The sequence below is a fragment of the Bombus affinis genome, chromosome 12, assembly GCF_024516045.1.
Source record: "Bombus affinis isolate iyBomAffi1 chromosome 12, iyBomAffi1.2, whole genome shotgun sequence".
NCBI lineage: Eukaryota > Metazoa > Arthropoda > Insecta > Hymenoptera > Apidae > Bombus > Bombus affinis.
In genome coordinates, this window is record NC_066355.1 from 7,012,821 (window position 1) to 7,256,613 (window position 243,793).

The 243,793-nt window shown below is 37.2% G+C and overlaps 4 protein-coding genes across 20 annotated transcripts in view; 1 reads left to right on the forward strand and 3 right to left on the reverse strand.

Annotated features, from left to right (window-relative positions):
- The window catches only part of LOC126922777 (neuropeptide CCHamide-1 receptor-like), a 5,672-nt gene extending 1,769 nt beyond the window's left edge, over window positions 1-3,903 (reverse strand). Inside the window, exons 1-4 of the mRNA XM_050735638.1 lie at window positions 3,685-3,903; window positions 1,344-1,492; window positions 332-531; window positions 57-235 (exon numbers count right to left, since the gene is read on the reverse strand). Of these exons, the coding sequence (XP_050591595.1) occupies window positions 57-235; window positions 332-531; window positions 1,344-1,492; window positions 3,685-3,903 (747 nt within the window). The remainder of the gene's footprint in view (window positions 1-56; window positions 236-331; window positions 532-1,343; window positions 1,493-3,684) is intronic.
- Window positions 1-69,499, forward strand: part of LOC126922566 (neuropeptide CCHamide-1 receptor-like) — a 189,286-nt gene extending 119,787 nt beyond the window's left edge. For 2 of the 8 annotated variants that reach the window (XM_050735287.1, XM_050735283.1), the window contains 6 exons: window positions 63,104-63,581; window positions 64,566-64,758; window positions 65,434-65,567; window positions 65,790-65,963; window positions 66,922-67,172; window positions 68,299-69,499. In XM_050735287.1, the coding sequence (XP_050591244.1) occupies window positions 63,258-63,581; window positions 64,566-64,758; window positions 65,434-65,567; window positions 65,790-65,963; window positions 66,922-67,172; window positions 68,299-68,614 (1,392 nt within the window). In that variant the 5' untranslated portion in view covers window positions 63,104-63,257 and the 3' untranslated portion in view covers window positions 68,615-69,499. Of the gene's footprint in view, window positions 1-28,031; window positions 29,909-35,252; window positions 35,631-35,698; window positions 37,737-59,751; window positions 59,910-63,103; window positions 63,582-64,565; window positions 64,759-65,433; window positions 65,568-65,789; window positions 65,964-66,921; window positions 67,173-68,298 lie in introns of those variants that run through there. The other 6 variants (XM_050735280.1, XM_050735281.1, XM_050735284.1 and 3 more) reach the window with 6 other exon arrangements.
- An 8,986-nt stretch (window positions 69,500-78,485) lies between these two features.
- LOC126922534 (neprilysin-1-like) lies at window positions 78,486-85,614 on the reverse strand. 2 transcript variants are annotated; one of them, XM_050735207.1, is made up of 18 exons: window positions 83,314-85,614; window positions 83,112-83,203; window positions 82,872-83,033; window positions 82,732-82,815; window positions 82,022-82,230; window positions 81,741-81,962; window positions 81,574-81,666; window positions 81,370-81,511; window positions 81,183-81,294; window positions 80,218-80,311; window positions 79,927-80,103; window positions 79,758-79,858; window positions 79,594-79,652; window positions 79,459-79,510; window positions 79,319-79,386; window positions 79,100-79,239; window positions 78,846-79,013; window positions 78,486-78,755 (listed from the first exon to the last, which is right to left on the reverse strand). In XM_050735207.1, the coding sequence occupies exons 1-18, from the start codon at window positions 83,331-83,333 to the stop codon at window positions 78,573-78,575; spliced, it is 2,178 nt and encodes a 725-aa protein (XP_050591164.1). In that variant the 5' UTR covers window positions 83,334-85,614; the 3' UTR covers window positions 78,486-78,572. The 2 variants fall into 2 exon arrangements, with proteins under 2 accessions (XP_050591164.1, XP_050591165.1); XM_050735208.1 differs by lacking the exon at window positions 79,927-80,103.
- Window positions 85,615-85,752: 138 nt separating this feature from the next.
- LOC126922577 (5-hydroxytryptamine receptor-like) lies at window positions 85,753-243,201 on the reverse strand. 9 transcript variants are annotated; one of them, XM_050735317.1, is made up of 10 exons: window positions 242,978-243,201; window positions 235,079-235,348; window positions 177,162-177,262; window positions 129,508-129,953; window positions 117,338-117,478; window positions 117,008-117,141; window positions 90,985-91,128; window positions 89,705-89,860; window positions 88,730-88,890; window positions 85,753-87,584 (listed from the first exon to the last, which is right to left on the reverse strand). In XM_050735317.1, exons 6-10 carry the CDS (start codon window positions 117,047-117,049, stop codon window positions 87,098-87,100), a joined length of 990 nt encoding a protein of 329 aa, XP_050591274.1. In that variant the 5' UTR covers window positions 117,050-117,141; window positions 117,338-117,478; window positions 129,508-129,953; window positions 177,162-177,262; window positions 235,079-235,348; window positions 242,978-243,201; the 3' UTR covers window positions 85,753-87,097. The 9 variants fall into 9 exon arrangements, with proteins under 9 accessions (XP_050591274.1, XP_050591273.1, XP_050591265.1 ...); XM_050735316.1 differs by having other exon boundaries at window positions 117,334-117,478; XM_050735308.1 differs by lacking the exon at window positions 117,338-117,478.
- Between the last annotated feature and the right edge of the window lie 592 nt (window positions 243,202-243,793).

Below are 243,793 nucleotides of genomic sequence, written 5' to 3' on the forward strand. Positions count from 1 at the left end.
AAAATTAGATTTACTTGAAAATTGTATAATTTCATAATAATATCGATTCACTCTACCTTTCTGCGTGATCGAATTTGCTCCAGCCGCTGCATTGGAGATAATTCGCAGGGCATATTTCTGGTGGATAGTTGAAGATGTCGAACAATTTGAAAATAAAATACTGATATGATGAGTAGAGGAATGATGTAATAAGCCAGGAACTTGAACAGCACCACCCCTCTCCTATAGCTTGCCCCTGCGTTTCAGAACGAGAAATAAATTAATACGACTTCGTGGGTGTGAAATGAAAACACGGAGAAATGTCCAATATTTCAGCGTGTGAGATACTCACCCAATTCCACGGGGAAAGGGTTACAGATGTGGATGCTGGAGTTAGTTGTTATGTCGATGTCCATCACGTCAGAGAAGAGAGCAGCAGGCATCGACAAAACAATCGCCAGCACCCAAATAAGGCAAGCTATTAGTAGCGCCAATGGTACTGCTTTCATCCCGGCTACATGGCGCCGAAGAGGATTTACAACCGCGTAGTACCTACGATGCAACACGAGCATATCTTTCTTTTATTTGTAAATCAATTTTTATTGAAACCTTAACCCTGAAATACTATAGAACGGAGTAATTTATACCCCACTTAAATGTTTCATTTACAGATGGCTGTTGTGCGTGTATTTATTACTGTTGAGAAATGGTTGTTATTTATACGTTCCGAGCTGTCTCGTGCAACAAATGTACCAACTGTAATATTAATATGTTGGCAAGATAGAAATCTTAGATTATATATAGATTTCTGTTTTACAATTTATTTATTATTTTATTTTATTTGCTTTATTACTAAATTTATTACTATTGGACAAGGGTGTTTAACGCCTTCTGTTTTATTAAACGTCACTAACGATACTAATTCAAATATGCAGATAGATCCTGATAATTATTTGACATGGAAGAAATCAAAATTATTTAGCAACGTATCGTTTGTTGGAAATAAGCGTTGTGTTAATAAAATGATATGTAATTTTCAATATAGCGTTAATTGGATTGTTTATAAATGCAGTATTGCAGGGTTAAGATTAAATGATGTCTGATTAAATGAATTCTTCAGTTATACTTTATTTTAACGTTGAACTTTCTTATTAATGTAAATTAATTGATTTTCTTAATTAATAACGAAATTAATTAATAACGATTAATAGCGAAAAGGAAATTGGACGTTTGAGATTTCATTTCGATTACTGATTAAAGAGTCGATTGGTCCATTAATGGGGCGGAACTTCACTAAAGTTAGGACGACCAGCCTATCCCTGAGACAACAATTTCCTCAACCGTAACTGGGTTTGACAACTTACCTCTCGGCTGATAACGCGGTCAGAGTGAAAACTGAGACACCGACTGAAATATCCTTGACGCACTCCGATAATTTGCAAACTGTCTGTCCCCACGGCCATGAATCGAATGTGAATATAACAGACGTGAGTGGTACACTCGTTAGGATCACCTGAAATAAACGAAAATTAAAATTAAAAATATACACGTGTATTTTATTGTATTGTATTTCCACGGTCAATTGTACTCGTGTTATTCAATCTACCCTTTATCGAAATTTTATTCGAATATTTTTCTGTACTTTTGCGAAATTTAATTGAATTCTACGAATATATGGGAAACGTTTTAAAATCTGTTTCGTTGAAAACCCTTTATCGAAATTTTATTTGAATATTTTTCTGTAATTTTGCGAAATTTGATTGAATTCTACGAATATATGGGAAACGTTTGAAAATCTGTTTCGTTGAAAACGACGCCTTCGACATTTCGATAGGTGAGAGCGATAAAATAAACAATACTTGATATTATATTTGTACGGCATCGAGCATATAGTAAAATTATTAGGAAAACATTTATCAGGATTCATTGTTATCGAGAAAATTAAAATAAAAATAATCCGCGATTATGATACAGAAAAATCTATTAAAAATATTCGTGATGAATTCACATCCCACGTCCTTTTAACATACTGTGTAACGTTCACTCAATTTGCGAAAAAAAGATTCCCTCATTAACTCGCTAAATTTCGTCTGAAATACGGACGTCTCTGATGAATTTCGAGATAAAAGGGGGATATTAACAGGAACGTTTTGTATTGAATATTATAATAAAAAATGTAGATTAAGCGAATTTTCTGCAATTTCATGCGGGATGTAGAAATTTCGTCGTATGATCGAACACTCAATTATGCTGTTGCACTTTTTTCTCAGTGTTAATCGTGAAATACACATTTTCTTTTTGTTTAAGCATGATCGTTCGAACACTATAATCGAGAAAATATTTATTTATGATTTTCACAGATGATATCGTATGGATCGCATTAATCTTTGATTATTCTCCGTCCGGCTATAAATTGTCCATGGATCAAGATGTATAGCTACATATATCATAAAGTAAGCTCGATATCCACGAAAATAAGCGCGTTTATAATCGAACTCGCTATTGGTCCACGATTACGTGTCCAGAACAACGGAATTTTAACGTCTGATTCAAGGTCTCATATAGCATGTGCTTCTTTTAGAAATTATTTATGAAAATATTTGAATATTTCTAGAGATTTTTATGAACGTATTACGTGTGTGATAGAAAAAATTTTGAAATTTCGTTACTAGACTATTATGATCATATTGATAATATATGTAACAAACTAAAGAACATGTATAGAAGTTACAAGATATTTATTTCAAGCATACAATTCACAGAAATCGCTATATCATATAAAAATATATTGTATTATACAAGAATAATTATACATTTCTAGGAGACTTAAATTCTTCTATATTATATGTGATAATAAAGAGTAATGTCTGCGTATTTGTACGATATAATACATTTTATCAATATAACCACGACAGTCGACAATGACAATAAAACTGTCATAATATATATCCAGACAAATTTTCTACGATGGGCCCTCAGATGCTTTCGTGCGTTATCGTACCTAATTACATTCTACGCGAAATCGATGACGGAGAAAGTACCGGATGTTCTGAACTCGCTCGCGACAGATTTATACGCGCGATCCGACAGTCTGAATAAATTCGATATATTGCCGGGATACAAATGACATGGGGTCCTAGCAACATTTTCCGATTGACGGGAAATCGAAATGTAAAAAAAAGGATCCCGACGAAGGAAGGAAAGATTTTTCTCATCTATATTCGGAATATTCATGGCTTGTTAGTTTTTACCATTCCAGCTTTGTCGCAATTTATTTCCAACTTATTGGACATTCATTTTGATTTATTATATATATTTAGACGCGGAATACAATGGGTAGCAGATGGCTTTTTCAAGATGTATGAATCATAACCACAAGAAGTACAATTAAATATTTATCCCTTCCGTGTTAATAAGCTGATGAATCTTTTGATTGTAGCTTGCAAGAATAATAGTAGATTAGTTTAATTCTATCCAGTTAATTATTCATATAGAAATATGTTTTTACAAAATTTATGCTATGAAATTTTGAATACATTTTATATTTTACGAGAGGAAACTTTCGACACGTCTTGTCCATCTGAACGTTTCTCAAACGTGCACGAAATCTTTTTCCATTTTATTCGACGTCAGAGATCCTTTTTTTTAACGTCGGTCTTAAATGATACATTAGAGATAATATATGCACATATTGTCCTTTCTTACCAAAATATCGCCCAGAGCCAACGAAAACATGTAGACAGTGGATGTATTTCTTGCAGTGGAATCCGCACCCAACGTAATCATCATCATTCCATTTCCAAATACACCCACTATCAGGATTATTAAGAATAATCCTGATACAATGTACGTTTCTGGGCGATGCATGTATGGAACGAAAACACTCTCCTGGACCAAATTCGTCACATTCGAATTCATGGCCATCTGTAAAAGAATAAATCCACGTCTATGCGTTATGTATTTTATTTTCATTTTCAAACGTTGTATAAATAAATAAGTCTCTTTTATATTTATCATTCAAAATATTTTAGTTGGAAATGGAAAGGAATAAGCCTTGCGCTATAGTGTGATTTTTCATTTTCCGATACGCCGTTCCTTTTGTCCCATGCAAAACCCACGCGTCCATATCTGGATGCTCGATAACGAATCGCGGCACAATAAAAACTAATCAGATCGATCGCTTTGCTATATGACCTTTCTACCATTTTAAATTGATATAAACTCAACGACAGCGAGAACTTCGAACGCTGCACGGTACGGCATTTAGATGAGGATTTAGGACAAAAATCAGAATTTGCTGGCCGCGTTCGCACGCTTGCGGGCTACGTTTGCACGTTTGCAGGCCACTTTCTCAGGTTCTACAGTGCGGCGTTTGAATGAGGATTCGGGACAAACATTTTAAAAATATATATAATATGCAGTTTTCCAGAAACTTAATATCAGGGAATTCGATGTGAATAAAAGTCTGTTTACCAAATATCCCTTAGTATTTTCCCTACTTCCTGGTTCCGTTCAAATATTATAATTATTTATTGTTTTTGTCTAGTCCCTTTTCCTAAATTAAAAAAAATAAGATTTTTTGTCAGATATTATAAACATCTAGTAAAGAACAGAGTTTTTATGTAAAAAATTTTGTTGAGACAAGTGTGGTAAAGAATCAGCCTGCGTGACGCTGTTGAGAACTGTTCGACTCGAAAATGCTCGTCGATGCTATTTCGAAACTTCATATTCTGACGAGAAATCAATACAAAAGTAATTAGAATAGAAGCTACTATAATAGAAGATACAAATTGTTTAGAAAGTCAATTTTCCATGGAAAAAGGTTACTATTGTTGACATGTATAGCAGCAGTCCTCAACTACCTAATGGTGAAATGAACGAATGGTTCAATATAAAAATTTACAGCTGGAAAGATAATTCCAGATTGACTATCATAATGTAAGGGTTTATAATGTAAAGTAGCAGCATTCAAAAGAACAAATAATTCTGAAGGCAAGCTGAATACGTAATTCCAATTTCTAAAAGTTTTTTCAGTTTCGTACCAATATAGACGACTGTTATCGAACAAATTTTTCAGAAGTCGAACAATGAAAGTTGATAGAGTTGGTCAGTTTAATTTCCACGTGAATCGAATGTGTAATAGATGTCCTGATACTAATCGAATACTAACGATATCGCTTTAACGATACTTGAAAAGGAGTTCTAGCTCTTCTAATGAAGTAAAACGCAGATACACACGAATTAATGAAATCTCGTTCTACATCGTTTGATTTCCAAAGGAATTTCTTATCTTCTTAGGAAACAGTGTTTTATACGTAGTAACGATACCATCGATGAACGTATGTGTAAATTTCACGAGCTGAGTCGCGTATCTTGCACGATCGTATTCTTCGAAACTTTATGGCTCCCCATAACGATTCTCCCGTCTGTGAAACTACGTATTGTCTTGCTTCGTTACCGGCGAAGTTAAACTAAAAGTGGTGTCGAAGTGATATTTCACGGAGTTGATAAATAAGAGAAATGGAACGAAATCGACTGCGTTCGAAAGAAATTGCACCATCTGAGTTTAATTTATCCACGTCGCAGAAGCGCTGAAACCTCGTTATTTCACAAACATTTCCAACGATTTCATCACGCTTTCGTGATTTCGTGACTGGTAATATATTCCTTTCGATTCCCTGTTTGTCGAATTTTACGAAGATCTCTGCAGCTTCAGCGCGATGTTCTATGTCCCATGAATCAGACTAGATTTACGCCTGAACTTCGTGAACGAGTTTGAAGCGAATACAACGTGTGACGAGTTTCGTGCCATGCGTTAAAAGAGTCCAACTTAGTTTTCAAACAGTCAGTGAAACGTAAAGCAACCCTGGCCATGGTATAAAAGGATATACAGGGTGTTAAAGCTGTGGACGATATTTATAGGATTTTATATATTACATGTCAAACGTGAAGGTAATGAAAAAACGCTTATATAGAAAAATATTATTCGAGGCTTATTTTTTAATATACATAGTTGGTTAACGAATTATTTTCGAAATAAATATTTATCCAGGATAGTTATTCGAAAATCATTTTAAATTCACCGATAGCTGCATAGATCGATGAATCAGCTGATGAAACTTTCTCTTCATTCTATTCACATCTCGCGTTTCTCATTTTGAGTCAAATAGAAATTAAATATATAACAATGGAAATTCTATCGTCGTTTATTTTCTCAGGAACAAGGGACGTAAAGTTGGAGTAAAATAAAGAGAAAAAGCCGTAATTCATAAATTTTTACCGCAAAATTAAATTGTTTATGAATTGAAAAATAAGCTGTAAATCTTTTTGTGTATGAATATTTTGACCTGTTGAATGATACACTATAAATGTCGCCCACTTTTCCTCATCATCTTGTTACAAGTATCGTGTTAAAGATGTAGTCCTCAAAGTGTTTTTTTAATCGTCTACAATCCCAGATGAAAGGAGAACTATCGTATTACGTTCTCTTAGAGCAATTGAAAAATAACTCTCATACTTGCGATCGAAACATTCAATCTGCTAGTTTCAGACCCGTTAATGGCACCAGTACCATGCCCTCGACATTCGGAATATGGTAGGGTGAAATTGAATTGCGGTTTTGGAATTTCTCGATCGCAAAGAGAAATGATCGTGATAGAAGGAGTATACCTTGTGTCAGACTCTATCAGTTGAAGTAAATTTACGGAAAACAGAATGCCACGGAAATGTGTCAAGTTTGACATAATCCAATCACATAGACTATTAGAAATATTATAATTATTAAAAATGTAACTCCCTCCGATAATGCACTAGTAAAATCATCTTGTTCCGGTATGCAAGCGATACATAATTTTATAAACTATACTATTATCATTATACTATTCTTTGCATAAGTAAAATATACAAAATTTGGCAAATATCGACAGGCATTTAGAAATCGCCCTACTACTATAGCTCGCACACGGAATTAAAAGGATTGTCATTGCATTCATAGTTGCAGTAGTATTTGCAATAATTGATATTAATGACGTTATGCGAATATTATCCGCCTTGTCGCTGAAAGTGATTATTCGAAATTGCTTCGGACTGAAATGCCGTGAATTCGTTGCGACAGAGAGTAACAGGTGTCATGTTGTAAATATAACGCAGCGGGACGCGACTAAATGTAATTTTTTAATAACGACAATCCTGGTCGTACTCGCGACGAGCGAAATGGCGATTGCGATGCGCAGATTTAACGTTGTAAAAATACGTCTGTCATATACATATTCTATGGTGTGCCACGATCAACGGACTGAAACCGATTGCCGATGAAGTATGGCCGAAAAATGGACGATGTATGTATAACTACGTTTCAACGATCTATTCTAATGGGCCACGCAAATTCATTCACGTTCAAATTCGACCAGTCGTGCGAAAAACGCGATTTTATTCTTTTATTCTTAAAGGCGATAATCTGGTTTCATGTATAGAATCAATACACAATAAAAGCAGCTGATATTACGATATTGATTTATCGTTTTCACGAGTGTTGGATTCTCTGTACCTGTTATAGGAAATTTGCCCAGTTTGATATTATACACGGATATACGATACAGAAAAATTAATAAACTAACTCGATAGTATTTCAATCTTATGTGTATTGAATGATAAATTTGTTTTTTAGCCGATCTGGAACGAATACCTGAATCACGCTCTAAAACCAATTATATTCATACTAACATACTCCACTGTAATTCTGTTTTAGAATAGTAAAAACTTTGGTCGAATATGAGAGATGTGCTTATTTTGGAGGTTCTCTGTGTACAAACATTAGAACACTTTCCAGAAACTAATGGACAAATACCTTAGAACGAGCTAGCTTATTTCTTAGAACGAGCTAATCCGAGTGATAACAACGGTATTAAAATATATCGATTAATTTCAAGTATATTCTACGAGTTAAATAATGACGTTGATTCCTGCTCATACAATTGTTACGTTTCTGTTTTTATTCGTTTTAACAAGACAATGGACAATGCGTTGGAATAAATATTTTTATATTTAATATGAAGGGAAGACATTTCTAACGAAAAAAGATGTATAATTTCAAATAAGATAATCGTATCGACGCAACGTGTATGTATAATGGTAATAACTATATTAAGATAAACCACAAATGAAATATCTTCAAGAGTGTTCTTACGCACCAGCGTATGGGAACATTTTAATCAATAATATACATATGTATGTAGAAACCAATACCTATATAGAAGTTCCAATACATTCATAGCGTTCTGTACTGCAGATGATATTGCAATGGAAACCGAATGGTGGCCCATTAATTTCGGGATAACCAGAAATTGGTATTCGGAAAGTCCAAGCTATGGTTTAGGTTCCATTAATTATTTACTAGTCGGAACTTGTGAGTTTGAAGCGTGCTCTTTTAGAAAAAAGTTCCTGATGTATTGTCGATGTCGTGTTTACGGATGAACTAGCATTAAGTATCGATAGATGAACATACTATTTCCACGTTTGCGATGCGGAGATATTCCACAGCTTGTGTAACTTTAATTAATGTCTCAGCTTCGATTAAACTTTAAAGCGTTTTGAATGGAATATTCACGCAAGTTCGCAAATGTTGTGTCGAATTATAATGATTTGTAGAACCACGCACAGTGTCGCGAGACGTCGTCCTAACGAAGAAGATGAACGATACATCGCCGCGTCGAAGGAAATGGGGGACTGTTAAGAGGTAACCATTACAGGGAAGATCCGATCCGAAATTCACTTTACGTATATTTATCGACCATATTCTCTGTTATATTCTTTTATGAGCTATGGGATCGTTTAACTTCTCCCTAACGATCGTCCCTGTGTCACAGAAATTGCATCGGTGGATCGTTTCCTTGGTGTGTAAAAGCTGAAAATTTTCTGATATGAAAGAGATATTCTCAATACACGTTCGTAATACGTTGGTAATAGGCTCGTAGATAAAATACTACGATACATTCAAGCTATTTGAGGCGAGTAAATGCACGATACACTATAGAAACATAATGGCGCTGGTTTCGTAGTTTTTCAAGGCAGGCTGTTTTCTTTGGTCTATAATTTATGGAATGTTCGCGCGAAGCTTCACAAAGCGGGACTCTAAGGCAAAGTTCGCGTGGCTAAAGGGTTTTCTAAAATGTAAATACCGCTTCCTGGAAGTAGAAGAACATGCGAAACCACTTAGTACACGAGGTAATCTTTTGGGTATAAATTATTAATCCTTAAATGCATAGTGTCATCATTTGATAATACAACTTTTTTCTTAACATAGCAAACATATGCGAGGCATTGTGAACAGAGATAGACTAAAATATATTTCTTCTGAATGTAAGTTTATGAATAAAATTATTATACTACGCATAGTTCGATCCAAGTAACATAAAAATACTGTCAAATTAGTTTATTTCATTTGTACGTTTGATCATCCTATTGTCTTCGTCTCTTGTTACAGTCAAATGTTTTAAAAATTGTGTTATGCAATCAACGAGATAAATAACTGACTATATCTTCGCGATAATCGACCTGCAATTTGCTTATACCTTTCAGACACGTTATAGCCATCTTTGATAACAAAGTACTTTCCCAAGTAAAAAATTAAAAAAAATAAATGGCGTGAATTCAATAATTTTTCTATGATTTTGTGGTTTGATTATATCTAAGGAGAAGAATCAGGGTTTGACAAATCTATTGCGACCATTTCTCTAACTCTTTAGCTACAGAAGTGTTCCACTTCGCATTCTTCCTTCTGGTAACGCGAAAACTCATCACGACGGATATCTTGAGGTACGAAGTTAACGAGAAACTTTATCCACTTTGTGACAATCTCCAGAATATAACTTTTTCAATTAGGTACAGAATTTGAACTTTCAAATCGAAATTTCCGTTCATTAGTTCGTGTACAAATGAACCGAACGGAAAGGAACAAGTGCCGTGCTGATGTTGAAGTTCAGCGTCCTACGAAAGTAATTCGTGAAAGTTGCGAACTGCCGAAGAAGTCGAAAAAGTTCTTAAAGGTTCGTGGATAATCTTAATTTAGTTCTAAAGCGCAAAAAACATTTGGATGCGATTAAAATTTCCGCGTGAATATAAAGGGTGATCGTTAGGAATTGATTTCTGCACGATGTCATAACGAAATTGAGAGAACATATAGAACCAAACCGAGCAAATACACCATTGAAATTGGCAAGCACCTGTCGCGTCGATATCGCGACACGCTTTTATAGGCTTTCCCCTTTCATTAGCTTCCCAAATTGCAATATTCGCGAGATTGGAATCAAATTAGTGTAGTATCGGAAAAAAAGGATAAGATTAGGATAATTTAGATTTGTAAAATTCTCCTAATACTATTTATTAAGATAAATGAAAATAACAGAGATTAATTGGACAGAGAACGATAAATGTTCAACTTGAACTAAAACACAAAAGTCTTATTCCGCTCAAATCACTCTCGCAACTCTATAACTCTAACAACTCGATCTCTCTACAACGCTAGCAACTCTACAACTCTCGTCTTCGGCATCTGCACTCGCACGCTCTCGCTTCTCAACTCATACTGTACGCCTTTTGCATTCGTTCTCGCTGGCGTCTCAACTAACTCTACCCTTAGCGTCTCTTTGTCTTTTCTCGTCCCATCGAACACGTGTCCCGAAACCCCGTGGCCAGGGTCACGCAGGCTCTTTCCACAAAACTGTCCACTCGAAAGGACAGACGACACATTGATGTACTCGACGGCGCCACGGCTCTCGCCACTTTGTATACGGTTCGGCCGATATCTTGGGCCTTTTGCCCACGATACTACATTAGAATTATATCTTCGACGATTATTAGAACGAGCGAAAATTTCTACGGATAGTGATCACAGAATTTGTCAATCAGCTGATAAACGTATTGAGCTAACATGATTTGCAACGGAAACCTTCCGTTTCCATATCAATTTCAAATCTATTTGGCTATGATCGCGCATCCCTCGATTGCCGCATTTTTATGGAAAACTCTGCTTCTCAAATGTACACAGGCGGGTCGAACGATGAACGGACTGTTCCATTATTCTTTCTAATAAAAAATTATTATTTTACTTTTGGAATGGACCATCGAATTCATTTATGAATAAAATTTGTGACCATGATTCTTTGTACACTTTAGAAAATTGTATGTTGACTTCCAACGTATTAAGTAGCACTCAAGTTTTGTTAATAGAATGTTCTCCTCTCGTGTCGTATTCTGGAAGGTGGTTTCATCCCTTGAACTCCAGTTATCGCGACTAACAAGGATGTGCAATTATAAATGTGACTGTTCTTCAAGCCCACAAAGTGCACCCTCGAGTTTCATCCAAGTTTTGTTATTGGGATCGAATGCAAATTTCGAATCTGTCAGATTTTTCTCTGTAAATCAGCTAAAATGTCCGAAGCTATTCTCTCTAGTAACTTGTAATAACTAACCCTTACTCGAATCTCTGCCCTGGGCAATGTTCACTCCATCGATCAGCAACTTCAGTTACCGCTCATCCTCACTAAAATCTTTCCATGGCTCAATGCCTCGTGGGTGCACTTCCAGCTCCAACTGTTTTCTTGGACAGTGTCCACTAGCTACATCGATGACGGAGAATAATCTGTCTCTCTAATCAGTCTCTCTGTAGACGCTGCCGTGTAAACTTGCAATTATTTCCTTGACAAATCACCTTCTGTGAACGACGTCCATTTCCTGGTTATTTAGTGGTTACTTTCACCAAAATTGTCGACCACTTGATCACTGCGAAACTTTCCGGGGGATTCTTAGTAGTTTCACCTACTTTCACAGACAGTGTCTATCCAAGATTGGTAAAATAAACAGACTATCGGGACCTTCTTTGGAAAGTAGAACGATTTTCGCTATCAGAGATGCAGATTCTATCAAGCAAAAGGGAGACACTCCGGAGAAAAGAAATTGACGCTAAAACATAGTTTCGCAATCTAAACGAAGAATGTCGAAAAAGGAATATGCTGGGACTAAAAAAATGTTAAAGGCATTAAGAGAAGTTCTAATAAAATACCAAAAAAAAAAAAAAAAAAAAAAATAACAAACAAAGCAATAAAAAACAAAACTGACACGAAATTCGAAGAATAAGAATAGATCAAGAATATCACCGAATAAAATACGAAAAAAAAGGTAGAAGAAAAGACTGGATGAGAGCACTAAACTGAAGTTTTACTGATAAAGAAACAGGAACACCAAAGAGAGTAGTTCAATCAATAAAAAATAGCCTAACGATGCTAAAGATCAGTAATAAAAAAAGGTATACGAAGGGAGAGACGGAATTGCAGCACGTCTGTACTACCATTCGCGGTATGATAGCCCTGATATAGCGAAAACTTTTTACCTTGTTTTCAATTTAATCAAATTTTCAATCCCACTGAAAATTTTTAATTTCAGTTCATCCCTTAACTCGCACTACCTCGAGATTTTCTCGTTGATGGCTGTATACAGTCAAAAGCGGGGAAAAGCTAACCATTGGCAAAGGTTTATTTTTCGACAGAAAAAATCTCGTTGAGACAATTCTTTTTAATCATTGCAACGCCGAGATTTCCAACGTCATTTTCTGGTAATAAATCCAGCTGATATCAACTACTGGAATCACCGACGTGCACTAACACGTTCGTGATATTCATTTCAAAATAACGCGCGTGTGTTTTATTTTCCCTGAGCATATCATACTTTTTCATAACATCGTCGAACATTCGTCTGTTTACCGACGGAAGCAGGAAAACGAGGAAAAAATACGTAGACGAAAAGAAAAAATCTGTTTTAATAATGAACGACCTATATCTTTATTTGTTGTTGAATAAAAATTAACGCTGCTGTAAACACGGTTATCATGAGATCTACAACTTCACGATCTTATTAAATATACTTCTTTTACGATATAATCGCAAAAACATTTACCGGGATTATGTATTATAATGAATATTGTGTAAATAAGGAAATTGAAATGTATCGAACACAAATTAAAGATATTGAAATATAAGAGTCATGTACCGTAATGAATATTTTATTTAAATACGTTCAAATGTATCAAACAGAAATTAAAAATGCCGGAGGATAAGAATTATTTATTACGAGTATTTCATTTTACAAAATTGAAGCGTTTCAAACAATAATTAAATATGGGTGGAGAAGAAACATTTATAAGAGTTAGGTTTGGGTTAGATTTCTCTTACTTATCTCCCTGTCTGTCTGTCTCTCCCTCTCTTTTACTTGGGTTTATCTTAGGGGTGCTTTAATTTGTCAATACAGAACCTTCCTTCTACATCTATCTTCTTCCCAATTAGTAATTTCATATTTCAGGTAAATAATTTCACGTCCGCGAAAGAATAGAGTTACTAAACTAACGAATTACATTACTGTCTCGGCAAAGGCGTTAAATTCTGTCGATTCATCGTCTACGAGGTACAAGCGGCTGAATGACAGCTACTTTATCGAGGGAATTGCGTTATAATGTTGTCGGCAACCGGCAAAGAGCTTTAATCCATTGATTGTCATTCGAGTAACTGAATTCGGAAACAAGCTCGTGGTAATTAAAAAGAATGTATCGCTAATGTATTTAAGATTCGATAAAAAAGAAATTTCATTTATCCTCGCCGATAAGGATAAAGGTAAATATCAAAGAGGGAACGCGTTTCAGACGACAAACTCGATTTTGATCGACTGGTCATTGAAATTTCCTGTCACGTTCTTGTTACTAGAATTGACGTTTCGCCGTTTTAGTGCTTTCGTCCTATTATTTTCTGTTACTAACTAGATCTTCTGGAAATGGCAATTATTGATATGAAAAGCGACCAGTTGACCGTCGTATTTGATTTTCTCATTAACGAGGTATTTATCGATCATGTAACAAATATCTCTTAGCCATATCGCTTTGACACAGCTGCTGATCTGTCCTTTGCACCGTGTGTAGGATTTAGTGCAATTAGCATAGTGCTTTATACGTCTCTATATAGGATCGATTTGCATTTCGTGGTACGATACCACCAGAAACGCATGTTTCGTACGTACAATTATTTTGAATTATCTTTATCAACGACAGGAAACAATCTACACATTTTGAAATTTCGTTGAAACCACAATGAAACACATTTACACCGATTGTATCGGTGAAATGTTAAAAGAATTTGTAAATGTACGTAGAAGTTTGAAAATATTTATTGCAAGCATACGCTTCATAAACATGCTCGAAGTATACGATTAGTTATCGAATCATGATAATAGTGTTTCATTACATCTCATTACCTCATTAATTAATTACTCAACAAGTTTCGTATAACATACGATAAAAGACTTTCTCCCCTATCTACGAAGAGAATTTCTCGATGAGCCTCTACTACGTAATGCTCGTTCTTTTGGATGGCGCGACTGGTCCACAGAAAAATTATACGGTTCCGTTGGAAACCGACGAAAGCAGCTGACGCGCCAGGCAGAGAGCAGAGGGAATGAAATATCACGGAGATGAACCTTGATTCTTCTGCTTAGTGGAAAGGTTATCGATCGAGAGCAGGATCAGAGGTCTTCGTCTCACGATTAATTACTCCACGAAAATATGTCAAAAGGAAAGGCGGGTCTTTAGAAGTTGGTCAAAAGTCAGGGCAATCGTATAGAAAGTATTGAATTATTATTTCCTTTGAAACGTATGTAAAAATATGTAGAGATAAAATGTTATGATAAAAATCTTATTAATTTTACTATTAAATTTGTTTTTATTTAATTTCAATATTCGATTTAGATTTTACGGGTGTTTCAGGGCGTATTATTAATTTCACAACTTGTTTAATTTTCTTACGCTAATTAATATCGATTAAATGTTCGTCTTTCTCGCCCTTTCGTAATTGTAATTTTAATCTAGATTCGCGATAAGTTGTTTTCGACGAGGTAAATTCGCGAAATTGTTTTCTTTGAAACTCCATAGTTATCCTCAGTGTTGACCCAATATTAATCTTATTCGCTTCGTGCCACGGTAATTAGCCTTCGCGTCTGGTTGCTCGTTTTGAGGATCGGGACACAGTTTCTCATTTTTAACGGGCACTTTGCGCGGTCAATTCACGCGCGCCATTTCTCCTAGACGTGACCGATTCTTCACCAGACTTCTACTTCCATCTTTCTGGTGCCATCATGGCCAATGTGTTTCTTATTCTTCTCCAAAGACTTTCCACGTCGTCGTCATGAATTCCACGTTCGATCGATACTCGAGATCTCACGCTATTTTTCTTCCGTGCACCTATCCAAATATCAGACACCTGACCACCATTCGAAGAAACATGAACATCTCCATTCTGCGATTTCGATGCGAAATTTCAGTCAGTCAGAGCAATTTCGCTGGCCAGAAACACAAAACCAATTTGTTTAAATTTCCCACATTGTTTATTAGAAAATTAAACCACCTATTGCTTAATGTTCGTATCGGATATCAGTTGCCTGCATTATGCAACCAGTTTAACGTTACAATGCGCTTGTTAGTTCACGTTTGTAACAACTGTGGTCACATTTGCATACGATACGAGATTCCTCCCGGAAACTCTGGTTTTGGATCATTAAAGTTAACTCGATACATACACAGCAGATAGAATGTTCCTTTGCCTTCAAACGAAATCAGACTTTCAATTCGTTTCATATAACAGTTTGTTGCGATATGAAGCTCTTTGCTTTCGTCGAAACGGAAGTAGATGAGATACGTTCAAGTCAGACACGTACGCTTAATGAAGTTTAATTGAATTACGGTATTGTCGTACATACTTAACACATCTTTGACCGGTCACGAGTTAACTCGTGTTTTCATGGCCAAATTGTGCACCATTACACGCAGATGATTGTTACACTGTTTATCATACGAAAAAGAAATATTAAAAGTTGAAATAAAAATATATAAAATTTATTAAAGTTTATTTATATTGTTTTACTTTCACATCCAATTACGAAATAATAACCGATGACATGAGATAAATTCTCAGTAAAATTTCCGGTCAACAATGTGTTAAATTTTATTTATTATATATCCTTGCAGTGCAATAGATTATTTACCTAATTATTGTAATTACACGTCTACTCTTTTGTGTAAACAAGCCGTATTTTCTAGTCGCTTATTCATTAGATCGATTAATCCCACAAAACAAAAAATAGACAAAACTGATGAAATTATGTAAAATAAGCGTCGATCAAAAAGTGCTTCGGCACTAAAATCTCAATAATTTCGAAAACTCCAGCTAACCATTGCGGCCTAATTCAACGATGTTTCAGCGATACCTATTTCCACTATCTGTTCGTTTATTTCTGTCCGAAATTGTAATCGGTCGAAGAATATGGAACATTTGATAGAACTCAACTTATGGTCAAGAGCTACCAGGCTACGGACTGGTGCTTTAATTCTCAAATACAAGAAAAGGGATGGAATAATTCATAAGGGGGTTGCCGTTTCCTCAGCGTTTTGTGCGTCCGGAGCTTCCACGCGGAATAGCTCCTTTTCAAGCGGATTATTCCACAAGCTACCAAGCTAATGCAGCTTCCAAGCAGCTCGTACCTTCGTCTAGCAGTTCCTGGTACGCCTGGCCTGTAATCCGTCACTTGGGAAATATTGATCCGCCATCGAACATAAAAGGGACAAAAAGAAAAACGTGGAGAGAAGATCACAGATTTTCCTGCGGCGCGACGAAGAGATCCAAGTTGTCTTCCGCTAGACTCAACCAACCAATTTCTGCTGGCTCGACGAACGTGATTAAGGAAAATTAATTATCTCTGGTCGACCATATGAAACATTTGTTTATCCTCGTCGAGTTAAGCTTTCGTGGACTTTGATAATTAATTAGCGACATCCTCGAAGACATTACAGTCGATTAATCGGGATAATTGAGTAACCCGGCTTTCCTCGTATCATTATCTACCATTTTGGAATCCTTTCTATTCCACACAACTGGTATCTGCCTCAGCTCTACTTCAATTTCCTTGCTCTCGTCTCGACTTATCGTCCCGAATTTCCGTCTACGCTTGCCAATTTCCGTGTGTCTTCTGATTCAAGATGATCTTACGATCCTTTGCTTCGTATTAATTAAATTGGCCACGATAAGCGGGACAGCGTACGTGATATAAAGTTTTCATAAGTATTTTGACATTTTCAATAGGAAACTTGTATGTCCATATTGTACGCGCTACATGAAACATTTTGAAATTTCATTTCATTAGCACTGTAACATGACATGATTATTTTTCTTCTTTTTTGACAATTTGGAAGGATTAATTTAATAGACCAAGTGTAAAAAGATTTCGAAGAAATTGCAATTAGTCGAAAGAAGAAGAAAATAGCAAAGATCTTTCGATGTCTGTTACTTGATTCCATTGATCAACCAATTTCGATAAAATGTTCAACATATCTGTAACTGAACAACGTCATCATCCTCCTACGTACATGAACTATGAACTTTCGCGCATTTAGAGGAAATTTAAAAATGCAAAATTGCGCAAAATATACATACATATATATGTAAACTCCCTAGAGTTCAGGTAGGATAGGGATTCTTTTCGTTTTACGGGTAGCACGACAGGCTGTGTTTCATGGACAGAACGATCTTCCTTTGTTTTACGGACGGCCATTTGAAGAAACACGTTCTTCCCAAACGAACGGACAGAGAGTTACATTAGAGACAGATAAGGTTACAGAATAGTTATTTAAGATTTTAAAGACTGAAGGAGAAATATTGGTAGCTAAGGACGTTGAAAATCGATTCTCGATTTTCAGGTAAACATTGTATCAAAGACTTGTTATTTCCCATGTAGATAATTATCGTTATTTATTGTTATAGACGCATATTAATTGTTTATTTTTGTATTTTTAATTACTTCATAATAAAAAAACTCGATTTTCAGACTTTAGAATCGATCCCTGAATTATCCAATTATTGAACCTTATAAATCGACTTTCCCTACGCCATGTTGCTGAAAGTTAACCTACGCGTCGTCATGAACGAGAACGCGAAACAGTAGAAGATAGAGAAGATATAGAATCTATCAGAAGACCAGAAGACGAAATATGCTGTATTTTCCCCCCGGAATATCAAGAAGAAAAGTACCATCAATAATTATTCAGTTTACCAATAGTGAAGAAGGTCGCAAACAGTCTAACCAAGGTAGGCCAATGTAGAAATATTAAACTCACAATAGATGACGAGACAGCAACATTGTATATCAATACGGATTCAAGCTTCGCAATTCGAGACATTGTCTTAGAGGAACCAGAAATAACTCGCACAAGAAAAACAAAGACGGAAATTGACATGGTAAAACTTCTAGAGACTCTCCGAAAATGAGATAAGAGGGAAATAGAGGAAATAAACTTCAATATAGAACAATTTGAAGGAACTCGAAAAGCCACAGACTGGATATCGGAGCATGAAGAGGAATGCAAAAGATACAAAATAAAAGGTAATGAGGAAAAAGTCAAAGGTTTAAGAAAGTATCTAGGAAAAACAGCAGAAAGAAAGCAGTACCAAAGGAATCTGCTGAAAGCTGAAGTACACAACTGGGAAGATTGGAGGAAGCATTTGGAGTGGTATTTGGCTTGTCGAGTGCCGCCACACTCCAATGCCCGGTTAACAGCTGCATGGTGTGATGATCGATGTCCATCTTCTTTTTGGTAAATAGCAGCGCACTCGGTATTAATTTCCTTGCGCCTCCAGTTCCCCCTTCAGCTCGTTGCCGTCATCCGCGCCGATCTTGGTCTTATGGATCTTGTTCCTCTCGTAAGTCTCTCCGAGCATCTTTATCTTTATGTAGATCGGGAGATTCCCGGTCAACACGCAAAGTGCCGCGTGGGAGACGGTACGGTATGCCGTCGTTGTTATGCACAGGGCCGTTCGTTGTGCCCGTTTCAGCTTCTTCCTGTTCTTATCGGTATTCGCTAAGCTAATTCTTCTTTCTGAACCCATACTGCCTCCGATGGAACTGGTCCGTTCCGATGCATCTCTCGATGATCTTCTTAAAGCATTTTTCCCAGATCTTGCTCATGGCTGGGAGTATGCTTATCGGCCGGTACGCGTTAAGGAGACTGGGATCCTTTCCCGGCTTCCTTAGCAGTATTACTCTGGCCGTCTTCCAGCAGTCTGGTTCCAGCTTGCTTCCAGCTCCTGCTTCCAGCAGTCCAGGAGTCTTCGAGTCTTCCATCGACTCCTGCAGCCTTCTTGGTGTTCATTCTTCCGGCGGCATCGACGACATCGCCTTCGCCGATGACGACGCTGAAGCTGATGTCTCCTACTTCTTCGCGGCCCTCGTAATGGGAGGGTCCGTGTCCCATGGTGAATAGCCTCTGTAGGACTGCTTCCACCATGTCGATCGGCATGTCGTTGGTTGGTTTCTTGCTTTTGCATCTCTTCATGACTGTGCGATAGGGTTTGCCTTCTTGCTTTTCTGTATGGATGGAAACGCGTTCGAAAAGTAGAACGGAGTAATTAGCGATGCACGGTCCCAGGCTGGTGAATATTTTTCCATCGGGAGAAGCCAGGTCGAGCGATACAAGATTTATATGCTCGTTCTGCCAGTTATTTCAATGTCTGTTACGCGATAGAAAATGAACATAAATGAATAATAAATGTATTACAGCCATAAAGATTGCTTGATGTACGCCACCGTTTTTCCCCTATTTCTCCGATACAATTTTCCTTTTTTTTTTCTTTGCGAAACACTTTACTAATCGGTACGTATTCGAATTATCCTCACTATTCTCGGTTGTTTCCGTTTCCTTTGGATTTACATAAGTACTCGTTTGATGTACGTGCAGAGTGAGATAATAATTATTAACAGCTATAAAATAAGAAGCGAAAATACGTTGAAACTCGACTTCTAGATTCGCGAGACTTTGCAGAGCCTCGAAACTCTCGTGTTTCAAACCTAACAAAAAGTTGTAGAGGGAGAATTACATTGCGAGATCTGTTAAGGAATATCGTATCCTTGTAATAGGATTATTTCAGCGAGGGAAATTCCGTGTTGCGTGTAACGCGTTGCAAAGCCATGAGCTTTCTTTCGGGTTAATATACATAACCGCCTTATTGAACTTTCCATCTCACACGTGAATTTTGCGATGTAATTATCAACACGAGGAGGGTGATGTAAACTCCCTAGAGTTCATGTAGGATAGGGATTCTTTTCGTTTTACGTGTAGCACGACAGGCTGTGTTTCATGGACAGAACGATCTTCCTTTGTTTTACGGACGGCCATTTGAAGAAACACGTTCTTCCCAAACGAACGGACAGAGAGTTACATTAGAGACAGATAAGGTTACAGAATAGTTATTTAAGATTTTAAAGACCGAAGATTTAAGATTTAAAGACGGAAGGAGAAATATTGGTAGCTAAGGACGTTGAAAATCGATTCTCGATTTTCAGGTAAACATTGTATCAAAGACTTGTTATTTCCCGTGTAGATAATTTTCGTTATTTATTGTTATAGACGCATATTAATTGTTTATTTTTGTATTTTTAATTACTTCATAATAAAAAAACTCGATTTTCAGACTTTAGAATCGATCCCTGAATTATCCAATTATTGAACCTTATAAATCGACTTTCCCTACGCCATGTTGCTGAAAGTTAACCTACGCGTCGTCATGAACGAGAACGCGAAACAGTAGAAGATAGAGAAGATATAGAATCTATCAGAAGACCAGAAGACGAAATATGCTGTATTTTCCCCCCGGAATATCAAGAAGAAAAGTACCATCAACAATTATTCAGTTTACCAATAGTGAAGAAGGTCGCAAACAGTCTAACCAAGGTAGGCCAATGTAGAAATATTAAACTCACAATAGATGACGAGACAGCAACATTGTATATCAATACGGATTCAAGCTTCGCATTTCGAGACATTGTCTTAGAGGAACCAGAAATAACTCGCACAAGAAAAACAAAGACGGAAATTGACATGGTAAAACTTCTAGAGACTCTCCGAAAATGAGATAAGAGGGAAATAGAGGAAATAAACTTCAATATAGAACAATTTGAAGGAACTCGAAAAGCCACAGACTGGATATCGGAGCATGAAGAGGAATGCAAAAGATACAAAATAAAAGGTAATGAGGAAAAAGTCAAAGGTTTAAGAAAGTATCTAGGAAAAACAGCAGAAAGAAAGCAGTACCAAAGGAATCTGCTGAAAGCTGAAGGACACAACTGGGAAGATTGGAGGAAGCATTTCTCAAAACTTTTAATCCTTTGAGTGCTGTGGGCCCATATAGGTGTCTGGTGAAAGCTATCAGTAAGGACTAAGGATATATATACTCGTTTTCTGTAAGTGACTGGCATGGACTAACGACACATGTATGGGTTTCTCAATTGTTCCAAACACCTACGTAGAAGTAATACTACTACATTTGTGTGAAATAAATATAAATGCATTCCTTACGGCATTAAACAAATGCCAATAGTGTCTCCTTATTGTTGAAGTGATCACCACTTGTAAGAAAACTCTACATATGGTTTTGTTAGTTTTCTCAAGCACTGAGATTTTCACATACAATTAAATTATTAACTTGTGTTCTATTTACTAAATTTAGTTTTCTAGTTTATTACCCAAATTCTAGTTAATTGTAAATTTCAATGTTTATAATAAATAATTAAAAATAATTAAAAAATTTCTTCAATCATTTAATATCGCGCAAAAGAATTGCTATAACTTATAACGATTTGTGCTTTGAATAGTCAATCAACAGAGTTCAATCTACCGAAAAATTATTTCGTCCATAGCGATCGTCAGCGCTAGATACGCGCCGTAAGTACGGACGGCATAGGCCGCGAGTATTCAGCACTCAAAGGTTAAGAGTAAAGGTTGGTCGGTAATACGATATGCTTACAATTTTATATACCTTTCAGGTTCGTTCATAGAATATGCAATAGAGGAAGGACGACTAATATTGGAAGTAAAAGAAGTAAAAAGAAGAATGCCTGAAGATGTGAGGGTGCACCCGATTGTCATTGGATTACCTATCGAAATCCAAGATAAAATTGAAAGAGAAAGTATACAGTCAACAAATAACCTAATGGGAATTTTGGGACAATATGAAGATTGGAGAAACTGATTCCATAAAAATTATCCGTGCAGATCGATACCCAGTAATGACATCCAAAGAAATTCGAGTATGCGAGAAAGAAGAAAATTAAATTAATTTTCACCTCGATTGACTGTCCATCCTCCAATGGACTAAACGAGAGGGTAAATCAGACATTAGTAAACAGCATCAGATGTAAGATCAATTCGAAAAAAAAAAAGAGAAACTGGACAAAAATTGCAGAAGAAAGCGTAGAAGAGTACAATAACACCAGACACAGTGTAACGGGATTTGTCCCAAATCATTTACTGTGTGGAAAAATGATTGAAATCGTCCCTAAGGGAATAATGGAGAATATGAAGAATACTTGAAGAATACAGTGATATAGTCTTCACCCACAACAGAAACAAAATGAATAGAAATAAGCTGGAAGAAATTAGGAAAGGACCTCTCAAAATTCTAAGAAGGATTTCAAACTTCATATATGAAGTGGATAACGGTAATCGGAGATCTGATGGGAATTTCTTCCACTCAAGTAAGCTGATCCCTTATAGAGAAGATAATTAACGATGTAATTATGAACACGAGGAGGGGAGATGTAAACTCCCTAGAGTTCATGTAGGATAGAGATTCTTTCTGTTTTAGGGGTAGCACGACAGGCTGTGTTTCACGGATAGAACGATCTTCCTTTGTTTTACGGACGACCATTTGAAGAAGCACGTTTTTCCCAAACGGACGGACAGAGAGTTACATTAGAGACAGGCAAGGTTACAGAATAGTTATTTAAGATTTTAAAGACTGAAGATTTAAGATTTAAAGACTGAAGAAGAAATATCGGTAGCTGAGGACGTTGAAAATCGATTCTCGATTTTCAGGTAAACATTCTACCAAAGACTTGTTATTTCCCGTGTTGATAATTATCGTTATTTATTGTTATAGACGCATATTAATTGTTGTTTATTTTTGTATTTTTAATTATTTCATAATAAAAAAAACTCGATTTTCAGACTTCAGAATCGATCCCGGAACTATCCAATTATTGAACGTTATATATATAATAATATAAAAAATACTTAAAATATTCAAAGTACTATGATTTCTCTAATACTTGTTAGGTAAAACAATTTTCTACCGAGGTTCTTCTCTCTTAATTGCATTCTCGAAAATATGAATTTATATAAAAATCCGTAGTCTAGTCTAACTGATATAATATGTGTTGTTTAAATTTTACTACAGGCCCAGATAAAAAAGACGTAAAAAGTGACCTTTACTTCCTATTTCGAAATTCCAACCGTATTGCTATTTCTTCAAATTATCTTTACACGTCATCCAGTAATCTAATCTTTCTAACTTCCCCAAAAAGATGAAGTCGCTTGGCTGGATTTTAATAAAGTTATTATGTTTCAAGGAACGTGTGCTGATATTTGATCGTCATCAAGGAAGCCGTGCTTTGATGTAATATTAATGAATCAGCGTATATTTATACTTGGGTAGATATTAAATGAAGATAATATATAGGATAAAATGGAAGATAATATTTCAACAGATATCACAGAAATATAGTAGAAATATAGTACGATAATTATGATAATATGGACATGATACAATGGCTGAATGGATTTAATATGATTCTTTTAATTAATCGTGACGCTAGGTTTATCTCTGCATCGAATAATCAATTGGAACGTGGATATAAGGGTAAGAAAATTAAAATGGTGCGAGACAAGCGGTATGTAACTTTATAAAATTAAATCTGCTAAGGAAAATGTGCAATTTAACAGATAAAATAATTTATAATACACGCAACATGTTTATAAAATTTTTTTTATGAGACGTATTCAGATACAATACTTTCGTAAGCCCCTGTTTATTTGACAAGGTCTACAGCGTATTCACCGTTCTACTCTTTTCGCTAGATGCTGAGGGTACTCGATAATCGAGTGACTTTCGTGACTTCGAGTGATTTCACTCAACGTCCAACGAACAGCTCGAAGCCGAATACCAGGAATAGTAAGAAAGTATTTACCAATCATTTTAAAATCCTGGATAAATCACGTACATTAGTTAAAGATAAACAAAAGAACAGAATTAAATATTCCAGAGCTACAAGAGGCTCCGCCCCTTTTTTTTCTTAACAAGCTCTTTACTATTCGTCATGAGAATTTAACAGCAACAATTTGTGTCTCGCGTGACTTACAAAATTTTAGTAATAAGATCCAACTGTATAAGAGAGCTCTGGAATAATTTATTTCGGGTTTATTTGCATCTTATTTAAAGGGACAAAGTCCAAAGAGGGACTGATACTCTCTTTTTTTCCAGTTTCTTCTACACAGAAAGGAGGAGCAAGCTTACCCTTCGTACAATAAATAGAAGGAGCTACATACGTTTTTAATCGCAAAGATCGCGGTAAACTTACGAAATTTGGAAACGTCAAGGGTATCGTAAGGTTTCTGTGAATCCTTTTTATGGATTCCCGTGAGTCTCGATTTACTGCCGCTTTTCGTATTTCTTGTGCGTATTAAAGGACTTTGCACGACGCAATCTCAGCGGAAAATCTTAGCAATAAAACGTCCAGCTGTTAACCACAACTGGCATTGAAAAATTTGGAAATGTCGTAAAAGTCCAGATTGTCGAAGTAACACGTGCACGTTGTTCAAGTAACATCGTAAAAAACAATTTAGAGGAGACAATTATTATAATAGAATTTCTCAAATAATTAGTATGACGTGTGCCATGTGAATAAATAGTCGTGTTTGATGTGGTATTATTACTTTCCCATCAAATTTAACTGTTCTTTTGGCAATCTACGTAAGAGATTCAAAGCAAACAAATCCATCGACTGTAAGTATTTATTAAACATTTCTAAACTCAAAATAAAAGAGAGAGAGAGAGAGAGAGAGAGACAGTAATGACTCGCCACTTTTTATTTTGTTAATCTAAAATAAATTTATTCAGCAGTTTACCAAGGCCCACCTTTACCTGGTTTGATGCAAATGAGAAACGGTAAGTGTTAGCAACACCATTTCCAAGAAACTTGAGGTACTATGTCAAACTTAGTTGACACGAGAAGCAACCACTGTACGCTTAACTGACGGTCACGGAATACATTACTTCTTGATACAATCTTCCTGCTTGATTTCCCTTTACCTTTGATTTTCTCCTACCTCTGGAAACCACTTTGGTATTTAATATTAACATAGTTCTTTAGATGGAACAACTAGCTCTCTCGATAAACTTAAATATAAATAGAGAACTTTGTTACGAATTTAATTTTAGAACAATTAGTGGAATGTTTGTCAATCTGCATTCAAAGTGAATAAAATTCGCGTTATGGAATTATTCCTTTCATAAATAAGCGAGTGGCTGCCGATTCAGATAAATTGAAAAATTAGTTGCGAAGAAGTAGACAATGTTTTTTTATTCCCGTAGTTTTCTTACGCCAGGTGAATTAAAATTAACAGAGTTTTCTTATCATGCAGATTTCTGCATGTTCATCTAATAAACTGGAAATTTGCCGCAAGCGGCAAGCCACGCCGATTCGCCGAAACTCTTATCGAACAAAATAACTAGAAACTTCTTCCCTCGCTCTACTTTCCATACATGCGCTAGTTTCTCTATACATATTCGTTTTTCCATTTTTGTTGCAAACGCTTCTTCGCTTCGATGATCATAGGTTGATAAATCAAAGGCTTTATTCGAGCTTATTCCAGTCGAATTTTTTCCTTAGTTTTAATCAAAATTCCCTTCCATCCGTATTAATCTTGTCACGTATAAGCAGCTGAGTTTAATTTCGCTCTTCGTGTACGAACTACAATTCGTGAAATACAATTTATATGACCATCAACTCGACGGTCCACATTTACACGAATTTTTTCGACCGTATTTTAAATGCCATGAAATATCGGACCTAGTCAGAATATAATTTCTATCAAATTATTCGCGTACATTGCAATATTATTCGCTGTATTTCTTTGCACACTATACGTAGTATCGGGTAAAATACGATGGTTCATGAAAGTGTTCGGAGAATTATCAAACCACTTGTACGTGTGTCGTATAAAACATTTCGAAACTTTATTAGCATTGTAATGAGACTGTAATATTTGAAAAATTTTAAATGAATATGAAATCTACTCGCAATCGTTTTGAGGGGTAGTTTCATGCATATGAATTTTCTGTTTGAAGAAACAAAGGATGATGTCTAATATAACGAAAAACGACTGTTCAAATACGTCGGTGCCTTTTATGAAGCTCGTAATCCCTTGCTCGTAAACATTTTCAGATTTCTGTCAAATTTTCCCAATATAATCGCCAGTCTTTCTTTTGATATAGGGTTAATCAAGTTTTAACATGTTTCGTGCAACACACATATTATATTGAGGAAACTCGTTAATGGATAATTTACAGAAGAATATTGTCTCGAAAGCGCGATGCAAAGAAAAGACAGTGGTTCGACGATAATTCAATACGAATTACTCGTGAAAATGGATGCACGTTGTTAATTTAAAACGACGTTAACAGCATCGTGATCACACATTGTCGGACCCAAGGCATTAATGTTTAAAATTAGAAAACCACTTGCAAGTCTGGCTATATATTCGCGTGTTAGAACACTCTGGCCGAGCAAAAAATGTTTGCCTATCAATTATTCGCCACTTCTTCTGCTGCACGTATTTGCGTACATATATGTTGCGCTCTATTTTTTTACCCCGCACGACAAAATCTTTTTCGTATGGTTCATGAAAAATCACACTTTTTGTGAACTCATAATTGGCAGATTTCTCGGTCAAGTTGATCCACAAACACATATTTCTTAAAGATACGTATACAACAATTAAATGTAAACGGAGATTTGTTTCATCTTCAGAACACCATAAATCATCTTAATCTCAAAATTATCATAAATATTGGAAATAATACTCTACTTTGGTTATATCACATATTTTTCAATATTTGTCTGCATTTTTGTATCTTTAAATTTTTCACAAGTTCGATGATTCGTCATAAACGAAATATTTAATTGTCCTTTTGTATCCTTCGATTATCAAATTATTTTCAATATTCCGCACTACTTTTTATTCTATATATTAATTATCGTCAAATCTAAAAGTCTATCTAAAAAACTATCGTCGAGAATTATCTCGTAGTTTTTATTTCGGACCGATTTTCCGTTAAAAATTATTAAAGTAACTCCTCTGTAAGCTGCAAATGTGCTTGCAATTATTTCTAATGATATCAGAATTTTACGAACGCTTTCGTGTTTGATCATCTTGTAAAATAAAGTCGAACGGACTTAACTCGATGTGTTCTGTTTATCGGTAACTCGATTCGTCAGAGATTTCGTAAATAATACCTTTTACTCTGTCTTCCTCTTTCCACCACTGTAGGACTTTGGCCTTCGTAGATCCGCTCCGCTTAAATTCGCCGCGTTTCACACGCGTTCAGTTCTGGCAAGTTCACTCGTTACGTTGTCGCAACCCGGTGCTTCGTCGTTTCACGTTCCTTAGACCTTCAAGTCGACGAGATACTCTTCTTTGGCTTTCAAACAAGAATCTATGGAACCAGAATATAAGAAATTAAAATGAAAATCAGCCGGCCGTAAAGAAATTCAGATTTCTATGAAAAAATTCGAATTTGTTTCTTTATTTACCACTGTGATAAAATGGTGGAGATTAGAAGGAAATCACTTAGCCGAAACATAAAATATGAAATGTCAAAGCTTGTTAATCTACGTATTACTTTTCTAACGTTTCTATCTATTATCGTGATTGCTATCGTACGTCTAATACTTTTTATTATTATTACAGGTAATTATTACTACAGGTAACTTTTTCAAATAGGGTGTTTAGAGTAGGTCGTAATCATTTATTGTTACAAGGAGAAAATCTACCGATGGATTCACTCTGAGATATCAATTCGTCGAAATCGACAGCGCGCCGTAAACTGAAGCGGAACTGGGATTCGTCCAGGATCCACGCTCCCTCGACGCAGTCGCAAAACACGATGCATCGTTTTGTCTACTCTTTCTCCTCTTTCGACGCCTGACATTGGCTGAAGGGCGCGCCTCCTCGAACCACCCGTTTTTTTTTTCAAATCGTAATCAAAAACACACCTATTCGATCTAGGAAGAATGTTCACGTTAATCTATTTCTCTGTTCAACCTTTTTCTACCATATACTACAATCAACCACCCAATATTCCAATTGTATTTTTGTCAAATCAACAAATTCGGTAAGCAGATTCCGTACGATGAATTTCCTTGTATACTGAATGATGTAATTTAATCGGAGTTAATTAGAAATTCACGATAGACAGTCACGTTGAATTGTGGATAAATCATAACTGAAATATCTAATTATACAATCGGTTTAATTACATTATCATGGATGCAACATTCGTGCAAATGATACAATGAATTAGGAGTACACATAAACCGCGCGAGGATAAATATTCCGCGCCAATTTGGAATCGCTGAAGAGAGCTCGCGTTCATAAGTGGCAATGATTTCCCGTAGGAATGCATCTGTTGCATTTGGTCGTTCTGGATTAAATCAATACGACGCAACAGTAGCCAAACAGAGGCGTTATTTATTTTGCATCCTCCACCGTATTTTTCTTTCAGCATCGTCACCGATGGTCACTCCGGCGGATTAGCCACGCCAGGAATTTCTAGAATCGACCAGATTACGACTACGCAGCGCCGCGTTCCTTGTTGCGTTTGCCAATCCACTTGGAATTCAATTAGAATTCTTATGGTAAGTGACAACAACCAACAGATACACATCGAACCGTGACGCATACAGTTGTAGAATTTCAAGTTCCTCGCGCCGAAACGATTGGTAACCGTGTTCAGAAGAAAGAAAAGCACGCTAATTCTTCAGTCTGCAAGATTCGATAGTTACGATCGCCAGTTGTACACTGTTATACCGTGAATTGTGTACGAACGCGTGACGAAGATTTCAAGCATTTTGTGCTGAAATAATTGCTAATCGTACTGCACGAAGAAAAAAGAAATACGCAAATTTTTTGATATTTGAGTTTCGATAGTTGTGGATGGCAAAACGTTTGTAGATTCAATAACACGTGGCAAGGATTTCAAGTTTCTCCTGTCAAAACGATTGACGACCGAACGACGACGACGACGACAAAACGAAGGAAGGAAACAAAATTCCGGCTCTGAGTTTCGTTAGTCGCGAAACGTTCGTAGATTCGTTAACATGTGACGAAGGTTTTTAGTTTCTCGCGTAGAAATAATTGGCAAATGTGCCAAAAACATAAAACTTTGCTAATTTTTTAGTTTTCGAATTTCGTTGGTCGCGATCTTGGGACGTTCGTGAACGATTCATTAATATGTAACGAGGATTTCAAGTCTGCCACGTCGAAACGAGTAACACGAAAAAATAAAATTCCGCTAATCTCTTAATCTTCGAGTTTCGTTGGTCGCGATCGCAATTCGTTCGTACACGACTCGTATTGTGGATCGATGGTGAGATAGGAAATTGCGTTAATTTATATATTTGGTTAATTTATGCTTTCGTTGGAAATTTCGTAGCCTTTGCTCGCGATTAATCGACGAATTACTCTAATATGCTTCGCTTCTAAATTACTGTAAAAATTTCGCCGCATATACCAATGTAATTTCGGTCTATCGGGAGTGTCGATCAGTTTTCCAGCGTGAATATAATTCTGCAAGTGTCGAATCATCTACCACGCAGAAATGGATCCTGTCGGTATACAGCTGCTACTGGAGGTCCGTTTGATCGATTACGATAAAAAGACGGACTTTTAATAAAATTATAGAGCCAGGAACAGGATCCATTGAAAGGAGAAGATCTTCGTTCAACAAGCTTCGAGGTAAGCAGAGATATTGACTCGCCGTTGTAACAATTAATCCTATTAATTCTCGATTTGCTCGATGGTTCCTTTTCCTCACTGATACTTGCGATTTGTCCTTTGTATCGTGTTCACAATCGTTTCGTTAAAGTCCTGATAAATTTCAGTGTACTTAAATTCAACTTTCAACCGTTCAATTCCAAACGAAATATAAACAGAAGATTCGTGGTTTTTATATATTCAACTCGTTTGATAGATATTTATTTTATTCTTTTTATCTCGGTTTAAAACGTTGATGTTTTTGTCGTCGGATTAACTAGATCAATTGACAGTGATACGTATGTTCACAGATTCGTGTTTCGTCATTTCCTGTTTGCTATCTATTTTTCCTTTTTTGTGTTTCATTCATTTTCTTTTCCAATTATATCGTCTCTACTAAACAAGCAAACAGAAAGGGAGAGGTAGAGAGAGAGAGAGATAATTTTGTGGTATTTTTGGAACAGCATCTTCTTCAGGTTATCCGAAATTTTACCACCCTTCCTTCTGTCACCAAGTTATGATTGACCCTGTTCCATCCAAACGAATAAAATGGGCGCCCCGCAATCACTGTCATCTTCATAACCCACATGCTTCAGCTACAAAACGATAGTGGGTGGTCCAGATTTGCCGCTTATCTACCAATCGTTATGCCATCCTGTCTGGTTTGGTTAAGTAGGAAGCAAATAGGGATACCCTAAGCGGGTTTGGCGTTTCGTTGAAATCGCTATAAAGGTATACACGGTACAGTCTGGTCTCCGTGCCAACGCAAAAGGAAAATACAGCATGAAAGGAAAATACATTGGTCGATGAATGTCCCGAGGGAAGAGGAATAAGACCCGTCGACGCAAAATCTTAATGGATTTCGTGTCTATCTCAAAGAAAGCTTCTAATAATCGAATATACTAAATACCACTAACATTATGAGATATCTGAACGTGTTTCAGTGTTTATAAAAAAAGAAAACATTTGATACTTTATTTTATGTGCTCAGCAGTTCTAAAGTATATAGACTTTATAAGTATATAGACTAGGTATATAGACTAAGTATATAGACTAGTATATAGATATAAAATGTATTTTAATCAAAGAGTTATTTAAATGAACCTGCAAGCTTTTTATTCTTTATAATTGCCATAACTGCGTATAATAGAATATTACGATACAATTACATTGACATTTAGAAACCAATATGGAATAATTAATATAAATTATTAATAATTATATATAATGATTAATGGAATTATTAATTGCATATCTGCTACTATTTTGTAATTACGTATCTTCAGATTTTCCAATTTGCAATATAAATTAAATTCAAGAGCAAACTGGGTATATCCAAGCTTAATTTTCCCCTCCGTTTAAATTTTTTAAATATTTGAAAAATTTCTAATTATCGATATCTCGTTTACACTGTACAATTCATTATACTATACGCCCATGAAATGAAAGGTTTGAAGTTTTCCCAATAGAAATAAATGTTTGAGGAAGTATAATTGTATGAAACGTTAAGGATCGAGGATCTAAAGAGATCATTTAAATGTATAATTATTTATTGATTCTACAAGAAACATAGTTAGTGCTGTTTCCGATTTTTAATTTATTATTGCGTACATTTCTGTAAAATTCTAGTTAACCAAAAGCGTCCAGATACTTGTGAATGGTAGTGTATGTACTCTAGTAAGGAAAAAAAAAAAAAAAAAAAAAAAAGAAAAAGGATAAAGGAAGCTAACAGGGAACGAGGGAAAAATGAATCAACGTTTATTTTAAATTCTGTATGGTAACTTTTCAGTGCAGCCGCTCGAAGTTTCCCGCGATTAATTTACACGATGTCGAGTTAGTAGAACTTCGCCGCTGGTTCAAATCCATAACTTTCGGTATGACGGCTGTGGTTTTATCGCACTCGACGCGACAGTAGTTTGTACGTAGCCTATCTGTTGGAAATTATTGAAGAGGAATTAAAGCAATCCTGATGCGTGCAATGATTGAAACCTATGTTATTATCGAAGTTAAAATGTCTCGATAATAGTATTATGCCATTTTTCTCTAACGCTATGAAAAGACGCCTTGTTGTGTTTCATAGAGGTCGCGTGTACAAAAGAGAAACTAAAAACATAGGAGTTAATTGAAACGAAGTAAAACTGGGAAGTGTATCAAAGAAACCAAAATCTCGGTATATTTTTAATTATGTTAATTGAAGCTAATTCTATTATGAGCTACGAATGTTTATGCATATTTATATTTTTGATATAATTAAAGACATCAAGTTTAATTACAGCTTAATTAAAGATTTCGCTCACTGAACATTATAACGAGTACTATATTCTGAATATTTTATATTATACTTTTGTTTATTGCGTTTTCTTTACATACTCATTTTTGCATACTAATAACTTATAAGAATAATAACTTATAATGTTACTAGTAAGTTTAATTATACAAGGAGACTTTGTAACTGCATTACAACGTCTCTATACAAATTAAAATGATACTATTTGCTCCGCGCGTTAAGAGTTATGCATAGTTACGAAGGAAACAATTCCGCGGTCAATTTCGGAATCAAAGTGACATGGTATGTACACGATACGACCTATCGGGTTCGATGATGCCATTTTCACGCTACAATCGATGCAATCAAGAGCATTTAAGTTGACCAGAGCGTCGTTGGAATACCAAACGATTCCGTTACCTTATGCCAACCACTATCCGTTAAATCGCAAACGTCGATTCGTAGTATTCTGGTCGAAATGAGACAGACATTATGCAATTCACTCACAGAATTTTTCGAGGTATTTGGTTTTTAGCAATCTTCATGTAGTTTCCGATTTTTTAGAGAAATTCTTGATATTTTGTTTCTTTTATTGCTATTGGTTAATTCGTAATAGATAGTTCAACTGACCAGAAATTTACGATATCACAACATTGTCGCACTTTGCGCGCAATCACCGTTATTCCCGATATATGGTAACTGATGTCCTCTCATAGAGTCGGGAATGGTATTCTAAAAGAAATTCTGTGTCTGCGCCGTTCTAGTCGTAATTCGACGAAAGTATGCATTTCAAAACAACAAATCTCATGAAAGAACAGGTGTTATTACGGTAACATTTTCCTCTCATCGAATTCCAATTGAAAATGTCAAATTTCTTTGCATGGCGCTTCCACAGGCATTCTTTCAGAAGTATATCCCTAATATTTTTTTTCTAATTTAGCAGCAATTGCTAGGCTGGATTAACGATAGGTATTAAACTCATAAATAAGACCTTTACTACGGTTCACGGTACGGATATTGAATCCCCTGGTAAAACTTCGAGAAATATTGACAATACGTTTTATGTCTTTTTATAGTATTCCAATGGATATAATGTCCGCCATTTTTTTTCAATTTACGTGTCTTTAGGAACACCGGGAGACCATGATATATTCCAAAGTGATTTTATCCCACATATTTTTTCGAATTTAATTAAGTGATACTTTACATGCATAGAAATGGTATTTTACGATGGCTTAATAAAAATTTCCTTTTGGAACCATGAAAAAGTAGACGTTCTTTTAATATCCATTTCCTTTGGTTATATCACGTAAATAAGTGCCATCTATGCTGCAATTTCATCGTAAAAGCAAGCCAAACTTTTCAGTTGAGTATTCGACGAGAGAGTTGAAGATAGCTTCCGTTAGCTAACACTACCTCCATCTGGTGGCCGTTACATACATACATTATTCCCAACGCGGGAGATTCTGATCGATGAAACCCAGAATCAGCGCGCTCCATTATCCCTCCTGGATAAGAACAATCGCACCTTTCTCTACCGCAAGAGTAAAATACCAACGATAAAACACGAATCTGAATATCCCACATGTCTTCCATGAAAAGTAAGCTTCGAACGCCATCTGATACACGCTTGATCCAGGAAAAACAAGCGAAATTTTTGCCAGCTTTTTGTTACTGACATCTACGAAACGACACACTTTAGCATTTGCTGGCTGTCCGTAATTTGTCGAATAACTTTCGAATTAACCATGCAAATTTTTCGCTCGACGTGATTTGTGTGCTAGTTTTAAAGTTACTCACTCGTACAGCGATAATACCTCAAAATTGCTCCTCGCTAAGTTTACTTACAAAATTGCTATCTCGCCATACAACAGATTAAACCGACAGATCTATAATCGGCTTATGTTTGTACCGTGATAAAAAAGTTTGCTCGTATAATCGGTTAGCCAAACGAACGAGGGCGTAAGGTCCTCGCGGCGCCTGTTTCGCTGTGGATTCGTTTAGTGCCGCAAGAGAAACAAACAGTTGCTTTTTCCGTCGCAGTAAATTCATTCGTTTCACGGATCACTGTGTAGCTATGCATATATGGCCAGGTGGGAAAAGCACGAAACTAGTTTGAAATGGTAGGCAGTTTCTTTGAAAGAGCTATGCCCCACTCGACCGGAATTATAAAATCAGAGTCGAGTGTTTGCACCAAATATTTGGTCGGAGAACGAAATGGCAGGGAGGAGAGAAAGAGAGAGAGAGAGAGAGAGAGAGAGAGAGAGAGAGAGAGAGAGAGAGAGAGAAAGAGAGAGAGAAAGAGTGAGGGATGGGGAGAGGGGCGAGAAAACGCCTCCATTCGAGGCCACACGGTGTACACTTCACTGATCCATATTTCAGAAGACGGCCAACTTTCGTGTATTCAAAATTCAAACACATGTTCGAATCGAGTCGCGATTTCGTGAAAGCGGTGCTATTATGTAATCCATGATATTACCATCGTTGAAACACCAATATCGAACCACAGGGACGATATTTCATATTCCATCAACAAGTCTTTTCGAATATTGCATTTTTATTTGCCTCCTGGTGTTATGTAACAACATGTTCTGTAATTCAAGTCGAGTGGTTTTCCCAGATACGAAAATTGTATTTGACGTCGTTCAAGGGAACACACTAACTTTAGAGTTTGAAACAGTGAATTTGTTTTTTGTAATTTTTCTGAAATTACTGATATCAGTTCAAATTTGTGACAAAATTACGGAAATAAATACGCGGGAAATTCTTAATTTTTATTCTAACATTTCTCTTAGATATTTTCGAAACTATGGTTCTTTACCCGGTCGTTATAACATCTACGGAACTATTGGTGAATTTGTTCAAGAAGAAATATATTTTACACAATGCACTCTACAATGTAGAACAGGATTTAAATCATGATTTATTCAGTTATTCACGACTTCCTTATTCTCTCTCCATCCTCTTTATTGCTTAATCCTTCATTGTGTCATCGGTATTTAACAATTTGTAAATCGTATTTGCGTATTATGTGGTTGAAATAGCGGTTCAAGTAACCGCAAAATGAGTTCCATTTACCACTGTTGAAGGCGATTAAGAAATTTTAATTAAGGCCAACTACGATGGTACGTATGGACGTTTGAATATTCGCACAGTGGATAAATTCCCGGCGACGAGGACTCGTTCAAGCATGTCAACTCTTTATCTTAAACCGTTTTAATTACGATGGGACACGGAGTGGAATCCGCTAAGTCGATATGTGCAGATGGCATTGACGTGCACCTCAATACAACTACGATCACGTGAATGAAGTAAGTCTGTTCGTGGCTCCTTATTCTACTGCGAGAGTCCTTGCGTTTTGAGTATTCTCAGAAGAATCATAATGCAACGAAACGTAGCTATTAACACGCTTTTTAGCTTCAATAATTCTTATACAAGGTATTTTCTATTTTGTCGTTAAAAAGGTAAGGGAATTTTCAAGCGAAAATAAGAGAAATCTGTTGTAGCGAATTTCACAGTAAACGCTTTATTACAAAGTTATCAGCCAATATCGAACACAGTTTGAAATATAAAATATGCGCATGGGAACAAATTTGTTGTTGCAGAATATATAAAAGTAACAACGCAGGAAGAATTAACACAACTAATTAATAAGTTAGTTGTTGATATTTGATAATATTCTCGCGATATCTTCAACATAATAAATTTGATTTATTTATTTATGATTTATGACGAGTTGGTCGACTATTTTTACACATTTATGGGAATTTTCAAGCTGCAAAAATACACAGAATATAAAACATAAAAAATGTATTTGAGTATTTTATTTACAAGTTCATGTCAGGTCTCACTAACGAAATGTTGTTATTTGTTATATTTAATAAATAAAATAATTCTCTACCTCGGGTGCATTTTTTAAATCAATTTTATATCCATAAAAAATATGCATTTGCATAAATAGTTTACTGCTAAATTTTATGTAATATCTTTTTCTTATTTTCACTTGTAGATTATGCTCTCATAGTTTGACTAAAAAAATGGAAAACACCCTATGTGCGATACATATATCACATAAGCGAATTATAACTCGGCTAACATTTCTCACACGTTAATTTGGAAAAATATCGGCGATCGTACAGCAATAGAGTCAATAGGGGATCTTTTCGCTTGAAAGATCGACGAGCAACTTTTTAATTCGCTACAATCTGCAGTTGTTTCAATATTTAACCGTATCGTGATTCGTTTTAGTCCGTTTGTATACAATCTGTATGAAACAGAATCATAAAGCTTTTAATCCTGTTCAAGCAATCTAATGAACCATAATGGCATGCATTCCTTTATTGTGAATTCTGCCGTAAAAACAATAGATGTTATGAATATTTCTCATACTCTTTCTCGATTTACGTGCACATGGATTAATAAATATCTATAATAATTGCTTCGAAAACCTAAACACCCACGGAAGATATCAATTTGGGCCAGAAAAAGAACTCCACCAGTGAAAAACAGCATCGATCTCAAAAAGTAAAATTCTAGCAGTAAAAAGAAAACAGCAGACGCGTAACAAAAAGGACGATCTAACAATAAAAATAAATGTTTAAGTGGGCGTAACAATATCAGGAGGATTTTAGAAATGAGAGAGACACTTTGACGATTACGAATAGAAGAAATTACAACAATACCAGGAAATAGTAGAAAAACCAACGTAAAGATACAAAATCAAACGGATATCATCGATCAAAAGGCGCAGAGATTGCTAAAAGAGATTGCAACGATAAATGAAGGTATTGGAGAAGAAAATTCTATCGACGAAAGAGATAGAAAGAAAGAAAGAACGTGAAAAGGAGAGGGGCGAATTGCACGATGTCTTGACTCGGAAACGATCTGCAAATTCCTAAGATATTCTAGGGTTTATAGGGGCGTATGCCAGAAATCCAAGGACGACTTAAGGTACAATGGAATTGAACTATAAAGTTTTCAACGCGAAAGTACGATAGTACCATCTACGTATACATGTTACACATCGATATCATGTTATGCGTGTAACTGAATGTCGCTTGCATCCGCCCATCACCTTCTGCCATTACAATTATATTAACTTTCCATGAATATCATCGCAATAAATCAAGAATCTATTTAATGCACCGTAGCTGTAACATTTCTATGCGAACTTATATTCAGCGATTCCTTATCGGTAGAATATATTAATTTCCATCGAGATCTGATCGATGGAATGAATTATGCTTGGTTACCGCGTGACGGCCACCTCGACATCAACGTGGTAAACGACGTCAATGGTGAAACTCGATCAGGTTGATCGAAATCGAAGGATCACCGATTCACAGGGGTAGCTTGCTATATCGCGACCGGTCGACGGCCGGTGGGGGTTGCTTCCTGGGTCGCACTTTCTGGTGTGGGTAGAGCAACCACCGCCAGTAGTATCGCGGTGACGAGCAGACGCGGTTGTCTTCTACCTTTCTCGCCGATTTCTTGGTTTTCGTTCAGTATCCGCTACGGCCACCCTCGAAACGACGTTCATCAATCGTAAGTAAATTGTCACTATTCTACGACACGTAAATTCCTCGAGACATTTGAATCTTCCCTCCCGGATTTTCGCTCCGTTTGTCACTTTGCCTCCTTTTGTCCTTTCGCGCGTCTTGTGTGATCAATGACGGGACGTGGAAATCAAGCGTAGATCAAAGTAAAAGTGAGGAAAAGTTTGTGTAACGATACTCTGCTCTATTGATATTTCTAGGTATGTGTGGAATTTCTGGCGCTCAATTCAAAAATAAAAGCTGCACGTTCGATCGGTAAAACAGTCGATCAACTCCTAACGTTCCGACGCAGTTACGTTGCACAAAGTGTACATTTTAATCGATAAACTTGCATGTATCGCGTAAATGATGTTTTTGTAAAAACGGTGCGTGCTTTTCATCGATTTTATTGGCTACGGGCAATCTGTTCCATAGAGTCTATTTAGATTAAACCACAGTTTTTCGTCGCGTGAGACCAGACCGCAGCATCTAACAATGCGATGTCTATAGTCACGTCATTGCATTACACGCCCCCCTCGTCGGTTAAACGATCAATTTTAATTACGCGCACGAAATTGTGCCGCTAATTTAACGAGTAACTGACATGCCAGATCTCGTCACTAATCTTCTTGTTCGACACTCAATGATGTCTCCTTCGTTTTATTCAAATTATATGCAAATACGCGTTGGATAGTTATCGCTCCGACGAAGTTACCGCGCGGACCACGACATCTATGTTCGATATCAACGTGAAAATTCAACGACACGAACTTTGAATCGGACACAAGAGGTTAGGAATTTGCAGTTTGCTTTGCATTTTCTAACTAATATAACTAGACAGAAGCTGAACTATCTAAGGATGATAGAGCGGATGACTATTTCTGGAAATTGAATTATTATTTTATCGCTAGATAAAAAGAAACATTCACTGGCGAACACTCCCTTACCCTCACGCAGGCACTAGCTGTACACACATGCACATATCTTAACCTAAGCCTACGTGTCTCGTAAGAACTGTACCATCTCGTTGTTGTCTGCTGATTTTAAAACTAAACAGAAGCTGTATTCCTTTAAACTATTTACAATGTAACATTTATCCTAACTCATACATTAACGCTACAATTAATAAATTCAAAGAACGCCGTGTCGCGGATAGCAGAGCGTAGGTAGAGATTTCTACCAAAGCTATTAGTCGAGAAATTCTGATTAATTAACATTACAAGTGGCAATTTCCTAGAGAGAAACAAATCAGAATTATTTTGTCGAGGACTGTTACGTGTCAGAGTACGTAGGGGTATTTTGTAATTTGCATTTATCCGGTATAACTTAATATATGGAAATTTATATTTTTATTCGTGTTTTTAAATTTTGTTCATTATATTTGTCTTAATCTTGTTTCGATTAAGATTTTCATTAGAATATTTCTATACGAGTCTACCGTGTTATCTGTTTGACAGATTCAATAACAAATTAGGATTGTTCTTTCGAAATAGAATTGTGACACGTTGAATAGGAAATTTTCTAACTTGCATCCTTGTGGTGAAAAATTTATATGCTTTTCAATCTGAAAATTTTACTTAAAGGAAACTCGCCTTTCCTTTAGAACTTATGCTTTTCGTTGAATTTTGATCGATTTTCATTGTGAATTACTACGCTAATTTTGTGCAGAGAAACAAACACAGATTTGTTCTTTTGATAGAGATCTGTTTTATGTTAAATAGAAAATTCCTACGTAAAGGTTTCGTCCATGGCATTTTCCTACCGTCTTGATCGTTGAACCTCGATCGATAGAACGCCTCTAACGATATTTTAACATTCCGGTTATTTTCATAATTGAACGTTCCACGGGGGAATGATTCTCCATGACTTATTATCGTGTTTGGCCTCCTTGCTTCCGTGACGATCAATATTTGGATCGTCGCGATGCTTAAGGTTAGATTAACTCGTATTTTTATGCGTCCCCAGCTCGCGTTATCGGATCGCGCACCTTTTACGACCAATTTCCCGTTTCTTTCCGGCATTCTGCACCCGATCGCCACATTTACGGCGTCGAATCGATGAAAATGTAACACAAAGGTTGCAAAGACGGACGACGAATTACGTAACACAAAGGTTGCCAGCACCGACGAAGAATTCCGTGATGTATTCAGACAACGCGTAAGAAACCGACTCGTTCTCTCTCAGAAGCACTTTCGATTAATTTAACATCGAACTGGTCTATGAAAGGCTTTCAGAAATTACATTATTTAGGAAACCGGTGGTGAGATGCATTCGCGATTCGAACGAGATCAAAGGAATTTTCTCGAATCTTCTAATTCGATTTTAGAAAAATACGATCGCGAGCTGCCTTTATTGTTACATCCTTGCGTTCGTAGTGTCGCACGTATATTCTAAAAGTGTCACAACTGAAAACTATGAGGAAAGAACACGATAAGTTTCTTATTTTCTTTTGATAAAAAACAGCTTTATAATTCAGTACGCCGTCGATCAGCCTATTACCACAATTGCTTTTTGACTCTGGAAGTAAACATACGTTTCCCCATCCTCTTCGCAAATTTTCGAAATTTATCTTGTTTCATTCGTTTATTCATACGGGCAATACTCTTTGGTTTAAGCATAATCAACACGAACATACATTTATCAACGTTTTACGGTTTTATCCACTTTACCCTGAAACACGTGAGTATCTCGAGAACAATAAAACAGATATTACACGATTTCGAGGGGTTTATCATGGTGATATTTATTTCACCCCGAAGAGTCCTTGAAAAGCCCTATATTTTCTTATTCCACGTTCCTGCAACCACCATACAACATCAAAACATTTTCAGAACATTACCTGCTTCTACTACTACGTACTTTCCGCATAAAATATTATCGAAATATTAAATCTCAAACTTGATATATCGACATAATTGGCGTTATCCATTTCTCCTGTAGACTTTATACATCATTGATGGTTCTAAAAAGAGCTGTTTATGCGAGTACGTGTGTATGCACCGAAATACTATCCCTGAAACGACTAGTCGTTTCTAGATGTTTAATACAACTTCGCATTCTTCTTAAGAATTAATGTCCGGATATGGGTTTATGCAAAAAATATAAATAAGAAGCGCTTCGACGTCAGTTATAAAAATATGAAAAAAAAAGAATATAGTTCCCATTTAAAAAACACAAGCGTTACTTTCACAGGGCTTTTCAAAGTTATTCCAGCATAAAATAAATATCGGCATAATATGACCCCGTCAAAATTGTATAACATTTGCCTGAAAATCAATTTTCTTGTCTCATCTATGGTTTTCGAAATATTTCCAGATAAAACTGACACACTGTATAATTGAAATATGGCGTTTGTCATACGTGATACAAAGACGAAGACGAATGTCAAGCGTTTTAAATGTATTCTTATAAACGTGGGCAACGATTTACAGAAAAAGCGTAGCTGGCGCGTGAGCGAGTGGCGTGGTCACATATACGTTTAACACAACTAAATATCGGATGTATAGAATAAGGGAAATTTTCTGAATGTCCCCGGAGAAACATCGAGCTCCGATAGCTGCAGAATTTCCCAGCAATTTATAATATAGTCGTTTGCAATTTTGAAGACAAATGTAGTAGCATTGGCAATGAATCTATGCGGTTCCAACGTAAACAACCCGAGAGACGTTAAAAGCAAATCGTAGTTTTAAAAAATTGCTGCAGCGGGGTCGCCAATTTTAGAAACAACAAAACGAAGAATTCTATGTTGAGAGAACAGTGTTCGAGATGCGGGACAAACAGAACGGTATAGAGTTCTCTGTTAGAGGATTTTAAAAATTTGCCGACAGTCTAGCGATAATGGCGATATTCTTGTAGCTGCTTCGCAATTTGGTAGATTAGGCGTAAATATAATTATTAAGACAAAGTACTATTTTTATATTCTCATTTTATATCTCCGATTTTCTTTTAATCTCTCTTTGGCTGTTTTCTTATCTAAACTCTGTTGAAAGGATTGAAAGTGAATTAATAGATGACGTACGCTAAGAACTACTCTACTCAAAATCTCAGTCTGTATCGTAAAATCATTTGCAGTGTACATGGAATCGAATAACAAGTGATACAATAATAATATAAATATCAGAATTGATGAAAATTGAGATCAAGAAATAGAAGTATAAAAAGAATATTAATTATGTTACATCAGATGGACGAGAGACTTCATCGTCTAACGTTTTAAACGAAATAACAATTCTTAAACGTTTCGATAATTTCTTAGTGATTCTTCAATTTTAATCAAGTTATCATGTTTCTGTTATCTCAATTTGTATACATGTCTGACATGTTAGTGCACGTTCCATTCGAGATCGGAAGCGGAAAATTACTTTGCGCGCGATCCAAATCAAACGTGAATCTGGCGAATCGGTCAGTTAAACGTACGTTGAACTTAATTATAAATAGGTGCAACGTCTTTCGTCGTTCGATGTTCTGCGTTAGAAATTACGACGATGCATGCATTGAATTTTATTCGGCTTTTTCGGATAACAACGTTTATACACGTGTTTCATATTTATGGAATTTTGATTACGCCTTTATGGGTACCTACGTGAGCTATACTCTCATTAAATCAAATGGGTGCCGTGTAAACCAAACGAGATTAGCTGAACGTCGTTTTGGAGCAAAGAGACTTTAAATTGCGATTATTTCCACATAACATGCAGAAAATCGTTTTCCCTAAGTCTAATCCTTGAACGAGGTGGCACGAACCTTCGTAATATCGTGACTGTTTAAGAACACGATAATTTTTTCCTCGAGAATGAATAATACAATCGTGTTGTTTGATTTTCTACATTGTGATCGATAAACTTCGCAAATGTTGGACGATAATTTTGAGCTAAATTAATCGACATCGATAATATGGTGAACGATAATGTTACGATCAGCGTGCAAACCACTAGTTTGTTCGATTTCTTTCTCGTAGAGTTTATTGGATGACAAACCTTTTAATAATTCACGTTCCCTTTGTCAGAGATGGAAGAAAGGTTGTAATCAAACCTTTTCGCATCATCTTTTGGATTCTTCTTTTCTGGCAGATTTAAATGATAATTTAATATTATTTGTCGTTGTTGATTTATACATCAAAGTTCAGAAGCACATAAGCTTGTTTCGAATAGAACATAATATAACTGGGAAATTAGAAATGGAAACCAGGCCAATTTTATTCTACGTTAAAGCTATCGTGCAATATCGCGATACATTTTTTTTCAATAATTAATATGCAGTAAAACAGATGGTTTCTGTATGTTTGAAACATTGTGATACACATTTTATATAAACAATTTCAATTTCGTATAATATACATATCCAAAAAATATACATCGCTGTCCATGAGTACTAGGACACGTACAGAAAGTTAAGTAAGCCTCGGAAACTTTATTTTAACACTTTCACATCCTGTAGCATTAACGTGTTGTCCAATGCAGACCAAGTGTCCGGTGACACCACGTTGGTATTACGAGCAAATCGATCCTTTGCGTAAACTTTACGAATTTGAAACTCCGGTTGCTGATTAAAATTACTAGGAAATTTGTACACGTTGATAATATTTATGAACGAGGTCGTATGTTGAGTTCACAAGACGACAATAAGTTACAGTGATATTCATCATTTACCAATTTCAAAATGTACCTTTCCTACCTTATTTGACGCATCTAACAGTCATCTATAACAGTCTCGCGTTCCCTTAGCCTATCACGACAGCAACCATATCGAAGATAATATCGGAATATGAGTCGCGTGTTCGTTTGCACTGGCAATAAAAGGGCAGGAATTACCTGGTTTCAGAAGAAACAAACCGTATCAAAGCCTTGGATTTTTTTTTCTTATTTTTAATCTCGTCGAGGAGTATCGCATTTATTAGTCGTTGCCACGTTCTATGTAGCTTATTCGTCGGGAAATTTTGCTGTAACAGAGCGCGAAACGCGTTATCAGAAGCGTTAACGTTAAGTAAGAAATAAAAACGAGTTACGGTTTCTTTACTGTTTAGCGACTTAATTTGCTGCGGATGAAACAACTTTGTTCAAGTATATATTCTAGGAGGAAAGAAGTTTTCTATAAAAAGCAAAGTTTCAACAAGGGGAAACTGAACGATCTACGATCCTGAATGGATTTAATAAGTTTCGTACGGGTGGTAAAAGAAAAGAGCAAAAGGATAGTAACCCTAAATCTTGAGATAAACTGGTAATGTCGGCAAAAATCCCCTTTGTATACGTTCCACGCGAGAATTTCATAGATTATCCTGCGAAATGAGAATTAACGTGCGCCGAAATCTAGAAGAGCAACAAAACAGCGTAGGAAAAAACGAAAGAATACAAAAAGCATTTGAAGATAAATATACCAGGTCCGGAACTTACGTTCAGCTTTGATTTCCTCTAATTGAGTCGGCGATTTGTACAACTTCAATTTCGCTACCCGTTACAGCTGGTTTATTTTCGACCTAATTTCCAATGTCAACAGAAGCTACGAGAATAAAAAAGCGAGACTTTTTTAGTTCAGTTTTTTCCTCTAGCTCAATTTTGCGAAAATTCGTATCGTTCTCGAAAAAAATAGAAACTATTACAAACAATTTTTATTATTTTCTTTCGAATAGAACGGGATCAGGTTCGGTTCTGTTTGATTCTAGTACCATTTGCACGCGCAAAATCCACCCTTTACGAGCTTCGGCCGAGATCTTGCCTTCAAGGCAACCCTCGAATTACGCGACCGGTTGTAAAACAACACTTCTCCAGCAACCGTGCCTTTTTCTGCAGAACGATTCGTAGAAGCAAAACTTTTTCAACCTTTTTTATAGATGGTTTTCGCGTTTAATTCTCAGGGAGCGTGAATTTTAATGTCGACATCTTCTTGACCCTTTTCAACCCCTTCAAGCGACCCTCTTGCCAGCGAAACGTTCGTCAGAGGTTAAGAATCTACGCGAATCCGTGGATTCGAGCAATAAAAGCGAAAGCCACTCCTCGAAGGAACGTCATTTCCAACCAGCCGTCCTTTTACATTCCGATTTTTGTTTTAACGTTGCGCCTTAATTATCGCGATTTAATTTATTTCAGCGTTACCTTGTCGTTCAAGCTGGTCCAGTTTCGAAATGTTACGGCTTGCCAGGGTTGTCGCGTGACGTTCGAATCTATAGCTTCGATAAGAAAGTTTCTTTTAGCAGGAACATGAATGATTCATCCTATGACCGCAAGAGTCATCATTCTCGCCACGACAATTGCGGTTGAGTGATTAAAACGGTTGAATGAGTTCCAGCGAAAATTCACGAGAGAAGATTCTGAGGATTTATGGCAGTTCGGAATTCCGTTCGTCCAGAGAGAATCAACGTTCTCACGATCCGACGTCTTTAGGATTCTTCTCGCTATGGAACGTGCTGACTTTCAGGTCGTTGAAAATTTCACTTGGCACAAACAGCCGAATTCCGGATGGTAATTTATTGAATTTTTGACGCGAGCGAATCTCCAATATTTTCGTCCAGACATTTTCATCCTTTGGTTATCGAACTAAAACTTTCGAAATTTTGTTGCTCTTTTTCTACTAGTTTAAAGCATACGAAATGTCATGTATTCAAATGAAGATCTAGTTGGACATGATTTAGGACAATATACTTTTTCAACGACTTATCTTGTTTCGTTATTCCACTAGATGTTACAGGGTCCTCTAGCTATTATTAATATTACGAGGGAAATTTTACAACTTACAAAGTACCAGTATAGATAAATACTCTCGCATAACAATGACAAGTTTGATAATAAAACGAATGAAATTTTACGAGTACTTAGTATCTAGTGATGATATGCACGACCAACAAAATTTATCTCATACACGCGAAATGTGTATATACGTATAATATATAATAATTATAACAGCCAAATTACTGTACGTGGTCACAGTCCAAAAATCGTAAACTGTATTATTCACAGGTAAGGGAAACTGTTGGTAAAAAGTTTCTACTGATAAAAATTTCGTTCACGGAGGTAACCACGTATCTGTGTCCACGTATTTCATGTTCCTGGATATGTAGTTCACCGGTACATGACGTCTATGAGGAAGCATCGCTACAATACAATCCGATTTTCCCTACGTGTTACTCCTCTTTGTCTAATTCAACGCGTTCTTCTTTCGTTTTATTTCGTCTCTCCACGACGTCTGTCGTCTCGATTTTTGAGCAAGTCCAAGGATACCGACGTTAGATCGCGAGATAAAGGTTGCTGGACAGAAAAAGAGTATCTTGTTTAATTTACCCTCGATGATTAATCCATTCTCTGTCTGCAAAATGATTAATGGCCACGAAGAGGAGAAACTTTTTTCGTTCGCACTTAGACAGTGTACTTTCGTTTGCTATGATGTTGATCGGATAACTAAAACACACAAAGTTGCGAAATGGAATTGTGCAGGATGTTGATGATTTATCAGAAAGTTCGTTTGTTGATCGTTTACCACGCCGTACTCGATAAGTTAATTCCTCATCAGTTATGGATCGTTCGGAACTCTGTCAATTTTACTTTTTTATAGAAAAAAGGCAGATCCGTCTTAGGATCTAACAGACATTTTTTTCACTACTTTCGCAAATTAATTCTGCAGCTATAATCAAGCAAAAAATGTGGTATAATATAAATCCAGGTTGTTGGAAGCTTTATTAAAAAGGTATAATAAAAATACGAAACACGAAGTGGAAAATACTTTGACCTTTAATATGCACTTTTATATTAAAAAGAAAGGTACATCGAACAAATATTGATACACGTGTTTTGAATTAATACAGAGAGTTGATTGATACATTGAAATGAAGCACGATTAAAATGAGTTTTACGAGGAAATAAATTTAATCTTTTATCGTTATTAGGTTGGTATCGAACGGTGAACATTTTGAGATGGAGTATCTACACCAAACAAATAGTCTAATAGTCTGACTAGTGATTATAAATCTATTCTCATTTTATAGCACAGTGATCGCAAGTCCATTCCGTGACTTTTATTACAACTTTTAATGTCAAATAAATATTTTTTCCTTGATTGTAAACATATCGTATTACAACATAATGCGCTAGAAACGTTTGGTTATTGAATTTTAGGACACCCTGTACATAAACAATTAATACGCTTGTCGCTAAAATTATTTCGATATCAATTTATTTCGATATTAATTTCGTAAATCAAATTTCGCCATGCGATTGTACATATATGGAAATATTTGTATTTAACAATGCAAACTGGCGCTGTTGTAAAGATTGCTTTTATAAAAAGAAATGAACGTGTTTTTTCTGAAATTCGAATTACGGAACATGGAATATGGTGACACAACACAACGTGGGGGGAAAATAATTCTATGGGTCGAGGTTAATAAACATTGTCATGGAAGTGACAGCATAGGAGAGATGCGTAAATATACGTAATTCGATCCGAACAAAGGGAATTCGTTGGATAAAATAGAGATATAGTCGAGTAGTTTTTCGCACGTGATCGAAAAGTTATAAATATTTCGCGTCAGCTTAAGCTCCAGCTTGCTACCGGATTTGACGAAGATATCGAAACGTTCCCTCGATGAGGTTGCCGCGATGTACTTCGAATTACGATGGAAATGCAAATCGATCGACAGTCTAGCAACTAATTTAAACGTGGATTTCTTTCTTCCCCTTTAAACATTACCATTAAACCTGAATTTGATAGATTAATGTTACACGAGTGATGTTGTAGTTTCGTCAGAGTCGAAAGACTTTTGTGGAAATATGGTTTTTGATCAATCTTCTTCCAATTTTCGAAGGAACCCTGTTGGAATAAAGCTGAGTCTCATTTATATTTAAAAGAGGTTTTCACGGAGAGTAGGCGAGATCTAAAGATTTTCACAACAAAGCGTATCTTGGATCACCATAATTCTCCGTCGAAACGCTTTCGCCGCGAAAAAGAAAAAAAGAGCTGATTTATCAATCAGAAAACGTCAACTTGGTCGTCTTTTTCGAAGCTTATACGATCCATTGTAATCCTACCGAGCGAACTTCGCTGTAGTATGTATTTGAAACTCGAATAAAGTTCGGGATGCATGATAAAAAAAGCACTTCACCGTTCTCTTTCGATGTATGCCTTCGTCCCTTCTTTAGAATGGGATTTATTAATTTCTTTTTATCCACGAATCTTTCTAGAACGAAATGACGAGACGTGGAAAACCATTCCATCGTCCTTTTCCGATTTACAGTTGCTTCTCTCCTTTAAAATAAGATTTATTAAACTCCATGAGTCTTCGTAGAACAGAATGCTAAATCGTAGGATAAATTATATCGTAGAATAAATTATAGCGCGGACTGTTCGATTCATATTACATAGATTTTTCATTCTGAGTAGCGATAAAAATCATCGAGCAGCGAGGAGAAATTGAGTTTCATCGGCTGTAGCGATTCGTACGACGATTAAAAATATGAGGAGAAAAAATATTATTTGTTATGAACAACGTTAATTAGAAGCATATTTTTCATTTCATGTCTGATCGGTGATGTAATCATTCGTGTTCTTTGGTTGTTCCCGAGAAATGTTAAAGGGACGCTGTCGAATGAGATTAACGATGTCAGGAACGACGACGATCGTATATTCAAAGATCGTATCTTCAAAGGACGACACCAATTAACATAGACTAAGGGTGTAAGTTTCATCTAATTACATTGTGCTGCGTACAAGAATTAAAGGAATTAGTAGGTTATTTTATCGCGAAGAATTTGGATGCAACATTCTAATTGAAGATTACAACATTAGAAATTCAATAATTGGATGGTTGAAAGAAAATTCACAATTTGAAAAGTTAATTACTCATCGTTTTGTAAATTCGTCGCTGTTACTTTTCTGGAAATTTCAACGATATAAATGACGATATAAAGTAACGACTTTAAAGATACAACTTTAAAGTTGGACGCTTCGAACTTCGACTACTTTGGCACTGTTTTGCAGATTAAATATTCTCAACTGTTGTTTGTTCATTGTTAGAACTCATTACTAAAACAATTAATCCTCTGTTCTCTGGTTTATTTTTAACATACTAATTCATTACTACGAAACTCTCGATTATTTTAGTTATTCAAAGTGCTGCAAAGTTACTAATTTAGGTCAATAACAATATTCTTCGCTTCGACAAAACTTTCATCACAAGATTTTCTGATATAATACAATTGTATGCTGATTACTTTTCAAATTATTTGTTTCTTAATTAAATCTAGCTGTTACAAACCTTTGTCTGAATCAAAATCTTTGTACACGTCACGAGACATGGTTACACGGTTCATCAAATCAATAGTAATATGAGACTCTCGATTGGTATTAAGAGTGGAACAATATGAAAGGCAAAGTTCATCGGTTACAGCTATCTAGATGCTTCGACAGAATTGATTTTGGTGGAAACTGGTATCCAATAGTTGGCTTTATGTTCTTCCGGATCATCAGCTCGATACGTGGGAGGAAATCGCTCGATTAAAGCCTATTTGAACTCTCGGATTCGATAACTAGCTATTACGACTGTCAACTTCGAATTAAGTTGCTTCTCCCACGACTTTGATCTTTCGACCATTTTGTTTCCAATCGTTGGTTCGTTGGATAAGCGATACTAATGATTTTTTGATGAGAAGTTCGATAATAGGATTGCAGGTATGCAGCTATCGACGATAGCTGCAGACGAAGGCTGAATTTATGATGTCGAATAGTTGAAGCGCCGATCTGATGGAAGTTTGCCGAAGCGATTAGAATTTCGAAAGCATTACAAAGCGGTTAGTCATCTCTCTATCACTGAGAAATATGCAATTTTAATAATTGTAAAAATAAAAAATCTGGAACCTGTTGTTTTGTCATTTTTGTCATATTGAATTTTATTGCGTTATGGTACCCATTTTTTAAGGCTGATTTTATTACTACTACGCTTTGTATCAAATTTTTGGAAAATTTTATTGGATTGCAAAAAGGGATCGTATATGGCGCAATAAGGTTGATGCACAACTGTAGCATTAAACTTTTCTCCTATGAAACTAATTTTATTACTATCGTGCATCGAATGTTATTACAAAGTTTACAAATTTTCATCGTTATCGCATTTGAAAAAGAACCGTACAGGTGTAATAAGCTTGGTGTATCATACTAACGTCAAACTTTCTCTTTTGAAGTCAGCCTCTTGCAATTACGCTTTGCTTTAAATTTGTTTAAATGCCACCGCAGTCGAATGCAAAGAAAAATCATATACAAGTTATAATATGATTGTTGCATCGTTTGTTCTACTCTTAAGAGGAAACATTTCGAGTACTACGTTTCCAAATTGCGACAGTTGTTTCTAACGAATGAATGAAGATGACTTAACTGAACGATTAATAGACGTATTACGCGAACCTGCACATTCCCGCAGGAGATTGTCGTGTTTGTTCAGACACGAAACTTCTGCAAGGCGCGACCCGTTTGTTTGGCTTTGACGTTTGCATTCACGTCTTTGTGTTGTGCAACGTTCCCAGCAAATGGTCGCGGAAAAGATTTATCAACTAACATAATCACTGACTGGTTCGAAGTGATACAAACCTTATGAAACAACATTTGGCAAGATGAGATGTCCAAAAAGATTAAAAACGTTATTCTTATCATATTCGTTGGAATTGTAAGGTACATGGCAAACAAAATGCTTGCCAATTTTTTTTTTTAATTCTATTATTAATCAACACAAAGAAGAATCGTGCTTTTGAAGAAAATTTTTCATTTCTGGACACTCTATCGTTTCATTTTTTAGATTATAATGCATTTTATGAGTTAGAAGCTAAACCCACGATATAGTGCAATCGAGATTATACAGAATGATCTATATCTTGACTTATAGTCAAACAACTGTTACTAATGTTACAAAGTCTTTTGTAATAACTTCATCGTTTAATTAAACATCATTTTTCTACGATTTAATTCCAAATATATTTATAAGAATTAGGTATTCTAATGAATACTCTGTTTAAAAAAATGTGGAATGTATCGAAGAGAAATTAGAAACGCTCGAACAATCCATTGTTTTCCTGAGAGAAGAAAGGCACGGGCAATATTCGTTGCAGCCTCTTCGATTTTCGATAAAACGTCAAATCACCTTTGTATCCTACAGAAAATATTTCAACGATTAAATTTGCATCGAATTCGAAGCCGATGGATATTTCCGCATGATCGAACAGTTTAACGAACAGAAACTACACACTGCAAAACACTTCGTAGTAATTCATCGTTGGCTCGCAGTGTTTCACGCTTTCAACAACGGGTGAACGAGGCGATCTTTCACAACCAGATACACTTTTCCCCTTCTTGTTGGCCCGTGTCATCGTCACGAATTTCCAAAAATGATTTATAAACATACCTCGCCTTGTCAACGAATTATTCATCGAAAATCCATAAAGCGTCCAAAATATGGAAGGATCCAATTGGAAAAATCGCGTTTATTATTCCACTTCAGAAACATGAACGTCGTTCCACGAAGCTCCGCCATAACACCTGCTGTTGTCAACCTTTTCAGGAATATATCGTTACGTTCTTTCGTTTCCTTCCATCCATTGTACATTAATTTTCCTTTGGCCGAATAACCAACTTTCTTCCCATATATTTCGTTTCTCGATTATCCAACTTTAAACAGTCGTCTCTGGCCTGTTTTCTCCCTAATTGCCGAGTAGCCGTCGGCGTGATTGCAATCTGTTCCGGTCGTTTTAATACGAAAACGTCGGAAATCCGAGCGTTGAACGTGATATTAAAATTCCTTGGTTCACCACTCGACTATTTCCCTCCTCTTCGTCGAATAGCAAATACCAACCGACCGACGAAGAATACGCAATCAAAACGACCGGGCGAGTGTAAAAAACGTCTAGAAAGGTTGCCATTCGAATAAAAGCTACCAGGCGAGGCTTGGTTATCCCATGTTTCCATCCTTTGGGAACGTTATTTTATCCCGTTGCCTTTTTTCTCTTTCTCTCTCTCTCTCTCCCCGTCACCTAGAACGATGAGACGGCATGATATCAACGACGAAAAATGGATCTGTCGGGTGTAGGACGAACCTTTCGAACCAACACTTTGGGACAAACGTTTCGCACGAATGAGGGGAAGGAACGTTCAGAAGGAACAGTTGGAACGAATACTTGGAACGAACACTTGGAGCAAACGGTAGGTTGTTTTCACGAAAATAATCGGCCACCACGCTTCAATCTTGTTCTACAATCGTGCACCAAGTGTTCTTCCTATAATTGAATATCTCGTTCCGTTGTATCGGTGTATCGAACATCTTGAAGAGGCCAGGAGTTCTCTGGTTCTCTCTAACTCGCTACCGTAACACGATTGAAATATGCAGAATACGGTGTTCCGCGGTGGGAACAAATATTGGACGCTCGAAGTTTGGTATCCTCTACAATAGATGAAATGTAGATACGTTGGCAAATGACACGAATGTACCTATCAAATAAATTCCAAACTGTTCGGTATTTAAGCTTCAAGAACACCAATTCATCACACCGGCGCGCAGCGTTGGATTTTATTTGTCAGTTCGAAACAATACGTGCTTTGTTTTCCTTACGCTGCTTTGTTCTTTTTATTCATCCTCTTTGTTTCAGTAGCCCAAAGTAGGGTTTTATAGGTGGGTAATTGGAGTATTATACTCTTTCTTTCTCAAACAACAGTTCGTTTTGTTCGAAGTTTTTATTCTTCTTTGGAAGTAGGAAACGGATTAGGAGTAGTCAAGGGAATGTTTAGAGATTGCCAGGAACAGTCGGTACTCTCTTCAATTTCCTAAGGAACTATCCGCACGGTTCCCCGCCTTTATTTTATCGAAAGCTGAGGCACGTTTCTCAAACGAACACGACGGAGATCCACCAGGAAATAAACTTTGAAAGAGCAAAGGAACGCGACGGATCTTGGGACACGTCTTACTAAAGGATTCACTATGATTTCGTGTCGCTTTTACTGGCGGATATTGACGATGAATACTAATGCAACTATTTGATCGAATCGTGTAAAATACCTTTTGTCCGATCATCTCCATCTAATGTATTTTAATATACCTTAAAATAATAAAAGCTTAAAAATGTTCAAACGTTCAGTCAATTAGGATGCAATTCGTCCATAAAAATTACGATCAAAAGATTTGCTATGATTTCAGTAAAGTAAAGCATTTCAATTTTATTATCTCAGCTTTCTCGCGCAATAATTTGCAATTTTACAATTAGTCAACTGACTGATATCCTTAAGTTTATTTATCAAAGCTGCTGGTATAGACAATTACATAGTTCAAGTTTAAAAAATGTACGTAATATCGTTATTTTTCTCTGCTTTTCAATTTACGGAGTTCATCAGCATGGTTTTCAAGCGGTTAATTCAATAAAACATACTTTAAAAAGTTCTTTATCTTCAGACCGCTCGTAAACTACGAGTCAGATAAAGGAGGTACTTCTAAACTCACGCGAAGATTATTAACGCTGTTTCCAGCAGAATTATCCAAAATCCGGAAGTACGTCAACGTGACAGTGTACTTTATCCGAGAAGAAGATTATTTTTTATTTCTATAACGTCAGAACTATCAGAAGAGCCAAGCGATCAATTCATAATTCTTCGTAGACAAATTTCGTAAATTTACAACGACGCATTTTTTAAAGAATATTGATTAATTTCAACTTTGGTTCATTTCTTTGTATTATATATTTTTTCATCCTGATTCCTTTAATACGAGTTTCATCTAATTCTATACGCGATCCTCGTTAACAGATTATTTGCGTTTATAATCTTCCAATTTCACGAGAACACACTAATCACCGTCTCTAGTCATTGATTTGCCATTAATTTATACATTTTGGAAAAATTGGTATACCATTACCGCAAGTGCACATGGCAATTCAAATGGTTCCGTACAATAGCGTATATTGCCTATTAAAGATGTTAATTTATATTTCGCCGGCAGGCTTCATTTAATTACTTAATGGAGATATTGAAACGTCATATTGACATGCAATCTCGGTACTGCGCCGAATATCTAAATTTTGTGGCGTACTAACCACATAAATGTTTTCTGGAATAATATCGCAGTCTAAACAACAGAATGTACACTGGTGGCAATGCGCAACCCTCTATTGGCAGTTATAGAGGGTGGATCAACGCCGCCGACGGTCAAGAGCAGCCACTTTCTCAACTTTACGATCCTCCCGCTCGATGTTTACTCATAGCCTGGTGAAAATAGCTTTAAGACTACCGGAGGCTTCAGTTCGATATTTTTATGGGGGCCACCCTCAAGAAAGACGAAAGTCAACCTTACCGTCACACTAATTACGCAAACATCGCTGATGATTCAGTTTCTTATCTAAAACTGTTCTTTCAGTAATCGCGAGAAATTTATTTTTACGGTTAATAATTTAGTAAACAATAGTTGTGGACTATATAACGATACATATATGTAATATCTAAATGGGTCTTTATGTTGGGTAATGATGGATTATTATTCGAAGCAACGAAATGATTACAATGCTGTCGTACGTCTTATTTTCATACGCGGCTTTCGACTTCCCGATTCACACTCTCCGGCTTCTACACTCGCTCGCTCTCGCTTCTCACTCACACTGCACGCTTTTTGCATTCGTTCTCTCCGGCTTCTCAACTAACACTGCCTTTAGCGTTTCTTTGTCTTTTCTCGTCCTATCGGACACGTGTCCCGAAACGCCCGTGACCAGGGTCACGCAGCCCCTTTCCGCGAAACTATCCACTTGAAAGGACCGCATTGATGTACCCGACGATGCCGCGGCTTTCGCGACTTTGTTTACGGTTCGGCCGATATCTTAGGCCTTTTGTCCACGATATTACATATATATTCCGAACGAAGTTTGTTAAATGTTACATAGGAAAAATATGATAAATGCTTTTTTGGTGATTTTCTAACTTTTACGCTACTTGATGATCAAAAGGAAACGCTTTAATATAACGGTAGAATTTTAGTGAAAGTAACGATTTTTCGAATTCAAAGAAATCTCGTTTGGAAAGAATGTTTAAGACACTGCCAAGATGTGACAGATGTACTACAAATTAAAATGCATTTCTAGATTCGTTAAATATCAACTAACAAGTCGCTTGTTATCAAAACGTTCGTGTTCACAAAGTAAATAACAATTGATTAAACTGTGTCATTAACTATTTAATCCGAGTTCTTAACACTTAACTCGATTCTTCGAACGAGCTTTTCGAGACGCTTTAATTAAACGAAAAACCAGTGTTCCGTATTCACGTGACTTTCTAGTTAGCTCTTTGTACAATCTAGAATGTATTAATTAAGCCAGAAAGCGTAGAATTTGCTTGTAACTTTTGTTGTAATGTAACTTCCTCGGATGTAGAGATGGCGTTTTTAATTTACCCCCGTCACGATGCTAAACCGTAAACTCATTTCGCTCGCGTTTCCCTCGTCCATTGTTAAAGGTACGTAAATACCACTGTAATAAGAAATTTAATTCAATATGCCATTCCCCCACACGTTTCATTATGTTTCGAGCTTTCCATTTTCGCTTAAAGATTCTACAATGTCAATGATGTCCATCAAATTTTGATAAACTGGTTGAGAAAATGAGACGTTTAAAATTAATTTATCAACGATAGAAATGATATTTGCTGAGGGATAACCAGACAGAATTATTGGGGCGGCTTATTCGATTTCTCGAAAAACATACTGCCAAGATGTTTCTATATATATTACATATTACATACTAGTTCGTTGTCCGACGAATACAAAGAAAAAGTCGAGCAAACCTAACTAATCCTTCTACTCGTTATGGTGTAGCACAGTCAAGCTCGTAAGAGGGGTTAAGAAGCTTAGGTTAGTTCAACTTTAAGCCTATCGACATATTTCCTCAAACCAAATTGTTTTTTTTAACGGCATGGTATCTCCGTGTCTTTTGTGATTCTTTCGAGAAGATATCATCGTCTTACTGGGATTAAATTTGTTTAACGTCCTCGGAACTCCATTTTATCATCTACCTTTACAGTGAACGCGTCAATCGAGAAAGGATTGATGGATTGAAAAAATTGCACTTGCGTGCGATGAATGGCGTTGACGCTTGACGGCCAAATATCGTGATATTTTTCAGTTTAAAAGGACCAACATCTTTCTCAATTTCCCGTAAACCTCTCTTTTTTCATTATAATATTCAAAATATTCGGACGTTGTGTTGTCACGAATTACTCAACATTTTTATCCTTAAATATATGATCTTTTAAGGTACATATAAAACGTCTGTGTCAACGATTTTGTGCCATAAAATCATAGAGAAATAGTTTTACAGGCCAGTCTCGTTTTTCTTTACTCGCGATTAAAAAAAGAAGCTACAGTCGTTTGAATAAAAATTATTTTATATTACAATTTTGAATTACGTATCCGAGAGATATAAATAGGTTACCTGATGACAAATTGAAACAATTGTATTCGAAATCCGAGAATTTCCGGAGTTTTTCTTCAATCAAGCTCCAAATAAGCGAATTAAAATATAGAATATTAAAACCAGCTGTGCCACCGTAATTATAATCAGTCCGGTCAAAGAAGCACCATTCATTCGACAGAATTATTAAGCTCCGGAAAAACTTGCACGATCACAGTTCTCTCAGATGATGACGGAAGAATTCAATTTGTTAAATTTGATACACACTGTAATCATTTTACCCATTTATTACAATTATCCTAATACGATGAATAACAAGAGATCAGAATTCAGGGGACTAGTTCAAAGGATAGGTTCCAGTACAATGGATATCGGCGAAGCTGGACGAGATTAGTAGTAGAAACCGATATTAGTCAGACGGAAGACAAAAGCGCTGACAGTGCCGTTTAGCAATGAAACAGAGGATTCTTTGTACCCAAGGGAGAGTGGACACTCGAAGACTGTAAATACTCGAAGACTGGATTACCTTCTCCTTTTCTTTCTTATACTGCAATTTCATAGAAACCGAGTCTGTAAAATAATCTCGGTTCTCCCATGCTGCTCTTATCTTCATATATCCTGTCGACCACAGATAGGAAATTTTGTTGCACACGCATATCGTCCGACTATAAAGATAGGTAATACAGTGGAATCTCACTTGTCCGAGTAGGGACCATGGGATTTCGGATAATCGAGCAGTTCCAATGAAAAAGGTTCACCAGCTAATCCTCTCTATTTCTTTTTATTAGTTTGGGTAATAGGAACTGTCCACCTTGCACGATTGAACTAATGATACTTTACAAGTGATCGATAATAATAAATTATAATTTTAAATGTAAATTTTGGAAATTGCATGTTATGCAATTATCTTATATCGCGTAAAACTGTGAAATTGTAAAAAATACATGTACAATTTGCAGCTTGTCAATTGGCTAATAGCATTAGGTTGCTAAATTATTCTGTATGGAAGAAAATTGCTTCCGCATCGCGTTCTTCCGCATCTTATTTACTTTTATTCTACTCGACAAGAACAATAATGCGGCGAGCAATAAACTCGATTGTGAATAAGTCTTCAAAATGAAGTCTCTTTTAATCGAATATTGATTGAAAAGTGTAATCTTCTCTGATGATTTGGAATTATACAGTCGCTGGAAAAATAAGACTATTTCTTTTCTGTTTCATCTCTATTCATGTTTCCAATCTCCATGGTTACTGACCGTTTACTTCGCGCGTTTACACTTAATATAATATTTAAAACAGTACTATTTTTAACTATTTTAACAGGAAGAAAGGAATCAAGGATTTTACTAATCGATTTGACCGGTTGTCCGCAACTAGCAATTATTTACAAATTTAGCAAGTGCAAATGAAACGAATAACGTTGCTTCGATTCGACCATGTGTCCGATGCATGATTATTTTGCCAACGCCCCAATTAGTAGCCCCCATGCGATTTCACGATTCTTCTTCTACGAAATCGAAATCGATCATCGGAAGTCGTTAAAACGTTGCTAATCTTGTGCGGTTCTTGATAGGAAATCCGAGTTTTTTCTCGCAATCTGCTCTCATCCATACCAACCACGTGTAATCCAATTCAATTTTCATAACTCGCGTCTTTGAAATAATTTTACAACTCACGGGTATTGTATCTGGTATAAAAGAACCACGTAATAACAAAACCTCTGCGAAATAACAATGTATTGTTACATCGGCGGGACGCACGTGCATCGTTTCGCTGGTATTGGAAAGAATCGTAGTTTGATTATTTCATTTGTGCCTGTATGGAGAACCACGAAACGAAGTAGAGCGGTGCAATGCAACGTTTTCAGAATTTTCCGCCGCAGTAATTAATCGATTTTCACCGGGTTTTATTAAAACTTGTTAGGTAACATGCGTGGTACCGTGCAACGCATTCTACACGTGCCTTTTTAAATGATACACGAGCAATTAATTATCAAAATATCCAGGAAATGTGGTGCTGTGAAGATTTCCATGGAAATTAACTTGCGTACAGGTGATACCGGGAAGATTGAAAATATCAATTCGACGAATTAATACCAACGATGTAAATTATTTTCCCAATCGAGTTCTATCTTTGCTTATTTAATTGAAAGTTAACTCGTGTGCTTCATGACGATCGTGATAATTCTAAATCCACAACTTTTCCGTTCTTCTGTGTGTAAGGATTCGAATATTCCATCATTCGACAAAAATGAATTCTGCTCTGTTATTTTGAGGGCTCTTCGCCCAAACTATATTTCTCTATTATTAGAAAATTTATCGAAAGTGAGAGAGGAATTATTATCAATAAGCGCGCCCCCGTTTCAATATACTATAATAATTTTTCCATATAGTTGAAAGTTCTTTTTTCTCGGTTGAAGCTAAAATAAAATTCAATTATCCAAAATTTAAACCGTAACAAAGTTAAATTGCAATGTAGAAAAAGCTCGAAAAATAAAAATTCTCTATTAGTTCCTCTTCTAAAACAAATAGGCGCGATTGTATTAATCGATAAAGCGAAATTTTTATGCCCCGGGGAATGACGTCGCAACGCCAACCGACTTGAAAATCGATAGTCGAAGCTTAATGACGCCAATGATATTCCACCAACGTACGTAGCACGTTCCACGAAACTTCCTAGTTCAATTTACGCACGAAAAAGACTGCTATATTCTCGAACGAACGAAATCGATATTTCCAAGCGTGAATCACATCAACCAGAGAAACTGTATCTATGCAGAATTTTATTAACTGCAGCCGTGAGTTGAAAGATAGAGAGAAAGAGAAAGAAAGAAAAAGAGAAAGGAAGAGATTGTCCAGAAGTATTTTACCCGTTTTAAATTGTAATTTCCATTCACGTTGCTAGATTGAACAACAGGCTTTTAGTAACAGCTGCCATGGACGCTAGTAAATTGATTAAACGAACGTTTTCTTCACGCATTCCCGTACCTTCATATTCCTGGAGTTTCATCTCGTTATTTTTAATGCGAATACTTACAGCTCGCCAGATTGTCGAATACTTAACCATCGAATAACGATCGTAATTTATTTTTCCACGTAAAAGTGGCTTGGAAAAAATATTCTTTGTCCTCGTTATTGTTGTTTTCTACTATATTACATTCTTAAAGTTTTGAAATTCCACTCAAAACGTACACGAAACTTTTTTCGAAATTAGCAGGTTCTGTTCTTTATGCAATCATATTTCGTCAGTGTTTACGATGTACTTTTGCCAAAATTACGAGACGCTAAGTGGTCTCTCCGCTTTATTATGTATTAATTCATGAAAAATGTGGACACGCGTTATACACAAGCTTTAGATAGCCAGGCCACTGTATATATCCTGTTTAATCCTATCACGGCCGCTATCGCACTTAGCCTCATTTAATGATCCTAAATGTCTTGGGCTTCGATTTACGAGGTGCTAGCTCTGTCTTGTCGCGTATGGATCCGGTCGTCGTAACGGGTCATCATCGGGAATAAATACCATTGTAACGTGATATCCAATCTGGCCAGCTTGTGATTGAAACCGTGTTATAAAAGGGTTTATAGTCAACCGGCTTTTATTAAATTATTTTTCCTTTTCCAGACGCGTCTCGTCAAATTCGTTTGGCCAAACTGTATCTCGCTTCAAGGTTCACGCGTATACGTACACCACGAATAAAAATATAGAGCGATCATAAAATGAGCCAGAGCTGAGATTTACACGTTTCGATTGCACGTTTCCTTGCAGATGTAAGGATTTTGGTAAGTGTTTTTTTAGAATGCGAGCAATATGAATTCGCAAAGAATGATATCACGATGAATTGGAAAAATACTAGAAACATACAAGAATGTTAGGTGTATTTTGAAAAACAGTTGACGAAAAACAGGTGGGAATTTTCGTGAGTCTATCTATTAAATTGTTTTCTAATGAAGAACGAATTTCATTCGAGACAAATTTTTATATTGTCTGTGCGTAACACATTATCGTAAATTGTGACTATACCGATAAGAGTCACTTTCGAAAGCTTTGATTTAGCATTCCGTTGATACACTGTTTGACTGCTGTTCCACACGGTTGAAGGTTCTTCCATCTTCGAATGAGATTTCGCGTCAACCGGGAAAGATAGCGGCGTTCGAGCGAATCCCAGCGTGAAATTGTTGGATGATTAAAGTGGCCGGAGATCGGTTTACCGGCTCTCTGTCGAATTAAACGAGACACTTCGAGTTTAAGGGATGATTCAAAGTTTGAACAGTTTCATTACACCTTGTGTTCATCCGTTCTGAATATCTCGAGTGGGTAAAATAGTAGATAAGTGAATTCAATCGACAAAAGTTCAGTTAGTCGGATATTAAATAAAACTTCCTTCCAACAAATAGAGTCCAAGTGAATGAAATCCTGCTTCTACTTCTGCAGTTCTACTTCTGTTCCCAAAATTCTATTTCCAAAAAGTTTATTTATTTAAAAACAGAATAATATTTTCGAGTAATTTCTATATTTCTATATTTCTAAATTATGACACGTCGTTGAACCACTGGCGATGATATAAATTTTTAAAATCTGGGGCAGACTCTTACGTACGGCCTTAATTGTAGTTAGATCAATTAGTGACCTTGCTTAACGCTTTACGACCCTACTGAATTGTATTTCACCTACTACACTTATCGTAAATTGTCTCAAAGCTGAATGACGTCAGATTAATTGGCCCCCAACGACATGTTTTTTTGGAAAAAGGTACATTATTGCCAACGTACACATTGCTAAGGCGATAAAATCGGGAGAGAAATTTCGAGAATGTAACGAGTCAACAATGGCTACCTTGGAACGATATCAATTGCGCTCGAGAGGCGATGAATCGTAAATTCGCGTGAACTATCCTTTACAGGCATAAATTTGCTTAAATTCCTTTGCCAAAGAATTGTGTACATGTTCGTGTGTAAACACGAGTTTGCATTGTCTTTCGTGGATCGAGGGACGCCAATAATCAAGTATGCTTTTACTATTATGCAGCTCACAAAAGACCCTTGCCTATAGTGCCTGAAATACTCGAGTGTATTCCTTTTTCCACGACATTCGCGAGAATGCGCTCGCCTGGATTTATGTCGGCGCCTACTTGATTAAATTAACCGCATAAAATGCTCGCACATTTCCTTTGAATATCCTTCAATTGTGTTACATCCTTTAGGACATTTTCGTTCCAACCATTATTTTTATTGCCATGAAATTGGTTAAATATCTTAAGGTGAGATTGTCTCGTGTAACAACAACAAGAGTAGTGATTATTATGAATTTTCTTTTTAATCTAACTATCGGTTACGCGGTAAATACTAGACCTTTTTAAGATATAAATAGATAGTTTTGAAGTACAGATGTAATTTGTTTGCTTTATTTTTAATTTAATTTAATGATAATTATTTTTCGGGTCATTATTATTTCCTTCCTCTACGTTAAGGCTGTCTCTAAATAGTCGTCTTTGTCCGGATAATCCTCTCTAAATTCCTATAATCTTGGTGCTTTTGCAACACTAAACTCAAAGGAAACATAGCGACACATCTACTATCGATGCCATTAACAACCAAAGTTTCACTCAAGCTCCTCCTACTCATATTTTCTACGATACTGTACCTATTCGCGTAGGAATTTAGTAACGCACAATTGATACTGTTTTCTACGGAATTAAGAAATTTCAAGGTTCTCTTCTCTGATGAAATTTCCACATTGACTTTGTTAAGGATTATGATGGAATGAAACATTTGGTCAAAGCGAAGAGAAGTATCGTTAGCTGGAAACTCTGCTATCGGAAGCGATACCGGTGGAATTATAAGCATCAAAGCCACTCATTACGGTGGAATTATGCAGGCACGATAGAAAAAGGTATTACCACGAAAATCCACGTGTTCGGTTAACGAGGTCACCCAGCACCGCCGTTAACGTTTTTCACACGGCAGAAATGCACTCCTTTATATTCTCTTTCTTTCCGTGAATCGTGAATTTTTATTGATGGCGGTTTTATATAGCGTACATGAAGGTATAAGCAGCGAAAATCTCATTAGATCGCTGTTGGTCCATAGTATCCAAGTCGTTTCAAGTTGCTTGTTAAAGTGCGCGCAAGAATGTCGTCATCTCTTTGTTATCCTCTTATACATATACCGTTAGCTCAGCTTGAAAATAGATAAAAATCCATAATTGTTATAAAACTCCGTAAGTGCAATAATTCAAGTTTCGATAATTCTAATTAAATTTTGCCTATTCTCGGTTACTCGACTTTCCACATGTTCCATGTTCTGAAATATGCAAATATTCGAACATGTCTTGGTTCCGAGCTATTCTGATTGAATTTTATTGAACTGAACGGTGTTCTACCGTAACTGATTCGCAGAGATGCGTCTCTTTCAAAATTCTCCATCCATGACTATCCGAGAGATTCGCGTACTTTCGGATGAGGCATTATCTCCATATAAACAGCGAGCGAACTTCAAATTGCCTTAGACCGCGGATCTTTATGCAAATTCATGTTTTGATGGACAGGATCAACGAATACGTAATCTAAATTGAGATTTGTTTCCCTTTGCAAATATTGCAACGGCTGCTTTACTACCACGTATTTGAGTATCATTGAGTTCATCCCCGTTAACAAATAGAATAAATCAATAAACTATTGTGAAAGGCAGCATTATTCTCTCGTATCAATGGAATGTCGAATGCAATACAAATAAATGCAGATAACATTTCCTTAACATATACGTAAAATTCATCTTCCTTATCCTGCTCCCATAGCATTTCCTTAGAAGAGGCACTTTAGCTCTCAGCCATTCCGAAAAACACGTATTTCCAGCGTGCAATTTCCTTGGAACCAGACGTTTCCATGCCCACGGGGATCATTTCCCCATTTACCTCCGTGTTCCGCTCTATTTGCAGAGAAACTTTCACTAACGCGAACTTCTTTTACAATTTCCAGGGCACAAAGATTTGAGAAAGGAAGCTGAGCTGAAGCGTTTGCGGCTGTTGGCCAGTGAAGACCACGATTAAGATGTGAACCACGACGATTCGTTTCCGCAACATACGGGACCACACTGTCTTTGTCCAAAGGAAGAACGAAATCGAACGTGTTCATGGCTTGGACTACGGTTTCCCCGTTTTTGCTCTTATCTTCGACCTCATGGACTACACCGTCCATCTCGAACGTCCTCAAGGACACTTTTGGGGTCGCTTCAACCACACATTACACGAACATCGAAAAGCAAATAAACACGGAAGTAAAGTACACGCCGTATGAAGATCGGCCGGAAACATACTTCGTGCCAATCGTGTTCCTGCTGATTCTTGTGATCGGACTTACAGGAAATGGTGTGCTCGCGCTCACCATACTGCGCCACAGTAACATGAGGAACGTTCCCAACATTTATGTCTTTTCGTTGGCGCTCGGAGATCTCTTGGCACGTGTTTATTCTTATTCTAGATTTATTATCGATGTTTTACCATCCCTAAAATTCTCTGCTCGTAAAAACGATCAGTCCCTTTTCTTTACGATGAGATTTCTCCCTTCGATGTGCATTCGGATATTTCCCTTCCCCGAGACATAGTTTCCTAAAAGGTTCAACTCTTAAATTGTCTTCGCGCGATCGTTGTTTCTCAAACTATATGTGCGTTCAGAGTAAGAAAATGTTCATAATGTTTGAGTCAGAAAAATGTTCGAATACAGTGACGGGTAAAACTTTTCTTATTGACTTGCGCAATTCGCAAATTTAATTACAGACAATATTTAAGCGATGTACGCTTGAAAACAGACTATTCAAACCTTCCTTTGTAGCAAATATCGTGTATATTGACAGATCGACGATCATAGTTCTCTACGAGCATATAGCTTTCAGCCATCAAAAATTCAAAAGGAAAATGTTCGATGTTATTGTTCTCAGTTGTAATTATCACACTGTTTTATCGCTTATTAGATTAATTCTCATATAATAAATATCTCCTCGTTGACTCAGATTACTCTACCATAGGATTATTTGAATTAATTTCTCGTTTTTGATCTTTTTTTTACTCGATCTAAAGCGTATGATATTTTCTCATTCTTTCATTAACATAACAAAGATTAATAGTACATCATAATAGACAACGAGTCTACTCTATTATTCTATGCAAAATTCAAGATTCAATTTTAGAATGTTTGATTGATTCAACTAAGTTAGCTAACCTTGTTATTATAGACAGTTCTCGTTAAGCTGAGATTCCTTTTCTCCTTCAAATGTTTTCTGTTTACATTTCAAAGAAAGAGAGACTTATCGGTGCACAATGAAGAGTCTCAATGAATTCTTTCCTTAGTCATTCGAAATTTTATTTAGCTTGGAGACTATTGTTCGAATAAAAACGTCATTGACGATTCTTTTCTGAGACAATGATTCGATATTGCGCTGCAGGTGATTCTTACGTGCGTACCATTCACTTTCACCGTATATATCGTGGATTCTTGGCCTTTTGGACTCGTGCTCTGCAAGATTTCCGAGTGCGCCAAGGATATCTCCATCGGAGTCTCCGTCTTCACTTTAACGGCACTATCCGCGGACAGATTCTTCGCTATCGTCGATCCGATGAGAAAGCTCCACGCCTCGGGTACGAGCTTCGATTTCCCATTTTCCCGTCATTCTGAAATAGAAATCTTCGCAATGAAAAGCAAGAGCACGGAAAACGTTCGAAAGCTTAAGCGGCTATTCTACCTATTCTACTATGATATAATAATATTCATCAGAAGACATTTGTAAATGTCACCGAAACACGAACAAATACATATACAAAATATCCAAGGAAAATATTGTACAATTTCTATGTACGAAAGCATGAAAGAACAGCTAAAAAATATTAAAATACGTCAAGATTAAAAATACTTCATGTAGGAATAACAATTTTTCGCCATCTCCTTCGTTTAATTCAATTCAAATAATAAATGTACAAACGTATAAAAATAATGGAATACAGAAATAAGGGTAATCGAAGTTAAACAAAGTTTCATAGTCGATTTTGATAACACATATATTTTTTACAAGATCCTCTCGTACTGAAAACGTTTTCCGCATTTTACGCCGCAATTTAATATTCCGTGGGTGGATCTATGTGCGCACCACGGATACCAAAGGAATTTATATAAAGTGAAATACGCGAATTTCGTTTGCTCTTGGAAAGAAAGATATTCTATGGTATCTGCAGTGCGCCATGAAAAGAAATACTCGAGCGAATATGAATACAGATGTGATCGATGAAATCAGTCGTTTCCGACTTTTACTGTTCAAGGTACGGGAAGACGAGCAACGCGTTTCACGGTGATCGTCGCTTCCTTGATTTGGGTATTAGCCATTATATGCGCCATCCCGAGTTCCTTCTCCTACATCAGGGTTTTCAAAGTGAACGCCAACGTGACCTTTCAAGTGAGTTCGACTAGCATCCATAAGATAATTAATTTTATCGTTCGTGTTTCAACGATCGATCGACGAAACGTCTAACACGATTTTTCCTCATTTATTCCTTTCCAATTTCCCTTGCTTGGCATCAGACAACTGCTGTTCCACTGTATTGTCCAAATAATTTGCACCCATCTGATCGATTCGAGGGAAGGTTTTTATATTTGTTATATGGTGTTCAATTTAAAGGCCTGCTACCCGTACCCTGCAGAATTTGGACCGAATTACCCGAAAATGGTTTTGATCTGTCGGTTCTTCATATACTACGCTGTGCCGCTTGGTATTATTGCTTTCTTCTACATTCTTATGGCCAGACATCTGATTCACAGTACTAGGAATATTCCTGGCGAAATGCAGTGTCAGGTGAGTGGAAAAAAAAGTTTTAACGGTAGGCGATAAAAATGACTATCTTTTATGTTTGGAAATGAAAAGTCGAAGAGCTCATGATTAAACTGCAAAGAGACAAAAATTTGCAATGGTAGCTTTCGAGATGAACTCTTCGATTTACACAAAACGTTAAAATATACCATCTAATAAACAAAAATTTCTATAATCGTTTAACCAAAATGCAATAGGAAAGCTATAAAAAAAAAAAAAAAAAAAAGACAAATAGCCAGCAAACACGGGGATGTGATAGTGATCGAAGTTATCTTCTTTCAAATTTTTCATGTTCAACTGAGGACAAAAATATTCAAACATTCACCTCTCGAATTATTTCAGAGATAAGCAACACGCTTTAATTTACATACGCCATTCAGTACAACAGCTAGAAGTCTTATTAAACTCGATAAATATCAACTGGGCTGTGAACACAGGCCGAACTTCATTGATTCCTCTCGTGAATTTTCGCGTTTCACGAACTTGGAGCTTAATACGTAACCAGAGGACTCGTTTAAAGTTGCCAAGAAATATTTACTCGATCCAGTAAAGTTCTAGCAAAGTCCAGACGCAACGTTTTCGATTATGAAAAAAATTTATTCAACGAGGAAGAATATAAAAGAAGGGGGCGTATTCTTTAATAATATCGTACACGAATTTCAGAAGTATCACAATTCGAAACAATTAATTTCCATATTGAAAGAACGTTACGAGAAATTACAAAAATAACATTCCATCGAATAATATTAATAGGATAATTTTAATGAAATAAATTTCTTTCTTAGAGTATATTCTACTTGCTAAAATTATTTGTCTAATAAATAACGTCTCGTAAACTTCGAAATAATTTCTCGTACTTTCTGTGAAACTTTTTTGAGTTCCGTCACTTTTGACATACACGCGCAATATATTTTGTATCACTTTGATACTCGTTTGATTACAGCTAAAGCAGGTGAAAGCTCGTAAAAAGGTGGCGAAAATGGTGATGGCGTTCGTGATCGTTTTCGCAGTATGCTTCTTCCCGCAACACGTGTTTATGCTATGGTTTTACATCCACCCAACCGCCCAACAGGATTACAACACATTTTGGCATTATTTCCGGATTCTTAGCTTCTGCCTGGCATTTACCAATAGCTGCATTAATCCCATCGCATTGTATTGTGTGAGCAGCACGTTTAGAAAATATTTCGACAGGTATTTTCTGCATTGGCAAAAATATTATTCTACAATTTAAGAAATATACGATCGATCCATTTTTAGTTTCATAACGGTGCTTTATCAAAATGTACAAAAAATCAGTTCCCATTATTTCGAGTAATATTATCCTCGTTTCGCAAGGAATTATGCTTCTTTCGGTATAAAATATTGGAAAAGAAATCAGGAAAAAAAAATGTGACACCTGGCGCATGACTACGAACCGATCCAGTCTATTTCCATAAATTTTCAAGAATGGTCAATTAACAGGATAATCAATGACGTTTCGCGTCAGTTAATCACTATATGCAACCACAATTAATTCGTTACGTATTTTACGCTCCTCTTTAAAAATCAATCCCGGCTCAACTCGTGAAAAATTATAAAACGAATCGCTCGTTGTCATGAATATTTATTGCCGGATTGAGATATGGTTTCGGATATACTATCGGACTATCTCGTTTATAGCGATGCTCCGAACCTATCCAATTTTCGATTGAACGCTCAATCATATATATTTATCAAACCTATTTTTCCCAATTCGATGTGCCAATAATTTGATCAAAAGTTAACGATACATTAATAAACAAGAAACAGCACTTACTAACTTTTTATGAAACTATAGAAAATTGGATTTTATCTGAAATTATAAGAGATGGAAATTCCTCACAAAATTACGTGAAATTTTGTTTCCACGAATTTTTATGAAATTATATGAAATTCCGTTATTAATAATTTGTACGGAATTATATGAAACTGATATTTTATGAAATTTTCAGAGTATCAAATTAAATCATTAATTAAAAGACATAATAATAATTATCATAATAATTATTATAATAATTATTTCTATTATTTTTTAAATAAATGTTCAGAATTAAATAATGAAGGGAAAATAAGATAGAGATAGGGGTTTAGTTTTTAACAATAATTTGCATACTCTCATCTCTAAATATGGTCCAAAATTTATTACTCGAAAAACCCCTCATGAACGAATTAATACGATTTAACGAGCAAGCAGAAGTAGACGAGTATTTCGTCTTTTTCTTGTTAACTTTAAGGAGCTCACATTATTGTAGCCAACTAACAGACTAAAGTCGTTAAAGTGTAACAAATTTCGTTGCAGGTATCTGTTCTGTTGCGTGTCGAGAAGGATCCGCAGACGACGTCATTGTTCATCGGACTTGAGCTCGCGGGGACGAGGTAAAAGTTTCTCGTTGATAAGCTCCAAAAGATACGATTCTCGACGCGGTCAACGAAACACCATGCACATGTCCATCTTTGGAAACGACACCAAAACCAGTGGCCCCATCAAGGAACAGGAGACGACCATTAGTCTAACCGCGTGTCCTAACGGTATCGAGGATGGAGTGAAAAGCCAGCAAAATTCCACGACGGAGCAGTCGAACATTCGCGAATGTTCGTTAAGCTCCAAGGACTGAAAAATTTCGCGATTTTCCGGCAACCAATGATCACGCCCGCGTGTATTCTTTTCATTTGAAAAACACTATTCGTGTCGATGGTCCAATAACTCTTAGGCGAAGACCACATTCGAAAGATATATTAGGTCGGATTCCTCACGTTTCTCGGAAGAATAATTTTGAAATTCGGTACATTGTTAGGAATTCGATGTCGAGGCTAGCTCTTCATTTAGCTCTGGGATTGATCCATTAAGAAGCAATATTTCCTGTCGCCGTCGATCAATTTATTTATTGAATTTCCTTTTTTAATATTATGGCTTTGAAAGGGAACTCTGAGGATTTCCTTGATAGCTTTTTCGTTGTTATTTAGTGCATCTAGAAATACGAAACAAATGCTTGCAGTTCCTTTTTGCGATCATAAAATGAATTTTATGGAATTCAACGTTGATTCATAATGGGTTAAATCGACCAAACGGCCGTGACATCGTAAGTTCTCCAAAGGCTAAAAATCTTTGAATCTATCAAATTATTTCCTTCCTTTGAAGACTTCGTATTAAGATTTCATATTTCAGAGATCCTTTTAGTCACTAACTATAAGCGGCACGAGACCATCAAGAATGGACTTATCATATTTTTCTCCCGCGTTCTCAATGTCTTAAGCTTTAGCTTCAATTTCTGAAAGAGAGAGATAGAAGTAGCGATCGTCCATATCTAACGTTTCTGTCATTTCCTGTAAATTTTCGTCCAACATCTTGTCCCTCGAATGCATCTATATATGACGTCGAAACTATAGCGTTAGACAATTATTCTGTGAATTCGTGTGAAAATATGATTTGCAAGTACAAAGACTGCGACAGTTGTACGTTTAGAGAGCACCGATTTTATGAATAAAGTTCTGACAAGTAATCGTCGACGTTATTACCTAACCTTCGTCGTTTTTCTATTTTCCTTTCCAACGTTTACAAAGCGAGGTAAAATGGAACGAAATGAAAACGAAATAAAAGGTGATCGATCCATTAATTTGATTGGAAGACCCACGTATCCAACTTCATCCGATATCTCGTGCTTTCATCTCGTTTCATCGACAATTTGATATTTGATCTCGGACAGTACAGGACGATCGAGAAAATACTCGCGCGTTACTGTCGTTCCTGCACAAAGTGTCGTTTAAAACTCAATATAAATTCAACTTCAGGGCATTGGGGGCAGCAACGGGCATCGATTGCTCTCTGGACAGAAACGAATCGTTTTCTCGCAGGATTTGTCGTCGCTGTACGCTCGGCACAAGAATCGACTTCGAAAGTCGTAGAGACTTCTGACTTTCTGTGTCGTAATCACTTTCCCATTGCACAATCGTCTTGCAAGCGGAGAGAAATGTCCGACAGTGATGTATTCAAACGACTACGACGATGGCACACTTATGAATTCTTATATTAGATGGAGCAAGAGGTACAACACGCCCATTTCACTTTCCCTCTCGTTTCTTTGTTTCTTTCGTTATTTCTCGTTACACGTTCCCGATGCTTCGTCGTATTTAAAGAACGACAGGCTAATTTAACGGATCGACTTTGCCAATTCCTCTGTGTAGACTGGCCAGACTTCATCAACGTACTCTACGCATGTATCAGGAGAACGAGTATATGCATCGCGACGACAAAGGTCCGTAACCGAATCGGGCTAATTTCAATCTTCCGTTAATACGTAACTAGGTTAAAGACCGATCCAACCGTACTCATTACATTAGCGTAATCAGGCCATTGTTTGCACGATGCGACGGTAAATTACACCTCATGTCCTTTATTCGTGGCAGTTCTAGTTCTGAATTTTTGAGCAATATAGAATCTGCAAGAGGAACTACGATAAATGAATTGTTTCTTCAGGAAAAGTTTAGTAGTGAAAGCAGGATGAATGAATTCTGTCCTCGCGAAGAAGTTAAAAGCGGAAACACAATGAATGAACGAACTTTGCATTCATCGAAAATTCCCGAAGTATAGCTACAAGGGATAAACGTGATTTCTCTTCGTCGAATACTCTGAAGTGTTAATTTCTTTTTCTATAAAAATTAAAAGATTTTCGAGGAAAAATTTACGACAGATTTCAAAGATTATATTGCATTCGAAATTTTTATTACAGCTCAAAATCCCTTTATGTATCGTATACTGTTATCGAGGAAATAGCTATAAATTTATCAAATTAAGTAATAAAACGCATAATCCCAGAAATGTTACGCTACGGAAAAATCTCGGATTATGTAAATTGGAATTTAGCATATGGATCAGTACAAATATTATTAGCGACGAGAGCTTCGTTAACTAATGTTTTTATTATAAATATGATATATCTGATCTATTGATTGCGTCGTAAATTAATTTTCCTTCCGCTGTCGACCTTAGAATCGATAAAAGTACTTTTGCTTGGTGAAAAATTCGCTTCGCAAACCTAATATTAATTAAATTGTCGAAATATTCTATACTGTTCTAAAATTCTTTGTCTCTTGCGTTTCTACTTAGTAGATTTGTACGTCTTTAACGCGACAAAGTTATAAACGACATTAGTTATCTCGTGAGACATGCTCGAAATTGTCGATGAAAATTAAATTCTATGTCGCGCACGTAGTTTGGATTTCGCATCCGTGTGCAATATTTGCATTCATTCGGTGTTAAAGCCGAGGGAAATTCGTGTATCAGAGATGTTCCTTGCATCGAATCCTAGCAACGTGGCGTCCATTTCTACCGTTAATAAAGGGAAGCGTTGTGACTGTTTAATCTTCGAGCAGACAAACGATCTCGACAGAGAGCGAAGAGGTGAAAGCTGACGAGGAATTCTGCTGGAAATGCAGAGGTGAGACCGCAGACGCGGACGGCGATGCGGCCTCGTTCCCCCACATTCAAGATCTCTGTCCCGCTGACAGGAGAAGGATAGCTTTGCTGGTTAAGCAGTTAATTAAGTAAATTTCCTCTTCGGCCACTTTGTGTCGCCATACATCCGTAATTAATACAAGAAGGAGTGTTTCCATTCATTTTCATTATCATCCTCTTATATCCCAGCCACGACATTTACTTCTTTTCCAATTTTTGTTCAAGCTTCGCCCTTCAATTTCTTCGAATACTTTATTCCTCAATTTTTCATAAAACACGTTATGATACAGTCCAGGGAATTTTGGCAATTTTGGTAATTTTGATGTTTAATGGATACGAAGTAAGAGGCTTCGAGAATGTATTTTTTTATTTATTAAGACCAGTAAGAAGAATAAAATAAAAAAGCCAACAAAGTAAACCAACCTCAGTAAGAGGAATTAAGGAACTGATTTTGCGTAAAAAATTTTGTAATGAGATATAAAGTATATATACAGAATGAGTCACCTAAGTGTTTAAACTGAGATATTCTCGATACTGTTAATTATCTGGAAAAATGTTTCAGATAGAAGTCGAATGGTTTCTTGGTATCGATGAAGTTGTAGATTCTCAAGAGAAAATTATTAACTTACTTATGTCAACAAATGATTAGTTTAGTAGGTATTTTAACTTTTAGTTTGTAAAACTTGATGATAAACAAGGAAAGACGCGAGGAACTGCTATCGTATTTGGTTTTTTTGTCTTTCATTCTGTAAGTTTTACGAATTAAAGGTTAAAGTATTTAGTAAAAGAATAGTTGTTCGACATAAGTAGGTTTATAAGTTTCCATAGAAAATTTCCAGCTGCATCGATTAACGTGTTAAAGGATATATAATTCGATTAAAAAAAAACAAAGTTGATCTCCACATGACTTTTATGCACCCACCTACAAAGAAGCTAATAACATCCTCTTGAAGCCATTCAATCTTAATCTAAAACATTTTCCCATATAATTAATAGTATGGAAAATATTTCACCTTAAACTCTTAGGTATCTCTCGCTGTATATATATAAATATATTCTATATTATAACAAAAATCTGATTTATTGTAAATAGTAGATCCAAAATACCCTGTCGTTGATATTATGAATTAACACATTGAAATAAATTGGTATTTATTTTATTATTGGCTTAGTAGCCAACGTAGAACTAAAACCCATTAGAATCAGTGAACTACCAAGTTATTAATCTCACGGAATAGATAAAAGATGATGCTTGTGGGTATCTACAGAAACTGCAGAATTAATCTCAATTCCCTTCTCAGCCACTTTATATCGCCACGCATCCGCCATCAGTGAGGAAACCGACACGTTACCATTTATTTTGTCTCTTATATCTTAAGCCGCGAAATTTATTTCTGCTTCAGTTCTTGGTCGACCGATATTAGTTAACTCGTAGCTTAAATAAACATCGATTGCCGCGACGAATAAATCCTTATCGTAGGATCATTCAAACACTTTGTCACCCCGTTTTCATTTCTTCGTTTCTGTCGCGTTCATTTCGCTCTTTCATCGATCCTCAAGATATACAGTGCGAATAAATTACAGTGTGCGCGATTACTTCCTGCAGTTGGTAATACCGGTTGGACAGTAACGGAGAGATTTATCACGAGAACTGATTAGAGAGTCAGCGATGGCTATTAAAAGTTTGACCGTGTAATTCGTGTTGGACGTTCGAAGATAACCCTTGGGAACGATCGCGCACGCCGGACCTGCATCAATGATTAGTCGAGATTTTTCTGTGACAATCTGCGTACTACGAGTTGGATACTGAGATCTTAATTAAGATAATGACGATTATAGTGGCTCCGTTGCTTTTTGCTTGTAAAAACAAAAACTAGGAAGGTGGAGTTATCTGAGTCACCTAAGCTTCGATCTTTTAAAATTTAATCTCCAACTTTACACAGAATAATCAAGCTTATTGTTCGCTATGAATCACTATTAGTCCTTATAAATAGCGTTTGCAGTAACGAACAAATGAGAAAATATCGTGTACGCTTAGGTCTAACAGGAAAAAATATCAAAAAAAGAAAAAATATATATATATATATGAAAAATGATAAATATAGTTGTAAAAACTTCTTTCATTTCGATAAATATAATACATTTCACTGTTTTCTCACGAGCAAGTTTAATAGTCTGGTTCCAAATGTGAATCGTTCAACAATTGTTCGTAATCGGATTTGGCGAATTACAAGGCAAACTATTTATTTAAGTGGACTCGGATAGCCCTACCTTATTTGCCAAATAGCAATTATAGCAGCTACGTCGTGGAAATTCCGCCGTGCGTGAAAATAAAAGTTAGCAATTGAGAATTACGTAATTAACATGGGGCAAAATAAAGGGAGAGAATTTTACGAGAATGTAACATGCGATCTCGTAACTTCACACGATCGAGTTCTCTCTCGTCTGCCGCGGTAAAGTAAATCGATCAGAGTTGAGACGCATTTCACGCTCAAGTTACGCGTGTAAATTTTCGCAATTCCCTGCGGTGTTTCAATATTCCGCGAAAAATAGGTGAGTTTTTATACAGATGCACCAAAGAAATGCGCGATGCCAAGTCGGAGCTGACAGTGAGCGAATCCGAGAAGGAAGCAATGAGGCTGCAGTACAAGAAATCCCTTGACCGCCGCGAAACCGAGAAGGAGCAATTAGAATTCCAAGTAACGTCAATTATTCTTGAATTCCTGTTTCTACTGTCCCTTTACCTTTTCTTCCTTTTTCTCATTTTCGTCGTTTATTTTTTACTTATTTTGATATTACAAATTTATAATGACGTTTAATGATAAAGGAAAGAAGTTTAATCCCTTCATAATGTACTCGAGTGATGAAAAATTCAGGATGAACGACTCAGAAGACAATTGGAAAACTTTATGAAAAAGTCACCTATAAATTTATGGTAGATATATTCGTAGGGACCCTTGCCCTTTAGTTTTCGTGCGTCGCGAAAAGATATCTTAGGATTAGGGAGACAAATAAAGTAGTGGCCAGTTTATTGGAACAAAAATCATCGCATAAACTGAAGACATTTCTAACGAAAAAAAATAGTGAAACTCAACGAGTAGGTAGTTATATCTTAATCATAGCGAATGTCTTAGGATATGAAATTTCTAATACTATATGGTGAATTGAAAACCATAATGATATAAGTGAAAATACTGAGAATATGAATTTAAACACTTATTTAATTTCTTACAAGTATTCCTTCAGTTTCATACTTAATTAAGAAGCGAAGACACCGAGAATATGAATTTAATCACTTATTTCATCTCTTACAAGTATTCCTTCAGTTTCGTACTTAATTAAGAAGCGAAGATACCGAAGAATATGAATTTAATCACTTATTTCACTTCTTACAAGCATTCCTTCAGTTTCATACTTAATTAAGATATAATTTTACACTCTGCCGTGATACGTTAAAAGGTATAACGAACTTCTTATATTAATAATCGCGAAACATTATTCTATGAAAGATACGAACTCACTTACACCACCATGATTTCTATAATCTACCCAAGTCACTCCTGTATCGCACTGTGAAAGGATTAAGCCCTCTAATGAGAGAAAATCCAAGGCTAAAAAATAAGGGGCCAAGGGGAAGAACAAGAAAAAAAGTCGATTGTGATAAACAGGGATGTGGTGTGTAAGTTTTACCCATGTCGGTAATACGTGTCTGATAAGAACTGAGATATATTGTTGGCCCGCGGAAATAGGGTTTAGCTATGGATTAGAGTTCCGATCTTGATTTGCAGTTAGTCAAGTAACTTTAAATCAAAATTCTTCTTCGTTTGCTACATATATAGCTTTATGAGTCTACCTACGGTGTATCGACGCGGTATAATGTAATGGATTGGGAAAACTTGTGCAAAAGGATCATGCTCCGCAAGCTGAGATATCGAAGCATCGATTCACTTTCTTCATTAACCGTGGGCCATAGTTTCAACTGAACTTTGAGCCATCAGGCCAACAGTACACAGGAGTCCCTAGATTGATTTCGCTTTATCCAACTGAAATTGTTTCGGATTCGTGCTCGATGCAGTTTAACTTCGACGATCTAGCGAGGATCGATATATTCCACGTGGCGTATTCTGCGTTTGTTGTTCGTTGATTGAAATGAAAAAAGAAAAAAAATGAATGGAAAGTGGAAGCTTAGTAGCAGAGGTTGATACGATGATCGTTTGGTTTTGATAGCGAAATTTTCACGTTTGCTACCTGAACGTACCGTTAACATTCCAGTTGCAATAATTTTCAATCGATTTACACTCTCACACGTCGAATATTCTCCTTTAGCATTCTAAAAATGTAAACATTTAGAAGGAAAACGTTGGTGCTGGCTCAATTGGTGGATCGGTGACAGTTTTACCTCTTTGAGCAACTTAACCCAGTCTGTCTCTGATAGTTCAATAAGCATCACGCTTATGGAGATGCCACGAAAGTTAGCAAGTTGGGAGTGCAAGGGGTAACTACACGCGTTTACAGATTGCCAATGTATTGAGACACTGAGTTGCGTGCTTGTGACAGGTTGTTTAACCAGAACGATCTATCTCTTTAATCTGAATCTAAGCATAGTGTATATAGATAACTTGGATTAAGCTTATGTTTTATGGAAATAAAGCAGATAACAAGAAATCGTACTTTGGTCTCAATTTTCAATCAAACATTAATTGTGCCAGTAGCATCTACGTGATCTTAGTATTTGGAAGGAAAAGAAAACTGGAATGCGTCGTTGACCGATCGATAGAAAATTACATCAACTGGTGTTTTTATTCGCTGGCTCATTTTGTCTTTCGCGAGACGTAGCACAAAGTCTAGGAATACACTTTTCTCATTTTATTGACAAGAAATGTTTGCACAGTTTGCAAGGTAACGCGAGAAAAATGTAGCGCAGAGAAGAACTTTTATTTTCTACGAGCATAAAGATCAAGTCGTAAAGTTTCTGAAACTCCTCAAAATAATAATACCCCGTGTCGTAACTGCAACAGTTTAACAGTTAAAACCGAGAGATTAAGAAGAGTTCAATCTGATTTAATGGTCTTTTATTAGTTGAACGAAGCACGGGGCGAGGCGAAGGAATTGAAGACTCGAATTTCACATATCTTGGAGCTGTTGACGCGACAGATCGCCACCCAAGAAAAACAATTCCTGGAGCTCACGCAGACTGTCAAGGATCTGGTGAGGGAGAAATCGCAATTGCAGAATGCCCTGGCCGAGCAACAAGGAGAAACCAATGCTCTGAAGAGCGAATCTCAGAGAACAAGAGAACTACTCGAGGCGAAGAGATTGGGACGGTGCAAAGATGACGAGAGAAAGGTTCATCAGGCTTGCCAAACCGTGGACATTGAGATCACTTCGTAAGGAAACACTATGAACCGGTCGAAAATTGTAGGATGGATTTTATTGTACGGGATAAATAAGAGAATTCCAGTAAAGTTTCATTTTTCCCTCTCGGTGAAGAAAAATACTGGTTTCTATAAAGTATGTTTATGTAGGAGATTGTAGGAAGAAAATGAACTTTACTCTCAAGTAGCGTGGTAAAAGATAAATCACAGACATAATACTGGTATATCTTCTTCAACGAGATTTTCATTTTTTTCACCAGAGTCTTGCACTTCTCGCTAGTCCTGTATACTTTTACAATGTAGGGCTGATTTATCAGCCAAACTTATTAAGTAAAAGATTGCAATCTACATAGAGGATTATTCTGCTTTTCAAACGTTATAATTAGTACTCTATTTTGAATATTTTCTATATTTTTGAATATTATGTGTATTCTATATACTTCGATCGCTGTTAAATGATTAAATATCTATTGATTTGTCAATGATTTAACTCGCATCACACCAGCTCAGACCAGTTTCACACGATCGCTTTTATTTTATTTAAAAAGATTAGCTTTAGTTTCGAATTTTTATCGCAATATTATTTCGACAGCGACATCCAAAAGGAATCCGATAAGGTGACCATCTCGTGTCCTCCGCAAAATCTACGTATCAAGGGTAAAAGCGACCTGGACGAACCCACCACAGAGGGAACGTTATTGAGGGAGCTATTCTTCAGGAAACCGAGCGTCGATGAAAACGAAAACCTAGATATCATCCCTGTTCTGTCGGACACTGACTTGCAAGCCAAACCTACCAACTCTATCCTCTTCCCTTAATCTGTTATTAAAATACGCTCTCGTTTTAGATAAAAAATCTTAATAAAAATCCGAACCATTCACGCCTTGTTCTCTTAATAGAATCACAAAATCTGATCAGTGGTAAAAATACCATACATAGATATTCTCTCAATACAAATCACCACATTTTATTCAAAAATCTCCACCGGTTATTGAGGAATTCACTTTAAAAAAATTTTCGGGAGAGCGTCGTACTGGTCGATGGTAAAAAGGAAATTTCTAAATCGATAATGCAGATGAGATATACCATTGACTAAGAGCATCGATTAAGGATAGGATAGACGTGACATTGAATGGAACTTTGCGTTTCAGATTACGAAATACCGACCTGTCAAAAAACCAGTGTTTCTTGTGTTCTCTACGAATATAGGGATTATCACAGTCATCACTGATAGTATTACCGACGAGATACGGAATAGGCGTGACATTTGTGACTTTCGATTACCGATGTTTTGCTGTTTTATCGATACAATTACTAAGAATTTTTCTATCTATCGCTGCTCCATATTCGAAACCCAAGGTACGCGAATGCGCACATTGTTCTAACTTTTGATACCAACAGCCATCAAAGGGAAAGTTGCACCTCCGCGTAGGCCAAACTACGAATATCATCAGTGGGTCTCGTGCTTTACTTTTTCGTTACGAAATCTCTCCTGCGTTACTATTTCCACTGCGTTATCAATTTTTCGAGTTACCATCGTATTATATTAGTATAAGATTATGTTATATTTGTAATAGTTGTACCGATCGCATTATCTACGTCTGATAACATATAACCGATTTGAGAACACAAAGATGAAAATAGACGCACACTTCTCACTTCGTTTCATTTCTTTATTTTATTGCTGCAATAGTATGTTAAATTGAATGGAATAATTGAATTGAACATTTAATTGAAATATACCTGCTATATCTTCCATATGTTACACTTCTTCTTAGGACTCATAGGGCTGCCCAAAGGACAGGAAAATGTAGCTGTGAAATCCTCATTATTCGAAAGAGCCCCTATGGATCTTAATCGTCCAATACTATGTATGTCTAATTTGGCATCTGTGACTAACGTTTGGGAATCTCTGGTTTCACACCATAACTTAAAGAAAAAGAAGAAAAAATCAAATGAAAACAAAGTAAAACAGAACATACATCGAAGAAAGGTTTTATTCTTTATTAGAATGCGTACATTAGCAGACGATAGAAAGAAAATTTGATTATTGTTGAACATTTCCAAGCCAGGCAGTGTTGATTCTGGTTTGCCGTTTATTATTTCTCTTCGTTTGTACGCTTTGAACGCAGTTCTTAATCCCATGGTATCTGGCATATTTTCGTCGAAAGTCTGATTGCCATAATTCTGTTCGATAATTGACATATCAGTGATATTTATGTTTGATTATAAAATTCTTGATAAATATTTATCGCAATGATATAAATTATTACCTTGATTTTTGGACCAGAAGATGTTCCATCTAAAGTATAGTTGTCGTACTGATCAACGAAACACCGAGCACTTTTATAGTATTGCTTCGTCATTTCATCTGGCCAGTTTATTTCCTCGCCACGTTCATTGAAAAGACGCCCTGAAAATATCTGTAAGTTAATAAAACAGTCACCAGTAAAAATGGTATAAATTTTGACGAAATAGCTCTTTTGACTTACTTAGCTCGTCAAATGGATGATGCAATTCGTGAGCTAATAAAAACCCAGTCAACGCGTAATTAATCGTACTGAAGGAAAAGATATCGTAATTAAAGATTCAGTGACCGAATGAGAATTTAAAGAGAAATTTTTTGACGTACTTTGGTTGATTTCTGCTGAAAAATGGTTCCTGTAAATTCGCCAAGGGTACAGCTGTACAATTAGGAAAATCAAACCTTAGTGGCTTGATACATTACGTGTGTTTATATACATATAGCAAAATAAATGGCACTTACTAATTGAATTCGACTGGCTCAAATAAATTGCATTGAGAGTCAAAGGATCGATAATCCATCTATACACAGAAAGACAAATAAATGCTAAGCATTAGATTATAACAGTATATAATTAATGTAAATTATAAGTTCAGATTAAATTAATTTTAAATACTAATATTTACGGTTCCACTACATCTTTATGCTTCAAGAGACGCAATTCCTTTAATTTATAATATCTCTGAACCTCCAATACATTTTCAAAATACTTCGGTCCCATTGTAAGCTGTAAATTAAAGTTAAACCATGAAACTTTCTATTCTCAAGATTATTATAAATAAAAGATTGACAAACATTTGCAGAATAATTTTCCATGATAGTCGCGTTATTATACCAATCCGGGTAACCAATATTTTTTTTTATAAACTTAATTCTTCTTAAAGCCAAATCTTTTATCTCCTTGTTCGCCCAATTCGATTCTTTAATTTCTATCTTCATTTCCTCTTCTATGTCATCCAACGCATTCAATGCCTGATTTATCAGAAAACAAAAGTCTTATCTGTATAATTTAATCTGTCGATCTAACTTACGTAATTCTTAATTTGCACCCTTATTCTGCCCATGTAAATGGCACGAGAATTTTACCGTTTCTATCATGTCGTCGGAGAAATATCTTCTTGCGTATTCCACGTGTGCTATGACTTTCGTTAATTCCATCTTCTTGATGCACCAGTCCGACCTACGAATAATTCGAAAATAATCGCGCCACCCGCAACCAGGTAATTCGAACGGCTAATTTAAATTAAATCACCGCCACGTGCCGCTACATACGTGCACGTCATAATCTTAATTGCACCATATTCGTATTTTACTCGAGTCGCTGTTCTACTTTCCGCAGATGCTTCAAATTTAACGTGAGATATTTTCTGATTATTTAGTGCTTTCTAGATTCCATGTCACTGGACTACAAACGCTTATGCAACTTCATACAATCGAAGAAACAAGTTTTTAAAATTCATACAAGAAATCGGGAATTTGTAAATTTGTAAATTACAACATTTCTATGAAAAATTCCGAATTTAGAAGTTTTTCAGTTATGAAATTCTTATAAAAAACATAGAAAAATTATAATTAAAGAACGTGGAGAGAAGTTTACTTCACTCACTGAATATTATAAAGAGCACAGCACCGTGTTTATTTTATACATCAGCGTACATTATGTACGTTCTGCGCATTCTTGCACTTTTAATTTTTCCATGCTACGTATACTTTAGCTAATTATTAATTAATAAATTTAATATGATAAATAAATTTGGGGTGAAACTACTTTGAAATTTTAGTGTATTACGTGCATTAAAATTTCTTCTTCTCTATAAAGCAAAACCACCCGAATAGACGTATATCTATTATTAATAATTAAGAAAAATTAGTTTCTTTTACAAGCTAAAAAAAGTTTGCTCTTGAAAGCATTAAATTTCACACAAATTCATAAATATTCCCAGTCTATTCAGCATAAGTCAATTGCAATTCATTTCGATCAATACTTAAACTTTACATTAACTTCTACGTTGATTCTATTTTATAAAAGTTCTATAATCTGTTATACGAACCTGTTTTGTTGCACGTTTGAATCATTTCCAGTCATTTTCTCATCCAATTTTCGCATTTCGTCGGTAGTCTCTGTGATCATCGATGAAACGAAGCTCCAATGAAGATAATTCACTGTTTGACAAATAATAAATGCATGGAACAAGTATTGTGAACAATTATATTCGTCTTAAATCATTATGATTTTACCTATGGTTCTGCTTGGAGTTTCATCGAGTAAGGAAATTAATTTCTCGTAGTAATCAGGTGAGGTTACTTTTAACATCGTGTCTTCAGAGATATCGATACCCGATTCATTAAAAATATCCATTATCTTGTCTATCCAATTTACCTGTAAGAAATACTTTTGTCAATTAACGACTCATTAAAAACCATTAAAAATAAAATATTTACCATAGATTTGTGTGTACGTGGCTTTAAATTATCGTACCATTTTTGGAAGCCTGCCACAGTCATATTTACATAATCATTTACCATACTGCTTATCTGTAAATTATTGTTATAATTTTAGTCGGTGACAGAGTCCATAGTAAAGCAACTATTTTTTAAACTAATAAAACCTTCAACAATTTCCATTCGAAATTAAATATATCTTCAATTTCCTCTTCTAACTGGCTCCTTGTTGTATTAAATCCTCCAGCCTCAGCTGTTTTCGAAATTATCTTCACAATGTATTTCCAATAACTAAAATCTCTTTTATCAGTGATTGTAAGTGTCTCGTTGTCAGCTTCGAAAAATTCTTCGAGCATCCACGAATACGGTGGCATGTCGGGAACGTCTAACTAGAAACGTTTGAAGGAATTTCTAAAATTGTTACGTACGAATAGAATCGATTACTCACAACCACAGTCTCCTCTTTGGTATCACCATACGCCGTGACTCGGACATCATGCAACAAATTAGATCCTCTTAAATGAGCATAATAATCGTCGATATTCTGCCATTTCTGTTCACTGTCGCGCCACTTGTTTTTTCCTATTATTATCGGCCATCCACCGATTTCATTCAATATGAAGAGTATCGGTTCCATACCTCGCTTATTCATATCCTCTACGAGCAGTGGAAAATTATCGAAGCGATAAAATTTTCATGGATAATTTCTTTATAATGAAATTTAACAACATTTCCAATCGTTAAATTATAATATCCTATAAAACCAGTGCAAAAGGTACCAGAACAGTCAAAATTGGCGATGTCTACTTTTGTATAGAAATTTTATGGATAATTATTATAACTTTCATTAAATCTTAACTGCTTCTAGATGTTTTGTAACTTTATAAAATTTACAACAATTTCTACTTTGGATAGAAATTTTATAACTTACAAGTCCTATAATTTCCCATTTTTTCCATAGAAATTTCATAAATTTACAAAACGTTAACATTTATGTATTTTGTATTTTTTATGCATCTCTTCAATTAGCTTTCACTTCAATTTCTCTGGTACTTTATATTTAAGTCACCAATAATTCCAGTATTAATTTCGGATTAATTATTGTCTATCGTGTAGTGGCCAATCGTTTATAAATTAGTAATTTAATTAGATCACTACCTGTGTCCATACAAGTTTTGTACCATTGTTTCGCAATTTTTACCGGTGAGATTTCGTCGCCTCGCAACTCCATCTTCATCATTTCTGCAAAATTTTATTCGTTATCCCCAAAGGGAATTTACGAAACGGGTGAAACTTACCCTCGATTCTTCTTTTGTTCTCGTTGTCAGAAATGGCTCGCAATTGCCAGGAATTCTCTCCAAGTGGAAGCGAATGTATCGTTGGCCAGTTGCCGCATGCATATTCATAGAAGTCCACGCAGGGATCCGCGGATGCGTTCATGTTCGTTAGTATCCTCATGGCTGTTTTATACGATCGTCAAAGAAAACGTTCCCTTATTATTTTCTCCCAGCTATTTTCTATTTTGAATAAAACTTTACCGAATCTTTTACACTCCTCAGTTAAACACACGGAACGTCCATCGTTTGTTACATCGGTCGCCCTTGCATCGATGAAAATTATCAAAGAGAATCTGTATAACAACTGAGAATGACTTTGTCTGATTCTACATAATTGTCGTAATAATATAATTGAAATGAAATAATTTGAATAAAAAGGAAAATAGATTGAATTGTCACGTACAGGAAAATTTCAAGCAACATCGTCTGCGAAATAATACCGTTAATGTTCACGACGACACTAATTATCGAATCTGAATTTCCAGCGTTTATTACAGAGCCAAATAGCCGATAATAATTTTATATCACGGAGGCGTTATACGATATCTTTATTAATCGGTCATTCGAATGATTTTTGCATCGACATTTCCCCGTCGCCGTGCAATTCGTTGCACACTCGCCAGACAGAATTTCGAAAATAATTTCTTCTCATTGTATTATCAGAAAATCAAATCACACAACGTATTTCATTTCTATCTATCGGTTGTTTTTGAAAAGGTATTTCAGAAACGTTTAGCGCCTCTGTCAGCTTTTAAACGAAACATCGATTGTCAATATCGCGAATTGCTGATTAGGAGTTAATAGTATCAGTATTTCCTGGCCAGTGACTCGAACATTTCTGCATATATCGCCACTGTAATGTTTCATCAGACTCTGTTTGCTTTGGTGACGTTCCACTGTCGTCGAAAATAATAAAGACATATTGTCCAATTACGAGAGGGAACATTCGTTATATTATTCGATCGATGTGTCGCCGCTAATAATTATCGCTGATCAGTATGTTCGACGGTGAAATATAGCATGGTAATCGTCGAACAATTCATTCGTTAAATCAACAAAAATTCTCACGTCGACGAGCAAGAACCTCTGATAAAGCCCGAGTGGAAATTTTCTCTCGTTCTCCTACGATGCATCAACGCGGTTAATAAACAGTTTCCTTTTTTTTAGAAAATAACGAAAACAAAGAGAGAGAGAGAGAGAGAGAGAGAGAGAGAGAGAGAGAGAGAGAGAGAAAGCGGACAAGCTGATAGGAAGCAAGGAACGGAATATCAAGTTGACGTCAATTGAACGATTTAGCCAACGGTTTTTTAAACTGTTGCATTTATTTACATCAGCGATTGCAAAGAAATAATATACATACGAAGCATCGTTGTAAACGTTCTGGTATTTTTTCGTTTCTCGTCCCGTGTTTCCTCACCTCTCTTTTTTTAAAACGTATGTATGTTTCCTACGTTTTCACGCCACATTCGAACACCATGGGACTTCTCCTCGACCTCGTTTATTTTAATATTGCATCATCGAAAAAGGATTGAATCAATCTTAAGCTAATTAAATCGCTGGACAAATAGAACATATTTCTGTACTACAGTAGCTTAGTATACGTTTTCTTCGTTCATCTCGCTGTTTATTATTTTATTTCGATCATCGCATTGCTCTACAGAGTTCAAAGAATTTACCACCGAACGCTGATATAACAACAATAACTCGCTAGTAGACAGAGTATGCATTCGTACATAGTAAAGTGTTATTGGACGATCGTTGATACAATCTTCTGACGATTTACCAACACGTAGCTTGTTACTTTACGTGTCTGGATATAAGATTTTGGAAACTTGATAAAAGAAAAATGATGTAAAAGTAAGTGGAATAATTACGTCGTTGAAATGGAAGGGAAAAGCAAAGAGCGCATGGAATTGAAATAAACAGATGCAGAGTCAAATGAAATATTATAATAAATATTCAGAGGAGAAGGAAGAAACGTTGTGTTATAAAATTTCGATAAAAGACTACAAAAAAAAAAAGTAGAATCAAATGAAACGTCCCGTTTTTATTACATCGCCATACGGAGAAAACGAGACGAATATATATTATAATTTAATATTAACGCAAATATTCAGAAAGAAATTTATTCATTGGAAAATCACATAAACGTTTAAGCATATTAAGGATAAAATTAAAGGTGCAAAGAATTACACAAAGGGCGCGATCGATCGAAATATTAATGAAAATATCCAGGAGGAAAGGAAGAGGCATTTAATAAAAAAATTTGATTAAAGCTAAATCTGCAGTGGATTATTAAAAATTACGACTGAGATATCAAAGAAATTGGAAAGAAGGAAGGGACCAATTATTCGATAAACAATTTTTTTTAAATCAAGCAGCTTATAAAAAGTGTTTCCTTCTTCGAAGAAAACACGATTCAGATGTGTATGTACGATCGTGAAACATTAACAGATCGTGGAAGATGGTCTCTTCCGACGTGCCCCGCGCCAAATCGAAATCGTGAGCAATCGAACGCGACACGGAAGCGCAAAATTTCGATCACCTGCTACTCGAGAACAACGATGCGAACTAGCTAGCGCAAGCTGATCGACCTGGCCACCTTTTTCTTTATCACCGAATCATTTAAATACCTTAGGGAAGGAAGATTATTTGCTATAGAAACGCCATAGTATTTACAACAGGACGACGTTAAGGCGTCGTTCCAATTCGCGAATTCAATGGAACATCAGTGGAAACTACGATACCATTTTTTTTTCTTTTTTCTTTTTTGATGAAGAGAAATCGACGGTCTATTTTCATCGTCGATGACCTAACTCTACGTTATCTTTAATCGATATCATTATTTTTTTTTTGTTTTTTTTTTTTTTTTTTTTTTTTTAAGACGATCTCAGAACGATTTTGTGAGCAGCGACGAAAAAAATGTACGTTTACACATATGTACTCCATAGTTGTTGCGTATACGTTATTCGTGATACCAATATTTCGAACGATTCAAGCAATCAGGAGAAATTAATCGATTTTAATTACCTTTCCTCTCGTCGTGCCTCGGTAAATATACGATAGTTCTAATTTACATAATATATTGATCACATAATAGATCGTTGACGTCTAATTAAATCGCCAGCAATTTCTGTGGATCTAGGAATTACATTAAATCGAATGAAATTTTCCTGTTTCATCGTACGTTAATCGTAAAGCATAAGTTACTAGACAATTCTATTCAGACGACGTTCCCTTCATTGAAATCTTGAAATAATCGATCGGAACTATCGCAAAGGCGTCAACTGGGTCATTGGTAATCCACCAATCCGAGATTTCAATCGCTCTCTCGTTTCTCCGCTTTTGATCCGCCCCCATTCTGTTCGAAAGTATTTTGGCGGTCCTTCCAATCGTTAATTAAACGTTAGTAGATAGATTAGAGTATCTTTATTTTATCGTTAGAAATATCCGAGGAATATAAAGCTATTTCATAAACAGGATTCTTCGCGTAAGATGCAGCGTTATATTAGAAACGGTCGTTTCCATGGAAACAGCCGTCAAATCGGCCACGCACAATGTCTTTTAATTTCTAAAAGTCGCGTCATTGCACGGGAAACTCTTCCGGGCAACGTCGACTACATGTAAATATTGAAAACATTCGCTGCTATGTATTTAAATATTACTTGTCCATTTCTGGAATTGCAAATTTTTCTTCATCGAAAGCGTCCTTACCTTGAGTAACAATTATTTCTTTACTCCACGCTTTTCTCTAGTCTTTTTAGGTCATTCTATAACACGCGAAAGCTCAACGATTGCGCCAGTAGAGTCTCCTATTGTGAAATAATCAGAGCGACGTACCGTGTGCGTCGACGGGATCGCTAATCCTTAGATAATTAAATCGGCATACAATATACGTCAATAGCAGCGAAAGTGTTAACCTCGATTAGCGTCCAAATGGCCGTTAAACTCGTCGTTCGAACGGAATCTTTTAGGGGACAAATATCTATGGTATCTCTAAGGTTTGCCTAAATACGATACGGCATTTGAACGAAGCACTTGAACTATTTCAAAAGAGAGGAAGGAATTAATAGTAACTGTTTTATGTACAAGATGATCATTCATTCATGCATCTGTTAAATTTTACTCTCTCGCACGCTGCTCATTCTCTTGTCGCGTTTCATTTCTCATCGAATTTAGATCCACTGTCAGCGAATTATCCTGGAACCACCGCAAAGCATCCTCTTGAAGGCTTGCCTGAACTCTGGTGAAAATACCGTGTATATCACAGGGTTCAGGGTGCTGTTGAAGTAGCCCAGCCACAGGAAGACACTCGCTATTAGCTCTGGTGGTTCGCAGGCATCGCAAGTGGCACGAAGCAACGCGACCAAGAAGAACGGCAACCAACACGCAACAAACGCCCCGGTGATTATCGCGAGCGTTTTCGCAGCTTTTCTCTCGCGTTTCGACTCGATCGTCTCGCGTGTTCTCTTGCTCGAGGAGGTCGAATGGCTGCTAGAAGGATTGGTTACAGTGGTCGTCGTGATAGTCGTTGTCGTTGATACCGTTGATGGTGTGACGGTGGTCGACTGCGTCGCGTTCGCGCCGTTGTACGATGACGACTTCTCCGGCGAGATCGACGAATGGTCCGGCGTGGATCTTGTTATGGTGAACGCTGTTGACTCCTCTCTCGGTCTGAAATGCACGTCAGTTTTAATCAAGCTGCAATTAAAATTATTTTTGACCTCCTTAGGTGGATAGGGATATTTTATAGTGTCATAAAAAAGTACAGGGATGTTTCATTGTGTTTCATAGAACGTAAATTTCATTAGAAAATTAAGAATACGCCTGTGTTAATCGAATGAGAATTAAAATCGATTCTGCAGTAGTGGCTCGATAGAAATATTCTATGTTTGCTTAAAAGTATATGGACATTTGGTTATTTGCGATAGAATATACATAATCTAGTTATAAAATTACGAATGGCCGTAATTCTATGATATTTGTAAATCATGCGGATTATTTGAATTTGGTAGGATTTCATTCTCTGTTGGAGCTATCGCAAAATATAAAATGTAGTTAAATAATGATGCTAAATGTTAACGCGTAATAAAAAGATTGGTATTTGCAAGTGTCAAACGTTATGGAGCAATTTTATTGTTTTTAGAGAGTTGTCGATTCATTTAGTTGTCAAACTATACTTACATAAAATGCATAAGATTCGTTCAAATTGATAGACTATAATCCTGACAGTAATATCGAAAAACCAATAATACTTCGATAAATTATATATACAATTTTAATATAAATAACGATAAGTTTTTCAATGAATTTGTATTTCGTACGATGTATGGACACATTTCGAGATTAGTCGTTTGGTTTCTGAAAAATCCCAGCCCATTCACTTTGTTCCATTACGAAGATTAGACAATATCCAGAAAATGGAATTTATCAGTTTGATGTCCTAGTAGTTGAATGAATTTATCGATTCTCCAGGAGGATAGTAAATGTTTCCCTGGAATCCTAAGTTTCCCATTAATTCATACGTGTTGCTATCACGTTCAAGTATTTTTTATGCAAATCGACCAAAGTGTCCACACATTTATGAGCAACATGAGCGTACGTTTAACAAGATTTCTGCTAGAAATGCCACGTAATGCAACGTAACGTTAACAAGCTGTTACGTATAAGTATTCTCAGCGATTCAGCAACGTAATTAGTCTGTGGCGCGCAAGAAACCGGCCTCGTGAAAATCACGAATGGGGAAGGATAGTTAAGGCACGCCGCTAACGAGCCTCGCAACCGTGTATCTATTCAGATTCGTGGGGGAGAAGCGGAACCTTCTTGTGACGAGTCTAAGGATGCCTCTTCTTTCACGAGGTGGTTGCACGATAGTTCCTGGTCTCTTTCTAATTCGCTTTCGTGCCGCCTGAAATATCCTCCAATACAGGAATAGAATAATGAGCAGCGGCAGGTAGAAAGTGGCGCAAGTGGCAAAAATCTGCAAATATATTTAAGAAAATTTCACACAATCGAATGGTAAGTATTTCTTATATATATAGGAAAGGTCATACTCTTCTAAAAAAAAAAAAAAAAAAAAAAAAAAAAAATGATATCGTTATGCAATAACGGGCGAGTAATATCGTTACGTAACGAGTTTCAATTGAATGAATTTCAATTTCACAGGAAGATTACTCCGGTTAACAAACACCGGTGTTTGTCACAGTGAATATTTGCATTGGTCTTCGTGTATTTTTTTTCGCTGAATTCCAATCTGTGATCAGATTTTTTTTCAATCACGCAGAGTTTTTATTATTTATGGAAGAGTAATTTTAGAATTCAATATGTTGCCAACCAATTCTATATCGAAACTTTCTTTTCATTTGATCCTTGTATATAATACGTGTTTCTGTCACCTTGCCCGATATTTCTTCGATATTTCCAACATATTTTCAAAAATATTTCGCTCCCTACAAAATAAACTTTTCATTTGTTTTCTAAATAAACATCGTATCTATCAAATTCTTCGACTATCTGGCAAATAGTCCTTCTTCCAGCATTTCGTATTATACTCCTGTTTACCTAGCAAATGACATAAACGTCAGAAAATCAACAAAGATACACGTGTCGTATGTTTCGTGTGCGATTTTTATTTCTGAATTCAGTACAAAGACAATCGAACCTTATACGCGAGGAAAGAAAATTAATTTGCAGACCGCTGTCACCAGATTCGACTTATAACGGATTAATAAAGGTTTAGAGATGTAATTTCGAAATAACTCGAGGAAGATTCTGATTTATCAAGGAGCAGGTACCTGGTATGCAGGGTCCTGCGACACGAGACACGTCCCATCCGCTATACGGACCAAATAATCAGGATCCTTCCAGCCAAACTGAGGTGCCAACGAGATTCCTAAGGACACCAACCAGACGGTGACGATCAACATACCGATCCGCCGTGGATTCCTTGCCTGAAAGTAAAGAAATTCTTTCACCGGCTATCACACTCTAGAATTGACGAATCCTCGTAACACGAGAATTCCCTTTTCTCTTCAAAATATTTTTATAATGACCCGTTCGAAATTAATATTCAGATCGAGGCCAAAGACGGCTGCATATCGATGATATTTGCAGGATTAAAATAGTAAAACCGTTTTCAAAGTGGCATGAACCGTTTCCACCTCATTGGTTCGAGATAATCAGCTTACTCGATTGCAACAGTATTAAGCGATCATAAATCTCGGATTCCATAGCAGCAACTATCTCCAACATGCGATGGGATATCGTGGGATTCAGATTCGATTAGCTATTGACTGTTAGGGATAGGACGGTGGATTGATTACTAGATACGAGTAGGAAATTTCGATATACTCGTCGATTCTCAAACAGAATTTCCATGTAGAAATTTAACCCTCGGATAATAACGCGTGGATAAGCTACGTACGGTTGTTTTATCGCGCGCTATACCGACGATTATTATCTTACGGCACGGGTAAACTAATTAAAATTCAAACTGTACGTTACCAAAACGATTGAAATTAAGATTATTACAGACGGACTAATTAAAAAAGATTCTGCGGTACGTTAAAAAATTATATTCAATCTAACAGACAATGTAAGGAAAAATTGGTCAGTTGGCTTTGATCAAATATGAAAAATTCTTAATTGTTTGAAAATCGCGGTTCCACATTTAACTGGACGTTATCCGGGTGCAACGACTCAAATTTCCAATTTCTCCGGCAATTTTACTATAGAAAACATTACGCGTTATTTCACGATACGGCGCACGAAACAATGCAATGTTTTCGTGTAAAAACGGACCAAACATTCTATGAGCGTACATGCAATAATCCTACTAATTACGTCCTCCGTTTTAATGATCTCTGGCCGTACAAAGGGAAGCAGGACACCGAGCTCGATTATCGAGTCGCATTCTACGATCAATATACACGAGCGTTTCCACGTCCCAGCATATCCTAATCTCCTTCTCGATACTGTCATCCCTCCGGGGTCCACGCGATCGTGACGTAAGTTCGTCATTCGTTACCGTTCTAGTCTCACGAACTACCTGCAGACCGCGACAGTGTTAATTAACCTGTATATAATTGAGATCGGTGACTGCCCAATATCTGTCGACCGCGATAGCCACCAGATGCAATATCGAAGCAGTGCAGCAGAGGACGTCGCTGCTGGTCCACATGTCGCAAAGCTCAGGCCCCAACGACCATCCCGAGTTTATCTGCAATAAACAGAATTATCTGTTAAAGGGGTATACGTCGATGTGTCGTCGTGATGTCGTTCGATCGATCACCACGTGAATGAGAATCCTAAGGGTCGGCCCGAACAAGTTCATTGTCACGTGTCATCGATATCGTACCATACGTATTATGTTTTATTCAAGCTGTGTTATTTGAAGGATAGATTCATTATCATAAGTAGACTGTACGCGTTTATGGAGATTCGTGTTCTTACGATATATATAATAAGAAACGAACGAATAAGAATTTGTCTCACCCTCTACGTTAGAGTTTTTTAAATTATGGCACACGGACATTTTTTACAATCGCTACGCAAAATGTCAACTGTCTACCGTTAAAGAATCAAGGAAAATTTATCGAGTTATTAATCGACATTAAGTATAAAACACCAGCTTTTGAAGAAATCGTTTATATGGATTTTAGCTCGAAAGTAGCACATTTCTAAAGTGGTCTTAAACACGCTTCTAACAATAGATATCTATTGCCTGTACACATCGAGATTGAATTAAAGTGTGAACGAGAAATTTGTATAAATCAATCTTATTTCGAAACCGACAGGCAAAAATTAATGAAATGTACATACCTATACATACGTATAGTATAATACTTATCTATTGCAGAATGACGATTGTAAACTGGAAATATCGTTTAACTTTGAAAAAACAGATGCTGTAGATGCTGTGTCATGTGAAATATTTACAAGAATAAACAAGCACATTTGTCTCGTCAATGTAAATAAATAAAAATAAATATTAAATATCAATATATAAAAATTTAATTTTGTCCTAATAAGCGGCAATTAGTGATCGAATTATAAATGTAACAATGAATTATTTAAAATCCAACTTCTTTCATTTATTATCGATTAATGTTTTATTTGTATTTGTATTTATTTTATGTACGGATTTATACCGATGGATTAGAGTTGCGTAAAATTTTCAGGACCAAAACAAGGGTGACGAATGGGAAAGTTTTAAGAAGAATTTATGAATGGAGAAGGTGCTGGCGACATGAAATACTCATTTTGTTCTTTAATTAATTGTTAGGAAGACTGAGAACAGTTAGCGTATTGCAAGTTCATAGGTGCATTTATCAGAACGACTGAAGAAATGGAACTGAAACGAAGATCCATTATATCAAAGTGTCATTTTTTTAATTACAGGCGGAAGAAAATTTTCAAACAATTTATTCAATTACTTGCACAATAACGATATGTAACATTCTCGTCCCAGTCATAAAATATTTTCTAATATTAACATTCGGTAAACTATAAAAATGTACATGGAAGTAAAAGGATATGCTAACAAGAATATCTTCTTCGCTTTAGGATTATTATAACGTACATTCTTTACAATTTTCCATGTAGTTGTCCAAAGTCTGCGATCGTAGGTAAAATTTCCATTTGTTTCCTAGGTAGATGCGCGAGGAATTGATTCTTCCTTTTATTACCGAGACGGAATCTGTTCTCTTTCGCTACGTTCCACCTAGCTAATCATCTGCTAGCTGCCTCCGTGTGCATTAGCCTGTTTCTCGAATAATATTCAAAACGAACGTAAAGTCATTAACGGAATGTCATTCCAGTTTTGCCGGAGCATCATTTCGTTGCATTTGATGGAAGAGTCTAATTACGACGTCTCTTATAGGAGAAAATATGTCTAACAAAAACAGAGAAGGATCTCGACGGCTTGAAATTGTAATATCAGTTTGCTGCGACGCGAAACTACAGTAATAACAGGCGACATAATGAAAATTACTGCAGTGGTGGACCCTCGGCTGCAGAAATTCTCGGCAACTACCAGGCAAACTCCGCGTAGAAGCAGCTATCGTAGTTTTCAATGGTATTCCATGGACATGAAAATTCTGCCGCCTTTATCGATGACAAGCGCGAAATACGTTGAACGCTCATTTCCAATTTGCCACACGCGCAAACACTGAAACTGTCGATACTAAATAACACGCGTCTCGTTACAAACTTGAAAACTTTCCCTCAATTTCGTTATATCCGCTATTCGCCTTCCGCGTTGTATAAAAGTGCAAAAAATTGCACGCGTGTCTGTTTTTCTTCGTATCCCATTCGACGGGAAAAAGAAAATAAAGAACAGCGGGGGGAAAAAAATACGGGGAAGAGCACCATTGCGAAAATACCAGCTTTAATGGAACATGTACGTTCCATGGACGTGGTTTCTAACCGAATACGCTAAATAAAACATTCAGACAGTTATATGTGTATATTCGCGAGATTGGCGCAACGTGTTTATCTTGAATGTTTAAAAGCAATCATTAACACATAACCAACAGAGAGGCCGACATAAAATACGACCTACAGTTCTGTAGCCACGGTGCTTTCGATAAAAACGGCCCACGCGATTCATGCGTTTATTGTTGCTGATACTGTAAATGTGAAACGATGAGATTAAATGCATTTCAGTTATCGTGCGGTTTGATAAATCTAGTGCGAGCAACCTGGTAACCGGAAACGATTTACATTCTTCAGATTCTTTACATTAGTTCTATATTTCTACACTTCCACATTTCTATCCCATTTCATATTTCCTATTCCTACATTTCTATCCAAAAATTTGTTTACTTACTATACCTTTCCCAATCCCCAGTCTTCGGATATTTTTACTGATACTCCAAATTCATGCAAAACTTCTAAATATTAGTGTTCCAACTCATTTATACGTTTGCCGAACAACTAGAACCATTTGATTATCAACGCACGGGTTAACTGATAACAGTAAATTAATACAAATTCTCATAGTCACGGAAAGACTTCAACTTTGACCATAAAAATTGCCCACAGGAAGTCAACTTTTGTCACCGAAATCTACTCAGTAGATGGAGAAACGCGTGCTTTTTAATCCCGTTTTTGTTTCATCCCGATATCTCAAAAGGTTTTCGAGATATAAGCGTTCATAGTGTCCTTATGTCCCTTAAGATAATGCAAGGACGTCGGACGACCTTGCGATCGTCCTATATCTTTTCCAGGGACAGTATAAAAAACCGTCCAGTCAGTGTCTATCGCTGACCAGCGCGTTTGATGCGAGCTTGTGATAGGTCAGTGACGAGTCGCGAGAGAAAAGCGCAAGCAGGCGACAAGGACAGAGACAATAAACGGCTGAAAGTTACCATCGTCTTTACACGGCGATATCTCCGGAACCGGAAGTTGTATCGTGATAAATGAGGAAGCATTTTAAAGGTGAAGCTTCCACGCTTCCGCTAATCGCTCATTCGTTGATCGGAAGTTACTATCTTCGAAGTTACAGCGGTTCAAAGTTTTGCTAATTTCAATTCGGTTCAATTGACTTTCTGCATGAATTTTATGATAAATATATTAATTTCTGTGGAAAGTTTGCTTACGACAAGTTTGTTAGCAGTGTAACGAAGATTCTAAATTGGTTTGGAATTTACTACATGTACTTTGCATAAAGTGAGTTGATTAATTTTGTTTATTGTTTATTCACGTTGATTGATGTAGCAGTTTTATGAGTTATATTTACTTGTTGATTCAGGAATGAGACGACGATAACTCTGTACGTGTACTGAAAGTCTGGCGAGTTGCAAAAATTTACTCATAATGTCGCTGTTGTTAGTAGCGATCGCTCATTTCTCTGATGTTTCGTGTAAGCCCGTAACATGTGCTCGGGGAATTCCTTCCTCCTACTAGAAGACACGTATGCTTGAATGTATAGTTCTCGAAGTTATGAGTTTTGCCGACGCAGAGAACAAAGAATAAGAGGTAAATAAAAGGAAAAGCAGCGTACTTTATGAAGGACCCTTTGCGCTAGAAAAGAGCGAGGATCCTTTCTTTGCCTTCCCTTGTGTATCTCTCTTATACCTCGTATAAACGAGAACGAATAAAAATTTGTCGTCCCAACCTTCTTCCATTCTCGCTTTTTCCCCTCGTGAAACTTTCCATATTAAAAGAATCACGCAGCTAATTAAATGTTAATGAAAGTACGCGCGTTAACTCGTACGTAGGAGAAAGCTTATCTTAATAGGATGAAGAAAGGAGCACATTTTCTCGTGCTACATTTTTGAAACAATTTTTCTAATCTTCTCCTAGCAGGAAATGTACATATCAAAACCTACGCGTAGAAAGTTAATTGAACGAAACTATCGTAGTCCATATCGACTAAAATTCTCTCGTATCGATGCAGTTTTGTTGTTCTTCGAGCGCGAATGTACCGAAAACTGGTTCGATAAATATGCGTGGCTCGGTAATTACAAATATCGGATGATCCTTGTCCATGGTCTTTATATTCAACGTTGTTCTTTATCGTGATGTTTAATAAACTATTAATAATTTATCACGTGTAATAATTTTCTAAAGTAATAAAAATGGCGATTGTGTCCGATACGGAAGCAAACCGGAGTGCGAGTTTTCTATTCAAAGGCGTTCGCGCACAGAAATCCTAAATCACGAGAAGGTGGAAAGAGAAACAAAGCTGATGCGAGTGGTAAAATAGGAGGGACGATTGATTTAATACGTTGTCCCATTTTTCGAATCCCTGAAGAGCGTTCGGTGTCGCTTACCGAGCGTGTTTCTAAATAAAGCTTCTTCCGCTTCTGTCAAAGTTGCAGAAGACAGCTTCCTTGGTTTGATAAAGTCGACACTTTTTCCATCCTCCTTTGTTCCTCTATTCGAGCATTTACGTAACGAAACGAGGCTACCGCTCTCTAATTTCCATTCAATTTGGTTCCGCCTTGAACCGCCGCGGAACACGTTCACAATTGTTGTTCAACCTGCTTATCGATCGATGAAAGCCTCCTAACCATTTGGTCTTGTTTGATTAACCGAATAGACTGAAAAATAAATTGCAGTAAGACGTGGTTGTTTTATTGAGAAGGATACTCGAGGCGAGATAAGTAATGTACCTTGTTATCTGTCAAATTTGATTACCGACAATTTTCATGCGATCTACATTCAAACTCGATATCGGTAACGCGATGCATAGAGTGAAATATATCACCTACTTATATCGACAGTCATCGACGATCGTAGTTTTCTGCCATATTCAAATCATTTCCTCGTTTCCGATATTTTCTCTTGCTGTATCTAAAGCACACGATGTTTTCTTACTCTTTCGTTAGTGTATTAAAAACTAACAGCGTCTTATAATACACAACAACGTTAGTTAATCTACACGAAGTTGTTTTTGTGGTTATGACACATCAAAGTTCAGATAATTGAAACAACATTGCCTTACCGTATATGTACGCGTTGAAGAAGAACGCGGAAAAGCGACGAATTCAATCGTCGATAAGTAGAATTTGTCAAGTATGTGGAAAGAAAAAAGTCTAGGGGAGCCGTATTGTACCGCATCGATGGAAGATATTTTCTCTGGAAACAGAATTTAATTTTCAGGATGTGCATGTTTTCTTTCTTCTTTTTTTTTTTTCTTCTCGTCCGTGATCCATTATACGGAGAAGCAAAACGATCGGCGCACCCGTGAACGTAATCGCAACGTTGTTCGCCGATGTGTTGAGCAACAACTATCTGAATATCACGAGACTGGGCATCGGTAGACGGGTTGGAAAGCGTTTGTTCGCGTACAATAGAAACTCTGGCTCGGCTGCCACAACGCACCGGTCTCGTAAATCATCTGCTCGTGTCAGTGCGCAACATATTCGTAAGGAGATTAGGATCGATACATCGGTATCAGTATTCCAGCAGACCGCCCATGCCTCTGATATTTTCGAAATTTTTTCTGCTTCGAGAGACCGTGGCTATATACGTTTCTCTAATTATCAACTGTCACGTGGATTTCAGGGTCTCTCGATATTTGCCATAGGTCGATGCCTGGATGTGTTACAGAATATACCGTAGGACGATACTGTATGATGCTGTAAATTCTAAAGCAGAAATGGTTTGGTCAGTGGGTATGAATACGATATTGATTTTTGGCTTACTCTGATTGCTTTTTAATAATTAACCAGTTTTGGTGCAACTTTTCAGACATTCCAAATGAAGATTAATGCGTCGTGTGATTAAATTTCTGGTAGTATTAATAATTCACCGTAATAAATTTTTACCTTTGTAGATAATTATAACGATTACAAATTATATTACGAGAAGTGATCGTCTACATCGCTTTGAATATGCAGTACTTTGGTTCTCTCAGTGTGTGGCACGAAAGAGACTCGAGTAAATCGTCAAATGAAGTATTATAAATTTGATATCTTAAATGTTGTTATATGTAAGATAATTATTGATAATTTTTTACTATAAAATGTCGAAGGGATTTATTTCTTATGCTCGATACTAGAAATACAAGGAATTTTGAGGATAAGAAGGTTTGTATATAATTATTTCTTAAATTGTTCGTTCTGAATTTCTTGATATATTATTGTACTGTTAAAGGGTTAACAAAATGCAGTGGCGGTTAGAAACTTTTTGCTGAAGTGGAATTTTATTACGTTGAGATAAAAAATTTCTGAAAGTAAACATCTGTGGTGCAACTATTACTTTTAGGAATTTTGAGAATATTTTTGCTGGAAGAATTTTATTAATGTATAAGTTACAATAAAATAGTACTGTACTCTGTAGGCATTTCTCTCTACTTACACATTTATATTCTATATATATTTATACGTTTATATGTATTTTCCTGTATGTTTCATAGACTTATGTTCTATGTATTTCTACATTATGTATTCTATATGTCTTATTTATGTGAAGCTTAGGGGCGCACAAATTTATAGATACCAAGTAGTAAAAAAAATATTTATAGAAACATTTTACAAAAACATTTATAGAAATATTTATAGAATATAAAAAATTTATAGAAACCAAGTAGTAGAGAAAATATGACAACAAAGTACATAATGAAATAAAAAGAGTTGGAAATTATTGGCTTAGTAGTTTGTAAATGAAATATTTTGATTATTAAATTTGCGCAAGATGTAATTGAATTTTCGATAAATTACACGAGACCAGACCGAATTTGATTGAAAGCAGCGTTGGCAGGTATTTGTTCGATCTTTCTAAATCGGCGCCGCAGTAACTCGAAGACAAATCGATTCCAATCGAGATTCAGCGAAATTAATGCCCCCAATTCCGAGCAACAAGTGCCAAAACTGTCATAACGCTTGGTTCGAAATGCAGTGCTCAAAATACGAGTTGCAGATGGAACATTTAATGAGCGAAGTGTCAAACTTCCTTGACGTCAATCCTTATATTATATATCATCTGGAAAACTCACTAGTATATATCACTTGGAAAACTTCCTATTGTTAGTCGAACCAATTCGAGGAATATTGTCTTACAGTGAAGCGATTGTCAGTCGAATGCTTATCGATAATAGATAAACGGAGTCGAACGAGTGCGATTCAGTATTCATCGACGTCGCTTGTTTATAAATTTTTTAACTTCATTATACAGGTATTTGCATAACATATATACCTATTGAATATTTCAAAGAATAGATGACTCACATATTTTCACGCATAATCCTTCAGATAAATTTTAAAAAGTCACGTTCGTAGTCATCATTTTCTTTTATCTACGTTTCAATGTATTACATCGATTACTATTCCTAAATATATTGCACCTGGTAATCGAGTTATAACATAGGCAAAGGTTTCTACGATCACGAAATTAAAATTCAATAGAGAACAACGAGTTTTATTTATGCCGATTTTAATTCTTGCAAAATACATTTGTAGTTGGTTTAATCTACTTTTAATAAGGATCAAATCTATAGATAATTCTCAATTAAAGAAATTATTACGCCCAAGAGACTGTCAATTTCTCTTCCTCAATTAACAAATTAAAGACTTCCAGTTCGTTTGTAATGTTTCTCAATAAAGGAACTATTATATCCAAGAGATTGGCAACTTCTCATCCTCGATTAACAAGCTAAAGACTTCCAACTCCTTTGTAATGTTCATCACTGTTCATGAAACCCAAGAGTATGTTGTAAAGGAAGCCGTATATCCTGAACCCTAATCAATTACGAGAACAATAAATCACAAAACCTATATTAAATTCGTCTCTACGGGCCTTTGTACGGCCCCTAAACAAGCTCAGCCGAATAATTAATATGGAACCCTGAAGGGACGGAATCTAAATGTAGACGAGGAAAACGACATCGAAATAAGGCCTTAAGTATTACGTGAAATGACTCAGGCGAACTCAATTTCCACTTACATTCGGGGACCTCGGTTATCTCGGATAAACGAAATCAGGCCAGGCTCGTTGAATCGAGAACTGCCGGTTAAATGAGGCAGGCTATAGAACTGAAAGTTACCAAGGGAGATGACCAGGGTGGGAAATTAATGGCACTTCACAAAGGATACAATTCATGTGAGAACATTTTTCCACGTCCCTGAAGAACCACTCGACGGAATATCGTCCTTTGCTTTGCTCCTTGAAAAATTCAGCTACACACCTTGCAAAAAACCTCCATCCTTTGTCGAGAGTCTTCACTTTCTATTTTTACTAACCAGCATACCCTTTCCCTAGCTGTCGGCCGTAAAGACGTTGTTACAGACTGTCTGACAGAGAGTCATTAAATTTCCGAAAAATACGAGTATTGTTTAGAAAACTGTTTTGAAAGGTGGAATCTTTGGAATAAAACATTTTAAAGTGTACGATACGCACGAGAATATTTTAAGTCTTCTGAACCGGTTTTAAGAGTTGAATATTTATTTGGTTTGGACGGATGCATTTCATAGTGAAGGAAAATGCCGAATATTTAGCTGATGTTGACAATTACGCGGGCATTTTGAACTATTTAGACTTCCTGAATCTTTATGCTTTAAGCAACTCTTAAACTTTGTACTTTCAATTGTTGGATTTTTAATATGAAGATGAATAAAGATAATTTGTTAGGCGCGAAGATGCAAGTCTTTTAGAAAGTTAATGAATTGATAAAGTTTTACGAATTTTATGAACGTTTGAAAAAACACATTTGGCGTTAACAAATAAGTTTTGCTTATTGCTAAAATACCCGGCACTACAAATTTCCAGGAAGCTCAACAATGAACCTTCGAACGAAAGGCTTCCTTTGCAACAATTAGCATTTTTTCTGTTATTCTGGCGAATTTCGCGTGAAATCAGAGCGAGGTCGGTTCAAAGAATCCCCAAGACAAGAGGCAAAAGATTGGAAGGAAGGAAGAGCTCGGCTGATAAGAGAGGAGAAGATATATAGGAGAGAGTGACGCACGCCTGCTTAAAAGTCCATTCATGGTATTGGAATCTAGCTCCGAAAGCCAATCGACTTTTGTCTTTGCCAGTGACTCCTATCGCGCTTCGCCTTTCCACATTTTTCTCTTCCTCTTTTGCTGAACAATTTGTTCTAGAAAATCTATCGACGCTTCTGCAGAATCTACAAATGCTCACGAATATACTCGAACATTTGTAGAAACCTATTATAGATATATATTGTTATAAGTGTTATACGAAGAATTTTAAAATTTCGTAACCACGAGATATTTAGTGCAAACATACATTTTCCAGAGATCACAAAAATATTTAAACAATTAATTATCCATTACGTTAACGAACCGAAATAATTAGTACGACTTTCTATTTATTTAATTGAACTATTCCTGGCGTATATCAATCTTTTTCCAAATACAGGATTGCAGTAAATGTTTCGTAACTTCTATACACATAATCAGATTACTGTCAAATTTGACCAATATATTAGGTTGTCCGGAAAGTGTCCTTCTTTCGCAAACGTGTTTTTTGCAACAGTGCACCTTCATACAAACGCGAAACCAAATTTGTGAAATGTCACATTTTTGTTTATCTCAATAAAACAAAATGGATCGTACGTAATTCGACAAAATAATATAAAACAATAAACGTTGTGCGTTTTATTATTTCCTCATAGAACGAAAGAAACTTTCAGGACAACCTAATAGTTGGAACAGCCTTGTCTACGGTGCTAATAAAATCTCAAAATTCTTTAAACAACACGTACAATATATTGATAACAGTTTTCTACAATAACTGTATATATACAATATATTTGTAAATCACTATATCTGTTCCAGGGAAAAAAGAGTAATTGATCATTTTATTTTTATCAAATAAAAATGTTGATTCCTGGGCGAAAAACTCAACGACGTTTGTTTTACAATACGTTCTCGAACGTTCGCAAAACGTTTTGAAAACGAGGAGAAAATAATTGAGAAAAATGCGATGCAGTGGAGAGAGACGGAATAAGAGTGTATATACATATATATTCGGGGCCGAGATCAGCAGAAATGGAACGGCTGAACAATAACGAACGGTACACGGGCATCCCGAGATACGGAGGACGCTATAGAAAGAAACTGCGTCCTTTTTACCATGCGCATCGGACGATTCTTTCGAGTGAAGAAAACCGGAAGTAGCAGAATGCAGTCGCATTTAGGACACGTTTAACAAAACCGTTGAACGCAACCTTTGAAACGGCGAAATTCTTTCACGCTCCACAGAGATAAATAAAATGATTATTTTTCTTCTCCTGAAAAATGCAACATCCACAGACTCCGCTGATAATTCTATCGTGCAAGTCCAAGTTCTTAATTTTCCTCACTTTCGAGCGAAGCAAAGAACGATAAAATAATAATTTCAAATATACACGTAGTGCTTTTTTATCGTCCGTCAAAATGATATGCAAGAGAGATTAAAGTGTCTGGTTGTATCGCTGATTCAACCCCTGACTTGCCCTTTCGCACCCCTTTATCGTTCTTACGGCTTGTTTACAATGCACTCAATTTAGAATACGATTAAATTATCAACGTGCAAATAATTTTCTCAGACTCAGTAAAGCTTTAGGGTGTCGCTCCTCCCATAATTGTTTTAAGTACGAAGTATCAAGAGACCAGCGATTATTGAATAAACGCAGGATGTCGCGCTAAATACTACTTAAGCTTTATTTTATCGCGAGCTTCGTTTGCCTTTTTGCCCCTTTCCTTCGCGCAATACTTTGTACATGCGTGCAATCAGCCGATGAACCAGCCCCTCTGGAGCACATTTCTTCGCTCAACTTCGATCAATAATCTTCTACTTCCGCCCCGAGGCTGACTGCCAATGAAAGTTCCTCGTCTATCGCACGCAATCGCGAGATAACTTAAAAATTGGATCAATCCATCCGGATGGAATCGACGACTCAGAAAGTCAGTTTTTGGTCGAAATAAAGTTCCGAAGAACGATTCAATTCGACGATTAAGCTTTCCCAACAATTTTACCGAGAGGACACGGGTATCGGCTACGCTTCGCGAAATTCGAGAAACGTTCGAATCGAATTTTTCCGACGAAAAAGTTCTTTAAACGCACGTAACAACTGACACGATTCTGAGCGATATTAAATTGGGTGAAAGACGATCTTGGATTTTCGAAACCTTCTCGAAATTCTTCCAAGGGTATTTCTATTTGGAGGTGTCGTTCTTAGGAGGAAAAATTATTGGATTATTATAGCGTAAGGGGCTGAAAACTTGCTTTATATATTTGGTTATATATCAGGAAAATACAGTGTAATCTTTACTCGAGCAATCAGCAATCAATCCGCAGAACACGGTACCGACGAAAATGCATTTAACGTTTCACGTACAACTTCGACATACGTATACACCGATCGGTATCTTGAAATTCCCGTAATTCCAAGGAAACGTAATGAAAAAGATTGAAATGTCGATTCCAGGTTTCCAAATTAACGAAATATCCTTTTGAAATTCTGGCAGATCTTTCTCCATGTCAATTTTGATGCAGACACCACCTCAGTTTCATCTTCCATTCAATTTGAAGATCAATTTCAGGACAGAAAAAGAGGTCAATCTTCTCGAAGAAACTTTCACAAAAATTTCAGTCACGTTCCAGCCATGGCCCGCCTATCGAAGCTCGGTTCGTTGCATCCAGACAAACGATTTTATAGAAACGAGCAATTTTCCAGGAGAAGCGGCGAACGGTCAAGCGTGTCTTACAGTTGCATGTAGGAAAGAAATATGACGCGCGACGAAGCGGAAGGATGTCATGCAATCGGTACGAGAACCTTTCAATAAGCAGACGTTCCGGGATGGGACGAAGGATGCATCGAGAATAGAAACGTCAAGACGGGTAGATAAAGGGTGGCTTGGTTGAAAAATAAGTAAGGAGAGGCCACGGTGCTTTGTCGTGTTCGGAGGAGAAAAATAAATCGGGCTTCCACGACTATTTATAAGAATTCGCGCATTCACCTCTCTCTTGCTTACTCCGCGTAAAAAGGAAATCGGGGAGAACGAAAAGGAGGAACGATAAGTCACGTGTGTCTACTTTTTTACTGGCATCGTTCGATTTTCGAAAATATGCGTCAGCATTAATAATAAAACGATAGCGTGGTAATAGTTGGAAAGTACAATGCTTGGCAGAAGTATTCGGCTATCTATAAAAATCTGTTGTCAATACGTCATGCGTTATAAGTAGACAGATATTTATGCAAATTTTCATGAAAGAATCAAAAATGTGAAACCGAGATAGACAATTTTTACTTACCAGTGAAATATTATAAACGGCAGCTACGTTTTCCATATTTTATAGATTTTTCCATATTACCCGCATTCTGTGCATTTTTCTGGCTTTGAACTTCCCATAAAAGTTCGCCATTTAGTTATAAGAAACATACTGAAATTTTATTAGCGTTATAGTGAGACACGACTGTCATGAATATATTTATAAAATTCGGAACGAACGTGAAGATGTACATTGAAACTGCAAAACACTTGATGTAAGCATACATTCGCTGAAATTATAAAGATATTTCAACAGCCATTTATTCATTATCTTCCATTATTATCTATTATTATCCATCATTTTTAACACTTGTTATTATTTGTTCAAGACAGCTTTCATGACATCTATATTAAATATTATCTACAATCTACTATTTTTCGCTATTCTTTAAACTACAGTGTTTCGTCCAACTCAGAATCGGATCATTTGCGATCTTTTCTTCGAAGAATTCGTCAGCCGATCGTATCGAAAGTAATATGTGACAAGACAAAAGAAGAAATTTCGGGTAGAATGCGGGAGATCAAACGCTAGCAAATGCTCGACGAGTATACTCGACGTATTACGAATCTTTACGTATCTTCGTCTTTACGTATTTTATGTACATTTGAATGGTTTCGCAACTAAGGAATGCGGATTAGTCGGTATCGATAAAATCCGCATTTCCTTAGCTGCCAGCCCATATGATCCGCATTCCCTTAGTCAGAGCGTCCTTGATTCGAATGTAAAAGTTTCACGTGCGTTTGTATCGAAACCTTCGAAGACTGCACAGGACCTTCAATTTCAATTGCATCCCTCTATGGCTTCCAGCTGGATTCACGGATAAGCGTCGGATCCTTTGAAAGCTTTTCGCACACGTGGAACGTTCGCTTGCTTTTCTTGCTCCAAGTCGGCCATTCTCTTTCCATGTGTACATAAACCTTTCTCCCGTCGAACCAGTTGTCCCGATTTTATTTTCTCTCAACTCGTTACGGTTTCCCTTGACGCTGCGCGCGTGATTTCTCATTGATCGCGTTGCTATCCGACCAGAAAAAGTCGACGATATTGCATCCTCGTTCGCACGTTCACGAATGACAGAAAATACTCTTTCACTTTAATATCTAAAAATCTCGGTGACGGTGATAAATGCTACAAGTTGAGAGGAATGCGTAGCTTGTAAAGAAAGACGGCTTTTAAAAGAAGAACACACTAGAAGAAAATGGCACATTCAGTGTTTGAAGCGCGAGTGTTCTTTATTATTAAAATCAATGCATTAGAATCAAGATCATTTCCATGCATATCGTTTCGTATAGTTTTATTGTACAAGAAACGAAATTCATCAACGAACGATAGCTACGATTATACAAATGACAAAGCAAATCTTCCTTTATCCGAAATTTCAAACTCTCGCTAACAAGATTTGCATTAGATGAGAAAATGAATACTAAAAATTGGAAGAAGAATATTCCAAGAAAATATTACTTTTATCCGAGTTAAATACTAATATTCCTCGCTACGAAAATCGATAGATCACTTGCACACGTTCCGTATCGTCCCATAGAAAATAAAACCTACCAACGAATGACTCATAAACCCACGATCAACGAGTAGTCGTAATCTCCACAAGCTGCAAATGCACCTACATCATCTACATGTGCTCTAACACTACAAAGATGTTGCTATCACTGATAGAGAACTCTCATAGCGTATTCGAGTAACACGTTGGCGAAATTTTCACCACCTCGAGACTTCGAACTTTCAACTTCAGCCGTGAATTTCGAACGCGACCCGTCGCGTCGTTCCCCTAGGATAAGTTTCCCATTCTTTGGGAGCTCTCGCGACAAATACTCCGTAGTTCGACGTGTCCACATTCAAGAGGATCCAAGAGCATTTACAGTTGACGATATCTTCCATCGTCTTCGTTGGAGTTTTACGATACAGAAGATTCTAACGATTACACGTTCGGTTCCTTTCACAACGCTAACAACCAGCTTCCACGTTTTATCGTCATTTAGATAAATTTTAGCTCCTCTGACAACGTCCGTTAAACCGCTTCTTTGATATTCTACTTCAACGTGTGTACACTGTTTTAAGTTTTCGGAAACTTCTCTGCTTTTCATTGCAAGATCTTCGTACCAAACTTTTCAAATTCATGGAAGATTCGGAATTTGATACCAAACGCCGAACGTCCCGTTGGATTTTAATACTTGAATTACGAGTTTGAAAATTCCACGAAGCAGATGCACTGTTGGATCGATATGTTTCTCTTCTTCGAGATTATGTCTCGGTCGTTTATGTGACAAGAAGGCTGGATAATATTTTCGTACTAGCCGGAGCTTTCTCGTGATGGCTAACGTAAAGAGTCCTTATGACGATTTCGCGTTGAAAGGATCCCGCGGGTTTAACCGTGTTTCACGAAGCTTTACGGCGACCTCGTCAGGGTAAACCTATTAGGCAGCCTCGTTTTAAAATCCTCGTAAACACGACGATAATCCAAAACGCGTCCGTCTTGGTTTTGTCGCCGACTTCACGAGCGCGCCTTTTTAGTTGTCTCAAAGGTAAGTATTATCTTTCTATTATTTTTCTAGGTCATCTACTTAATTTTTTACAATTTTTTATAACTTTGCACGCAATTACAAACCAAGGAAGAGTAATTCTAAAACTCTAAAGAATAATTCTTACCAATATTTTTAAATATCGTATTAGGAAAAAGCAACTTTCTTACAGATCGATCGAGTAAAGTAGAATCCAACGAATCATGTTTCACCGCGAAAATATGGTTGCCTCGTAAATATCTCAATGGTAACTTCTCGCACAAGCGTTTATTAACTCTCAAGGGGCATCACCATCGCGAATCCTGATGGAATGAATTTTTCCAGACGCTGTACGTGTCTATCGTTTTTCGAACTTCCATCGTCAATCAATCAAATTCTATCAAACGCAATTCATACATAACGAGACAGTGCGAATAACTCGTTTGAAAATCTTGAAAGTAAGAAGAAATCATCGTCTCTACATTCTGAAGACGGAATGTAAGTCGACAGGTCGAACACACGGTGTATTTCGTTCTGCTTGATTTTGACTTTATCATTTCGCTGCCATTTGCGTATTTGTTTGTTAACGTCAAATAGCAACGTGCCACGTTATGTACAGTTCGGTATCGTTCGTTAAACCGATTCACTCGATCGGCTGAATTTAATATTTGAAAGACTCATGAATCATTGGTCGAAGCACGGCTCTATCTGTTACTCTCCTTTGATAGGAATTTCAGCTAAATTAAAAATTCACTAAATAGGAGGTGAGTAATTAGTGACAAAATTGGAAAATATCTGTGAAAGGGGAAATATTCTGAAAGAGACTGAGCTTCTTCCTTCTTTAAAGATTTCAAATAGTAAATGGAAAAAATGACGTTAAATGATGTACGTTATTACGTAAAGGTTCGGAGTCATTTTTTTCTATTGCACTCGTAAGAAACCATACAATATGTTAATAAAAACGGGCGATATTTCTATATGATTTTACGCATCAAGATAATGAAGAAATTTTATGCACAAAAATATTGTCCGAGTCTCATTTCTCAAGTTATGAAGAATTTAATTTCGCGCCGAACAAAAGCAGATATGAGTTTCATAAAACAGTGAAATTGTAGCATTCCCAAGCATCTTTTTGATAACACAGGGCCATAATTTATCACAATTTCAGACAATCCGGAAATTTCGAAATTTTAAGCGAAAATTCTATAGATGTCAGGTATCTGATCGAAAATAATAGAATTGCTCGCGATATTAATCGTCCACAATATTAAATCATCTAGAAATTTCGATAGAATTTGTATTTTATTATCGCACATCTGTCGCGACCTTTCATCGATGAACCGTGCTGGCCGCGAATTCTCAACGGTTAAAACACAGTCGGCGATGACAGTCACGTATCGATAATTCGCGAATAACACGCGAAACGCGTTTCTCCGGATAATGACGCCACAACGGGATCATTACCGAGGAACGGGTCGATCCCCGTGTTGCAATTTAAAGACAACTATCTCGAGTTTCGGAGTAGATTTCTCGACAGCTCTGATCGAGGCGTGGAAAAACGAGACAACGAGGCCACGAATGCACCTTTAAATTTCACAAGCACCACGCTCCGAAATAATCGTAAGAAGGAGACCATAAAATAAAAAGGATTATAAAAAAAAGAAGGTAAAGAGAAAAGAAAGAGGGGAAAGAAAAGCAGTCATTCCAGCTACTTTTATGCGCAGAAGCATACTTCAGTGGAAATGCTGGCACAATGTGTGCACTGGCACGCCCACCAAAGGGAGCTAAACTCTTCGACAAACAAATGGAACAGCTTCGTGCAGGAAGGTGAAGATGCTGGAAGTAAACGTTCCTGTAGTATCGCGGGGAATGCTTTTTGACTTTGCATCGAATTTAATATCTACTCTAGCCGGCAAAGCGTGGAAACCTATACACATTTACAAAATAAGAACCATTTAATTTGCAGTAGACTTTGTAGTCACAGAATTTCATATTTAAAATGAGAATGCTAGATTATGGTTACACCAGATGTCTGTAGTGATGAATTGTCGTTCGAAGAATATGTTAAGACGATCAATTATACAGAGCCCTCCACTTAGAATCTTTCTTGCTTTTCATGTTAGAAGACTAAATGGTGAATCGAAGACCACAGTGGTGTGGGTCGAGATTTTGAGAATTGTGTGTTAACCTTGAAACGTATCATCTTTTTAGTTTCATGATTAATTAACAACTCTATTCTCTGCCACGAAATCTTCTCACAGTTGGAAAAACGTAACTAATTTTTCAATTGACACGTATCCTTATTTCGCAACGAAGCGTTTTTCCCTTAGACTTCATACGTCTCCATTTCGTATTATCAAATTTTTCTAGGCAATTTTGCACGCAAGTCCCACCATATCACACGAATATATATCGGACCTATTTAATTAGTACGTAAATGCTAGAATTAAATACACTGTAATTATAAAGACAGTATATCATAACTATTTTATAAAAACTAGCAGAGCACTGATTCACAATATAATTCACAGTTTTTGAAATGGAAGAAGGTAAGGTTAATCCAAGCTCCCATCTTCGCGGATGGAAAGACCAGCAATTCCAATCAGTGTATTAATACCGTTCAAAATGGAGGGAGCCGCGGCGAAGGATACAGCCAAGCTTCGTTGGATCATCCGATACACAGAGTCGACGCGAAATGGGAAAGGAAATAGCGAAGGAAAATTGTAGACGAGACGAGTCGCGACAAATAAGCTTGCCACGTTCTCAAGACACAGACACAGATTCTTTACATGGGGTTAAGCTTGCTTCTCAGCATGAACATCGTATCCTTGGAACACACTAAGAGCAGCTCGCAATATCACGAGCTTTCAAATAAGTGCATTTACCTTGAGAAACATAGCAATGTTTCTCAGCAGTTTCTCGTTTTCTTTCGACCCTTCTTACTTCGTCTAATTCTGCGCGCTCGTTTCGCTTCAGTTTTTTCAATGGATGGCTTATGCCTGCAGACAAACTAACGTCTTCGATTTTTACTTAAATTAACCTAAAGATATCCAGGAACTTACAGGAATGTGTTACGAATATATTATGCGTCCTGTAGAAAATGTTCTGAAATTTCTTTAGAATCGCAACGAGAAACCAATACCACGATGATATTGGCGAGCGTTGAAACGAATCAGAAAATGTATATAGAAGTTAGAAGATATTTATCACAGATGTACATTTTACAACAATCATCAAAGCATTTAACAAGTCAATTATAAATTATATTATAAATCACGATATTTATTCAGTCCATCTTTAGTATCAATTATACCTTTAACACTATTATTCGTGTTATTAGATTGCCCGAAAAGTTTCTTTCGTTTTTCGTTTTATATTATTTTGTCGAATTACGTACAATCCATTTTGTTCTGTTGACATAAACACCGTGACATTTCACAGACTTGGTTTCACGTTTGTACGAAGGTACACTGTTATAAAAAACACGTTTGCGAAAGAAAGGCACTTTCCGGACAACCTAATGTATACTAATTTTTTAATACAATGCTAAGGAAATTTCAAAATATATCTGACGACACACGCAATATATAAAAGTTTTCTACGATAAGTGTACGGGTATTTTCCTTTTTGTGACATAGAATTTCCTAAATGGAACGTTGCCCTCACAATGGGCATTTTGATGGTTTTCAATTGAGAATTAGTGGAAATGGACAGAAAGTGTTGCAAATTTCGGTTCTATGCATGTATGATAAATCTGTCCGTAATGATACATTCGTCGTGGCGAGCAATAAGTTACGCGAGCGCTGATTTATTCTCAATATTCCATTAAATTTGTGCCAGCCAGACTTCTCCATGTCGCCTCGTCGATGAAATATCATATGTTTGACGAGTGACATTCTTTGCCTCGTCCATTGATTACCTTTGATTCGTCCATCGTTCTTCGTTGAAAATGTCATCGTGCGAATATTCGACATATGTATTTTAAAATAATGTAAAGCTGCACAAAACGAAAGGGAATAACGTACTTCAATGTAAAGTTACAGATGACTAAATTAAATAGATTCGCAGTCTGCCGAACCGATAAATTTCGCCATAGTGCGAATCCCCTTTTAAATCTCTGCTATTTCATATCTCTGAGGATAAAATTAATCTTTGTCATGCGAACGCGATTCCAACGATTTGTAACGTTATTACAATAACATGGCAATTTAGATCGTCCGTCCAAATCGAACGCATTCCCGATTAATTCCGTGAAATTTTCTATCGACTATACGATGAGATGCGCGATTATCCCGTGCTTTGTCTCCCATAATTTCGTTCCATTCTTTCTTTATCGATACCTTTCATCAAACGTTTATTGAAGGAGGAAGAAAATCTGATAAATCCTGCGTATACGATCCGAAATAAAATAAAGGATAAATATAACGTTTTAAATTCTGACGAATAATGGTAGCTATTAAGGTGAATTACGGAAGATACAGAAGATAAATGACTGGGTGATGAAGGAAGAGATAAATAAGATAATGTGAAGAATTCCGGAACGAGGGAAAGTGGCATGAAAAAATATACTGTATGCAGAAGGTAAAATTTTCTTGGTCTGCGAAATGAAAGAGAAAGAGAGCATAAAAGGGGCATGAGCTGAAGGACAAAGAAACGGAGGGAAAAGGATATTGAAGGAAATTGGAAGGAAGCAACGTAAATTTGGCTAACAACGAGAGAAAAGAGAAAAGAATTTGAGAAGATAGGCCGAGCACAGGGCGATAAAAATGAAACTTTTGAGTCGCGAAAACTCGGCCAGCAAACTAGTTATTCGATACGAGAGCACAAACAATATAAGTTCTGGAACTATGAAATTAAATTTCAGAACGAACGGAATGTTATGGATACACGTTCATTTATGGTACTGCCTGAAGTCGAACAGAAAATTCGTAGCATTCTTATACTACGAATATTCCTTCAGCGTAGCGTTTTTTAACTTAGCTTTTATTGCCACGACGAGCAGCCTTCGTCTTGCAATTTAAATACACGACGAAACTTTCCGGTGGAAAATTTTGTTATTCTTGGAAAACGGACGATGATTAAAAGTAGCTAAGTACTTTTATAGCACGGTGTTATTTTCTTCTTTGCTACATATATATACTATATACAATACAAAATATTACCGAGACACTTCTTTAAAAAAATTAAAAAGTTGGAGCTAAAAGCGTGGCGAGAACACACGCGAATGAAACTGTAGAAACCAGTAGTATAAAATTAAAGTGGTAAACTAGAAAACATTTTAACGACACATTATGGAGTATACAGACTTCTCTAACGCGTTTAGAACCTTCATAGCACAGTGTTATATCCTGAGCACTACATACTGCCTTGATATTTATTGAAAAATGTAAGAGCGTAGGAGAAAATCGCCGTGGGGATCTGCACGAGTAAAAATATAGACGCTAGTGATATAAACGTAAAATGAAAGTACCATACGAACGAATATCTTAATATAACACAGTATGTGATATATGTTACCGTAATATCCATTTGAAAAGTTACAAAATTGTAGCAAAAATTATAATGACCACGTGGAAGCAAAAGTGTGAAAACTAGTAGTATAACCGCATATATGTTTCGACATGTTGTGGCGTTCGCCACACTTTTTAAATAAATCCAACAATTTCATTCATTTAATACAATTTGACTACATTCTCAAAGAACATTCTGCCGGCATCCTTAATAAAATTGAAACAAAACGAGCTAGATAAGTAGAGTAACAGCGAACGTTTCGAGGTATGCAGTGGAACGCGTATCAGGAATTCGCGGACATCAGGAATTCGCGGACATCAGGAATTCGCCGTGTAACCAAACGCGGCTCACGCTGCTACAGGGAAAAACAGAACGGCAAACCGCTGTGTGCTCGACACCGGGGCTTGACTGGCCAAGCTTTCCAATTACATTACCACACAGGCCAGAGCGGCCATCAAGCGGAAAGACGACGGAGAACCGTCGGATAGAAAGTAGGAGAAGAGGGGAAAAGTGGCGGAAGCAAGAAAGGCGACTGCGTTTCCACGCCATGTGCTTTAAACGCGGCCGTATCCTCGTGAGTAAGAAATAGAAAATTGAACGAGTCTATGTGTCGGTACGATTCTCTTGCCCTCGTCGTAGCGAGGCAGTTGAGATAAATTGGCGAAAAGCAGAGAATGGATTGTTGCTACGTACCAAGGTGAACGTATATAGACGGCGAATGATATCAAGAGTGGCGTATAGTTGAAGTAATACGATTAGGGGAAAGGCAAATATACGAGGGAACGATTAGAGGAAAGGTGGCGAATAAAGATCGGATGGGGAACATTTAAAGACGGAGGGAAGGCACTGGTTCGGCAAGATAGTTTCTTCTAATTAGGAGCTCGCAGAATCCGGTTGGTAAGCGCAGAAACAGGAAATTGTTCAGACAGTTTTCCCACCTTCCGAGAAACAGATACAAATACTTGCTCGCCCAACCTTTGACCAACTTGCCTTGTTTGTACTGAGTCGACTGACATTGTCAAAGCTTCCCAAAAATATTCAATCCTCGGCGTGTAGTTTGTAACCAGCGGGCCTTTGCTTTAGGACTGCGATGTGTTTCCGAGAAGGACGTGTCAGTAGTTCTGTGTTGCGCGTTGGGTGCTTTGTGTAAATTCAAACTTAAAAATTAAAGTGTGCGAATAGAACGGAGATTTTTATTTATTGTAAAGCTCGAAAGATTCAGTGTCACGAATCGGACCGAATTCTTTCTAGATTTGTTTGTCACATTCGGCTACACTACCGTTTGTAAGCACCCGGATATTTTACGTATATTTTATAACAATGCGTGAACGTGAAATATATGAATTAATGAGCAACTAACAAGTAGAAAATATAAAATAACAAATGCAGAACGTAGTTATTATTTGAGCCTCTCAGAAGCCAAACTCCATGATCAACATCATTTTACATACTAATTTCTCCTAATTTTATTAGTCAAGAATGCAATTAACATTCAACATCTCAACAAATGTAGGGTTTATTTTCATGAGTTTATTTGTTACAAAGATAGTATAAATGATGGTGAATTCTAGGATGAACTTTTCAAAATAATATTTGTAATTTTCATTTTCCTCTGCGTTTCCATTTACGATTTCATCAAGTTCGATCAATTGATCAGTTTCTGTGTGATTCATTGGCCAATGTATAATTTTTATTTCAGTAATTAAATTACACCCTGCAAAGAATAGCCAAGTGTTCAGATGCTTTCGGACAGCAGCGCACGTTTTTTGTTTGAACAGCTGCACAGTTTTAAACGAGTTTAGAGCGGAGAATCGCTATCACGGTTTGCCTGCGTGCACGTAAGCTTAGAGTAGAGGCAAGACTACACGTCAGAATAGTGAAACACATTAAAGGCTGTTTGCCGGTAAGAAGAACGTGAATTTCAGTAACCGTCTAACTAAGCGGGAACCTAACTTAACATTGGAATGGCAGTAACAGTCAAGAAGCCGTATGTAAATCATCTCGAAAGCGTTGAACGCGGTCTATAATTTCTAAGACAATATAACGTAGAGAAGTTTCTTTGGCTAATAAGAAGCTGCTCATTGCAACGTCTAGCTAGGAAGCTGTATATCCGTCACGTGCATTACGGAATGAGGAATTGCTCGAAGATTGAGATCGAGCACCTTCACTTCGGAGGATTACAGGCCCTGGAATTCCTCTGATATATCTCTCCTTTGATGGATAAACGTAGACGCCTACCTTAGCTAGATTGTGTTCTACACTTAGATGGATTTCGTAGAATTTACATGCGAAAAAAGTTTTATAAAACATCTGCTTAAAGGGAAAGGAATAAAATAGTAATAGGTGTTTAAATATTAAATACCAGTTTGTCAATTTGACGAATTAATTAGTTTGTATAATTAATAGCTACTAGATGAAGAAACTTCTCTCATGTATCCTCCTATGATTCCAGTGAATTAAGAAACAAGAAACAATTTCTTAAGATTTCAATAATAGAAAAAAACAAACTCTTATAATGTCAATGAATTAGGCATTCATCTAAAAGCTGATAAATAAATACTAAATTCATCTGAAAGCAGCACCAAGTTAATTTCTATACTTGGTAGTAATAAATTCGTAATATATCGTGAATTCTTATCGAATTTCTATACATACGCACAGCTTCTGCATTTCTCACTATTTGTCGGTTAAAAATCGTCCATTTTTAGTAAACGCATTGAAACCACAATGTAAAGATCTCCAACTCCAACGGTGTTCTCGTAACATACAGAACGCGTTACGCAGACGGTGAAGATACATTCGCAACTCCTTGCAGAGTCGTGCGCTTGGATACTCATGTTCGCAGAACGCTCGAATTGGGAGACCCTCGGGTACGATGAAGTTGCCGAAAGAACATAAAACGAAGATTCCGGAGCTCTTATATGGTGAGAATTCATTGAAATCGGAGTACAATATTATTCTGTTCTCGTGGAAATATGTCGACAACAGCAGAGCTACAAGAATATAATTTTTGATCACTGATTTTTTCCTCTTAATCTTGACTTTGTTAATACGATAATTCTATTGATATTTTTGAAACTATATTCGAGAAGCGACTAATCTCGCGGCTTTATAATTAATTGGATAATCGAAGACCTTAAATTGCTTCAGTGCTGCAGTTTAATTTAGATTAAATGTTCTGTAGTGAGCTCCTATAGTATGATGAGATGAGATTTTCAATTTGGCTTCTGAATCCCTGAAATATTCATTATCAAGTAATACCGATAGAAAGAACCAATTATTCTACTTTCCCAAGTTCCAAATCCCTAAAATGTTCGTTCCCTTGCTATTAACTTCTCTACATTTTTGCATTTCTAGATCACATTATTCCTCACTTTTTATTATTCAATTCTTGGTTCTCTCTATATTCTTAAGAATCTTTAACTGTACTCTGTTCAACGAGCCGGGTCAGAGTGGAGGTAAATAAATGATTGGGACATTCATACATTTCAGATATTGTGTCAGAAATCCGAGAAGTCAAAGTAAAGCTTTAACGATGACCCACGTAAATCCTCTCCAGCGAATAACCAGCTACAGAATGTTATTTTCCCATCAAAGTTATTTAAGTATCGTGTTGACAGAAAGAATAATTGGTTTTTTCATTTTTTAGATTCTTAAATTCCAACAACATCGAAAGAATCGATTTCCCTATTTTCTGGATTCATAGGTTTCGGAACAACAAGTTGCATGATGCAAGGATTTCGAAGCAACTTCAATCATATCACGCGAAATTCGGGACAATAGAAACGACGAGGCAACTATTCGAGACCGGTGTAAACGATTGTGTAAGTTGCCTGGTAATCGTCTTAACAACTTCAAAACGGTAATTAATTTTCATAGAACGACGGGCGTAACGAGTTTCTTACATAATGGGGAGTCCGTTTTAATTATACATCATCGTCTGCGAGTTGCAGGAGCTCTCGAGTCTTCTAAGATTTCGTAAATCCATTGGAATACATTAAACCGAAACAATCCTGCTGCTCGTCTGGAAGAGGAAACGAATGAAATTGAAATTGAATCTCGTTCACCGTTGAAAACAGTGCTAGTGAGTTCCGCGATTATTTTCTCAGAATGACGAATTTTCCCAAAACTTCCTATTAACTTGGTCCATTCTTCCACTTATTTTCTTATCCTTTTTTAAATTTCTCAATTAAAGTTAAACTGGTCTATTACCAGTGCACAAGATGAGTACTTCTTCGAGACGACGGGAGTTCGGCCAACTACTTGGTTAATTCTCTGTTAAATCATGGAATTTAATCCGGCGCAAATTGTATCGAACGGCTAAAGCCACTAACTGCAAACGATCTTCGATAGCTGGCTTTGAACGAATACCGTTCCATCGTAAAACTTAGAGGCAAGAAACCTTATGATCGATCTACATTTGCTACGGAATTGCCTAGGAAAGTATGCGAATACTTGAAGAAACCTCTTATGAATATATATTATGTGTCTTATACGAAACAATTTGAAATTCTATTAGCGCTATAATGAAACACGATTATCATGATCATATTGGTCAAAGGAACCAATTTGAAAATGTATATAGGTGTTAGAAATTGAGTTAGAGTTTATAATGTTGACAGTCTTGTCCTATTACGGTGATAATAAAATTTCAGAATGTTTTATACTCGTATAACACATATGTTAAGAGCTCAAATATTTTTCCGAGCCACTGTACGTATTTGTAAAATGAATGCGTTAAATTACCCGTAGCTTGACAAGATACACGGTAACCGAATTTTCGAATGAATTTCTGAAAAATTTTAGCCACCAGAGAAGAAATTAACGAGCCGAGTTGCCTCGTCCTTCTCCCTTTTCGGCGAAAAGCGTTCATCAACGTTGAAATTAAAATTAAATTCTACTCACCACACGAACGGTATAATACGAGAAATTTGGGATTTTTGGACTCATTCAGTTTGTCTTGCGATACGCTAAATTACCATGGAATTTAAAGATCGGTCGATTAAAATTTTCTTCTTTCATAATAACTTGCAAGTTAATAATACAACAAATAAAACATTAAGCATCGTTCATAAATCGTTACCAGCGAGTTTTTTTTTCCGCGATAGAATTGTTTTCTATTATAAATATTGCAGTTATAAATTATAAATAGACCGCGGATGTATTTTATGTATTTTTGGGAAATTTCGTGCTGCAAAAATACATATAATAAAAATATAACATCCTTTGCAATATTTAACGAATGATACAAATTAATGCTCGGGTTTTATTTCTTCACTCGTATTTACAAAAACATGAGTTTACACATCCGCGGTTTACTCATGAACAGGTAAAAATTCAACATTTTGATACCTCGTAAACTGCTCCAAGGGGCATGACCAGGCAAGCAACCATAAGATCAGCAACAGCCAAACTGACGATCAAATAATTCGCCACTGATTGTAGATTTCGCTCGAGTATGATCGCCGCTATCACGAACAGGTTCCCTGGAACAAAAATTTGTTTTAGAAAATGCCCCAAGTACTCCATCGCGTGAAGATCGAGCAAACATTCCCTAAAACAGCGACTTAAGCTTTCCGCATAATTACTCGTAGGAAACTCTAAATCGTATGCTTTCAAAACATTTCACAGTCTGTTTCATGAGCATTGAAATAGGTGACGTTATCAAGATCCCCTACCTACATGATTTTAGCGCGTGCTTTGAGGTGGTTCGCTGCAACTTTTAGGTTCGCCGAGAGTCGCCGTTTTAATCATACATCCAGTTAGTTGCGCACGGTCCTCGGAACTCGCGTAAATAATTCATAAGCTGATTACCAAGGAACCCTGAAAAGCACGAAGCTGAATGATTCTCGTTTCATTTTCGATGAAAATTCCCACATATTACTTTCTTCGGTTAATAATTCCGGATAAAAGATGGTCGCTGATAGCAGATTTTCCGGATGCGTAAACTCTTCGAGTAGATTAATGTCGAAACTGGCGGGGGTGGGGGGAGTTTTTGATAAATAGATACACCGATAGATACGGTAATTATGTATAGTTTAACTTTGATTTGTTCAAGCGTTAAAATATCGATTACAGTTTCAAGTAGGTGCAATAAAAATTGATCAACTTGGTGTGTTGTACTACCTTGTAGTTGAAATTCGGTTCTCTGGTTTGAATAAAAATTGGGCGCAACGTTTTTCAATTTTCCTTATAATTCAATTTAAAAATTCATATCCTAACTGTATCATGTGAAATTAGTGATGTGAATGAACCAAAAATATATCCAAATAATGTTACAAGTCGGTTAAATTATTATTGAGTGGCAAATCTAAAATTCTACTTACGTATCATGTAACTACGAACTATTAAAGTTATTTATAAAATAACAATTGTATTTTACCGTATCATAAATCTGGCCTAACGGAACTCTCCAACATTTTCCATTGATAATGATATGGCATCTTGCTCGTCCTAGAGACAAAGTACCTAAAATTTGACAATTTTCAAGCTAAATTCCTAGTGAACGTCATCAATCTTCGTTATCCTTTGAATTTCACTTCCACTAGCGAGTGGTGGTTACACTCGTGCTAATTATCCGCAGTCAGCGGCGAAGGTATTGCAGGTAGCATCCATTTGTCAGCAAACGGTGGACGTTCAAGCAGAGGCAACTAGCTTGTTACATTCTGTAATTAGTCTTTCGACGCTGTCGTCGCTTTGAAGGCTTAGCAAACGTTTTGACAATCGCATAATCAGTTTATTCGTTGGCCAGGTAGCGAGCCTTTAAACGAAACAGACACGCCAACTCCATCGTTCTGCGAAAACGATTTGCCAAACGCGTCCAGTTTCGGCTTGTCTTCCTATTAACGTGACGGTTTTTGAAAAATTAATTTACAACGTTGGACGACGCGTGTCGATCTCTGTCAGAGCGAACGTACAACGAGCAATTGACGTAAACTCGCAGCGGAATAAATAACACGCGCTCTCTGCGAAACGTTTATTCGATACAAAACGCACACGTCTGGAATATTTTCCAGGAAAATTCGTAAATTTATCTATCGTTTGCCAAACCGTGAAGAATCGAGAGGTCGAACATTGTCCCATAAAACGATGAATTTGAAACGGCACGTTCTTCCAAACTTCACGCCTCATCGATCTTCCATTCTTCTCTCGAATCACGTGCCACGAATCAGGATATTCACACGCGCGTGAATATGATTAGATATTTGTTCCGTATTTATAATTACATTACGGGTATATCTATGCATTTCTAGGAAATTTGGGAACGCAACATTGCAGGGAACGCGCGTAATGTGAGAAATATATAAAATATCAACAGTATCTAGTACTTTTCATAATACAATTGGTACATAACACAATTTTTTACCAACGTTCTACTTTCTCGATCATGTTTTCGAACATATGAATTTGCATAAAAATCAGAAGGCTTTTTATAATTCATCGAAGTTCGACCCAATTATCGCTGCAGAGTAGATTGGTTTCTACGCTTTCTACGGAGTTTGAATCAATGTTGAAATTAACAGTTTCCCGTGTTATAGGCATCATGGTTTGCGTTACACGCTTTTCACTCCATTTCGACTACTCGTGCTTGTTAATAACGGCGCGAGTACTTTCCACGTCCTAACGCAGTAATTTTCCACGGTAATTTGCACGTTTGAATCCTTTTTACGATCGCCGATCTTTTTTCACGTTGGTGGGCAGGTATAAAGTAAACCGACGTTTATATCGCGAGAATCGTCGATTTGTAACACGCGTACACCGGAAAAGTCGCGTTGAATCCGTGGATCAGAGGGAACGTAGTTTCACTGCACACGCTGTCCTTTTTTTTTTTCGCCCTCCCATATTTTCCTCTCGTCGACTTCGCGAACTAAATTGTTCAAGCGACAGAAAATCGAGCCTCGAAGCCGTCACAAGCACTTTACTGCACCGTAAACTCTATACTCCGCGTAAAGCGTTTAATACGAATAAATGAACGGTGCTTGGCGAGGAGCATTTTCAAATTAGCGGTCGCGTTCCGGTCGTTTGCCCTGAAGATGGTGTTAAACTTATCCTTCGTTTCGTGGATATAGTACAGTGCGGGTCAGAATTTTAGTCGAATTCGACTGATGAGAGACTATTTTCTTTCTTATTTTAAACCATAGCGCGATCGTAAGCTCGGTAGTAAAGTCGGTAAAAGGTCGCAAGCTTCGGGCAAAGATCGTGCGAGGATTGCAGCATCGACGAGAAATTCGTTTAAGGGCTCAAGCTAGAGATCGTTGCAAGATCGTACGATTAAAGTCAAAGTCTCTTGGAGATTTTAAGTCGGTACTTTATTCTTTCTTAAGGTTACGAATTCGATAGAAATAAAGTAAAAATAAAAAAAAGAATAGGTTGAGAGCTTGGCGTAGTTAGTAAACGCAAACTCCTTTCAGAATCCATCGAAGATCATCCAATGAATATTACAATTTCTGGAACATTAGCTTTCGTGCTTGAGAAATCTTGGGCACACAATAATTTTTTGTTTAACATTAAGAAACATTAATTTTTATCGTATGTTAAGAAATAAAATATACATTTATATCATCTGTTAAGAAACATTTATATGCTTATAGTTTACTTTATCCTCGTTTGTAGTTCTACGTCGAGCTGAACTCGACATCGATCATTCATTTTGCCTTTAAAATATAAAATAAAGTGTTTCGCGCGAAAACTTAATTTAACAGAAATATATTAATCTATATGAACACGTTATCGATCATGGAAATGTATAAATAAAGCCAAATAATTACGAACAGTCTTCTGAATGATTGCAGTTGATTTCTAGAAAACTCGCATAATCATATTTCGAATCAAAACTCTATCAATAGCATCTACCAATTCGTTGCGTAATTCCAAGTGAAAGAAGAACAGATAATTCTAGTGTTAAAGTGATTTTCAAATTTTAATTCACGTTCTCGAGCAAAAAAATTACCTCCGCTCAAGAGAATTTCACGCTTTCACCGTTTCATTCTTAAAATTAGTCGTTTGAAAGAGGTCTGTTCGCAATCACGAATTCATTCTTGATCTCATTGCTCTGCAACCTCTACGTCTTACTAAATAAACCAGGGAAATACACTTTCCATCTTTTATCTCGCATTCATTCATTCGTAACGACGCTTCTCTTCGCTTCGTACAGCTCTTTTCTGTAACAAGGAATTCGTGACGGTATCCAACGTTCGTTAGAAGCATTGAACCGTGGCCGTTAATCGCAGTACAACGTTTTATTATAAATGAATAGACGACACACCGCTTTCACTCGAGAATACAAGATGCGTGACGCGAAAGCTCAACGTGCACACAGGCTTAAGCGAGATGTTCGTGTTTCTGCTTTCAAGGCGAACTGTACGAACGCAGGTGGAATACGTAAGCCGGTACCACCTGTGGTCGAGAGCCATTCTTCTTAAATTATTCAATTTCTCTCCCACAGGATACGCGGCTGCACGCATCAACGTTTTCGATCCACGCGGTTGCTATTGCGAAATAATTCTTTTCTCTTCACGATACGTCGCTGTTGCACTTTACGACTACTTTCACCAACCTCTTACAGTACGCGCTGTTTCCCTCCTCCCCTCCTCCTCCATCATTCTATTACTATGAGCCACGAAATAAAATCGCGCGAGGATCAGCGAAGAGAAAACCTCAACGTTCCAGATGGTAATCGTAAAACAGTGGAAAGAACGTTCGAGAAATCGCTCGGTCGAGGTGATGGTAGGGGATGAAACTGGGATGAAAGCTGACTAAAGAAATGGCAAATGGTGATTGTCTGGAGGAAATTCGAGTTTTATCTTCCCCTGTTCGATGCACGAGTCAAAAGTCATTCAAATTCAGGTGGAATAAGAGCGGCTATATGTCTAACGTTATATATGAGAACGGCGATTCAATCCATGGCTATCTTGATTTTGTCAATAAGCTATTCAAAGAACATTTCATTCTAGACAACAGCTTATCGATTATAATCATCATTTTTTGAGTAGTCATTCTGATAATCGAGGGAATATTCTGTAGAACAGTAGAGCAACGAGCGAATCGTGCTATTAAAATGATCATGGAATAGAGATGATGAAAGTCGAACTTGTCGCAAACGAATGGTAAATGTCGATGGGTTGAGAAAAATTTGACTTTTATTCTCTGCTTTTGAATGGATGCAGTTGAAAGTCATTTAAATTTAGACGAAGAGCAGTAAGTATATTTTATTGGACCCGGAGAGCGAAATGAAAATAGCTGTCAATTACCATAGGCGTAGTTATTCGTTAGCAATACGATGAGGTATTGAGTAGCCAACTCAATATTTATTGGGCAATAACGCGAAGCTTATGGACATCGAGTAACCAGTATAGCTCTAGATCAACGATTTAAGCACTTTGATAAACGATTACTCACGTGTAAAGATTGACGTAATAGTCGTGCTGGAATAAAAACTAAAACGATTTTCCGTTATTACGCGATTCAGCTGACATTCGACTGATTAGTCGACGATTAAGTTTTATTCTCGTAATCATCGTAAGTGATCGAAACGAGCCGCGCATCAACGATAAACATTTCGATGCGTTAGAGTTTCGTTGGTCTCACGATACGCTCAGAAACGATTGATAGTATTCAGCAATAGGTTCTGGTACAGCCTTTAGCATCTAAGAATTTTTACAAAACAATAATGGCTGTCTTAAATAATCGTTTATCAATTAAAAGCAATCGTCATTTTCTCTCTCTCTCTCTGTTTTAAATGGTCTCCCAAAATAATAAGAGCAATTTAGACATTTTCCATTGTGCGATATTTAATCACGATGCACAATAACTAATATTATGGTTTGATAAGTGTTATTTAAATGCAAATAATCACACGTCATGTGACAATATGTGAAAATTGTGACATAATTACGCGGAGCGTTTTGGTCGTTGCCAAGCGTCCGTAAAATTACTCTAATTTCGACACAGATATGGATACCTGGGCAATGTTCAACGGGCCGTTAGTTAGGCAGCGAGCTGTACTAATAACAGAATTTACAGTCAGACAACTCCGAGAAAGGAGGAGCAGCCTCGGTCTACGTATGAATATGTATGCCGGTCAAACACTGACATCGTCCCCCTCAGGCGCTGGTCACTGCTAATCGAAGTACTTTTCTACCCAAGTTTAATCGCATTTGATGTTTCTGACACACTGCACGAGCTCTCCGAATTAGCTCAGATAGGAACTTCGTTCTCAAACTTCGTCTTCGCCATTCGATTCAATTGGCACGCGATCATTAGCAATGCAAGCATTACCGTCACCGGTTGTAAATAACGAAATTTCACCAACCAAGTTTTCGAACATAAACGAACTGTAAGTTGGTTTTGACAACTTGATGAGCCTGATGAAATTCGAATAAATCACAGCCAACCTTGAACGAGATAGTTTGCAAACTGTGATAGTACATTTTGTTTGCCCGTCAAATTTTTCGCTTTTAAAAGGGAAGAGTATAATTACGACACTGAGATGTAAATACTCTTTTGTTTAATCATTGTCGATATTAATGTCAATGACATTTTTCAGCGAATAAATCAACGAATGTTTCTTTATGCACCGCTTGTTTCGTTAAGAGTATTAATGTATGAATTAATCTTGAATACGGTAGTTTTCAACCGTGATACCGTTTTGTTCGCCGTCCAAATTTTCCGCTTCCATAAAAGGCAAATATAATATCGACACTGAAATGTAAATACGTTTTCGTTTAGTCATTGTCGATTTTAATATCAAAGAAAATTTCCACCGAATAAACCAACAAATACTTCTTTACACGCAGCTTATTTCGTTAAAGGTATTAACGTATGAATTAATCTTGAATAAGGTGGTTTTCAAACGTGATACCATTCTGTCTGCTCTTTAATAAACTGTTCATTCTTCTGTAACAAAAAATATAAAATCAACACGGAAGCGTAAATACGTTTTCGTTGAATAATCGTCGATTTTAGCTCGAACGAAATATTTCAGCGAGCAAAATTAACAAATATTTCTTTAAACGCAGCTTGTCTGATTAAAAGCATTAATGCACGAATTAATCTTGAATCGGAACCGTCTCCAATTATGATACCGTAGCTCGTTAAATTTGTTCGATATTTCTACAAATACAACAATCGTGTACGTACTTCTATAAAGAGAAAAATCTAAAATCTACATGGAAGAATAAATATTTTTTTCGTTTAATCGTTAATTTTCGTAGAACAAGATCAACGAATAATTCCTTAAACGAAGTTTGCCTGATTAACGGTATTAACACCTGAGTGAAGATTTTTCATACAAGAGTCAACGAGCATTTTCGTCACGAATCAGCGATACATTTTGCTAAAGTGAATATCCAGGACGCAGAGTAACGGCGTGCGCGATGTGCGTTCGAGCGTTAGCCGGCACTACGAGCCGGAAACTTACTGTCATATTTATTTCCGGCTCCGTGGAACGTTCACTGGCGCGTTCCAACTTTCCAACCCCGAACACGCTAGTCAGATTGAAGTAGCTGAATTCTCGCTGTTCTTGCCGACGGTTCTCGAACAATCCCTCTCCCCTCCGGTTTGAATAAACGTTCCAGAAAAAGATCTTCCACTTCTCCGCAAATGCCTTCTGCTTGAGAATGTCGAATTCTTTCCGAGACAACTCATTGATTTCATGTAACTTTTCCTTTAGCTCTAAAGAAGTTGCAGTCGACCGACGAACGTCCAACACGGTGTTCCTTCTAATTAAACTACTTCGTAGTTGCATTCAACTAGCCACAACTCATATTTCCAAAGAAACTTTTCTTATTCTTCCTCCGTTCGTTTCCCCCGGGTTTTCGCCATATCCTGCTTTCGTTCTGTCCCTCTCCTTGTTCGCTACTGTTATCATTCGGACCGAGTTAAATTATGTTAAGATATATAGAATACGATGTTAGTCAGGAACTACTTCTTGCCCGTGGAAATTAATGAGAAAGGTAGATTTGTTTCGGTGTGGATGGAAGTATTTAGTACTAGGGATAGAGTAATAAATAATGGAATACGTTTTGAATTGATGGATAATGCGGTATGGTAAGAAAAAAAGTTTTATACAAAAATTATGGAGACAATAGGAAAAGATAATAATCAGATTTAATTGGTGTTTTAAATATATCCGTAATGTTAAAATACATTTTGAATTTTGCCATGAGATATAGGTATTTGTATGATTAAATAGAAATTTATCGTTTTAAAACGATATCTGTCGAATTAAGAATCCTGATAATATGCGAAGAATATTTTATACTTGAGTAGATTTAATCCTTATTTAAAGTACTATATTAAACGAAAGTATTTTATTTAATAATTTTATCTAAATATTCTGAATTTTAAATGAAAAATCTAAATATTCTAATTTAATCCACTATTCCAAAAAGCTGCACAAAAAGACGCCGGAGGAAAACGGAAGGATTAAGAAGGAACAATAAGTACAATTCCAAGTAATAGCCTGCAGTGGTTAAAAGAGATAAAATAATCCCTGAAAGTTTCAGCCAGTATTATTGAAGATTAACAAAATAAAATATTCTACTTATAATTGGTAGCCATAGTTCCAAAAATATAAAGATTACAAACAACTTAAGACATGAACTATCCTAGAAAATATCGCCAAAACTAACAAACGGATAAAGAAAATAATTATAACACAAACGTAGGCTGAAGAAGATAAAGGAAAAGAAAAATGTAACAAAATACGAAAGCTACAAATCCAAAGGAGGCTCGACACTAAAATGAAGGAGACGGTAGTAAAACAATCCTGTCAACTTCCACGAATCGAGTGAGGGTTACGCAGATGGTTCATCGAATCATCATCAAACGAAAAGAAACTACCAGTAACATTCGTGAATCATCAAGATACCGGATACAGACTCGAATCCTTCAGCATAGAATGATATTACGCGAAGGGATGGCAAAGTAGTATAGAGGAGGCATAAAGGTTTACGAACCTTTTCTATACAGCTTAAATAGGCCATTCACCATCCTGGACGACTAAACTACCTTCTTTCTATTTGGTCATCGTAGACGTATAGAGGAGACGCGGTCGATATAGGCAGCGTCTCTTCTCGCTATCCTTGACGTGAAAAAGATATCCTACCTTTCCAAAGAATATCCTTTATATATATATACGTATTAAAGAAAAATCGTGATTTTGCCTATATCGGTGTCTGACTCGGCGAAATCGAATCTGCCGTTTGAAAGCAGCAAAAATTCTACGATTTGCGGGAGGATTAAAGGAGCAGGACGAGCTTTTATTGACACGTGCGATAAGCTACATTGCGATCCGCCCAACTAAAACGTTAATGTCATTTCTTTGCCATTATGGCCGAAAGAACATTTCGCCCTTTGAAACGACTCCACGAATTAGAGGAAACCAGCGAGCCGTGCTCCAATTGAATTCGCCGATTGAAAGTAGAAAAATTCTACTTTGTGGCAGACAAAGCCAGGCGATGAAATTTTTAGGTTTCTCTGGTGTTTCCACGGTAATGAGGACAAAAATTGGGCGATTCATCGATCGTCGGCTCGTGTTTCAATTACGTGCCCTACGTTCAACATTTGATTAATGACAATCTACTAATGGCGAGGGGAATTCGCTAACGAAATTAATTAATCGGAACTAGTAGATAACTTCGTGCACGTTAGTAACGCCGATGCTCGCTTTAGATTTAGGTGAAGCAATCATCATTGCCGATGCCCCCGCGATCGTTACTGTACGAAATTGGCAATTATCCAACGAACTAGATATCCTGTAGCTTTTATGTAAAAAAGTCTACACCAAAAGCTGACGTTCCTTATTTGCAATTCAGCAGTCGTATCTCACTTATGAAAATTAACTAATTAAAATCAATGAAAATTTAAAACGCTTTGTACAATATTCGTTATACGTTGGTAAAGAGTTTTGTTCACACAGCTGCTCGATTTACATGATGAACTGGAAACTGCGTAAATCCGTAAGTGTTCGCAATGTCCAGCCAATAATTAAATTTCCATAGTATTGACCCCGACGTTCGAATTCGAAGGTGCAAGACTGGCTCACAGATTGGAAAAAGGTTGTTTCGAATCGCATTAAAGATGGGCGAAGCAGAGAGACAGAATGAAAGTGAATTTTAAAACAACTCGATCAGTTTGACAATTGAATTGCCCAGTGGTTCACTTTTTCTCAATATTTGGCCAATTTTGATAACGCCATTTCGGCGCAATACAATTCCCTTTTAATTCTTATTCCCTTTGACACCTCGTTCTATTTTCTTCTTCTTTTCTCGATCAAAAACAGAAAGGCTATCAGAAGATTACCAGTGTCAGCAAAAAACGTAATTAACAATCCTTCCAAGGTGGCCCGAATCTCGTTAGCCATTCTCAGAAATGGCACATCCCAAGGATAGGCTGTCTTAAATTTTGCAAATTCTATTCGCCTTCGAAGCAGCCAGAAATTAAGTAATCTGCATCGCATCTTTAGTTTATGAAGCGAACTGTTCTTGCGCCGCGAAAGAAGGGTCTGATATCTAGATCCCTATATAATCGTTATCTCCTATAATTTAGTTTCTTCGACTCCCTAAATTATTTAAGATCATACCGTTTATTTTTCTAGAAGGACGATCATCATGAATTTATAACGGCGAATGGGATAAAGGTTATCTCTTAATGGCAATCGTCGGCTCGGTATCGATTAATCCATTGGAAGCTAAAATCTTATCATAAAATGATCTTGAGGAACTGGAAATTGATGCCCACGGGGCGATTTTGTTATTCTCGAATCTTGTTTCATCTTGACACATAGAATATCCCTGACCTTACTTGTGCCATGATTTTACATGAAATTACAAGATATTTGTTGCTTTTTTTAAAGGTTTGTTTTAAGGTACTTTAACATATAATAATTTAATACATAATAATTATTAAATATGACCCCACTGAATATATTGATTAATATTAAACATTTTTAATATATTCTTGCACTAAATATTTTCTAACTTGCATGTCGTACATTTTCAGGCACGTTTCTAACTTTTCCAATATAACCGCTTAACCAGTCTAATTCCACACCAGATAATGAAACTCCAATATTTCTTTAACACGTACAATACATACAAAATATATCTACGAGTGTTCGAATACTTTGGCAAGTTTGTACATACTATATATGTAACTCAAGTATAATCAATGTACATATCCATTTAAAAATGGAATTAATGTTTCTGCAAATATGTTAGAGACCATCGTATGCACAGCTCTATGGAGAGGAATAATAGATTCTTATTGGCACTTTTTTCAAAGACATTAAACACGCGTTCGCTATGCCGAACGAAGGTCTCATGAAATTCTAATCGAACCATTAACTCTGAGGCGCCTGATAGCTCTCCTAGCTTATTCCATCGCCGTCGAAACGGATATTTCCTCTCCGTGCGCTACTTTCCAAGTCTTTCAACCGATTCTATCCACGTAGATGCGTGCGTGGATGCGTCACACGGTTACCCTCGTCATTCCCGATAATACATTACGCGGCGCGGAAACGTGTCAGCTTTAGATTAATCTCCCATTGTACTTGTGTGGTGCACCGTTCACGCCGTCCGCGAAACTACACGTTGACAACAGACACCATTACATCGGCCAACAGAGAGACAGAGCTTGCACGTGCAGGCTGCTTGTACAGTAAGCGGAAGGAGAACGATTAATTGATTAGACACCGACAAGCAGATTCGAAGTTTCCACTCATGTACATGTTGAGCCGTTTTTGTAAAATTGATGTTCCATTTCGTCGATTTGCATCCGATAATCAAACGCACTCCAACGCCCCTGCTTTGGCAATTTAAATTAATCGAAAGGTTAATTTTGCCAGTTCTCTGTCTGGTGAAAGGGAATTCAAAAACAATTAATACGCTGACTGCCAACATAACCGACGTTAATACATTTTTTTAAGAATAATCAGAATACGATAAATTTCATGGATTGAAAAAGGTTGAACAATACGAGTGACTCGGATAGCATTGTCGGACAGAATTACGCAAAATACAATACTGCAAAATTTCAACTCTGATGTAGTACGTTTAAATCTGTTGCGGATGCCAGGGCGACATATATAAAATTCACGTGACAGTCAATGAATTAATGCATTTGACATTTCCATAGTATCAATTGAGATACTACAAAGGTACTACCAAATGATATCAGATTTACTACGCTTACACCCAATTAACACGTAAATGCCGTAAATATAGGGTGAGTGAATAGTCGGTATAATTTTGTAGTCGTCGCACCTACTTTGAAACATTACAAATATATAATAGTTTCCAATCTTCTGGTAATAATTACAAACTAAATAAAATAAGTGGGGTAATAATACTACTAATACACTGTTCGCCAAAAATTGCAACATCTTGATGCGATTTCGTATATAAAATGTTGCTACGTTTTTGGTGAACAGCGTAAATTGAATTGAATTCGGTATAAAAACTTTCCCTATTTACACGTATACTCGTTTCTATATATAACACTTACGAAGTTTCTCTCAATCTCCAGCAACTCCAAAAACCATTTCCTTCTACCGAACGTACTTTCCAAAATATTCGCAGCGATAGATTAATATCGAACACCCGAGCGAACTGGACCATCAGATCGTCAATAAGTTGGCCCGTCTATGCTCGATACTTTTTAATGTGTCACCCTGCACACACGTACACACCTACTTCGAGACTCGTCCCGCGTTCAACAGCTTTTACTTTTCCAGTTGGAAGTTCGCCAATAAATGAGGCCACGAAACAAATAAAACTTTCCCCGATCATTTTTAACAACTTATCAAATTTCTTGGTCGGAGCGTCGAATCCAAGAGTAGAAGCAGAACTTACCAACAACGGTGACGAGTATCAGGAGACCAAGGACCAGAGCCCTGAGGATGATCGAGGCATCAATGAACGACAACCCGTCGGTGGACGAGTTCGTAGACTGGTTTACGTGTTCCTCCATGACGTACGAGATATAATCCTCTCAGTTACAGTAGACTCTTCAATGTATGTCGGCTATCATCTCCTTAAATAGCATACCATTGCCCACCGGTACGAGGAGATCCGCGAGATATGAATCTTCTATTCAAGGTGATCTTGGCTAGTCGATTTCTTCAAGTTCGTCAAGTTAGTGTTTGTTTGTTGAAATTGTAACACGAACGTCATCGGCTGATATGCTCATTCGCCGCGCAGAATTTTCACCGTTATTCATTTTTCGCGGACAACGGTCACAGTTTTGCCCAACGACTTAGAGTTGAACTTCGACTTTGCCTTCGAGTCGAAGGTGAGCTCTGCAACAGAAAAAGAAATGAACTTTAATTGGAAGGATTGGTGTATCGGGTTGAAAAACAGATGGAAGAAGATTGAAGAGGTTTTACCATGGTTTACTGGAATAAATTGTGTAAGCCAGCTGAGAATCGATCAAAATCAAATCGCTTTTTCAAACGTGCTACAAAACCATCAATTAGTATCTGCGGTAATAAAATTTTACACCTATGAATATGAAAGCTGTACCTTTCTCTCGCTTCTAACTAATACAATTTAAATATTGGAAATGCGGAGAATTTCGTGTCAGTGAATTTTTTACATAAGCGTTGGCATTTGTAATAAAAAAAGCAGAATATTCTAGAAAAGTCTCGTACTTCTTTCTCATAAGCTCTATAATTTCTCGTGTATTAAGCTGCACGTTATTCTAAATTCACTTGGTTCGCTGTCGCTTCACCCGAATCCTTCACAATCGCTCAGAATTACGCTACTACAAATTTCCTTCCGCTCACTGAATATACATACGCGGATCTATTTTTTTATCGAGTTAGTCACGTTATTCAGACGAAGTCTCTTTGGGAAAAACGATCGAAAGAAATGAACGAGTAGTATCACCTTCACGGTGGTACGCAGAAGTAACGAAATTGGAGTAATCGATCGACAATTATTGGAATTGAAACGCTGACTGCCGGTGCAGACCGTGTTCGGTTATAAATATGGGCAAAAGAGAAACGAGGTAAAGGGAGAGAGTATAGAGGAGTGAAAAATAAAAAAAGAGAAAAAAGAACGAGAGGCAAAGAGGTGTGTGTCCACGATGAACGAGCATCATAAAATTGCTTGCCGAGGTCATGTGCGCTATATTTAATTTTTCGATAGACACGTTTCATTAACTCTGAAGCTAGTGAAACGATTCTGGCTCGCTGTCTAGATTCAATTGTTGCGCGGAATCAAATTGACAGGTCCGTGAATTACCGTTTCATAGATTCGTGTCCGCGCGATGACACTTTTAAATACTTCATCAAATACCCATCGTCCATTTGGTAGTCGAACTGCACGCAGAAAAATTCCATCGCGAGTTTCGTTGCGAATTAATCGCCGGTCAAAGTGACATCGATGATACTGAAGAGACACCAGGCGGGGGGGGGGGGGGTACAAAACGAGAGGAAGAGGATCGTTTCAGGTCAAGAAATTTCCACTCCTTCGAGACCATTAAAAAGTTAAAAAGGGGTGTAAGAAAAGGTGAGGGAGAACGAAGAGAAGTACTCGTAAAGATGCGCCAGATAAAACAGCCACTTTCGCGGGTTATTAAATAAATTTTATGGCGATTCGCCGCGCGAGAAACGTCGCCTCGCGACACCTTACAAGCAGGGTATATTCCCTTCGTTATTTCCATTTTATTTTAATACATGTTGACGCGTTTTGCTGTTCGTTTTTTTAACGATGCAAATTCATCTATTTTCCCTCTTTCTTACACTTTTCCTTCTTTCTCTCCGGTTTCAATTCTCCCGATTTTCCCCTTTTAATTTCCTTCATTTTTCTCGCTGGTATATCTCGATTATTGATGTTTCTCTATCCGGTTTTCCTTTCTTACATTCTCTATCCTTTTTACCTCTTTACCTTCCTTTTCTTCCCATTTTCCTCACAATTTTCTTTTCTTTCAGATTCCCTTTCTTTTCTTCCCTTCCGTTCCTTCTTCCGTTATTAACTCGCCTGCGTGCTACGATATCCAAAAAATCTGCAATCCTCTTCCCCCCTTTCTATTTATTTCTTTGTTCTCCTCTCCTTTTTCTTCATCGTGCCTCCCATTCTTCCTTCTTTACCCTCGCATCTCCCTTATTTTGTCTTTCTTCGCCTTTGTTCAACCTTCCTTCCATTTTTTCCTTTTCTCTCGTTTTCATCCGTACCAAAGCGGTGAATTAACCACCACGCCAGCGCCCGTAATAATCAGTGACGTTCCGATTAAAATAACGCAACGAAACAGCCATATACCATAAATCGTGCGAACGATGTCGAAATTCTGCTGGAGAAATAATTTTTTAACGCGCGCGCGCTATTCGTAACTAATACTATCGCGATCCGCAGCGCGTAATGAACGCGGCGAAAAAGTAATTTCAATTAAAATTCGTTCCGAAGAAATTCATCAAATGGGCGTCCATTTCCCCGCATCAATTTTACGGGGAACAGCGTCGAGAAGTTTCCTCTAACTTTCCTGACTTCGTCCTGCGCCATTAATGACCACGGCTCCCCTTTAACGACCAGCAGCGTTTCAACAAACCTGGCAGGGATCATTTGTACCAGTTTTTTCAAAGTAAAGATCTCTCCCTCTCTATATATCGTTCAACAAATTATATTTCCGCAGAAACGCATCTTGCTCAATATGTTTTTCGTTTCTACGTGTCTCACGTGTATGGAGTGAAGTTTCCGTGGTACGTGATGAAACAAAGGTTCCCCTTGTTTCCTCGACGAATCGAACGTCGTATAACGTGCCGTTGTTCCATCGGGCGGAGCATTAATTGCACCATTGTTTCGACAATGTCGTTAATCGAATAAAGTAGCAGCTCAACTCTAGGAGCCAAGTATTAATTAGTTTATCCCGCGAGCTATCGGCTTGAGAGCTGCCTCTGTCTGTAACGAGCCGAATCCACTAACGGAAATGAACGTCGTCGTCGCGCGAACGATCATCTTTTTCGTTATTGAATCGCGTAATGATCGTAAAATTGTCGGATGGGAGATTAATCAACTGCTCGCGCGAAATTACCATTGAAACGTCGATTAATCGATATTGTAACCATATTACTGCGAACTACACTTCTACCAATTTCGTCAAAGTTCAAATTATAACAGACGTGTTATGTTTCATGATTAAAACGTCGGGGAATCTTGAAACGAAGATGAATTACTTCCTGACAAGGATCGATGATTGAACGATTAATCTTTGGAGAAGAATTAAAATGAAAAACATATACTAAGTAATCTGCGGTGATTTTGCAGCAACAAATTTCATTTAAATGATAGAAATTATTTCGAGGATTTATAAGAGTACGAAATTTCACAAATAAAATTAATCTCTCGCGCCCTTATCCCGAACTTCGATCACTTTACTTTCCAACTGTTATCTCAAAGTTGTAAACTTCCATCAATGTTCACGATAAAATTCATTTTATTGCTACATGGACGTAGCCGAGAATTGTGTATGATTCCGACAATTACAATCAAAAGATCGTTACTAGACAGCGGATCCGTTGGAAATTCATACTTCTACAAACTAGAGAAATGTAATCTAAATGGAGATTCGTTCCCTCGCTTTAAATATTACAACGAGTACTATGTATTTCCGATATATCGTATAAATTTGCATGTTACGCGCATTCTATGCATTTTTCAACCTTCTTTCTTTCTTCTTTCTCTCCGTTTAGCTGTGGCAATCTTTAAATTGTCCACTCTATTGAGGGAAGTTCGGTCGAATTAGAAATCGTTCAGGATGTAGGAGAGGATGAGGATGTTTCTAAGCGGCTTCGAGTGGCCTTCGAAAGCCGGCTAAGAGCTGAGCCAGTAATCCGCGGATCTCGTAAGCTTCTGTAAGCGGAAAGTCCTCAGAAGAGGAGGGAAGTTAGTTACATGAGGCTAATGGAAGCCAGCGGCGGCACAGCTAAACAATATGGGCAGCGACACGCTAACAAAGTTGGCCAGGCCAAGAAACGTAATTAAGGCTGCAGAAGTTAAGTTAATTTGGAAATACCGAGTTAACCGAGCCGTCGGGCTCGACCGGAGAACGCTACGGTTCAAACTAACGGGCTTGTCTGTAAATCAATTCCATGTCATGGCGTGCCTGGCTAGACGCCACCCAAGTGTTCAGGGTGTGATAGAAACGTACGCGTAACCAGATAGTGGTTTCTATACATTAAAATGTCACTTTCTAAAGAAATGGTTCGAGTTAAACCATCGGTCTTGAAGCATGAATTTGTTACACGTCAATGGGGATGAAGATAAAAATTATATAAAATGTTCTAAAATGTAATAATATTTATTAGGTAAAACGAATATCTTCTTGAATCTTATCTTTTTAATTATGTCCCTCGGAATATGAATTTGCACGATTATCAACAGTCCAATCATGAAAATTATTTCGTTCAAAGTTATACCAGAGAGACTATACGTACATGGTTAAATATTTATTTGAAGAAACGAAACCTCGTATGTTCATAAAAGATATAGAAAAATATTTAAAGGAAAATGTATTTGTACAGATATTAACAGTCTGGTCATATAAAAATTATTTTCATTAAATAGGATAGAAATGTTAAAGAAACTACATGCAGCTACATTTTTATTTGAATAAAAGAAACTTCATATGCATTAACCCAATATTAAAAAGAAATATAGAGATATTAGTAATGGAAATAAAAACACAAAATGATAGAGAAAATGATCCCTTAATTGTTCTGCGAGCAGCATGGCGAAACTTCAGTCAGTATATCACGCTAAACGTTCTTCTTCTTCTTCGTCCAAACTGCTTCTAATTAAACAAAACGTCGGATGCACGGTTGTAGGCTAATACAGATTAATGTAAGAACTCTTGGTCAATGTATCGGGTCAGTGAAAGTAATCGCGTTAATAGCCGCGAGCTTGGGTATGTTCGTTATCCAAAGGAACCGGTCATAAACGATGAAACTTTATTTTCCACTCTCTTGAACAGCCGGAATAACAAATTCTCCACCCCGTTGCATCCTCACCGCCGAGGCGCAAGTTTTAATTAAATGAGAAACTAGAAAATCGCGGTCCCACGTAACGCCTTAATATGGATTTTGCGAAATTTTCCCCGTTTAATTCCAGCGCGTGAGTCCGCGATAATCTCGAGTAACTCTAGTAACTGGCCGCATTGACACAACACGTCAAATAGGAGTACTTGACAGTTTGAATCCTGTTACGTTCACAGAATATTATTTCACATTAAAATTCCGCGTGCATAGTACAATTCTACTATATTAGAAAATTGATTTTCTGATCGAATCTATGGACCAGATATACCAGAAGCTATCCCAGCACCTGCTTATTTTCCACAGGATGTACTTTAATTACAAAATTGCGGGCGAATCAAATCGTACTAATTTTGTTTCTCATAATCATCATAACGAAATACTGCAATGTGTATCCGAAATTGTGGTACAATCATTATTACATTTCGTATCTGTAAACGGAATTTATATTTTTCGATTTATATTTATAGATTCCACGAAAAAAAAGATAGCGACTGTTGTTTCAAGTGACTAATTCGCTTATTAATTTGTATATTTTAAAACTTATTCATTCAAGATAATAATTAAAAAAAAAAAAAAAACGTAAGCACAAGAACTTCGTATAAAAACGAAAATGACACTACAAACGATTCTTTACTTTTACGATTTATACTAATTTGAAAAGTTAATGGTTAATGTGAAATTTTTCGCTGATTCTCACCAAATACATTTTTTAATGGACAGAACCTTTCCCCATATGTAACACAGGAAATGTTTTTTTCCAAATCCATTGAAGCCATTAAAACCATCGAACCCATTTTCCCAATTTTCACCGGGCGCTATTCGATTTGACTTATGAAATAGTGGAAAATCCGGCCCTCTAAAACACCGGTGCAGCACTAGGGTAACGTCATTGTCGCGAAACATTACAACTGGCCGCAATATTGCCATCCCTTTCCACGGGAAAGACCCCCGGGAACGAAACAAGAGAGCGGCTCGCGAGAAATCGGAAGGGAACTGTACCGGTTGCGCGTCCCATGAATAAAATATGAATCAGCCAGTTGCCGCTGTGTTTTTAGCGAATGAAACGCGGCACTCGTATTGGGGGCGGGTTTTCATTTCGTGTAGCAGGAAACGCGTAATTTTTCATTCCCGTATGAACGCAATAAAGGTGTACGCACCCGTTGGATCCTTAAATCGTGTAATAATTCTCACGAGATGTGAAATTAAACGAAGAAGAGACGAATCGCGATTCCATTTCCAGGCTTCACTGTGCCATTCAACGACTACACAGGCTCGTTTGTACACATCTTTTATGAATATATCATACGCGTGTTATACGAAACGTTTTGAAATTTCATTAGTACTGTTATGAGATTCGACTGTCATGAGCATATTGGTACAGGTGGAAGCAAATTTAAAAATACATACAGAAGCCACAAGATATTTGATACAAGTGTACGTTTCATAGAAATCACGAAACTGTTTAAACAGTTAATTATCCATTACATTGATAAACTTCAATGTTCGTATTTAATATTTCTAATGGGTTTAAGATGCCTATTTATGTTATGCAATGCTGTAATATTATTTAATACAATTTATAATTGTGTGCACGTAAGTTTTGTTGAATGCATGTTTGCAATAAATGTCTCGTAATTTCTGTATACGTTAATTAAATCGCGTCTCATTAGTGTATCTCATTAGTTCCTGTCTCATAATTGTGTCTCATTACTCGCAAATGAAATTCCATTATACATATTGTATACATAAAAATTATCTATGGTAAGTATTCAAACAATGTCGTGGTCCAGTATACATCTGAATGTTCCTAATGAAATTGCGCAAGAAGGTAATTAAAAGGAGAAGAGAATCGTTCCTCCTACGTTAAGGATACGCAAGAATCTACCAGGCAACACTCTCAAACCCTATTATTGCGAACGGACGCAAGCTTTCTTGAAATGAAAAGATACTGCGTCATCACAGAAATGGATTTTCCCAGGCGTTTTTTTGTGTGCTTTTCATACGATAAGATTCGCCCGCCTTTGCAGTGAAACTTTACAACAGAAATAATCCTGATATTTGTACCGGTTATATCTCTTGATCATCCGGATTCTTAAAACGTCTCGTGTAACGAATACCAAGGACCATTAGCGAGTATAATCTCGCGAACAAACAGAACAAACACTCGTGAATCCCTTCCTTGCCTTCCATAAAATCGTTCCTTAAGTAAAGTCACCTTACCAACCCTTATATGGTCCTGCTGTAACACCACGGAAACTTTAAAACTGTCGGCGTAAGTCTAAATAACCGGCTGCAATACGTATCCAGCTAATTTGACCGCGTTTACAAGTAAGACCTCAAAGTTTGTCGTTAAATCATACGGCAGACGGTTGGTATGGTGCGAGCAGTAGCAGGACAAGGCTCGTGGTTGTTAAGCGCATTCACCAAGAACTTAGTTAAGCGAGGAAGTTCGGTATCAGGAGAACGAGAGATACACATACAGCATATACGTATAGGAACCGCGATAGAGAGAATAGGGAACACGAAGATCTACCAATACTCGCGACCAACTCTCATCTTAGGTCGCTTGGATATTTAGATTAGGACACAGTAGAACTTGCCTAGAAATTTGTTGCAACTTGTTGGAGGACAAATAGTTTACACAATTCTGATTCACCCATTTTCTCCGCTACTTAATATTTTTCGTTCACGTGATTGGATCTCGCGACCTGATAAATGAATTCGCTCGGCGAAAGTTCAGTCAGTCAAATATCAACTAAAATTTCGACCCAACAAATGGAGTTTTACTGTACCGCTGTCGATTAAACATCTGGAGGTTTAATCTCACGACGTTTGATAACGGCGCTCGTAAAGGTGTCCCATAAACGCATCGCTTTTCACCAGAATAACGCTTGCATTAAGTCGGGAAATTGTATATCTCAATCGTATTGCGAAGTGTGAATTTCATTCTCCAGGTGTCAAAGTTGCTTTCACAGTCAGAACACGCAGATGGTAATGTCTCCATATAAACGATAATTTTCTTAGATTCGCGGTGGAACAAGAGAACAGTAGAATACGGATAAGTAGATACGGAGCGTATGTGATCAGACATAGAGTAAAGTGGTTATATGAAACACAAGCTTTTGTTATGCGCATAAATTGGTGTCTATTATTACCTTCTACAGCGCTATAGCGTGTACATCAAACGAATTCAGAATTGTTATTAACTTATCCACAAAGAGGTACCAAAAACGTATTTCATTAAAATATTCCAGTATTAAAAAAAGACTCGTAAGTTTATCAATTTGTTCCTTCTTTGGCATATAGAATTTATTTTGGATAACAACAGATGATTTGATGTATTAATATTCTCGTTATAAAAATAAGTACGTTTGTATTGCGAAATTCCGTTCGATCGTAGTTTGCATAATAGAGGCTTGAAATTAACTTGTTCGCATAAACGAGGCGCGGATAAACGAGATTTTGTTATATTGAGATAGTTTGCTTATTCCTCGTATCACTGTTATCAGAATCTCGTCAGGGACTTACCACCTGGTGGGACATTAATATTCACTTTGAAAGGACCGCGAGTCTTGTCCCAGCTTAAAATTTAATAACGACAACACCGTCGTCATCCTTCACACCCCGTGCTGTCTTTTCTTCCCCCGATAAATCATGGTTGATCGAGCGTGACTTAACGACGAGACTCTCTCTCTCTCTCTCTCTCTTTCTCTCTTTCTCTCTCTCTAGTTTCACATTTTAGGCGAGTTTTATGGATTTTCGTGAAAGGAGTTCGCGAGAGGAATTTGGAATGTTCTTGAGTTGGAAGTAGTAAGTAGTATGTGCGTGTGTGTGTATGTGTGTGTGTAACAGCGTAAGCGACAATTGTTACGATGACTCAAGAATTTCCAAAAAATTGGAAAACCTGGTACACCGAGGTTCCGAGGTTTAATATCTAGAGGCTTGCAACTTCTACAAGGTGGAAGATTGGGGAAGAATCGAGGCGATTTGAACCCCCGAGAAAAGAAAAATCGATCGACCTGGAGATTCAGTAATTCTCCACGCTGAGTGGCGAGAACACAGCTTCTTCCGTATTCGGCAAAGGAAGTACAAGGGGAAAGGCGATTTATCGTCTCGCAGCCCCCTGCTGTGTGTATTTCCTATGTTGTTCTCTCATTTTCTCTATTTCCCGGACGCGTCATGACATCGCATGAAATTTCACCGTTTTCCCGAAGCAACCACTATTTCTTCGCCAATTTTATTTATTCCACTTACACCGGAAGATCACAGGGAAAGATATAATAAATATCCTTTTGTTGTTTTTTTCATTTTAATATCCCTTTATGACTAGACAGGAGAATCTCAGTAATTAAAAAAGTAAACCAACTTCTTAGATTGAAAGATGAAAGTCTTCCAAACAGCTGATAAATCGACGAGATTTTTTGACAAAGGTAGAATTATCAAGATAAGCAATATATTAATATTTTCAGTATTGTAATATTATAAGATATTTAAACAAATTTTGAAGGTACGAAGAAACGCATGTTTCGTTCGAAAAGCAAATATAAAGACGTTTATGATAATCCGCAGGGATCTCATTTTGTTTGACAGCTACGGGAACATTTATGCTGAACCATTTTCGATGAATTAATTTGTATTTTATAATAACGTGATCAAATCATAGAGCTATGTCTGAAAATTTGTCTGGCCAATTAACAATACAATAATTTGAAAATGTCTATACCATCGAAAAGTTTCGAATTTTGAACGAGTCGCATCGCAATCGGAAAGCGGGGTATGAAGCGAATTTCCAGAATCGATCACGCGGTTAACTGGTAAAAAATCGTCGAGTATCGTGGTATCGGTGGATTAAGGCACGATAAATCACAGCAGCTCGATTTGTTTCGTTATCTGCCATGAATTTTTTTTATGGCGATTAAGGAAACGTAGCTAGAACGTACCTGCAGATAAATCATCCACGGTACGCGGAATGTAAAAACGAGGCACGTACAATGCGAGCAAATTTTGAGCGATCCTTTCCGACTTGGACGAATTCCAAACGAGGGGAGTTAGAGGGGAGAAGATTCATCGCTTTCGGTATCGATGAGATTCTAGTGCAGCTTTAATTAATCGAAAAATAATATCAATATTTTAATATTATTGTCGATAATAAAATAGAAAACAAATGAAATTGTTCTTAAATCTCGCTACGAATTTTCCGAACAATCCAAAGCGTAGAAGATAATAAATAAAAAAACAACATTAATTTGTGAAAAATTTCCACATGACAGCATTAATTTCGAAAGCAAAAAATTTGGAAACGATCATTTCGACTACTTCCATAAATCAGTGATGGAAGAACGAAGTCTGACCAGCCTGCCTGTTAAATACTTCGACCAATATTTTACGAGCGTATCTGCACTCTTATTTCGCTCCATGTTTTTCACCGAATATTTCACCGAATTGTCAAGAAACCTGTGCATTTCGCCCGTCCAATATGAGAACGCAATTTATTCTTCGATTGAATTTACTCCTCCAACGGACCCGTAAAATCGTATTAATGCGATTATAATAATGCACACTGAGTTGAGAAATTTATTCGTATACAAAGTAGTAAATCGCAGACGTTGCATATTGACCAGAAAGTAGAATCCACGTTTCTCTATGGGTGTATGTATATGTATATGGGCGAGTGGGTGTTTCTTTGGGGAATGGAAGTGACTTTGGTAAAGATAAGAAAGAAGATACCGGGGAAGGGAAAACCGGCGAAATTATATCCGCGAGTAATGTCTCCGATATGCAGGAGGAAATTGCACCTCAGGCATCACCATTATGATAGAATATCTTTACCATAAATTCCTTTTCACTATGTTCGGCTATCGCCTATGGAGACCCCCCGTTACGTCCTCTCTCTTTGATTATGTTAATATAATGTTATATATGGGTCCTTAGTCACGATCGTTTCCAGATTTTGCAGAGGTATTTTGGTTTCTAACAGGAGGCAACGTCGAACGATATTCGATATTCATAATAACAAATATTTTATGAAATCTGATTGAAATTGATGGAGATGCGAGTGAAAGAAGAGAATAAGAGAAGAAAGTAATTTACATCTGTTTTATTATACCAGTATGTAGATTTTACTTACTTCGATACTTTATTTATCGCGAAGAAATGGCAAGAAAAATTGCAATTTCTAAGCTAAATTAAAAAAAACGTGATATTCGTAATATTTTTTTACTTTTCGAGCAATTACATTTTAGAATTAAAGTAGTTACGGGCATGATCGATATAGCCTGTAAAATTTAAAAGTCTTCCAAGTCTAGCCGGTTTAATTATCGAGATGTGTCCCAACTCCCGATAATTCGCGCGCTTCTTGCAAAGTTGAGGGTGGTGAAATTTAAATGAGTTCAAGGTTTGCACCGTTCTTGGCGAATCGATTATTAATTAACGCTAATGCAGTGTATCTTCGCGTCAGATATACATCTACAATAAATTCAACCGCCAGTGACGTCTCTTCCACTCCCTTCCTCTGCTCCGCGATACTTGACGTACGGAAAGAGAACGAACACCGAACGGAAGTCTCGGGGTTTCTGTTTACTTAACCATCAAGATTATGCGCATAAATTAAACGACACACGCTACCATTAGCCGCCACTATCACGTCGATGCAATAAGGGCGTTAACGCCAGTAATAGAGCAGCCTAAGTACACCGTGGATGCAGCTTCCCAAGCGCAACGAAAATTGCCTTTATACAGCGTAGTAATATGGCATACAGAGCTTGTGGAATTTGCAAATGAAGGACAAACCTTCGACTCGATCGCGATACGATCCTAGCCAGAGTTTTCCTTCAATTTTACAACTATGGATTTGAAATTCTTGGCTCCATTGTATCGCGTTATTCTTATTGGTTTTGGGATCACCAAATTGATTGAAAACAGGAATCTTTTAATTGTTTAGAACGAATGATCGAGGTTTACGCGTTGGAAATAGCGCGCAGAGATGGAAAGATGCGAAAAGAATAAGAGGATCGATCGGTTATTTCATTTTATTGCGGTAATGAGAATTTTTGGTGATGAAACGTAGAACAAGCGATTGAATATTTCCAATGTTATGTTCTACACAAATGAGAAAATAACTAGGCAAAATTCTCTTATTACTCTTATTTATTATTATCTCATTACTCTTATAAATCCCATGCAATTATAAATATAAATATACGAATGCTGATTTGGATAATTTTCTGAAAACGAACATTTTTGGTGATCGCAGCAAATGATCGAATTTCCTGTACTATGGATACGCGGATGAATCGAGCGTTTGAAATATTTGGGGCTGTAACTTACTGCCGAAAATAGGGGAAAAGTTGGTATGAAACGGAGGCGAGGCTGTAATCCGACAGATCACAAAGCACAAAGTGAAAGTAACGGAGTCTCGCCTGGCATTGTTACGTAAACTCGGAAGATTTGAGATAAATGAAAACTAATCTGTAACTGGATGTAAGTACTACTTCTCTCTTTCAATTCGAATTTCATCATGGAAGAGAATGAATAGCGAGTTGAAGAGAGAAGAAAGGAAGACTGAATAATCAGAGATAATGAAATGATGTTGGATTACACGGAGGATCACACGGCTATCGCCTTCTTTGTCAAACGAACGACATTAGCCCTTCTTGCTGCTACTCTCGAAGGTTAACTTCGTAAAGCCGGCATGTTCGTATTGCTGTAAGCGTGAATAAATGGATATGTTCGTATTTTCTGCGAGGACGCTTGAATTGTGACTGTACAAACAAAGACGCACAAGTTGATCTGCATTTAAATGATCAAAGTTTCTTCAATGGCTTGCTATAGAAAGGGAACTATTCCTTAATTCGACACGCCAGATACATAAGTGCTATTCACGAATTCTATATTCCTTTGTACCTCCAATTCGTTTCACGTTTCTGCATACTTGGCTATACTTCACTAGAAAAGTTTTTCTTCGCGGAATTAAAAAACTCTCGGGTAGATCCATTAACTGGAAACGCCGATACGTAAATGGAAGCCACGGGTTCTACGTATTTTCTATTTTTCCAATCTCATTCCACATTTTTGCATATTTTATACAGAGAAGCTCAGGACAAAATTTCTAAAAGTTTTTCCTCGAAGAATTATACAACTGATCTATGCATCTTTTTATTGAATACGCCAGATACGCAAGTTTAATTCAAGAATTCTATATTCTTTTATATTTCATGCTATTTTAATACGATTCATATAAGGAGATTCAAGAAAGAGATCCACGAGACAGATTTTCTAAAATCTTTAAAAAATCGAACATGTAACGTGTAGATCTGACGATCTGGCGTACGTAAATGTTGTTCGTAAATTTTATGTTCTTTCCTTTCCACAATATCATTCCGTGTTTTTGCATACTTTGTACAAAAAGGTTCGAAAAAATTTTTCAACAAGAGATCTGTAAAAAATTAACCAACTGAACTATAAAATAAATTAATACCCAGACTATGACACGGCGTACGTTGTCTGCCAGATACACACTGTTTTTCCAACAACTGATCCCTTGCAAGTGACACCCGCTTTCGCGAAGGAGACAAACCCAGTTCGCAGAAGTTAGTCGGAGTTTCTGTCGGTTTTTACATAAACCACTGAAACTTCCAGAAGAGATGGCTCGTGATTTATCCGACGTCTGTTTTCTGATAACGTATCTCAAATCCAGAGACTTTAAAAAGCGATCTAATTTCACGTGCATGAACACCGGATGAATCTAACAACTTTCATCGTAATAATTAAAAGGGCGCGTGATTTATATACGGCGCGAAACTTTCTTTAAGAAGCAGCAAGCAAGTCTCGTAAGTTTCTGAGGTTGGAGACCAGTTGGCCGGCAATTTTCCTACGTGAAATACAGCTCGGTACGGAGTGTTTTCTCTCTTTCGAACGACACCGCGCAGTTTCGTTCGTTGCTGTTCTCGCGCCTCTTCTCCGGCCTACGCGTAACCCTGAACCGTGGAATTTTTAATACTTGTTCCAGCCCCTTAATCAAGAGAGCAAGCGGTTATATCTCGACCGCTGAAACGACTACGGCCAGAGGAAATGGCCTGGATCCTGTCTAATGAAACCGGGCGAAAAAAAAAGTTTGCTTCTTCTCTTCGTAGCAACTTCGTGCATCGTGGCTGGTTTTAACGAAAAAAAAAGAAGAAAAAAAGGAAAAAGAAAGCTCGTCTTTGCATTAGCCGTGACCACGATGAACCATGCAGACACGCGAGTGCAAAGAGGCGCCTGTTACCGTTACATTATGTAATTAAAAAGTAGCTACGCGGTCGATGCTCGAAACAAACTTCGTTCGCTCGACTCTCTGTGAGTTGCATTATAGGTCGTTTATTAATTTTCTTTCCCTCAAAAAATTTTATCCGGCAGCTTTCGTCGATAACCTAGTTCGACCAAGTAGAAAGCAAGATCAAGAGAAAAGAAAAACAACCGCGAATTTACCTTATCTATTCGCCGAGGAACAACGAAAAAAGACGAAAGAGTTAACTCGATCGAATAGAGAAAATGTTTCTCGGAGGAGATGTACCGAGAGAATTTGTACCGATATCGTGTTACGTTCGGTGACGATTCTACGAGTACATGAAAGGTTATCCTTTCTCCTTTCGGGGTAATTCGATTAGGAAGACTCTACTTCCATCGATGAAAGAGTAGCAAACGTGAAATACACGAGCCAATAATATATCAATATTATTGATAATAAAGAATTGTAGTCTCTTATCGTGTTTCTTCAAAAAGCAACGAACCCTCTGATTCCGTACGAATATCCTGCGACACTGCAGGCACGTACTTTCTATACAGTTTTTGTCAGGCTACGTGACCGAATTATGAAGCATAGCGTTGCGAAAGCAGCGACGGAAAAAACCGAGCGAATATTTTATTCGCATGCCGACGTTCCCAGTATCTTCGGTAGAGAATTGTTTCATAAATAATTCGCTCACTTTTCATCTGCCTTTGGTATCCGTTAGACATGCTTCGTTGCTTTCGAATTGTCCTAGAAAGGAATAGGATATTCGTTCTTCCCGCTCGTTGAATGCACGTTATTGATAAAATTTGATACCTCTGTTCTTAGAGGAATCTCTACAGGCGTGAGAATTCGTGCGAAATCGCGTGAAATGCGGATTATTATACAACTTTATATTTTTATGAACACGAGTAAGAAAGAGGCAATGTAAAATCACCTGCCAGAGATTATAACGCGTTCTCCTCTACTTTGGATATTTCATCGCGTGTATTCTGCACATTTTTACATCTTCCAAATTTTATGTGAATGAGTAAAAGTCAACGATCTAGCGAACAGTGGTTGAGAATTAAATGAATTATAAAATGCGTACGCTGAGGTATCTTTAGAGCGAACATCGACTGAGAGAATGTTCTTGGTGGAACGACACCATCATAGAAAACTTCTTTTTCAAATACGAAGGAATAAAGGGAAAAAGGAAGAGACAGTCGTTTTCTCGTGTCGTAGATTTTCGAACGATAAATCCGTGGCTGAGAGCGTGTCAATTAGCGAACCGTGGATGGCAGAACGGCGGGAAAAATTGTCAGAAATTGTCGAAGTAACAACTCAGCGATGGAACATTGTAAAATCGTGGCAGCTGTAAAGGAGCGTCGCTCGTAAACCACAAACTTCAACGTTCGTGACAATTTTGGTGGAAAACGCGAGAATTCGTTCGGCCGATCATCCAGAGTCTCGACTTTCTATTTGATCGTGGCAAACATCGAACGATCGAACCTAACACGTCCCACGAAAGCACACCCTGGTCCCTGTCGGAACGATACTCGTTGCATCGTTGTTATCGCTGTCCACAGGCGCCGCAATAATAATTCAATTTTCGCTCGGCGCTCTTGAATTTCGAGAAGCCAGAAATTCCACGATACAATCTCCGAACATTCGAAGCTTTAGACTTTAAAATGTAATTTTATTACTTTCTCTAGGAGATTTTTTTTAATTACCTGCTCTAACAAGCTTCGGTATTTGTTTATTAGATCTGGCAATAAAATTAATGAAATTCCAGTGTTGTAAATTCCAAAGTAAATACGATGAAACTAATTGTAAAAATAACAGCTCGACTTTATTCCCTTGCCTTGTAATATCACGGTATGTAGACTGTAGTTTTTATTCGAGGGAAATAGCTCGCATTTGTAGGAAAGTTTAATATAAACTTCAACTATAAGGCGAACATTTTAGATTAAGAATTATCAAACCTTAGAAAAATTCCATCATGCTATACTGTGTAATATATTACGCGGGATATTCTTTCAAAATTTCAAGAAAATCAGATATTGTGAATTTCGAGGGAAATTTAAGAGAACGGTTTTTCCCTGGTGAATTTCCCGTCTATTTATCCCTCTAACTTTATCGAAAGCTGAAACGTTGATAAACTGTTTTTTACCTAATATTCTACCATTAAGAAGCCGTTAAAAAGTCACAAAGCAACAGATTAAAACTTTTAATTTTTAATAAGCAACCGTACGATAAATTCCATTTTCTCCAGTCGAAATATTCGTCAGTGTTCTTTCTCAATCCACTCCAAATACATTTTTAATTTATTCTGTATTTTTTTTTCTATCGTAGCTATAATAAAAATCAGCGTCATTCGATTAGACGCAGATTAATCTCCTGAAACGTCATCTTAAAGCTATATCGTTCCCATCTTCTTCTTCTAATTCTCCTTTTTTCCCGTGGAAAAATCACGGAAAGCAGACACGTACTTCGTTGCGCGGTCACGTAAAATCGAAACGCACGAACGGAACGATTCTTCCGTCCGCAAACAACGAGCGTTTACGCCGCGGTAAAGAAGGGAAAGCTTGAATAGCAGACTTTCGCCTCGGCGTGACGTTGCTTTTCTTCCCGTATCGGCGACTCTGTATCGACGACTCCGTGTCGACACCAGCCAATATCCTGGCCAGAAAAAAAGCGTTGACTTCGTTACCGATGCTAATGAAAGGGGATCGTCGACAATTGAAACAGATTTACTCAGCCAGAGAGTAACAACGTGACGTACTAGGGTGGAAGGTAATATAAGGGATGGAACACGGGGCTGAAACAGGTTTCACGCATTGTACTCTAACTACAAGGCGATGTTATGGATTAATTCACCGAGCTTTCCATTGTCTACAACTCGAACTGAAAACGGATCAGGATTTTCAGCATTGTTACGCCATTTTGTAGCATTTCCGTGAGTTTTCGAGGAAATTGCGAAATTAACGAGCGATCCAGCGTTAGCCTCGTATGGGTTCAAAGACTGAGGAAACGTTTAAAAATTAATGCGTGAATGTTTATTTTAATCTACGTTTCATGGATAGCCATTCGATCTTGCGAATTTGTTAAACTGTTATTCCGGTTAAACTGGTTTGTTAAACTGTTACACTGGTTTTAGTGTAGATTTTACTCGCCGCTGGCTATTGTGACTACGATAAAATTCCAGTATTGTTGCGTCATTTCCTAGTATTTCCATGAGTTTTTTCATACCCAACGTTATCCCCGTTCCAACTGGGTTCAAAGACTGAAAAAAGGTTGAGAAGTTTGTGCGTGAATGTTTTTTGCAGGCTGCCTTTGGTCGAAGTGGTCCATCAACCTTGGGAAATTATTATTCGACTCGAAGGTCTGGCGTTGTACGTGATCGAAATGCGAAGCGAGTACGGCGCACGGTCTTTCTCGTACCATTCTCTCCTTCCCAACTGTGCTTCACGCGGACAGAACGAAAGCAGATGCTGGGAAACGCTCTAGTGAAAAATGTAGACCGTGGTTACGTGCGAACTTATCCCTCTGGTTAATATTGGAAAGCACTAACCAGACGGAATCTTTCACTATGTTAGCTTATGGTTCACCTCACAATGACTTGCTGCTTGTACTTTCAACTTCTAACTAATTCATATTCATACTTTATGCACCTATTCATATTTTAAACTAATTCATATTCATATTTTAAACTTCTATTCATACTAATGTAGACCGAGTGTAATATCAACGTCAAAGGAGAACAAAAGAACGCAATTAAATTTCATAAATTCTCGTGTCGCCCAACCGAAAGACAATGTGTTCTTGGAAAGGTGCCAGCTTTGAATAGAAAACGCGACGGTGTATACGAATTTTCTCACGGGCGCGAAAACAAATCAAAAAGAACTCGGTTAAACAAGATAAAACGTAGGTAGAATTATGTATATATCAAGGCAGAATTATTTCAGCTACCAGAGATCTAACGTCTTAAAATTCATCCTTGAATTTTCCACAGCATAATCTTTGTTTTATATTATGAGACGCTATTGATCCTCGGCGAAGGAAATTATGCAACAATTTTTTCTGTTTTCTCAGAGATATTACATTGACACGCAAATCACGAGTTTGCTTAAACTTCGAAGTCGCTATAATCAAAGACACGTATCGCTGTATCGCTATATCTGTCAAGTTACATTATGATATTACGCGGTCTTGTTAACAACCATAAAATCAATATGACATCAAACAAATAAATTTCAAAGAAGATGACGACCGGTTACGTGTTTTGAAAATTATTGCTCCCTTCGTTTTCTATTTTTAACCGTAGCAATAACACTAGACACATAGCGTCGTTCCTGTCCCATGGGTTCCATTCCGTAGGAACAGAAAACTCACAATTGCAGCGACAAGAATACAAGAGAAATTAAGTTGTCACTCTACCTGCGAGAACGTGGTTGCACAACAAAGATGAAATATTCATGTGTGCCGATAGGAGCACAACTCTTTACATACGGAGTGCTCGCCGGGTTCACTTCTTGGCGTCTTTTGTCTTTCAGAAGTGAGAAAAATCCTCGCATGGGCGAGAGAACACGGTGAACTGTTACATTTTTCATCGTAGGAACCAGTTGTAACAAATTGCAACATGGTTCGACAATGTTTCGCCAGTGACGCCGAGTCAAGAAAAATTTCAACGTTAAATTTCCTTCCGATAAAATTTCTCTTTCTAACTCGTCAGGACTCTTGAGTATACACAGAATTTCCCGTAAGAAAACGAAGCGAGCAGATGTAAAAGGATTGGCAATCGGTCGGCAGTAATCATCGTTGGACAGAAAACGATCGAGTTTGCTCGTTGCGATAAACATTGAATCGACGTACGATTGATCGTGCCCTTTGATCCGTTTACTCTCGTAATTACCGTCAAAAGGGCGACCATGATTAAAGGGCTCGTAACAAAAATAACCCTTCGTCCTCTGGCTTTTTCCAGGAAAAAGGAAGAACATGCCGACCTTTTCAATTTGCTTGTTTGTTCAATAGAAGCCAAGTTTTTGTAATAAAATGTTCATCGTATTACGTGATTGTTGAAACTGTCTTTAATTATATCCCAAAAGAATTGTGTTTATTCAGTAATAAAACACGATGACAGAAAGTAACGAATGATGTGGAAGAGTAGAGAAATATGGGAAAATTGAGGAAAGAGAAAGACGACGATAAAAATGTCCTGAAAGCTTCTCACTGATTTACGACGATGACAGATGCTTAGAATTTCTGCTTTGCATAACGTTCCTCGCTGTTTTACACTTTCACGAGGCTGTTTGCCATATAACCATAGGATCAAACAACGATTCTAACTATTTCCTCTCCTTTTTCCATCGGCAACCAACAAGTTCGAGTTTCAACTTCGCAATCTCGACTTAAAACACAATTTGGGAAGTCATCGAATTTGCCAGAAAGCAAGATGTTATTTTGGGACGGTGCACGAACTCCCTTCAATCGAATGAAACGAGTTTCGAGTATTTTCCAAGGCAAAAATACCGCAAGGGGGAAATTTCCTGGGAAATACAGAAGCAACAGGGCAAGAGGAATAGAAAAATCAGAGCTGCAAAGGGACAAACATGCGATCAAGCAAAACCGTAGAATTAAATTCAAAGAGGGATGAATTTCGCGAACTATTAAAAACTGAAAAGTCATCTGTCCCGCTGTTGACGTATCTCTGAAGCAATCCATTTCATAAGCTAATTTCCCGGCCGAGGAACGAAAGAAAGAACTGGTTCGCGTTTTCCGTGGAACTACGTTTCTGTTCTTTCCATTGTTACGTTTAGCCGCTCTGTTTATTAATCCTCCCCTACTCCTCGCCACTTTTGTTGAATCGATGCATTAAACGATCCTCTTTCTGCCCCTGAAGAAGGGCAAACAATCTGACCAAGAAAGAGAGATGATTTTGTTTGTGGCCTAGTTACATCGATGAGGATTACAATATTTGCGCCGTCGCTTAAGCTCCAAAGTCTTAAAATTCGATTTTTAACCTTTCACGGGATAATCTAACTTATCGTATCTTATGAGACACTATTATCTTTGATATTATAATAGGAAAAGAAGAAAATATCGTGTAAATTTTCTACGTGCAATAGGAGAAAATACCAAGAACGAAAAAATGATTTGAACGATCTTATTTGGATCAATGAGAACGTCTGAATAATTTGTAGAAATAAAGTATACACATATTACTGAATTATGATAATTACAACTGAGGAGATCAACGTTGTACTTCTTTCTTTTGATGAGTGGTAGTTATACAAGTAGTCTCGCAAGAGCGAGACAAATAGTCTGTTTCAAATGTAGATCGCTTAAAAATTGTTCATAGCTGAGTTTGTCGTATCACAAGGCAAATTACTTGGCTTCGCTGAAACAACTCTACCCTACTTCATAGCAATAGGAATTTACCTACGCTTCTACCTTTTCCAATCGTCGAATCTCTGTCCCTCGATGATATTTCTTTCAAGAGAACCTTCGAGTTTTTACATCAAAGGCAGAAAAGCAACATTTCTACGTAGCGCTTTGTACACGGAACGCAGCGTATATCGATAGCAATCATTTGGAAAGAGAATATTTGGTCGAAAAGGACGATCTATCGACTGATGTATCCTACCGGAACGATCTACGTGAAATTCATGTCGACTGGGCCATCTGTCGACAAAAAGTACCTGTCAACGAGACAATCTATCCGACAAAATGTTGCGCGCTGGGTGATAAAGAAACGGATAAAAAAAAAAAAAAGAAAGCGGAAATAACTTGTCACAGGAAACTACCTGTCGTCAACGATCGCGACTTGCCAACGAGTTGATCGTCACGCGAAATGATAGGTACGTTCTCTGGCAAATGTCCTTTTATTTCTGATGTCGACTCCGCATGCGACCCTATTAAAAAGTTGTGAAAGAACCATTATGGAAAAGTATTTACAAACACGAAAGAAAGCAAAGAGTGGATGAAGGGATAACTAAAGCAACGATAAAAAGGCACGGAGGGTAAAGATTGAAAAGCAAGGGAGGAATCGTGACCTTAAAACCCGTTTTGTGGTTTTCTTATGGAAGAAAACTCATGGTCGGTATTCTTCCTCTTCCATTGTATGCTTTCTCCATTATTCGGCTCGTCAAGAGGTTCGTCAAATTCATGTCGTTCCCAGAAAGCTATTTAATTAATTCAGCCAACGTCCCCTCGTCATTCTTCGTCTCATCTAATCGTTCTTTCCTGTTCGATGGAGATCGACATCGGACGTATCCATCGCTCGCGAATTATATTGGGTTGGCAACTAAGTGATTGCGGATTTTGTCCATACCACCTATTGACAAAATCCGCAATCACTTAGTTGCCAGCCCAATACATAGTCATAGTTCATGTAGATCCTTGCCATGGATTAGAATTTGTTATATTCTTTTTCAAGGATCATTAGCATAGACTATGGAGACAGAGGTCTAGCGTAAGTGATCATTTCTTCGTTTCTTGTCGTCCAGAGTTTATAACAATTTATCGAGTTTATAAGCAGTCGAAAATGATTGTCAAGGTCGCGTCAAGAGGAAGCTATTGTCAACGCAGCATGTCTCGAGCGATCTTAATTCGAAATTCTTGTTACTTCGGTCAATGAAGTAATCATTCGAAACAAAACTATTGAGATATGTATTTTATGTGCTAAACTAGGTTAGATGCGTGATAATGATACTTGTATGTGAATATCAGTGTATGGAAATATATGTGTGCGCGGCGTCTTGAAAACAAATGAATGTAAATTGTTCAGTCGGTTAACAGTCGGGTATGGGAGAAAGTGCTGAGACGCGTGCGAGTGTGTATCGATGAATATCTTTGAAATCGTTTATTAAATAAATATATAACTATTCTAATATGAATACTAAATGTAAATTTAGCTTTCGTATACCATTATTTCTAGGCTATTAAGATCCAAAATTCTCAACAAAAACTTCCCCTTTTCCTGGAACCTTCATAGACAAGAACAATCAGAACCCTAGATCAGTTGAAACAGGGGGAATCAAAACGGAGATAAAATAGAAACGAGTCGTAAGCGATAGTAAAAAGATTGGAGGCAATAGGTTCGAGGAAATGGTACTTCCGGGGCATATTACCGCTGCAATGCGGTAACGCGTGGTCGGTTAACGTTTCGTGCGATATAATTTCCTGCGAGAACACCATTTCTGGCCGGCGATAAGCGGTCGTTCGAGAGACGACGAAGGGAGCCTCGGTGATCGACCAAATTATGTCTCGTTCGAGCGGTCTCTGGTTTAATCGACCCTGTCCAGATCGAATCTGCCCTTCCAACAGTCTTATCTAAATGGACCAAAAGTCTTTCAACGCGGATAGGATAGTGTGTATCTTGACTTCAAGGGATTCCTGCAGACCAAACGAAATCAACGTCGGGTTACAATGATTAACGAGATCCAAATCAAATACACGTTTGCCTGAAGAATAAACAATTTAAAAAAAAATAAAACATAGTGAACTTTTGCGGAAGATGTTCCATTTTATTTAAGATACGTTCCTTCAAAATACATCAAATGACTGTTCTATAGGTCGTTATTCGCTATAGAGCAACTTTACATTTTAACAAGCGAAGTTGGGTAACTCGAAAAGTTAGAAAAATTTGAAAACGTAGGGCAAACAATGTTAATCACGAGACGATTTTTCCTTCTAGCGAACAAGTTCCCCGAGATGAAATTACTCCTACAAACGATTCCAAGTTTTCATACTGTTTTGAATATTGCGAAACTATACATAAAATGTATATATTTGCAACTTACAAATATATGTTTGTAACCAATATTTTGTAACTTGTATATACATCTTCAGATTGCTTCCAAATTTTACTTTATACAAATTTCAAAATATTTCATAGGAGACGCGCAATAATTAACGTACAAAATCCTTCAGCATAAAATTAATAAAATAAAGAAGTAGGCTTCAGAAAAAGTTTCCTGAGCCACTGTAATTTACATAACGATGCCTCTAAAATTTTTCTTCAATCTTAAAACGTCCTATTATTTTTTTAAAGAAACCATGTAGTCTTATTTAGAAGAAACGAAACAACGAGACTGTCTCGTAGGTGTATTTACTATTTACTCGATGAGGCGGTGACAGTTCGTTAAAAACGCGACACCGGAATTCCCGACGCTATTTGCATGGCGTTTCGTTGCATTATACTGAAGGACCGCGCTAGAAATGGGACACCACGGTCTCGCGAGCAGCTTTTGTGCCATCGTCACACGCGTTCTAATGCGTCGCAATGGAATTAAATGGAAAAGTCTAGCTCTGCTTCCGTTGGCTTCTTTGCCCCTCGCGCGCTACTCTTTTTCTCGTTTCTCGTCGCCAGGGCGAAATGGTAGTCTACGTCAACATGCTGTAATTATTCCGTTTGTTCCGCGAGGTAATCAGTTCCCTTTTCACGAACGCTATTGTGAAGCTCATATAAGGACATACGAATACTCTAAAACACTGGAAAATATTTAACCTCGCTCGAACTAAAGAATTTTCAAAAAGCACACTGGTTTTTTCTTTTCGAACGTAATTTAATGAAGAGTAGAATCGAACGATTCACAGATGACATTTAAATTGAAATCGAAGAGTACAAAAGAGGGATGATGATGTTACAAACACTGCTTTTTAAATTTACGTTGGAATTTAGCATTGTTCGTGCCAGTTTCTTGCGATGCAGCGAACTAAAGAATCGAATATTGATCGAGTACTTACGCGATGGAATGAACTGATTAGTGAAAAACATTATCGATTAGTTTGGCTTCCCAGAGTGGTTAAATTATAGTAATTCGTTCTCAACTTGTATATGCGAATGATTTATGATAAGTGAATAAATATAAATACAAATAACAGTGAAAAGAAATTTGAGTGGGCCGAAGTGATAGAGAGGATAGGGGCGGATGTAAAATGGGATTTGATAAAACGTAGGCGAGATTAAAATGCTGCTCGAGAACTACGGATATATCGTTTCCATCTTGGACCAAGGATCCTGGTGATGCGCGGCGTTGCTTTTAGGATAATGAAACATGAGCAGGGCACGTTCGATGAATGATCAACGGGTCGCTTTTGGAACACGTTGATCCTTCGCGAGAAAGAGAATAGTTCACCGTAGCAAATGGAAGGTATCGAGTTTAAGAAGAGAATGGAATTGTATTGGTGATACGAGAAACGCATGGAAGATTGTTGATATCGATAAACGATATATTCTCTCCTTGTCGCTATCAGAACATTTACTGAAAGCGAGGTTCACCTTACGAATGATTAAAAAATTATTTGAAAGGTTTTGAGAATTATTATCTTGCTTGGGATTTTAGATAAAGGTACATAAACATTGCAGAATTTTGTGATAAATAATTCATACAATATTTCTCTAAAAGTTACAAATTATTGTAATTTTAGTGTTACATAAATTGTTATATCGTGTATGATACCAGGTGGCCTATTTCTCATGAGTGGCAGAGAATATATGGACATATACTACGTATTCCACATTCCTTCGAATGTGCCTACGTTGCTTCGAATCCTACGTCTTTCAAATTCCATTGAACTGATTAATATTACTTAAATCTCCAAAAATATACGGTTGTCAATTTATAAAACTTCCATAGAAGATTACGAACTCTGATAGTTTTGACGTTAGATCAATTGTTATAATAATATCTGATACGAAACCAGAAGGTGCTCCAATATTTAACAGACGGCTGAGTATACTCGACTCATACTACTTGCTCTCGTTCTTCCGTTCATTTCCCCAAATTCTATGCATACACATTCTGTATTCTTCTTATGTTTAACTACCGATGACAATTTGTTCTGAATAATTGAAAGGAATTGGTTTTCTCCTGCTCGCCTTCTAACAGTTATTTGTAACGAATCGGAGATGTCAGTGAATCTCCCATTTATCGTCTGACTATCGACAAGATCGATCCCTGCGACCAATGACCCACGCGATCCAGACACAGAGGACCATTGTAGCGTTGTAAGGGTCGACGTTAGTTTTACCATCGATCTGGCCTGGTAATCGACGAAATGCGATTACTGCATTTCATGCACAGACGATCTGATAGTTCCGGTCGTATACGCGGCCAATAGATTGTTTCCCTGTGGGCCGTTTCTAAGGCCAGGTCGATGTGAAACACTTGTTGGATAGTAGCAATCCACCTAATAACTTAACAGCCAACTTACGCAACACGTATATACTCTATGTTACATGGTGAGCGAGCCATTTCTTGTTGCCCGTGTAATTTCACTTAACGTAACTTTAATGAAATCTATTCAGCCTACCATGGTGGGAAATAACGCGATTAAACTATCGTTTCCTTATTCATCGTTCATCTCACGTTGATTCCAGAGGGCTTTCCTCTATGTCAATGTGCGGATAATATTTCGAAGACTGAATCAGTGCTTAAAAAGAATGAGAAACGTTAGATGATCTAGTCGTTTAGAATCTCCAAATTTCGTCTACTCGCGTCGTATCAGACGTCTTACAATTAGCTACGAACAAATGACTCTGAGATTTGAAATTAGAAATGTCGTAACCAGTAGCCTATCTTAAATATTTTATATATTTCCACGTATTATATGCAATTTGTATATTTTTGCACGTTTCAATTTCCCATGAAGAAGTGTAATTAGATACAAAATGAGAGAACACGAGACTGATTTATACAGGGCATAAATTTATTTAAACGTTTGAAATACCATTACGGGACAATCTGTACACGTCAGAATCCATGTCATTCGTCTCTTTAAGTAGTAAAACAGACTTTACTCGTCCAAACTGACTAAACCATCCTCGTGGCGTTATAATTAAGACGCGAAAAGGCATAAAAAGATATAGTTACAAACGAAGAACAGTAATTTACAGTGACAACGTAATTTAACCAAGAAATACGAACGCGCAAGGATAAAAAGTGAGAAGACGAGCAAAAAGAGTTGACAGTGCGACAAACACGCGGCAGGAAACGTAGTGAATTTAATTAAGGGAAGTTAGAATAATTATCACCGGAGCTATTTGCCAGACTGGTGTACAAATAGAGCGGCTTATTCGTATCGTTCGGTACATTGACAAGTTCTAGAAATCGCATTAAAGGTTCCATCGGGAAGATTGAAGAGTTTCGATTCCTAGTCAATCGCTTCGCATTGCCGAACAACTCTGAGTGTTTCGCTGACTGCGATTGCACATCCGACATAATTTACCATCGACTAGCTCCGTGGTTTCATTTGCGCGAGATTCTCGCGTCAGATATTCTGCTGCGCTATCAGAAATACTTCCACGCGAATAAAATATGATGGAAAAGTTGCGGGGCTTCGTTCCTAAATCGCGAAATTACGATATATGAATCTGAGATTTATATGGATTCAGCTAGCTCGGAAAATGACTGAGTAATTGTCATTATGTTGCGAAAGCATGTTTTATATTCGTTGCAATCTCCGACGATTATTAATTTGAAGGAATAAAGAACATGCGTCCTTTTCGACCTCAAAAGATATAACGTGTGGCAAATTCTTACAAGTTTGAAGTTATAGAATATTCTGATTGTTTGATAGAAAAGTTGAAAGTGTAGTATAAACGAAAGAATCTCAAGTTACTCGTTAAAAAATTAAAAAAGAATTGAAGTTTGAATTTCATCGTTTTATTTCTATTATTTTGTTAAATATAGTTTTATTTGTTTTGTATCATATTCAGGGCAGCAAAAACTCTATCTTAGCGAGAAAGCTTGTTGGCAACAGTCCCAGATAGATATAATGTCGTCGTGTTAAAGAGAGAAGAAGCGGGAAGATAGAAGAAGCGGGAAAATAGAAGAAGCAATTTAAGAGTTCCTGATCGGCGGAAATTAGAAATTCGATTTGCCAGCGAGGAATCGTTAATTTCCAAATCTCATTATCGCGGCTAATCCTATTCGTGATATAATGAACACAATTTTCCTCGCGCGGAATCGACTCGTTGTGCCACGCAAGATATCAGCCATACAGGGAACACACCCCGTTCGGATATTCGCTAGTTAAATTTACTTTGGTGGTCTGCTCGTTCATCCCACCATTGTCCCTGATAAAGGTAAACCACGTACGTAATTTTACATTCCCCCAGCTTCGTTTCAAATTCACGCACCACGCTCCCGCGGTCTTTGATTTCCAAATATTCGTTCCTTTATGGCGAGAAATTAATCCATGCTGTATTAAAATTATTCTACAAATTTCGAGATTGCACCAGAAATAATCATTTCTGACAAATTCTAATAATAATAATTCTAATAATAACTTCACTTGTTACCGACCATAACAAGGAAATCGCGAGATATTCCATAGTCATGAAACTAAAACAAATGTTTCGTGAGATTTTTCTTATCGTGAAAAAATTCTTTTGTCAAAATTTTTATGGAAATAAAGCAAGTTACTGTTTGTATTTACAATGTCAAATTGGCAGAAGATTCAGTGTAGCTGTATCTGAAACATGATTTTTTCTCTATCTTGATCGATAATGTATAAAGAAATAAAATAGCCAAGTTCTTCAAGAGAAGGAAATTACATTCATGCTACTATACAACTCGTTAATATGAATGGTAATAGGGGAAGAAAGTTCTTGTATGAGGAAACATTTCGATTACTAACAACTTGGGAACAACTCGTGACTTTCTGTGTATTTTACATCGGTTAACTTGCACGAAGTGCGGCAAAGCGTTCGACATTTTAAATAAATCAGCATATGTAAGTACTTAACTGTCGCAAATGTATTACCCATAGGGATCTCGATCGTTCTCGACAACTTTTCTGCGAATAAACTTCAGCTGGTCCTGAGCAACATCCTCAATTTCTATTCGACCAACCGAGTGACTAAAAATATCTCCGTTGCAAAAACCTCGAATTTACAATAGTTACATTCTCTGTGGCAGTTTTTCTCAACCTAACCACAAGATCCTCTTCGAGTCTCTCTCTCTCTCTCTCTCTCTCTCTCTCTCTCTCTCTCTCTCGGCAGTTTCTGAAGCGCTTTGGCGAAAAGAGAAGAAATACACGAAAAATATTTATTTCTAAATTATATCAAATTATGAGGTTTTTATTCGAATTTTTTAATATCGAATTAATTCATAAAGTTCCGATTTTAAAGAAGTTCTAAAAATGTATTTTAGATTTATATTGTTAATTTTATTATCCCGGATTGAAGAAGTGCACGATGTTTCATGAAAGAAGAATATAAGTTGATCTGATTTCGCTGTCTGTTTCAAAAAATGGATCGACGTATATCACAATAAGAATTTTTATTTTTATACCGATACCGATCTGTCTTGTGCACTCGTACAACAGAAATCCGATAACGATAGAAGTCTATCTCGTTGAACATATATTTCTTCGCAATTGTGTAAAACCTTCGATTTATGTAATTCAGAGTTACACAGTACTGCAACTGCTTTCTTTTGTCTCGAACGTTTCTCGAATCTCCCAACTTCAAATGTTTCAGCAGTACGGCCACTCCAATGTATAGAATACGTTGAAAAGTAAATCCACAGAAAAATGTAGAAAATTTACAAAAATGTAAAATTTCCGAAAAAATTGGTGACGTACTCGATGAGTTAGCGTTCCCATAACCGCACGAGGCGTCTGACAATCAATTTGCTACAAAATGCCAGCGTACACAGAAGGATCTTGCTCGTATAAACTCGTAAATCCGTCGATGATACGTGTGACGTTCGTGAGTGAAAATACCTGGTCGAGTTGTTCTGTTTGATATTTAAAAACGGCCGCATCGTTCATTGGCGTTGCCAATCAAGGGGTGGCTCGTGTTACGCGGATGTAAAACGACCTATTAAACATTCAACTCGTTCGTCGTGACGTTCAGCAATTTTTTACCTTCCTAAACGTTGCACGGTAGCAGGCAGAAAAGGGAAGTCATAGTTGACGGACAGCCGCAATAAAAATAAATCAGTCCGCTGCCTACGAGAGGGTCGGAATGTTACAAAGGGTTGAAGTGTCGTGGCTGTCCCCGTGGAAAAACCATAAAGGGAGAAGGAAAAATTGAACGAGGCAGAGTGGGAGGAAAAGTTGACGGGTCCCTTTGTGAGTTTATTTCTCTTCCTCGTTCCCTTTTACCGTGAAACCCGTTTCCACGCTTTTTTTAGCCCGTTACACCAAAGACTTTCATGAATTTATTATTTACGATTCTCGAATACTACCCACAGTAAATCGCCTTTCATCGTTATTTTCTTTCCTTTCGATTTTCTGGAAATCGTCCTTTGAAGTCGTGAATCGTCCAAGTAAACCGACAAACCGGAAATTTCGATCTTAATGAACGTCCCCTGTGGTTGGCTCGCAGTCACGTTCGATACAAACATCCGGGGAAAACCTTTCGACTCCACGAACATGCTTTTAAGGTTTAATCGGTCGCGAAGACACGGAACATTTGGACGTCTCTTTCTTCCGGCCTGTCGCGGATGCGCCCCCTCGTTAAGCTCTTTTTATGCTTTCGTGGAGCGTATAATGGTGTACTTTGAAATTTCGAGAAGTCATAATGTAGAGCTTAGGTGCGGTATTTTTATGCACGCGAATATAAAATTAAAGTGGCTCGTGAAAATATCTCAACATTTACCGCGGAAAACATTTGTCTACGTATTACGCGCTTTATATAAAATATTTTCAAATTTCACTTAAATTATAATGAATCATGACCATCATCGTTATATTCGTAAAATTTGTCTTATTTCGTTATAGTTCCATTTGAACACTGATATCTATTTTATTTATATAAATCGAAATTCCGATTGTTTAAATATTTTCGTCATTTCCATGAACTATATATCTGCACTTAATATCTTGCAGGTTCTATGTACATTTTCAGACTTGTTTCAAACTTTACCAATATAGATCGCGATAATCGGATCTCGTTACAGTGCTAACAAAACTTTTAAACATCTTATGCAATACACATAATATATATTCATAAAAGGTTTCCAAATACTTTCCTATACCATTAGACGTAGTAGAAGAACATTCAGAAGAAGAATAGACTACTTCTAAATTGAAATGAAACAATAGAGATCGTTTCTAAGCGGACGTTATTTAGGTTGCAACTGTGATATCTTATAGCAGAAACTTCTCACACCCAAAAACCATTCACGAGAGGCGATACAACTTAGAAATTCTGCAAAGTACTATGTATAGACTTGGAGAAAGCTTGCTTGCCCCTACGTACGAAATATGTGTCCGAAACGTCGGCGCCTCATAGTCTACAGCACAGTTGCTTACAATAGAAAGTTGCCTCTGCTATAGAATCCATGAAACTTCTTCTTCGATAACACGTTTCCATTGTATTGTTTACCATTACTTTTTCATTCTGACGAGACACGACTTTCCTCTCTTTTAATTATCTTTGGTGATTTATTATTTCTTCGATATCATAGTATTTATTATTACGAATATTGAACATCAAAGTTTCAAAGTATAGATCCTTGGCGCCATGAAACGGAGAGTAAAGCAGTTTTCATAGACAGATGGCCTACATTTCAATCCCTGATAATTTCCCACGAAAATATTTGTCTTCCTCCTTCGAGAATGATCCTCCGTCCTCATCTCTGTGTTCGTGATTCTGTTTACGAAACGAACTACAATTTCGTCCAACAGACAGATGATAAAAATTAAACTCGTCGCCTGATACTGTTCTTCGCAAACAGGGTTTGTTAAAATAATACACATATTGTGTTATTATTAAAACATATTGACATCGGTTCCGCAAGAACAAAAGTTCGCAAAAGCAGCTGTCCTATTTGATCGTGTTTAATCGAAACATGGAAAGTTGCGTTAACTCAACGTGTCGTTTATAATTTCTTGCTAGTCAATTTGCATTACTACAAATTGATAAAACAGGCAATTTAAAAAATGCGTTCTCTATCTTTCTCATTTCTATCACTTCTTTCATCTGGATCCTGCAAGTTTATGAAGTCTAGAGAAATTATAGTTTCGTATCCAGTGGTCCATAAACGACGTCTAGTATGATAAGTTTAGAGATCTTTTTCAAACTATCAACTCAAGTTCTTTTTGTATTTCCGATTCATGCAGCAAGCTTCTGTATTGTATCTATTATCGCGAGAGGATAAAAATCATAAAAGACTTTAAAATTTTATGACGAAACAATGCCGGAGGGTGACCGATATTCAATTACGATGTTGGACGTAGTATAGTCGCATAGACACCACATGGCGCCTCGAATTTTTCGATATGAACACCATCCGATGCCTCCGGGATATCTCGAATTAATTTAATGCCAGGTCATTTCGCTCGTCAGAATAATCGGCGTTAATTAAAAGATTTATCGTAATTACCAGCGCACCTACCACGCGACACTCGTATTAATGATTCAATGATTGTCCACTATTAATATCCCTGCGAGTACCGTTCGAACCAATTTTTTCTTCTTAATTATTGCTCATTACCGTGGCCATCATTCGACCTCGCCTACATTATAAACACATTAACTCCGCGCGAAACGTTGATGTGTGATATTAAACGCTAACGTTGATATCGCAATTCCTGCAAGTGCGAGGTCGTAATGAAAATTACGCTACCCATTGGAGACGCTATCTGTCTTGTGATTTGTGTTCTAATAGAAACCTTCAAACTATGATCTAATCTTAAATAATATTGGGTTGGCAATTATATAAGGCAACAATATAAACAAACAATATAAGAAAAATGATTTTTTGATTTCTCAATTTATTAACAAAGGACGACATGTAATCGAGGATGCCACAAATTAGATTTCTTCAAGTACCGTGTGTCGGGAAGACAACAAGACACAGGCTGTGTGTAACGAATCTTTGTCGAAGAAGTAAAGATGCCGATAGTCATAAGTTCGACCCATTCTTATTTTTCCTCAAAATTGATGAGAACCGTATAGCAATATATTTTCTAGACATTTGGAAAAGTGAGGGCTTCAGGTAAATTACTTAACAACGTCCAGAGGAGATTCATCGATTTCAAAGAACTGTAGCTATAAATTTACCTAAGGCGTAACTAAACATTTTATATTACAACCTTACGCTCAAGGAAGAAAATCTGATGCATGTTGCACTTTAGAAATGAGCTCAGTATATTTTGTAGCTGGATTACTCGATGTACAGGTACTTGTACACTTCGTTGGTTAGCCTCGAGTTACATGACAGAATCTATTTAATGCGATAGGAAAATGGATGTTCCCGAGTATAAGGCGAGAAGGATCGTGCCAGTTTTGAAAGAGGAGACCGCGGAAAGTTGATCTGTTAGTCTGATATTTTATTTTCTGTATTATACACCGGTATACCTACGTTCCATGGAAACCCTAAGAATCTTAATATTGGATCCTTTATGCAACGCATGTAATCTACATACAGAGAGTATACGTTTCAGTATTATGTTCATCCATTAGAAAATGATTCGCAGGTTCAACGTTATAAAGGATGAATATCTAATTCAAGAAGCAGCGAGCAGAAGCTTTACCTAAATTACGTTCGCCTTTGCCTGTTGCTGTTGGAAATTCTATGCCAAAAATCTTGATGTTCAACACTGATACCGTGCAACTATGATTGACGACAACTAGCTCGCCTGCCATATATTTTGCTACGTAAAATTCCACGCTGTAATCCTCGGCGAGATTGATCGATCAAGAATTTGTAAAAGTTCCCGTAAGAACAGTTATATACAAAGTGCTAGAAAAGAGTCCGAGATATAATATATTTGTACTGGATACATACATTTAAACATTTTTTTCAAACTTTACCTATGCGATCATGATAGTCGTGTCTAGTTACATCGTCGATGAAATTTCAAAATGTTTTGTGTAACACACGTGCAGTGGCTACAATGGCTATTGGCGTTCCATTGTATTTACTATAACGTCCATGTGCTAATTAATTACGTCCAAGTATATTAAATTTCGTATGTTTCAGTAGCGTTACAAAATTTTAAGACTAAAAATGAAATGTTTAGATCCTAATTAAATACTGTTTAAGTCAAAAATAAGATTATGTGTCTATACTTTTTGTAACCACCGTGATACACCCGCAAATGTAATGTATCTACAAGCGTTCGATCATTTTTATGAACCGATGTACATTGATTAGAAATGTTTCATTTCTCTCGGTGAATACTATAGGCCTAATGTAAAACTAATGTAATGTACTAATGTAAAACTCTCTGTTTTGGTATTATCTACCACAAAGATTAATAAATTCTTCTGGTCGTTCTTAAACGACGACGTTCTTCCATCAGGAAGTTCCCCGGTTAAAATTGAATTTACCACAAGTAGAGCTGCAAATGTAATTACATCTACCGGGAAATTTAATGAAAAATTAGCGTCATTTCGCTGGTAAATATCGCAGGAAAAATCGGGCAAGTTCACCGCGATATTTTTCGCGTTACTGCTCGGCCAATTTGCCGCGGATTTTATTTCGAACTTCCGCGTGACACACTGAAATTTAAGTTTAGCCACCTTCGACGTTGTTGATCCAGTCGATGTATTTCGCTTAAATTTCAAATGAAGAATATCCCGAGGATAGAAGCGTCACGGAAATATCTCGAGCGACACACGTCGACGAGCGACACGTCTCGCTAACCAAATATCGGCTTTCGTCCGTATTTCTCGATCTGATACGATCTACAAGGCCACGGTATGATGCATTCACAATTTTTATTTCGAATTACCGACGATACCAGACGTTACAACCACACAGACGCCAGATATTGAACACGTTCGTCTTTCGCGACTCCGTCGAATCTTACGTGAAACTTTATGGCTACTACCGCCACATAATTTTTCCGCGGCACGACTGCTACAATTTCCTCCCGCCTCGAATTTATCTCTCACTGTTTCACTTGCCTTATACGAACCTGAAGGAACGCGAAAATAAATCAATCCCTGTCCGCCAATAATTTTCCAAGGGAAACTGTTTATCACGGTACACCATCTAAATCTTTTGCACGAAGGTTAATTTTCGATACTGTTATTCGATACATCTCTCTATGCTATTCAATATATTTAATATACAGTTCTAGAAATATATCTAACTTTATGTTGCGAATAAAGCTGACGTTATGGTAGATCCGTGTTCCGATGAACTTTCTGATAAACACGTCAGAGTAGTTAGATATGCATAGAGATTCTTATGAGTGAATGGACTTTAATCTTTGGAATGATTCATTCGTCTGAATAGAACGCGCAACTACTGTAATCATAGCCTAATTCTGTAATATCGCAATTTTCAATGATCGTGAAATCAAGCACTCGGTTGATAGATTCGTATAACGCAATAGTAAAATTGATTATGTTGAAGGATTGAAATCTGATTTAATAACCTATCGTTTATTCACCATGCTTAATAATTTTTCACCGTTCCATCTGTGAATTTCAATTTCTAAAAAATGCTCCATTGCCGGATATCCCTGCCTTCTACAAAATCTACAACCATAATAAAAAAGAAGGTGTCGATATCGAGGTCCGAAAAACGGTTAGAACCGCTCCCTCCCGATTAGGATGAAATCTAGTAGCCAGACGACGATAAGATCTCGCAATCCTAAATTGAATCTGATATCTCAATTCGTCATGCGTTATCCGTATGGCGAACGAACGAACGAACGAAGTGATATAGTAGCTGAAGGAAAATTTGTTGAATCGTTGGAGAGAAAAGTTTTTTCCATAACGGCGCGCAAACGAGGAAAGAGCGAGAGAGTAAGGCGTAGTTAGCGTCGTTTAAAGTTTTAAGTACCCGCCCTCGGTCGACCAACGAAATCGAACCGCATTAAAGAGAGTGCAACTCTCATAAATATTTTCGGTCATCGCGATTAATTCAAGCTCGTGCACAAATACACGGATATTTATACGCCCGCGTACAGAGGCAACCGTGTGCAAGCTACGAACGGGTAAATCACGGTGGCCAGCTTTAGGTTAGGTGAGAATAAATCGTCCAACTTGCCACTACTGTCTTCTTTCAATTCCGTGTTGAGAATGGAACGCTTGCCAGCTATAGCTCTTTCTTCCTGGCGAAATAATACCCCATTGGATTTAACCGAGCATCCTTGTTGCCTCACCAGGGACGTTAAATTGAAACGTAGATTTTTACGAGCTTTTTAATCGAGCTTTAGCGCGATTAATTTCAACGTTTTCGCTCCTCCGCTCTTTTAGGGGTTTTGATTAACGAAGCGATAGTAAATTGTTCGCAAACATGTAAAACAGTGATGGGCAAACTTAATCGTGAGAGGAATCATTTATTTTATTTCGCTCATTAGAAATTCTCGATATTCTTTGTTCTCTTTGGATATAATAACAAATTAAGAGACAATCTTGGAATTAATTTGATAAATAGAATTTTGACGTTAGTTTCGCGTTAAATATTTTATCATCAAGCAGCGCATCGATACTATACTAAAACATGTTGGGATCACGGAATCATAAGAAAAATTCTGAAGAACCAACTAAACTGAGTAACAGTTTGGACGACATTTTCCATGACGAGAAGATCCTTCCATAGAGGAAACCAAATCATTTCAAACAAGAGTCAGATTGGACGCACGAGACTTACTTACGAATTCCTGCTGAAGAGAAAACCACGAACTCACTGCGACACATGCTGATGTCGCATGCCAACGTGCTCTTGGACATATATTGACTGTCTGTAGAGAAACTGAAACCTCAGGAAATCAGATCAGACTTCCCAGATTCAGACTAAGGGAATCCTTCCGTGATACAAAATAATGTTAAGAACCTTTTCAAATTTATCCAAAGCTATATCTGTACGATCTCATCTATCACTAACCAGCAATACGTGTCGTTAATGTCTTGGATGTTGATGGTAATCCCCTAAATAGAAAACAAGAGCTGTATTTTCCCGTAGAATGTGAAAATGTGGCTATGGTCTTCAATTAGTTCCATTTCTACTGATATAAAACATATCGATATTATCCCTTTGTTACTCACTAGGGGAGTTGTAGATTTGTAAGCGAGATAAAACAATGTCATTGTTTAATTATAATATAAAAACAAATACATTTAATATAATCAAATTTACAAGAGGAAAAAGATACGAGTAATCGTGTAAGTACTAAAGCCGGATAAAAATCTAAATAAAAGAAACGTATGTGATTTGCGAGGCCATCGCATGATTTTACCATTCGATAACTACGTTGCTGATGGAAAGATCGATGATGTATTCCAGTTAAAATCAGAGATGACTGGTACAGAACGACAGAAAGGATCGTTTATTGAATCAAATGTGGTAAACTGAAATTTCTGATTCTAAATGATGACATCTGTTTATTCGTGGTTCGAGCCTTTCATACCGGTCAGATTCGGTCTCGTTATTTCTCACTGGAAACCAGTGACCCGTAAATGAGGCAGTATTAAACGACAGTTCGACCGCGACGCCATGATATTCGTTCAAATCAATTAATTTCCTGCGGTTGAAGCGTGGCGTTGCATAGATCTCCGCGCAAGCGATTCCAAACTGGTTCGCCACTGTTATTTTACTTCGTGAAGCCCGTTAATTCAACCAGAGTTCGCACGGTAGTCTCGACTTTCATTCTTTAAAATTGAAACTAAGAGGCTAGAATTCTCTCTCGGTGTAACGACGCCATAGAAAACAAAGTACCTTTTTCTGTTGTTTGTTTTCCAATTCGTCGTTATGCTTCCGAACAATGGTAGTCGAGCGAACATTTAAGTGCACTGGCGACATGGTTTCGCCAGCGAGATTGCAGTTTCTCCGCACAGATTGTAAAAATTGCCTAATTGTGGCTAAACGTTAGTCGCAGAATCACGGAAACACGCCCCAGTTAACCGGTTAATAGCAGTGCCCTGTGATTTGTAAAGAGCGGATTCAGCGAGGCGCAAGTTCAAACCACCTCCATTGAATTCGCAAAGTTTTGCTAAAGGAAACGCGTCTTAGTCGGTTGACACTATTTCATCCTGTTGGAACCTGCAGCGCACCGCAAATTATATCAAAATAGCCGTCCTACAGATTAAAATGGAAGATATTGTAAGATTAAGTAATTTGAAACTCTTGGAAATCATCTAGGAATTAAAGTACAGAAAATGAACATAAGTTGGTCAGTTGTACTGTTCCCTGGTGGTTTCCAATTATTAATTCAACCGCGACGAACGTTAAAAAATTAGAACCGGAACTTCCGACGCAATCTATTCAATTATTCGTTAATTTACTTCGCCAGAGGATTCCTTTCTTCTGGAAAGTTCCTTCGTCCTAAATAATTTGAAAATTAGAAATTTTAAGTTGTCACGGAATAATGAAGTTCTCAGACAAAAGTGTTCTTATGAAGATTCTAAAAAACCATGGGAATATTTTAAGCTTGATAAAGTTGGACGACACGTACAGTTACAGCCTGTCGCGCGTACACTGTGTACATACGTATATATTTTCCCCTTAATTAAGGGTAGTTTCATGCGCGACAAGTATACCAGATGAATTATTACGCAATCTCGTAGAAATATTTCGTGGATAATAGCGGAAAAACAGACGTTCCATTTATACCACTTTTAGCGTGACAGGGGGTAAAGCTTCGACACGGCAGTAGTATGAGGCCCGCATTTGTCAGACATCGTCCTCCATCTGCAAGGCCATTCTCCTTAATACAACGGTCTGGTATCGCGTGCTCGTGACACGTATTACGAGTTCGCTAGCTTTCGCTAGTAGCTTCCCGTGACTGTATTTCGTGCGAACAAGACAAACAGAAACGCATCCTGGAGAATAATCAATTTTCAGATTGTTCGGCAAATTGAAAACTCGCCGCTTGCCGCGAATTGGATACATCGCCGCAGCTGTATCCCCATTTATTGACACGAACGCACATACATCAGGAATAACAAAAATAGCCTGAATATATTCGGACACGTTGAAATTTTCAGTCTGACCATCGGTACCCGTATTTCTCTTTTAGAAATCGACTTTTTAAAAATAAGTCTATGTAGAATTGATCGGATCAATGTATTTCGACACTTATAGAAAAGTTTCCTCGATACGTTGTATGTGTTATGTTAAACATTTCCATGTTTCACGAGACACAGCTGTCATGGTTATGTGGGTCAAGTTTGAAACTGATCTAATAACGTAATATGAAAGTTGCAAGATATTTATTTTAAAGATATATTTAATAAAAAATTAGTATACGAAATAAACAGCCATTTTAAATATATCGACTCTTATTAATATAATTAACTGTTGAATATTTGTCTGGTCTTTGCGAAATATATATTTGTACTATACGTTTTGTGCTTTGTATGTACATTTTCAGATTTGTTTCAGATATTATTAAAACACTAGCATTAATATTATTAAATACCATCGCCTTATTATACGAGAAAACGTTTCGTACAACACAAATAATATATTTACAAAAGGATTCCCATAAATGCTGGGATACTCTTGCGAGCTACTGTATATCGTGAATCACGACTTTTCCTAATCGTGGCAAGGAGAAGGGATTTCCATTACCACCGGAAGGGGATTATGGTTACTTTCCTTTTAATTAACATTCAGCAGGGATATTTTCCAGCTGGAGATACATTCACGTTCTCTAGGTTCCGTGACACACGGTAGACACACTTTAGTAAAGCTCGACGGGCCAAGTGCCATCTATTTTCCCGACTTAGCCACTGAGAAACTTAAATTAGATTCGCACGGTTTAACTTTTCGGTTTTGACTGTTACAGCCAGTTGCAAACTCTCGGGACAGGCAGATCCGGTGGCCGCTGAAAATTATGTGCGCGTAAGAGCTTCTTCAAGAAGCGAAACATCACCCGAAAACGTTATATTCTTCGCCAACTTCACGTTCCGCGATCTCCAAAGAGATTCGAAAATTATAGCGAAATACCACCTCGCGTAAAATCCCAAGCTCGCCAACGAAACTCTTGGCCTAAGAAATGTTGCGCGGCGTCGATAACCGCTCGCACACCTGTACGATGTTCACTGCACGCGGTATCCCTAAATAACCAGGAGAGCAGCAAAGAAATATGGTTTCGCGTATCATATGCAGGCCTCGCCTTGTATTGCATGAATTTTACACCAGTGCCGCTGTGCCGCGTAACTCACGCGTTAGATTTTAATACGAAAGACACGCGGCCAAGAAATAAAACGACGATCTTAGCTTACGCTCCGAGGACGCAACTTTTACTGTGTTACACGACCTCGAATAAATTTCGCGACAGTCTGAAACATCTACTCCATATACTATCAAGAATTTTCTTAGAGTTCCTTTCTCATTATTTTCTCATTCTTTCCGTATAACTAATCGAATTTCAATAGCAAAGTTTATTAATCTTTATTACAATCGTTTATACGCAGCATTACGCTTTGACAAGCTTCAACGAACCAACTAAATCAACTGAGTTAAAACTAACAAATTAAATAACTACGCTAACACTGGTTAACTTAAAATCAAATAAATTAAATCAAAAAGGTAAAATTTCTGCATTTGCTTTCCGATTCAACAACCAGAAATTACACGCATTCGAGCGTCCTACGGGTTTTAATCATTTTAAAAACACGTCAAGGAAGCAGACAGTTTGCATAATTTCCGGTGTAAAAACAACGGACGAAACGAAGAGGTATAAAGTAGCGGTACGAATGCTCGCGTAAACCCAATGTAAAACTACTGATTTACGCTTTCGATGGGCAGAGATAGATAACACGGTGTAACGAGTCGGGCCAACAGTAAAGTTTAATTTGATATTTATTTAAACAGCCGCGAACGTCTGATAACAGTAGCAGAAACGTAGGAAACACGATGGTCGAAGAAGTCTGGGTGGACCACTAACGTTTATCGTCCTCGTAAATTCGCTGTTGAATATCAATGAACGGCCGTGTCGTTCTGCAACTGCAAGAGAGAACCGTGCGAGCCTCGTTGTTTTCCATCTGATACGGAACACCGACTGCCACCCGCTCTCTGTTCTATTCGTGGTTTTCTTGCCAACGCAAGAAATTGCTCTGCTATCGACCCGTTGTCAATATCAATTCGGTCGAGTAAATGAAGATTCGCGTTACTAACCCTCCGCTACGACTACTATATGGAGTGACAGTAATCATGGTATCGGAATACAAGGAAATGATTCTACGTGAAAAGAAAAAAAAAGGGGGGAAACGAATCATCGTATTACAAAATCTTACTCTTCATTTTCGAGTTACTAGCAAATTACGATATTAATATCTCCACCGTTTCGTACCACTTTTATATCGTTCTTTGAAGAAATCTCTATTATTTCTGACGATTTGGGATGGCTCGAGTATCGTTTTGAATCAACAGAACAAACCAGGGCGCCTTTTTCCATGAACTGAATAAATCATAACGATTTTCTCCTACTCTGTATCAAAATGTTCTTTGGACTTATAATTCGCGTTAAACTTCGGCATTCTCAAACTGTTCTCATACTTATTTTGTTCGTATGGAACACCAGCCTGTCGATCGTACTATGATTATTGATAATCATAGGTGGACAAGAAGAATTATCTCCTTCTGCTGAAATTCTCTCCCGTCTGTCCTCTATCCGTCCAACGAGTTTAACAAACAGTCTGTCTCGTCGTTTTCGAGAGCTGTTAAAGTAACAGGACAACGACGTACGATAATAGAGGAATGATCCGATAGGAATTTTAGCTCTGTCGAAATTCCAAATACGAGTTTTCACCGGAAATTTCTACTCGCCTAGCGAGCAACTCCGCAGTTTAATTCGGCCGCGAGTTTCGGCTCAGCTGGCATATCCCAGCGTGTGTCGAATCTAGTTTCAATTCCATCGAGAGACGTGAACAAGGCTCTTGATATTCGAGCAACAAGGCTCCAAGAGTGTTCGGAATCCGGCATTGGAAAGTTTTAGTCCCAAGCGTGTCGGTATATCGGAAATCGGTTGTAATACGACAGCATTATAAACTGCGGCTGGTGGACGTCGGATTTTCCTTGTTCTATTACGATTCGGGAATTCCTAATATCCACGTTCGTGCAAACTGAGTTCGACAGCCCTCTTATACGTAGACACACAATGTTGTCCGTTATGAGGTGTAACTTTTTACTTGACCCATTCAAAACTCATTTCTGACTATTATTTTTTTTACCTCTTGATGGTTTTTACCAACTATCTCATTTCTTTGAAATATACAAACATGTGTATCTATATATATATATATATATATATTTAATGGAACAGATCTCTGCTTAGGTTTCATTTATTTATCTATTTATTTTTCTGCATTCATAATAAAAATAATAAATAAAAGTAATTAGTGTTTAAAAAATGAATACAAATTTCTATAATTTCTTCTGGTTTGTAATAAATTAAAAATACAAAAAAATTTCTATTTTTGTTTAATAAAACAACAGGTTCGAGTTACAATCGATTCGTTAATGTTCCAAGAGGTAATTTAGAAAAGAGAAAATCCTTTCTAGAACTCTAGGACAAAGAGCACGCTAGCAGTGAAAGGCCATCAAGAACAAAGGGCGTCAAGCCGTCAGACGTTACAGAGATCAGAGTAAAACTTTACTGACGACACATCTAGTCTCCAGATGGGACAATTAAACGGTATCGAGGGAATAAACGCACGGCAATACAACGTGAATACGTTCACGAATACGCTCGAATACGAAGCACGATCTAATCAATGCACTCGAAACAGACAGTGATGCATTTAATCCTGTACGTCTTTCTAACTTGACCATAGGAAAACTGTTGTTTCCTATGTACCATGCGCTTTGTGAAATACGATGTATGCTACTATTACCTTCACATAGTGATTATGTCGCTAAAAGTCCCAAGAGAGAGGCTGTCAGCTGCTCTTATTTTCAACTCTCACATTTGCATGCGTACAGTGATCGTTAAACTGCGGATTTTTATGCAAATTCATATTTTTAAGAATACAATGACAAAGATAGAACGTCGTTAAAAAATTGGTTTACATGGCAAATATTACAAACAGTACTATACTTGGGATATTCTGTATACTTTCTCATATTATGTGCATATCGCGCTATTTTGCGCTTTCAAATTTCCTATAAATATTTAAAAACATGTATGTATGCTGTATGTATGTATATGTGAGAACTGAAAATAAGAGCGTAGATAATATGAAAGATTTCAAGAGAATTTCACATAAATGTAGCTGGTGTTACTGTTGCGATGATATCCAATTAGAAGCTCCTTCGAAATCTCCAAGCGAAAGGATCATCATGCACTTTGAATAAATTAAAACGCCAGGCTGAGCATACGATCGTAACTTTTTCCCCGCACATAAATGCCTGCTTGGCAACGCACATAATTCCTGCTTAGCAACGTACGAAGCAGATAATGGGCATTACTATAGCGGAATAAACGAGGGCGAAAGTGGAAAATACCCTTCATCTACAACAGTAAAAAAGTGGAAAAACGAGAGGTAGAAAGTTCGACCTTGAGTCATAAAAAGCATAAAACAGTTCACTGCTTAGTTACAGGGTAAATTCCTAGATTTCTTCTAAAGGGGTGGAAAGAAAAGAGCAAACGTGAGGCCTTGCCAAACCTTCAACCGTTAAAAGGGACAAAAATGCATCATTTATCTCAACTCTGTGTGAGTTCTTCAAGCTTCAACAACACTCTTAGAAAAATAGAAAAGAATAAAGTAGTGGCGAAAGTGTGCCTTTCCTAGGAGCAGAATCGAAGGCAAACAAGAAGTGGAAACCGATCGATCTTGAGACGTTTAAGGAAAAGGAAATTATCTATTCTAATTAAATTCTAATTATAAATTAAGTAACGGGAGATAATGGTACAGGCAAGAAATTTTGAAAATAAAAAAGAACCTGCGTCGCGAGTAAGACTTTAACGCGTGATGTTATGGAAAATATCGAAATTCGATGCTGGCAATGAAAATCTCAAAGTACAGGCGTATGTTAAGCGTAGATTGTCCTTCGGGAAACAATTTCGAAACAAAGCTCTCGGCAATAATTAAGAGCTCTAACTGGATGAGTCGCTCGCCAACTGTACTTGCCCGCTTTCAAACTCAAACTCTGAGCTCTTGAATTTTCCGCGTACAAGCTTCTAAATTTCGTTTCTCGAACCCATTCAGACACGAAACACTAACATTCCTCGAAACGAATTCTCAAACTTCGAGCCACTTTTCTGTCTCCTCTCATGCTCCTTCACTCACTTGTCGCTTTTGTTTGTCATAGAGAAAATTCATTAAAACTAAATCGTCAAGTATCTTTGCTGAACAGTATACATTTTGTGTTCTTCCACTTGGCGAGATTAACGTTTTGAAACGAGGTAGGAACAAGATAAAACGATCGATCGAGAAACTTAATTATCGGCGGTAGAATTGGTTGACCAGCGCTTTAAATGAAACGAGTTGGCGCTCGTCGCTCGTTCAAAGTTGCATTCATGCCCTTGCGACTGTTTAATTACACGAAATTTACATGATGAAGTTCGAGGTAATGGCAATTTTATTGACTGTTACAAATATTGTTTTTAATCAAGCTGGAATTTTTGGAAGCAAAACCGTTCGAAACAGAGAGATCGCGATTCTATAGACCCTTCATCATACAGTGCCTCGCTAAAGTATTTGGACACTGTACCATAGACAATTTTTACGTCCCATTTTTTATTTTTGACGTTCGTTGTTCCATGTTGACAATGTTGACATCTTCCGTGTTATTAAAATCAAAAAAGACATTTACGTTACTTCCTTTAACCGAGACATCCTTGTATTTTATATGCGTTATATAAACAGTTACGAAATTTCATAAAGACTGTAGTGATACAAGATAATTATTTTAAACATATAAATATTAATAATAATTCCATTGAATAATGGTCTCATTAATATAATGAATAAATGACTCTTTAAATACTTTTGTAATCTTGTATTTTCCATGTACATTTTCAGATTTGTTTCAAATTTTACCAGTATAACCATGATTACAGTGCTGATGAAATTTTTAAATGTTTCATAAAAACTTCCTACAAGTGATCGATTATTTTTATGGGCTACATTTACAGTAATTGAGATATCCTTTAACTAGTTTTGCGAATGTTCATTTGGTTCCTACTCGTGCAAAATCAACGAACACTCGATCGAGATGAAATTCATATTTGCAATCTCCTCGAAAAATATACTCATCGGTGATGAGGATCGATTGATTTACACGGAATACACCACCGAATCCGATGAACGATAGTAATTCGACTAAAATAGCGAGGGAATTAATATCGTTGATTCGTTTTTATACCCCATGGTGTTATATATTTCCATTGCCATATTATTGCCATATTTCTTATCATCATAATAGTCGAAATGGACAGACAGTGAGAAAGAGAGATTCGACTATTTTAGAAATAAAATCGCTCGAAGGCGTTGGAAACATTTCGTAACACGCATGGAATTTGGAATTGCATCGATTCATGAAAAATTCATGCTATACCTAAATGAGATCCCTTCCTATTGGATTGTTTGATTGAATTATGAATATGAATGAAGGTCAATAACGACGAAATCGTATAGCAACGACATAGTGCAGTCTTAAATCAAAATTGCAAAAGCGGACAGCTCCTGATATAGTGCAGCCAGACAAACAGATATGTTCTACTCGTAGAAATATCGAGTAATATAATATAGTATAGACTTCAATAAATATCTCAGGATCCTCTCTGATATTTCGACGGTTCATGAAAGAAACAGATTTCTTGACGTTTTAAGAAAAGTAATAATTCTTTGATGTACTCTACTCGAGTTTAAGGAATTTTTTAACGGTAGTAGAAACGAATGGATACAAAATGTCCGAAAGAATGTAGCAGATTCAACATCCTTGAGATACTGAACCCTGAAAGGACCTTACGGTTTTTATCACTCCAAAAATGTAAGATATCTTAAATTACACGTTTCATCACTGTAAACTTTAGTTTCTCGCAGACTTTACGACCGTTTTCTATATCGTTCGCACCTACAGCGCCAAGAAGTTACTCGCCTGCGCACCTTCCATCGTACAACGATCATCGTAAAATCTTCCTGAGAATAAAGCCTATTTATCACGTTTAACAGCAGTAGTCGTTCACAGCCGAAACAGTATTAGTGCAAAGTACGCTTTAATTAATTTATCGTCGCGATGAATATCGCTGGTCGGTTTAGAATCGCTCCAGGCTACTACTTCCGATTAACTTGACCCAAATGTGCAATTGGGCCAGAAGTCCAAAGTCGGCCTGTGACATCTGTAATAGATAAGTGGGCAGCTGTTATTGACTTAACGTGTGTCGTCGTCGACGACGACGACGACGACGCAAGTGTGGGTGGCTTCGTGCACAATAAACGTTTGCGGGTTTCACGTCGAGAACTTAACCTTTAATGGGCTACTTAAGTGCGCACAGCTTCGTCTCCGCACGCTGACAAGGATTATTGTTCGGCCGCGTTTGTCCGCGGGCTTTTGCAACCAGACACGGTCCTTGGATTAGCTTCTTCGTGCTCTCATAGCCGTCCCAACTTGATCAGAGTTCGCTCCGCTCAGGAATTATCTTTCACGGTTAGATCCTATGTAATCAGCTTCCTTGGAACATACCAGAGCCTTGGAACTTCCTTTATTTACCGAGGTTCTCTGCGACTCTCCTTTCGACGTTAAAGGGCTGTTTTGTAGTTGGATCGCTCAATGTGAATGCTGCTTAAGCTGATTGCTTTCGGAAAACGAAATTTCAACGGCAGATGACGGCGCGCGTGACTGCTTGCTCGATATTCCTGGTCGCTGGGATTATTGACTCGTACTACTTGGTCCGCTGGATTTCGGATTAGATAACCGACTAGGACGTACAATTTTCAGGTCATGCATGGACAATGATCACCAATACTTCCTGACGTTTTCGAGTAAAATATAGCAGCAAAATCTATCGACATATTAATCTTCTAACGGCGAAGATTTACTATCTCTTCTTCGTTTTTAATAGCGTATGAAGTACATTTAGCGAAATACAGAAGAGCAGCATTGAAAGAATAGAACATAGTAGGCATATGTTAATAACTACGATAACTTAGTAAAAATAGCAAAAGGAGACAATGATACAATACGAAAAATGAAATGAAATTCTAAACCATTAGAAGAAGACACTAAGACGATAAAGAATCGATTTATGAATGCTGGTCACATTAAAATTGAAGAAGAGATGTTGATTTACAATTTAGAAAAAGTATCGTCTTCTTTTATCAAACTGAGCAAACCATCTGACGTGATTGTCATGGGCTTACATAAATTGGATGTTCCTGCAAACTCATATGTCACAAGTGTAAACACGTGAATGGGTTAAATCTTCGACTAATGGGTGTCGAGTTAAACTCTAGACAAGTATCAACCTACGGATTGAAGGGTTTGCAGGAATATTTATACTGCATTTACTAACGCAGGTTAGTACAGACGTCACATTTGAAAATGTAAAAGTTTCTTAAAAATATTATTTGTGTTAACTTAAATAGCAAATTCGAAGAGGTACTTAGATTTTAGCTGGATTTTATGGATTCGTTTAAATTACTGGAAAGTGGGACCATTTCGACGTTTATTGCTTAAAATTTAATTTTTTTTAAATAAACCCTGCCGATGGTTTTTGTAATCAACGCACTCTTTCGTTTACATTCATACCACAAGTATGTTTATGCGGCTACCAGCAAGTCGAAATATTCAACGAGGAACGTTCATTCGAGTCATTTTCCGCGTTCCGCCGCGTCTAGCTGAATAACTGACGCGAATACGACGTTATAGGATTCTTGTAAAATGCAACAGCGATGAAAAGGCCGCGTTCCTCTGCTCCTGCTTTTGATTACGTTTCACTTGTCACGTTACCAAAACGATTTTTGCACCACGGCCGATGTAAATCTGACAACGAAAGAACAGAGAGAAGACTCGATCTCGTTTGCTATTCCATTGTGCTTTTCCTCAGTTATTGCGACTAAATCACCGAGATCTCATATTGTTTTCTGTTCGCTTTCAGAACACAAAGATTGCTCGTTCCTCTATTGGGAGTACAATCGAAACCGATGCAATGAAACCAAAGAAAATTGTTCTTCTTATTTAAAACTCCGACAGAGCAATAAAATTACCAAGAATTGACAATCGGAATTCTCCGTGTTCAAGATTTCCCATATTTCTGATATTGGATTCAAGAATTCCTTATTTTGAGCCTTTTGCAGAAAATATTAACAATTGCATTAAGTATGATAAAAGTTGATGATCACAAGAAAGAAAACTTACTGGTGTTTGGCGTTACTCGGTGACTGTTATTTTAATACGAGATAATCAGATCCAGATCCGCAAACTTTTCTGAGAGATCTAACTTCGTAGCGCTCCAACACCTGTAAAGCGATTAAGACATCTATAAAAACGTATTTCGGGTGCGAAAGTCAAATAAACTGACAGGATTTATTCATTTAAAGCATAGAACTTATCATAACCATATTCGATATTGTTATATTCTTCACCTTACTAATAGATTAAATAATACAAAGGACACACAACCTATTTTTTCCAGGTTTCACAGAGTAAAGAATTTCGTTAAAAATTTTCACAAATTCGTGGACGAATTCTTCCAAACAAATGGCATCGAATTACCGTCAACAAAGTTTAAAATGAAAAACAACGAAACCATGCTGGATGGTCCGTGTTTCAGCCAGTGATTTTACATTCGATGTAACTCCTCGCGATGGTACACGAACCGCGAGACCTAAATAGCGTGAACAAAAATACGCGCTCGTGGACCAGCGTTTCACAGCCTGTGGCTTTTTTAATCCATATTTTTTGCGATGCTCCGCCGGTTTGTTACACGCCGTCGACGGTACAGTAACGACAAACATGTGGCAAAATAGGTCTCTCGATTCATCTATTCGAGCTGATGCCACCAAATTACGGTTACGCCGAAAAGTTACGCCGAAAAAGACCGAGCCAACTATTATCGCGGATTCATACACGATCGAGTAGAGCGAGTAATTGAATTATTACAGACGAATACGAGACTTTTATCTGCGATTTATCCGATAACTAGTTGTCGACTGTACCGCGCCACTAGCCATCGATTCAAATCGATAGAGTAATGAAGTGTTCATGCTCGAAAGGCGCAGTGTGGTGTTTTTAAGGCCACCGCGCACGATTTGCATGGTGCATGAACATACGTGCGCCGTTTAAATTGCCGCGAGAAATCTTTCTGGTAATAAAATCCTGCAAGAAGGTTCCAACAGACTAAATGTTAATAGAACGAAAAACTGTCGGATAGAGATTTGCATTGTGACACTGTTGCAAATCGAAATTCCCCAGTGGATATAAAATCTAATATTTTACACGGTATATGGTAATCAAAGGCGCTCATTTCCAATTTTCCCGAGAATTTATTTTCTATGGATAATAATAAGTTTAGAGGGATGAATTTTATTGAAGGAACTCGTCGAAACGTATTATTCGTTCACGTTTCGAAACGTTGATACTCCCAGGAGAAATTATCCTACAATATAGATATTAGGACGCTGCAAGAGGATATTGGGGCTATGCAAATATGCAAGAAAACAGGAAACTAATATGATCAGAATGCAAACAGATAGTCAAGATGTTTGCGTGGTTGCCGTATGCATATTCTGTGTGTTGCTGTTCGATCACGCTGGAATGTTTCGTAGTATCAACGACTCGATCAACAAGCCAGCCAAACCCACCGTTCTTATGCGATCGATTAAAGAAACTAAAAAGTCTTGTTGCTATTCACAGTAGGATATTTTCGTGCAACTCTATCTCCGTATTTCGAAGAATTTCAATTCAAGATGATGTAATAAGAATAGAGAGAAAATACACGAATACTATTCGGAATCTTTCACGAAGGAAATATTCTCCAAATTCTTATTATGTCTATACATCGTCGGAAAAATAGAGACATCTTACAGCAAATAAGTTGAACCATCTTTTGCAAATCATTGTTAAACGCTTTGACATGACGTAAGAGGATTTACTAAGAGATTCAAAGTATACTTTTACAAAGAAGATCTCCAAACTTTCCTTTATATGCCATCAGGAAAACTGGAAACGTTGAAATAAATTAGATTAGATACAGGCAATTAATTAAACCACTTTTCCCGACTCTCATTCGTTGCTAAATTATGCTTCGAGATAGCATAAGATGCTTCTCTAACGAGCTCAAAAGTTTAAATCCTAAAAATGCATCTATAACAAGAACCTTAAAATGCTTCTCTGTATATCATAAAATAAGACTGGAGTCATCTTACGCCAAATGAATTAAGCTACTTCTAAAATCTAATTTTATAAAAGGAAATCTTCGATTTCTTTTTTTTTCCGAGTAGATCATAAAAAAAAAAGATAAAATAAAATAGAGTGATCTACGGCGAAAAAATGAAACTACTTTTGCAAAGGTGGATCGCTGCTAAACGCTTCGACATACTTGCGGACGACGTAAGAGTGTTCGCTAACAAAATCTGAAGTGCGCCTTTCAGAAATTCAGCTTGAAATAGCCGATCAATTTCGTTGGTAACTAGGCGCCGCGTTCCGTGGCGTCGACCGAAGAGCATGAAAAACGCTGCTTACTTGGCAGGCCACGTTAGCCAACCCTTTCATCGGAGCCTCGTGTTCAACTTCGTGCTTCACCTCGGCAACTCGAGATGCCCGAACTCGCGACGTGCCAACTTTCCACTTGAAAGTCATCCCTTCGACTACACGACCTACTGTTCCACTCTTCCTCAAAACTAAACGAGGCAAAAGATGCAGTCGCCGCGTCGAATTCCTCTTCTTTGGAATGGGTCGCGAATTTTCACGCGGCTAGCTCGATATTCGCTAGTTTTAAGATAGCGAAACAGGAAGTAAAGTGGCGTGTATAGCTAAGAATGTATTAAAGATCGAGTGGTTACAACGTTCGATAAGTACAACGCAAAACCATGCGATATTAATAGAGGGGCAATCTTGATGTTCGTTCTATTAATGTGTAATGCGAGAATTTGCATAATTTTCTTAAAATATTTAATTAATAAGCAAACAGGCAAGTGACGTTTCAGATACTGCTCAAAAAGAAAACACGTGCTATGAAATAAAAAGAGAATATCGATGTATCGTTCTTCACGTATACAGGGTGTTTCATAATATGTGACTTAACACGACACTTAATGAGTGAACGGGGAACACAAGGACAGTGAGAAAGTTCATACAAACGCGTGTACCATTTGGCTTTGTTTCGTCAAATCAAGTCATAATCGTCCACTTGCTCGCGATCATTCTTTCAGATCTGCGGTGAATAATAGAGACAGAGTGTCACCATTTCGAATACCTTCTATGCAACTAAGGAATTATTGAGTTATTGCGAATTATTGAAACAAAAAGCGCCTATAACTTTGAAACACAGAAGTACATTGAACTATTTCGAATAGGAAAAACAGTATTGGCTTTGCGGCTAAGTAAATTCTACGAAATGCCAAGAGCCTCGAAACCGCATCCTCGTTCTCCTTTCGCCAAAGGTAAAGAGAAAATCTTGTTCCTGGTAAGTGGTTAAGCGTTGACCAATTATGATGTTTGATTTTGAAGAATTATATTTAAAATAACTACTGAAAATGACTATTACCTAATAACTATCATTTGCCTTAATAAAATGAAGGAATGGAATACATCAAACGAACGATTCCATTGACCAGGAACTTCTGAGTCTCGCGTCGAGTTCATTAAAGAAAGTGGTTAATCGGAATTTATGGTCTCTCGCCGGTATGTCGGTCGTATAATTTATGCGGTTGGCAAACATTCTGTGCTCGAAATTGCTTAATGAGGCTGCGATTAATCAAACGTCCGCGATGCTGCAAGATGATCCAGTGCCTTTCCAAATTCCACTGGAAATTCACTCGCAAGTGGAAATCCTTCGGTGAAACTTATTATTACGAATGGATTAGTTGTGTAGCAAATACATAAATTCTTGACTAGATTAATGATTTAGTCGTAATAGAAATAAGTCGTTCGTTTCTCGAGAATCGAATATTTATCGTATACTTATGTATCTCGATTAAAACATTAATAAAAGCTATGGTTGGCCAGTTTGACTTCCGGCTTGTTCAAATGTTATAATCGCTCGACATTTATCATAATTTGTCGTTTAATATAACAAACTATTGTCGCTCGTTGTCTATAAATTTTCCATAATTTCTGTATGCAATTAATTCTCGCGACAATAAATAATACAGGAGATGTATGCGAGACTGAAAGGACAAGTTTATTGATTTAGACAATACAATTTCGTCCTATTTCCATCCTGTCCTCGTTGTTAATGTCTACTGAACAGAGAATTATGGTCAATTAACGCGGAGACTGGCCAAACTTAAATTTTTCCAAACTGCCTCGCCAGTAGTATAATACTCTCGGGTGGAATAAGCTCAGGAAATTCGAAATTACCCCGCAAAGTGGAACGGGCCTTTCTAACGCGCTCATTAATATACAGACCCGTACGTGCGAGTTATGCCATATAACTTCGATATTTATGTCGCTCCTCTATCCCAAAATGCATCCAACAGCCGTGTTTAACAGTCACGCCACGTAACTTTTTCGTTTCCCCGTGTTTCCTGCCTCTCACTTACACGTTCTTTTTTCTCTCTGCGTTGTTTCGTGCAAGGTCTACTTAAACTTCATTGCGTGTGCATAATGTTACGTTGTTAAAAAAAACCCTTTCGTGCCTTGTCGAGATCTAACAGGCAAAAAGCTGGTCATTTTTCTGAACGTCCAGGTGTATAACAGACTAAACGTCTCGAATATTTCATGCTTCTAACCGTGGCGTTTAAATCGTAAGAAGTTGCCCAGTGTCTGATCATTAAACATGTTTCTACTGTCGGTGTATATAATGAAATTTAGTTTATTTTGATTTGCGAACGGATTTGATTCTAATAATAAGGGCAAGTTGGTTTCAATTTTTCTTCAAATTCTCTCGCGGTAAATTGCAGAGTATATCGCGCACGGAGAAACTCGCGGCGTTGCGCTTGAAGAAATCGATAGCCGAGCTTGCATAATTGAGCGGATTTCGCGAAGTCAACATGGCGCCCCTATGCAAACTCGATGATTGATTGATGCCTTGTAGATTTCACTTCGCTTCTTCCAGATTTCCATTGCATTCTTGAACATTTTCAACAATTAATCTGCAAATGTATTCTCTTCACAAACGATCGGACTCTCGAAATACTCTTGTTCAGTATCTTCTAAACAATTAAGATAGCATTCCGGTTCTTTAAGCGGCATAATCCTCGAAATCCCTGTGAATCCTGGAATTTCAAGCTTTAGGAAGATTCACGGAAAATTGAAAAAAAATCTTCGCTGGCCAGTTTCCAGTCGATCAATTTTCCAGAATACGTAGCTGCCAAGTGCCATCGCATTCTTAACTTTCTTCCAATATAACAAAAACGCCTGGCGCGTCGAACAGTTCCAAGAAATCGAACGTATCAAAACGATAAGGCACTTTCGCCAGAGGATGCTTCAACTGGTGCTCCGCCAATCGTCCAGTTTCCTCCATCTGCCTCTCGAATGGATTTTTTTCCTGAAGAGATCCATATTCCTACAACAGTCGCGAAAATGTCGCTCAAAAATGTATATACCGTTCCCTCGAAAGCACTTTAGAATTTGTTCGATTTGTCGGTTCCAGACAGAAAGCCTCATCCATCAAAAAAATTATTTTCATCCACCTTTCTATTTATCGTTTATTATAAGCAGGCTGTTTATGCTGTAGACTAGTTTCTTGCTAGATATATGTTTGCAAGAAATGTCTTATGGTTTCTATATACATCTAGAAATTTATAATTATTTATTCGCAATCATGACAACACGTGCAATATTTCTGATCGATATTGAAATACTTTCGCGAGCCAGCGTAGCTTCGCACATTCCTCCATATCCTCGTCTACGATCGTTACAAAACTCTGTTCTATTTCGCGGTTCGTTTTATCAGCATTAAAGAGTTATCGTGCTGCTATTGGTTTATCAAAATTAGTTATGTATATAAACAAGCTGAAGCAGAGGATGAGAAATCCTGGATATCTTGTCAGGATAAACAAACGTAATAATTCGACTTCAATAGAATGTAGATATGTATAGCGGAACATAGAGCCTATCGGACAAGCCGTATGAAATTCCATAGCTGGCTACCTGTTGCTCTGAGAAATTTCCAACTAAAGTATGTCGGTATGCGGCCTCGCCATCCTAATTAACCTATTTTCTAGTCTTTAAACGAGACAACGGGAAACAGACACGCGGCAAAGAATTCGTGGATAAAGTTTGTTCAGCAAACGTTGTCTGACAACAGACAACCATAAGAATATTGCCGGTATTACGACGAGCAACACGGACTGCGAAATCGCAAATGTTATGAAACATACAACCAAGGAAAATGGAAAAATTCCTGCGCAGCTGAATCCATTGTCTTAATATTCAGTCCCTCGAATATGATTTTCATGAAGAATATGGTTCCCCCGGAAGCTTTCGCGGTTTCATTCCGCCAGACGTGCCTAGAGGGACGCGAGAATTTTATGCAAGATCCTTCGAAAGCTACGATTCAACCGCTGTGCTGAAATTTGTCGAGGGGATTTCCCATTTTTTCATGAGAACTCGTGACGAACGAGCAAACAGAAGCGAAAGGTTCTCGTAACGAGAAGTTCTCGAGGAATTAACGGCGCAATTTTTGGAACAAAGGAAGGGAGAGTAACGCAAATTCTACGGGCGTTGAAATTTTGGCAAACGAGTCGCGAATCTTTTCAAAATTTTAACTTCTGATTGGAACAGTTGTGAGATGTTAATTCCTCTATGAATTGACGTAAATAATTTCATAAAATTTGATGGCAGTAACAGAATCGATGATTGACAGTTTACGTTAACCCAGAAAAGAAAGTTATGATCTTTATCGATAGCGACGTGAACAGGATGGAAGAGTTGTCATTTATGTATATCGAACGTCAAAACGATCCACACAGACAGAGGTCCCTTTATGACATCGTGTTACTTTTTATGTCAAATATCGGTCGTATATTTTTTTTACGACTGCCTCATCTTGAAATTCTCATCGAACATCTACAGGCTTCTCTGTCAAGCGACTTTTACGCGTTTCGCTTTATAATTCCTTACGACTTACGATATTTTCAAATCGTCGTTCCGGTCGGTCCCTCGATTTCGTTATTTACCATCGTTAAGTCAATTTTGCGTTGTCTTAATATTTTAACAGCAAACTAATACAATATGTATCACCCTCCTTATGCCAAAATTAATTATTGAAAAACATGAACGTTACAACATATACAGTATAAGAATATAATGATTATATTCTAAATCTGATTCATTACCTTCAGGATTATTCAATAACTTAACGTTCGATTACAAATTTATATAATTCATAATTTATGATCTATCGAATCGCATAATCGTGACACTGGCACAAGAGGGACGATATTATATTATTATATATGAAATGTAAACGAGTGACAGTCAACGTAGAATTGCAAAAGATTACGAAAAGTTTAATTCGTCCAAACAATAGCCAACACGACACATTTTACTTGGCGAGTTGGTAAAAAGAAACTCGCCACCTGTTGTGTCATAATTATTCCAACACCTTTGAGAATCGCGGCTTTAAATAACTTACGTGGCGTGATAGATAACATCGTTAGCCATGGCTCTCCTGAAATCAGTTCAACTTGTTGCGTGCTCGGCGTGCCCGCTTCTTTCGCGACTTCTCGCGCCACGGAATATAAAAGCAATTTTTCAAAACGAGTTACGAGACCAGCGCCAGAATATCTAACATTAGATACCGTGATATTTATGCGTCGAGACTTTAGTTTCCCAAGTAAATTTCAACTTTTACTAGTAAGAGAGAAGAGAGCCTCGTGAGTTTGAGTCTAGCAGAGACCGCCAAGTCTCGCGAAATATCGATCACGTGGCACAGCCAATCAGCTTTGCTTATCTTCCCCTTTTCCTTCCTTCGCGAACTACTTGTTATTACGGTTATACATATGCACACTGTCATAAGTTTCTAAGTATGTGGATACTTCGGTACTTGCATTCATAATAAATAAATGATAACAATCAAATGCCAATACGAAATATCAAGTACCAAAATATAGTAATCAATAGCAAATTAATGATTAGAAGAAATACTATCTCACTGTAAAATCAACGGACAGAGGAATAATTGAAAAATTGAATATGGTTGTATCTCGTATTGTCAAAATTCTTTCTTTTAATTGAATTTTAGAGATACATATTTGACATCATATCAAGTACAATGTACTGTTACTTTATATGAAAATCTCATTGCTTCAAATAGAAAAAAAATGATTGCTTCGTTGCGTGTCAACTTTTAAAAATAAATTTCATTCTGTCACAATGTTTTGTGAAAAAATAACGGATACAGTCAAACTCAGTCTATCTACAATTTCGTAACTAAATTACATTCTGTCAGGTACAAACAACCACCCACATACTTTTTAGTAACAGCAGCGTACGTGTTGCAATATCACGATCAAACAGTCAGTCCGATTATCGTGGAACGTAAATGAAAAATTTCACATCCGTCGAAGATGCGGGTCAAAGAGATTGCGTAATTTTTCTCCGGGCGTTTCTCCTACCAATCATAAACAGTTTTAAGCGAATTTTTGCCACTGCAACGCGAAAACACGGACCTCGAACGATTTTAATATAGCGTTCCCGAGCAGCAGCGTAGTCTCTGGTGATACGAGACAGCCTTTGTCGTCCGTTGAAATGAAAAATTTCCTAAGGATAAAAAGGAAGGAATTCGCCACTCTACGCCATTCGAATTCTCTCCAAAATTAAACGTTAAGTTAATTGCGGTTCATTTGTTTCCCGGCCAAAGCAATTCTTAAGACACGCTGCACTTTGCCTTGCCGCAATCCAATCTTAATCCATTATTTAATTCAGACGCAGATTATCTAGCGTGAAATTAAAGTAATCTTCGTTTAATGTCCACAATTTGCCTAAGTTAAATTAGGATATTTTTTTTCAAATAATCTTCACGTTATCTTTGACTCGAAATAAAAATTTGTTTCATACGTTGCAATTATGATTTGAATTATTTCTAATCGTGAATTACTCTTTAGATACTATCACGATTTACTAAAATCATTTCGTTAAATCGTTTAGATCACTATCTCTAAGTTTTGTACAGCACACGTAATATATGCAGAAAATTATAAAATTTTTTTAACAAACATATCTAAAGAGATACAGAGGAGAAAAAGTAATAAGAAGAACAATAGGATTAAATGGACGTGATATTCAGTGCGAGAACAGTCTCAGACTTAATCTGCATCTTTAACGGTGCTTCAACTTTACCCCTTCTTTAGATATCGCCCTTTCGATATCGTAAAAGCACAGGTTTACGATAAAGTGATCACGGACAAGGAAGTTGAAAAATTTTCCTAGCATATAGAAGGGAAATATTTTTATAAACTTGTCGATTTTCCCTTCGGTTCGACTACGTTTGTCCAATTTCCTCGTTCCATGGACGATTCCCTCGCGACCCACGCCTAAAAGACGCAAAACATCGGCTATCGATATCACTGAAATGTTCCCTTCGAAACGAGAGATCAATATCCAGCATCAGCACCGAAGTCCACTTCCATCCTCGTCTAATAACAGCAAAAACTTCGCAATACCGAAAACGGAATCGGACCTGAATTGGCAGAAACTTTCTCAGGAGCAAACCGTTTCGTCATACGTCAACGTCTGGATCAGATTAGAGCGACGTGAGTTCGGTGAAAAAGCGTAAATTACAATTTGATTAAAAATATGATTCGTTTCGGTGACGAGAAAGTGCAAAGGAAAGAACGAATTGTTTGATAAAATTTTACGAACGTTTGTTCCTATTAGTATCGTGAATTGTTTATGAAATTTGAAATAGTTCTATATTTTTATTTTACTTTACGAAATAGCTACCCATCAATTTCCCTCGCTACTTATTATTTTTCATTCACGCAACAGGGGATTCGTTTGCAGATAAATGGATTCAATCGACAAGATTACAGTTAATCGAGTATTAACTGTGTATAAAATATCGCTTTAATAGAGTTCAGATAAATGTAGTTCCACGATGGGATAAAATATAAAAAGATATTTTAATTATTTGATGGGATATAAAGCAGCAGTTGAGATGCAACGAGTAAATTTTTTCATACGTCATGATAAAATAATCTTCTGTGAACTCGTCTTGTCTTGAGCGAAGTTTTGTAAAAATGAGTATGCTGCTTTTAAAAATTCATAAATTATTGACAATGTCAACGAAAATAGAGAGCAAAGGGCCCAGAGAAGTGGATTAGCAACCTGTTGGCTTAGAGTTCGATTCCACTTGGGGCTGCGAAATTATTCACCCCATCTAAAATTAATTCTTCGACTGGTACTCCGTGGGGATAATCTGTCGCCGAAAAAGTATTCTCGGGCGTTTTCGAAGCGTGGAAAATCGTATTTCCATTCGAACTCACTTCGGCATGAACGCAAATCGCAAAGTTTTGGGAATTTTCCAACGTCCTCCTTCTCAACTATGTAGACACAAGATAAGAGGACGAAGGGAAGGGGAACAGTTAAAAATGAAAAATTCGATTTCGAAACTTTCAAAGGATTAAAACAATCACACAAGTCTTAAACCCATTTCACTCGAACGGTAAGTGAGTTCCAAGTCAGAACACCATTAGAGAGATAGAAGAAAGCAAGAAAGTAGCGGAACCGATTAAAAGAGAAAGATTCGATTTATTATTAACTTATTATTAATTTAAAATTCCTTGAAAGTACAAAATACTACACTGTCTTCCATAATACTCGCCTTCTTGGAAATTCTACTCTCTTTGAACCTGAATCCCATTGAACTAGCTATATAATATAATTATCTTAAGCGCTTATACATAATTGCTAAACAATTTCGTAATTCCATTGACTTCTAAATCTTTAGTTTCGTTCAAATTATCAGCCTGCAACGCCGTTCGTAATCATTAATCGCCATTCGTATATTCCATCCTATTATTTTCCCGTTCTCTTCTTTCCATTTTTATCTGTACCACACGTTATCTAGTATTGTCATTTTTTATTCAAACTCTGTTTTTTCGAGGTGCTTTCAAAGTACTCTGAAGCATTTCAGAGTAACCACGTATACGAAAAGAAGGTTTTGTTTCAGATAAATTACAGATAGATATTATTATTATTATTATTATTATTATTATTATTATTATTATTATGCTGTAGGGAATTCCAATCTTCATGAATTTTTTAAAAAGACAGGACACTAGACAAATAGTTTGATGTGCTATTTAGTAAAACTACTGAAACAGAAGTAAACAGAATAGAACAAATCAAAGCAGGAGGTTCGACCTTAAGTCCTTCAAAGCAGAAGAAAAAAATTCGCAACACGTGTCTTCGACCCTGGATGAATTGCGAGCTTGCTTAGACGGTTTTTTCAGAGAAGTGGAAAGGGGATAAGATGACATTGCAAATATCCTCCTATCTGAGAAGCAAAAACAAAGATAATTGGAGGTGGGAAATTCGACCAAAGTCTTTCTCGGTGGGTAAAAACGTACACATTCACCTGAACGAATTCGTAGCAAAAAAAGAAACAATTGAGGCAAAGGTAGAAGAAAAGACAAGCCACGCGTAAGTTGGCCCGATGACGCGCAAGATAATGGCCTGTATCTGTGCGCGAATAGGTTCGCAGCAAAAAGGATCCTTTGAGCGGCTCCGACTTTCCATCGTATTCATCCCTGCGGATGGCAACGGACGTATAGAAGAAAGAGATCACGAAGAGAGGGAAGTAGAGGGAAAATAAAAAGTGTGCTCGCGCGTGAACAAGGGCCGTAAGGGTACGGACGTGTGAGCTTTAGAGGCAAAGTAAAATCCACATACGAGATCCCGTCTTTCTACGATTTCTGAAATGTAAGTCTCGCGTGGAAATCGAAGAATCTACGAAACTCTCCGGGGACCTAACTGAATTCGGGTAGCGAAGTCGTTTTGGAATTCGAAAAGGACAACTCGAAATTGTACGAGTACGTGGAATCGTTGTCCCAAGAGGGCAGAGCTAACGATATTTTTTTGCAGTTATCACGGAGGAAACGAGCGCACGTTGTTAACGGCCGTGGTTGTAATATCGCGTTTTTAGCATTGGTGAAATTTGCAGTGAAAAAATTGCTGAAAAAAATGCACTATGCAGATGTACGAAGATTTTTGTAATGCAATTAAATTGAAATAAAAAATTATTCGTACTGGCATTCGAACGAATTTTAATAAACGATAAAAACGCATAGTAACGGATTATATGTAACGAATAATAATGTATAACGACGAATAATATTTTCGGCAAATATTTGTTCTAAATAGATCGAATAATGCACAACTCTGATTAAGAGTGCAAATGGCCTAGTTATTTTTCCGAGTGACCAAACCCACGAATGTGTGATTCAGCAGCTACAAAATAATTTTTAGTACTCGACTACTAACATCTAAGGGAGAAGATTAAGCGTTCGCTTGGACAGCAACATTTTTCAAAAATAATAATCGGACGTAACAAGAAATGGAAAAATAGATGGATTAAGACGGTGTAGGAGACAAAGTAAAAACAAGAATTCGAGCCCGCTGGTCTATGTTGGATACTGTGTCGTATCCATTATTCTCAGACGTATGAACGAAAAGCAGAACCTAGTAATCCAGCAAGTACGTTCACTGCTTATCGCTGACTTTCACGACGTGGCTCTCCGTCAGAGGCCTGTACCTTAACTCCGATACGGGCCAGATAAGTGGCAAAAATCCGAGGAAGAGAAAACGGGTTGGAAGGAAATACAAAAAGGAAAGATAGCGACGTATTTCGAAAGCGGAAGACGTAAATGTTTCCTGATGGGGATTTGGCAGAATGATTCATTCATTCAGTTTCGAGCTTCACGAGATTTCTCAACCACAATTTCCGTGGCATTTTCTATTCTCGTATTGTTCGTTTATAAAATTGCACAATCGAATGTTGCAATTATTACGCACACGATCGTTCTATCTGAGGTAAATTTGAAAAAATTTGCGAAACAAAAGAGAATAATACGTTAATATCATAACTAATATTACTAACTCGATATCTCGATACGTTTTGGCAAACCACTGTTCGAAAAGGATCTGATAACGTCTGCTTCCTATCGTAATAATATTTGGTACGAGGTTCAGACAAATTTCTATGTATAATCAGTACAGAGTTGAAATTATATTTTATCTGTTCGAAACGTAAAGGTAAATCGCGTATGGTCCAGTTACTATCTGAGCCACGTCGCCGATAGCAGGAAATAACCAGAGGCGGTTAATTCTCGATCGATTATTAATTAAATTACATTGGTTTTTACCATAGAAACGCCAGACAGAAACGGGAGCACGCAGCTAAACGTACATTGGCGTACCTGGCATAAACAAACGGAACGATCGCGATTTAAATAGGAACAACGTGATTATCCCAAAAGGCACGAACATCAAAGCCGAGTTACAGAAACTCCTATTGTTTCATTCTGCATGCCAATGAACCGACTCTTTCCATCTGTACGCAAAGCGAACTCCGTGCTATTTGTAATCCAACTGCGCCTTTCATTCGCCTCATTATTTATCGATCTCCGAATGGAAAATACCGCGTGCTCTACAAAGAGAAAAAGAGAGAAAGAGGAAGAGAGTGTGTGTGTGTGAGAGAGAGAGAGAGACTGGCCGCTTTTCTAAAGCAACAATCACCAATAACAATTACGAAATTGTTGAAATTCCGTTTCAGTCTCTCTTCAGCATCCAGACTGCGACGCATATCTAATTGAAACGAGCTTTAATCTATTCCAATCTTCTTCCGCATCCCCGAATATTCTTTTAATTAAAGTCCGGCGAGCATTGCCGAGGAAAATTGGAATAATAATAGTTTCCAGTGCGTCGAGGGGAAGAGAACGCGAAATCGGGCCGTGGAATTGCTAGTTTCACGTCACGTCGAAGAAACAGAGATAGCGAGCATCGTGTTCTGCCGCACCAGGTTTCCGCTATCAGTGGACGAGTGCCAATAAAACGCGCAGATAGCGAAGCCTAGTTTAACCAGCTGCTGACGCGTCATCGCGAAATATGAACAAACTCGTGTACACTCGTTAGACACGCTTTAAACGACGATAATATTTAAATATCGGTTTACCAAAGGGGTGGAAACGCGTAGAAAACTGCATACCAGCATGAAACCACTTTTGATGAATATATTATATGTGGTGTACGAAGCATTTTGAAATTTCTCTATAGTCGAAAAATATATGTAGACGTTAAAGGATATTTAATGCGAGTATAAATTTTGCAGAGAGATTACAAAAGTATCTAAACTTCATGCTTTATATTAATTTTTTACAAAATATATCTTTGCAGCAAATGTCTCATAACTCCTATATATATATATTTTCAGATTGATTTCAAATTTGATGAACATAATTAGAATAATCTAGACCCATTAGAGTGGTGAAAGAATTTCACAATATTTTAACGCGAGTAATACGAACGTAAAAATTTTCTATGGTAACTAGAAATCATTTATAAATAAATTATAGAAAAAATCTGCCTTATGTGAAAAGATCGTATTTGCAGCTTTTGTTTGAATCGAAGCATTGCTGCCAGGCAGTAAAAAAATAATTCATCTACGCGTATATCACATAAGAAAATCCTATCCATCATTGAAACTGCAAATACAATAATAAATGACGTGTATGAAATCGATGCCTGGTTAAATAATAAAAATCATCTTTCCTAAAACCGCCTTTTGACCAGATACACCTATTTGAATTAACACGACAGTATATATTTCATAAAGATGAGAAAGATATAAAATACTCAGTTTTATACAACTTTCCCATACATAGCACGGGTATTAAAGAATCGACGTAAATTCTGGATTATTCCGTCGATTCTGCCAATAAACTAATATCCCTTCGGGTCTCGCGTGCACGCGTATTCTCCACCATTTTAGCCCAAATTTTATACGTCAATCCGTTCCACTCGTCGAGTTTGTCGGATATTTAAACGAACAAATAAAACATCTATGTTGCACGATTGCGTCACGGCCGAAACTTTTAATTCGAATATCGAGGCTGATCGCTTTTATTCCCCTGCGAGTACCGGCGCCAAAATTGAACGAAGAATAATGGCTTCTGAATAAAGGCGAAAATAACGGAGCAACGATAAACGGTAGCGACGAAGACTCGAGGAACGGAAAACGTTGAAATATGTAGCGAGAGAACTTTATGTTGATGAAATTTAATTATGCTTGGCAAGTTTTAGCGGAACATGGATGCAAATATTACACATATACGACTAAAAGTGCTCTTAAGAAACTGCAATCCGACGCGCAATAACGTATTCCTTCAGATTGTCTAATTCGTTTGCAGCGACGATGAATATTAACGTCTAGCAAGAAATGAAATTACCAAGCTTTAGTAAGTTTCACGGAACAGACAACCGTCGTACTATCTGATATTAGCAAGTCGAGTTCTTTGAAAGCGTGTTCCGTTTAATTTCGAACAATTTCTACATAGAACAAGTTTTTCCTCGACAGCGTTTAAATTTCTGACCACATGCGAATTGCTTGCGATCGCGTGACGAAGATGGAACGAGCGATCGTGATTAAATTCGCGATTATCTATTCAAATGACAAACTTCCAACTTTGGCTTCTAATTTGAATGAAGTTTGATCTTAAACTGTTTATCCAATCGCGTAACTTCCTCTCGGTTCTGCCCGAAAATCCAACTTCGATTTTCCGTCGTTTTTATCCTATCGACTACGTCGATTTGCAATTAACGTGATATAGCGTAAACGATATAATGCAAATAAATAGCTATATACAATTATCGGCTTTCATTTCGATAAAAATAATTATTGTCATCTTGATAAACATTATAATTTTGCCAATGATACCCTCACACATTTAGTAATTGTGAAAATCTGGGATTTTATAGTTCCAACGATAAGAAATTCATCTGTTTGTTAAAAAATCTATTTGAAAATCACGTCGATAGAGAGGTAATCGCGTGAGAATGTCAGAGTGTGTGAGAATCGAAATGAAAGACAAGGAGAAGCGAGTTATGCTACTATGCTAATTGTTTCACACGGCAAGGTTCCCACCAGCGGTTCTAATTATTGACATCCATAATCCGTTGTATCTACATCATCGTTTACCGACTTGCCCAGATAGTAAGCACCGCAGATGATAAGCCCCTGATATCACATCATTGTAATCGCTAATCACCCCTATCAAGGCAAACCTCCTTCGAGGAGCAAACGTGATTGTTGTTTCGCTCGTGAAACAGCGCTTTAATCACGATAAAACCAGTTTGACATGCACGGGATAAATTCCCTTCCAAGGTAATTACAGGCAAACGTCGATTCGCCGATACTTTTTACGAAGCAATAGCTTAACTTCAGCGAAATTCAGCTTAAGTAGCTCAAGAGATTATTTGCTAAATTACTGGACAACATTCCTCACGTGCATATAATGCCAGCTAAGTTTGGTCACCTAAACAGCGGTAAGTATACGTGCTGTTAAGGAATATTGTCGAGCAAGTTTACAATCTGACGAACTCAGTTTCTAGTGGATTATTTGTCTTTCATGTTATTACTGCAATAAACATAAGATGGTAGTAATAAATGTGGCTATAAACGCAAGATAAGTTAGCTGACATAACGTAGAACGAAACTATAATCATATATAGTATATTACAGTGTTATCTATTTTTCACGCTATCGAACTATTCGTTAGCTGGCTTCGAAATCTTTGAAATTTTTAGAATACTAAAGCTTGTAATACAAGGTCTGTTTAACTTCCAATTTTTCAATCAGGTTCGCAAATATTTGAATTTAATTTTATATTACAATATTCGTGGTCTAATGATTTATGCGTTTACAGGAAATCTAAAAACACAGAAATATAGAAAATGCGTACGATATGAGAAATTACGTGAAATATTCGGTGCGAAGTATTGCTCAAACAGATTTCTATTTTGCTTCTAAAATATAAATTTGCATAAACCGTTCGTTTGTTAATCATCATTCATAATTCTCCATGAACCGAATAATTCGCCGAACGCATCGAGCGAAGTTAATCGATTTGGCTTTCGCGTAACTCATATATGAAAACCTCGCAATGCTATCAGAACTAGCTGAAATTTCGATCCAATGAATCTGTACTTTGCAAAGTGGCGGAGTTCCCAGTTCGAAATTCACAACTCTCGACAAAACATCGCTCCTCATCAATGTCGCGTTTCCACCCCCTGATGTTCCGCACTCGGCAGCATAATACACCAGCCAGCAATCCGGGCCAGTAACAAGGGGCCAGACGATATCAACGGATTATGTCAACGCTGCTATTACATATCACGGCTATATAAATTTGCACGCGTGTCGGAGAACCGCGCCGCGTTGCAGTTTCTTGTTCGGTTGATCGCGTTTCCTACCACTTGTGAATGTTCGACGAGCTCAATTGAAATTCATCTTTGGAATATATGTAATTGTTTGTTGGATGAGTTTCGTGATATGAATGAATGATGTACGTCACAATTGACGAAAGCAGTCGTGAGATACGAGTATCGCACAATGGCAGTTAATTCGACGCGTGTAGAAGGACGGTGATTTATGACGTGCAACAATTTAATAAATGTCACTAGCGTAAATGCGAATTCACGTGCCAGATCGTAACACGTACTCGTCTTGCCGTCTACACACTAACATATGACACTTTGCAACATCGTTGTCCCTTGTTTCTATTTGGATCCCGATCGAGGGAACGCCATTACATTACAGGGAACGACAGACAGGACACTCTCGTCCGTCGAAGAAGAAAACAGCCTTGTTTTGTGTGCTTTTTTTATCGCTTCCTGTTAGTCCCCTTGCTTCTATGGATTACTCGAAAAACGCTAACACGTTCGAGATAAGCATATTTTGATAAAACAGATCTTGACGGTTCAACAGTTTCAATAGGATTTTATTTGTTTATACAACGTGATCCTGAAATTCGTGGTATAATTGGAGCAGAGGAGATTCTGTGATTTAGAAAAAGGCACGATACGAGACATTCAGTCGGGCAGAAAAGCAGAAAGGGTGTACGGTAACGAGACTTCTAGAAAATCCTAAACACGAGTCACTGGCATAAAGCAGCCAGAAACTTTTAAACCATTTTCGATTTTTTGATTTTTTTTCCCCCGCTAAAATGTACATAAATTTGCCTTCTTCCAGTTAAAGCTCGATGAAACAGGATCAATCACATAAATATTTCATATATGTCATAGTGTCCAAACCAGAATACATATAAAAATATAAATAACCGAAGAAATATACTATCGAGCTATTCATCAATCATCCACGGTGTTGTAAAATTTTTTCATGCCATTAATTTGTCACGGGCAAAGTTCGAAAACGGGGGAATTTGATGAGCGAAAAATCGCGATGAGTTTTAGTTTACTATAACATTTTATACACAGAGAAGAAATGAAATTCAACGTATATACAGGATGCTGCTGTACTAAAAATTGATTCTATCAAACTTCATAACGTAATTTTATTTTATTGTAAAATGTGAAATTAACAAATTCCACGAAATTTATCATACAAAGTAGATTTAATAGATTTCAATACCAAAGTGCAAAATATTGCGTGAAAAATAAATGCTATCAAACTTTATAATATATTTTATTCTATTACGTAGCCACGTACATCTTTGCAAGTGACCAAAACTTTCAGACCTCGACTACTTAGGAAAGGAATCGTATGACTCCGGGTCACCGATCACGAATGAGCTAACTTAAAAATTTTCAAGCTGTATGAGATTGCTATACAGCTGCAGTCTCGTTAAGAGAAGAAACGAATGGACTTCAAAAGAACGAATTTCAAGTTAAAAAGTATTCCCTGGTTATTCCATGAGAAACACTATCAAAAAGTTGTACACAGCCAGCTGTACAAGTTTGACATAGAAGTTCAACGATTCAAGGAGGGAAAAAGATTCTCTCGTTCCGCCCAGAGATTTTATTTCTTTATAAAAATTATTCACTCTTTTCTCTCCGATGTTTCCTCCTGCCGCTTGTACACGAATTATAGCAGCGAAGGTAATGAGGAATTTTTCGTTTAATCAAATATTTCACGCAGTTCATGTTCGATAAATGGAATTAAAAGATTCGCTCTGTATCGTCGAAAATTTCCAATGCGTGTTTCTTTGCTTTATTTCCTTAAGTCATTCGATGATTAGTCTTGAACTCAATTTTCCAAACATTGCACCTGAAATTAATATGTCAATACCACATGGGTGGAGATCCCTTCAAGCTCGAAGGATCAGCCAAGATGAATCACGAGTCGTAACACAAATCGACCACTGAAACTGATTTTCTGCATGAAAGAGGCTGGTAAACGATAAGCGTTACCTTTGAAGCGACCGCTATGTTTGATTTGGCACGAGCTTAACCAACCCACAACCATGCTTTCGGTCTTTAGTAACCTCAATCGAATCCTGACAACCTCTTCAAGGCCAAGTGTAGTGGCAGGATGCTCGAAACAGTTGCAGCATTCTTTGAATTATGGCATTTTGGCACGTGCCCCAGCCTAGTTTCATCTAGAGTATCCAAAATCCTCCAGTTAATACAAGAGGCGAGTCAAGAGTGTCGACTATAGTTCAGTAATAATAATTCAAAGTTCCAAGCGGAGAAGTCCATTAGGTAGAACGTCGCTAAGAACTTTCACGTAGATAGATTCTCCGACTTCGTTTAAGTTCCCGATGTATATGTAGAAATGTACGCTCGTTATGCATATTATCTCGAATCATTCGAAAATGACGACATTGATCTTCGCGAGAGACGAATGACAGCTAGGATATCAACTAATTATAATAATAAAAATAACAATTATTTAAGTTTCACATGTATATAAGTATACTATCGTTACATATATTATCTGAAATTATTATTTAAAGAAACAACGTATTTAAAGTAACAACGTTGATCTTTGCGAGGAACGAAAAACAGGTAGAAAATGTCGCTAAAAAGTTTTACGTAGAATCTCCAATTATTAAACTTTCAAGTATATGTATATTATCTCAGATCATTAAAAAGTAGCGATGTTTATCTTCGCAAAGGAAGAATAATAGCCAGGACATCGGTAAAAAGTTTCACGTTGAATCTCCGGTTGTTTAAGTTTCAGATGCATATGTGGAAATACACTCGTTATCTCGAGTCATTCGAAAACAGAGACGTTGATTTTTCACGAGGCAGAAATAATTGTTCCCAGAATAGAGAATAACAATTAGGAATAATCGTTTCTTTTGTCTAGAGAACCTTTTACACAGATACGACATAATTTTCTAAGTGGTTGTTAATAGGTTGGAAGCTAGCACCGAAGATCAAAAGAGAATTGAAAATAAAGAAGGTGGGCAAAAAAAAAAAAAAAAACAGTGGTACTTCTGATAAAACAGACAATAGTGTAATTTTTTAATGGACATGGTTCCCCGTAATTGTTCCTTTCAGAGAGTGAAGACGTCGCGCTACTCTCAAGGGATTTCATAATTTTTGCACAGCTACTGGATATACCTATTTTAAAATAATTGCTCGAGCAAACGTTTTCGAATCGAGACGTTTTCAAATTGTGAAAGAATATTTTCTGCTGAAACGATCCTCTCACCCTATATATTCTTTCTGACTTATGAAATATGCACGCAGGACGACTGAAGGTTAATCCAGTCGGATATTTTCAGTCCTTTTTAACAATCTATATTCGCCTCGCGACCCTCCTGTCTCAATGAATCTTTACAAATAGTTTAATCTGATATTCTCGCTGCATTTTTACCTCTTATATCTTTAAACGCACTACAGTTGGTCGTAAATAGTTCAACCGACTAAATACCAACGGAATAAACAACAGATTTCCATTCTCTTCCATTACACGCATCTCCTGTGAAATTTCAACTCGCTTTAAAGAGAAAAAAGGAAACTTTGCTTTTTATCAGGCTCTTTCTCTCTGCGAAATATGCTTCAATATTTAAACGACCGAATTATTTATCAGTCGCACGTTACAAGAATGTTCCATTACATGAATGATCCATTACAAAGTAAGTGTAAGAAACTTAAGAGATAGCACACAATCCCTGCCTATGAGCCTAGCCTGCCTGTTCTAGCCTGACCTCGTGAGGCATTCAGAATCTCCTCGTTCATCACGAGAGTCGAGCGTGTAATATTTAAAACAGGCTGCTAAAGTTCACGTTAGACCGGAAGCTCCTTTTGTGTTGCAATGATGCCGTCTTTGTGACGCTGAGCATATCGTCGTCGTTTTCATTCGATTTAATTCATTCGAAATAAGGCGAATCGTATTAGCAGTGACATAGTTTTAAGGGTTGTCGATGACAGCTAGCCTGCCGCTATTTAACGTTGCAACGATTTATGATAGGTTACGGTAGCTATGAAACCATTGGAACGTACATTTATTTTCCAGCGAAACAATTTTTTAGAAGATCCCATATTTTGTATTTCTATAGTATCAAATTGTTGTAATACGATATAAAATTTCATCAAAGATATTTTCTATCGCAATCAAGAAGAAATCTTCTAATGCATGAACAAATAAACTATTACAACTCTGTTTCAAGATCTTCGCGTTTAACAAGTAAAAATCAACTTGCACTTTCCAACATTCTTGACAACTATCGCATAAAACTCTTATTGCAAATGTAAAAGAAGAAAGAAGTACCGACTGAAGGAAGTATGTCAAATTTTGTCAACCGATATAATCAATCATCACTAATTAACCAACTTCTAAGACGTGAGATTCGATCGACTAATCCCTTAATTCTGTTCTGATCGACGAAATCTGGATGGAGGGTACAAACGCATGGACAATTATTGTCATTTTGTCGGCGAGAGACGGTCGTGGGAGAAGACACGTACAATTACGCGCAGCGAAGTAGGAAACAAGGAGATTGCTCGATTTTCCTTGTGGCTTGCGGGAAAGATTGACACGCTTAATGGCATCACGTCAGCCCGGTAAATACCAGCGTTACTCGATCGAGTGGAAGGGCCCGGTGCTCGCGCTGTCAATGCAACGTCGCCTTATAATTGCGTTCCGTTGCCGAGCTTTCAGACCGGAGTAATTAGAAAAGTTATATTGCGACACAAAGGAATTCACAATGGGATAATAAATCTAACGTTCCACGGGTTCATCGTGGAAACCAGCCACCGAGCGGAATTTCGGTAATCGACGAATCCGCTCTCTAAACCGCTGTAATACGCCATCCAAGGGCCGACTCGTTGGCGCGTATAATGCGACAAGTAATATAATCCCAAGCAGAGTCGAAATTCGAACACGTTCTCTAATTTCCTCGGCGATTCGTTCATTGTTCATGGGACGATCTTTGCGTTCATTAAACATTTTTGTTGGGAATGACAATGTGATTTCGCGCTCGCCATCCATATGCAGATGCGCTAGTTACGATAAATAGCAACTGGAAGATAGTTCTAGATATAAGATATTCTTTTGTTTTTATCCCTAGTCCATGTAATAAAGTGCAATAAAGGTTTCTCGGCTCAGGACGGTGTGATAGATTTATCCAAGGAATAAAATAATAGCTATTGTGATCCTACCTTTAAGTACAGAAATAACAACAATTTTCTTGATAGAGAGACACAAAGTATTGCTTGTATTACATATTCACTTTTTAAATGTTATGACGTTCCTTGCGGTGCTGCTATCAGATACGAGATTATACACGAGAATTACTAAGGGAGTGCCGATCAAATTTATTAGGTGGCAGCTAAGTGATTGCGGATTTTGTTAATACCACCTAATGACAAAATCCGCAATCACGTTGATATTTCGCGCGTTAAATGTTGCAAAGAATTCTCATGTTCATTCGTTTATTCAAATAAGTGCTAATATCTGGCGAAAAACGTCAGAACTATTGGGTTGGCAATTAAGTGATTGCGGATTTTGTCATTAGGTGGTATTGACACTTAATTGCCAACCCAATAGTTCTGAAGTTTTTCACCAGAAATTAGCGCTTGTTTGAATAAACGAAGGAACATGTCATAAGAGCGACAACAATGGAATAAACAATAAAATAAACGATACAGCTCCGAGATATGTTACAGAGAATTCTTATTAAGTTAAAAGTTATTTTCTAGAGCTGGTATCTTGTTTCTCGGGCAAGTAAATGATCTTTTTTCTGTTATGTACACTATATCTCGTCCATTAAGTGTAATTGCCAACCCCAGTTTTGCAATTTTCTTTGTATATCAGATACATGCACGAATTGATGGATATAGAGTATCACTTTGTCAAACGAAACTTTAAATTTGGATAGTTTCGTCGAAACATCATACTGACAAGAAATAATTAGTTTCATTATCAAATATTTATAAGAATTATCGTTTCTAGAATTAAAATCTCACTTGCTGAATTCTCGCGTAAATTGAGGCAAACTTGGTTACTCCGAGTGACGAAAGTAATAAATTTTAGCAGGACATTTTGAATATGGAAAAATGATATTAGCGCGAGTGAAGCTCCAATATCCTGACGAATGTTTAACGCTTAAATTGAACGATCAAATGTCCAAGAGATACGAAAGACGAAAGTTCAGTGAACCCTATTTAAAGTTTTACGACCAACGATGAATTCGTTCTTCATGAAACAAGAAAAAGAAATACGAAATAGTACATGTTGCTGGAGATCGAAATTTAGAGAAAGTACGAGTCTAGAAGATTGATAAAACATGATTAATCCGACGGCATCTTGATTTCCTGTTTGACGTCATCAAATTTAACATGAATTTAAAACTAGCATTAGCATACTTTGACCGAGTTCCACACAAGGTTCGTGTTCTTAACCGTTGCTTCGACAAGGAAGAAGTTTCGCTTCATTCTTCCGCGTCAAAGTCGAACAAAAGAGTCTAGACGTTCAACCGCATTCAGGTAACTTATTCATGAGACCGAATTTAGTCTCGCGTCGAGTTACAAAATCTAACAGAATTCATTCGCAGGTACAGTGTTTTACAAAAGTATTTCGACACTTACAGAAAATTGATATGAATATATTACGTACCGAATATTTTGAAATTTCATTTCTATAACGAGGCATAATTATAATTATATTGGTAAAATATGAAAGGAATCTGGAAATGCACGTAGAAGGTAGAAAACGTTTGCTGCAGACATATATATTAGTTAGAAATTAGTGCACAACATGAAAGATGTTAATAAAGTTTTAAAATGTTTTATAGAAGATACGTAATATGTTCATAAAATGTTTCTACGAACGTTCAACTGCCTTTGTAATCTATTTTATACAAAGAAACGTGTGATATAGAATAAAGCAAAAAATATATTCAACTTTTTGTTATGTTTTAAGTAATTACCAATAAAAATTCAAAATTGTTCGCGTACCACACATAATATATTCATAGAAAGTTTCCGAAAGTATTCAAATACTTTCCCGCGCCATTGTACGTTGGACAGAGAAGTCGAATAACTTGCACGGAATTATGAGCGAATCTTTGAGAACCGTCGTCCTCCATGCTCCATCTCGAAGTTCATTTTCTGGAAGACTTCAACCGGTTTCTATTGATCGTTTTGCTCGGCTTTTTTCTTTGCGTTAAATCAGCTCTCGTGGAACTTAACCGCGACGACCGTCCACTCGTTCGAAAGCAATTTATCGGCCAGTAATTGTTTTCCCGATTCGTCTTGCCCGGTTTCTTCCGCAAGAAACCGAGTCCGAGTTCTGACGAGTTAAAGTTCGTCGGATGTAACATGAACTTTCTGTGTCTTTCTTTTTTCTTTCGTCGCCTTCGAGCTGAATAATGATCGGAAGTTTTATGGTTGTTCAGAACAGGGCTTTCTAAAGTACGAATTGGTACCCCCATATGGAGTGAAATGAAAAATGTCGATCATCTGTCGTTAAAGGAGCTTGAAGGATTCGCCGAGTTATTAAACGTCATAGGCATAAAAAGCACCAATTTTTTCAAAAGTCATTGACATGGATTCTTGCTTGGAATTAAGACAGAATTCCAAGCAATTTCTGAAACAGCCTTAAACACACCTATAACGTTTCATACTACGTGTCCATTAGCAAACGTCTTCATCGTTCACGATTGTAATACCAAAATATCGATTAACTCTGGAAAACGTTGAAGACGTTTCGTTTTATCAAATATTTAGACAAGATTTTAATCCTTTATGCAAAATTAAACAAGCATATTTGTCTCGTCGATATGCTTTAAGTTTGTCAGTAATAAATAGTAATAAGTAATAAATTCATAAATGCAACAAAAAATTATTTAAAACTAAGCTTCTCTAATTTATCATCGATTTTTTTGTGTGTATTTGTTTTATTCCGGTTGATAGATATAATTGGAGACGCGTAAAATTTTCCGGGGAAAAATGTGATCACGAAGGGAAAAACTTTGAAAAGCGCTGGTTTGAACGAAAAGTGTGACATATTGTTTCCTCTGTCCGCGTTGGACGACGCGTCCTGTTCGAAAACAATATTCGGGAAACATCAAATACAAAGTAATAAAAGATCAGACAATCGCAAATGTTATTCTCGAAATCACATGTTGGTAGTAATCAAGGCGCGAAGTGAAAAATATTGGGAAGAAAGTTGTTCCGAGATTGAAACGAAATCTGTTGCGGAAAGTTGTTTGATAAAAGAAATAATATTGACTTACGAAAGCTTATATAAAATTTAATATACGATTTTAATTTATAATTTTAATTTTAATATTATATATGTTCGAGAAGTAGTTGTGACACACAGGTAAATATTTAATAACCAGACTGCAAATTTTTATGTATCTATGAAAAATATAAGAGCGCAGAAATGCTTACGAAAAACATTTAATATGTAAAAATATATAGAATATATTGCCTGTTATAATATTTGATAACTGAAATAAATCCCTGTATAGTCCCTATTCTTTTATTTATGTTTATAAAAATATGAATTTGCATAGATATCTGTTACTTATTAGCAATTATCGCGTCTGTATTTTGCATTAATAATTACCATGTTTTCCTTCTGTAGTTTCCAATTGTAAACTGTAGAATGTTCGCAAATTGATACGATCAATCACGATCTCTATAGCGGAACGAATTTCTTGCAAACGATGTGAACGATCCGAACTTTCGAAGGGGAGAGAAGCGACGGAAAAAGGACTGGAATTTTTTATATAATCATTCATAAATCGTCTATGTGTCGTTGATCGACGTAAAAGGGAGTTTACGAGCGGCAAACCGTCGTACGAGGAAATCGAGCAAAACGGAGCAACGATAAACGAAGATCGCATAAATCGCGAGTCGATGTTTTCACGGGCAGTCGCGAGCCATACCTCATTCGATAATCGCCGTGATATAAAACGAGAAATAAACGGATCGTAGGTAAACGATAAAAAAAAAAGGAGTTTGACAAGCCGGATTTTGCGTTTCGAGGATCGTCGACGGAATGTATTCAGATTATTCCAACGTATTCGGTTCGATAGCTCTTTTTATGACCATGTCGATGAGCACGCATCCGACGCTGTATACAATTGGATTATCCATCATGTACATAAAAAAAGAGAAATATCGAAGTTGTATCGATAGAAAGAGACTCGGCTTACGGATTATTTTCATAAGTTTTGCGCCGAAGTCTCGCTCGAACCGGTATAAAGCTTCTCCAGAATTAAAAGAGATACTTTTAAGAGAGATACGACTTAAATTGCGTGGAAACTACGCGCGAAAAAGTCCATTTAATTCAATTGATCGGCCGAATTATCCGCGAATTTGAAAAAAGGATCGTAACTGTGTCGATAAAAAGCAGGGACTCGGTTTATGGTTTATTTGCGTAAGTTTGCTTCTCAAGTCCCATTCAAATCGACATAAAACCTGTCGAGTTTTAAGAGAGGCGCGATATGATTTAAATTTTGCAGAAGCTACGCGTTAAGAAGTCCATTCAATCTTATTTGTCATGTTTGAAGGTGTTGCAAAGTAAACCAGTGGCTCGAATGAAAGAGTAAAGCTTGATAGAATGTAGTTGGCAAGTTTCGAAGTGTTTTTCACCCCCAACGTGGTACACCGCTTTGCTGTTTCACGCTTCATTGTCGACGAGGTAAGTTAAGTAGGAGCGCGTGCCCGAAAAAAAGATTGATTCCACCGACTACTGGAAACTTAACAGCTTTCTCGTTCGAAACTCTTCGAGCCAGGTCTTTTAACCTTCTTTACTCGCGACAAGACTGGCCGTGGCAAAATCAAGAAATACTATCTCAAAGAAATCCTGAAATTTAACGAGTGCTAGTGTTCGATTAAAAATACTCTGCAAAAGGCTAAACCTCCAAACCAATTGTATTCTTCTTGTTACTGAAAAATTTGCTGTCACGTGTACGTATATCGAAATGTGAAATTAATTTGTTTATGACAAGAGAAATAAGCCCGAAGCAATATTTTCGTACAAGGACGAAAATCCTAAAAATGCGTATGTCTGGTATATTTTGTGACCGTGTAATAACAATAAGTTTCTTCATTTCGTTAGATTCTAAATCTAAAAATTATTCCAAGACAAAGCGTTTTTCACTGTTTACTTTCTATAGAACGTGTAATGATTTCGGCTTCTAAAAGACAGCGCCAATATTCTTTAAGAATCAAACGGGTGAAACGATTGCTTTTTAAATAAACTTTAAAGCCTTCGTCTTCGTCGATTTCATTGAAACAAACTTCTTTAGACATCGAAGCGTTCACAATCGACATGCTATCAGAAACGACGAACGACGAGAATAAAAGGAATCTCCGTGGAGCGAAATCCCGGCAATCACACGCTCTTCCAGAGAAACGGAAATAATATAGAAGCACGCTGACGACCAACAGCACGATATGAAGCCTACTACACACTGTGGGGATAAGAAAATGAGTACAAAAGTCAGGGGAGATCGCAATTTCCCGTGAGAGGGTTCTTTTCTCTATACGCGAAGACGCTACGTTTTTTTCTTTCCTCCTCTCTTCTAGATATCTTTCTCTCGCGGTTGTAACGGCGAATGATAACGTTCGAGAAGGGAAGGAACGGCACCACCTGGTTACAATTCTATCTCTGAAATCGTATAAACGCGCAGGACACGATGGAAATGAACGGACAGATGGGCAACGGGGAATAGAACAAGTAGGCCACGTACCCTATAAGGGTCGACACCCTTTTTCGACTGTCCTGGATCCAATCAGAACCCTCTCCTCACCCGGCGTCGACCACTCCACACCCTGGAACCCTAGCTCGACCCAGTTTCACCACTCAATGGAGGAAACAACAATTTAATTTACAAGTTCTTGTTGGAAAAGAGCCCCGTTAACCCTCCACTAGCTAACATATCTTCCCACTACCTGCGAAAAAGCTGAGTCGTTTATGTCGACGCCTAATTTTTTTATTATCCTCAGCTGTCAAGAAATATGAAGAAATAATGGAACGCTTATCGAAGTGTTTACTACGTTGTACAGTCAGTTTGTAAATGAAATGTTTGCAAAATTTTTCACGAGCAGTAGAGATTTACTTGGAAGAAATTTACGGATGAAATGTCACTTAGGTGAATCCAGTCGTTTATGTCCAGGCGTAATATTTTTAGTATCCTAAGCTTTCAGAAAATCCGGCGGAATTCCGGTATGCTTATTGAACTCTCGGTTAAATACTTGAAAGTTTTGCAAAACGCCTAGTTTTTGTTTACTGTACTAAGCCTTCGAAAAATCGGAAGAGATACTGGAATGCTCGTTGAAATATTTACTACGTCGTACGATCAATTTGGAGATGAGACGTTTACAAGATTTTTGAAGAAAAATTTACTAGCTAAACTTCACTTGGAATATAAATAACCCGGGTCGCTCACAGAAAGTTAACCCTGAATAATCGACGAAAGATTACGCGTTCTCGAAAACAGCGGAAAGGTAAACGAGACACAAAGCTCTTCGAGATGAAATACGAACGTATTCCTCGTATCGGGACGGTTTTTTGTTCCAGTTACGCTGCAAGTTAATTATCTCTCCGCTCTTTGTCCGATTACACGTAGGCGGTAACGAGCATCGTATCAAATAATAATTTCTTTGTAGAACGTTACGATGCTTCACGTTCAAATGAATGCAAGTGGAATAACACGCTAGCAGTGCCATACACTTTTGTGCCTCGACTATTATGGTCTGTATGCAAATGCGATATAATTACCAACTATTGAGAAACAAGCAAACTCCTTCCATTTATTTTATGTTAATATATAATCTTCATACTTGAACTTTCAAACTGGTGACCTTCTTCCACATCGAATTTCACGTATCATTTGTGCATCGTTGATAGCAACTATGAATTACAGAGTGACCTTTTTCAAAGATTTTGAAGAAAGGCCACAAGTATCTGGCTAGGCTAGGTCGCCGATAGATTTTGAAAGTATAATTGCCGCGAAAGCTATACCGATCGCGTGACATTAAGGTCGACACTGACCGAGTCTTTGACATTTTACATCGACCGTAATGCGATCGGCGATCGTGTTATGTGTCATTAAAGTGCGGCCATCGATATAGTTGCTCGCGTTGATCATAGCGGGAAAGAAGATGGGGCTGCATCGAATCACGGTTCTTCGATAAGGATAATAAAATTCAACAGATTATTTTCTGGTCATATTATTCGACCGTATCTCGCCTTATACATTATTATTATCATCGTAACACTGTTATTTCTGCGTTTTATTTTCATTTCATTTTCGTATAATATACGTCCATTCTATACGTAATTAAACCGCAATTAAATCGTTCAAACAAATATTTTAAACGAAATTTCAAAGCAATTCCTATACTGTCCAAATTTTCATTTAGTCTCCAGCTTCTATCAACTACTAGGAAATACTAAACAAATTCGTCGATGCAACAATGGAATCACTTAAGCCGAGAAAATATAATTTGTCGCGTGTTAAATTCGTAAAATATAGCGTCGAGTAAATATTTATAATACCTACTTCAAATACATTCCAGATGACTTTATTTTATGATCTATTTGGTCTCCTTCGCGCGATGGAATTAACATTGTTAAAATTTCATATGATACAAATCATATTTGATCATTACAAAGTCAGTAATATTTTACAAATAAATCTTTGTTGATTTTCGGATTGTAGTATTACTTCATAACCAAAAAGGAATAATTTAATATAAAATAGTTGAAAATCGACAAAACCTGTTCGATGAAAAGTAGAATTACAAAGGCAGTCGATATTTTAATATCTTTTGATTTAAAACATAAAAGAATATATTAATTTCCTTGATTGTAAGTTTTGATCGTAAAATTGTAAAACGTATATCTACTACCAGTCACTTGTCGATTCACTAACATTATTAATTAACAAATTATCACGCAAGAGAGCCCTAGTTACCTTTCGTTCGTGAATACAAGACAAACTTTCAAACGAAGAATATTCAAAGCTCATCCAGCTTGCATGTTACATTGTCATTCTAGGTTTCGTCGTCGTGAAACGAAGCTAACGACGAGGCGGGATTCCAACGTTTACTTTCATGTCAATGGAATTTTCGGTCGGGAAGCGGTGAATAGATGCCATTTGATTAACAGCAGGATAGGTCCATTCATCAGACGACGGTATATTGTATAGGTTGAAGTAATGCATGTGCATGGAAGCTCAATCAGCACGCAAGTTACACTGCGTCGTATTTACAGTGTCGATCGTCGTTAGTTAGCTGTTTAGCACGATCAGGTACAACACGTAAGAGGCGTTCGATATCGGCCACAAGCTGGTAAACGCAACGTAACGAAGACCCATAACAATTTACCGCCAATGCTCCATCAATTTAGGATGTAGGAGGCATTAATTACAAACTGCCCGCCGCGTCTCTTAATTAGTCAATCGAATCTCTGATTTGCTATAGACCAAATGCCATGAAATTAAATTTAAACTATTCGTTTTATTCCCCTTTTTTTAATTTTCCTTAAGTAGGAGAGGAAGCTTGAAATTTTACGATAAGTCGGAAGAAATATTTATATTTCAAAAGATACTACGAAAGAATCGTCCATTAATGCTGAGGTTCAGGTCGACTGATTGAAGAACGAGTGGATGAATTTATAATAGAAAGGTATATTGAAATAATCAATGGTATGAGTATAATGTATAAGTTTATGCTGGTTCAGATCCTGACTCTCTTAGTATTACTAGACAATGGAATGATAGAGAGCACGTTCATATATTTATAGCAAAAGAACATTACCAAAAAAAGTTAAGCTTATAGCTTAGTTATAGAGGCTACAGAGAACATAAACAGAAATCTGTTTATTAGTTCCTTTGTTCCTAGACCTTGCAATCCAAAACATAATGTATACTCAATACAATAATATGCACCGCTCCTTATTTAGAATATTTCTGCGTGATAGCAGTCTCCAGGTCAGGGGATATACATAAATAAAGATGTAGAGTTTTTCTTGAAGTAGTTACTTCAACAATTAATTCGCTTATCTTTGTAGAAACGTTGCTAGTAAAAAATCGATACGAAAAGAAAAATGATATAAAATTCGAACGATCACCTTCTTCTTGGTTATTGCTCGACATATTCGATATGCTTTTGTTCGACGTGAAAATTGAAATTAATAGCGTGGAAATTAAAGCTGTCAGTCTATCCTTATCTTATCATTGCAGGGTAGAATCAGCTGGAAGAAAAAATATCTACCAAACATGTTATTTTCAAGAAATATTCTCTTCTATACCAGCAATCTGCGATCAGATTTTGAAATTAAAATTAATATCGTCAAAACTAAAACAGCTACTCTATTGTTATCGGTATCGTGTCTATCGCGTGCAAGATATTTATTCAGATAGTCGCAAGTTGCACGGGCAGTTTTCTGCTCGATAGCCACGTCAGGGATTAGTAAATATAGATCACAAGCAAGGGAGAATCGACGCGAAGGAAAAAAAAATGTCCACCGAGACGTGCTATCATAAATCTCATAGCGTGTAAAGTCGCAAAAGGAGTGCAACTACGCCAGCAGCGTTCTCCTCGCGAGCATTTATCAGCCGGATCGATTGATCGGCCTGATCTATCGCATTCTTTACGCGCCATCGGACAAAGCTTTGTACGTGCCCGGTGTTAAGGAGGGGGTTGAGAGGCCGGCTTTATGACAGCCCTGTATTTTCTTGTTTTTCAAGCGAAAAGTAGTCCCGTGTACGGATTTACTCGTCGCGTCTCCGCGTTCAATTGTCGATGGGGGAAACTACAGGTTAAGGAAACTGTTTTTCTTTACGATCCAGTGACGGATACAACATTCGTAAAAGTTCAAAGGAGGTCGATTCTTTTGAGCAATCAATCGCCCTTTCTATTTAAGTTCCACACTTCCCGCCGCTTTAAGAAGAAATATTTTCGAAACGGGTTACTCTGTTCTGTTTCGAATCGTAGTTTTACAACGTCGCTTTATCGGTGGCTAGAAACGTGGGCTCTGGAAGGATTTTTCTATGCTTCGTTTTGCTCTGACGTACACCGTCGTTCAAAAATGTATTCTTATTTTTGACAAGATGCATTTTGATTGCGAGGACTTATCATCTTTTACAGGTTTCGAACTTTCACCATGGTGAGACGCCGTGATGTCGGTAAGTTGAGTTTCAGATCTGCCCTGCAGAAGTAGCCTGCTATGTTTACGAAACGTTGGCGCAAAGTGCAAGTTCAAAGTGCAATTTCAAAGTGCAAACATGTGTGCTGCCAAAAATCCAATATAACGATTTATCACTTATTTTAAGAAGGCTTATATTTTTCTACTTAAAATACTTCTTTTCAATCATCAAGTGACGTACAAGTAAAAAGATCAACAATAATAGATATTTATATATGCATACACAGGAATTAAATTGATAAGAAAAATGTATTAGGTTGTCCCCAAAGTTCCTTTCGTTTTATAAAGAAGTAGTAGATGCACAACATTTGATGTTTTATATTATTTTATTGAATTATTATATGTATGATCCATTTTATTCTATTACTACAAAATCGATCATACATAAATCCATAAAATAATATAAAATGAAAAATGTTGTGCATCTATTATTTCACTTATGAAACGAAAGAAACTTTTGGAACAACCTAATACTATGGCAATGTGTTAACGAGCCGACATAACGCGCTTGACCAAAAGTCCATTCCATAAACTCGTCGACTTATTCGTCGATTCAGAGCGGCTAATTGGGCGATTCAGTACACAAAACTCGACAAACTTTTTCTCGAACAGGTCGCTCCGTTTCGAGTGCAGCGGTAACTTCCAGCTATATACTTGGCGACGAACGGTGGACTCGTGGCAAACTTTTCCAATACTTTATTAATTAACTCTATCGATCGGATAAATTACATGCAGAGGCGTGTCGTTAACGAATGCACTTGTTAATTATTAATTTAACTGGTTATCAGCGTAGCTCGGCGATCGTCAAGGCTACTCGGAAATTAACTTCCGTCGACCTCTGTTATTGTTCTCTCGAGACGATAATCGTCACTCCACGTTTCTCCAACTTCGCAACTGAAACGTAACTCGGTTCCCGTGGATCGTGAATTCTCCACCAAATACGACCCTGTCTCCAAAAAGTATTCGACCCGTGGATATAACCTTTCTACTTGAGCGTGCTATTCTAGAAAGCTGATTTTTTAAATTCTTGTTTAAACCTTTAATATTGTAACGAGCTGCCTCTTATTTCTATGAAAAGCTCAGTAAAAATTCTGAATTCGTTCGAAGCGCACGTTATAATGTAAAAAGTAACAGTAGACCCTGATTTATTGCGTAACAGAAGCTCTAGCGTCTCGTACAGCCGCTTTACTCCATGTCTGATCACGTGAGTTCCGTATCTACTTGGCCGTATTCTCTTGCTTTACCGCGAATCCAAACAAATTATTATTTGCATCGAAAGATTCCCAATCACACTTGGGATATTGTGAAGGCAGCTGCGGTATCTGTATCCACAGGTCGCATACATTTCACACCTCGTACCTTATTCTCGTTCTAAGGTTTACGTGAAATACTTTCATCGTTCTGTAGTAGTGAGAGGATGGACGGTAGGAAGTGTCCAGGACGTGAAAAAACAGCAGCTTCGTGGTTAATGGGAAATTCGAGAAGATCAGATTCTTTCTGGAAACTGAACACCTCTCACAGAAGCCGCTGCTCTTTTGTCAGATTGGAAGATATTGATTCTAGGCTCCTTCGAGAGACTCCGCGTTTCATCTATTGCTTTGGTCTTTTATTAACGCTATTCGTCCTATTTCTCTATGATGTTCCATTGAAATTTTTATTTATTTACACCCTCGAGAATTTCTTTGCCTTTTCCATTTGATTTCCTATGCTTTTTGCTTGCTTGTTCGGTTAAAAGTTCGCAGACTTTCTTCAAACCTCAGAACGTGTTATTGTATTATAAAAACGCGACGAATGCTCGCAAACTTGAGATAACTTAAAGCTGTTAACAGGTTAGGAGGAAAGAAGAAGCGAACTCTTATTCGGATTGCAATGCTTTTACAAATCTCTTAGGAATAACAATTTCCTTGTGTATATAAATCTCCCAATTTTTTAAGTATTAGGTTGTCCGAAAAGTTTCTTTAGTTTTATAAAGAAATAATAGACGCACAATGTTTTTTGTTTTATATTGGTTTATTGAATTATGCACGAACATAATAATAGAAATAGAACGAAATGGATCACACCTAATTCAATAAAATAATATAAAACAGAAATTGTTGTTCAGCTATTATCACCTTACGAAGCGAAAGAAACTTTCTGGACAACCTAATATCTTACGTCAACTTAATGTTATCGTGTTACCTACGTAATTTCTTCCAACTGTTTCAAAAGCTTTGATAACGCCTACACCATTATAATTCTCAGCGTTCTATTTACATATTAATCAAGTTGCTCGATTTCTTGCGATTCTCCTCCGATCTCTATCTGGTCCAAAGAAAAGCTATAATAACGAAATGGAAACGCGTAGAATCGCGATTTTCCAACATAATTAAGCCTGAACGCAGACTGAAAGGTGGCGCGACACGACCCGCTCATGAATAACAAATTCAACGTTCGCTTTTAACGTATTACCGATCACGAACCAGCATTTCATCGAACGTGGGAGCCGCACCTCGATGCTGATGCACAGATTGGACGATATATGTTTTCTTCGCGGTGGCCAATCGTTTCTCGATCGTGCCACACGTAAAAGCTTCGTAGAAGCAAATAGCACGATGGCAAGATGCGTAAAAGCAGAAGCTCGTCTCGAGACAAAACGAGGATTTCGAGATCTTCTCCCGTGCGTGTAAACTTTCGTAACCATGGGCGAAATTTTGTGTCGGCGCGCGCTTCAACTACTCGTCCAAACTCGCCGGCTCATTTGCATTATTTTTCGTTTAAAATGCAAACCATACTTTATGGCGCAACTAAGAGAGCGGCAGATTTCCTCTATGCGATTTTATTACTCTCGTCTGTTAAAAAAGCAGGTGGAACGATATGGAGCTCCAAGCTAGAATATTTTTCTCTGTTCGGAAAAAGGTAGAAAAAATTGCGGGGTGGAGATAATTTTGTTGACATCATGATGGACAAAGGGGTAGTTTGATGTTGATAATGATCGATAATTAAGAGTAATCTTTCCCATATTTATTCGATGCGTGTACGATTGGTTTTTCAAACCACTCGCATTATGATTCGTTTAATAGCAAAGAAATTCCTTTGTTATTATTCTACGTGGATTGGTTTGGCGAAAATCTTCATTATTATTAGAGAATTTTTGATGGTACGCAAAATACGTCTAGTTGATAGGATAAATATAAGTATAGGATAAATTTTGCGAAAATATTCAGAGTATGTTTTCTACCTTTAGAAAATTCGTCGAGGTGAGAGAGAACAGGTGGATGCAAGTCTCCGCGAATTACACTGGAAAGTTTCTATGTCTTCTTGAATATACTTGAAAACAGGTATCTACGCAGTGGAAAAGTAAAGAAGGAAGAAGGAAGACCATAATACAAGTTGCTACCTATACTAATACTAATGAAGTTATTTGCAAGTAAATTTAATCGCATCGAATTTAATTATCTCTGGTAACAATTAAAAGCAGTGCTTTTGATAAACATCGAAACATCGAGGAACAAATAAAACGCTATGTAAGGACGAGTCAATAGTATCGAAATGACGAAATGATGCGCGGTGAACACTTGACTGTAATCGGCAACTAAAATATTGTTATTGAAACGTTGTAATATTGGCGATGATAATTAAAATTCGATACGTACCGGTAACAATATGCGGAATTCTATATGTAATTACGCTTCGACAAGTATCGAGATTATTCCCATAATTAATTCTATAGCAGGATAGCAGCGTTTTGTACGTGGAATAAATATTCTACAGTTAGACAGAGAGAAAGAGAGAGATAGAGCGAACATGATCGTGATAATTGTTCTCAAAAAACTACCTCGAAACGCACAGGGTAGAAATTATTCCTGGCCAGTCCGTTTCGCGTAGTAGACAGTTAAATGACAACCAACTAAAACAACGATCAAGAAAATAGTTTTATATTTTCGTGGAATCAATATACGCAGGTTAGCAAAAATCATCTCCTTTTTAAGAATAATGTTGTTTCATTATTACATCAGAAACTGTTTCCACAGTTATTCTGGTAACGATCGGCGCGTAAACATTTAAAATTAATTTCAGAATTCCGTTCCGCACGAAGCAACGCTATATACTGCAGTCTAATTTATTTAAAGAAAAAAAGTATACGCGCGTAAAGTTGTATCACGTGTTGGAATTACGAAGGTAAAGTGGATCGCGTGGTCGCTCTGTCCCACTGTAGGGACTAATTCGCAAAATTTCGAAGCCACGCATTGCCGGCCAATATAGACATTTCATTTTGAAAATAATTTTCCAGAAACACTGAAATGTGTATAGCATCGATACATCCGACCACTTTCGATAACACGATAGAATTTTTTAATGAATTATTTCCGTACGATATCTGCACATCGGTCCATATATAGTAGAACATTTGCAAACAATGAGAAAAATTATCATTTGGAGTATTAATTATTATCACATGTTGTAGCATAGACTGCAGAGAATTCGTGTATGCTGTATTATAATCCAAGCTTATTAATAAAAATCTCATATATTACAGAATTAAATCTCTTTCTTGTCTAAAAATTTGGATATTCGTATTATTAAATTTCCCATTGTTCTTCCATTCTTTAATTATCATCAGAATATTCTAAGTAATTCGTGAAAAATCTTCTCAATAGAATTTATATGACAAAAGATTCTATGGGTTAATACATAGTCATCGATTCATATTTTTACCATTGTTATTGCATAAGCTACTAAAAAAATATTCTTTTCATTATCCTGCACGAGCAGATAATTCTGGCCAATTAATCGTTTCTCTGATAATCTAATTTAATCACGACGTTCAGTATGTATATAGGACAATTTTATTTCACCTTTACTGAATTTTATGGTTAGCATCGATGCTTATAACTTTATATTACACAGACGACAGTTCGATTAACCACCATGACACCTGCTACAGGCATCGAGGTTTGCACAATACCATCATCGATTATTACTATTAAACCTATTAACTGGTCGTAAGGAGAGATAAAGGGTTATCGTGCTTATCGTGCTCCCTATTAATTACATCTATCTTCGCAACGTATCTGTAAGCAATCCCCAGATTATACTGTTACCAGCTGTTACCTGTTATTAACCGGTCAACTGTTCTAATTATTCGTGTCCAGGGAGAATAAATCGGGTAACTTTGTTTCAACGACCCTTATAATTGCAAGGAGTTTCACCCTCCTATAATCTCTCCATAATATGTAATTATAGATCGTTGTCATGAAAATTCATAGCACAAACTTCTTCGAAACCATCTAACAAAGAAAACTCGCCAACTCTTAATTACCGATTTTCATGTAATTTTTGGAGATGTTACTTTTAATAGAAAACAAAAGGGTTTTATTCTGGAAAAATATCGTGATCCATATTTCTTGATCGGCAATCCTCTGTATGGAGAGGGTGAAAACAGCCTTTAAAATTCGGAATTGAAAATATATTTTCTGGAATATCTCGGATATTATTACAGATGATAGGAATTTGTGTTTGTAAACAACGAGTATGGCTCTGCGAATAGATTTTCGAAAAATCATTCTTTTAAAAATATCTTTAAAAAAATCATTATTTAAAAATAATATGTTACAAATTATCACTTTTCTCGGTAATTCGTGTTTCATTCTTGTAAACATTTATCTGTTTAATTTTGTCTAGATTACGCACCTGCTTTTAAAATACTAATGAATCGTAATCATTGTAAAAAGTGAGAATGGCAACTCGTTCGCCGTAAAACAAAAAATTGCCCCTCAATTTTATGGAAATAAATATACGATTCTCCGCGTGAATATAATTCAATTAAAATTATAGTTATACGTTTCCAATCGCGTATCTTGCGAATCAGTGTAAATATCAAAGAAATGTATTGAATCACTATGGACGACTATGCAGCGTTATAAATTGCATTGATGGAAAAACGGTGCCTGGTGTTGGCACACATCGCATTATAACGTTTCATTCTCGCGTTTAATTCAATCTACAAAAATTGCTTCGTCCCGTTAACTCAATTTTAAATAATTGCCCGTTTCACGTTACACGCTGCCGATGTTTCGCAACAATTACGGATTCATTCTTGTAAAGGATCGTTCGTCCGTAATGAAATTTTAAATAATTGTGTCCCGAAGATACGATATTCTTTATGACGTGATCGAGAAGAATTTTCACGTCGTTAATACTCGCAGCCACCCTGATATCCCTTTCCATTAAATCGATAATTAACTTTATAGCTTCGTATCATTGAAAAAAAAGATAAACATTTTCGAACATAAAGTTTGTAATTTGTAATTTCGTAAACTGGCTTATTATTAACCCTTCTAGGCTAAACATATTTTTACACTTTTTACGAACAAACTGACTCATTTACATCAATCCCTAACTATTTTACTGTTCCAGATGTTCAACAAGTCTGAAAAAATTCTACCACACTCGTCAAAGTGTTCGTTACCTTATACAATTACCTTTTAATTCAAACGTCTACAGGGCTTCTCAGGAAAAATAAAATTTCGCTTCGAAGAAATTTACAAGTAAAATTCCACTTATTGTGTAAACGAGCCAGATCGAATACGAATCGATAGACACGTATATTTATACCGGTTGCAAAATTCAGAGTTGGAAAGGCTCAACTGTCGACTGTCGTTTAGAAAATCCTTTTCCTTTTTTATTTTGACAAACAATCGTCGCCGAAAGATTCAACGCTATTTTCAACGTCGCGTTATTTCCGTCATTTATTCTCGCCTAATACTCGTCCGGACCCTTTTAACCAGGTTCGTTGAAACATTTTTCAGTAAGGTCCACGTCACGACATATTTCTCTCGTTTCCCTCCTCTACTTATAACACTTACTCGATATGAAGTGTCTTTAGGAAAAAAGCGAGAACTTTGTGACAGCCTCCATCATCCGGTATTACGTGTGATTTCGTAATAATTAGACGAATTAATTAAATACGTAGACGTAGTAATTAGACGAATTTGATCGAAAGAAACTGACAAAACCAACCACCGACAAGCGATTATTTTTCCTCGTTAACCATGATTCGTTTCAAGTACAGGAGAAACGAACGTGCTCCGTTGACACGTCGTTTGTTCGTCCGACGATTTTCCACTCGTAATTATTCGTTAATTATTCCGATGAGTGACTTTCAACGGCGTAACGATGATAACCAGCCGGCCTGGTAATTTCGTCGCATCGTTCGATTAAACAATGAGCCGAGGGCGCTGAGCAGCGAGCGGATTATACGAGCAGCGCGACGATTTCCGTGATCGATACGGCCAATAATTCAGATTTTATACCAAGCCTAGGCAATCGAGAAAAAGAGGATAATCGAAATCGATTATTATTCAACTATTCCGTGTCTCTTGAAAATAATAATTCATCGAGAGAGCTTCGTTTCGCTCTCCGTTTGTTCAAATTCAAATCCCGCGCTCAATGTGGTATCACTGCGCCTGTTCTTGGATGAATTATGGCTCTAAAGGCGGATGATTTCATTCAATACGAAGGGGATACCGGATTCCAGCAGATTTTTCAACCGTTTCCAGATGAACTTTTCTTTTAACGTGATATACAATGTTATATATAGTAGCACAGACACTATAATGCACGAGTTTGGAAAAACATAGATCAATCGTGATTTTTCAAGTAGGAGATACACGCTATCGCAAGTACTTTAATCATTTACGTGTTATTATTGCAAACAGAATAGAGGCATTTGTCAAAGTTCGGTACTACGTCGTTTCACGCAACTTTATAATAAATGATCATTTTCAAATTTCAAACACGCCATGAACTTACCAAATTATCTAATATTATTGCCACCCCAATAGTTTCGTAAGGATTACTCATAAATCTTACCAAATCAGAAATATAAATTGGAATTTTATCTTTCAAACGAGCCGAGATATTCGATGTCGATAAATTAGATACTTTTCTGCTAGAGACTAGTCAAGTTCACTTTGAAATAAACGATATTTAATTCAGCCATGCTAGGGTTAAATTTGTCGCTGCGTCCTTCAAAGGAAATTAATAGATGACGTTATTACTTGGCTATTATTCGTGACCACGCGTCAAATAGATAGATATTCGAACTATACGGTACTAATCAGTGATAATTACCGGTACAAGTAGCTGACTTCGAGTATTTATTAAATTACGCGACCTCCCTTTGTGATCAGCGACAAATACAGAAATACGACGATAAAATGTTTGAATTTAAATGACAGCGCCAATGGAACGTTGTAACACAATCGGCGGAATCATTAATTATTTCCCTTTTCGCAGGAAAACGCTAATGAAATACAGGCAGGCGAACTTTCATTGACTCTGATGAAGTATTAACGAACGACATATTATCTATACGGAAAAATATAAATTGTTCCATATAGATCATAAATCAGAAGACAATAGGACTTATGGTAATTAGATAAAAGATTGGTAAGACTTAAGAACCAATCAAGTTCCTCCTAGCAATCTTATTAACAACCAATATATACAAACGCTTTTCGATGACTGATATAATTAATAATACAACTTTATTAACGATATCTTGCAACGGAGGTTATAATTAAAATTAAATCTTTTTTACGTGGCTTTTATTAGAAAGTCGTTGATGCTAAACTCGATGTTCAAAGGTGTACGTTTCGATCACCTGATGGGAAGATACGCGTGTTTATAAAAGCACGATAGCTTTAGAGGCGTTTAAAGTTCTTCTTAACACTACGATAAATACACCATAAGCTTTCGCGTGCACCTGATCGCTTCCTAGTTTACGTTCTTTCCCGGAAAGCCGTCGGACTTTCTCTTTTCAGGGTTCCTCATCGATAACCTGCCGTCGCTAACGATAGTCTTCCTGGACCAGTAATACGCGTTCTTTGTTCATGGAATTTTCATTCATTTTGAAAAATTTCCAAAACCAGGTGCGAGAAATAATTTTACAAATGTTGAACGATTCACGTGGACGATATGACCTGGTGTTTGATAATTCACCGTTATACAAAATACATAGTACAGTTGCTCATATTAATATCCGGACATAACGCTATCTCTCGTTGCTTTGTACGGGATGGGATAATTTAAATATCATGTTGCTTATTTTAAAAAATATGAATCATTTACGTGGAATATTCTACGTGTTCTATATATTTAAATAATCGTCTGCCGTATCCAAAGCAACATATGTATACAGAGATAGTGCGGCCTCTGAATATTAATGTGAGTAACTGTATATATTGCACCGATTCAATTATTTAAGTGATGCTACTGATGCATATATTATGTCGATTCAATTATTCAATCAGTGCTTCTGGCACAATTGTATTATAACTTCTAACACGTGTAAATGAAATAATTTACAGAGGCAAACAAAGCAGTGGACATTGCTCTTGAACAAGCACGATTAACTAACATAAAGAAATTTCTGATGAAGAAAAAATGCGGTTCAAGAAATAATATGTTGATGACAACGTGTTAATCAAAAATATATTACCAGAGTTTGCGATTAATATCCGAATTTTTCCAAATGGACATATTCAATTGCTCTTTCGAGTGCCTCGGTACTTGAACAAAATTTCAGCAAATGCATTCTCCGAAGTAATGTTATCGTTCTTCGCCTTTTCTCCTATTTTGGACCATTTCCCTAACTTTAATTGTACCACGAAACTACCACATAGTGTCTTGCACATTACGCGCACTCCGTGCATTTTTGCATATAACTGCAAACTTTCCATAAATGAATAAACATTGCAATTAACCGTAGTACGACTAATTATCACAATAGGAAAGCGAGTTAAGAATCACCGCCGAGACACGAATAATTTTCCACGGAGTAAGAGCGTAACTGTTGCGATACGCGAAATATCGTTGTCTGACACCCGCCTTCCACGAAGGACGAATAAACGCGAACAATTTGCATCTGATGGTCGCAAAACGCGGAGAACACGACATATCGTCGTGACGGTCAGAATACAGCATTGAACGAGTCGTAATCACGTACAGAATGCGTGTAAGAATTTCACGAACGCGACGTTTCGTTCGCTGGGCTGAGACGAACAACGAGATTAAACCTGGGAATCGGGGATTCAATTTAATGAAAAGGAACTTTAGTAGTTCGCCGTGGAACCGGTTTCCGGAACGCTACACGCGCTTTTCCATTCTTGAATAATTTCATACATCGCGGCCATCGTGATAACGTTAGGAGGTAACAATGAAGGAAGAAGAAATTGCGCGACACGTACAAGAGACAAGAGACGTAACGGAGATAGATGTGAGATAATTGTGAAAAAAAAGAAGAATTTCAATGAAATAATTAAATTTCATGATTTCCATACGTATACGATATTAACGTTAAATTAACGCTAGAAGAACGCGGAACAAAAGCAGATATTTCTCTAGAGATAAGGCGATAGAAACGTTAACAAAACGTGGATATTGAAATTTTGTGAATGAGAAACTTTATAGGATTTCTGTACACGATATTAATACCAAATGTCCGTTTAACCGTTTAGAAATAAACAGGATCATCCCGAGGTTTCATTAATTTAGACGATGCAGTTAATCAAATATTAATTAATAATGATTTAACCTCAAGCATGTAGATAAATTTAATTGAAAATAGCTGCGCGAGTACTCAAAACGTACAGCATTATCGATAATTGTTTGCCAAATTACATATTCTAATGGCAGACTGATCAACCATTTCAAATACAATCATCCGACCTTCTCAACTTCCAAATTGTCAAGTTCCCGAGCGTTTTCTAATTTCTTCCTTCAACGAGGTAAAAATGTTGTCAAAGGTTCGCTCTTGTCTGGCTATTTCATTTCAAGTCCCCGTGCGAAGTTGATTTAATCAAACATTTTCAAACGCCATATCGCGCACCGACGATGGAAAGGCAAAACGACGAAACGATTGCACCGCACGAGAACGTAAGTTCGCAGAGTACGCCGCATGCAGAAACCGCGTAAAAAGATTGCTGGAGCTCGGCCAGTGTCTCGTGACAAATTGACCCAGCCAACTGGCACCTTGCGGGTCGTCATAAATTTAAGAGCATGCGTAACGCGCGAACATACTCGCTGCTCTGAATTACCTCGAGGACCGCAATAATTGGTCGCGAATCCGAGGCAATAGTCTAGCGTCCATTCGCGTGCATGGCCAGAACTGGGGCGGAAAATCAGCCAAAACGACGACCAATCCACTTTTCCAGAGACCACTTTTCGCTGGCGTATAATGGAGAAATTGCTACCACTCGATACGGAAAATTCCATTATACGCTTCGTCCTCGAAGAAATCATCATTTACACGTTGGCCGCCACGCTGGTCATCGGTGAACCAAATTATTAAATTTTTTAGAATCATTAAAATAAAATAAATTTCATTGGTTAAAAAGTTGTAAACAACGTGAATATGAGTTAGAAAAGATGGTTGGAGAGAGAGCAAATATAATATAATACTTGGCAAAAATTAAATATTATGGTACATAAGTAGTGGATAAAGGAAAGTTCAACATTGCTACAGCACGAATTTTAGTAACTTTTCTACTAAAAGTTGTTTACCATGTTGGTAATTTGCGCTGTCCTGTATTTATTCTGTGGTGTATATTATATTTATTCGTTGCTCTTATTAAATATAAATCCATTTTGTACAATTATGATGTCTTTTCATAAACTTTCCTTTGTCCTCCATTGTATTCCAATTTATTATCATTTCCACGGTAAAGTATATAAAATTCGCGTACGATTAACGTATTTAACTCAACTGCCGCAGTCTCGACCAATTACACTTTCGTTCCTAAGTATTTGGGCATCCGGTGCAACTCATACACAGTAAAAAAAAAAAAAAAAAAAAAAAAACATGGAATTGAACGAAAATTGAATGGAAATAGAATGGAAAAAGCGATATCTGCAAGATAGAATTCCCGCTTCCATAATTTTTAGAAACATTTCTATATGCAATCTGCGTGAATATAAACGCAAAAGAATATTCATTGGCCGAGTTTTCGATTCTTTTAAAGTAAACAGTGTTATTTCACCTGGCAATTCGATTCGGCTCGATTCGATATAGTGTACATTCGAAACGAATTAGAGTGGACTTGTTTTAAAAAGTTTTTATCAGAAAGGGCCTTCAAAAATTATTTGCCTGAGCAACGAAAGAATATATTTGAAACGCGATGTTCAGAATAAAAAATTTCTGAAACTTTCTGTACTATATAAAGGTAGAACAATTTTTGCCCACTTTACGACAATTTCTACGACGGAACATTCAGAAAATACGTTCCATTTAAAAATGCTTTAAAATTTTTTAAGACTCGAATTAGCACAACGTGATACTACGTGCACTTGGAAATTTGGACAAATTCGACCGTCAAGAACTCTATTTCTATGATAATATCCAATGTCTATTCGATACTCAACTTCCTCTTTCTTCCTACATTCACGCTCATACCTTCCACCGTGAGATGACAAATTTAGAAACGTCTTTCCGAAAGTCACGTCGTCATTCCGCGGCTCATTCCACGGATAACATACATTTTATTTAGCTTGAAACCGTATTCAAACGTGTAACAACAATGCATCGAATGTGAAAAATGTGCGACGTACCTTGAAGCGAGTTTCATAAATTACACTCGTATAACATACATATAACTATGTTCGTTATGTTACTGGTTGAAAAATCCGATAAACGTGAATGAGATTCCGAGAAATGATGGCTGGATTTTCTTGCATAATGATTTATTTAACGATATGCAAGTTGTATGTTACAGATTCCTCTTTTACGATGTTCAAATTTTATGTTCAACAGAATGATACGGTAACTTTTCGCTTGCCAGATTTATATCACTTATTTTAAAACTTCGAAAATTTCTCTAATAATAAAATTAATGTCGGTCTTTAGTATTTTAAAGTAACCGTAAAAATAGTACTTGTCTTTACGTAATTTATTTTATTACGAAATTCGTTACCGTTATATGAGAAAACTTGTAATAATAAATCTGGTGATTTACGTGAACTAAAATTTCTCTAATAATAGTGGTATCGGTCAAATTTAGTATTTTAAAGCGCCATTAAAAGTAAAAATATTTCTCAAATTTAGATCACCTGTTTCATTATCAAACTCGTTACTGTTATACGAGGAAACTTCTATTAATAAACTGTGACCCAGGACATCTAAAATTTCTCTAATAATAAAAGCAGTATTGGTCGATAGTTAAATAAATCGTATCAGTTAGTTCAATTATGCTTGTAATTTGTGCTCCGTACGTGTCCTAATACTCACGACCAACCGTGTACTTTTAATCAATTTTCGCGGGCAGATGCGTTATTCGGCGGTTTTGACGTCCTATCCGCTCCCGTAGTCTAACTTTAAACGCGTTTCGTTAACTAATTAGCACGACTATTATAACTTTATAATTCCAATGCCGCGCTCTAGCCAAAAACCGCATAATACCAGCGTAATTCTAAAACGAGAACGAACTACCCAACTAAACCCGATCCCACTGGAAGAAACAAACTGTCTGCTGTTGCTCCGGTTCGGTTCTCCGTTCGCCTAATCAAAGGACAGTTTAAACGGTGTGCAACGAACAGCCTGTTAACCGTCCACGAAATTGCCAGAAGGTGAGGTCCGTGAAGGTTCAACAGCGAAAGCACAGTGGGCCACTTTAAGAAGCAGAACTCCAAGCATCCATTATTCCAGGGTTGGCGTCGTCGTGTCCCGGTTAATCGAACGTGAAAAGCGTGTCCCGACTTTCGACAATGGAACAACGACATCCGGTTTACAATGTCGCGAAAAGCGAGGCAAGAGGAAAGCATAGGATTAGGGAAAGGGACGTCTTTGAAACAAGACGACGACGTCTAGGAAACACGACGACGACGTTCACGAAACGAGACATTGACGTTGAATTTCTAGAGGGTTAAATGTCGTTTCAACAACGTATAACTAGGCGACATCGACCTCCCTGTTACCTGGAATCGATTCCCCGGCGCAATGTCAAATTGCATGGAGTTTACACGGCACCGAGCTTACGCAGCGATGCATTTAACTTCCGAATGATCGATGAACGCTCGACTCCGTTCAGACGAGCAGAAAATGACGGCCTTGAAATTTGTCGCGATCCCGGATGCGTTTGACGATTAACGGGTGATGAATTTGTTGGAGGTTTGTGTTTACGAAGCTTTGAGTTTGTGGCGAGACGAGAAGAAAAGTGAATGAGTTTCGAAACAAGTATGTACATGCTATTATAGTACTTGGAGTTAGATCGAGTGTATTTGTTAAGTTTCAAGATCGAATTTAACGAATTGCGGAAATTTCGTTGAAGAAGATGTATCGCACTGTCGACATCATGAGTGGATCTCGGATGTTTGTGTAAATTCATATTTTTCGAAAACAAACATAATTTCAAAGCAACGTGATATTAACATAATATTAACATAATAACAAACAACATGATGATTGATAAAACGACAAACCCAAACATAACAAAAGAATCTACACGCATAAATAAGCCACATATGTAATCTTATGTATATAAAAATTTGTTTCGTCAAATAAATAATACAACGAGGAATCTATGTTAGACATTTTCTCTATTTCCGCTTATTTTCCGTTCCGTATACTTCCGCAACACTTAAATACAAAATATAGACAGTCTAATCAGAAAGAAGACCTCGTTCATTCTACCATAATGCACGAGCTTTGACGTCGTTATTTTGTACATAACAATAACTTTTCAATCAATGTTGATTTAATTCTAATTAACTTTCCCCCGTCTAAATTACTTTGTACTTCCTTTGTGTTTAAATGCTTCTCTGGTTATTAAATTCTGCATGAATTAATCTACTTTTGAACTGTGTTCAAATTTCCTTATTTTTTAATATTTTTAATTATTATAATATTCCACGTGCGCGTTATTGAAAGCATCGCCTTCTGTGCGATTACCAGCGAGCATCGAGCTACTTTTGGCAGAAAATTCTCCGTAAAAGAAACTTCCGTAATATTTCGTCGGCATCGTATCCACGGAGCTCTATTTTACGATATCGCGCATTTATTCCCAACGAATTACGCCACGTCAAAACACTCCTACATAACCGTGATGATCGATGAATGCTTTCGACCACGTTCCTGTAATTCGGCTGGCGGTGGCTGTTTGGTGCTCGATGCACTTCCTACGATCGATTCATCGATAATTACTGTGACGAGTTCGAAAAGGCCCGTCTGTTCCCTGGAATCGCGCGGTAATGGAAAACAGAAACAGAACGGAAAAAGAAACCGGAGTAACGAGAAAGAGAAGATACGCTTTAGACACATGCCATTCGCTTAGATGCATGATAGTTCGTTTAAAGATAACACTTAAAAAAAAAAAGAAAACAAAAGAAAAGAAAAAAGAGAAAAGAACAATGAAAAACAATCGATCAATGGTGCTACGGTAGAATAATTCTGTCAAACTATGGAACAAAGCGTGCACGCCTTTCAACTTTCAAATTCTCCTTGTTTTTTCTCCGATGTAAAATTCTAAACTTCTGAGTCTATTATTTGCGAACGTTAACGTTAAAAACTAACGCTTGTTTATTTTCTTACAAGCTCGTATTCCATTTTATTTATTTTTAAGATTGTTTTTCACGTACTTTGTTACTTGAGACAAGTGTCCTTTATGTTTTAACTTGCACGACAGATTTTATTTATTAACTTACATTAACTTTCCCAATTATACGAGAGATCGTTGCAATTAACTTGTACATTTTCATAAAATCCTTATGATGTTGTTACAATTCGATCAAAGTGCTCATATTTGGAGACTCTTTTTCGAAATAAAGTTTTCTCCTTAATGTAAATTGAACGGAGATATAAAAGGAAATAGGATGGCACATAGAGTTATCTATTTGATCCACAAAGGGTTCATAGGTCGTGTTACATCGTTCTTTTTTTTTTTTTTACGTAATACGCGCAGAAAATTTCGTAACGGTGCGACGATATCATCGTAGAAGAGGCAGAGAATAGCTGTATCGATTATGCAACGAGCTCGTGCACGTGGAAATTTCGGCGATGACCGCCTCTAATTCCCAGTTGTAAAGTTTCTCGCCGCTTTGTAAAAACGATGTGCAAGCGTGTCGTTGTATTCTCATTCTCTCGCCATTATCTATGTTATTTATTGTCGCGATAATTCCCTTATGAGACGAGAATCTCATTGTTGCTGCCATGCTTGCGTGGAAAGCAACTATGGAAAAACTTTATGCCTGCTTATACATTTTCACCTACGATAATTACGTGCGCCCTGGGATAATTTCGATTTTAGCGAAATAAAAAATGGGAACATTCCCCTTTCGTAATCAATTCTTCGTTTCCGCTTTAATCACGTCGATGTACCGATCGTTTCTTCTTAAACGCTATACATTCCATTTTAGCGGATGATTAAGCAATCGAAATGTATGTACTTAACAAACGATGCATGCTATTTTAATAAATCGGATTCTGTAAATCATAGAAATATTTGGACACCGGTATAATTCCGACCTTTAAGCTTCGTCGATAGCGACGGTATGCCCGTTCCAAAAATAAAGCAAACGGTTGACTTTACAGATATAATTGCATTTAGAACAATAGTGAAAAAACAAATGAAATTTCATATCACAAAAGTATTCGGAATATATAGTTTAGAAATTGAAAATATACCGGTATTGTAACAAACGCCAGATATTATATTTTAAACCACGTGTAACTGGATATTCGTATGAACGGTATAAATAAATTTTAAGTCCCGATAGATCTATGAAATTTTATTCTGCAAACGTAAATTGACCAAAGAATGGTTTCGCGATATTTTCCCAAAAAACATCAAAGATTATTGAGAATGAAATGCGGAAATCCTATACAAAATTTAACTGAATGATTTTCCGTAAAAAACAGAACCACACCCGCGTGAAACGAATTTCTAAAACGTCAAAGATTATTAACTATGAAATGGAGAAATCCTGCATAAAAGTTGATCGAATGATTATCCGTAACAAAAAGGAAATTAAAGGAAGGTTAAAGATTGTTTGAACGAAACGGGGAAACACTACATGAAAATTAACCGAATGATTTTTCGTAAAAAAAAAATCAAATCCACGTAAAACGAATTCATAAAAGTTTCCCGAGAAATACGTTAAAGACCGTGACAAACGAAAACAAGAGACTGGAATTTGAAGGCAGTGCGCGTTTGCAAGCAGATCGACTTGCTGTCAGGACGAAACTTATTTCATCGGCCAGCGACGTCGACTGATAATTCTTGAATGAACTTCGACTTTTAACAAGTCATTGAAATAATTCGTAAATTCGAGGAACGCTGTCCCTCGGGATCGAAATGCCACGACGCGTGTAGATACAAATGAATGCCACGTAACTTCGATTAATAAATTTCCGAATGCATTTACGCGACACCCGTTAAATTATATATTCTACGCGTTACTAAACTGACCATGGATATAGCGCACGCAATCGACGTAAACGTAGCTAAATAAACAGCTACATTTACCTAATAGACAAATTTCAGTCAGTTCAAATTTCGTTATCGATATTTCCACGCGGTTCAACGCGATAAATCTCCGATTCTCGGTTAATTATTTCCACGCTGCTAAAACGTTCTCGATGCAAATTAAACCACGTACAATTTTTCAATTGCTCGATGATCATTTCGTAAAAGACTAACATACGTAACGCCGTGATTCCGAAGATACGATATCGTCTCGTATCGCGTTCAAGATAATTCAATTTCTACAAATTCTTGGTTAATAATTTTCACTTTGATCAAATCTTCTGGGTGTGCACGAATATCGTAGAATTTTCTACATTTCTGAATAACATTAAAAAAAAAAAAGAAAGAACTACGATGTCTAGAAAACGCTGCTTGTCGTGACTCCGAAGACACAACGTTAACATGTTAGAACGCTTCTCAGAAAATTCCACAATTTCTTGACTAATCCGAGAAATTCCCGATGCAATCGAACCTCATGAAATTTCCTACTTTTCATAATGATCGTATCTTAAAAAAAAAGAACTACGATATATACCAGGTATGTAAATATGAAACCGGAATTTTTGTATAGAAAATACACGTTTATTGTATGAAAAAAATTAAAAATATTTTATTCGAAGTATTGCCCATCGCTAGCTATACATTTTTCCCACCTGTCTGCCAATTGGTGGATGCCACGCCAAAAAAACTGTCGCTCTTTTGAGGCAAACCAGTCATCGAGCCATTTTCGTACATTTTCGTAAGAAGTGAAGTGCTGGACAGAAAGTGCGTGTCCCATCGATGTAAATAAATAGTAATCGGACGGAGCCAAGTCTGGTGAGTAAGCCGCGTGCGAAAGTATTTCCCAACTGAACGCTTCGATCGTTTCTTTGACCGGTTTTGCTGTATGTGATGGTGCATTATCATAAAGCAAAATTACTTTGTGTTGCCTTTTTTGATATTCTGGTCGTTTTTCACGCAAAGCTAGATTCAAATCGATCATTTGTTGTCGATAGGGCTCAGTATTAACGGTTTCGCCAGGTTTTAACAGCTCATAATAGATCACACCCTTCTGATCCACGTTCTTCGTTCCTCACGTCAAAATTGCCACTTCTGAATTTTTTAAACCACTCAAAGCACTGTGATTTACCAAGAGCATGTTCATCGTAAGCTTCGCCAAGCATTCGATGCGATTCTGCAGCAGTTTTCTTCAAATGGTAACAGAAAAACAATGCTGTCCGCAAATCGTAGTTTCCAGGCACAAAATTCGACATGTTCAACGCTATTACAAACTATGCTGTTGTATGAAACTTGTATCGTTCTGAGTCGAAAATGTTTGTGAGATGTCAACAAAGACTTTTGGCATCAATGACGCAATTTAGCGATAACTACATTATCAGCTAGGACTATCTATAGGCAAATTCCGGTTTCATACTTACAGACCTGATATATACAGTATAATGTTTATCGCAGCTCTGAAAACACGATGACATCGCGTTCCAGATGTTCAAATCGAGAGAAATCTTCGTTTTGTCTCTCGTTCCTTCTCTTTCGACCCACACCAATCCTCGATCTTTATATCCGGTCTTTACGCTGACGATATCACGGAAGAACGTGCACCGGGAAAGCATAAAAAGCGACGAGCACCCTGGGAGAACCACCAGCCACTGAATTCAAGCACCGACGAGCAGCCGCTGCTCTCTCTTTTTCTTTAAAATGTGTCACTCGTCGCTCGTTTCCTTTGTTTCGTTAAGCATCGTCTATATCGGCAGAAATAGAACGGAGATTTCGAAAAACGTATCCACCAACCATACCGTTAACATCGACTGTCTCTCTGTTAATCGCAGTTCGAACGATGGTTGCGCGCGCAAAAAAAAAGAAAGGAAAAAAGATAGAGACGAAAGTATTATAGAAAAGCTACGCGGAGTGCAACAAAACGAGGAGAAACGTTGTCTCGTTATTCTCGAAATTGTATCGTCGCGAATGGGATTCCGAACTTTTAATGAATAAAAAGAGCGCCGTTTTTTCCCTACGGTAATAACGGACTTCTGATGCAAATTCAATTGGGCCAAACAATTATTTCTCTATGGCGTTGGAAACGCGCGATTGTCGGCCTCGTTGAATTATTATTCGAATCACACGGGAAAGGAAACACATAGAGATTTTGAAATACGGCATACCCCGAAAAAAAGGAGAAATTTGTCATCTTATCGTCTGCGATTTCTGTAAAATTGCCACTCTTTAACGCGTTAACATTCATTCTTCTGTTCAACGTTCCATTGTATCGCGTATGTCCACGTTTGTTATGTGACCGCATTAAGACAAGTGATTTTTCGCGTGATTTTTAGTTACAAGCAGACTGTGGATTTTTATGCATTCACGAGAGACTCGAAGGTGCAGAAGAGCACAAAATGCTCATAATGTACGCAACGATATAAAATATTCAAAGTGAAGTATTTCTTAACAGTGAAGTATACATTTATTAGATGAAACAAATATCTATTTATGTTCCATTTCTTTAGTTATGTTCATGAAAATATAAAATTGCATAAAAATGATCTTATCCAATATCAGGTAAAAGAAGAACAAATTGACTTAATTAAAAGAAACGAATGTCAGGCGTCACTAAATATCAAGAATCATATTAATCTTGTTCGTTTAGTCTTAAACAATTAGTCAAAATAAACTTCAAGGAAGATCATTTGTCAGCATACAATATCGTGGCCGATGAAACTCGTATTCGTAGAACTCGAGCACTCGAAAATCAAACATAGGACAGTTTGTTCAACAAAAAGGAACGAAGGGAAGAAAAACGGGCACGAGCCGAGGCTTTCTAAATATCACGGACTAATTGACTGGCCTCTGAAACGGCGAAAGAAAAGAGACCGAAGCCGGTTCAAAGCTTGCTCTTCTTCAACGCGAATTCAACAAGTTAGCCGTTTTTCTTTGGGCGGACGGAGCTTTAAAAGAGGCTGCACCGTGTGAGATTCACGAGAAATCTAGATTAAAGGAACAAGGGTTTTACCGTAAGGACAAGCCAACTTCCTTTCCTAGGTGACTATTCTTCAAAGAAAATTTCCTTGATCTTTCTTCACCCTTGACTTCCGAGATAAGACACACTTTGATCGATCAAACACCTTCAATGGAAAACTTGCTCGATAGATTCGTACGTAAGTTGAATAGAATCAGCAACTTTCAATGAGTTTCAATATCGCGCACGTTCGTTGATGATACGACAAGCTTTTCGCAAGATCGATTCGAAACCATTAGCCGAAAGTTCAAAAACGTTTTTCGACGTCCATTTTGCGTAAACTTTTCCTCTGAAAGATTATTTTCTTTCTTCCTTTTTTTTAACTTTCTTTGCATTTTCTGATGGCGAATGAATAGGAACGAAGTATGACGGTTTCGAGTTTAGCAATCCATTGATTCAAAAGTTATTTTTATTCCTGGCGTACTGCATGACTTGTTTTAACGCGATAACCATTTAGACGGTAAGTCGTGTTATTTATTTAAACACGTATCGTGCTCAGAGTAGCGGAATATCGCTTTAGTATAAATTTATAATGTGCCAAATAACATCTATCACGAAGGTTGCATAAGTGCAGAGACGTATAGCCTAAGCAATACGAATATTGCTCGTACTTTTCTATTTCCACGAGACAGTGTCCAGTGACGCTCATAGTAGCAACAAAGACGAACGATCTATCTAACACTCATATGAGGAAGAAATCCATACAAAATTTTGTAATCTTTTTCATACAGTCACTTTTGAACGACAAGATTGCTAAAACTTAAAATTGGTGTCGTTGAATTTTATTTGATAAGTATTTCACGAGTATAAGTTTCGACTGAAAAGTTAAGTTCCCAGAGGGCAAACTTCACATTCCATTTTTAATGAAACTTTGATATTTCGTAGAATCTGATAAATTCTTGTTGTCCTTCTTGTATCGATGTTTCTTTGTCACTAAAATGTAATATCCTAATACAACATAGTTGAAAATAAAAAGTTAGTTTAAACCGTTAGGATCGATGATGACGGTTTTTAAAAATAGTTCACAGATTGATAAAGTTTCGCGAGAAACTGTAACGAAGCAATATTTTAATACCTTTAATAATAACAAAACGTCGCGAAGAGAAGATTTCAATTCGAAATATGCGTTTGTAAATCGGTTGGTATTTTTCTTTCGTTATAGCTTTCGCTGAAAAACAAACGAGTAATTCGTCTACGATAATGCTTTCATCGCCGAACATAATATTTATCTTACGATCGAAACTTAATCCCGCAAACGACGAAACTAATAACTTTCGCGTAACTAATAATTTCGTAATTAATTAATTTTGTCTTTCGCTTTATATGCATGTTTCTAGCAAAGCCACGTTTTGTGAAATACGACATATTATACATACATTAATCGAATCGTTTGAACGCGTAGATTGCAAAAATAGCAAAATCATTCCAGAGAAAGTTATTACTAGAACATTTCGATGGAAATCACATACATTGAAAGTTTATTTTCTATACACTGTTTCATTGCTTAAGATATATCTAATAAAACACATCGTTATAACTATTTACTTTCAATAGAGATATAAAAGAAAACTAATAAGAGTTGATTAATTAACACGTTCACTCTCAACTTAACCCGCGTTACAAAATCTTTTAGAATGATTCAAACAAGACAAATTTCATGGACTAAAAAATTCTCACCAATATAAACGATTTACATAACATCGTCAGATAAAATTGCACAAAATACGGTGTAATATTTTTCAAAATTTAAATCCCATGATATAGCGTGTTTCGATGTATCACGACTCCCACGTCAAACTATATAAAACTCACGTGGCAGTCAACGAGTTAAAACGTTTCGTCCTCGAGGGATAAGGAGCCACGATTCAAGTTGATTATGAAATTATGTTTCTTATGTTCTTACGTAATGTGTCAAGTAGGAATGTCGGAGGTCGACCTCCGATCGGATCGAAACCGAGTGAAATATTAATCGACGACGGTGTATCGTTTCGATGACGTTCGCGTGTAAATAGAATAAAGGACGGAATAAATATTACAGCGACGAGACAAAAAGATGCGAAACAGGAGGAAATACGACGTGGAGGGTAAGCTCAGATTGCCAAAGGGGTTTCCTGTGCGGTGTAAACCCCTCGATGCTTTATCTTTGCAGTTGAACCGTGTATTCACGTGCTCTGGCGAAATTTCTATTCTTATTTGCACATATACCATTGGTGTTTCGCGGCAAGTTTATTTATTCTTCGCTCAAGTGGACTCACGATCAGCAAATCCCGTATTCGATGGCAAAACGATTTGATAGCTTAGTCGCTAATGAAACGAAACTATCGGCGCAATTAACCGAGTTCTCGGCGAAGAACGAAGCTTCGTTGACTGTAGAATCGTTAACCGGACGCCTCTCGATCCGTACACCGGGTAAATGGAAGGTGCGGCTTGAATAAAAGCCTCGAATGGGAACGCATAAATTTCTTTGTTACTATCGGCAGAACGAAAAACGCAAGAGTAAAGCCTCCTTTCGATTCGAAAGCATTCTCTGGATACAAACGAACGCTCCTATTCGCGGGAATTCTTTCTTTTTCTTTTTTTTTGCTTTTTTTCTACAGGAAATAATACCTGGCTTTCGTCGTTTAGTTAAGCAACGAAATGTTCAATTGTTTTAATGAAAATGCGATAATTAAATTAATGGGTTGGAAATGGAAATGTGGTGCAAGCGTTTTGGACTATGGGGAGCTTTCTTAGGAATTTTCAGGCCTTTATGAATAAGCGTAACAATGCGTTTTAATGTTTAAATGCATGCAAATGTCTCTATTAAAAGTTTACTTTCTTAAGTTATGGTTTCTACCGCTTTTCATCCGATTGGCCTCTATTCAATTCCTGTAGTAACGAGAATGAATGTATCTAATTTTGTATTGTTAATTATCTATCTATTCCTAGTTACTATTATTTGCTATCAAATTAAGAAAAAATATACGATTAAAAAATATACGTGAAAATATACGATTCTTTTAATATTAAAATATTTTAATTAATCGATGCTTCGATGAGAAAATAGCAGCACAGGTGCATTTTTTGAACGGATATTTATCTATCACTCTTTGCTACGATCTTCTAAATTTTTATAAATAATATTGCATGCACATAACGGTGTGTTTCAATCTGTAGAATAGACCTTTCTACTAGACCATCGATTTCTCTGTTAAAATTTAACCCTTAAACTGTAAAAGCGAGTGTTCCATACCCGGGCTACCTCGACAGGCTTGAATTTCTCACAAAAAATGTTATTTCACAAAAGCTTTCTGATAACCTTAATTTAGAACGTTCGAAGATGTTACGTGAATTTTTGTATCGCCTACTGAGAAACGCATCGGGCACGAAAGTTTCGCGTTTTGAGCTTAAGGGTACCGTAAAAATGTTTCCAATCTAAAGATTAATTAAATTCACAATTTTCTCAAGTTGAAATTTCGTCATATACCGCTTTCCCTTCGATCAGTCGCTCTCTTTATTCGACGATTTCAATAACGATAATGAATATATTGACTATTATATAACGTATGCTATTATACAGCTATAAAAAGTTTACGATGGTATTAAATATTGGAAAATTTCTGTCGGGCTTACTCACTCATTGTCAGATTACGGGATATTGCCGGAGGGTACGCCAAACCTTGTGATTACAGCACTCGCGTGTTTAAAATTAATAAATATATCGGTTTAACACGTAACCGCGATCGTAAAACGAGCATGGCACGCCAACAGTTAATAAAAGTAACGTAATTATAAATATTCTAGAAATTTTAGAGAACGCCATGGTACGTACGCGCACTTCGAAGGCTGAGCGAACACTAAACTGCGTACAATGAGGAGTAATAACGCGACCCAAACACATCCCAAAACCGACCTTTGTCGAACTCTACGATTCTCGAATTGTTTATTCGGCCGAGTGAAAACCAAAACAGACTGCGATAACATGGAAGACGTTCAGAAAAAAGAAATGCCTGTGCGCTTGACAAGCAATGATACGATATCACAGTTCGTCGAACACGTCCCTTTTTTCGCTGGATGAGGAACGCGAGCACAGATGTTTACACTTCATGGACAATTTATGCGCATGTTTTCGTTTCTCTACGATCAATTCCGAAACATTTTGGTTAGAAAGATACCCCAGGCTTTTGAATAATAAAGTAATATGTATTACGGTTTGATTCGATATGAATGGCGGAATAATATTAGAATATGTATTAATGCAAGATTTTTTGAAATACGTAATCCTTCAGGTAGAAAGTTATGGTAAATAGAGTGGTTAAAGAATACAAGCGAATATTCCGGTAGGTAAAAAGTTATGGTAAATAGAGTAGTTAAAAAATACAAGGGAATACTCTGCCAAAATTAAATGCCCCTCGCTCTTGAATAATACAAAAGTATCACGGTTTGATTCGATGCGAATTGCAGAATAATATTAGAATTTTTGTTGTATGCATGATTTCTTTGAAAATACCCAATCTTCTGGATAATAATTTATTATACGTAGAATGCTAAAAATCTCTAGCTCTGGGTAACAGCTTTTTACGAGAATCTATAGAGATACGAAGAGAAGAAAATCCTTCTAGAAATACCGGTTCATCGTTGATAAGCAGATTGCGGATGCTTATGCAAATGCATAATTTTATGAATTTATTAAAAACAGATAGAAGCCAGACAAAGAATTTTGTTTCATTCACTAAATACATAATTTTTATACGATACACGTTAGATTTTCTCTAACTGCATAAACATCTGCCGTTTATCAGTAACGTATACATAACGTAACTTGATCATTTTCAAGCAAAAATAATTCCTTCCTTAAACAACAAAACAAATTTCCCAGTGTATTTCTCGTGACAAAGCTCGAATATATCAGCCTCGAATATTATATCCGCACGAGCGCCAACCCGCCTCTACCATATCCTCCGTAAACAATGAATCAGTAATTTATCATGGCACAAAAGTCACTGGAAGCTGTGAATTCATAGGAAAATTTGGCTCATACCTGAAATCTCTAGGCAAGGCGAATCTCAGCGGACGATGACGCGCACCATCGTTGTTGCATCGTCTGCATGCGCGACGTTGCTCGTCTAGGATGCCTTATCTCGGTGGTACGTGATCCAAACGGCGATGATCCACTCGCAGTCGTGGACAGTTTGACGAGAACGATTAAAACGTTGAATCATTAGCGAGACGGACGAAGTGGCTAGCAACGCGTTGTTTTCGTCGCTTTAATGCTAGCTGCACCGGATACGCGCATTATCGGCCGAGACACCTACCAGAAATACCATTAGCGGCCATTTATTTCGAACGAATACCCAATCACGACGGCCGATAATCTAGTGTCGGGTCACGTTTTAGCAGCAGCTGAAAGTAGCAGCCACCTGGCCGGCCCCGTTTTTCGTTCGACGTTTCGCAATACGGGGAGAAGGTTCATCATCGACTATTCTAGAGACTAAACACCTTGGCTGTTGAAGTACACTTCGATGTGTTTTTATATAACTACCAGTCCCTGTTTAATCCTTAGTTGCTTAGATACCCTGGTTTCTCGAGTACACTTGAGTGTGTTTTTATGTAACTACGACCCCTATTTAACCCTGGCTGCTTAAATACCTCGGTTGCTCAAGTATACTTCTTCGTCGTCTTTATGTAACTACAACCCCTCTTTAACCCCTGCCACGGTCCTCGAAGGATTTACACAGGCCACGAAATTATTCGAACACTTGTAGACACTTCCTATGAATATATTATGTGTACGATAAATCTTGAAATTTCATTAGCACCGCCATGGGACTTGATTATCATGATTATATTGGAGAAGTTTCAGGCAAATCCGAAGATACGTATTTATAGAAATTACAAGATATTAATTACAAATTATTGCACACTTAATAAGAATTTAGCGTACAGCATAAATAATCATGCTTATGGCTCCCGTGATAATATTTTATGCCTCGACTGTACTTCAGTTTCAACTTTAAGAAAATCTGCAGCACACGATTGTTACTTTATAAATATAACTTTATAAATACATTCTTCCCCATGTTTTCCTCAAGTTTAAGAAACTTTCGAAGGGTAGAAAAATACGATCCGATGGAAAACGACTCAAATGTCACAGCAGGGTTAACTCGAATGTCTAATCGATATACCAGGTTTATGAATGACATTTCCGTGAATCAAAGTACGATGTATTTATCACCATAACGTGACCCTCCTATGTTCTATTTTTATTTTCTCCACTTACGATAATATTCCTCATTATGTACCTGTATCCTGCTCGTACAATTTTATTATTTTTCTTTTTCTTTTTTGGTAGCTCCATAAATTTTTTGCTATTCATCCGAACGAAAATTCAACGGGGCATCGCGATGTTTATTAGAAATAATCTGTGAATATCCTATTAGAGTATTTTTTATTATTATGAAAAATTTGCTTCTTTAACTGTTACGAACAGCCAACAGTGGTTCTCTAGAATAATCGCAGTGTTTGGGGTGAATGACGAAAGAGGAAGGTGTGATAGGGAGTGTTACAGGTTTACACGAGCTCCTATCAGTATTCCGTGCGCTTTCAGGAAGGCAGGTTCCTCTCTGCAGAGCCAGAACTTCCGGCCGCAGCTAGTTTATCGTGAAACGAAGAGTTCAACTCTATGAACTTACGACCGGGCAATGTTTTGAGACAGCTTCGTCGACTTTGAGATAGCATGTCGATGTTTGCTCAGCGAGCAGCTGGCAAATTATTTTCCAGCAAAACTTCGAAATCGTTTGCGTCTTTGGAAAGGGGTTCGAGGTCCTCGAGCGAAATCTGTTAAAGTATAGGGGTGGCTTTTGTACGGATTGAAGCTGCAATTGAATCCAGAAATATCGTGATTCTTTCGCAGAAGCAAAGTAGATAGGAACTGGAATGAAGTATCTCGTTACTACTGACTCGAGATCTTCCTCGAGAAATGGCCGTACTTTGTCCCAGATTTCAAAATCTTATACTTTCCACGCCAAACTGCTCCATCTTTGTTCATAACGAAACGTCCCAATCGACGATCTAACATTCGATCGGCAATTAATTTTTACGTTTCCTCTTCTCTTCTTATTTTCATCGACCAGGTAAGAAAAAGTTAATGATAGCTTGTTCATCGAAACGAAAAATACAGAATGAGAGAGAGAGAGAGAGGAAGGAAGCAGAACCCAGCGATGTGAAACGGTGAAAAAGGTAGACATCTCGAGGAAAAGGTCAGCCAGCCACTTAGTCCTTAATCCTCTCATCGAGTTCCAATTAATACACGTCGGCAGCCGTTATTCAACATTCAGGAAGGAGGACCGCGCGGATTAATTGACTCGCTACGATTTAAAATCGCCGACGACAATGGACTACCGAGACCTCTTCCCTTTTCCTTCTATTTTTCTTTCTCGTTCCTAGCCGCGGATTAAGGAAATCATTCCTTGGGATGAAGTCCTTGCACCGCGACAGGAATTTTTGTAGGCCGATAAGACGCCAGACCGAATTGGATCCGATAAGAGGATCAAGAGCAAAATTTGCGACCGCGCTTAATAAGCGGAATGAAAAGCAAATAGAACAGAATCGTTCCACCGGGAATCCCCTGTATATACGAGAAACATTTCTTTCTAGAAATATACAAAATAATTGGAGTGCGTAGACGAAGAATATACGATGAATCACAGTTTTCGTTTTTTACAGTAGAACGGTTTAAAAATTTAGTAGAATATAATATTGTCGATAAAACCTGTGCTACGAGTATTCTCTTTTTATTTGATTTTCAGGCTGAACGTAATGTAGTTTTCCGTCCACCTCATAGTTTAGACAATATCGTTTATCCGAGTATTAAAATATCATTTATAAATATAAACATTAAAACAGCGTTTGTTGTAGCGATTTTGCCTTTGGCTGGACCTGACAGGTTCTTTCCACTTTCAGCTGTTTTATATTAAAACGAGCCATAAGGATATTAAAAATCAACAAATTAATAAAAATGTGTTCCTCTCCTGTCGTTTACAGTTTACGTTGAAATGAGACATTTTTTCTAAAAATTCGATAAAATATGAATACTTCAAGACGAAAGATTTGCTATGAGTCAGCAATTCCAGAAAGACTTCAGAATTCCAGAGGAGCATCGCGGAAGAAAATTTTCTTCCATAAATTGTTGTCTTATAATGTCCTTGTTTCTATCGTTTTCTAAGAGGAAAAGAAGATGAAACTGCATGCAGAAACATCAAACGGGTTACGACACCTTATGTAACGTATTACGTAGAATTATTCAAGTATTTCTAGCACGCAATGGAGGATAAAGGTGACCCTGTTAACGACCTTTCTTAATCCTTCGACCTTACGTTCTGCCGAGCGAGGGTCATCATGCTCGATAAACCAATAAATTTTAATAATCGCCAGCGAGAGGCGAACAAAGCACCGAACGATCGCCGGCAGATCGAATATTTCTCTTATTCTTTCGACGAATAACGTGACGAAAGAATCTCGTGGACTACGATGGAATGTCGAAGTCATACCCAGGAATCTCTTCAACTTACAACAGAGAAATTTCAGCATCGCCTGGCCACAACGATGAAGAATTCTATATGAAAGTAAAAAAGCGAAACTTACATCGCGAAAGTATTTGAACAATTCACCATAGAAAACCCCTACATCCATATCGTACGTGTTATGTAAAATATTGTGAAATTTCATCGCCACCTTAACGGGGAAAGACTTTCGCAATTATATTGGTAAAATTTCGTAGCAATCTGAAAATGTATATAAAAGTTACAAAACATTTATTACAAACGTTTAATACGTAATAAAAAATTAATTTACCGTACGGATAACCACGTTAAACTGGAAATGATAAAATGAAGAAATTCGGTGAATTGAATATCGAAACCTATTACTGTTACAATGAATGATTAACTGCTTTAATTATTTTCTTGATATCTGCGAAATATACGCTTATACTAAATATATTGTAACTTCTGTATATTTTCTCAGATTTGTTCCAAACTTTACGGATATAAGAATGATAGTGAAGTTACATTATAGTGTTAATAAATCAGAGAAAGAATGTCAGCAAGGGTTCGAATACTATCTCATTCTTTTAATATCGTAGAGAATAGAATTACTTTCTCAATTTCTTCATAGTCCATCGATTCCCATCCAGCTATATCGATAAAAGAAGCGAAGGGAAGTCACAGAATGACCAACCGGTCGAATAATACTCACCATTGACCCAGTAAACTGCAACTCGAGAAATTTCCTCGCCACCTTAGCAAGAGGAGGAAAGGAAACTGCCTAAGGAAATATAGGCTCGTTAGAAGTCAATGCATTTCCTTCGTTTCGCGATCAAATATTCCACGGAATCGAAACGAAGGGAAGGCAGCAGACCAGGTGGTCTGTCTTTGGCAGATAGAGTTTTTGGTAGATACGAAATCTATCGAAGACAGAATCGAACAATCGGAACGTCAGAGAAAACGAGAAAGCTTAATGAGAACGAGAGCTGCCGCTATATACGCGAATTTTCGATTAATCGCCGAAGTCGTGGCAGAAAGGTTCGAAGATTTCTGATGGCAGCAAACGACGATGTATCGTGTGTCTTGTGCGAAACATTCTGCAATTTCATTAGTCTCGTTAGACTATCATGATTATATTGGCAAAGTTTTGAATAAATCTGAAAATAGATATAGAAGTTACAAGATATTTTCGGTAAATTATGTATAATTTAGCAAGAATTTATTTAATACGAATAGCCATATTTCTATCGCTCACCGTATGAAACAAACGAATAATAATAAATGTTCGTGTCTCTGGCTTTGTTTCAATTTCGTAAGGGGCCATTTAATGGCTTAAGAAGATTCTGGTGAGATCGATTTTCGCCATCTGATGAGCGAATTTTCGATTAATCGTCGACTTTGTGTTACAAAGGCTGGAAGCTTTCGGGTGACAGGGAACAACAATGGTTTGTTTCATCAAACGAAACGGTGCAGTGGAACTTGAACTAGTAAACGTAAATACCATTCCGTAATTACGACGCGTGTCATCGTCTGTTCGCGTGAATAGCAGAGTCCGCCCAGGGTGATTTGAGGAAGCAGTGCATCGCGTGCAAACAGCAGCGACGTGTCTCTTTAATGGGAAAACTCTAGACAATGTTGTTGCGGTTAGTCGGGTCCAGAACGAAAGAGACGGAGAGCTTTAGAGACAGTTTGAAATCAGATGGACGAGAAAAAGAAGCTGCAGGGAGCGAGAATTGATCGAGGTCAGGTTAATGCCGGTCGAAAGAAACCGTAATTGCTTAATTCTCGGAGCGATTCCAGACGATTCGAAGCGAACCAAGAAACCGTACAGCCTTGATCCAGCTGTTTGCTGTATTCGATTTATCTGCCATTGGTTAAACGAAAGGAGATCCTCGGTCAGATCGTAGGGATTTTAATAAATAAAAGGGAAACGCCCGTTTCAGCCGGAGAGACAGCCAAGAAAAATTCAATTTGTCAGCTGACTGGATCTAGGAATCGGTCTGATATCAGTGTGATCAGAGAAATAGCTGGAAATTCGGTGGTTCGTAGAATTTAGATTTCAGCGTAGAGCTCACGATCAAAGGCGTGACGTGGAAAACGATTTCGATGGCGATTCACGGTGACAACCGGTCCAAGGAGATCCGGAATTCCAATGATAACGCGATTTCCGTGGACACACGGTCGCATGCTACCAATTCGATCATAATGCACATGCCGCTTTACGACATCAAACGTTCCCACCGCGATATGAAACGATGGCAAAACCTCTGCTGACCGAAGAGGTAACATCCCTTCCGGTGGACAACTCAGAACAAATTCAATTTATCGGCCGGCTAAATCTCGAAATCGAATCTTTCGGAAGGAGGAAAGAGGATTAAAGCCGAGTGGAGGATGGAACTTTCGATCGTGTAAAATGAACGTCCACCCTCTATTCTTTAAAGGACACTAACTTACACGGAAAAGCAGAGAAGGCAACGAGACAGAATTTAGAGCGGAAGAAGCGGCGATAAAATTCCGGATTTCCATTTTAAAATAGTGACAGGAGTGAAAAGGGGGAGAGAAACAACGCAACGATAAAGCGGCATTCGCTCTGAAACGAAAAGTGGACCGCTTTTTTTCCCAGAGTAGATCCCTTCGTTTTTCGGGCTGCGTTTGCCAACGAGTGAGAGATCTGCGAACGAAAGATTCAATCTGTCGGCGGGCTCGGTCATGAGGGGATCGACTTCTCCCCGCGGAGTGCGAGAATAACAAAAGGGGGATGACGAAGGGAAGCCAGAAAGGAGATAGAAGAAAGAACACACGAGTTACGGCCCACGATATTTCCACGCGTGAAATTGAAACCCGTGACGATCTCACCTCGAAGCGACGATCAGCCACTGCCGCTTTCTCCGCGTGCACCTTTTATTCCCCTGACGTAGATGGACATTGAAACGCGTTGGTGAAAGCGAATAACCTCTTCCACAGGAGCATGCAGAAATGACGAGAACCAGGACTCGGAGAAACTTCATTTCCGTGGGAGTATTTCTGATCCACGAATCTCTAAACTTCTCGATTGAGATGAAACACAGGATGAAAAACAGGAAACGAGCGACGGAATCGTAAAGATACGACACTCGTCTCCGAGACTTGCCAATTTGTTTCCATCATCGAGCTATGTTTGAATGGACACCAATTTTCTCGTCTTCTCTTTTATTTTTATTTTTCTTTTTTTTTCAAAGAACAACTCAAGAGTTTCTCCGTGCAGTTAAGTTTTCGAGTAGTTTGTCCATTTGGAGTAGTATGCAAATCGGAAAACGAGAGAAACGTTCAGCTACGTTTTTCCTTTTTTACCTTCTCTTTCTTTTCTTTGTCGAAGTTGAAACTGTAAAGGAGTTTCGAGTTCCCAAATGCCAACAAAGGTGCGAATGTTTGCGTGTCACTGAACCTTCGATCGACAGAAACTCGATCTTCCTTAGACCTTCAGGAGAAGCAGGGGGGAAGGGAAAGCGTATAATCCAATGAGCAAATATCGAAGATAGAACGAGCGTGTTTGCTATCGGTCATCCTAAGCCGTAAATAACGAGAGGGTTCGTCTAACACGAGGAAAACTCCCCGTGATTCTTCCCTTCCTCATTGTCTCGTCGATCCTCCTCTCCTTGCACCGTCTATCGAACTTCTCAACGGGAATCCATAAATGGCCTTCCAAAAATGAAAGAATAGATAGATTACAGGAATAGCGTACGAGGCTGCTGGTAACATGATATTCAAACACTCGACTCGCGATTTATTTAAAATCACAGTAGCGATCCAAGCGACTGGTGCAGGACCGAGCAACAAGTTATACACCATAACAAGCGTATCAGCAGAGAGGTATGCCGTTTCCTCGCGTCGATCATTAAGGCATTCATTCGAATTGGAAAGAAACTTTAAAGTTTCAAAACAAAAACGCTGCCTCTAATGCGCTAGATCTGTTCGATCCTTTGGAAACTTTCACGTCATATAACGAGTCACAAATAAATTTAAACAAATTAAGATAGATTAAATCGTTATGTTAGGGATGCGAAAGGTGGGAAATTCGTCATAGGAAAATCGAAGCGATTTACCGTCGTGACGCGTTCACTCGGACGTGTCACGCGTTTAGTATCGGATCGTATGCAACCTTTCCAGTGAATTCTAACAAATTACGATAAATTAAAAAAGAAAAAATAACATGCGTTAGAGTTGCTAAAGGAGAGAAAACTGTTAAAAGAAAAGTCAAAGGGTGCTCATCGCGCGTTGTCTTGCCGCGGATCCAGCGCTGGATCGTGCGCGACCGATCGAAAGTCACGTAAATTGTAACGAATCGGAATAAATGAAGAAACGTGCATTATGAATGTTAAAGGAGAGACATTTGTCACAGGAAAAACGAAAGGATGTACCGTCGTGATGCGTTGACTTGCCACAGATCCAGCTCTGGATCGTTTTGCACCCGGTCGAAAATCGTGTTCAGATCCGGTTAAACCCGAGTCGAACGTCGGCCGTCGATGCGCTGTCGCGTAAACACGGACATCGATATCCGGTGAAAACGGTTCCCGATGGAAACGGCGCGATGTTCGGGCGACCCGGTGGTCCGGAGTACCGTGCCAGTACTGGTACTGTGGAGTTTGTTATCGAGTAACGGCGAGAGGAAAAGCGGGCAGGGTGGTGGCAGCTCTGCTTGGCTGACAAGTAGACAGAGGTGGTATTACGCAGGCGCTAACTCGGCTCGCCTCGCGGCAACCTTCCATCCTCCCTCTACAACCCCCGACAACTCGAGTGTTCGGCCACCCTACACGGCCAACGATGCCACCTACACCGTCACCCATCCTTGGAACGCCTTATCTACTCCGAGATGTCCAGCGAACCACCGTGCAAGCGATTCGGGATTAATGACGGAGATAAATACTCTGAATATTCATTATTTAGGTATTCTGGTTTTCTCAATGGAGATAAGGTATTTCGTGAATGTGCGCATGAGAGTAATTGCAGAGCTTTTTGAAGAAACAAGAAAAAGATGACCTATTCGTATATAGTTGGTACAATTGGAACAATAAAAAAGGATAATGTCTTCTATATTACTAGACACGTTGAAATATATGTAACACATAAAAATATACATGTAAAAATGCGTGTGATTTATATTCAATTTTTATTTGAAATATTTTCTCGAGAGAAACAGTTCACAAGTAATTTGGCTTCGCGTTACGAAACTCTCT

Coding starts and splice junctions, on each gene's coding strand:
- LOC126922577 (XM_050735314.1), bottom strand. CDS start 129,625: ATGGAGGAACACGTAAACCAGTCTACGAACTCGTCCACCGACGGGTTG. Junction 91,129..117,007: donor CCCTTGGAGCAGTTTACGAG/GTATCAAAATGT, acceptor TGTTTATTGCAG/ATAAACTCGGGATGGTCGTT. Junction 87,585..88,729: donor CTTAGACTCGTCACAAGAAG/GTTCCGCTTCTC, acceptor CGTGCATTTCAG/ACCGAGAGAGGAGTCAACAG.
- LOC126922534 (XM_050735207.1), bottom strand. CDS start 83,333: ATGTTGCTTGAAATTTTCCT. Junction 83,204..83,313: donor ATGTTGCTTGAAATTTTCCT/GTACGTGACAAT, acceptor GTTGTTATACAG/ATTCTCTTTGATAATTTTCA. Junction 79,240..79,318: donor TCATCCATTTGACGAGCTAA/GTAAGTCAAAAG, acceptor AGATATTTTCAG/GGCGTCTTTTCAATGAACGT.